Source organism: Somniosus microcephalus, chromosome 10 (genome assembly GCF_052327205.1).
Source record: "Somniosus microcephalus isolate GS21.2 chromosome 10, FLI_Smic_1.0, whole genome shotgun sequence".
NCBI classification, from domain to species: domain Eukaryota; kingdom Metazoa; phylum Chordata; class Chondrichthyes; order Squaliformes; family Somniosidae; genus Somniosus; species Somniosus microcephalus.
In genome coordinates, this window is record NC_140996.1 from 137,236,718 (window position 1) to 137,525,075 (window position 288,358).

The 288,358-nt window shown below is 43.8% G+C and overlaps 3 protein-coding genes across 5 annotated transcripts in view; 1 reads left to right on the forward strand and 2 right to left on the reverse strand.

Moving 5' to 3' along the window:
• Nucleotides 1-3,690: 3,690 nt before the first annotated feature.
• Nucleotides 3,691-53,045, reverse strand: pcf11 (PCF11 cleavage and polyadenylation factor subunit). Its single transcript, XM_085998889.1, has 16 exons — nucleotides 52,669-53,045; nucleotides 45,684-45,809; nucleotides 42,080-42,268; nucleotides 41,666-41,863; nucleotides 36,419-37,608; nucleotides 31,835-32,018; nucleotides 24,734-25,613; nucleotides 19,100-20,793; nucleotides 18,429-18,531; nucleotides 16,690-16,806; nucleotides 16,436-16,556; nucleotides 12,369-12,552; nucleotides 10,464-10,619; nucleotides 7,054-7,146; nucleotides 5,643-5,678; nucleotides 3,691-4,672 (listed from the first exon to the last, which is right to left on the reverse strand). The coding sequence occupies exons 1-16, from the start codon at nucleotides 52,834-52,836 to the stop codon at nucleotides 4,460-4,462; spliced, it is 5,652 nt and encodes a 1,883-aa protein (XP_085855015.1). The 5' UTR covers nucleotides 52,837-53,045; the 3' UTR covers nucleotides 3,691-4,459.
• A 196-nt stretch (nucleotides 53,046-53,241) lies between these two features.
• Nucleotides 53,242-229,663, forward strand: rab30 (RAB30, member RAS oncogene family). 3 transcript variants are annotated; one of them, XM_085998893.1, is made up of 6 exons: nucleotides 53,242-53,307; nucleotides 53,535-53,599; nucleotides 186,204-186,304; nucleotides 201,740-201,823; nucleotides 219,517-219,700; nucleotides 221,236-229,663. In XM_085998893.1, exons 3-6 carry the CDS (start codon nucleotides 186,212-186,214, stop codon nucleotides 221,484-221,486), a joined length of 612 nt encoding a protein of 203 aa, XP_085855019.1. In that variant the 5' UTR covers nucleotides 53,242-53,307; nucleotides 53,535-53,599; nucleotides 186,204-186,211; the 3' UTR covers nucleotides 221,487-229,663. The 3 variants fall into 3 exon arrangements, with proteins under 3 accessions (XP_085855019.1, XP_085855017.1, XP_085855016.1); XM_085998891.1 differs by having other exon boundaries at nucleotides 53,289-53,375; XM_085998890.1 differs by lacking the exons at nucleotides 53,242-53,307; nucleotides 53,535-53,599 and adding an exon at nucleotides 132,006-132,209.
• A 28,556-nt stretch (nucleotides 229,664-258,219) lies between these two features.
• Nucleotides 258,220-288,358, reverse strand: part of ddias (DNA damage-induced apoptosis suppressor) — a 51,749-nt gene continuing 21,610 nt past the window's right edge. Inside the window, exons 2-5 of the mRNA XM_085998894.1 lie at nucleotides 287,720-287,840; nucleotides 281,310-281,471; nucleotides 270,032-270,149; nucleotides 258,220-261,261 (exon numbers count right to left, since the gene is read on the reverse strand). Of these exons, the coding sequence (XP_085855020.1) occupies nucleotides 258,565-261,261; nucleotides 270,032-270,149; nucleotides 281,310-281,471; nucleotides 287,720-287,840 (3,098 nt within the window). The 3' untranslated portion in view covers nucleotides 258,220-258,564. The remainder of the gene's footprint in view (nucleotides 261,262-270,031; nucleotides 270,150-281,309; nucleotides 281,472-287,719; nucleotides 287,841-288,358) is intronic.

Genomic DNA, 288,358 nt, shown 5'->3' on the forward strand with positions numbered 1-288,358 from the left:
GATCCTCTTTTCAATTCACTTTTTAGCTGATCTAATAGGAGCCTCTTTTTCTTTAGCTGTTCCTTATACTCAACTCTGTTATTTGTCTTTGTACATAACCAGTCAGCCACGTTGGCCTTTTCTTACCACTCCCTTCTTTTCTTAAAAACTTGCCATTTGTGTTCTACATCGGTCTCATCACCACGCAGTAAGGGTTGGCCAATTTTTTTAATATTCGTTCCTGGGATGTGGGTGTCATTGGCAAGGCCAGCATTTATTGCTATAGCAAAATACTGCAGATGCTGGAAATCCGAAAAAACAATAGAAAATGCTGGAAAAACTCAGCAGGTCAGGCAACATCCGTGGAGAGAAATTTGAGTCGACGTTTTGGGTCGAAACCCTTCTTCAAAACTGGAAAGAAAAGAAAATAGATCGAAGGCAGGGCTGCGATCGGACAAAAGAGACAATAAAAGGTATTAGAAACCAGACAAGATGGTAATAGGCTGAGATTAGGTGTGAAGTGTACTGGCAGGATAAGAGATAGCTGCCAGGTGGTCTCTCAACGCAAACTCGAGGAACAGCACCTCATCTTCCGATTAGGCACTTTGCAGCCTTCCGGACTCAATATCGAGTTCAACAATTTCAGACCATAACCTTGGCCCCTATTACTTTTTTTCTTATAATTTTTTCCACCCCTTTGTTTTGGGTCTTCCTTTCCTCCCCCCCCCTTTTCTTTTGTTTCTCTCAACCACCTGGCAGCTATCTCTTATCCTGCCAGTACATTTCACACCTAATCTCAGCCTATTACCGTCTCGTCTGGTTTCTAATACCTTTTATTGTCTCTTACTTCTTTTGTCCGATCGCAGCCCTGCCTTCGATCTATTTTCTTTTCTTTCCAGTTTTGAAGAAGGGTTTCGACCCGAAACATCAACTCAAATTTCTCTCCACGGATGTTGCCTGACCTGAGTTTTTCCAGCATTTTCTGTTGTTTTTTCAGCATTTAATGCCCATCCCTAATTGCCCTTGAGAAGGTGGTGAGCACCTTCTTAAACCACCACAGTCTGTGAGGTGAAGGTACTCCCATAATGTTGTTAGGGAGGAGTTCTAGGATTTTGACCCAGTGATGAAGGAATGGCAATATATTTCCAAGTCAGGATGGTGTGACTTGGAGGGGAACGTGCAGGTGATGGTGTTCCCATGTGCCTGCTGCCATTGTCCTTCTAGGTGGTAAAGGTCGTGGGTTTGGGAGGTGCTGCCAAAGAAGCCTTGGCAAGTTACTGCTGTGCATCTTGTAGATAGTACACACTGCAGCCACAGTGCAGGGAGGGAATGTTTAAGGTGATGGATGAGGTGCTCTTTTGTCCTGGTGTCAAGCTTCTTGAGTGTTGTTGGAGCTGCACTCATCCAGGCAAGTGGAGAGGGTTCCCTCACACTCCTGCCTTATGCCTGGTAGATGGTGGAAAGACTTTGGAAAATCAGATGAGACACTCACCGCAGAATACCCAGCCTCTGACCTGCTCGTGTAGTCAGTATTTATGTGGCCGGTCCAGTTAAGTTTCTGGTCAATGGTTATCCCCAGGATGTTGATGGTGGGGGATTTGCCAATGGTAATGCTGTTAATGTTAAGGGGCAGTGGTTACTCTCACTTATTGGAGTCATTGCCTGACACTTGCCCAGCACAAATGTTACTTGCCCATTCCAAATAGTCTGCCATTTTAATATGAGGTTTGCTCCTCTGAAATCTGGTAAGAGTAGTAGATTCCATGTACATTTAGTTCTACCAGCCCACTAAAACCATATAATGTTGTGGTCACTGTTGCCCAGATATTGCCTCACACGGAGGCCCGATTAGAGGTCAGGCTCACTACTAATCCCTAGCTCTAATATATGGGAGTGAAACATCTTGTCTAATTGCGGTGATTATTCTTTATGTTTAGTAAGAAGTATTGTGATTGGTTGTTTGTTTCCTGCCTTGGGATATATGCTGTAATCTCATTGGTAGTTGATGTCATGTGATTTGTGGTGGCCATCTTAAATTCAGTTCTTTCCAGCTTTGGTTGGGACTGGGTGTGGAAAGATGTGCTACAGGATTTTAAAGTTAATAAAGCCTAGATTAGAAAGGCAAATCTATTCTTTATTTCAATTTATTAACTTTAAAATCCTGTAGCACATCTTTCCACACCCAGTCCCAACCAAAGCTGGAAAGAACTGAATTTAAGATGGCCACCACAAATCACATGACATCAACTACCAATGAGATTACAGCATATATCCCAAGGCAGGAAACAAACAACCAATCACAATACTTCTTACTAAACATAAAGAATAATCACCACACTAATGAACCTAATTGAATTTTTTGAGGAACTAAAGTAGTAAAAGGGGAATGTCAATGGATGTTTATATGGATTTCCAGCATGCATTCGAAAAGGTTCCACATAAGTAACTGTTTGCTAAAATGAAAGCTCATGGAATTGAAGGCAAATTATTTACCCGGTTAGATTGGTTAGGCAGTAGATGCAGAGTAGGGATAATGGGTATGTACTCAAATTAAAAGTGATTAGTGGTGTACCACACGGATCTGTGCTGGGGCCTCAACTATTGACTTTAATGACTTGGGTAACAATAAGAAAGCAATATATCTAAGTTTGCCAATGACACAAAGATGGGTGGCAAAGTAAGTCGTGTAGATGGGAACATAAAATTACAAAGTGACATTGATCGATTAAGAGTGGGCAAAACTGTCGCAGATGGTTTTCAACGCAGCGGAGTGTGAGGACATCCATTTTCGACCAAAAAGGGATAGACGAGTATTTTTTTAAATGGATAAAAGCTAGGAAACGTTAAGCCTTTATAACTAGAGGGCTAGAATATAAAGAGGCACAAATTTTGCTACAGCTATACAAAGCCTTGGTTAGACCACATCTGGAGTATTGGGTACAGTTCTGGGCACACCTTAGAAAGGATATATTGGCCTTGGAAGGAGTCTAGCATGGATTCCTCAATGTTACCAGGGCAAAATTTAGATTTTATATAGCCATGTATTTCCTGGAATATAGAAGATGAAGGGGTGATTTGATTGAGATTTTTAGGATTTTGGAAGGAATTGAAAGGGTAGGTAGAAACTTTTTCCACTGGTGGGAGAGTCTAAGATAAGGGGACATAACTTTAAATTTAGAGCTAGACCACTCAAGAGAGAAGTTAGGAAACACTTGAGCTAGCATCTACTCCTTTTTGTGGTAGAAATGTGGAACTCCCACAAAAAGGAGTAGATGCTAGCTCAACTAATAATTTTAAATCCGAGATTAATAGCTGTTTGCTAGCCAAGGGTATTTAGGGTTACAGAACCAAGGTGGGTGGATGGAGTTAGGATACAGATCAGCCATGATCTTATTGAATGTCGGAACAGGCTCGAGGGGCTGGATGGCCTACTCTTATATAGCATACCGATTAAAGTAAGTTTCAGACAGAAGACAGTTTATTTTTAATATTCTAATTAAATTTAGTCAATATCAGAATCAAAATGCAGTGGTTGGAATGCTGTACAAGATGTTGCCTGGTAGGAAATTTGAAGCGAAGATTCCTTCCAAGAAAATATACCGAACATTTAAAAATGCCAATAAATTAACCAGTTAGCATGTTACTGTAATAATATATTACCTTTAATGTTGCTCAGATTGAGATTTATAGAAATAAAAACAGAGAGAAATCTTGTGTGCAGGTGGTTTATTTAGTTTAGTACATACAAGGTTAACTTCTAATGGTTTCAACACTGCATTGTTCATTTTCAGGTGCATAGATTTTTAGCTGTATGAAGATTTACTAACTTATCAAAAGCAACTCGTAATGCAGGAATTCACATGAAAAAACAAAATAACTTATGTCAGGTAAATATCACGTTTTATTTCTATTTTCTCAATAGTTCAGAGCCTGTAGTTTTAACAAATTTTATTTCCTAAATAAACCAAAGTATTCATTTTCATTGCACCATAAATATTTAAAAAATTAACTTAAACACTTTGCATCAACTGTACACAAAACATATTTCAAAAAATATTTTATTGTTTTTTAGAATTAACATTCTTACAAAAAAGTAACATTTTCATTCCCCAAGTGCATTCACTCATTTGCAGCACTCACACAGTAATACACACCTGAACTGCAAATGCAGTTGAACATACAAATACCAAAATGTATTCAATATTTAACTTCAGCTGAGATCCCTGCCTCAAATAATAAAATATAAAACAAAAGGGGAGGTTCAAATTTGACATGTTCCTTGAAGGTAGCATGTACTATTGCTGCTTTGCATGTTTCCCAATGATTTCAACGTAGCAAGAGGTAGTATCACTTCAGTGTCATAAGATAGTCACCCTCATACAACAGGATACATCAAATCCAACCAGTCATCTCGTATCTGTTTCTTGTAATACTAAAGTCTGTAAGTGAACAAAAATCACTTTTTCCATGAAAGGAAGCCCTAGAGTGTTTCCATTTTCACAGTTGAAGTATCTTTTTCAGTTTTAGTATCTGTCAAACCACAGCCGCCTTCACTCCCAGTATCTTTATAGCTGTTGGTAGGATCTGTGGTCTTGCAACTACCATCTAACTGTTCCTGTTTAACAATAACTGAATGTAGTGGATTTTCTATAGGAGCTTCACTTGGAGATGGAGTTGCATCTGTAAATGAAGCCTAAGGAAAAAAAATCAGAAGGTTATGAGAAACAAAATGTACTATGTAAAAGAAATTTTCATAACTGAATATTTGATAAAGCAATGCTAAAATTTACTCACTTCCTTTAGCTGAATTTTACATATTTAAGAAAAAACAAATTATATATTGTACCCACCACCCCACAAGACTGCAGCAGGATTTCTTTGAAAAATAGCACACAATGCAAGCTTATTTTGCTGTTAAAAGACATAACTGAAATGTATTCTGGCACTTGAATATTATTTCAATATATGTTGGTGTTCAACAATTATGGCCCGGAATTTACGGTCCTCACGACGACATACGCTTTCTAAAAGGCCCCGCAAGTTCAGGGTTTCCGCATGCACGAAAACCGGGAAGTTGCGATCAGTCAAGGTACACCTTGACAGATCATCTGAACCGACTAGAAATTCACTTTTGCTGGTGCAGAGTTGGGCTATTTGCCCAACCACTGCCCAGCAATTGCCCACAAAACTCTTATGCCTGGTAAAAGCAGCATAAGGGTTATTATAAACCTTAAATTTAAAATTATGTCACTTAAAATTAGTTTATACAAATATAGTGGCCCAGATTTAAATGTTATTTTTTAAATTTTTTTATTGTATTTGCTGTAATCAAGGGACTTAATTAAATTTGAAAACCAGAACATCTATTATTAGTTGTCTAAACTGTTTAATTATTTGGGGATTCCGATTATAAATGGAATCCTCCTTTCTTATTGGAGGACTTGGCCCACGTGATCCCAGGGTGGCTTCCAAATCGCCTGCGTCCCTGGGCCTTTATGCAGGTTTATGTCTGCAAGCCCAGGACCTGAACTCTCTGTAGCTTTGGAGCCAGGAGGCAAGTTTGTAGATCTTTCGCGAGTCAGAGGCATACTCCGGAGGTACGCCTCCGACCGCAAATTCAGGGCTATGTTTGGTAAACAGAACTGACTCATGCTGATACTCACGTTTTTGTAATCTTCATAACATGCTGGGTGATATGTCTAAAAAGAAAAAAACATTGTTACAGATATCAGTTCACACTTCAAAGATGAAAATAATTAGTGACAATTTCTGTGCCGTTACTAGATTTAAAATTCTACTTGCTTAGCAAAAATAAACCTGGTTAGAAGCAGTATTAGGAATGTCATAGCTTAACATTTGAAATTAATGCCGATCGGCCAGACCTCGCTGGAAAAATAACAGCGCGCTAATGACACACGCCGTTATTAATGTGCAAATCAGCCAACACGTTCAAGGGATTAAGAGATACTGCGCGAGTTGTGAATCTCCAGAACGTGCTGGTTGTTTTATGCCGCTCCGCCATTTACTTCACACAAATGGCATCTCATCTTTACCTTCCCCATTATTTTCAAGCACCTGCTGGATTTGCACATTGTCCATTAAACTTGCAACAGAAAGTTAAGTTTGGTAATCAACAGTGGAAGTAATTTTTAAACAATGTGATCATTGTTAATGCAGTGCCAATCAACCTCTCTGGCCCAGAAATTAAACAATTTAAACTGTGGAGTCTCATTCCTTGAGGTGGTAAATTCTTAGAAATTAAAAAAAAATCCTGTCTGGTTTTCTCTCTCAATCCAATCGTTCTTCCCTTTACTTTTTCCTCTTTCTGTACCTGATTTGACTCTAATTCACCCACTCTAATTTTCCCTCGGTCGTTTCTTTTGTCCCTCAATCCTTAAATCTCATAAAGGAGATACACTGTTAGTCCCGCCGTTCACTGAGATTCCAGATGCCCTTTTCACGCAGTTATCAGCTTGCACTTCCAGCAATTTATGACACAAAAACAAATTTGAGCTGAAGGGCACAGAAAAAAAGTCCAACAGGGCACGCCATGAGATGCCCCGCTCCAGCCCAATGTCTTCAGTTACATGTTTCAGAGGACTAACATTTTGCAGTTGGCTTGGGTAGCAAGCTAATTAAATTAACCTAAAAACATTTTTATTGGAATTACACTGGCTTTTCAATTTAATGACAGTAGAACAGAAAGAAAGTCTGTTATTATTTTTAACTGTGTTGCAGATCAATATATTGATGTCCTTTCCCACCACAAACAGATTTTGTGGTCATTATAAAACAGCAGCTACACTTAAGTATTTAGTTGGCTATGAAGCGTTTTGAGACATCCGGAAGTTGTGAACTCCGTTATGTAAATTCAGGTTCTTTCTTTAAAATTTCCCACAATTGATGGTAACAATAATCTATTGGGATTAACCACCAATAATGACAATTTTGAAAATGTGATCCCAGCCAAACTATTAGTGCAACTGGCAAAAGATATCAATGGTTGCACACAATTGCCAATTTTTATTCATCCCATCTCACAAAATATTTACAAATTGGGCTTACTGTACTTACTCTACTATCCACACGAACTGCATTTTTCAGATGCCACTCTTCTTCATCTTCATCCCAGTACTGCTCAAAAGCCTCTTGACAAATTTCACAGACCTGCCAAATGAGAACACAAATATGTTTGATAAACTTAACAAGGTGTCAAGTATTCATTTCTTTTTTAAAAGTTAAATTAACATGGTATTTTAATTTGCAACCACAATGCAACACACTTCAGATTTAGGATATGCTAAACTTCCAAAACCCTTCTGACGTACGTTTTTCTCATTATTGGAGAGAAGGACTGCAATGGGACTACAATTTCTTCCTATTTTCCCCACTGATGGAATGGATTGGTAACTTGCATTTGGATCTCTGCCAATAACATTTGATTCACACCACTTTCAGCCCCTCTGAATTTTTTCAATTTGCATAATTTGTACTTATTTACTCTCCATAAATGTTTACGAATGCAAACACTCTCCAGGACGTTGCTCACTGTAGCATCAGCATAAATGTGTACTGGAGAATTTTCTTTTCTTGGGTACCTGGCGGAGTTACCCCAAATCCAGCCAACAACACCTCAGATGCACCTGGGGTGTAGGTAAGCTGCAAAGGTGACTAGGTAGGGGAGTACAAAATGCACACTGAATGGTTGCAGATTAGGGTGGGAGCAGGGGAGGGAGGGAATAGCTGGAGACGAGGCAGAAGCAGAGACCTGGTGTCGGAAAAGATAAAAGCTGTTGTTTCTTAAAGGGGCAATGGCAGTACTGGAGAAAGCAAGCAACCTGGTTGAGAGATGGCAGCCAAATCAAAAAGAGCAAATGTCAGTGTCTAATCTGGACGTCTCATAATAATGCAAAAAGATGATCTGTTTGGGATCACAGGCATGTGACCCATACATTGTGGAGGTGGCTGTGGCAGTCCATGCTACAACTTTGGCCTGCAGGAAATAGTTTAACAACCTGCTCCCCTGACCCTTCATGTGTGAGGCACCCTTTCATTCATTACTGTGCTCTAGGATTGTACTCTGAACTTCTTATCCCTTCTCCCATCTTGTGCCACCCAAGTACAAATCCCTCTCAGTATGTCATGCAAGAACAAATATCCTCAACTTACTGCACCCATTCTTTCTTGCTTTATGCCCCAGTTATAACCTTGTGTCAAACTTGTAACAAAAGACTGCTCAATCTTCACTGAAATACTCTCTTGCATGAGTTCACCATCTGGAATCTCAGACCGCAGATGGTGAACTCATGACAACTGACCTCTGACCACTCAAGTTGAAGCCTTGGCGATCCTGGGGAGCTATGTGGCCTAATCTATTAGCAACAGAGATAGGGTTGCCAACTCTGGTTTGACATTCCTGGAGATTTGATCATGTGACATTTGATCACGTCATTCAATCATGTGACATGACTCGTGATGCTGAATCACATGACATTTGCCCACAATTTTCAAATGCTATTGCATTTACTGTAGTTGAGTATCTCCGTATCACCAAGCCCCAAATAAAATGACATTTTGTTCTGTAGTGAGATGATAATTTATAAATCAAGAACACAACTACTTGCGATGTTTCTACCGTATCAACCACAATGAGAAACACTAAGTAAATTCCACTAATTCAACAAAATCATCGATATAAGTAACTTCTAACTAACGTTTTAGTACAACTTTTGTGACCGTTTACAATACACAGCAAGCTATGAAAATAAAAAAACAAATCTAATTCAATTCACTGGCCCCCACCATTGAAGCCCAGCTTCAGGAACGTGAGGTTCAATCCTCAGGGAGAAGCACTAAAGCTGCCTCACCCCCATAATAAAACACCTTATACAACTGCGCATATCACAGGCCAACAAGAACATTCTCTCCCTCTGGTTTGTGTTTCTCTCCCTCCCCACTCAGGAGACCAATCACCCATTCCGGTAGACAGGAGGGTTGAGAAACCTAAACAGATATAGGGGGCCACAGGCCACTGCAGGTCTGTCTACACCATCTGCAACTCTGCCGAGCGTTGAGGTGAAACTGGGATATTTGATAGCGGGAAGCAAAGGCTCAGCAGTAGTTAACCTCAGCATCAGAGCCTACAGAATCAATTCTCTGGGATCCTGCTCTAAAAGGGATGCAGGATGAGCAATACATTCATGAGGGAATTGAGGACCATCGCAGAGACAGATGTTTTGATGAGACAGACAGACAGTAAAACTACGGTGATATGAAGTCCAGTATTCCAAGGCATATCTATTCTTTGGATTCATGTTTGAAGGTCAGCTTGCAACTATGCCTCCTTAAGCAGATCTCTCCAGATACGTTCTTGAGGGAGCATTGTGATCTGTACATTCTAGTGGAAGGGTACCTGCTAGTTGGCTGTCTTGTCCTTTTGTGTAGCCTTATCCTACATTTCCTCTTGCTCCCGTTCTTCCTTCAGCAGTAGGACATATACATAGCCCGAGTGAACCCCATGGTAAGGGCTCATTCAAGAAGGATGGCACTAAAATAGTACCCTGCCTGAAACTGCTGAAAGCCAGTTTGCAGAATACTTTCTTAGCAGCACAGCTAAGAAAATATTTCCAGTTAAATCCAGTATTTCACACAAAGTTTGTGAACTCAACCACTTCCGAATTTGCAGGTACCTTATTTTCTATAGGCTTAAGTCAGGTTCAATTCTGGCATAAATGACAGCATTTCTAGGACAGCACATTTTGTCATTTACATGCATATCTTTGGGAGCGGATACAACTTCTGCCAGCACACAGTTCCACTGGAATTTAGCATGCATTTTTGAATGGGTATAACTTTGGGATATCCAACTTTCCTTTACAGTTAGTAGTGTGGCAGTGTTTCAACAGGTAGCCCACTGACCAAATACAGCCTGAGCACCTTCGCATATTAAGCACACAATGCTAGTTTCAAGTAGTTAGGCTCATTGAGAGCTGAAACTATAGGTGAAATTGACTGCATTTATGAAAACAGGTATTGAATGAATGGCTCAGCTGCAACCCTTTAAATATCTTGGGCCTGGAAGAAAAGCCCTAGCTCCAAAAGGCTGGCCGTTCTGGTAGGTATGGTGCACAGAATAACAGCCTCATAAAAGTACAAGATATCTTACCCTTCAAATTAGTTATCAAGACAGAATGGAGAGCAAGTTATTTGGATACAAATACAAGAGAGATCACCTTGTGTACTGCAAGTCATAATTTTTAAACCCTTATTCCTGCCACTTAATAGGATTACTGCAATCCATACCTAGAAAATACTAAAAGTTCTTGGCAGAAAACACAATATTTGTAAATAAAATGGATATCTTATCAAAAAGAATGAAATTTGGTGACTTTTCATATTAATTCAAGTAAAAAGTTAAGTTTTTCTTTACAGGCAATCTCTGCCAGGTGATGTTTTAATCAGATGCACTGTCATAAAAAAGCTACCTCATGTACTCCAGCAGGCCCAGCAGGAACACTCTGGAATTCTTTTTCTTTTGCAGCTTCTTGTGTTCGCTGTACAACTTCTTCATGGACCTTCTCAAAGAACTGACTCTTTGCACGCTCTTCCAAGTCAGCAATTTCCTCAAATTCTATCCAGTCCTGTGGATGGGCAAACAAAAAATGTTTTAAAGATCATCAACAAACCTTTCATTATCTCTACTTTTCAGCCATGATTTTAAAACCAGAACCATTCTTCACTGTTTTAATGTTTTTGAATAAAATATTTGCAAATCTTTTTTAATTAAAGGAAACCTCAACAACTTTATCACAGGCACATCACCGAGAATTTTAACCAATGTTCAGTTTCCAAGTACCAGAGGCAGCTAGATTCAGGGCAGGATAAATAAAACATCTACATGATCTGATCTTAAGAGTATTTAAAACACCACACTACTATGAATGCAATTATTTTAAGGACGCGACTGCTGCTGGAAGTAGCTGTGCTTGCACAGTCTGTGTTTATTTTGGCGGTTGATTTAAAAAAAAATGTTGGGTGAAAATATGCTGTGAAGCCATTTGCAGCAACTGTTCGATGCTCCATGAAGAGGCGGTCAGTCATATCAGAAGTGCTTATTTTGTATAGGTTCTGTTTACTTTTTAATTGGGATGAAACTTTATAAAATAATGTGGACACCATGTTGTCTGGAGACAGTTTGGAGGCTCAGTTTGAGTTTAATGCATTTCTGGCGAAGGGAAATGTCGGAACGTCGGGGGGGGGGGGGGGGGGGGGGGAGGCGGGCCGGGCGGAAAGGGCGGGCCGAGCGGAAAGGGCGGGGGGCGGGCCGGGCCGGGCGGAAGGCGGGCCGAGCGGAAAGGGCGGGAGGCGGGCCGAGCGGAAAGGGCGGGAGGCGGGCCGAGCGGAAAGGGCGGGAGGCGGGCCGAGCGGAAAGGGCGGGAGGCGGGCCGAGCGGAAACGTCATCGAAATTTCTAGATTAATGCGCAGAACGCTTTTGCGCAGCTTCCGGTTTGTTGTCAGGTGTCACTCAGTTATTTTAATGACGTATTAAAAATGGTCAGTGCACACAAGAGTTGTACCAGAAGATAGTGCATGAGGGTCACGTTAAATACAGTGGGGCTCACCTAACATTACACGACAGTCCCATATACTCACTGAAGTCCCCCACCTGAACAGTTAGAGGACGTCTGTTCCCTAACCGTTTCAAAATTTCAGAATGTTGAAAACTGTGTTTGCAGTAGAATCCAATGACTGGATCGACTGAAAAAGAATTGAAGGCGAGAGATGGAGGGCTGCAAACTAAACTAAACTGAATCCGGAAGCACTTTGAAGCAGGTGCCATTAAAATTACAGGGTCATTGACTCAGCCTTCACAAAAAATCAGGTGGCACACTAAAGCAGATTTCATGTAAAATTGGGTGGCAATTCGAGGCATTATGCATTGTAATCTGAGCAAATCACCTGCGACAATCCCGCCATATCATTGAAATCAGACACATCACCCAGCAACCTCCCACTGGCCAATTAAATCAGCCCTGGCACTCTTTCTCCCCTCTCTATCAAAATGAGCCAGTGAACCCATCAGTAGTGCTCCCCACTGAGCAATAAAATTGCCCCAGGGATACTGCTGTTGACCACCATCCACCCAGGAAATTTCTATCCTGTTCTCTCCCCTCCCGTCCCTCCAAGATAATTTTTGTATCTTTTCTGCCATAATCTCCACATCTCCCCTAATCTACCCTCTCTGCTCCTCTGCCTCCTGACTGCCTGGGTCCAATTATCCCCCACTATCCAAGCTTGCTTGACCTGAATACTCTACTTGGCCGTGACTCCCTATGTACAAAAAATAATCTTCAGTGCTGGAGAAGTTTTGTACATTCAACAAACTTACCGTTAAACTGTAGTACCACTTTCTGTAAGTCACTTTCTTAGTGATGTCCTTTTCCATTCTGTTCATACGATAATGCCAGTCCAAATGGTCCGCATAAACATCAGTCTGTGATGCTGTGAACCTCATTCCACAGGAGTAGCACTGAATACCTGTGTACAGTCGGCTGATAACACCATCATATCTCCTGTTTTAGGAAGAGAAATCAATAATGAAACACTGTACTCTATTTTCTAGGTGGAACATTTATTTTAAAGGCCTGCTACCAATGTGGTAGGAATGACAAAATTCTGATTCTTTGATGGGCTGGAGACTACATCAATACCCTCAAGCTCTTCTCAGCAGAACCACATGCACATTTGCTTTGTTCCACTTTTTTCTTTATACTTGGGTCACACAGTTGTAGATTATTCAAAGCAGAAAGACACATTTGACTTGGACTGAGTCAAGTATTTAATATAAAAGAAATATCCATCACCAATTTCAGCCTCTTCTGATGGCTACTTTCTTTCTCAACTCTGAATGTAGTTAACCCTTGTATACCAATGAATAGGCTGATCTCCTGTTTGTTGGTGAATAAGAGGCCAGGATGCTCCAAGTTACACTAGGTCCAAGAGAGAACCACAGGAGTGTTGCACATGGAGTTGAACTACATTCAAATAATAAATTTCGACCAATCTAGAGACTCTTTTACACTACAAGACAGCAACCAACTGCAAACATGCAAGTCTTCCTCCACTGGCTGAACTTCAATGTAAAGAAGCTCAGCTCCTTTATCCTCAACATTGTGGGTGTATAATTCTCCTGCTGGCATAGGGAGGCCGCCCTATGTATTGCTCAGTTTCCTAGAGACCGTCTCTCCAGTCAGATCAAAAAATGGAGAACATTACACGGATTGCTCTCCAGAAACGGGATGCGGTGTCAAACACAACTATAAAAGCACTTCATCATTCTTCCTCAGTTGTTCAACTACCATATATGAATCAATTATGCCTATTACAGAAGACGTGTGGAAACTGCCTTATTGAAGTTGGTTTGATGCACCCACTCTGCTGAAGCAATTATTATTAGGATATACAAGCATGCACATTATATCAAGGAGCACCCTGCTGACAATAGCAAGAGAAATACTTTGCATGCTGGCCATTGGTATGGCAACAGCACAAAAGGAAATAATCTTTGTTTATTCTAGGCAATTCCTGACAGCTAGGTAACATACTGAGATACTGGTAACACTTCAGCTTCCAAGTGAACACAGTTGACTAGTGTTTTGTACTCGATTGTATGGCATGAAATTGTACGTGGAACTCTTTCTTTGCACGGGCATCAAATAACGCCACTGATTTTTAAAGGGTTTCCATTCAATGAAACTCAAAATTCATAACAGTCTCGGCTTGAAACAGGCTGCGCACTTGTGAAAATAATGTGACTTCAGTGGACAGCACAAGTACCTTTCATGGCCTTTGAGCACATTTTAAAAATCTGCAGATTTTGAAACCAGGTCTGGCATCAATCAAGCTGAAGGTCAGTTGATCAAAACAATGCAGGCCTCGACTAATCAACTAATATGAAAACAAGTACACTTCAACCAGAAGTGATGAAAAGAAAAAAAATTGGCAGGGCTATGGGGAAAGAGGCAAGTGGGACTAATTGGATAGCTCTTTCAAAGAGCCGGCACAGGCACGATGGGCGAATGGTCGTTTTCTGTGCTGTATGATTCTGTGAAGTTAAAAAGTCAAAAAAAAACCGTACCATTTAAAATAACCTAAACGTTTACAAAGAGTTCTCTGGGGGAAAAAACAATGGGCCAGAAATTCGTGACCAAATGCGTGAGTACGGTCTGGGTACTCACGCATCTGGCCGTTGGAAATGCCGGCGTTCAGCATGCACAGCGCATGCGGGGAACGCCGGCATTTCCAGTCCTCGGAACGAAGGGGTTCATAGGCACAGCGCGTGCGACTGCACAGGCAGCGCTTGCGCAGTGAACTTCGTCGATTTCATTCATGGATTCAGTGAGGGTAAGTCCTTACAAGTTACACTTGAAAAAAGCATGTGTAAGTTGTAAGGACTTGACCTCACTGAAAGCATGAATGAAAGCGGCGAATTTTACTGCGCACGCGTTCTGCCTCTGAACCCCTTCGTTCAGAGGACAGGAAATGCCGGTTTTCCCCGCATGCGCTGTGCATGCTGAAAACCGGCATTTCCTCCGGCCAGACGCGTAAGTACCCCGACCGTACTCGCGCATTTGGAAGGGAATTACTGGGCCAACATTTTACATGTCAATAAAATGAAAAATTTAACAATTGCACGATTTGCCCCCTCGCATCTGCGACTGAGGGTCCAAGGAGGTGCATTGCGCAAGAGGTCATCGTCGTACGTATCCTCACACTGTTCCCTTTCGGGAACTGTATGAAGTGGTGGAAGGATTTATGGCCGTGATTAACGCTCATTCCGTGACCGTAACCATCTTTGAACCAGCCATTAGGGTGGTTAGTCCTATGGTGTGAGGGTTTTACAGGCTCCCACAACCCATCTGAGGGGGGGGGGGGGCACCCACACACGCAAGTATCCCGCTGGATGTCCACCCAAAATTTATAGTTGGAGCTCCGACTCCACTTGCCGGGACTGTCTGGAGTGGGGTTCGAAACCCTACTCCTTCTGGCCCAGCGGCGGGGATGCTTACTGCTACGCAAAAGGCCCACTCCGCACAAAAGGTGACACCCATACGTTTCCTGCGCCTTTTCCCTCCCCGTGACTGGAGCCCTATGCTGCCACTTGAAAGACCAAGCTATCATCTGCCCTTTTTGCGGCGCCTTTGACTTCTCATTGCCAATGATGAGCAGGCGCTGCGCCTCCACCTCCTTGAGGAGATTGCTGAGGTCATCAGTTCAATTGTGAGTTCTTTTAATGCCGTGAATTGTGCTCATTCCAGCCATTTCACGTTGCTAATCGGATTGGGCCTTTGGCATAGCGGTAGGATCCCCGCCGCTGGGCCAGATCAGGGTAGGGTTTTGAACCCCGCTCCAGACAGTCCCGGCAAGTGGAGTCGGAGCTCCGGCTCTAAATTCTGGGTTGACATCCAGTGGGATATTTGCGTCCGTGGGTGTGGGTGGCCCCCCCTCCTTGTATAGCTTGTGGGAGCCCGTAAAACCCTCCCGCCATAGGACTAACCGCCCTAATGGCTGGTTCAAAGATGGTTACGGTCACGGAATGAGCGTTAATCATGGCCATAAATCCTTCCACCACTTCATACAGTTCCCCAAAGGGAACAGTGTGAAGACACGTATGACGACGACATTGCTAAATAAATAAATGGAATTTAAAAAATTCTTTTAGGGCTTTTAAGTCTTAAATTGCTTTAATTCTGTTTAAAACTACTTCAGATTCTTCAAAATAATGTAAACGTTTTTAAAAGTTTATAAAAGTTACCAAAAGCTTCAAAAAACCTATTTAAACTGCTGCTTTGCATGTAAAAATGCTTAGCAGCTTGGCAGAAACATTGGGGGCGTGTCCTGTTAAACTGAGACCTCAAGGGGCGTGTCTCAGTTGCACAGCGCGCTACAGGCTTCGCGCTGGCTGCACTCCTGGGTGGCGTGACGTCAGACGCTGCCCGGGAGTCAACATTTTAAAACAGCAATTCCAGGCGTCCCTGAAGCTCAACGGCCGGCGCGTCGGGTAAGTGCAGATCGGGGGCTTGCACGCGCGGCAAGCCCCCGACTCGAATTTCTGGGCCAATATGAAAGGCGAGTGAAATACAAGGCACGTAACCAATATGTTACCAATCTCAAAAAAGCATTTTGTTTGAGTCAGTGTTCCTCCCCTCACTCCCCCATCCCTTTCAATTACCTATTCAGTGAACAAGTGAGGAAGAATAAAACTTAAAGTATCATTGATTTCAAGGAATCAATGCTAACATCTGGTTGAAGTTAGTCTGTTTTTACATTAGTTGATCAGCCATGGCCTGCATTGCTTTGATTAGATTGCCTTTAGCTTCACAGAACCTGGTTTCAAGATCTACAGACCTGATGAATGCGGTGCTCGAAGTCAGGAATGAATAAGAAATTACGTACTGTTTCAGTTCCTCTATTTGAAAGCTGGTAAGATCTGGAATGTTTTCCTCATTTTCTTCCTCCTCATCCTCTTCAATTGCAGTTTCAGCCTGAGGATCACCTTCTGGAAACACCTCGGACTCTAAATTCATTAAAACAAAACCATGAAGTTATACTTTCACTTTACTTATTTACTGATTTAGGTTTTGCAAACAAAACTACAGAAACACAAATGAATCGTTTAAAAAAATATTTTTTTTTAAAGAAAAACTTACGTGTTGGGATGGATTCGACTGGATTTGGCTTTAAAATTCCTGTAGAAAGCAGCTTTGAAAACAGCTCATTAACATCCAACTGCCCCAAATGATTATCCAAAGGTGCAAAAGATGATCCTGTGATATTATAATATTGTTTATTAAACAGAAAATAAATCAATGCTCTTAACTGAATGGACTCAAGTATATAACTTGGCTACATTGATCTAATGGCGACTGAACCAAAATCCAAATAGATCTTAACAGGCAGCGGAGATTGTAATACTGTATAAATTAGTCAACACCAAAAGGTTATTGGCCATTTCAAATCCAAGGCTTCATACGATAAAGCTAATATTAGACATTGTTCCTAGGGACAATAGACCAGTTTAATGCAACATTTCCTGAATTACCTTTTAAAATGTGAACATTTTTCCCACCATTAACCAGCTATAAGAATTACTTTCTGGAAAGTTTCTAATTATATAATAGCATTACCAGAAGACTCAGATCATAAGTCACAGCTTGTATGTTTAAAGCCCATGAACCCTAGGGGTGTAAGAAATCACAGTATTTCCCGCGACACCTCCATCCCTCACCAGGATGGCCTTCTTCCGGCCGAACCATCCACCACCACCATCACCCTCCTCCGCCTGGCTCAACTTGTTCTTGCATTGAACACCTTAGGGCCTAGGCAGCTGAAGGCATGGCCGCAAATGGTAGAGCGATGAAAACTGTAGATGCGCAAGAGACCAGAATTGGAGGCGTACAGAGGTCTCAAAGGGTTGTAGGAGGTTACAGAAGTAGGGAGGGGCATGGCCATGGAGGGATTTGAAAACAAAAATGAGAGCATTAAAATGGCATTGCCGGACTGGGAGCCAATGTAGGTCAGTGAGCAGAGATAATGGGTGACTAGGACTTGGCGTAAGTATTGGAGGAGCTCAAATTTAGAGGGTGCAAGGTGGAAAGTCAGCTGGGAGAGAATTGGAAGAGTCAAGTCTAGAACTAACAAAGGCATGGGTGAGGGTTTCAGCAGATGAGCTAACATTACGCAGGTGGAAACGGGCAGTCTTGGTGATGAGAGGATGTGGGGTCAAAAGCTCAGGGTCAAATAGGATGCCATGGTCCGAATGGTCTGATTCAGCCTCAGAGTGATGGAGTTGGCGGCCAGGGACCGGAGTTTGTGCCAGGGACCGGAGTTTGTGCCAGGGACCAAAGACAATGTCTTCTTTCTTCCCAATATTTAATTGGAGGAAATTTCTGCTCATCCAATACTGAATGTCAGACAAGCAGCGTGACAAATCAGAGGCAATGGAATAGTCGAGAGAGGCGAGGTAGAGCTGGGTGCTGTCAGCCTACATGTGGAACCTGACAAAGTTTTGGATGTCGTCGCTGAGGGGCAGCATGTAGATAAAAAAATAGGAAGGGCCCAAGCATAGATCCTTGGGGGATTTCATAGCTAACAGCAGTTCTCTGGTGCCTCACTTTGATGAGGACAGTTTCAGTACAATGGCAGGGGAGGAAACCTGATTTTGGGGGAGGGGGTTCAAACCAAGAGTTGTGGCAAACATGGACACAGAATTGGGAGGCGACAACATGTTCAAGGACTTGAGAGGAAAGGGAGGTTGGAAATGGGGTGGTTGTTTGCATGGAAAATATCAAGACCTGGCTGCCACTCACTGTATATTACATAATAATTTAAGAGTAAAGCAAATTATGAGAAATTCATCTGTCCAATTTACTGACAGAAAATGCATTACCTTGCTGAATCTGTGTAACTGGAACAGAAGATTGAGGAGGTATGTACTGCTGGCCTTGACTAAAAGGAATCGGATTGTGGGGAAAACCAGTCATGGCATTAACCTACAAAATAAAAAGAATTTCAGATCATGAAAGCACCCAGAGATTACACACCAAATTTATACTATTTCACTTATGAAACAGCCTAACATGAAGTTTATTTTCCTGTCCAATTTTCTACCCTCTTCTCCTAAAGACACTGGATACTAGTCCACAGGCACCAACAGTTCTCAAATGGCTATTTTTCACATTAGCCTCAACATTAACTTTCAGCATTCTGTTTTGACTGGAGAGCATCTGAGCCAAGCTCAACCCTGTCCTTATCTGATGTCCACACGAGCATTTTCCTGTACAGGTCAGATAGTGATCGGGAGCACAAACTTATTTTAGCCTTCCATAGAAAAGTGCCACTAAAACACTTGTAGTGACCTCAATGTCATCCCAGCTTAAATCTATTGACAAAGCACAGTTCCAGGATTGTTGCCAGAACCTTCTGATCTGTAGGTCCTAGTATTACAAAGGACTTTTACTCATCCATACCCAAATTATTGGAGGAGCCAAGGATAACATTTTCAATCATTTTTACTTCAGATTTTTCCCCTTTGAAAGGAATAAAAATGTTGATACTTACAGGCTGCAGTTGATGCATGTTTTCAGGTAATGATGCAGGAAGGTTACTGTTGTAAAATGTTCCACATGTTGGATCATATTGGTCATTATGGGGTCCTGCCAACCGAGGTAATGGCGTCTGTCCATCGAAACAAGGACCAGCTGGCCCGTAGGTTGGGTTGGCCAATGTTGTTCCTCCATGTACGGCAGATTCATTATAATGAGATCCTTGAGGCATATTAAATCTGGGTCCAGATTGTCCATCAAATACTCTTCCCTGATATTGTGAATTTGGAGGATGACCATTAAACAAATGACCAGCGACACCGCATCTTGGATCAGGATGCACTGGAGCCCCATCAAACTGTGGCCCACGAGAACCATCAAAATATGCACCTGGCTGCGCAGCAATGTCAAACCGAGTGCCAGTAGAACCATCAAAACGAATAGCAGGCTGCCCCGAGTGACTGCCTGAACCGTCATAGTGCGTGCCAGGTTGCCCCAGTTGTGGACTATCAAAGCGCACAGCACATTGTGCTGGGCGACCACCAGGGCCATCAAAGTGTGTACTGGGCTGCGCTGGATGTGGACCATCAAAGCGTGCAATAGGCTGCCCTAGACGAGAATTTGGGCCATCAAAGCACTGTGGACCATCAAAACGCATACGAGGCTGCCCTAAAAGACCATCTGGGCTATCAAAGCGTGCGCCAGACTGTCGTGGATGTGGGCCATCAAAGTGCATGGCAGGCTGCCCAGGATGTGAATCAAAACGCAGGTGCCCTACATGACTTCCATGATTGTCTAACTGTGTGCCTGGCTGTGGGCCAAAGCGCGTGCTGGGCTGCCCTGGGTGGCCACCTGGATTGTCAAAGTGACCACAGGGTTGCCCAGGGTGTGAACCATCAATGCGAGTGCCAGGCTGTGGACCCTCAAAGTGTACCCCAGGCTGTCCTGGATGACTGTCAAAGCGTGCCCCAGGCTGCCCTGGGTGTGGTCCATTAAAGCGTGGCCCAGGCTGTCCCAGGTGTGGGCTGTCAAAGCGTGGTCCAGGCTGTCCTGGGCGAGGACCATCAAAACGTGGCCCAGGCTGCCCCATGCGAGGACCATCAAAGCATGGCCCAGGCTGCCTTGGGCGAGAACTGTCAAAGCGCAGTCCAGGCTGCCCAGAACGAGGACCACCTGAACTGTCAAAGCGCACACCAGGCTGCCCTAGGTGTGGTGTAGCTGGACCATCAAAGCATGCAACCGGCTGTCCTCTGAGTGGACTATCAAAGCATGCACCAGGCTGTCCAGAGTGGGAACCACCTGGACCATCGAAGTGTATACTGGGTTGCCCCGGAATACCCTCTATCCAAAGGCTAGGCTGCTCAGGGCCATCATCAATCGGCTGGACAACCTGTTCAAGGGGATCCTGCAGCCTCATCCTAGATCCAGCAATGCGCCCATCACAGCTTGGAGATCCATCCCGACTACAAAGCCATGTCCTGTCTGGTTCAGTGGATTCATCAGTTCTCAATTTTTCCAGGTTTCTTGTAGACCCAGATTTTCCTTGCCCGGGTCTATCAGAAAGTTCCCTAAATCGCTGAGGCATTTCAAGTACGCCAGATCTTGGCCTTGAACTTTCAACTAGTCCATTGCCTCTCTGTGGTGCATCATAAGCAGGTCTTTCCTCCGAATGTTGGTCACATTGGGATCTTGGCTCTTCTCTTTTTATGTCTGATAAAAATAAATATTAAATTATTGTTTTGAACAGACTTGAACACATTAAGTCACACTGCAGAGTGGGATTGACAGACATGCTGTAAAATATTCACAATAAAACCAGTTCAACCCTCAGTACTTTCTATTGTACTACTTGAAATCAGAAAAACAATGTTAATTCTGTACATTTTAACAGGACAATTATAGTACCCAACTTTGTCTCCTACTATAGCAGTCTCTGCAACACTAAAATAGTGAACTCATATCCCATTCAATATTGAGCAAGTAAAACTTTCTTTTAAAATTAATGAGCTCTCATGTATATTAGAATTCCAAAAACATTAGAAAAATGTCTCAATATGACTGCCCAATAGCTATCCCAGCCCAACTGTAGTGGATCTATTGCCCCACATATAAATTAGGCTTAGAAGGGACAAATGAATACTTTAGTGATTCTAGTAATATTTAATTATCAAATATTTGCACCTTGAGTGATAGTTAATGTGGCAGTCAATTAAACTTCCTTATTAAAAAATAAATGTATAAGCTTTCCCCAATTGTCTTGTGGATAAAAGCACAGATGGGCAGTGGTTGACAACAGTTGGCTTCAATGCCCAAGTGCTAGGAATTTTTTTTTTTTTGGGGGGGGGGGGGGGGGAACCGGCAAGATTTCTACACCTGATTACTATACAATAACCCATGCTGGAAAATGTACATGTATAGATATTAGAAGAGAACAAAGATCAGGCTCAGCTGTGATGCCTTGAACAATGAAGTAGCCTGCTAATATTCACACTCTAGTCTGACATATGGAGAAGGTATTGAAGAGCTATTGGCACTCATGATGCCAAGGGCTGAATTTTACCAGCACTGAGGAGGCGGGCTGCTGGGAAAATCAGAAAGAATGGGAGCGGGTCCCAAATTCACTTCCAACCAATCTGCCTGGGAGGCGGGTCTCCGATTTGCGCAGGGTCCCGACTCCTAGTGGCATGAAGAGGATTAAAGCTACTTAACTGCCTGTTAACAGGCAGTTAAGAGGCTTTTTCCAATTTTTAGACTTCTGCTGCGGGCTTCCCTATGTTGGGGAACCCCGCCAGGGTAAGTGAGGTGTGCTGTGGGTCGGTTGTAATGTTTGTGTATAGATGACAACTGCAGAAGTGGTGTGAAGGATGCAATGGAACAGTGGTGAGTATCAGAGGTAAGGAGATGTTGGGAAAGTCATTTTTAATGTGTTTAGATTTTTCTGTAGGTGACAAGCTTTGAAGTGTGTGTGGCCTCACCTCATTGGGAGAAGTGACAGATCGCTTCTGTACCCTCACCTGCAGCTGCCATCTGGTTTATCCTAAGGAGAGTCATTGGAGAGCCTGGGTGCAAGGGCTCACCGTTGTAGTGATTGCCAGTGTTTGGCACCACCTCAATGCTGTCAAACACTGTCAAAAATAGATGGTTCATGTGCCTTTAAGAAAACCGGCAGATGAAGCGTCATCAAATGACATCATCTGACACCGGTTTCCGCTTAATTGGCCAGCAAGCCCGCAGGGCGGGCTTAACAAGGCCAATCAGGGGAAAATAGCATCTGTGCGTCGGACGTTGCTGGGGGTGGGATTAGAACCCGGAAGGCAGCAGTCTTGCCCCCAACTCGTCTCGGTAAGTAAAATCCAGCCCAAAGTGTCAGCACCTGGAGTGGCAAAAAATAAAAATGCAAAGTGATTTTTCTCCCATAAAATCTATTGCAAGTGGTAAACTTTAAATAACTTCAGCAGAAGTGGCAAATCTGAAGGATTCAGTAAGTACCCAAATATTATAGATATATAAAAAACAGTACTAGGAAACCAGTGGCCAGGTGCATTTTGCCAGAGTGGAGAGATAATGCCCATGGCTCTGTGAGGAAATGCCCTATTAGTGCAGTACTGGGACACTTTACAAGGTCCAACAGTCAATTTCTGGAACAACAGAAAATGCTGGAAAAACTCAGCAGGCCAGGCAACATCCGTGGAGGGAAATTAAAAGTCGACATTTCGGGTTGAAACCCTTTTCCAAAACTGGAAAGGAAATAAAATAGATCGAGGGCAGGGCTGCGATAGAACAAAAGAGAAGAGCCATTAAGAGGTATTCAAAACCAGACGAGATGGTAATAGGACAGAGGAGACAAAGACGGCTCAGATTAGGTGTGAAGTGTACTGGCAGGATGAGAAACAGCTGCCATGTGGGAAAGAGAAAAAAAAAGGTGTGGGGGGGGGGGGGGAGAGAAAAGGGAAGACCCAAAACAAAGGGGTGGAAAAGAAATATATAAGGAAAAATGTAATAGGGGCCGAGGTTATGGTCTGAAATTGTTAAACTCGATATCGAGTCTGGAAGGCTGCAAAGTGCCTAATCGGAAGATGAGGTGCTGTTCCTCGAGTTTACATTGAGCTTCCGTGGAACAATGCAAGAGGCCAAGGACGGTGAGGTCCGAGTGGGAATGGAGCGGTGAATTAAAATGACAGGCGACCGGAAGCTCGGGGTCACCCTTATGGACTGAACAGAGGTGTTCCGCAAAACGGTCACCCAATCTGCGTTTGGTCTCCCCAATGTAGAGGAGACCGCATCGTGAGCAGCGAATACAGTATACTAGATTGCAAGTAGTACAAGTAAATCGCTGTTTCACCTGGAAGGGGTGTTTGGGGCCCTGGACAGTGGGAAGGGGGGAGGTATAGGGGCAGGTGTTACATCTCCTGCGCTTGCACGGGAAGGTGCCAGGCGAAGGGGAAGGGCTGTTGGGGGTGATAGAGGAGTGGACTAGGGTGTCTCGGAGGGAGCGGTCCCTACGGAATGCTGAAAGGGGAGGGGAGGGGGAAGATGCGTTTGGTGGTGGGATCACTTTGGAGGTAGCGGAAATGGCGGAGGATGATCTGCTGAATGTGGAGGCTGGTGGGGTGAAAGGCGAGGACAAGGGGAACCCTACCGTGGTACCGGGAGGGAGGGGTAGGGGTGAGGGCAGAAGTGCGAGAGATAGAACAGACACGGTCGAGGGCCGTGTCAACCACGGTAGAGGGAAATCCTCGGTTGCGGAAAAAGGAAGACATGTCGGAAGCACTGGTGTGGAGGGTGGCATCGTCGGAGCAGATACGGCGGAGACACTGGGAGAATGGAATAGAGTCCTTACAGGAGGCGGGGTGGGAGGAAGTGTAGTCCAGGTAGCTGTGGGAGTCAGTGGGCTTGTTGTGAATATTGGTCGATAACCTATCTCCAGAGATGGAGACAGAGAAGTCGAGGAGGGGAAGGGAAGAGTCAGAGATGGACCATGTGAAGGTGAGGGAAGGGTGGAAATTAGAGGCAAAGTGAATGAAATTGTCTAGTTCGGGGCGAGAGCAGGAAACGGCACCGATTTCTGGTCTGTGCTTAGCTGATCCTAGCTAGGGCTCCAATGGCACACAAGTAGCCTCAGAACCCCTGGAGTAGGTAAAGGATATTTTAGTATAAAGATCAGCCAGGCTCTCACTCCTGATCACTAGCCAGATAATGTTTTAAACTGCAAGCATAGATATCAGAGGAGGGCAGAACCAGTGCTTGGTTGAGTTGTCCCCACTATCCAAAGACCCACTGATAATCACCACCTAAGCTCATAAATTAAGTTTAGTGAAAAACAAGGCAGTTGCCACTTAGGTGAGCTATTGCTGCCACTTGGACAACATGAGTTAACATCTTCAGTAAAAATGAGAAAATTGGCAATTTTTTTAAAAAAATCCTGGATAACTTCCCGATCTCACTAGGAGTACGAAAAAGGTGCCAAGCGCAGATACTCAGTATTAAGGCGGCAAGTCTTCTGTTCTTCCTCATGGCCAAAAGTAGTATTCATAAACCTATGAGGTGGTGCCTGCTTGCCAGTGACTGTGTGCATTGTGACCCAGGAAAGAGAATAATAAATTTAACACAGGTGAATCGAGAGAACTGTCATTTACTTTTCTAAATTTACCTTGCCCATCTCTTGGACCAAATTCTTGGAGGTCTCGTTCAACCACAGGGTGATGTTTTGATCCATGCCGCTGATCTTTATGATGCTCGTTCCTTGGCTCTGTCCAGTTATTAGACAACTTTCCGTGATTAGAATCTGCTTTATATCGATCTTCAGGAATTGGAGAACTTCTGATTTGTTTAATTGGTAACGTTTCATCTACGTGTTTTTTGCTATCACGTATGTTACTTTGGTTTCTCTCCTCATCTACTAAAGGACTCATATGTTGACGTAGTGGTGACACATCACAATGTTTGTCATGTGGCTGTCTATTATCACCAACAGGAGAACGTCTCACAGGCTTGACATCGCACGGTTTTCTTCTTTCCGAATGCCTTCCTTCACTGTAATATCCATGCCCACTCTCATTTGACTCTCTTTTTTCTCCAAACTTCCTTTCCTGAAAAGTACCTCTTGCATCATGCCTTTCAATTACTGAATATGAACTGCTGCTCATATTTAGAGACTTACTTCCTTGGTCACCATCTTCTCTTACACTAAGCGACCGATCACCAGATATATCCTTATGAGCCTCTCTTGTTTTCCAACGAAGTTCTGATTCATGCGATTGTTCTAACTGAACCCTGGTTCTTTTTAATTTAGACATGTGTTCAAGATAGCTCAGTTCTGCTTCAGATAATGGTGCACCTTTACCTTGGGTTCTAGCTGATGGAGATTCACCCCTCAGTTCAGTTTTAAAACCCCTGGGGGCAACATGGGTTGCTTGCCAGTCACTAGATCTGCTTTTTTCCTCTTGGTACTGGAACAACTGATTGATTTGATGGGCAACAACAAGAAACTCATCGTAACTTATTTCTGCAGCTGCTAGTCGTTGGTTTGCCTACGAAAAGAAACAGATTATGAACTTGGTTAGATGAAAAGACTTAAAATCACCAAATTTTAACATTTTCTAAAAGTTACAAAAACACTTAATCTGAGGAAGGGGCAGCAATTAGTCGAACTTTGTATCCCCCCAAGCTTGGTAGAAGAAAATTGGCTAGCTCTATCACTATTAACGCAGAGCACATACATGGATATCACGTTAACTACAAAATTGTGCTGTGATGCCTCCACGCCAATTAGTCAGATTGTCCAGAAAACCTAGACTCATTAAAAATGGCCAATTTGGAGGTGCACTGTAGTGTTGTCACTGCCCATGAAGCTATAACTCAACACAAGTAGTCACCTTAAGAGAAATGAGGGAAGGGAAGAAAATAGTGGTGAGGTTTGTCGATAAGAGCTTACCAATAAATCAATCATCGAATATTCTTTTTGAAATATAGACAATCAATTGCACAAATCCAAACAATGAATCAATCATGAATCAAATCAATAACTTGTTTAATAGTTTTTAACCTTGTTTACAAAATTGCTTAAAAAATTGAATTCAGCAACTATACACTATTAAAGCTTCCAACAGCTATCTTTCAACAAAAATGCATATTAGTCTTTTCTGACCATGTCAATTGAATAACATTTATAAAGTAACGTATTTCCTACCATATACAGGAAACTTTCGTTTAACCGGAGGTTAAAAGTTCGGAAAGCTCTATCTACCGGCAAAATTCAGGAGCCGTTTTCTATAAGTTTTTTTTAACTTCTCGTTGCTTTTTCCCCCCCCAGTCAGGCTCTGCAAGGTCTGTAGCTAAGCAACAGCTTCAGCCGACTGTTTTGAAGCTGTTGCTAAATAACAGGGTTTGTTGATTCACACGGAGCTGAAAAGCTCTATGTTTTAACATTGCCGCTGGTTTATACGGCAGTTTTGATCTAACGGCACCAGCTCGGTCCCGTCAGTGCTGGATACCAGAAAGTTTCCTGTATATGGCTCTCCTCATTCTATTAAAGTTCAACCTTCAAGCACAAGCATACTAAAAAGGGCAAGAAATGTGGTTAGGCCCATCTACCACTCCCCAAATGACAGTAATGCTAACTTCTAAGGAAGATTAAAAAAGACCGGCCAATTTCTCCCAAACTCTGAGGCAATCGAGAAAGCTATAAAAGACCATGGTCACCCATGACTCATCATTGTGTAATCTTAACTAACCCACAACCACCCCATTACCTCCACCGCCCCCATAAATTCTACTCCCTCAAACCTGTCAAGTCTGTTCATAAAGAACTGTAGCTTACCTATATTTACGTCTACCCGTAGCCTGCTTGAGAGGGCGACAACGATCTATGAAATACTTTCTGGCAATCATCGGATTGTTTGCATTTGTATTTTACAGACATGCCCACAAGTCTTAACAAGATATCATTCAATTCAAGCATGAGGAGGAAATAACCTTGGAACACTATTCCTTTAACAGCCTTACACAACTCAGGTGACTTTTCTTGACTCTGACATAATACATTACTCCCAGCAGCTTAATTCATTAACTGGAGCTTTCATATTCACACACACACACACAAATGTGAAGACACTTGGCTCAGCACATCCTCAAGTGTTATAATCATGGTATTGGCATGAACATATTAATTGCTTTCGCTCTGCGAGTTTATTTCCAAATTGGAGGTCTTCCTAGATGCAAGCCTAGTCATCCCATATTGAAGAATGCAACTGGTGGAAACACTTCATAGAATCATAGACATTTACGGCACAGGAGACCATTCAGTCCATTGTGTCTGTGCCAGCCAAACAAAAGCTATCTAGCCTAATCCCACTTTCCAGCTCTTGGTCCGTAACTTTGTATGTTACGGCACTTCAAGTGCATATCCAAGTACCTTTTAAATGCGATGAGGGTTTCTGCCTCTCCCACCCTTTCAGGTAGGGAGTTCCAGACTCCCACCACCATCTGGGTGAAAAAAGTTCTCAACTCCCCTCTAATCCGTCTACCAATTACTTTAAATCTATGCCCCCTGGTTATTGACCTCTCTAAGGGATACAGGTCCTTCCTATCCACTCTATCTAGGCCCCTCAATTTTAAACACTTCAATTGAGTCTCCCCTCCGCCGCCTCTGCTCCAAAGAAAACAACCCCAGCCTATCCAATCTTTCCTCATAGCTAAAATTCGCCAGTCCTGGCAACATCCTCGTACATCTCTGTACTCTCTCTAGTGCAATGCTGACCTTATAACAAGCCAACCTATTAGTTGGAAGTCCGTAAGGTAGCTGTGTCAGTACCAGATCTAACTGTCTGTATCTGAAATCTTCAAGGGAATCATAGGAACAGGAATAGCCCATTCAGCCTTTTCGTCACTTAATTAGATCGTGTCTGATCTGTATCTTAACTCCATCTACCTGCCTTGGATCCTTAACCCTTAGTACCCTTGCCTAACAAAATTTTTCAATCTCAGTTATGAAATTTTCAACTGACCTAGCCACACAACAGCTTTGCGGGGGAAAGAGTTCCAAATTTCCACTGCCCTGTGCGTGAAGAAGTCCTTCCTGACATCACCCTGCTGAATAGACTAGCTCTAATCGTAAGGTTTTACCCCTTTGTTCTGGACTGTCCCACCAGAGGAAATAGTTTATATCTACCCATTCAAATCCTTTAATCATCTTAAACACCTCAATTAGATCATCCCATAAACTTCTATACACAAAGGAATACAGGCCTAGTCTATGCAACCAGTCCTCATAAGTTAACCCTTTCAGCCCCGGTATCATTCTGGTGAATCTGCACTGCACCCCTCCAAGGCCAATATGTCCTTCCCGAGGTGCAATGCTCAGAACTGAACACACTACTCTAAATGGGATCTATAGCTTTATATAACCTACATAACTTCCATCCCTCTGAATTTTCAAGATAAAGGCCAATATTCCATTAGTTTTTGTACCTATCCACTAGCTTTGTGATTTCTAACTTGGACCCCTAAATCTCTGCTCCTCCACAGTTCCTAAGCTTCTTTAGTATATTTAGAAACTGATCTATCTTTCTTTGGTTCAAAGTGGATGACCTCACATTTTCCCACATTGAATTCCATCTGCCAGTTTCGTCCACTCACTTACAACTTGTATTTATATAGCGCCTTTAATGTAGTAAAACGTCCCAAGGTGCTTCACAGGAGTAAGGCAAAAAAGTTGACACCGAGCCACAGAAGGAGAAATTAGGGCAGGTAACCAAAAGCTTGGTCAGAGAGGTAGGTTTTAAGGAGCTTCTTAAAGGAGGAAAGTGAGGTAGAGGGGCGGAGAAGTTTAGGCCGGGAATTACAGAGCTTAGGGCCTAGGCAACAGAAGGCACGACCACCAATGGTTGAGCAATTATAATCAGGGATGCTCAAGAGGGCAGAATTAGAGTGCAGATATCTTGGGGGGGGGGGGGGGGGGTTTGTAGGGCTGAAGGAGATTAGAGAGATAGGGAGGGGCAAGGCCATAGAGGGATTTGAAAACAAGGATGAGAATTTTGAAGTTGAGGCGCTGCATAACCAGGAGCCAATGTAGGTCAGCAAGCACATGGGTGATGGACGAACGGGACTTAGTGCAGGTTAGGACATGGGCAGCCGAGTTTTGGATCACCTCAATTTTATGTAGGGTAGAACGTGGGAGGCCAGCCAGGAGTGCATTGGTATAAAGTCTAGATGTAACAAAGGCATGGATGAGGGTTTCAGCAGTGGCTGAGTTGAGGCAGGGGATGTTACAGAGGTGGAAATGAGTTATGCTGCGAATATATGGTCAGAAGCTCAGGAACTTAGTCTATCAATGTCCCTTTGCAACTTTCTGCTCCCATCTACACCATTTACTGTGCCACCTAACTTGGAGTCGTGGTTCACTATTCTGTCATCCAAGTCATTTATAAATACAGCAAAAAGTAGAGGCCCCAGTACAGATCCCTGGGAGGCACCCACCTAAGGCAACGTTCCCTCTAAACTGCGTGGTCGTGCAGCTATCTGCCGGTTCCACACAGCCCGGAACCAGCTTCTCCAATGTGAAATTCCACGCATGCACGAAACTTTGAATGGGCCGCGCAGTCCGTTAAAAGGACCATGCACCCAAAAACACATTAGGGGGAACATTGCACCTAGGTCTTTCTCAGTTAGCAAGGGGCCACGATGACCAATGTAGTTGCATCATATATCAACAGGCATGAGCGGAAAGGAATACAAAACCTTCAGCTGACAACAGGTCATCCAGGGATACTGCCTTGCTGCCCCAGAACTGCAAAATTTCATCCCCAAGTAGCCAGTTGTTGAAAATGAAATTGCTTATGTCTGAATAGAGGGCGAGTCCCTTCATGCAATTAGATCTGATCGCTGCAGAGGGCATCCATTGCAACTTTCCGCACCATGCGAGTTGCTGGCAAGTCAGAAATATAGAATTTGTTCAGCGCTAAAGGCTGGATATAATTTAGAATCTACCTCAAAAGATCGGCCTTTGTTCTGGACCATATTGTAGTACTGGTTCCACAATTACTCTCTTGTGGAATACTCATTAAAAAGCATTAGGGCAAACTATACTGTTCCATAACTCCAAGTCTGTTTATGGGCCATGAGCTGTATGGGATCCAAGCCTCTTCCAGACAAGTTCCCCACACTATGAAGAAGGCAGTCACTAAGCTACTAGTGCTATTATTCCACCATAACTATGGTCTAAAGACCAAAAGGAACTGAATATTGCAATTGATTGTGACTTCAGTACAAAGAATGCACAAGGGAAAATTGCAGCAGCAAGTTCCATTAGAAAGGCCTCAAGTTTCCTGAAGCTCTAAAGAGGTACAGGAAACTTCACGATATCCGGCACCGGCGTGATGCCGATCTATGAAAACTTCCGGACAGACCAGCGCTAATGTTGAAGGATACGGAGGTTTTCATCTCCGTATCTGACAACAAACACTGTTGCTTAGCAACAGCTTGTAAACAGTCGCCTGTACCTTGGAAGCGTCTCTGTAGCTTAGCAACAGCTTCAGAGAGGCTTTCCACAGACTGACTGTTTAAAAAAATGCTAGAAGAAAAAAAACCTAACAAAACGGCTGCTGATTTCTGCCGTTAGATCGAGGTTTCCGGACATACAACCTCCAGATAAACCAAAGTTTCCTGTAGTATGTTGCACCCTACCTGAAAGGCATAGCGCCCTGCTTGGCAGATCACAAATCTTCCTGATGAAAGACTATTCCGTCTGTTCTTGGATCCGGATCAATGAGTAAATGATCCTGAAACTTTGTCAACCGTGAATCAATCCCCCCGCCCCAACCATAATTCACAAACCCTAGTCATTCCACTGGATACCGTTAAAAGCTGCTCAAAGTTGCTTGCACCAGTTCAGCATGCTAAGAGGACAGGCAGCTTTCATGGGAAAACTGCTACCACCGGCCATCTGCATGCTGATATTGGGAAAGCAGCACTACCGTTGGTGGATGGTAGTTATATAGATCTTTGTGGTATTCTAGCTCGACTGCCTGAATAGTTTGAGGGAGAGTGATTATTTTCAACTTCTAATTCAAATCAGGAGCGCTCAGGATTGACCAGAAGCACACTCACTTGCAAAACTACAGAAGCAAATTCCTGTGTTTTCTTGGCCTGATGGAATTTTTTACAGTCCCAGTAAGGAGTAATTTTCACGTCATTGCTTCAAACATCCCTGATAAATACATCCTCAAATGTCCTCAAGACTCTTAGCCGCACCCCCCCCCCCCCCAAATAGCATACACATCCAAGATCTGCTAAATGTGACCCTTTGAAATTCCTGCCAATACTGGGGATTGTAATTATCTGTAGTCACTGCTTAGAGGGAAAGGAGCAGAGGGAACTTCTGTTTCTCGATTTCCTTGTCTGGGATGCTTGGCCTCGGAATTAACTCACCTTTGGTTGAAATAATGAACTTCTTGCCAGGCAGGTGCAAGGTTCTCAAGGGTCAAACTAACAATGTTGCATAAGCTTTGCTGATATCCACCTGGACTCCAAACAAGCCTTTTATTGTAAATCTATCATCTTTTTCTGAAGGTCTGGCAAGAAACCCAAAGTGCCATGGTGATTTTGTTTGCCCCGCACCCCCCCAGCAATTGATTATGTACAATCCTGTGTGTGGTAGTTGAGCATGAGGAAGAAGCTTTTCTACCTGGCCAAAAGGTTAAGAAAAAACAGAAGTATACTCATTACAAATTGTATTCAATACATTTCTACTTACTTTTTTCAATAAATCTCTCTTGCTAGCAGATGTTAATTCTTTTGGGATTTGTAAGTTTGCATCAACACTCATCCTTTGCTGCCTTGGTGTTCGAGGTGACAGAATGCCTTTATTTCCAGGATGTACATCCTTCTGTTGATGAGGACATTTTGTATGTGCCTGGGTCTCTTGTTTCTGCTTCAAGCTACAAAGCAAACATTTATAATGAGGTATTACATATCAATCTGCTTGTTATTAACTTGACCATCTCAAATAATTGACTAGTTGTAGTGATAGCTCAATAACTCCTTTAGAGGACTTGAGTTAAAACCCTATCCCCTCAAAAATCATTCAAAGTTAATTTCCTTGGACATGTTCCAATGAAGGGACACCTGAAATATTAATCTTCCTTCCTTCTTTAGATGCTGATCCATCCACATTGTTTCAATTCCCTCAAGTGGCTTCTGTTAGAACCTGATGGCATCACTACAGTACTATGCAATACCTGGCAGCAGCCATAGAAATACATCAAAAAACACACCTTCTTTGTGCTTTAGGCACTACAGGTAAAGGAAAAATTAAAGATGCAAAGTGATTACACCAGGAGAAGGAAATATGAAACACGAGAGTAAAACATTGAGAATATGGGAGCAAGAATGGCAGTCAACATAAAAGGGAACCCAAAACTCTTCTACTGGAATGTAAACAGTAAGCAGGTAGTAAGAGGCGGGGTGGGGCCCATTAGTGACAAAGGTGATATATGCTTAGAGGCGCAGGGCAAGGCTAGAATACTCAAGAGTACTTTTTAAATTGGTGTTTACTAAGGAGGTGGATGCTGACAAAATATCAGTAGAAGCAATGGAAGGGGTGAAAATTGATACAGGATTTACTAGAAAGGCTGGGTATCCTCAAGAGTGGACAAGTCACCTGGTCCAGATGGCTTGCATCCCAGGTGGCTAAGGGAATTGGGGGAGGAGATAGCAGAAGGGCTTACCATAATTTTCCAATCTTCCCTAGATGCGGGGGAGGTGCGTAAGGATTGGAAAGTGGCAAATGTGACACCATTGTTCAAGAAAGGGTGCAAGGACAATCCTGGTAACTACAGGCTGGTCAGTTTAACATTGGTGGTGGGTAAAGTTTTAGAAACAATAATCAAGAAAAAAAATTAACGGGCACTTGGAGAGGTTTAAGCTAATTAGTGGAGATTTTATAGGTAGAATTAAGAAATAGGAAAGGATTTAAGACTGTAGTGGGAGTTGTGTATAGGCCCCCTGGTAGCAGCTGTGAAGTGCTAAATTGTATAAATGCAGAGATTAGACAAGTGTGTAGCAACAGCAGAGTGGTTTCAATGGGGGATTTTAACTTTCATATCGATTGGGATAAGCAGACTAGCACGTCAGAAAAGCAGACTAGCACGTCAGAAAGGTAGTGAATTTCTTGAGTGTGTCCAGGATAGTTTTCTGCAACAATATGTCCTAGAACCAACAAGGGGGCATGCCATATGATTAAGTAATGAGTCAGATTTAGTTAACAACCTAATGGTGCGTGAACATTTATCTAATGGTGAGCATAACATGATAAGAGTTCAACGTAGTGTCTGAAAGGGAGAAACGCGAAACAGCTAAGATTCTAGATTTAGGTACGGCTGACTTCAATGCGATGAGACAGAGACTGTCCACAATAAACTAGGCAAATCTGTTAATGGGTAAAACGACAATATCAGTGGGAGGTGTTCAAAAAAGAATTTCTGATACAGAACCAGTTTATACCCCTAAGGGGCAAGAGCTCTACTTGCCAAAATAATCCATGGATGACTAAAGAGGCAAGAGACAACATAAAAAAGAAAGCATACAAAAATAGCAGATCCTGGCGAATGGGGAAGATACAAAGAACAGCAAAGAGTGGCAAAACAGATAGTAAGAGCTACAAAAAGGGAGTATGAAAAGAAACTTGCCAGGGATATCAAAACCAACAAACATTTTTTACAATTATTAGGAAAAAGGGGGTGGTCAGGAGCAATGTTGGCCCCTTAAACTGGTAACAGTGACATTGTCAATGATAAGGAAATAGTGGACATGTTGAATAATTACTTTGCATCAGTATTTACAGTAGAGGAAGAGGATAGCATGCTGGAAATCCCAAGGAAACTAATATTGAATCAGGGACAGGAACTCAACAAAATTAACATAAGCAAAACAGTAATTTAGAAAATAATGGCAAGAGTGACAAATCCCCAGGACCAGATGATTTCCATCCCAGGGTTTTAAAGGAAGTAGGTGAGCACATTGCAGAGGCCCGAACTATAATTTTCCAAAGTTTTCTCTATTCAGGAACCATTCCTTTAGATTGGAAAATTGTGCATGTCACTCCACTACTTAAGAATGGTGAGAGGGGGAAACCCGGGAATTTATAGACCAGTTAGCCCAACATCTGTTGTCGGGAAATTACTAGAGTCTATAATTAAGGATAGGGTGACTGAATACCTTAGATGATGGGATCGAAAGCCACATATCCAAATTTGCTGAGGACATGAAGATAGGCTGCATTGTAGGCAGCGTAGATGAAAGCATAAAATTACAAAGAGATATTGATAGGTTAAGTGAATGGGAAAAACTGTGGCAAATGGATTTCAATGCAGGTAAATGCGAGGTCACTCACTTCGGACCTAAAAAGGATAGAACAGGATACTTTCTAAATGGTGAAAAGCGAAAAACAGTGGCGGTCCAAAGAGACTTGGGTTCATAGAATCATAGAAATTTATAGCACAGGAGGCCACCATTTGGCCCATCTTGTCCGTGCCGGCCAACAAAGAGCTATCCAGCCTAATCCCACTTTCCAGCACTTGGTCCGTAGCCTTGTAGGTTACAGCACTTCAAGTGCATATCCAAGTACTTTTAACTGTGATGAGGGTCACTGCTTCTACCACCCTTTCAGGCAGTGAGTTCCAGACCCACACCACCCTCTGGGTGAAAAAATTTCTCCTCAAATTCCCTCTAATTTTCTGACCAATTACTTTAAATCTATGCCCCTTGGTTGTTGACCCTGCTAAGGGTCCAGGTACATATATTAAAATGTCATGGACAGGTACAGAAAATAATCAAGGCGGCTAATGGAATGCTGGCCTTTATATCGAGAGGACTAGAATACAAGGGGGAAGAAGTTATGCTGCAGCTATACAAAGCCCTGGTTAGACCACACCTGGAGTACTGTGAGCAGTTTTGGGCACCACACCTTAGGAAGGATATATTGACCTTGGAGTGCAGCGTCGGTTTATCAGAACGATACCTGGAATCCAGGGGTTAAATTACGAGGAAAGATTACACAAACTAGGGTTGTATTCCCTGGAATTTAGAAGATTAAGGGGTGATTTGATCAAAGTTTTCAAGATATTAAGGGGAACTGATGGGGCAGAGAGTGACTATTCCACTCAATTGTTAATTTTAAATCGGAGATTGATATATTTGTGTTAACCAAAGTTATTAAGGGATCGGGGGCAAAGGCATATATATGGTGTTAGGTTGCAGATCAGGAATAATTTCACTGAATGGCTAACTGGCCTACTCCTGTTCCTTCCTATGTTCTTGAACAATGAAAAAAAATTCACAACTGTACATCACATACCCCAGATGTTGCATGACTGCAAGTTATGAAGGTGAAGGGTGCCTCAAGAATCATTGCTAGAATCATTACTGTTTATATTCTACGTAAATAATTTAGAAGTAGGGACATAAACTAAGTTAGGTTTGCTGACAATCCAAAATGCGCACACGCGCGTGGTGGTGTGTTCAGCAACAAGGGAAGGCAAATCAGCAATCAACACGTAGATATTCCACACATAAGGAATACAGCATGAATCTAAACTACAGCATGCAACAGAAGAGGGGTCTGGGGTACTGATACATTGCTCACTGTAACCAACAGTGTAAACTCTTTGGATGCAAAACTGATGGGATAAAATACAATTCTCAGGAGATAGTACAGGGCACCAATTCTAATTACTGTGTACAAATCTGTTCACTAGTGGAAACATATGGCTTTGTAGAGTAATTAATCCTGGAGATTGGTGTAAAGGGAACTGTATATATACTTGAAAAGGAAAAGTTTGCAGGGTTATGGAAGAGTGGGCCTAATTGGATAGTTGTTCAAAAGAGCAGGCACAATGGGTCGAATGGTGGGCTTCTGTGCTGTAAGACTTTATGATCTGAACTACCAGGAGGGACTAAAAGTAGAAATGCTTAGTGTGGAAAAGGCACCTCAGTGAAGACCTTATCAAAATATACTGACCCCTAAATAAATTGCTTCACATAAGTACCTCTAACCAGTGAAAATTGATTCAAGTTTGAACAGAGGTGAACAAATCAAGCACAAAAGTGGGAAGGTGAGCTTTAGATTTAATTACTCCGTGCAGATGTTGGTGAATGTGTGGAACAGATTAACCAGGTGGGGGCAGATACTTAAAACAAATTCAGAAGGTAATTGGATATTTTTTGACAAAGGACATGATTGATGGATGATAATAGTATGTTTTTTCCCCCTAAACTTTGGAACTAGTTACATGGACTACGATGATCTTTCTGGTCTGGACCTGTACATTCCTAAACTTACCTTTTAGCTTCCTCCCACCCAGACTTCCACCTTTTTGCAGATGGTGGTTCATGCCAGTTTTCCACATTCTCCTTTGGCTCAGGTGAACGTCTTGGGGAGTTTCTGTTTTCAGGGCGTATAACTTGGGATTCCTGAACTCTATCCTCCCGCGTTCTCTTCGGTTTCCTTGGATCTCTTGCTTCTGGTTTGGTACTGGCTTTCTTTCTAAGATCTCGATGTTCCCAGTTATTAGTATTCTGTTTATACTCATCAGACGGCAGTCTCTTTCCTGACTTTTCTTTTTCCTGTGTTTTGGAAAGTGGTGAAACACTTACACGCCTCCTTTTTGGTGACAATCTACTTCTCTGTCTGGCAAAACGTGATATAGGTGACCGTGATATTGGTGATCGCGATCTTGGAGAGCGTGATCTTGAAGATCTAGAATGTGATCTAAAATTAAATCCTCCAGATTTAGAAACATCTTTGTCAGTCTCTTTTCCGTCCTTTTCATTTTTCAACATAATGCCATTGATTGCTTTATTTCTCATTACTGAAGGTTTACGTTCAGTTCCTTTACCCTGATCTTCCTCTACTTTTTTTTCAGTACTTGCCCTCTTTTCTTTTGTTTCTACTTTACTATCAGTCTTATCTTGAGAAGACTTTCGCAGCCTTGGATCTTTTTTAGCGATTTCTACTTTTACCGTCTCAGTGTCCATTTTTTTGGCATTTTTAACAGGCAACTTATTTTTCACTGGTGATACCAATTTAGATTTTCCTTCTGAAACTTTGGATTCCTTTCTGACCAATTTGTCACAGATCTTATCTTTGTCTTGTTTGGATATACTGATTTGATGTTCAGCCCTATCAGAAGATCCCCCAGCAGGGCTATTTTTTTTGCTTAATGTTTTATCAAATTTCTCAGTTTGCAGTGGGCCTTCCTTTTTAACAGGATCTTTTGTCTGAGTTGACTGTTGACTGAGCCTATTTATGCGAGGGTCTCTGTTTGACACTTTGGTATCACTGACATGTGTTGCATGAGATTTTTCTGGCTGTGCTGATTCTTGCTGCAAGGGTCTTACTGTAGCTGGAGTTGGCTTTGCTGCCCCCGTTGAAAGCATTGGAGAAACCTTCGTAATTGGCACATGTAGTTTGGAATGTCCAAGGGTTACCACTGAATCAGGAATAGGATGTTGGGAAGCAAGTGAAGCAATCTAAAGGGAAAAATGCACAATTAAAGCAAAATACTAGAAACAGCTTGACATTTGTATAAAAACACAGGCCAAAATGATTTAACACTCAAATCTGGAATGCAAGCATTTGTATTAACCGGTCTCTGGGAATTTTTCTCCTGTACACATCAAATATATATTTACTAAAGATACAGCAAGTATTCAACAAAGACAGATTTAAACTTGTCACAAGTTAAGAGTAAGAACCAGAACACAAAATGTTGGAAACACCGGTCAACATCTGTAAAGAGAATATAGAACATTGTGGGTACAACCCTTTATCAGAACTCTATTAAAACTAAAATGTTAACCTGTAATTTTTTCTACAGCTGCTGACTAATGTGTATTTTAGCAGCTTATTTTTATTTCCAGCATTTCGTTTTTTTTATTCTGAGTGTATGAATGTTGGTTACCTTCTGTAATTATCTTCCCCATTTTTAAAAAAATGTTCAGTCCACATACAATAGGAAGTCATAATTCTAACCAAGACATCACCTGGGGTTTTGCACTGGGGAGGTCGAGACTATTTTTCCCTTGCTGTACAGAAGGTTTCACTCCAGGATTTGCTCATAGTTCTTTGCTGACAAGAGGCTGCATTTTCTTTCTCCCCCACCCCCCTCCTTCAGAATCTGCCACATTTACACCATGGGGCAGATTATGGAATGGGAAAACGGCATCTGTTTGGTTAATATAATATAAACTCAACAGTTAATCTGGCCAGGAATCACTTGGCTTTGCCACTGCCAAGCAAGTCTTTCACATGGCCTGATAAGATCCTCCAACAGCATTTGCACCAAGTTATTTACACTTCAACTGTACTGTGCTCTGTCACAGGCAACTTGAAAGTGTAAAATGAGAAATTGAGCTTTAAAAGTACAAATGCTCCTTCAGATTACTGCTTTGCAGATGGCAATCTGAGAAACCCACTTTATGTTGATCCGAAGTAGTTATAGCACATGTGGAATAAGCTCTTTTCCGAGTGAACCCTAAGCTACCTTCTGCTTCGCTAGTGCCCAATGGGAGAGAGAAATACCCATTCCTGGTCTGAACAGATTCCTGCAAAGGACAGGTCTTTTGTCAAGACACCATTGGGATTTCTCAAATGTCACAAACCCAAGACATTTCAACAGAAGAACCTCAATCACAGTCGCTTCTATGGCAAAAGCTCTCAGCAGCTAATCTTTCGAAGTATGGGCAGAAAAGTAGCCCTTGCTGCAGGGGGGGTTGCTAATAAAACATTAAAAAAGTCAGGCTGAATTGTATTGGTACTTCCAACTGAACTGAGGACAAGAACACCAATCACCTCCAAGTCACACACTATCCCACACCATTTATATGGGTTCAGTAGTGTAGTGGCAATGGACCACTAAACCCAAGATTGAGTGTTCAAATCCCACTGTGGCATGCTGCGAAATTGAATTAATAAATTTGGCAGTTTGTGGGATTGCACCAAGAAAAATTACCATGTAAGCTGCAGAATTATCAATTAAAAAACCAAGTGGTTCACTAATGTCATACAGGGAATGGAAGCTGCCACCTTTACTGGTCAATGTGACTAGTCTACTCTACAAGGTTGGCTCTTAATGCCCTCTGAAGTGGCCAGCTTCAGTTGTATAAACAAATCACTGTCAGGGAAATTAGGGATGAGTAATGCATGCAGACTTGTCAAGAATAGAAATACATCCTGACTTTGACGCATTATTGTTCCTTCATCACCACAGTCAGTTCAGAAGGCAGCCCACAACCACCACCAATTTAGGGGCAACTAGAGATGAGCAAAAAAATACTGCCATACCAACATCCCACATAACAAAAATAAAACAGAATTCCTTAATATTTGGTTCCTCCATTTTGATCTAACAGCTCCCTGATTTGGATCTTGAGGTACTGTCCTCAAGGCAAACCATGGGTAGTCATCTGGCCCTGTAACTTGTATGATCTGCATGAAGATGATCATCTCACACTTCTCCTTCTTGCCATACTTTGTATTATTTTGTAATAACCCAGTTTTTTTCAACCTGATGCAACCTCTACAATTACCTCCGTGAACAAGAGTTTCTATATCCGTCTACTCAAAAGATCCAACAGGCCTTGAACTGCAGTATTAACACTCCTTAGGCTATGAAATAAGAAAACAAATCAGTAACCATTTTTGCTCATCAATGTTCAGCTCAAAAATGTGTTGCATCAGTTAAGCTGTGATATCCCTAGTCAAATACCTTCCTGCCACACAGGAACAACAACCACTTGGGCAAGGTACCAGGAGGCAGCAACCATAAAACTGTATCTCTACATGAGTCAGTAACCTTCAATAGAACAGAAAAAAACCCCCAGGAAAATGAGTCAAAAAATAAATTAAATCCAATCCTGGAAGGTAAAGCCCTCTTTCATTGCCTATAATCAATTGTTATAGGGCCTTCCATACATTGAAAGGGACCCAATGATGGAATCATGAGGTAGTTCAAGTATCTGGTATTGCGAGAAACTGGTGTTCTGGTTTCAAAAGGTAACTTACCATATTTTACCTCCACTAGATCAGTTAGATGCATTACCAGAAACCCCCGACACATGGAGCCTCCAATAAAGCCTAACTGAGCACTATAGCCAACCATAACATTCTTCCACAAACAGGACACCTAGAAGATGGTAATTAAAACCTTAAACATAACTATGATAGGCTGACTAGACCAACTGTCATCTTTTGCTTCTCATTGAATGTGTTTTGCTGTACATGTTCCATATTTTTAAATAACAGGCATTCATTACAATTGCAAAGTGTCTGCAAGAATGCTCAGATATGAATGTGCAAATACACTACACTTCAGCACCTTGCAAATAATGGCAAGATGTCTTCTACGACCCCTACGTTACTAATCTCAACCATCCCACTATGGGAGCAGGACTAAGCAACGGTCAAACGCTTCCCCACAGGGAGGGATCACTCCCGAGGCCACTTGCACATCCAACGATGCATTTGTAATCTGTATTTTCATTCATGTCCTTTGTTTTACTATGCCGTTCCCCTGTAAAGTCTATGCTGCTCAGAGATGGGAACCCATCCATACGAGTCAACTAAATTTAGAAAGAGGAAAGGTTTAGCAAACAAATGAGGATGGATTCTTAGTTGATGCAATTATGCTCCACATATGCAAATATAGCTTCAAATGCAGTCAAAGTACATTGTACCAGTATAGGGCACTAGTCAATGGACAGGATGAAAATGGTTTTTATTGATCAGTCCTCATTATGCCATTATCTGGTTCGACACTGGTCGAAATAAATTGTTGCCCTGTATTTGTAACTTGGGGGTGCTGTGCAAATTTAATCAGATTAGTCATTACTGCAATGAGCCATAGTTGCACCATTACTGCACATTTGTTTTCATCACTTACAATATTGCTAAGCATAGGTGTATCCATATTATTGGCCTTAAACATTCAATGCAAAGCACAATACCTTAGTGTGTAAATACAACCTCTGCCAGACAGGCAGAGTAATGAAGAGCACAAAGGTCCCAGTGGCTGATGAGTTAGCTTGCTTTAGCCTGGGAAGCTTCTGTGGTGTGGTAATTGACTCAGTGACCCAAAGAATTCCTGCTGCTGGAAAACGTGTTAATATGTCTGTGATGCCCTCCAGTTAAATTGCATGCCAACACACTGTCTAGGCTCTCAGATGAAAAATTATTTAACAGGTAGTGAAGAACTGTCAGCACCCCTACAAATCAGTACTTCCAGGACAGGAGAAATTACTAATGGAACTTAAGTGGCGTGGCAACAGACAAATCACAGAAATATAACCCCGATGTAAACAAACTCCTGATATCCTAACATATACTAATTATTTCCGAGCCTCAATTTTGCTCCACTCAAAACAGTATTGGTGTTATATGCAAATTTTATTACCACCAATTTATCACAATTAAAATTCATAGTATTTGAAATAAAACCAACTTACCAGCTGGTATGGGTACCTCCACCCCTTTCACTACTGCAATTGCCTCCAACATAATGACTTTTAGTGATTAGTACTTCGAACTTACCAGCTGTGCCTTTGTCTGTTCTAATTCCAGCTCCAACTTCTTCTGTTGCAACTCAAGTAACTGTTTTTGTTTTGCTAACAGTTGTTGTCTTATAAACTGCTCTTGCTCCTGTGTTACGTTTTTCTGCGACTCAGCAATATTTTGTTTAGCTGAGTTAACAGGAGCAACTGTAGCACTTGAGGTGGCAGGTTCTTCAAGCTACGAGCAAGGAGAAAGTGAAGTTATGACCAGGGTATTCTAAAATTCTCCAAGGAAATTGGTACAAAAGAAATGCCAACAAATAAGAGAAACACCACAACATTTTGCAAATTCTCTTTATTTACTCATGGTTTAATTTTGGCAAGCACATTAATCCAACTTGGAAGATGAGTAACATTTTCCTTATGGTAGAGGCGAAATTCCTGTAATACTTACCGATCGGTTTAAAAACTTGGGATTTACATGAATGCTTGAACTGTTCACATTTGGTGGCAAAGGCTTAATAGGCCATGCAGGATCTAGTTTGTTGACTTTGACGTCTAATGCATAAAGTTTCGTCAGTTGAAACATTTCATCCCATGTAGAGCGCAATTTAAACAAACTTTTTCTAGTGCTCTCATCCACCTAAGAACAAAACAATTATCCAGCTTTATATGCCTTATATATTCTTATTACAAACATACATACACACACACTGAAAGGATACATCTATTCATTACAAAAGCAAGCATATTGATTTGAGATTTGCTTTGACAAATTATTCCAAGATGGGAGATTTTTTTGCTAGTTCCCACTGAATGACTAGTTCCTCTGTTCCATCAATTGAAGATTGCACTTAAAATCCCTCATTGAATGTGCGTTATTTTGGGCACTTGAATATCCAAACAATTGCCTCCATCATTGACTTTTTTTTTTTTAAATGATCCATGTGCACTTATGAAGTAACTGCACTCAGTTTTTTCCTGAGGCAGCTTAAATCAACTGATTTTGACTCTTAACCAAGGCTTCAGTTGAGTACAAGGTTACCAAAATTCACTCTGGTCAATATGAAAATCTATCAGCAACTATAGCTTCCTTGTGGTCATGGAAAAGTGAGGAATGCCTAGGATGCAACACTGCACAGTACAAAGAGCGTAACTTGAAATATTTATTTTATTTGTAATAAAACAAGCAAACTAAGTTTGTACAATCATGACTATAGTCTAGCATGTAAAAATATTCATAATTTAAATTTAAAATGTTCAGTACTAAGTTTGATGTGGTTTCTGCTCCAATGGCACACGACACAACAATGTCATGCACTAGGGCTGTGTACTACGGTGCTTGAATTCAACTACTTGTTAATTGGGTTTCAGCATTTTTGATTAGAAAAAAGTACAACCTGGAAACAGAATAGTAGAGAACTGGATGGTGCAATGTTTGACACTAACCGTTTGCCTCTGGGACCAGAATTCAAATCCAGCCCAGACAGAGGATGGAAGCTGTTTCTGTCTGCTGGCTGTATGGGTCCTGTGTAATGAGTTGGGGCAGTCTCAATTCAGTTCTTATAGGTATGGACACAAAACCCGAATTCAGCATGAATTGGCAATCTCACTCAGACCACAGAATGGCTGGTGTGAGAAATGGGAAAATTGTTATGCTGGTGCAGTAGCAGGTTGGAGCTAAAACATGTTGATGTGTCAGAGGAGGGGGCTTTACTGCAACTGGTTATGCTTTTTCTGAACAGTGAGTGTTGGATTCAGACAGTGTCTAAACTTGGAAGAATTTAATTCCCTCGTTACATCACCTTGTTAAGCACAAGAGAAAAAAAATCTTCTCCATGGGAAGGGTGGTGGTGGGCAAGTGGCTTGAAGGAAGCAAAACAATTGCCAAAGAGTACCAAAAGTTTGCATAATAAATTTGTGAAAATTGGAATCTCTAAAACACCCAGGTATATACACTTATATATGCAATTGATGATCGATACATCAAATCTATGACCACATTTTCAAGTACAGTATACTGTTAATTCTAATTATCTGGCAACTAAATTCTACACTGCTGTTATTTTCATTGCTTAATGCAAATTATTGAATATTTTATTTTTAAGCACAAAAGTGTAATACATATGTTGATTCTTCATATTACTTGCACTTACAAAAGTATTGCATGTTACTTCAAAAAAATAAAGTACATAAAAAACTGGACTTGAAGTTTAACATCTCCAATAAGTGCAATTCAGAGAAATTGGAATTTGAGATCTAGCCATTATTATTACACAATCATATCTAACTAAAAACAAGGCCCAATGAGTCTCACGTTGTAATTCACACTGAAGTTCAGTCTTTTTGAAGTAAATTTCAGATGTTACAATAAATATTGGGCAACATAGAATGAGAGCAAGTTGGTGCTCAAATGCTGCGCTATGGAATTGCAGATTTGAGTTAACATTCTCCATTCCAACACGTTGATTTCAATCATTTCGCTTTGAGAAGAAGCCGATCACCGGCCACACGCTACCCCCGACAGGGAGAAAAGAAAAATCTAAGATACTCATCTCAGGCCCCACTTACACACCATCTACCAGCCACTTTCAGAGAGCGATCAGCAGCGGTCTGAGAGAAAGGCCGTCTGCCTCCATGCTACTGTACAACTCAAAAGAGGGGGAGACAATAGCTTAAAAGTATTTTTTTTAAATCTAAAATTCCATTATTTCCAAAAGTAATGCATCCCCTCGCTAGCTTATAGTAAGAAAATGCCCTTGGAATTAGATTTCCATTTACTATTGAAGCTAGTCTTAGCAAATGGCATCAACCAAACAATGAAGGTGTCAGATCATTTGCCTATTATGTTTAATATGCAAAACCTTTGCACACATGAAAACATGTGGAACTCATACGTGAGACATTTAAGTTTAACTTAAGTTCATTCTGGACCAGTCATCCTGTTGACCTAGTTATTTTAAGTGTGAGACGCAGGTGCACTAACAAAAATCAAAATTAAGTTTGATTACCCGCACCATTGGAAACAGGTCTAAAATGGGTGCTACAGCGAACAGATAAAACGTAATTTAGTGCCCTTGTATACAAAGCAGTAGGAATGTCTGTACAAGCATATACTGTCCAGGTAAATTAAAGCAATTTCATTTTTACTCTACTCAAGCAGTACAAACTTTTTTTTAAAATAGCCAAATCCTGGAATTAACCAAAAAATTTGTAAGCTTGATCTGAACCACTTACACAAATAAAATTTATCAAAAAAGTGCAACAACCTCTAAAGTCTGGTGGCGACCATAATGTGCCAAGTCCTTCAACTCCTGCTTTTTTTTTTGGTTTAGATGAATTACAGCACACACAATATGGGTAAATATAAATTTGGATTGGTATATTCCATTCTACTGCGAGTTGAAAATATTTATATGGGTTCAATTAGCTAGGCTAGAAGGGTGCTGTTATATTTCACAAAAAAAACTATATAATTCACTAACTCGAGAGAAACTAGGGGCCCAAGTTTTCTGTTGGTACTTTGTCTGAATATTTGTTTTATTCTATTGATGACAAACTAGATAATTTCAGCAAGATATTTACTATTTCATAGCTAATCAACCAATGCAACCCTTAGTCAATAGGGTCACTGTTCAAGATTAACTTAATTCTATCTACTGTAGAATGTTATCAATAATAGTTTGGCGTGTTCATTAACTGCGTTTCAAACAAACTACTGCAGCACACAGATGGAATATATTGCATAGGAGAGACTTGGGGATGAAAGGGCAAAGAGAGGACAAAATAAATTCCATTTACACTTTTATTGATCCAACTTAAACAGTCTAGACAGGAACAGAGTGATGTTAGAACAGACTACGGTTTTCAACATCATGCATGGTACAATAGGACTGAAAACGATCACCTCTGGATCTCAGCTACATCACAACTCCATAAATAAATGCACATATCTTCCACCAATAAGTTCAATGATATCTAGTTATCAAAATAATTTAAAGTACAAGGTTTACAAGAATATACACACAGGTTTACTCTAGTGACAAAATTATAGGTACCTTTTCAAAAACACTAGAAAATGTAGGACTTAAGTTTTGAGCAAAGAGTGAGATATAGCTTCCTCCAACATTCTTCACAATGGAATCCATGAGGTACATTACTGGGAGCTTCTCTGAAACTGGGGCCTGCAGCAATAGGAAAACTCAGAACATTAGGAAAACACAGAAAAGCAAACAGGACAAAGCAATATTTTTTTTAAAATCGCAATGACACATGAAACATTTTATGGGAGGATTTGTTTGCAGTTATTCGCAAAAAATACCCTGGAACGCTGAACTTCGATAAATAAAAGTACATAAATTCAGTTACTTGAGAGTAGCTGTGCAAAGAACTTCAGGATTTGGTGTTGCCAAATATTCAAAAGAATCAATCTCAGAACAGTCCATCAGTGACTGCGAATGCTACATCTATATTTACAGGTACAAGCCTGTTATGGTTTGCTTCCATCTATGGTGCTTCAAAGCAGGTCTTCCATGTTCTCCGAGCATCAGCAACTTTAGTGTGCCAGTCATTCTTCAGTTGAATTACAACAGTAAACAGTTGCAAGATTAGTAAGTCAGAAATTTTTCCAGATAGATCCAAACCCAAAGTAAAATCTGCTTTTAAATTTATATAAATTGAAATTTGTGCGCTCTCACCCACACAAAAAGGATTGAGCTCAAGTTATGATCTGGAATTTTTTCGCAGCTATTTGCAAAGCTGCCATTTTCTCAAAGGATATATTCTAGCGTTAATCTAATTTGTGAAATTTTGACATTACACCCAAATACCAGCTTGTTAATATTAATCATCCTTTTCATGAGGGAGAAGTCAACACAAAATGGCAAAATATATACCATCACATTTGGATTTAAACTTTAATGCATTAACATGATTAAGTATGTGATCTGATAAATTCTATACAAAGCAAGCAATTAGATTTCTTTGTCATAAAGAAACAGTAGTGGTGATGGAACCATCAGAAGGAAAGGTACTCCATAATTGGACATTTTTACCAGCCCTATCCAGTAACAATGAAACAGCTGATTCTTTGTTACCTAATTACTTTCATACAAATGTGTACTGTTAGTTTGTCTTCCTTCAAATTGGGTTTAGAATTGTGTTTCATGTAAATGGAAAACAATTAAGTGTTTGACATCCCTTTTATCTTTTTCATATTTTCTCCTTATCCTGAAGGCTTTGACTCAGCTTTTGTACTTCACCCAGGAGGCCAATTCATGTGAGTCTTGTGTTGGCATGTGGTTCAACCACGCGGAGCATCATTGCCATCCCAACTTGTCCCCAGCCAACAACCATTTTCCAATAAGCAGAAACTCTGGCTGTTTTTCCTACCTAGTACAGGAATGCAGAGACCAATTGTAGCACAACTACTTCAGGCCCAGTCGTAACAGCATGGGCCAGAAATCACATCTGGAACCTCGCTGGTTTCCATTGCCATATTTTTTTCTATTGGTCAAGTCCTGAAGGACTATGGTCTACGATGAGAGCACGTAACACCAGTTGTTCACGTGGGCACTTTCAACTGTATGTTAATTCAGCGCTCTCAAAGCCAGGTTTCCTTAAAGTCAGTTCTGCACACACCCAATTCCCTTCCACAAAAAATAAAAAGGATGTTTAACACCATCTTAATTCTTTGCATTTTTTTAAAAAAAAGGCAGTTCTAGGTGAAAATAATGTTTAATATGGTTTTAATAAACAAAGCATATATTGTAAGTACTTCATATTGAAAGGTGACCATCTGCAACACAAAATGTGCAGAAAGCATATCTGACGTAACATCCTAAAGTAAAGGCGTAGGCACAGTAAAATAACCGTGTATCTTCTCTGTACCAAAAAACTCAATGAAGGTTACACACCAGAATTACACAACTTGTATACGGAATTTCAACCAGCTGAAAAATATTGCATCAAATATCTAACAAATCATACATGCTGCGTGACTGATAGATATTTATGAAATAAGCAGACACAAGTGCACATTAGGATATCCATATATATCCGTGCACTTTGAAAGTACTGAGCTAGATATTAATCTTCATGTAATAGCAACAGAACATTGCTAATTGAACACCCCTGGATCTACTGGAATCAAAACAAGTGGTAGTTTGACTGTGCCACTTCTGAAATGACTACACTGTTTTCTGGCCAACGGAGAAAGGTACATTAATGCACATTAGCCTACAGATTCACATAGCCAGTGTGAACGGTTGTATACTGTATAGTTGTACTTTCATTTGATGGATGTCAGGTGAAATTTTGGAAGTTGACCATCTGCTGCTGACCTCAGTCCAGATAGCATTGCTTATTGAATACTTCACATTGGAAAGGGGCTGCAGGATAATGTGGGTTAAAAGTAGTCCAAAACCAAGTCACATCTTTGACAGTCTTCTTGTATTTCAGTGTTGTTTACAAAAGCAATGTTGCCGATGCTCCAGGCTAGCCTATGTCCATTCCAAGTCAACGACTTAATTTTCAAAAGCATTGCATTTCATCACCCTCAGCTTAAATTCCTTCAACCCAAGATGCACCATTTCAAGATAAAAGCAACATTACAACTCATGATTTGAAATTTCATTAGATTTACATCTGTAGGTGCACACATTACACCATTTGAGAACAAACCACAGAACCACAAGATATATAATGAAGCATCTTCAAGATCTCATTTACCAGTCACTTTGCCTCAAAAGCGAACAAGAGATTGACAGTTAGTTAACTCATTCACTATGAAAGACTCCATTTAGTATCATCCCCACTGCAGTCCCTGGCTCTTGGAAGACAGCATGTGGCATTGGAAATGTGGAGTGGACACAGGCTGTGGCAACAGACCCGACCCAATGGAATTCTGTAGTACGAGTGTAACTGTCTTTCTTTTTAACCATGCACACAAGTTCCAACATCTTTCATAATCCTGTACGTCTTTCAAAATTTAAATATGCATCATTTAAATACTCCCATTACACTTGATTACAAATTACAGGCAAAGCAGTTTTACATGCTTTAAATTTTATATGGTGTCCAGAAATAGAGCTTGCACCATTAATGTTCAATGGTTTGCTGACCTTTCAAACACCACAATGATCACACCTTGGGTTGTAAATATAAACTATGCAGTAATATTCTGCAAATTAGTAAATATTTACAAAGCATGCTAAAGACCCCTAGTTATTCATCACTGCACCAACTTGACTCCTGGAAATCAGAGTCCATGTCCAGTTTCAGTTTTGAAAAGATTATTAGAGCTTGCTTTGGAGTCTATTGGTGATAATTGCTAGTGAACAAAATAGAAATATCTTCTGTTGGAGTCAAGGGTCTAGCTGCAATATGACAGCCATGAAAAGTGATTGGAAACTGTGTTTTTCTTTTAAAGTTGCATTCAGCCAGTCACACAACTTTTCCCCAACCAAATTTAATTTGGAATGGTTAGTCTCTGGAGTAGAAATCAAACAGGCTTGACTATAGGCAAACATAATGCTTCTGGAAGATGCTTAGAACTAGCAAGCACCTAACATCACAGTCACCAATTCTCCCTTTTGTAAAATTACAAAGTTCATTATCGAAACATACTTTTTTCATAATTAACTCCGGGCCAGACCATGCTTGTTTAACTACTTCTGTTCCACTGCTTCCTTCACACGCCCATATTTTATATAATTGAAATTAATTTCCATCACGTCCATGAAGCACACACGTTATCATAAAAATCCACCAAGTAATGCCTGAAATCAGAGCAGGCACCAAAACGGTTCTGCATTTGCAATCAATGCCCCGTTTAATTTAATGTGTGGATTTTATGGATTGCTATGAATCAGATCCCAAAATCGTGAGCATACTGGATTGCGCTGTAATATTGTGATCTGCCACAAAATCTGTTTATCCACCAGTAAACTTGAAGTGCCAGTTTCAGCGCTTATGCTGTATTGTTCAATCTGATGGATTGTTGAAATGATAAAAGTTCAAGAATATAGCAGCCAGCAGAGATTATATCATCTCCACAATCTATGAAGAGTTGAATGGGAGAAGAAACATCCGGAGAAATTCTGGGGCTTCAAATGCATGGAATCCATGTCAAAAATTTTGGGGGTGGGAAGAGACATACCTCCCACCTGACCATCTTCCCCCCCCACTCCCAAAGGGGTTGTGTGTTTATCCACTAGAGACTAGCAATATTTTTCAAATGACAAAAGCAGAGATGTTGATCAGCAGCATTAAGTGAAGGTAACTATAATATTTACAGAACACTCGAAATAATTTAGTTAAGATGTTTAATACATTATAAAAAGGTGAATACATAAAAAGGTCACTCCAGTGTTCAACGCTGAACAGAGGAGAATCCTATGCCTTTTGGTTTAATAGCCCCGTTCCCTATTCCAACAAGCCGAGCTATTCCAACAATGATATACTGAAGGAACTACTGAGCTGTACTATTCAGTACCTTCAGGTAATGTGCGGGCTTTAATAGATGCTATTTTTTTTTAATTTTTTTAAAGTGATATTATCAAGAAATGGGGATATCAATTCCATGAGTTAGGATTAACCAAGAATTCAAGTGAATGGCACACGAGTTATGGGAACCATAGAAATGATGAGTAAAATAAAAGTTTTATAACTCTTAGGGGATTGATCAAACTTGTTCCATTTTCAAAACTAAGACAGTGTTGGTAGTTGGATCATAAGGACACTTGGCAAACTGTTGAGGTCATTAAACTATTGTCACGTGAAAATGACCACCAGTGGTGTAAGTTAAACATCTCCAGGTTCCAGACAACAATAGTCTTTCCAAAGTGCTGAATTAGTTTGCAGCAGCAGTTGCAGCACTTGTTAGTCCAGCTTAAAAATCAAGAGCACTTTCAAGAGATCAACAAAATTGAATGCTTAAGTGGGTCAAGGTATCATAGCAAAGATCAACACAAAAACAATCAGCTTATCAATGACCAAGCACACTTATACTAGAGCTGTACAATTTATATTAAAAAAAGTGTTGCGGTTTTGCCCGGAAACTAAACTTGTTTAGTTTAAACAGGACATGACATCAAAGTGAGTCCCGCTCAACTGCTTGAGTCAAGACAGATCTTAATGCTAGATTTGCACGCCAAACATTTGCCAGTGCAAACCTGTCGCATAAAAGCACCATTAATGGCAATTTGGTCCAAAAACTTCATGGACCAGTCAAGAATGCTTGATCTCGTTTGAAGCAGTTGTTTTAGCAAGTGCAAATTCTACACCCTCAGAACTATCATGGCATCGAAATATATAAAGCTATAAGTTACAAAACGGCAGCATTTCCAAATTGAAGACAACATTTATTTACCAATTTACTGGCAACAGTGATATAAAAAAAAACTTGGCATTTGCTTCAATTAAACTAAGCTTATCTCCCGTTTTGTAAAGACAAAGTAAATGGAAATAAAATTGATATGGAAATGTCCAATTGCAAAACCCATGATCTACATTCCAATTACATCTGAACTTGAGCAGTTCCAAAGGAGAGGCATGTTAAAATTACACTTCCTCATATTTTGATTCCCATAAGCAGCAAGTCAACCAGACAAGATGTAATATTGCACAAGCTTTCTGGCCAAAAAGACTGAACGCATCAGCTAAATCCAACCTGTTATAGTGCTATGCTGCTGTTTTAAAACATCAATAGAATTGATTTTAGAGAATTCCTGTCAGTTAGCAGTTTGAAACAAAAACCGTAGACAAATATGAAAAACTGTGGTGCGCATCCCATATGTCAAAGTTGTATGTGGGTTCATAAATTGAATCTGCATGGGCTCCTTTTTAGTAGTCAAACTACAACTTTTTAGATCTAAAGAATTATGTCATCGCTCTTTCCTAAAAAACATACAAGCCCTCATCTCACCATAAGCATTCAGTTTTGTGATAAATGTGCTCTTGAACAGAATACCAACGACTGAAACACTAATGAAAACCTTGTAAGTCTGTGAAAGAAATAAGACAAAAGAACGTATTTCATTTTCTTTATTAGCATTTTTTCAAAGAACCAATCATTTAAACAGTTTACCACCATTTAGAACATTTAATGAGAAAAATTTTAACGTATCCTTTATTTTAAAAAGAAACTTAAACTCGCTCTGGCCCAGATACAAAGACAAACCCCCAACTACACTATTGTTTTTATTCAATTATCTCAATTTACGTTAGGAATATATTCAAAGCGAGCTAAAAGGCAAGAAAACGTGTGCCGCTAACTAATGATTAAAACGGATCATAATAGTTTAATGGGGCAGCAATTTCGATCGGTCTCTCCGGGGATGTTAAAATTTAATCTACATAAACACAAGCGAACACTGGAAATATCCGATTTAAACACGCGAAGCTTAACAGAGGTTTAGTGAACTACGAAATAATTTAACACCCAACATGGCGTCTCTTGCGGTCTGGGTGCAGCCGCGGCTTGTCTTGCACAACGTCGGATCTTACGTCTCAACTGCAACAAGCCAATCGCCCAAAGTGAGAGCACGCCAGACTCCGTGCCGTGACTAGACAGGGAGTAGAGAAAATACACCGGACAGCGGTCCGTGGGGCGGGTCTGGTCCAACAGGGCCTGGTTAAAATCTAAATCCGCCCTCGGCTAACATTCTCCGGAATTAGCATTTAAAAAAATTACAGGAACCAAAAAAAACCCGACAACACCAGGGTTACGATATTAGAGACGCGGCCAACGTGCTAGATCGGCCTTGCGCTCAGACGCCGGCGACCCAAGTCGGTTCGAGACAGTGAACAGACGAGAAGAAAAATCCGCATCATGGCTTTGTGCGTCAGCTCGGCCGGGCTCAGGGCCTCGCCGCCATCTTGATTAACATTTCAGGGTAGAGGGGGTGGGGAGCGAGGCAATCTCACCGCATCACTGAGTCGACCATCAAACAAAGACTCTTTAAAAAAAAAAAAAATTCTACTCCGAATTTCCTTTTTGTTCAAAAAAAAATTAAAATAAAAACAAAAACTGATTTTAAAAACCTTGGTTATTTGTGCTTCGATTAACTTGACGATTTCCGACGAGTACTTCAGGTTCTCTTCGGCTAGGATGGTAAGGTTGTTGATGTGAGGTTTGCTGTTGAAAGTCAAGTCTTCGAGCGACGACTGATACTCTTTACAGGCGTCCACCTTGGCCGTGTCTTCCGCCATCGTTGTGTTTTAAATTTAAAACTTCCGTTCTGATAGCTCTTAAACAAAAGAACGTTTTCCCTTGAATATAAATATGTATTTATGCTCTAAATCTATACATGGTACAGAGGTCCTTCTTCAAAAACAGGTGAAAAACAACATTAAACTGCCCTCAACAGCTTAGCACTTCTGTCCTCTTTCCTCTCCTAATACAAAATGGCGGCCGCACCAAGTTAAACTATTCATAAACGTCACAATCGGTAGTGATCACAGCCAGAACTCATTGGCTACCATCGTGACGGACACAATCCGGCGGCATTTCATTTGTTGCCTCGACGGCGTTAGCGCAAGCATTGTGACGAACCACGAAGTACGACAGCTGATTGGTGGTTCGTGTTATAGTTCACGTCTTGTGATTGGTCGGAATTCGGCTGGTGGCCAGTGCACGGGTGGAGGCTGACGTGTTTTGTCATGTGGCCACGTGGATTCCCGGTAAGGCCGGATGTCTACATGTGACAGGCCCCAAGTTGCGCACGGTCGGTGCTGGAGTAGAGTTATTGGCAAGGACAGTTTTTGTTTCACATGATTCAGGGAGACATTTTGTACTCCTGCTCGATGCGTTTCAACACTATTGTATTTAATAAACTCCCAATAGCCTTGATATTTTTTATGATCACACAATACATAATATGAATTTTCTTTTCCATTTTCTCTTTCAGTTCCCTAACTTTACTGAAAAACATCCCCAAAGGAAGTTATTGATGTCACGCAGGCGTGGTATCCGGTAAGGATATTCCCAATGACACAATGCCCTTATTATGATTTAGTGGGGAAAATACGGTCACCAATACGCGTTTTTTTTTCATTTTTACATTTATCTGCCAGTAATTTTCCCACTTCTTAGTTTAAAATATAAACTTTGATATCATGATTCCAGATTTGTTCGACTGTTTACCAGATAAAGAAATTGGGGGGAGGGGAATAGTTGCATTTAAAGCTTGTATTTTAAAGCCTAGGGTATATATACAAGTATTTTTTTTAAGTCCTGAAACCATAGGTGATTAAAAATACAAATGAACTGATAGTATCTCACATCCAATGTGTTTACCTACATTTTGGGATGTTTTCCATGTTAAAAGCACTATATAAATGCAAATTGTTCTGTTGGGAGGTACTTGGTCCTGGGCACTCAGTTTTCTGGTGATGGCCAGATTTTGCAGTTAAATACTGCAGGCTATAATCTATTTGAAATAATAGGGAAGGAAGAAATATGGACTTACTTGAATTAAGGGAGTCTGATCATAACTGTTGCTCTGTAGGTTTACTTGCAGTGAAAAATAAAGCAACTTGCTGATACAAAACTGGCCTTGTCTTACCAAGTGTTTTCATTGAAATGTTTGGAGATGCAGATGGGGACACATGCAAACAACATGAATATAGCGTTCAGATCACAAGAAGGTACTATTGTTACACCTCTTGGTTACGCAATTGTATAAGTTGTTATTGGGAAATGCGAGTCTACTCCAGCACATAAAGGTTATGGAAACCATTTACCAAAGTGACTAATGCCACCGAACCCACAAAAGTATTTGCAGTAGACTGAATTTGTACCCATGGCAAAAAAAGGAACATGTGTTTAGTCGATCAATTGCTGATACAAACAACCTCAACAGGAGCTTTTGCAAACAATGGGGGTAATTTTAACTTCTTGTGAAAACGAAAATCGAGAGAGATAGATACGGGCAGCCGATCCGATATTGCCCCATTTACACTATTGCCAAAAGTTTAAATTACCATTTACCAAAAATAATTATTTTTACTGGTTATTTTAGCATTTTTTAACCTTTTTAATGGTGACCTGGGGACGAAACAAGGTCCACACCAGGTACATAAGATGACCGTCAAACAAAACTAAATTTTGTGAGAATTATAAAAATCAAAAGATTACAGGTTGGCATGTCATATGATCACAAGATATATAAACGTTAGGAAGATCATCCATTCATCAATCCAAAAAAGCCCATCATGAAAACCATTTGTTAAATGATTCAAGGATTTTTTTTCAGACAAAAGTCCATTGCATGTGTTGGTCACTATTTCTGTGAAGAGGAATTTCTTGACATTGATCTTAAAGTTGGTTTTTACTAGTCAGAACATATGTCCTCTTGTCCTACTATTGTGAAGCAGTGTTCTGAATATCTTTTCTACATTACTTATTATCTTTCTTTATAATTTCCTTCTAAAATGAAGTTTTTTTTCAATGTTTCCTCATAACTCAGTCCTTTGGCACGAGAGATCAGTCTCTTGGCTGTTCTCTGACTGCCTACAGGGCTTGATGTCTGCCTTCACTCTCAGTGACTCAGACAGTGCCACCATCCACCTTCCTCCATCAGCATAATTCAAGTTCAGTAGATTTCTTTTTGAAGGACACTCAATCTTCATATTGCAAATTCACGTTTTTAATTTGCAAATTTGCAGAAAAATATGAATTTACAACAGGATGCCCATCCCTGATAAATGCCTTGCCTCTGACATTAAAGCAATTGGATATGCTGAAAGTGCAGTGGGGCATGAGCTTGAGGAAAGTATCAGCCAGTGGCTCAGTTGGAAGCACTCTCGCCTCTGAGTCAGAAGGCTGTGAGTTCAAGTCCCACTTCAGAGACTTGAGTTCAACAAATCTCAGCTGACACTCCAGTGCAGTACTGAGGAAGTGCTGTCTTTTAGATGAGACGTTAAACTGAGGTCCCATCTGCTCTCCCTCAGGTGGGCGTAAAAGATCCCATGGCACTATTTTGAAGAAGAGCAGGGGAGTTATCCCTGGTGTCCTGGCCAATATTTATCCCTCAAACAGATTATCTGGTTATTATCACATTGCTGTTTGTGGGAGCTTGCTGAGCACAAATTGGCTGCCACGTTTCCTACATTACAACAGTGACTACACTTAAAAATGACTTAATTGGCTGTAAAGTGCTTTGGGATGTCCGGTGGTCGTGAAATGCACTGCATAAATGCAAGTCTTTTAACTGAAGTTGCAGGTGTACCCAATATTTCTATCATTTGTATTTAAAAATGGAAGAACATAAAAAAGTATTTTTCACAGTGATGGATCTAGAAATTTATGAAAGGAGATGGGCACACTGAAGATGCAATGTTTATTTACCAGGGGCCTGGGACATACCCCATCTAGGAAATAATTAATTTTTGATGCTCTTTTATTGCTTTTTCCAGCATTTAGGAGTGTACATTTAAACATAGAAACATAGAAGATAGGAGCAGGAGTAGGCCATTCGGCCCTTCGAGCCTGCTCCGCCATTCAATGAGATCATGGCTGAGCATCCAAACTCAGTACCCTGTTCCTGCCTTCTCCCCATATCCCTTTAGCCTTAAGAAATATATCCAACTCCTTGAATATATTTAATGAACTGCCTCCACCACCCTCTGTGGCAGAGAATTCCACAGGTTCACCACTCTCTGGGTGAAGAAATTCCTCCTCATTTCAGTCCTAAATGGCTTACCCCTTATCCTTAGACTATGACCCCTGGTTCTGGACTCCCCGGCCATCAGAAACATCCTTCCTGCCTCTAGTCTGTCCAGGCCTGACAGAATTTTATAGGTTCCGATGAGATCCCCTCTCAATCTTCTAAAATCCAGTGAGTATAAGCCCAATCGACATAATCTCTCCTCATACGTCATTCCTGCCATCCCAGGTATCAGCCTGGTGAATCTTCGCTGCACTCCGTCCATGGCAAGAACGTGTTTCCTCAGATAAGGCGACCAAAACTGCACACAATACTCAAGGTACGGTCTCACCAAGGCCCTGTGCAACTGCAGCAAGACATCCTTGTTCTTGTACTCGAACCCTCTTGCTACGAAAGCCAACATACCATTTGCCTTCTTAACCGCCTGCTGCACCTGCATGCTTGCCTGCTGCACCTGCATGCTTACCTTCAGCGACTGGTGCACAAGAATACCCAGGTCTCTCTGCACTTCCCCTTCTCCCAATCTATTGCCATTCAAATAATAATCTGCCTTCCTGTTTTTGCCACCAAAGTGGATAACCTCACATTTATCCACATTATAGTGCATTTGCCATGTTTCTGCCCAATCACCCAACCTGTCCAAATCGTACTGGAGTTTCACGACATCCTCCTCACAGCACGTAGCATTCGTAACAAAATAGACGAGTTAATGGCACAAATAACTACATATGGGTATGATCTTGTGGCCATTACAGAAACATGGCTGCAGGGTGTCAATGCCTGGGAATTAAACATACCAGGTTATTTAACGATCAGGAAGGACAGGCAGGAAGGAAGGGGAGGTGGGGTGGCTATGTTAATAAAGGAAGGAATCACTGTAATACAGAGAAATGATATTGGGTCAAAAGATCAGGATAATGGAACAGTTTGGGTGGAGGTAAGGAATAATAAGGGGAAAAAAACACTAGTGGGCGTAGTCTATAGGCCTCCGAACAGTTGCAACTCTGTTGGACGGAGTATCAATCAGGAAATAGTTGAGGCTTGTAATAAGGGAACATCTATAATTATGGGGGATTTTAACTATCATATTAATTGGAATAATCAAATTGGGCAGGGCTGCCTTGAGGATGAGTTCATTGAGTGTATTAGGGATGGGTTTCTTGAGCAGTATGTAACTGAACCGACCAGGGGGCAAGCAACCTTAGATCTGGTCCTGTGTAACGAGACAGGATTAATTAAAAATGTCCTAGTAAAGGATCCCCTTGGAATGAGTGACCATAACATGGTTGAATTCCATATTCAATTAGAGGGTGAGAAGGTTGGCTCTCAAACAAGCGTGCTAAGCTTGAATAAAGGAGACTATGAAGGTATGAGAGCGGAATTGAGTAGAGTGGATTGGGAAAATAGATTAAAGGGTAAGACGATACATGATCACTGGTGTACATTTAAGGAGTTATTTTACAACTTCCAAAAAATATATATTCCACTGAGAAGAAAAGGGTGTAAAAGAAAAGACAGCCACCCGTGGCTAAGTAAAGAAATTAAGGATAGTATTCGACTAAAAACAAGGGCATATAAGGTAGCCAAATCTAGTGGGAGGATAGAGGATTGGGAAAACTTTAAAAGACAGCAAAAAGTAACAAAAAGATTGATTAAGAAAGGGAAGATAGATTATGAAAGTAAATTAGCAAAAAATATAAAAACAGATAGTAAGAGTTTTTATAGTTATATAAAAAGAAAAAGGGTGGCTAAAGTAAATGTTGGTCCCTTAGAGGATGAGACCGGGAAATTAATGGTGGGAAATATGGAGATGGCAAAAACACTGAATGAATATTTTGTATCAGTCTTTACAGTAGAAGACACTAAGAATATCCCAACACTGGACAAACAGGGGGCTATAGGGGGGGAGGAGCTAAACACGATCAAAATCACTAAGGAAGTGGTACTCGGTAAAATAATGGGACTCAAGGCGGATAAGTCACCTGGACCTGATGGCTTACATCCTAGGGTCTTGAGGGAAGTGGCGGTAGGGATAGTGGATGCATTGGTAATAATTTTCCAAAACTCCCTGGAATCAGCAAAGGCCCCAGCAGACTGGAAAACTGCTAATGTAACGCCCTTATTTAAAAAGGGCAGTAGACAGAAGGCTGGAAACTATAGACCGGTTAGCCTAACATCTGTGGTAGGTAAAATATTGGAGTCCATTATTAAGGAGACAGTAACAGGACATTTGGATAATCATAATTTAATAGGACAAAGTCAGCATGGTTTTATGAAGGGGAAGTCATGTTTGACAAATTTGCTGGAGTTCTTTGAGGAAGTAACATATATAGGGTGGATAAAGGGGAACCAGTGGACGTAGTGTATTTAGACTTCCAAAAGGCATTTGACAAGGTGCCACACAAAAGATTATTGCGTAAGATAAAAAATCACGGGATTGGGGGTAATATTCTGGCATGGATAGAGGATTGGCTATCTAACAGAAAGCAGAGAGTTGGGATAAATGGTTCATTCTCGGACTGGCAATCAGTAACTAGTGGTGTTCCACAGGGGTCAGTGCTGGGTCCCCAACTCTTTACAATCTATATTAACGATTTGGAGGAGGGGACCGAGTGTAACATATCAAAGTTTGCAGATGATACTAAGATGGGAGGGAAAGTAGTGAGTGAGGAGGACATAAAAAACCTGCAAGAGGACATAGACAGGCTAAGTAAGTGGGCAGAGATTTGGCAGATGGAATACAATACTGGAAAGTGTGAGGTTATGCACTTTGGCAGGAAAAATCGTAGAGCAAGTTATTATCTTAATGGCAAGAAACTGGAAAGTACTGAAGTACAAAGGGATCTGGGGGTCCTGGTGCACGAAACTCAAAAGGTTAGTATGCAGGTGCAGCAAGTGATTAAGAAGGCCAATGGAATGTTGGCTTTCATTGCTAGGGGGATAGAATATAAAAATAGGGAGGTATTGCTTCAGTTGTACAAGGTATTGGTGAGACTGCACCTGGAATACTGCATACAGTTTTGGTGTCCATACTTAAGAAAGGACATACTTGCTCTCGAGTCAGTACAAAGAAGGTTCACTCGATTAATCCCGGGGATGGACATTTGAGGAGAGGTTGAGTAGATTGGGACTCTACTCATTGGAGTTCAGAAGAATGAGAGGCGATCTTATTGAAACATATAAGATTGTGAAGGGGTTGGATCGGGTGGATGCGGGGAGGATGTTCCCGATGATGGGTGAAACTAGAACTAGGGGGCATAGTCTTAGAATAAGAGGCTGCTCTTTCAAAACTGAGATGAGGAGGAACTACTTCACTCAGAGGGTGGTAGGTCCATGGAATATGCTGCCCCAAAAAGCTGTAGAAGCTACATCATTACATAAATTTAAAACAGAAATAGACAGTTTCCTAGAAGTAAAGGGTTATGGGGAACGGGCAGGAAATTGGACATGAGTCTAGGCTTGGATCGGTCATGGCCCTGTGGGTAGCGGAGCGGGCCCAGGGGCCATGTAGCCTGATCCTGCTCCTATTTCGTGTGTCTAATTCTGTTAGATTCAGGAGATGGTTCAGTGATAGTAGATTGGCGGTTAGGATCAGATCAGCCATGATCTTATTGAATGGCGGAGCAGGCTCGAGGGGCCGATTGGCCTACTCCTGCTCCTATTATGTTCTTATGTTCTTATACCCTCCCACCCAGCTTTGTGTCGTCTGCAAATTTGGAGATATTACATCCAATTCCCTCGTCCAGATCATTAATATATATTGTGAACAGCTGGGGTCCTAGGACCGATCCTTGCGGTACCCCACTAGTCACTGCCTGCCACTCGGAAAACGACCCGTTTATTCCAATTCTTTGCTTTCTGTCCGCCAACCAGTTCTCTATCCAAGTCAACACCTTGCCCCCAATCCCATGTGCCTTAATTTTGCACGCTAATCTCTTATGCGGGACCTTATCGAAAGCCTTCTGAAAGTCCAAATACACCACATCCACTGGTTCTCCCTTATCTATTTTACCAGTTACATCCTCAAAAAATTCCAGTAGATTAATCAAGCATGATTTACCTTTTGTAAATCCATGTTGACTTTGTCCGATCCTGTCACTGCTTTCCAAGTGCTCTGCTATTACATCTTTTATAATGGATTGTAGCATTTTCCCCACTACCGATGTCAGGCTTACCAGTCTATAATTAACCGGTGATTTAGCCAGGGACTTGAGCATATAAAGCTAGGCTGACACTCCAGTGCAGTGCTGAGGGAGTACTGCACTGTTGGAGGTGCTGTCTTTCGGATGAGACGTTAAACCGAGGCCCCGTCTGCTTTCTCATGTGGACATAAAAGATCCCATGGCACTATTTCGAAGAAGAGTAGGGGAGTTATCCCCGGTGTCCTGGCCAATATTTCTCCCTCAACCAACATAACAAAAACAGATTATCTGGTCATTTTCACGCTGCTGTTTGTCGGAGCTTGCTGTGTGCAAATTGGCTGCCGCGTTTCCCACATTACCACAGTGACTCCACTTCAAAAGTACTTCATTGGCTGTAAAGCGCTTTGAGACATCCGGTGGTCGTGAAATACGCTATATAAATGCAAGTCTTTCTTTCTTTGCAGCCAAAGATAATTTGTACTTGGAGGGTTACAGGATAAAGCAGTTGTTACAAGTTTCAATTGACTCAACTTTTGTATCAGCAGTAGGTGATATAGAGTAAGTATAACACAGTAGAATGCTGCTAATAACAATATAGGAAAGATTTATTTCACTATCAGTAGCTCATGGTAATAACACAAACACTGTAATATTGGAAATAATAACTTTAGTCTTGCAGTACAGGGCTCACTAATTCAAAAGAAAGGTTGGGTGAATGTTAATCCCCATACCTTTCTGTCAGCAAATGAGTCAATGCTGGAAACTCGTGTTCCCCCAATATCAGCACATGCATAATTTTTCAGCATTTGTGCATGTGGGAAACTGCGGATTTGTGTATTAAAAGTTTGAAGCATTCACAGGGGTGGGCATGCCTAATTTTGCTGGAATCAAATCTTGAAGCTCTGGAGCTAAATTATATTTGAATTAAAATTTTTTAGTAAAGCCCATGTTTGCTCATGGCAACTCTCACATTGTCAACCTTGACAATAAATTTAAAACATTCTGATTCAGTAGTTTCCAAAATCTAAAACAATCTGATTTTAGTAGTTTCCAAAATCTTTTCTGTTTTTTTAATAACCAGCTCCATGACAAAAACTTGAATGCCCTCTAATTAAGGATATTGATACTGGAAAACCTATGTTCCTTCCATTCTGTCTATGTTTCCTTCCCTTCTATTTCTCTTCTTCCTTCTTGGGCAGTCCCTCGGAACCGAGGATGACTTGCTTCCACATTTAAAAAAAATGAGTTCTCGGGTGACGGATGAGTCCAATGCGGGACCTACAGGGTCTGTCACAGGTGGGCAGACGGTGGTTGAAGGGGCGGTTGGGTGAGGTGCTTGGGTTGACGTGCGCGGCTTGCGCTTGCTCCCGGTGAAGAGACTCAAGGTGTTCGGCGCCTTCCTGGATGCTTCTCCTCCACTTTGTGCGGTCTTGGGCCAGGGATTCCCAGGTGTCGGTGGGGATGTTACACTTTTTCAAGGAGGATTTGAGGGTGTCCTTGAAGCATTTCCTCTGCCCACCTGGGGCTCTCTTGCCGTGTCGGAGCTCCGAGTAGAGCGCTTGTTTTGGGAGTCTTGTATCGGGCATGTGGACGATGTGACCCATCCATCGGAGCTGATCGAGCATGGTCAAAGCTTCAATGCTGGGGATGTTGGCCTGAGCGAGAACACTGACGTTGGTGCGCCTATCCTGCCAATGGATTTGCAGGATCTTGCGGAGGCAGCGTTGGTGGTACCTCTCCAGTGCTTTGAGGTGCCTGCTGTACATGGTCCATGTCTCTGAGGCATACAGCAGGGCGGGTATCACTGCTGCTCTGTAGACCATGAGCTTAGTGCCGGGTTTGAGGTCCTGGTCTTCAAACACACTGTTCCTCAGGTGACCGAAGACTGCACTGGCACACTGAAGGCGGTGTTGGACTTTGTCATCGATGTCTGCCCCTGTTGATAGTAGGCTCCCGAGGTATGGAAAGTGGTCCACGTTGTCCAAGGCCTTGTTGTGGATTTTGATAATCGGGGGGTAGTACTGTGTGGCGGGGGCAGGTTGGTAGAGGATCTTTGTCTTACGGATGTTTAGTGTAAGGCCCATGCTCTCGTACGCTTTGGTGAAGGTGTTGAGGATGGTTTGGAGTTTGACCTCAGAGTGTGCGCAGACGCAAGCATCGCCTGCATACTGTAATTCGACGACAGAGGATGGGACGACCTTGGATCTGGATTGGAGGCGACGGAGGTTGAACAGTTTCCCGTTTGTTTTGTAAATTAGCTCCACTCCAGCGGGGAGCTTACTGAGGGTGAGATGGAGCATTGCAGCAAGGAAGATCGAGCAGAGCGTTGGTGCGATGACACAGCCTTGCTTGACCCTGGTCCGTACGTGAATTGGGTCTGTGGTGGAACCGTTGGTCAGGATCACGGCTTGCATGTTGTCATGAAGCAGGCGGAAGATGGTGATAAACTTTTGAGGGCAGCCGAATTTGAGGAGGACACTCCACAATCCCTCACGGTTGACAGTGTCGAAGGCCTTTGTGAGATCAAAGAAGGCCATGTACAGTGGTTGGTGCTGTTCCCTGCATTTCTCTTGTAATTGTCGTGCGGTGAAGATCATCTTCTATTTCTCTTGCACCTCTTCTTTCTGTATGTTTGTTTCCTTCCCTTCTGCATCTCCTCTATCTTGCATTTTCTCACCTTTTGCATGTCTCTCTCTTCCTGCCCTTCTATGTGTGTGTCTCTCTCTCCCCATCTCATTTGTGTGTATCTCGCTTCTCTTTCCCTTCTGTCTTTGTGTCTCTCACTTACTTTCTGTCTCTCCTTTGTTCACTAACCTTTTCTGGTTCACTTTTTTTCTGATTTGGTTGTTCCTTTTGCTCGTTCTCTCTTTATGCTCTTCTTCCTCTCCTGCACTTGTCTTACCCTCTTCTGTTTCTTTGGCCTGCTTCTGTGTTGCTTCCATTTCTGTCTTGCTTTTCTTTCTTTTCTCTCCTTCTTGGCTTTTCTTTCTAGCTCTGTGTGTGGGGGGTGGGAGCAATCTCCGAGCAGGCGGTAGCAGTGGAGTGAGTTCAATTCGGGGACAAGTGAAAATACAAATTGGAATGGACAACAATGATGACGAGTCTTGCAGTGAGCAGCACAATGAAGCCACCTTCAGGAGCCAGAAGAGGAGCAGAGGTGGATCTAGGATCTGTCAGAGGGTTAGTTGTATCCAGTAGCTATCGAAAGAGTGAAGAATTGGCCAGGAGCCAGTGGAGGCTGATCTCGGCGGCCATTGTTCCAAGGGAACCGTCAAGGAGTCTACCGGAGGAGCAGCGGGTGATCCAGGATTACAGTGGAGGAGCAATGACATTTAGGAATATTTAGCAGAAGCGTGGAACACAGCCCAGCTAAACCAGGAGACAAATGGAGGAGCAGAATTGACACAGGAGCCAGCAGGAGGGGAGGTGGGGGCATGTTGATAGCCAAGACATGGCCCAGCCAGCGGAGTAGTGAAGCTCAGCCCAGGATAACAGTGAGCAAGAGGAGGTAAGTCCAGGAAAGCAATCTAACATTTTACTTTGGACCGGGGCCAACATAGCTGTGAGTGAAGACTAGAAGTGGAGATCAGCCCAGAAATGAGCAAGACAACGATCTTTTGGCGAGGAGTGAAAAGCAGCAGAGGAAAGCCAGTGGATTGCAGCCTAGAGGCCAGCGGAGAGCTGCAGCTCTGGAACTGATGAGAAGTCTAGAGATGAGAGACAGCCATCTATTTGTTTCTGTGTTGCTCAGAAGAGTATCTTCTCTCAATTTTTGGTTTCTGTGTTTTCCTCTATGTAGCTGTTGATTGTTGATTGGACTTTTTTTATTCGTTCACAGGATGTGGGCATCGCTGGCAAGGCTAGCATTTATTGGCCATCCCTAATTGCCCTTGAGTGACTTGCTAGGCCATTTCAGAGGGCAGTTAAGAGTCAACCACATTGCTGTGGGTCTGGAGTTACATATAGGCCAGACCGGGTAAGGACAGCAGATTTCCTTCCCTAAATGACATTAGTTAACCAAATGGGTTTTTACAACAATCTGATAGTTTCATGGTCACCATTACTGATACTAGCTTTTTATTCCAGATTTATTTAATTAACTGAATTTAAATTCTCCAGCTGCCGTCGTGGGATTTGAACTCTTGTCACCGGATTATAAGTCCAGGCCTCTGGATTACTAGTCCAGTAAAATTACCACTATGCTACCGTTCCCTTATGGTGTGGAGGCAGGGAGCATCCTAGATTTGAGCAGCTGTCCCCATAGTAGATTCAGCAGCTAGCAGGAGTTCCAGGTCAGTAGAAGTAGAGCAGAGTACAGAAAGGCCACAGCGAAGACTGTCAGTGGCTGGGGTAGCTGACCTACCAAAGTGTTTGCAACCAGCAAGAGTCTAAAATTGTAGAATAGGTGGTAGCTGAAACCCAGTAAAGCAGTAAATCAGGAGCCCGAAGTTGGAGATGGCAGTGGAGCAGAGCACAGACAGATCAGTGACCCCCAGGGTCTCACTGGGGCAGGAGATTTTAGGTGACAGAAGAAGACTGAAGGAATGCAACCAAGTCAGGAGGACCCATTGAGATGCAAGTAAGTTGCAAGGCAGCAAGACTTGTAAGTTACTTGAGTTTCAGTTCCTAAACACAGTAGAGGCGAGTAAAGTCACAATGTAAAGCTACTGAAAAAATGATCCATTTCTAAAGAGCTTTTTGTGAGATGTTTTACACAGTGGCCATTACATTGGTCTTCTGCTTCCTAGTGTTTAGGAACTGCAGCTCAAGTTACTTACAGTTCTGGCAGTTCAACTGCTGGATTTCAATATGTAAATTTACTGGTGGGTTTAACCAAGGTGCCCGAGGCTGTGAAAATGCAGCTTTTAGTCAGCAAAAGTTGGCTCACTGATGGGACTGTTAGTGGGAAATGATGACGATTGGCATACATGAAGATTGCAGAAATTTATTGAAACTCTACATTAAGGTGAAGCTAGATAAGTACACGAGGGAGAAATGATGTGGAGATGCCAGTGTTGGACTGAGGTGGACAAATGTGAGAAGTCACACAACACCAGGTTATAGTCCAACAGCTTTATTTGAAATCACAAGCTTTTGGAGCGCTGCTCCTTCGTCAGGTGAAGTGAAGAGATGCATATAGGCACAGCATATATAGTCAGAGAACACTGCCAGATGATTACAGGTAATCTTTCTAACTGACCTTTATCCCACCTTGGCAGAGAGATAATCACAGCAATCAAAGGTGTGAATGGTGTCCAAACAGGTCAGTCAGGAAAACATTACATCAAAGAACAATGAGGTGGGGTCACCAGGGGTCAAATGTTGCAGATGCTGGGGTCTGTATGAAAAACAAAGAACAATAAAATAAAGTAAAAAAAAAAAAAAAAAAAATTTTTTTTGCTGGAAATCACAGCAGGTCCGGCCGCATCTCTGTAGAGAGAACAAGCCAACGACGACTCGAGTCTGGATGACTCTACGTCAGGTGGGGTTACATGTAGCGTGACATGAACCCAAGATCCGGGTTGAGGCCGCCCTCATGAGTGCGGAACTTGGCTATCAGTTTCTGCTCGACGATTTTGCGTTGTCGTGTGTCTAGAAGGCCGCCTTGGAGAATGCTTACCCGAAGATCGGAGGCTGAATGTCCTTGACTGCTGAAGTGTTCCCCGACTGGGAGGGAACACTCCTGCCTGGCGATTGTTGTGTGGTGTCCGTTCATCCGTTGTCGCAGTGTCTGCATGGTCTCGCCGATGTATCATGCTCCGGGGCATCCTTTCCTGCAATGTATGAGGTAGACAACGTTGGCCGAGTCACATGAGTATGTACCATGTACCTGGTGGGTGGTGTCCTCACGTGTGATGATGGTATCTGTGTTGGTGATCTGGCATGTCTTGCAGAGGTTGCCGTGGCAGGGTTGTGTGGTGTCGTGGTTGCTGTTCTCCTGAAAGCTGGGTAATTTGCTGCGAACGATGGTCTGTTTGAGGTTAGGCGTCTGTTTGAGGTTAGGCGGCTGTTTGAAGGCGAGTAGTGGTGAGTGGGGATGGCCTTACGAGGTGTTCGTCGTCATTGATGACATGCTGAAGGCTGCGAAGAGCATGGCGTAGTTTCTCCGCCCCGGGGAAGTACTGGATGACGAAGGGTACTCTGTTGGTTGTGTCCCGTGTTTGTCTTCTGAGGAGGTCTATGCGATTTTTCGCTGTGGCCCGTCGGAACTGTCGATCGACGAGTCGAGCGTCATATCCCGTTCTTACGAGGGCGTCTTTCAGCGTCTGTAGGTGTCCATCGCGTTCCTCCTCGCCTGAGCAGATCCTGTGTATTCGCAGGGCTTGTCCATAGGGGATGGCTTCTTTAACGTGGTTGGGGTGGAATCTGGAGAAGTGGAGCATCGTGAGGTCCGTGGCCTTGCGGTAGAGTGAAGTGCTGAGGTGTCCGTCTTTGATGGAGATTCGTGTGTCCAAGAATGAAACCGATTCTGAGGAGTAGTCCATGGTGAGTTTGATGGTGGGATGGAACTTGTTGATGTTATCGTGTAGTCTTTTCAGTGATTCTTCGCCGTGGGTCCGTAGGAAGAAAATGTCGTCGATGTATCTGGTGTATAGCGTTGGTTGGAGGTCCTGTGCAGCGAAGAAGTCTTGCTCGAACTTGTGCATGAAGATGTTGGCGTATTGGGGTGCGAATTTGGTCCCCATGGCTGTTCTGTGTGTTTGGGTAAAGAACTGGTTGTCGAAGGTGAAGACATAGTGGTCAAGGATGAAGCGGATGAGTTGTCGGATGGCGTCTGGGGATTGGCTGTTGTTGGTGTTGAGTACTGAGGCTGTTGCAGTGATGCTGTCATCGTGGGGGATACTGGTGTCGAGTGCCGAGACGTCCATCGTGGCGAGGAGTGTTCCTGGTTCAACTGGTCCGTGGGTGCTGAGTTTCTGTAAGAAGTCTGTAGTGTCGCGACAGAAGCTGGGGGTCCCCTGTACGATGGGTTTCAGGATGCCCTCGACGTATCCAGAGAGGTTCTCACACAGGGTTCCGTTGCTTGATACGATAGGACGTCCGGGTGTGTTGGCTTTGTGTATCTTTGGGAGGCAGTAGAAGTCTCCCACGCGGGGAGTACGTGGGATGAGAGCGCGTAGGATGCTTTGAAGGTCTGGATCGAAGGTCTTGATCCAGTCTGTTGAGTTGGCGGGTGTGTTCTTTGGTCGGATCTGGGGGTAACTGTCTGTAGTGTTCCTGGTTGTCCAGTTGTCGGTATGCTTCTTTGCAATAGTCCATTCTGTTCTGTATGACGATGGCTCCTCCTTTGCTGGTTTGATGACGATGTTGCGGTTGGTCTTGAGAGCGTGGATGGCATTGCGTTGTGCTCGGGTGACATTCTGGATTGTCTTGTGAGTGCGGCATCAAACCAGACAAAGGAGGAGCCATCGTCATACAGAACAGAATGGACTATTGCAAAGAAGCATACCGACAACTGGACAACCAGGAACACTACAGACAGTTACCCCCAGATCCGACCAAAGAACACACCCGCCAACTCAACAGACTGATCAAGACCTTCGATCCAGACCTTCAAAGCATCCTACGCGCTCTCATCCCACGTACTCCCCGCGTGGGAGACTTCTGCTGCCTCCCAAAGATACACAAAGCCAACACACCCGGACGTCCTATCAGGCAACGGAACCCTGTGTGAGAACCTCTCTGGATACGTCGAGGGCATCCTGAAACCCATCGTACAGGGGACCCCCAGCTTCTGTTGCGACACTACAGACTTCTTACAGAAACTCAGCACCCACGGACCAGTTGAACCAGGAACACTCCTCGCCACGATGGACGTCTCGACACCAGTATCCCCCACGATGACTGCATCGCTGCGACAGCTTCAGTACTCAACACCAACAACAGCCAATCCCCAGACGCCATCCTACAACTCATCCGCTTCATCCTTGACCACAATGTCTTCACCTTCGACAACCAGTTCTTTACCCAAACACACGGAACAGCCATGGGGACCAAATTCGCACCCCAATACGCCAACATCTTCATGCACAAGTTCGAGCAAGACTTCTTCGCTGCACAGGACCTCCAACCAACGCTATACACCAGATACACCGACGACATTTTCTTCCTACGGACCCACGGCAAAGAATCACTGAAAAGACTACACGATAACATCAACAAGTTCCATCCCACCATCAAATCGGCGAGACCATGCAGACACTGCGACAACGGATGAAAGGACACCGCGCAACAATCGCCAGGCAGGAGTGTTCCCTCCCAGTCGGGGAACACTTCAGCAGTCAAGGACATTCAGCCTCCGATCTTCGGTAAGCATTCTCCAAGGCGGCCTTCGAGACACACGACAACGCAAAATCGTCGAGCAGAAACTGATAGCCAAGTTCCGCACTCATGAGGACGGCCTCAACCGGGATCTTGGGTTCATGTCACGCTACATGTAACCCCACCTGACGTAGAGTCATCCAGACTCGAGTCGTCGTTGGCTTGTTCTCTCTACAGAGATGCGGCTGGACCTGCTGTGATTTCCAGCAAAAAAAATTTTTTTTTTACTTTATTTTATTGTTCTTTGTTTGTTTTTTGTTTTTCATACAGACCCCAGCATCTGCAACATTTGACCCCTGGTGACCCCACCTCATTGTTCTTTGATGTAATGTTTTCCTGACTGACCTGTTTGGACACCATCCACACCTTTGATTGCTGTGATTATCTCTCTGCCGAGGTGGGATAAAGGGCAGTTAGAAAGATTACCTTTAATCATCTGGTAGTGTTCTCTGACTATATATGCTGTGCCTATATGCATCTCTTCACTTCACCTGATGAAGGAGCAGCGCTCTGAAAGCTTGTGATTTCAAATAAAGCTGTTGGGCTATAACCTGGTGTCGTGTGACTTCTCACGAGGGAGAAAGGAATAGAAGGATATATTGTTAGGGTAGGAATGATGTAAAGTGGGAGGAGGCTCATGTGATGTATAAATACCGGCATGGACCTGTTGGGCCAAATGGCCTGTTTCTGTGCTGTAAAATTCTATGTAATTACCCCGTCAGAAACTAAACTTACAAATTAGAGTTTCAAGTTTCCAGCAGACAACCACTGCCCATTTGTGTGCGTATTGACCCATGTTACTGTGCCTTACCCTTCTGGCTATTTGCACGGAATATATCAGTAGTTTCTCCATTTTTATTAATCAAGATAGGCGACCTGCTGTTCTGGGTCACTAACTTCACCACATTTCCATCAAAGGCTGGACACAGAAACATGAGTGGGGTAATTTTTACTTTGGGCAATAGTGTAAAACGGGAGATACTGGATCAGCCAACCGTTGTACATTGAAGTCATTGGAAATGAAAATTGGGAGAGAGATATAATGGGCGGCTATTCCGATATTACCCGTTTTACGCTATTGCCAAAAGTCAAACTACCCCGAGGTTTCTTAGCACCCTGCTTTTGTGGCTTTTAATACAGCAGCAGGTGAAGCTGGAAGCTTGAGGGTCACATTTGCAAGAGATGCATCTCTCTTCAGAGACTTTCTGACCAGCGGTAACATTTCTAGTATAGGTACACTATCCCTTATCCGAAAGCCTTGGGACCAGCTGAGTTTCGGTTTTCGGAAGTTCGGATAAAGGATAGTCTACCTGTAGTAGAAAAAAGAAGCTGAAATAGCTTTTTTCAGCATCAGAAATGGGAAATGAGGTACCTGAGAAGACAACTCTGTACTGGCTACAATTATACTGCCTGCTGCAAGTTTAACAGTAAAACTGATACATAAATGAAACAGTGCTGATTCTGTGCCTATTCTCTGAAATTTTGAGCCCAACCATTGCATATTGAAATAAAAACAGAAAGTGTTGGCAACACTCAGCAGGTCAGGCAGCATATGTGGAGGGAGAAACAGAGTTAACGTGTCAGATCGATGACCTTTCATCAGAATTGGAAGAAGTTAGAGATTTAACAGTTTATAAACAAGTACAGAGCCAGGGAAAAGGGGTGGGGGGTGGGGGGGTGGGTGGAAGAAAGAAAAAAAGAGATCTGTGATAGAGTGGAGGGTGGAAGTGCTTAAATAACAAAAGAGATGGTGGTGCAAGGCAAAAGGGACAAGTAAAGAAACAAAAGATGGGTCTAGAGGAGGTGTAAATGGTAACAACAGAACCATTACCAGCACCTGCTGTCCGAGAAAATGGTGGTTATGATCTAAAGTTGTTGAAATCAGTGTTTAGACCAGAAGGCTGTAAAGTGCTTAATCAAAAGATGAGGTGCTGTTCCTCAAGCTTCTGTTGAGCTTCATTCTTTATACTTTAGAGAAGCATAGACTTATGGGTGATTTGATCGAGGTTTGTAAAACATATAGAACAATTATTTCAACTGTATAAGTTAGAGATGACTAGGGGTTACGCTTACAAGTTATGTAAGGGAAGAACTAGGTTCAAAGTTAGGCATATCTTCTTTTCCTGAAAGATGGCAGTTATCAGGTAGATGGACTTCAGCCATTGCCATTCACTGAGTCCTGGATCAGTGGTCCCATTGATCAGTGGGATGGCTGGTCTAATGGCAGTTATCAGATCCTGTAAGCCCTGGGACACAGGATTTGCCACGGTCTGAAGCCTACACTCCATTCTGCACGCCTTGGTGCACCATCTTGCTGTCCGGAGGAGGCGGGGTTCCCCAGTGGAGGGCTCGCTACGCGGGAGTCCTCCCTTTATCTATTGGGGACTTGGCCTGGAGGGTGTTGCACAGAGCAGTCCCGTGCATAAAGGTTTTAAGTAGGTTCACGGACTCCCAGGCCGCCTGCCTTTTCTGCGGCCTGGAGGAGTCCGTGCTCCGTTTATATTGAATGTGAGAGATTGCAGCCCCTCTTCCATTATTTGAAGGGGCTGCTCCTCGATTTTTGGCTGCACTTCAGTCCCACGCTCCTGATCTTTGGTCACCCGGTGCGGAGAGGAGTGGGCAGGTCGGGGGACCTCCTCGTAGGACTGCATTCTGTCCCCTATTCCTTCCAGAGCTGCATCCTTCTGTGGAGCAGATTCCACTGAAGCTGCCACTCACAGCATTGGTGCTTATGATGTTGCCACAAAGGACAACTGTAGATTTGAGAGTCACACTTGTCAGCTGCCACACGTCCTCAGAGATTGACCTCAGAGCTTGCATGTAGGCATGTTGTTCCTCAAACATCCTTTTTAGCTGAGTACCCATGAGTTCTGAGTCCCACAACTCCAATGCCATTAGCAGCCATCTCCTCGGGCATATCCTCACCCACTCCCCACTCCTCTGGTTCCCCCATGCTCAGTGAATCGCTCAGTGCCACACCCTCACCGCCACTATCTGATTCCTCTGGGCGAAAGTATCTGAGCTGAAGCCTGGGAGAGGAGAAGCAGGTGCCACAGGTGGTAAGTTGGAGGGGTTTGGGGCTAGAGGAAGACAGGCCAGGATTACATAGGATATAAGGCACACAGGGAAGAAACAGGCCATTCAGCCCAACCAGTCCATGCCAGCGTTTATGCTTCACTCAACCCTCCTCCCGTCTTTCCTCATCTAACTCTTATCAGCATAACCCTCTATTCCCTTCTCATATGCTTGTCTAGCCGCCCCTTAATGCATCTATACTATTTGCTTCAACCCCTCCCTGTGGTAGCGAGTTCCACATTCTCACTACTCTTTAGGTAAAAAAGTTTCTTCAGGAGCTGTGTGCTTGTTGTACGAGGACAGAATTGAACTTACCTACGATGTCCCCACACACAGCACATTGTGCTTCAGCGCAGTGAGTCACTATATCCTAGGCAGAGAGAACATTTTCAAACAGTTAAAAGTTGCAAACTTTCTGCAAACAGGCCGCTCTAGTTCAGAATAAGCATGGGCCTTAAAAGGAATTCTAATTGCTCACCAGAACTAATTTTATATTGGAGTTAGAAAAGTATAATTTTTGCCCAAATAAAAGAGATTCGGAAGAAGCTTTGATAGAGAAAGCAAGAAAAGTTTGGTGCATTGGATCCAATTCGGTAACTTGTCCATTTATTGTGCAGCCAAAGAAATATCTCCATTGTTTAAAACTGGGAAGAGGTGGTTCTATAAATGTAAGGGATTCAATTTATCATCATATTTTATGGACCAAGTGAAGCAATCAGCAGTATTAAAACTTGGAGTTAGTGTTCACCAAAAAAGGGGAAATGTTGACACATAAAAAGTGAGATGTGTTCCTGTTTTCTTTTTTGTGTGCTTCCTGTTGAATTTTCAAAACCAGTATTTAGATAATGGGCGATAGCGAATTGGCAGCCTGCTTTACACTCCGCCCAATTCTCACTCCAGTTGAAGTCAATGGAAAGGAAAATTGGGCGGGGTGTAAAACGGGCTGCCAGTTCACCATTGCCCACTTTGTGCTATAGCATGCGAGTCTGGCCGGGTAGTATCAATAGGCATTACAGGATCACAGTTGAACCTGATTCTACCCTTATTTGACATCCACTTACATACATATGCACATACACAAACCCACGCTGTCCAGCATGGAGTACAAGATAGCAATCAGGCACAGGAATCCCAGCTGATTTTTCTTCCCTTCCCAAACATAGGGGGACTGAAACCATTTAAGCGTCCCCCTCATTGCTGCCCTGCCTGAAGCCAGTTACCTCAGCACCAACCAGGGACCTCCCACTCCTCACAGGACGCCTGGGTCCTTTCTAACCTGTATGGTTCAGTACTACAATGTGCAGGCCATTTACCTATTGAACCATCCAGTGAATTAGGGCATACTGTCAATAGAAGGGAGATAATAGCAACCTTTTAAAAATTCACTGTGATTAAAAGGCTATAGGAAAATATTAACAAATCCACCCAATTTTTGATACTCACTACCGAGCCTCAATTCTGGGCACTGCACCTCAGGAGTAATATATTGGCCTTGGAGGGGTTGCAGCGCCGATTCACCAGAATGATAGCGGGGCTAAAAGGGTTAAATTATGAGGACAGGTTGCATTGTATTCCCTTGAGTATAGAAGATTAAAGAGTGATCTAATTAAGGTGTTTAAGATAATTAAATGAGTTGATAGCGTACAACAACAACTTGTATTTATGTAGCATCTTTAAAGTAGTAAAACTTCCCAAGACGCTTCACAGGAGCGTTATAAAACAAAATTTGACACTGAGCCACATAAGGGGATATTAGGGCAAATGACTAAAAGCTTGGTCAAAGAGGTAGGTTTTAAGAGCGTCTTAAAGGAGGAAAGAGAAGCAGAGAGGTTTAGGCAGGGAATTCCAGTGCTTAGGGCCTTGGCAGCTGAAGGCACGGCCACCAATATTCCATTAAAAAAAATTTTGGGTGCGCGGCCCCTTTAACGGGCTACACAGCCCATTCAAATTTCCGCGCATGCGCAGTTTTTCCATTCCAGGATGAAGCAACTGCCGGTAGTGGATGGGCTAGTTCCGCATCCGCCTCTTTCTCATCATCATGACTGTATATGATGAGGGAGAAAAAAGCTCTTCAGCTTCTCCTCCTCCTCGTCATCATATTCCTCCGACTGTGCCTCCCATTGATGCGATGGAACTGCAGGAAAGGATGATCGAAGGTAAGAATGAGTGAGCAATTACGCACTCACGATTAAAGAAACAGAGAAAGTGGGTGGGAGGTTCAGCCTGTGAGGTGCTTCAGAAGAATGCCAGGCCGACAGTGTTGATGCTCAGTTACTAACCTGGCTCAAGCAAGGTGCTGACAACTGCGTCATCTCCCATAGCAAGAGGCAAATGAGTGCACAGGAGCTGCATGTCTTTCTCAAAAGGGTTGAGGGGCTTAAAGGTGGGATGTTCCCTCCGGTGACCTGCCTTGGCAGGCAATATGTGCCAATTTGTCCTGCAAGAAGATAAGAGTAAATAAAGGTAAGGCTAGTAGTTGTGGAGTGTGCTAAATGGTATGGCAGAAGTAAATAAGAGATGTGGGGATATGAGGCTGTTAAAGTGGAGGAAGGGGTTTTAGGGTTGTGCATTGTTGTGAGAGGAGCTGGGTAGCCAAAGTGCAAGATGCTGAATTAGACCCACCCTTAACCAGAGTGCAATGTAAAGGGTTTAGTTATGCAAGTGCTGCTTTAAGAGGGCGAAGAGTGTGCTGGTGCCCAAGGTGGGCAAGGAAGAAAAGGAGAGAGTGCCCAGTCAGTTACCTTGCCTGCCGTGCAGAGGTTGTGATCTGCATCAGTGAAGATCTGTGTTCGTCTTCTCTGCCTTGGTGCCAGGCCCTGGTGCCCTCTGGGTCCAGATGGTGTCTGCGTAGCTATAACTCTGTACAAGTACAATAAAAACATTGCCATGACATGCATTGAAGTTAATAGAGAGTGAAGTGAAGAGCCAAGCACTGTTCCTCTTATCTGTTTGTCTCCCAGTCTGCTACTGAAGAGTGCAGGCCAAACTGCCTTTTTAAAGGTTGCACAAAAGTTTCCAGGTAGTTCAGCTGCATACATCCATTTTACAGTTGTTACACCAATGGAAATGCTAATTAGTTTCTCTGCAGTACAGGCTGAGAAGCTGGGAGAACTATAGTGTCACCACTGCTGGGTAGATGTAAATACAGCGTGACAAGTTTACATACGTTGTTTCCATTATAAGAGTGGACCTAGGAGTTTACAATCAAAAAATTTAACATGGAGCACGCACAGACATAGCGGATGGAATTTTTGCAGGCGTTCTCCTGATCTCCCGCTTTAACTTTGGCAGAAACTCCAGAGAAACAGCCATTTACATCTGGGGTTTCTGCCAAAGTTACGACGGAAGATAGGTAGAACTGTTCCGGAAATTCTATCCCAAGTTTTTTAAATATATTAGTGGTCGATTGCTTGTGGTGTTGCACATGGGGAGTTAAGACCAAATGTACTCTTTAGGTGAAATGTAGTTAGAGGGCAGGTGACAATTCGACCAGGGTACAAAGACATTTTATTTTGTATTTTCATTGTAAATATTTTGTCCGCACTGATAATGGAAACCCCTCTTTAAATTTGCACTCTATAATTACAGCCTTCTGCCAGTGGTGGTGCTGCAGTGCCTCCACTGGGGGAGGGTGTAATTTCAGCCTGACAATTTTAAATATAATGGCCGGGATTAGGGTGGTGGTCGGGAAAGTGGGAGAACGGGTTTCCTGCAGGTCCTGTCGAATTTAACGGCAGGGCCTGATTAGCATTTTAAAGCTCTGTTTCCCGCCCGCAGACAGCCAGATGGAGAGGCTGGCTGGCTATCGGCCATGCAGGCCTGCGGCACTAGGCCGCAGAAAGGAGGGAGGGAGGGACTGGGGGGATGGTTGGGGGGCCGGAGGAGGATCAGGTGTGTGGTCGGGGGGCCGGAGCATCGGGACTGGAGGATCGGGTGGTCGGGGGCTGGAAGAGAATGGGGCTGGAGCATCGGGGTGGGGGAAATCAGGGCTGGAAGGGGGAGGCCGGGAAGGCGATCGAGGGCCGGAGGGGGGAGGTTGGGAAGGCGATCGGAGGGGGGAGGTCGTTAGGCTGGGAAAATTATTGGAGGCTGGAGAGGAAATCAGAGGCCTCGGGGGCATGGGGAGATCGGAGGCCTCAGTGTGGGGGGGGGGGAGGTTGGAGGCCTTGGGGGCGGGGGAGGGTTGGGGGGTGTCCGATCACGGTTGGTGGGGGGGGGGGGGGGGAGGGGTGGAGTCAGACAGGGGCGATGGATCCAGCATGTAAGTGTAAAGGCACTTAGCTCCTGGACGCAGCAGCCCTCGCCTCCCGTTAGCTGGTGGATTCCCCGAGGCCCGGGAAACCTGATCATCCAGAGTTAAGTTTGAATTGGTGGATCACCATGAGACACACCAGCTTTATATTATAATATTTAAATGTCGACACACATCCTGGGAGCGGGTTGGCTGCCCGCCCCACCTCCGTTAAAACTGGAAGTGTAAAGTCTGTGGGTTGTGCAGTTAATAAATACACAGACTTCAGAAGTAACAAACAAACAGGTCTTTACTATTCGAAGGTCAGGGCGAATCTGCCCCAGCAATCCTGCCACAACACTTATATACTGGTGTGGTCAGTATCGGTATTACAGTATACAGAAGCCAAACAAATAGTGCCACACCTAAAGTAGTTCTCTTAAAGGTGAACGGTTACATTCAATAGTTCCCTTAAAGGTAGACGGGTACATACACTACAATCCTCCCTTTTTAGCTTATTACTTACAGAGTCCCCGTTAAACATACATAGCTTCAACTTCCTATAAAACAAATTACAGATATAATCTCGGTGGAGTCAATGTCATATAAAACAATTTACAGATATAATCTTGGTGGGAACAGTTCACAGGTTCAGTCTCTGCGGAAACAGTTCATAGAGTCAGTCTCTGATCTTGACTCGTTCCAAACAACATCTCTTTGGTGTAGCCGGTTCACATGGCTAGCGTGACTCCTCCATAGCCTTTTTCTTGACGTAACAGCTTGAACTTTTGTCCTGTTGAACCAGCAGTGCGGACTTTTACAACCAACTGGCTGTCTTGATATTTTCCAGTTTTTCAACTAATTTAGTTCCTTTCGTAGTGTCCCGCCTGAGATGGTAGAAGTGCTAATATTTTAGACAGTTATTATCTTCTGCTTCTTCTTTTTCTTTTCTGCCTTTTTGACACTCTCGGAGCTCCTTTCTCGGCTGCCAGCTGTAGCGCCACCAACTCTCTATGTTCCTTAGACCTTAAGTGCTTCATCCGGATTTCAGCACTTTGGGAGTTTTCATCACAAACTGAGCAGACCAGATCCTCGTAATATTCAGTGTCACTCAACAGGTCATGGTAATATTCGGGGTCGTCCTGAGTTAGGCCAGTGAGAGGCCCTTCTACTTCCTTCTTATCCATCTGGACGTTAGCCGACGGTGGTTCCTTCCCTAACCATCTTTCTTGAAAAGACTTCTTCAAACATTCATATTCATTCCGCTCTTCCGGGGATGTCTGCCATTCCTTCACCACTGGCCTCATTTGTGAGTTCAATACCTTCCCTTCCATCGGGGATTTCGTTGTCAGGCTATTTAATCCTTCTACTGGAGTATCTGTTTCCACCCCCTTCTGTTCCCCTTGACGCAATTCAGCGTACTTTTGGCCTCCTTGTAAAAGCTGTGTTGCCCCCTCAGCTATCTCCGTGACTTTTGGAAGCTCCGAATTCTTTCCCTTTGAACCCTGAAACTCGTGTTCCCATTTTGGAGTCTTGTCCCTCAGCGTGTGTAAGAGTTGGCTGGCCGTTAACTCTTCTACGGGGACACTGTGGATTAGAGTCTTCTCCATTTCATCCACCTTTCCCTCCAATGCTTTCACCTTCCTTTCCTCCGGTACTTTGGTTTTAAGCGCTCGAAGAAGTTGCGCCTTGATGTTCTCTAACTCCTGTTCAGGGGCCATTCCTACAGTCTCTGTGATCCTTCCAGTTGCCTTTCCTTCCACTGCCCGGATTCCTAGTTGAATATGTTCTTCAAGTTGTTGAACCTCGGCCATTGCCGCCTCATATTTGTCCTGGGTGGCCTTCAATAATTTAATGAGTTCTTGGACATCTTGAATTTCATGTTCTGCTATGTCTTCCACCTCTAATTTTTCATCGACAGATGGAATCTCTACCGATGAGTCTGTCTTGGCCTGGAGCTCATCAAACATTTCCTGCAGCCTTTGTAATTCTCGCTCATGTTCAACCTTTAGCTGTTCAGATGCTTTCACTAAAACTAGCTTTTCGGAGGTTGCCGAATTAACCCCTTCCAGGATTGTAGTCTGGGCCTGTTCATACTGTTCTTTCAACTTGTTACACTCTGCTTGCAACGAGTCGTAGAGATGAACTGGGATAAAATCCTGGCTTCCTGAAGATTCCTCTTCCTTTGGTTCGTTCTGTAAATATTCTAGTTCCTGAACAGCATCAGGGGAATGTGATTGGTATTTGGCCACGATGGCTCTATGGTCGCTCTCTGCTTGAGCTAGCTGTCTCTGTTGTCTTTCCAGGTTCTCCCATTCGGTGTCCCAGAACTTTTCCATATTTTTCATCTCTTGTACGAGACGGTCACTCAACTGTTCTAATTGTTGTCGTACTTTGACATAAGTTTGAGTCCGAACTCGGTGTTCTTCCGTCGTGGATGAATCCTTTGCTTGAACAGGCTCAGAATTCTCTATCAACCTGGAGTTCTGCTCTGCAGCTTTATTCTTCTTGGTAACATAAGTCCTTCTGCATGTCTTCGTTTCCTTCCCCATCGTCGGCAAGTCCCTTTTAGCCTTGTCTTCCATATTTGAATTGGTCTTGTCGACATCCATTTCAGAATCTGAGCTGATAGCTTGCACCGAGTCCTCCCTCATTATGGCTTTTAGGTAGTGCCATTCCATATCTATTTTCTTAATCCACTCCCGTCCTAGAAGTGGTGGTCCTCCTTCAGGTAATACGTACAAGTTCATTCTTGGGTGTTCTTTACCCCTATCTCTCACCTTGACTCTTATTTTCCCCATGGGGTATACGTTATGCCCCGTGTATGTCTGTAATACGAACTTGGTATTTCTTAAAGGTATGTGAGAGAATAGCCGGCGGTAGTCCCTTCGGTTGATGACTGATAGAGCTGATCCAGTGTCCAGCTCCATCCTTACTTGGACTCCAGCTATTTTTAGTATGACCCAGATGGTTTGTAGATCCGTTTCTTTACCCACATTGTGGATTCTCAGACTACCCAGCTCCTGGTTGTTTGGGTCTGAGTCTGAATTCTGTTCGTCTGAACTCTTCTCAGCCACCTTGTGTACCTTGTTGTACTTTTCTTGTGGTGGCTTCCTTTGATTGTTGGTCTTCTTCCCTGACCGGCATACCTTCGCGATGTGACCCAGTTTGCCACATTTCCTACACTCTTGGTTCTTAAACCAGCATTGATTCTGGTCATGCGTTGTCTTCCCACAACGGTAGCATTTTGTTGTGCTTGAAGTAATGTGGTCCACCCCGAGTGCCGCCGCCTTTAGTTGCATTTCCGCCGTTCCTTTCGCTGCGGCTTCGTGTGATGCAGCTATAAGGACAGCCCTGTCCAGTGTGAGGTCGTTCTCTTCCAGTAGTCGCTTCTGCGTCCCTTCTTTGGACAATCCGCATACGAACTTGTCCCGCAGTGCTTCTGTCAGATTCCCTCCGAACTGGCAGTATTTCGCTAGCCTACGCAGTTCGACCAAGTACTCCGCATTGCTTTCGTCTTTCCTCTGCGTTCTTGCGTAGAATTTGAATCGTTCAGCCAGCATCAACGGTGTGGGGTTCAAGTGGTCTTTCAGCACAGCCACAATCTCTTCGAAGGTCTGATCCGCTGGTTTATCTGGTGCTATTAGATGCTTCAAGAGCCCGTATGTTTTTGCCCCCATCGAGTTTAGCAATGTTATCGCCTTGTCGTCTTCCTCTATTTTGTTGGCTTCGCAATAGATCTCTATGCGTTCCACGTACGTGGCCCAGTCTTCTATTTCAGAATTAAAGTCGTTAATATTCCCTCGCTTAGGCATCTTTCTTCCCTTGGGAGCAGCACCAGTATTTCTTTAAGTATTCTTATTTATTTGTTTATTTCTAAGATGGAGGTTTCCCGCTCTTCCTTTCTCTCCCCGCCCACTTCAATGACGGTTTCCCGCTTCTGTCGTCTCCTCCGCCTAATGGCGGCTTCCCGCGTTTCTTCCTGGTGGAAGGGGTACGCTTTCCCCACAGCGGACAGGTTCAGCCGCTGGGCTGGCTCTCGCACAGCTCCCCTTACTCGGCTCTGTCTTTTCCTCCCGCCCGCACGGCTCTACCGGCGCTGGGTACACCCCATTAACGGAGGACAGTTCAGCCGCTGGACTGGCTCTCGCGCAGTCTCTCCGTACCCGGCTCTGTCGCTCTCTCTCCCGCACGTTCGGTTCTACCGGCCCTGGGTACCCCGTTGGTGGAGAACAGTTCAGCCGCTGGACTGGCTCTCGCACAGTCTCTCTCCCCTTGCTCGGCTCTGTCTCCCTCTCCCGCACGTTCGGTTCTACCGGCTCTGGGTACCCCGTTGGTGGAGAACAGCTCAGCCGCTGGACTGGCTCTCGCGCAGTCTCTCTCCCCTTGCTCGGCTCTGTCTCTCTCTCCCACCCGCACGGTTCCTGTTCGCCTCCCAGCCCTCTCGCAGACCGGTGTTTCCCTCCCCGGCTGCAGCTGGGTTTCTCTTCCCGCGCCTACTCCCAGTCTCAGCGCTTCGTGGCTGCGGTCGCTGCCCGGCTTTTCCCGCCGATCGAGGTCCGACTGTCTCACGACGCCGTTGGACCCGACTTTCTGACCGGCTCCGTTCCCCCTCGACCGTGGTCGAGTGCACAGCCCTTATCCTCCGGATATTCTCTACACCTTCCCCTACTCACAGTCTCCGCGGCCGCCTTGTTTCCAGCTGATCGGCTCACTCCGCACCGTGGTAGAAGGGTAGTCAGTGCCTGTTGCTAATGGAAGCTTTTGTTGCTAAAGTCTTCCTCCTTCCTCCTGCTGCAGCCTCGTGTTTTCTTTCAGCAGCACGCCGAGGGCGGTTGCCTCTCTTCGACACTCTTCGTAGCTTTGGTAGTCTTGCCGCAGGGTACGATCGGACTCGTCGCCACTGTAAAGTCTGTGGGTTGTGCAGTTAATAAATACACAGACTTCAGAAGTAACAAACAAACAGGTCTTTACTATTCGAAGGTCAGGGCGAATCTGCCCCAGCAGTCCTGCCACAACACTTATATACTGGTGTGGTCACTATCGGTATTACAGTATACAGAAGCCAAACAAATAGTGCCACACCTAAAGTAGTTCTCTTAAAGGTGAACGGTTACATTCAATAGTTCCCTTAAAGGTAGACGGGTACATACACTACAGGAAGTGGGCAGGTTGGGGTCGGGATTCAGTTTTTTAATTCTTTAACCTCCCACCAAACCCCAACCCACTTGTTTTTTCCCCCTAATGGTCTAGAATTTGCTAAAGCAAAGTATCTAACAACGTCTGTCATTAGTTGACTTGGCCCTGCACCCTTCAGCTCAAAATATTTTTGGCCACAAGATTGCTAAAAGTGCGAGATGATAATGGCACAGCGAGGGAAACAGGGCATATGGGACCTGAGAAAACATGGTAACCAACAGGATATCTTCTTAACAAATGAGATTTATGGTTTGGGAAATAAACACAGGAAGGACTGAGAAGGAGGGTGAATTAAAGGGAGTGACTTCAATGTCAAATCAGGTACAGAAAGATAAATAAAAAGAGGAAAAGAAAGATTGGATTAGGAGAGAGAAAAAAAAGACAAAGGAAAAGTAAGAATTTTTTAAAAATTGACATTTTAAAAATCTCCCCGAAAAATTCAAAACCTGTAGGAATGAGACTCCACACATTAACGAATATCATGTCGTTAATAGGGTATTTACGCTTGTAATGACAACACTTAGCATTCTATGGTGAGTTTAATGGGCAAATACATTTCCTAAAAGAAAGGGCAGCTAGGGGTGAAATGCCATTTTCACGAAGCTAACAGCAATTTTTGGATATTCACATTTAACTGCGCCTGAAGTTGCTGTACCATTTACCCATAAATAATGGCGAGTGTCATGAGCCTTACCGTTATTTTGACAGCAAATTCTAGCCCAATGTCCTTGTAACTTGGAATAGAGATGACAACAAAATCACACAGTGTCAGGAGATTGTTATAAAAATGTTAGTATTGAACAGAAGTGCCTCCTTTATGGCATCCAAGGGCCAGTGTGTGCCACACCATTGTTTTAAAAATGTTGCTACTAAGTTGAAATTTATCCTTTTTGGAGTCAGAGGCCAAATCTGTACCGTGTCACTATATTAAACATTTTGGTGTTGAGCAAAGTTTTTCTTAATGGAATCTGAGGCCAAGAGTATAAACACACAATTAAAATTTAATTTAGTTATCTTCTTAGAGCTTATTAATTTGTTTCATAATTTCTATAGCAATATGTGAAAGTTGGAGGTGAGAGAAATGTTCAAAATTGTGTGGATCGGAAAACTGTCCTATTTCAATTCATAATCTCTCTTTTTAAATTAAGAATTTATAGCTCACCAGTACTGTAACAATTTAAAAAACATCTTCTGTTACTGTATGCTGAGTTTTTTTGTCTGTATTGAGGAAAGGTGGATTAATCCACAATTTGGACTGGTATATAAATTACTTGTGGGCAGTTTCTCAATAAGATAAAGTGGCTTGATTGTTTAAGCAGAAGCATATGACATTTAGCATCGAGTTAGTTGTATCACCTAATAAACAGTGTCAAGTCTACTGAGATTATATCAATAATTATTACTAATAAACAAAACAGCAGATAATTATCAATTGCCACCTGTCTGGTTGCAGACAGTAAACTATTATCATGATTAGCCATTCCATGAGGGGTGGACTAACACCCAGTGTTGCTTTGTTCTATGAGCATGAAAATGGAATCGGGAAATGACGGGCATTTGTTTGTGCCATTAACACTTTCTATTAATTTTAAAGGCGCATTTTTATCTTTCTATTGTAACAGCTGGCCATCAGAAGGAAAAAGGTGCCTAAACAAGTTGTGTGTTATATAGGCCAGAGACCATGGGGGGAAAATTCGGTATCGCCGCGTTTGGGGCGCAATTATTGGCCGGGTGCAAAGTTTAGCGCCTGGCGCAAATTATCGCCTCCGACTGCAAACTTGGCTTCTATCGCCCCTGGAGGTGATTGGAGCGCTAAGTCAAGCGCTACACACCTTTCTTAAGGCGCTAACACTGAGGAGCGAGGCACTACCTCAGCGCGCTGGCGAAGCTCAGGTGATGTCAGTTAGCAATGGAACACAGACACACTGGCGCCGGCCAGTTCTTAAAGGGGAGGGTCGATCTGGCTCTCCAGCCACACCCTGCTCATTGCAGCCTTGAATCTCGCCTGGACAGACCTCAACTTCAAATCTGTTGCAAAGAACAATGGAGAGGCCCAGGGAACGAGCTCAGCACTTCAGCGACCGGGCCTTGGTGGCTCTGGTTGGGGCAGTGGACCGCCGAAGATCAATACTCTACCCACAGCGTGGCAGGAGGCCATTGCTTCGTGACTATAGACGAGTGTGGAGGGAGGTGGCTCAGCACGTCTCTTCCAGGAGCATGGTGCCCAGGACCCACACACAATGTCGGAAGAAGTTCAATGACCTCATTCGGGTGATCAGGGTGAGTGGCTGCTTTTCAATACTTCTCCATCCATCCATCTCAACCTCACTCTGGCCAGAGGGTGTAAAACCCCAAATGCCCAACACTCATCCAAGACCTATGGCCATCTCATAAAACACACACGCACATTCCACACCTTGCATACATTAAGGGCCATTCAACTATGGGAAGCACATCAGGCAAGCACATGGCTGCATACATTAAGGGCTATTCAACTATGGGAGGCACATCAGGCAAGTACATGGCTGCACATTTATTCAGATGCTGTCCTTTTTCTTGCAGGCCAAGCTATCTCATAATAGGCGGCAGCAGCAACGGACGGGTGGAGGGCCGGCTCAGCTGCAAACCCTCAGCGATTTGGAGGCGCGTGTCCACAGGATTGTCGCAAGCCAGATGATCGGTCCTGTGGCCGCTGGAGAGGTCGACCCCTTTGGGGACAGCAATGGTAAGTTCATCAGCTTTCTCTCCTCTCTCATTCCACTTGTCCCTCTTAACACCAGCCTTTTACACTTTCAATCCAACTTACTAAATCTCTCCAGTCCTTGCTCCCTTACTGCACCCCCTGTCCTGATGCTAAAGCCACTCTTGTACCTCACTGCTTTCAGATGGTGAACCACCAGCTGAGCAGCCTGGCCCTCAACCAACCAGTGGGAGCGACACCACAGGCGAGGAAGAGGAGGAAGCCGGAGCCTCAGCACCAGCGTCTCCTGAGGGAGCCCATGCCCACACTGGGACCACGTCTTCCCTGGAGGGGAGCAGGGGGGAAGGGTCTGATGAGGGTGAAGCTCCGGGACCCAGCGGGCTGCAGCAATGTGATGTGGCTAGGGAATCTCGGGGGCCTTCTCCCCGGAGGGAGAGTAGGTCAGCGAGTCCTGCTGCACTGGACGCAGAGGAGGAGCGGCTCATTGCGGAAGTGAACACCCAGGCGGTGAACATGCACACTCAGCTCATGGGTGCAGTGGGAAGGGTGCCCGAAAGCATTGATGGACTGGCAAGAAGTGTGGAGTACTCCGCTGCAGCACAGGCTGATGCAACGCAGTGGCTTAGTGCTGCAATTCAGTCACTGGCTGCAGCGATCCAATCTCAGACTACTCTCATGCAGTCTCAGATTGAGGTAACTCAATAACTGCTGCCATCATTGCTGGTTTGGCCACATTGCCCCGGGGCTCTCACGGCGCCGCAGCAGGCCAGCAATCTGTGCTCGAGCAGATTGCTCCGCATGCTGAGGTGCTGCTCCGTGGGAGTACCAGTGTGTCGGTCGAGCAGGGAGGTGCTGTCCTCTCAGGATGACAGCATTTCTGCTCCCATCACTGGCACTTCCCCATTGCACTTGCCACCGCCTGTAGCCCAGACTGCTGCTGCTCATGCAGAGTTGGTGCAGTTTGCAGCCGGGGCCTCCAGGCCCAGAGCTGGTCGAGGGCGTCCTTCAAGGGCATCTGTAGTCTCAGCATCTGACATTCAGCAGCCTTCCCCCAGCCTTGCTGCAGCCAATGGGGCCCCATTACGGAGGAGCAGTCGGGTGGAAAGGGGGGAAGTGAGCAAGGGATGGAGATCACCCTCGAAGGGCAAACAGTAGGAGGTCTAAAGAAATGGTGGGAATGTTTTTATTAAAGGTCGAGGTTCGTGTGATAACTTTTGTTTAGTGTTTTTGCCATTATCTTCAGGTTGTGAGAACCAGTTATGTTAATTAATGATTTGTTGTGTTTGTTTCTATTAGCTTGTCATGAATAAATGATACACACAAGAGTTTGTTAAATAAAAAAGTTGTTGTATTCAAAATGTACATGTTTGGCCTTTGGAATCATTCCAGCTTTGGCTGGCAATAAGGAGTGCGGGTTGCTTTCCATGATGTTGTTCTCCATGCCAGAAGCCATCTTCTCAGTAAGGACCTAGAAGCGGCTTCTTATCAGCCGTTGACGGACGGCCCTTGCAGTGTCAACATTGTGGGCCTCCCTCCCGCCTTGGTGCTGCTGCTGATCATCCTCCTCATCCTCTTCCACGTCTTCCTCCTCCTCCTCCGGTGGTGCACCAATCCCTGGTGGCATTGGCTGGGTCCTCAGGATTACCAGGTTGTGAAGCGTGCAGCATACAACTATGAAGAGGGAGACTCACTCAGGCGAGTACTACAGGGCTCCTCCTGAGTGGTCCAGACAGCGGAACCGTTGCTTGAGCACACCGATCGTCTGCTGAATTATGTTCCTGGTGGCGATATGGCTCTCATTATATCGCAGCTCGGCAGGAGTGTTAGGGTTATGGAGCGGTGTCATCAGCCAGGTGCAGAGTGGATAACCCTTGTCCCCGAGGAGCCAACCACTTGGCTGATGCGGTGCCTGGCACACCAGTCTGGCGCAGGATGAAAGCATCGTGGCTGCTGCCAGGATAGCAGGCATTGACAGCGAGTATCAGCTGTCTGTGGTCACAGACCAACTGGACATTTAAGGAGTGGTAGCCCTTGCGTTTTCGGAAAACCTTTGCATTTTCATGCGGTGCCCACAATGCCACATGCGTGCAGTCAATGGCGCCCTGCACCATGGGGAAGCCCGCTATCCTAGCAAAGCCACATGAGCGTTCATGCTGTTTGGCCCGGGTCATGGGGAAAGAGATGTACTGGCGTCTCCTTTTGTAGAGGGCATTTGTCACCTCCCGGATACAGCAATGGAGAGCGAACTGGGAGATATTGGCAATGTCCCCAGTAGCTGCTTGAAAGGAGCTGGTGGCATAAAAATTCAGAGCCACTGTGACCTTCAATGCCACCGACAGATCACATGGTCCTCAGTTGTGGCTGCAGATCTGGTTGCACAGGTGGCAGAGCTCAGTGACCACCTCCTTGCTGAAGCGCAGCCTGAGCAAACACTGCTCCTCAGACAAATGAATATAGGAGAATTGTTCCCGGAATACCCTGGGAGGGTAAGGTTTCCTGTGCAGAGGCCTGTTGGCCCTCCTCCCTCTGACCATGTTTGCCACTCTCTGCGTCTCTGATGCCTCTGATTCTGCAGGTGCTGGACGACGCCCCGAATCAGTGCAGCCCCCATAGTCTCTTGTAAATTGATGCAAGGGCAAATCAAAAAGAACCTGCAAAGTGCTGCTCAGTAGCCAAAACTCCTTCACACAGCGTTGAATTTCTCCAGAAGTCTCTCTCAGAATCTCTTTCTCTCTCAGAATGCGTGGTGCAAAAATGTCTCAGACAAAAAAAGGCAGGAAGAGGCTGCCTTTAAATAGCGCTCCCCCAGCCCCTTCCTGACTGCAAAACATTCCCCTCTACCTGTCGTTGGTAACGGCAGGCGGAAAGGAAGGGGGCGCCACTCAATGTCCGGTCCGGGGCGTTGCACGCTCGACTGATGTCACGATCTGCGGGCGCAGGAGATTGTGGCGGTAGAGTTTAGTGCCGCCGCAAAAACTCTGGTGAATTTCGCGAGCGGCGCAAACATCGCCGTGCCCGGGTGCTAGTTGCTTTGCACCCCGTTAGCGCCCTCTTAGGGCGCAAACGGGAGGCACTAATCAACCGAATTTTTCCCCCCATAAGAACTCCATGTGGTTCGCCTCTTGTAAAGCTTTTTATAATGGACATAAGACCCAAAGTTACTGGAAAAAACTGAAACAGTTTAGAACTTTTATTGTTATAGAACTGTTTTGAATTATTGATGACGAGTCAAGTATTCTTTTATTGGTCTTGTCCTGCTGATTGAGCCAATTTGCTTCTGTGTTATTTCTGTCCTTTCATAAAAACTGGTCAGTAGATTTCAACCGGTATCATAGACTGGGGTTTTCTGCTTTTGTACTCAAATTTTCCACTCAACAAAATTAAAGGGTGGAACATTGAGGGCCGGCAAGCACAAAAGTGGAAAACTCTGACCATATGGCCTGTTTTCTGCCAACCTTTCCTGTGTACATACTTATGTTCATGCTGGGTATGTTTATCCTAGATATTGTGTGCATAGGGCAACACTTTCGTTCATAGGGTGCAAGGGTTTTCCAATGGAAGCAGAATTTTGTGGTGACCATAAACTCGCAAAAGACCGTCATCTCGACATTCCACCTCAACACCCATCAAGCAAACCAAGCTTTGAAAGTCTCCTTTTGCGGCGCAGAGGTACACCATGCCAAAAACCCCTCCTATTTAGGAATCACGCTTGATTGCACCCTGTCATATAGACAGCATTTCCAGAACCTTGGGCAGAAACTAAAAAGTAGGATCAACTTGATCCAGAAACTCGGCGGATCCACATGGGGAGCAGATGCTCAAGCCCTCCGTATGGCAGCACTTGTTCTGGTGTACTCTACCATGGAATACTGCTCTCCGGCATGGCTATCAAGTCCACATGTCAAACCCGTTGATGTCCAGCTGAATTCTAATGAGAATTATCACCAGTACGCTTTTATCAACACCACCTTGGCTGCCCGTGCTTTCAAACATCGCACCACCACACCTACGCTGCGAATATGCAGTCTCCAGAGAATACAACCGCTACACCAACAAAGACATGCCGATCCAGGCTGACTTGAACAACCTGCCACCAACCCATCTCAAATCTAGAAGGCCATTTTGGACCGTCGCCGAAGCCCTTCAGCGATCTCCCCTCAGCCTTGATGAGTGATGGCAAAATGCTTGGAAGAACTGTGACATACGGAATGGCTTCCTTATAGAGGACCCCACAGTACAACCTGAAGGATCAAACCTTCCTCGCAAACAGTGGACAACCATCAACCACCTCATAACTGATCATGGTGGATGCTGCCTCCTTCTCCATAGATGGAAGATTAAAGCACCCCCATCATGTTACGGCGGCAGAGTGGGACCAGCTCCAGGGCTATTTCCGGCTATGAATACAAAAATCTGAATAAGAACTTGGGACAAAAAGATCCCTTCAGATCTCATGCTTCATTGTGCAGTGCACTGGCTTTCTACAGGAATAGTGATTGCCCATTTTTGAATTGCTTAATTCTGTGAAAGTGGTCATGGAAGAAAAGAACAAAGCAGGCTATGAATTAACAGACATTTGGTGGGTTTTGGATTTTGCCTTTCTGGCAGGTGTGTGACTGCATCTGGACAAATTAAATCTGGAATTGCAAAGAAAGATTAAGTTGTACCCTGAGCTTATTAGGGAGAGAGAAAACAGAAAAATATAGTCCAGTTAGCATGACATCAGTAGTACGGAAAATGCTAGAATCTATTATTAAGGACGTGGTAACAGGTCACTTGGAAAATCACAATATGATTAGGCAGAATCAACACGGTTTTATGAAAGGGAAATCGTGCTTGACAAATCTTAGAGTTTTTTGAGAGTGTAGATGTGGGAGAACCAGTGGATGTAGTATATTTAGATTTTCAGAAGGCATTCAATAAGGTGCCACACAAGAGGTTGTTAACAAGATTAGGGTTCATGGGATGGGGGGTAATATATTAGCATGGATTGTGAATTGGTTAGCAGACCGAAAACAGAGTAGGAATAAATGGGTCATTTTCGAGATGGTAGGATGTAACTAGTGGAGTGCCGCAAGGATCAGTGCTTGGGCCTCAGCTATTCACAATCTACATCAATGATTTGGATGAGGGAACTGAGTGTAATGTATCCAAGTTTGCTGATGATACAAAGCTAGGAGGGAAAGTAAGCTTTGAGAAGGACACAAAGAGACTGCAAAGGGATATAGCCCGGTTAAGTGATTGGGCAAAAAGGTAGCAGATGGAGTATAATGTGGGGAAGTGTGAAATTATCCACTTTGGTAGGAAGAATGGAAAAACAGAATATTTTTGAAAAGGTGAGAGATTAGCACATGTTGGTATGCAGAGGGATTTGAGGATCCTTGCACACGAATCACAGAAAGTTAACATGCAGGTACAGCAAGCAATTAGGAAGGCAATGGTATGTTAGCTTTTATTGCAAGTGGGTTGGAGTATAAGAGTAAGGAAGTGTTGCTGCAATTATATAGGGTGGAGTACTGTGTATAGTTTTGGTCTCCTTACCTAAGGAAGGATATATTTGCCTTAGATGGGGTGCAACGAGGGTTCACCAGACTGATTCCTGAGATGAGAAGGCTGTCCTATGAGAAGAGATTGAGTAGAATGGGCCTATATTCTCTGGCGTTTAGAAGAATGAGAGGTGATCTCATTGAAACATAAGATTCTGAGAGGGCTTGACAGGGTAGATGCTGAGAGGCTGTTTCCCTTGGCTGGAGAGTCTAGAACTAGGGGCCATAGTCTCAGGATAAGGGGTCGACCATTTAGGACTCCGATGGGGAGAAATGTCTTCATTCAGAGGGTTGTGAATCTTTGGAATTCTCTACCCCAGAGGGCTGTGGATGCTCATTCAATGAGTGTATTCAAGACTGAGATTGATAGATTTTTGGGCACTAAAGGAATCAAGGGATGTGGGGATAGGGCGGGAAAGTGGAGTTGATGTTGAAGTTCAGCCATGGTCTTATTGAATGGCAGAGTAGGCGCGAGGGGCCATATGGCTTATTCCTGCTCCTATTTCTTATGTTCTTAAAATGTGTTTGCCTCAAATTTAAAATTGTCATCCTCGTGTTTAAATCTTCCCTCCCTATCACTAACTTCCTCCAGCCCTACAACCACTCCCCCGCCCCACCCCCGCTGAACTCTTTGTCCCTTTGACTCTGACCTCTGGTGCATCTCCCCTCGCATCACCCCACCATTGATGGTTGTGCTTTCAGCCACTTCAGCCCCATATTCTGGAATTACCTTCCTAAACACCTTCACCTCTCCACTTCTCTCTCCTCCTTTAAGGCCCTCCTTATAAAACACCTTTTTAACCACAATTTTGGTCACTCATCCCAATATGTCTTTGGCTCGGTGTCCATCTTTCTTACTACGCCTCTGTAGAGCAGCTTGGGACACTTTTCTACATTAAAGACACTTTATAAGCGCAAGTGTTTTTTGTCTTAACAGTTTCAGACTCAGTTACATAGAGGTGAACTGGTAATATACTGAAGTTCCACAGAGCTACATGCATTACACAACCTTCTGGGTCTTGATGATTTTCTTTAGCAATCTGAAAAAGAGAATAGTTTAATTTTGGTGGGCAGTGTGATTTGAGAAGTACCCAAACATGACTCAGTTGCCCTTTACCTGATTTCTATGTTCAGTTTCACCTATGTTTGCAAATCTCATTTTTCTTCTACTCTTCAGCATGTAAAATCAAAATACTGATCTGTTCTGACTAATGCCCATGTTTCAAAGTTGTTACATTCATGCAGAATGAACCACAAACCAGATTGGAAGAAAGTAGTGAGAAACTAAGCATATCAAAAGTCATATTGATTCATGTGCCTGTCGAGACCTTGTGCAACACAAACATATTTTGTTATGGTTACAGTGAGAATATCACAGAGCAAGCTAGAATTATTACTATGAGTGGCGTTGCTTCATTATTACCAGAAGTTATTTAATTTTGTTTTGCTGTTGATCCTTACTGGTTTGGTATCTTGCAATTTTTGGAAATTAATAATTTTCTATTCCAAAACATTGATGATTGGATTTTTGTTGTCAAACTCTATTCAACAAAAAAGTGTACGATAGGTTACTCTAAAAATATACACAGTAGTATGTGTACCTAGTCATCTTTTAATTTAAGGCATTTTTACTGTAATGGAGTTCCGTGGACTACACACATGTAGTTTTATCGTTAACAGTGGCACTCGTGAATACAAATGACCTGGCCCTTGTAGAGGTGACAGCAATGGCCGTCCGCTTTTGGCACTGCTCCCTGGACTCATATTATGGAATGCTTACTGCTGTTTGTCAGATATGATTTTCTTTATCTTCCTTTTGAGCTTTGAAGGGTTGGCCACCACTGTGTTACAACCTCGCCATGGAGATGCTGGTGGAGCAGTACTATAAGTTGGCCCTGATCTGTCAAGACATATGAAGTGCTGTTTGTAGGCACTAATTGTATGCTCTATAATGATACTGGAGGTTGCATGAGCCTTGCATCTGCTCTGTGCTTTTTGTCCGCGGTTGCCACAGAGTGCCATTAACCATGGCTGAATAGAATAGCTTTCTTCTCCGAGGACCCATCCTTGCAGTTTGCCTTTGTCTTCAAATAAGAATGACACAGAATGCCTTAGAATGAAAGCATTGTGACTGCTGTTTGGGAAGCAGATACTGATCTGCATAATCACTGACTAGCTAAACCTGATAAAGTGGAGTCCCTTTTTGTTCATGTAGACTATGTCACTGTGCCTAGGGAACAGATCATGTGGGTGCCACCAATGACCTGCCTGGGCTTTGGGGATTCCAGCAATATAATGACATTGGGGAACCCTGTCTTGCTGTTCAGTGGAAAATTTAATGGATGAGTTAGCTCTGATGAATAACGCATGAGTCACTTGTTTGATGCACCTGTGTACTATAAATTGGCTTATATTGCAGATAGCCGCTTTGGTAGCCTGGCAGGAACTGGAGGCATTAAAATTGAGGGTGGTCGTGACCTTGCTTGGCATTAACAATACTGTCTTTGTGATGACGGTTGTCTGATAGTCTGTTTGCAGTAGATGGCATCGCTCTAAGTGCCTCCTTACTGAACCTAAGACTGCAAAAGTAGTTCTCCTCTGACATTGCCAGGTAGCTGTACTTAGACTTGTAGAGACAGTTGCTTGGATAATGATGGGTACAGGCAATTCGCATCTGGTGCAATCGCACCTCCCTGGTTTCCCTTTGGTCTTTTTCATCCTGTACCATCAAACTCAAGGAAAGATTATGGCCTAGAAATTCAGTAAGGCGCTGCAAGCTTTGCGCCCAGTTACCGCCTAAAGAGGGCTTCTACGCCAGTATAGGAGGTTGCGCTGATATTGAGATCGGCGGTAATGGCGGCGGTAGCCGGTAGCGCTGCGCCGGCACCGATGACGTCATCGGTGTGCGCAGTGCCCCGTTTCCGCCCCGATGCCGGCCCGACGCCCATATTCAGTTGCCGCCGCCGCCTCCGTGGCGGCCGCTACTAACATCCGGAGACCAGGGCCTTACAGCAGCCTTAGTGGGGCGCATAAAGGTGGAGGTGCGGCCGGCCGCTTTTTCGGCGGCCACCTGCCCGCACCTCCTTCCCCGGCCTCCTCCACACCACCCCCCCCCCCCCCCCGCGGCAATGCCGGCTGCTTTCCGCGAGCCCGGCACTTCTCCGTGGTGCCGGGCTCATTTGCCGGCACAATCCAGCGGCGATCTCCCCGTTGCAGGCACCTCCACCTTAAGAGAAGGAGGAGGCCTGCAGTACCGCAGCCTGCCGCACCGCATCGGGTGGCGCAGCGGCACTTAGAGCGCTGAAATTCAGTTTCAGCGCCCCAAGCGGGGGCGGGCACACCCTGGAATAGCGCCCGGTTCCGACTTGGGGCGCAAAAAGTGAATATTTGACGGTCGCACATGGCTCTGCGCCCAGCGCTAACTTTTGGCCGTTAGCCAGCTGGTGGGGCCATAGTGAATTTCTAGGCCTATGTGTATTAAGCATAGTATGTAATGGTAATTGGAAATATAGTAGATTATACATGACAATAATAATAGTAGGGATATGTATGAATGAGGATTAAACATAGTAGCCCCAGATATCTGGTGTAAGCTGGGCAGTGTATCATTAGCATTCACCCAGCTGTTAGTGTGCTGATCCTGCCTTTATTTCTGGGATCAGCTTAATTTCTACTTTGAGGGCTCCAGCTGCATGCCTGTTTACTTCTTTCTCCCAGTAGGCTCAAGTCTAGGTAGTCAACAGTCTTACTTGGCTATATCTCCACTGTTCTAATTTGTAATACTTCTGAAATAACAGCATTAACTCACTTTGGTCACGTTACTTGATAAATTCTGCATGTTACTAGAGAAATTCAGGTTAACAATACTTTTATGGAACTGTACAGGCAAACATGGTTGACACCATCAAATCCTTGGATACCCATTTATAGCAATGTACAGTAAGATAATTGACAGCCATAGCCATATATAGTAGTGTAAGATAATCCTAATTGCTTACCTTGCACTTTTCTTCAAATTGGATAGCTTTCACACATTTTCCCATGTTACTTGAGGGACATCATATTTAACTACCATGTGATGGCATCCTATGCCTGCTCAATCCTCTGGTTTATTAGTGGGTTGCTTTTTAGCCCCGCAGAGGACATTTCGCCACTCCCTCAAATTGTCCACAATAATCTGAAGAGCTTCCTCTGTAAAGTAGGCTTTTGGGGATTCCCTTGCATCCTTCATGAGCCTTCACATTTATGATCTTCATAACTGGATATATTTTTCATAACAGTTCTATGCCTATTATGATGGATTGCAAGTGGTTCAACAGCATTATTGCAGGTGTGTTTAGACTCACTGTTCAGTTGAGCATCTGGACACCAAGAAAGTATACTAAGTAGAGTGCACTAAAAGAAGGAAACATTAACTCTCATTTAATGTACACTGAATGCGGTAGAGCAAATTAACCCACACAGTTTTTGCATTAAAAAAAAAAAAAATTGAGACTCCTGTTTCTGGCAGGGCAATACTGGAGCTCACAGGCTAATGATAGAATGCCTGTTTCTTTTCTCAATATTTTATATAAACAATGATTGTGCCTTGTTAGCTCTTCTGATAATAGTTCCAAATGTATTAATGTTTTAAAAAAGAATTTCCATCTGCAGATAGGGTCTTTGCTAGCAAGGCCAGTATTTATTGCCCATCCCTAGTTGCCCATGAGAAGGTGGTGGTGAGCCTTTCTACACTATCTTTCTATAGTAGTTATGTACTAACTGATTACATTAGGCTGGGTGAAGTGTGGTGTTAACTGATCATTGGATTTGGAAGATAACAAAGTTTGGATGAAAAACATTTGAATTGTAACAGAAAAAAAATTAATTTGTTATTTGTCAACTAGAAGAAACAATACAATGACATCTGCCTTGGCATCTAAAAGTATTTAAATTGTCAATTAAACTTTTTTTATTTCTAACCAGAGTAATCACAGCTACAGCTTACTGATAAGAACTAAAGGTTGCAGCATTTACACACTAGCAGACTTTAGATCTTGAAATGTACTCTTAAAGATGTATAGCGTGCCCTTTGATACATAGACAACACACCAAGTGATCTCATCGTCAAGAAAAAGACCAGGGCTGCCACCACTTTTTTTTTAAAAAAGACAGTCCAGTTTTTGAATGACCTGTCTGGAAATTTCTAAAATGTAAATTGGACACCATGAGGTTAATTTCCCAAGATCACATTCCTAACGGAGAGCCTCGTCCACAAGAGCGTGCATAAAGAAAATGTGGGTGTATGCCACCAAAAAAATTGGACACAGAATCATGAGCAGTGCCTGCCTGTGTTTCTGATATGTGCTGCTGGGACCACAAGGTCAGAAATTTTAACTCCCAAAAGCACATTTTAAAACCAAAGTCCATTTTTTCACTTCTTCGTTTCATGATGTAGGGACATTAATTGTTAAAATGTATAATACATTTTCATCATCAGCAGTGCAAACCTTAGTAGTCAAGATATGATCCCATCCTTTACCCTGCCCTTCTTTATTCTGCACCAATCTAGTTATGAACTTGGCAAAAGGCGACAATCCTAGAAAAAATGCATAACAAACATCTTAATCGTGTGCACTTATAGAAATGGGAGGCAATTTTCCGAAGTGCACTCTGCCTTCAATGTTCTAAAGCCATGTGTAGTTTTGGGTTCAGGTCATTATCCTACCCTCAATGTGCCTCCAGTGCAAGCTCACTGGTAGGCCTAGTATGTAGAAATGGTGAGAGAGGTACAGCCCACAGCAGCAGGAATAGCTGCCAGCTTCAAGGCCTTCTGGCTGCTGTCCAAAAACAGCATGTACCATTTTGATCCTCCATTGCCTTTCTGCCTGTTCTCATAAGATCCTCTGATCTGAGGGGGCCCCTGGTTGCAAGGCCAACAGCCAACTTCTTCTGCCATCCCTCCATTTAGGTGAACGTCGCTGGGTCAAAATCCTGGAACTCCCTACCTAATAGCACTATGGGAGTACCTTCACCACACAGACTGCAGTGGTTCAAGAAGGCGTCTCACCACCACCTTCTCTGGGGAAATTAGGGATGGGCAATAAATGCTGGCCTTGCCAGTGACGCCCACATCCCATAAATGAATTTAAAAAAATTCAAGCAAACCTGGACGGAATTGAGGTGGGTGGAGCATCCCGCCCCTCATACCTCATTTCCTATATTCGCCCTTTACCTGTGCCTACAACAGGTGCAGGTGCCACGATTGCCCCCACCCCCCCCCCCAGGAAGCCATAGAAATCCCAGGGCAACATAAAGGGAGAGGAGATCCGGCACCACTTCCTCCAACCCCTTTTTGTCTCCTTTGCACCTGGGAACTGTTTCAAGTTTATCAGTGAGAAAAATCGGTCTCATGGTTTTTTGAATAAATGTAGCAAGATGTAGAATTTACCCTCTGCTGATTTTTCCACTTCGAGCTTTGATGTGCAGTAAAGGCATTTCTTCACAAGTGATTTTCCTTTCTGAATATCATGGAAATTGTGCCAATTTCCATGATATGGAATGATCAGTGTAACACCTCCGTTCAAGATCCAGTCAGCCTAGCATCAGCGGGTGAGGTACTAGAGACCATAATGTGATAAAATTAAACACTCAGTGGAAAGACAAATACGAATGTCTGACATAGCATTATGAACGGTAAGTCATGTTTGACAAATATACTATAGTTCTTTGAGGAAATAACATAGATTTACATAGAATATACAGCACAGAAAGAGGCCATTCGACCTAACCAGTCCATGCCAGCGTTTATGTTCCCCTCGAGCCTCCTCCCATCCTTCCTCATCTAATTTTATCACCATAACCCTCTATTCCCTTCTCCCTCATATGCTTATCTAGCTTCCCCTTAAATGCATCTATAAGATTCGCCTCAATTACTCTTTGTGGTAGTGAGTTCCACATTCTCATCACTCTCTGGGGAAAGAAGTTTCTTCTGAATTCCCTATTTAATTTCGGTGACTGCTGTTTGGGAAGCACAAGTGGAAACATTCTCTCAGTCTCTACTCGATCAAAACCTTTAATAATTTTAAAGACCTCTGTTAGGTCACCCCTTAGCCCCTAGCCTGTTCATACTTTCCTGATATGTATAACCTTGCAGTTCTGGTATCATCCCTGTAAATCTTTTTTCACCCTCTCCAATGCCCCATATCCTTTTTATTATATGGTGTCCAGAACTGTACACAGTACTCCAAGTGTGGTCTAACCAAGGTTCAATACAAGTTTAGCATAACTTTGCTACTTTTCAATTCTATCCCTCTAGAAATAAAGCCTAGTGCTTGATTTGATTTTTTATGGCTTTATTAACCTGTGTCGTTACTTTTAATGATTTATGCATTTGTACTCCCAGATCCCTTTGCTCCTCTACCCCATTTAGATTCTTCTTTTCCAAGTAATATGTGACCTCCTTATTTTTCTTACCAAAATGTAATACCTCACACTTATCTGTCTTGAAATTAATTTGCCAATTATATGCTCATTCTGCAAGTTTATTAATGTCTTCTTGTAATTTGTTGCAGTCCTCCTCAGTATTGACTAACCCCCCCCCCCCCCCCCCAAATTTGGTGCCATCTGCAAATTTAGAAATTGTTTTTTTGATTCTAAAGTCTAAATCATTAATATAAATTGTGAACAACATTGGTCCCAGCACTGCTCTTTGTGGGACCTCACTTTCAACCTTCTGCCACTCTGAATTGCTACCATTTACCCCTATTCCTGCTTTCTGTCTTGCAGCCAGCTAGCTATCCATTCTGCTACTTATCCCCTGACTCTGCATGCTCTGACCTTATTCATTAGCCTATTATATGGCAACTTATAGAAGACCTTTTGAAAATCTAGATAAATTACATCTACTGCATTACCCTTGACTACTCTCTCTTACCTCTTCATAGAATTCAATGAGGTTGGTCAAGCAAGACTTTCCCTTTTGAAATCCATGCTGGCTATTCATTATTATAATTTCAGTTTCTAGATGTTTTTTCTATTTTCTCCTTTAGTAGGGATTCCATTATTTTTCCTACCATTGATGTTAAATTGACTGGTCTATAGTTGCCTTATTAAATATAGATGTAACGTCAGCTATCCGGTGGTCCTCTGGCACTGCCCTTTTTTCTAAAATTATTAAATATGTGTAATAGTCCCTCTGCTATCTCTTTAGATTCTTTTAGAATGCACGGATGAAATCCATCTTGAGTTCTATTCATTTATTTAATATTTCTCCCCTTTCTATTTTATATGATTTCTAATCTCACCTTCCAATGTCATGTCTACCTGATCCATCTCCCTGGTAAATACTGAAACAAAGTAATGATTTACTATTCTGCCATTTCACTATCACTGCTTGTGATTTTATCCTGTCCATCCCTTAATGGCCGTATTCCCATCTCGACTTTCCTTTTTTTATTTATGTGCCTGTAGAATATTTTACTATTTTGTTTTATGTTCCTTGATAATTTAATTTCATAATTCCTCTTTGCCTTCCTAATTTCTTTTTGACTTTTCTCCTAATCTCTTTGTATTCTCCTTTGTCATGCTCTCCCCTGCTGTCCATGTACTTAGTGTATGCCTCCTTCTCTGTCCTCAATTTTTCCCTTATGTCTTTATTCATCCAGCTGTCTCATTAGTGTTTAGTTTGTTCTTTTTTTTTGCAGAATATATTTTTCCTGGGCTCTATTGAACACTGTTTTAAATGTTTCCCATTGCTGTTCTGCATCATTGTTTGCCAATATCATTGTCCATTTTATTTTCCCAAGTTCTATTCTGAGCCCCTTAAAATAATCTTTTCTCCAATCTATTACCCTGGTCTTTGTCATGTTTATGTCCTCCTCAATAAAGCATATTATATTATGGTCACTATTGCCTAGATGTTCCCCTAATTTTACTCCTTTTATCTGCTCTGGTTCATTCCCCTTTACTAGATCCAGTAGTGACTCCTGTGTTGGCCTTCTTACATACTGGGTTAGAAAGGAGCCCTGTGCACATTGTAGGAACATTATCCCCTTTACCTACCTCTTCTGGCCTTTTAATTTTGGGGTAGTTGAAATCCCCTATGATTATTCTATGTTTTTTATTAATTTCCATAATTTGTTTGCCCATCTCTTCCTCCACCTCCCTCCCACTATTAAGGGGTCTATAGACTACCCCTATTAGTGTGATTGATCCTTTATTATCTTTTATCTCCATCCACATAGATTCTATTTCTGTCTTACTGATGGCTGCGTCCCTTTTTTCTACTGCCATCATGTTCTCTCTAATAAGTACAGCTACTCCACCTCACCTTTTACCCTCTATATCTTTTCTAAAAATGTAGAAAAAGCCTGCAATGTTTAATACCCAGTCCTGATTTTTCTGTAGTCATGTCTCAGTAATCCCTACTATATCTGGTTCCTTGCAACGTATTATTGCCTCCAGTTCCCCTGTTTTATTACGGATACTGTGTGCATTGCTGTATAGACAGTTTAACTCATTTTTAATAGCAGTTCCTTGCACTTTATTTTTAACCATCTTTTTATACTCTATTCTATAACTCTATTTAATCCTTGGCCATTTATGTCCTCCCTTAGATTAGACTGTTTTATGCTGTCCTTTCCCGTTTCATTTATATTTAGGCTTGTTTCATTTCCTGCAGATCCCTCCCCCCGTCTTACTAGTTTAAAGCATTTGCCACCTCCCTATTTATCCTTTCCATTAGGACACTGGTCCCATTCTGGTTCAGATGGAGCCCGTCCCATCGTTACAGCTCCTTCCTGTCCCAGTACTGGTGCCAGTGTCCCATGAAAAGGAACCCCTTTTTCCCACACCAGCCTTTTAGCCACATGTTAATGCTCCTGATCTGTCTGTCTCTATGCTAATTTGCACATGGCTCATGCAATAATCCAGAGATTATTATCCTCAAGGTCCTGCTTTTTAATTTAGCTCCTAGCTCCTGATACTCCCTCAGCAGGTCCTCCTCCCTGTTCCTACTTATGTCGTTTGTTCCGACATCGATCGCGACAACTGGATTTTCCCCCTCCCTTTCCAAGTTCCTCTCCAGCCGCCTTGAGATATCCCTTACCCTGGCACCGAGTCGGCAACGCACCCTTCGGGACTCTCGTTTGTGGCTGCAGAAGATGCTATCTATCCCCTAATTATAGAATCCCCTATCACTATCATATTTCTATTCTGCTCTCTACCCCCAACCCCGTACAGCCTTCTGAGCCGCGATGCCTTGGTCTGTATTGTGGCTATTCTCCCTGCAGTCTTTCTCGTTGTCCTCACAGGTAGTGAGGTACATCGCACCTGTTGGACAGAACTAGTGTCTGCGGAACCTCCTTTTCAACCTCTCCTAAGTCCCCGCTACCGGGCTCCCTGACAGTCACACCCTCCCCTTTCTGAACCTGTGCTTTCCACTCGGGTGTGACTGTCCAGAAATTCCTTCCCCTCCCTTATATTTCGGAATGTCTCTAATTTGCACTCCCGCTCAATGACTCTGAGCCGGAGTGACTGAAGACCATGCCCGCATGCAACAAGACCTGGACGATGTTCAGGCTTGGGCTGATAAGTGGCAGTTAACATTCGCACCACACAAGTGCCAGGCAATGACTGTCTCCACCAAGCGAGAGTCTAACCACTGCCTCTTGACATTCAGCGGCATTACCATCGCTGAATCCCCCATTATCAACATCCTGGGGGGTCACCATTGACCAGAAACTTAACTGGACCAGCCACATAAATACTGTTGCAACAAGAGCAGGTCAGAGGCTAGGTATTTAGTGGCGAGTGTCTCACCTCCCAACTCCCCAAAGCCTTTCCACCATCTACAAGGCACAAGTAAGGAGTGTGATGGAATACACTCCACTTGCTTGGATGAGTGCAGCTCCAACAACACTCAAGAAGCTCGACACCATCCAGGACAAAGCAGCCTGCTTCATTGGCACCCCATCCACCACCTTAAACATTCACTCCTTCCACCACCAGCGTACCGTGGCTGCAGTGTGTACCATCTACAAGATGCACTGCAGCAACTCGCCAAGGCTTCTTCGGCAGCACCTCCCAACCCCGCGACCTCTTCCACCTAGAAGGACAAGGGTAGCAGGTGCATGGGAACGCCACCACTTCCGAGTTCCCCTCCAAGTCATACACCATCCTGACTTGGAAATATATCGCCGATCCTTCATTGTCGCTGGGTCAAAATCCTGGAACTCCCTACCTAACAGCACTGTGGGAGTACCTTCACCACACGGACTGCAGCAGTTCAAGAAGGCGGCTCACCACCACCTTCTCAAGGGCAAGTAAGGATGGCCAATAAATACAGGCCTTGCCAGCGACGCCCACATCCCATAAACAAATTTTAAAAAAAGCAGAAACATTTCCTGCAGATGTGGGAATCCGAGACAGTCTCGCTGTCCACAAACTCCCACATACTACAGTCCTGATATGAATCACTAAATTGGAATTTCCCCCTCCCTTTCCAAATTCTTTTCCAGCCGCCTCGAGGTATCCCTTATCCTGGCATTCCATGACTGAATGTATTGATAAAGGAAATGCTGTGGATTTTGTGTTTATGGATTTACAAAAGGTGTTTGATAAGGTGTTACATAGAAGGTTTGTTGATAAAATGAAGGCAGATAGGTACCGAAAATTGGGCAGGGAACTCAGAGTTACCCATTCCTGGTGATTCTGATTTCCCAGTCATTAATTAACTGAGTCTCCATGGTGGCCAAATCTGGTAAATTTACTGAGGTTGGAGTGGCCTGCTCAAGTTAAGATAATAACATCTTCTGATCTTGCACTGACATCTCTCTGTTGGGTAAATGCTCATGTGCTGATGACTCACTATGATCTATTGGAGTAGGTGGCTTAGTATCTGTGTTGAAGCATAGAACAGTATTGCTTCTTGTCTGTTTTCTAGTGCAGTGTGTTGCTGGGTTTCAGATTGTCTAGGTTCATCGTGCAGTGAAGAAACACATTAATTAATGATGTATCATACTAGTTTCATGTTATATTTATCGCTTGGTCAGGTACCTCATTTCCTGCTTGTTTAGATACTGAACTGTAATTATGGTGATGTGCATAATAAGGTGCTTTAACTTATAGCTCTTAGCAATTTAAGATGCTTTGTGTTTCAGAATTTGCAGAATGTCTGCTTGGGTGTTACATTCATGTATTTTTTGCTTCCCACCCCATTTCAAAATATTATCCAGTCATCCCTTGAGTATCTTCAAAGCACATACAATACTGAACCCATATGATATAGGTTCCAGAGCTGAAATGACTGGATCTGAAAACACTCTTCATTAATGCCATTGGCTGAGATGTGGGTGTGTTCACAGATCTTGCTGGCCAAACTGTAGCAATCGATCCTTTGTCAACATCAACATTTTAGGACTGCTTGTGGAGGCTAGGGGTGGTATTTTTTTGTGCTCGTTAAAGTAACAAATGATAGCACTGGGAAATAGAATACTTTCTCATTTTAGGCATCGAGCGTTCGCAGATGAAGTAACGTTGGATGCAGCGTAAAGCTACTTCTACTCTGTCCCAACAATGTGCCTTAGACCCAACTTCAGAAGAGGATATCCTCCTGCAATAGTGCAACAGTTATCCATTTCCCATAGCAGCTTTTATGAATGAGAATACCAATTTAGCACCAAATTTGGGATAGTTCTATGCTGACAGTATTCCAACTAGGAGCTGCACGAAGACTGCACACACTTACTTTCCATAGGTCCTTTCCAGTCAACAGACAGGGCACACTTGAATTCCATCAGACTGAGCTAGATTTAAGCCAGAGTGAAAGGCTGGTGTGGTCAGCCATTGTCGTCTTCTTAGGCAGTGCCATGGAACCGAGGATGACTTGCTTCCACACTAAAAACAGTTCTCAGGTGACTGATGAGTTCAATGCGGGACCTACAGTCTCTGTCACAGGTGGGGCAGACGGTGGTTGAAGGGGCGGGTGGGTGGGGTGCTTGGGTTGACGTGCGCTCCTTCCGCTGTTTGCGCTTGGCTTCCACTTGCTCCCGGCGATGAGACTCGAGGTATTCCCAGATGCTTCTCCTCCACTTTGTGCGGTCTTGGGCCAGGAATTCCCAGGTGTCGGTGGGGATGTTGCACTTTTTCAAGGAGGCTTTGAGGGTGTCCTTGAAGCGTTTCCTCTGCCCACCTGGGGCTCTCTTGCCGTGTCGGAGCTACGAGTAGAGCACTTGTTTTGGGAGTTTCGTATCAGGCATGCAGATGATGTGGCCCGTCCATCGGAGTTGATCGAGCGTGGTCAAAGCTTCAATGCTGGGGATGTTGGCCTGAGCGAGAACACTGACGATGGTGCGCCTATCCTGCCAATGGATTTGCAGGATCTTGCGGAGGCAGTGTTGGTGGTACCTCTCCAGTGCTTTGAGGTGCCTGCTGTACATGGTCCATGTCTCTGAAGCATACAGGAGGGCGGGTATCACTACTGCTCTGTAGACCATGAGCTTGGTGCTGGCTTTGAGGTCCTGGTCTTCAAACACTGTCTTCCTCTGGCGACCAAAGGCTGCATTGGCACATTGAAGGCGGTGTTGGACTTCGTCATCGATGTCTGCCCTTGTTGACTTTAGGCCCCCGAGATATGGAAAGTGGTCCACGTTGTACAAGGCCTCGTCATGGACTTTGATAATCGGGGAGCAGTACTGTGTGGCGGGGCAGGCAGGTAGAGGACCTTTGTCTTACGGATGTTTAGTGTAAGGCCCATGCTCTTGTACGCTTTGGTGAAGGTGTTGATGATGGTTTGGAGTTTGGCCTTAGAGTGTGCGCAGATGCAAGCACCGTCTGCATACGGTAATTCGATGACAGAGGATGGGACGACCTTGGATCTGGACTGGAGGCAACGGAGGTTGAACAGTTTCCCGTTTGTTCTGCAGATTAGCTCCATTCCAGCGGGGAGTTTACTGAGGGTGAGATGGAGCATTGCAGCCAGGAAGATCGAGAAGAGCGTTGGTGCAGTGACATAGCCTTGCTTGACCCTGGTCTGTGGTGGATCTGTTGGTCAGGATCACGGCTTGCATGTGGTCATGAAGCAGGCGGAGGATGGTGACAAACTTTTGAGGGCAGCTGAATTTGAGGAGGGCACTCCATAATCCCTCACGGTTGACGGTGTCGAAGGCCTTTGTGAGGGCAAAGAAGGCCATGTACAGCGGTTGGTGCTGTTCGCTGCATTTCTCTTGTAGTTGACGCGCGGTGAAGATCATGCCCATTAGTGGGCGGAATCTGCATTGTGATTCTGGGAGGAGCTCTTCAGCCACTGGGAGAAGGCGATTGAGGAGGATTCTTGCGATGACTTTCCCTGTGGCAGACAGCAGGGAGACTCCTCTGTAATTACTGTAATCGGACTTGTCACCTTTCTTGAAGATGGTCACGATTACGGTGTCTCTGAGATCCCCTGGCATGCTCTCCTCCTTCCAAATAAGAGAAATTAGTTCATGTTTTCGCACCAATAGTGCTTTTCCGCCATGTTTTAGCGCCTCGGCGGGGCTTCCATCTACTCCTGAGGCCTTGTTGTTCCTCAGTTGTCGGATGGCCTTTTCAACCTCATGCCGGGCTGGGGTTGTGCTGAGGTGGTGGTGGGTAGCATGCTGCGGGATGGAGTCGAGGACACTCGTGTCGAAGACAGCGTCTCGGTTAAGGAGCTCTTCGAAGTGCTCCTTCCAGCGGGCACTGATTGTCTCACTGTCCTTGATGAGTACCTCTACATTCTTGGCCCGCAGTGGGGTAGGACCTTGGGTGCTTTGGCCGTAGGTGGTCTTCACTGCACTAAAGAATCCACGCACGTCGTGGTTGTCGGCTAGCTGCTGGATCTCCTGCACTTTCTCCACTCACCATCTGTTCTTTAGGTCGCGAGTTTTTTGTTGGACCTTGGCCTTCAGGCGTCTGTAGAGCTGCTTTCATGCTCTCGAGTTCTGTTGCTGTTTCCAGATCAGGAATGCCTTGCGCTTGCGGCTTATTAGCTCCTGGATCTCCTGGTCATTCTTGTCGAATCAGTTTTGGTGTTTCCTGGTAGCACTTATTCACTGTAGGGTGAATACGGACCACCTCATGGGCCATATGCCCTGGAGCCAAGTGCATATTTTGGCTGAAATTTGGAAAGAAGAGAAGTTTATCTTCTGGGTCATGATTTTTGATTTTGAAGAGGAGCTTCCCACTCTGATTGTTCTGATGAGCATGGTGATGGAGAGCTGTCTGACCATTTTTATGCCTGTTTTGCAGGAGGAGGGAATGTGAAAGGTAGAATTTCTTTTTGTTGCAGAAATTGACATTTTGGACTCAGAATTAATGTTTTAGGTAGTTAGCCAAGTAAAGACATCAAATTTATCTTAGGTATTAAACTGATTTCATTAACAGATGGGTTACTCATTTGTGATTGTGCATGAGAGTTTCTAAATTACTATCAATGTGTAAACATTTGAACATTACTGCACTTATCACTCTTTTATGTAAAGCCAAAACACTCTTTTTAACAGTTTGATAATTTTTCAGTGTAAAAGCAGACAAGTTTATATTTTTATTACTTAGTTGATAGTGCTAAATAAAATTATCTTTTTATATTTTTGACTAAGTTCATGTGCTCTTCACGGTGAATGACATCAGTGTTTAATTCCATTCACAATTCCTCAGATTATGAAGTAGTCTGTGCCTGCATGCAGCAAGACCTTGACAACATCCAGGCCTGGGCTGATAAATAGCAACTAACATCATACTACACAAGTGCCAGGCAATGTCCATTTCCAACAAGGGAGACCACCCCATGACATTCAATGGCATTACCATCACCAAGTCCCCCACCATCAATATCTTGGAGGTCGCCATTAACTAGAAAATCAACTAGACCAGCCACATAGATGCAGTGGCTATTAAAGCAGATCAGAGGCTGGGTACTTTGCTGCGAGTGTCTCACCTCCTGACTTCGCAAATGCTTTTCACCACCTACAGTGCACAAGTCAGGAGTGTGATGGAATGTTCTCCACTTGCCTGGACGGGTGCAGCTGCAACAATACTCATGAAGCTCAGCACCATTTTGGACGAAGCAGTCCACTTGATTGGCACTTCATTCACTAGCCTAAACATCTACTCCTTCCACCACGGGCGTACCCGGTTGCATTTTTTGCTATCTACAGGGTGCACTGCAGCAACTTACCATGGCTTCTTCGGCATTACCTACCAAACCCACAACCTCCACTACCTAGAAGGACAAGGGCAGTAGGGAACACCATCACCTTCAAGTTCCCCTCCAAGTCACACACCATCATGACTTTTGCATCTATCACCATTCCTTCATAGTTACTGGATCAAACTCCCTACCTAACGGCATTGTAGGAGCACCTTCACCACACAGATTGCAGCAGTTCAAGAAGAATGCCCACCACCACCTTCTCGGGGTAACATACTGAGAATTATTAAAAATAAAAATGCTGGGGAATGGAACACTTTGATGCAGAGTATCTTTACCAGCAATTGGTTCCCAATCTTTAAAGCATGTCTACTGAAAAAAATTGTTCTAAAAACCACTGTATCACTACCATTCCCTCTTATCAATCAGCATCTCCCAAACTTATAAAAAGTCTATGACACCAATGTTAGAAATAGAGCCATGAGCACGCAGTGGAAAATTATAACATTGACATTACTGCAGCTGAAGCAATACTCACATTCAGCATTTCTTTTAATAATTTTGGATATTTGTGCTGCTCAAGACACCTCTGAACATCGCCCACCTCCTCCCCTACCTTAGCCCATCTGCTGCTGAAACCTTCATCATGCCTTTGTCACTTCCATACTCAACTATTCCAATGACCATCCTCCACGCTCCGTAAACTTCAGCTCATCTAAAACTATGCTGTCCATATTCTATCCTGCACCAAGTCACACTCGCCCATCACCCCATGCTCACTGACCTGCATTGGCTACCGACCCCCAAGCCTCCACTTTAAACTTCTTATCCTTGTGTTTAAATCCCTCCATAGCCTTGGCTCACCCTATCTCTCTAACCTCCTCCAGCCCTACAACCCATTCCTGAACTCAGCTCCTCTGACTCTGGCCTCCTGTGCATTCACCCTCCCTTTCCCCCACAACTGGCAGCTGTGCCTTGGCTCCAAGCTCTGGAATTCCATCCCTAAATGCCTCACCACCTTCTTCTCCTTTAAGATGGTCCTTAAAACTTACTACTTTGATCAAACATCTCAATTGGATATGCTGGGTGACTCTTCACTAATTGTCATCTTGAAAACTAAACACCACACTCATTTTTTTCTGCTTATTTTTCCCATTCTCTTCTCTCCTGAAGGAATTGATTTAGCACAGACCAGAGATTAAATCTGGTACCTTCTTGCTGATCTGTCTAACTCAGCTACTCATTAGCTAAACTCACTGAGTTATCAGGGGGGCCTTTCAGGCCCAATGAGGAAAGAGGCATTGCTGGATCTGGTTCTGGGGAATGAGGTGGGGCAAGTGTCAGTAGGGGAACATTTAGGGAACAGTGATCATGGTATCATAAGATTTAGATTAGCTATGGAAAAGGACAGAGAGCAATCTAGAGTAAAAATACTTAATTGGAGGAAGGCCAATTTCAGTGGATTGAGAACTGATCTGGCCCAGGTAAATTGGAATCAAAGATTGGCAGGCAAAACTGTAATCGAACAATGGGCTGCCTTTAAAGAGGAGATGGTTTGGGTACATTCCCATGAGGGAGAAAGGTAGGGCAACTAAAGCCAGAGCTCCCTGAATTACAAAAGAGATAGAGAGTAAGATGAAGCAGAAAAAGGGGGTGTATGACAGGTTGCAAATACAAGTGAGAACCAGGCTGATTATAGAAAGTTCAGAGGAGAAGTGAAAAAGGAAATAAGAGGGGCAAAGAGAGAGTATGAGATTAGATTGTCAGCTAACATAAAAGGGAATCCAAAAGTCTTCTATAGGCATATAAATAGTAAACGGATAGTAAGAGGAGAGATGGGGCCGATTAGGGACCAAAAAGGAGACCTACGCATATAGGCAGAGGGCATGGCTGAGGTACTAAATGAGTACTTTGCATCTGTCTTTACCAAGGAAGAAGATGCTGCCAAAGTCATGGTGAAAGAGGAGGTAGTTGAGATACTGGATGGGATAAAAATTGATAAAGATGAAGTACTAGAAAGGCTGAAATAACAACAGAAAATGCTGGAAAAACTCAGCAGGTCAGGCAACATCCGTGGACAGAAATTTGAGTTGACGTTTCGGGTCGAACCCTTCTTCAAAACTGGAAAGAAAAGATAGATCGGAGGCAGGGCTGCGATCAGACAAAAGAATAAAAGAAACAAAAGAAGTAAAAAAGAGACAATAAAAGGTGTTCGAAGCTAGACGAGATGGTAATAGGCTGAGATTGGGTGTAAAGTGTACTGGCAGGGCAAGGGATAGCTGCCAGGTGTGAGAGCGAAACAAAAGGAAAGGGGGGGGGGGGGAAAGGAGTGGAAAAATTACAAGAAAAAATGAAATAGGGGCCGAGGTTATGATCTGAAATTCTTGAACTCGATATTGAGTCCGGAAGGCTGCAGAGTGCCTAATCGGAAGATGAGGTGCTGTTCCTCGAGTTTACGTTGAGCTTCCGTGGAACAATACAAGAGGCCAAGGACGGTGAGGTCCGAGTGGGAATGGAGCGTTGAATTAAAATGACAGGCGACCGGAAGCTCGGGGTCACCCTTACGGACTGAACGGAGGTGTTCCGCAAAGCGGTCACCCAATCTGCGTTTGGTCTCCCTTTACACTTTACACCCAATCTCAGCCTATTACCATCTCGTCTAGCTTCTAACACCTTTTATTGTCTCTTTTTTACTTCTTTTGTTTCTTTTATTCTTTTGTCCGATCGCAGCCCTGCCTCCGATCTATCTTTTCTTTCCAGTTTTGAAGAAGGGTTCGACCCGAAACGTCAACTCAAATTTCTGTCCACGGATGTTGCCTGATCTGAGTTTTTCCAGCATTTTCTGTTGTTATTTCGGATTTCCAACATCCGCAGTATTTTGCTATCGTACTAGAAAGGCTGGCTGTACTTAAAGTAGATAAGTCACCAGGACTGGATGGGATGCATCCTAGGATGCTAAGGGAGGTAAAGATGGAAATTGTGGAGGTACTGGCCATAATCTTCCAATCCTCCTTAGATACGGGGGGTGGTGCCAGAGGAGTAGAGAATTGCAAATGTTACATCCTTGTTCAAAAAAGGGTGTAAGGATAAACCCAGCAACTACAGGCCAGTCAGTTTAACCTTGGTAGAGGGGAAGCTTTTAGAAACAATAATCCGGGACAAAATTAACAGTCACTTGGACAAGTGTGGATTAATTGAGGAAAACCAGCACAGATTTGTTAAAGGCAAATTGTGTTCAACTAACTTGATTGAGTTTTTTGATGAGGTAACAGACAGGGCTGATGAGGGCAATGCAGTCGATGTGGTATACATGGACTTCCAAAAGACATTTGATAAAGTGCCACATAATAGGTTTGAACATAAGAACATAAGAAGTAGGAGCAGGAGTAGGCCATATGGCCCCTTGGGCCTGCTCTGCCATTCAATAGGATTATGGCTGATCCGAACCTAGACTCACGTCCACTTCCCTGCCCGCTCCCCGTAACCCCTAATTCCCTTATCAGCTAGGAAACTGTCTATCTCCGTTTTAAATTTATTTAGTGTCGCAGCTTCCACAGCTCTCTGAGGTAGCAAATTCCATAGATTTACTACCCTCTGAGTGAAGAAGTTTCTCCTCATCTCAGTTTTGAAAGGGCAGCCCCTTATTCTAAGATTATGCCCCCCTAGTTCTAGTCTCACCTGTTGTGTCCGTCAGTAGTAAGACACAGACTGCAGGAGAACGGTACAACAGGTGTTTACTCAACGTGGCTCACACAGGAACTGAACTGTACAGATTACTACTCAGTGCTATATACAGGTGTGGTCACTGCCGGTACTACAGTATACATGAGCTGTAAAAAGTAGTTCCCCCCTTAAAGGTATATACATTACAATTCCTCCCCTTTTAGATTAACAGTACCATAACACTCATTTAACAATTAAATATCAAACTAATCACAATTAACACTTTTAACATACAACGTTAGCTGAAAATAGTCCATTTATATATTCAGTCTTTGGGGAGGCTTCCTGATCCTTTCTGGATAGTGCCTTTCGCGAGTGTCTCGCTCTTGGTGCGGAGGCGATTCTGGCACCCTGTCGTCGGTTGGGTCATCAGCTTCCGATGCTACTGTTTCTGGGGTAGATGCGACCTGTACATCGGGTTCCTCACCAGGTACGTATGGGAGAGGCATGGGGTTGACTTGTTCCTATGACTCTAGGATTTGGTCAGCATGGCGTCTCACGATGTTCTCCCCAACGTCCACTGTGTACATTAGTGGGCCCTGCCGTGTGCATATCGTTCCTGGCTGCCATTTTTCTGTTCGGTAGTCGCGGGCCAAGACTGGTTGCCCTACATTGAAGCTCCTTGTTGGCTTCTCATGGATGTGCTGGAATTGCTTACTCTCAACATCTCTTCGTACGTTTGGTCTGAGCAAATCCAGGTGAGATCTTAACCTTCGGTTAAAGAACATCATGGCCGGGGCCTGGTTGGTGACTGCATGTGTCGCATTCCGGTAGGCGAACAGGAAATTGTCCACCTTATGCTGCAGCGGAATGTTGTCATTGTACATAGCCTTTATTGCCTTCTTAAAGGTTTGTACGAACCTCTCAGCCAATCCATTTGTGGCTGGATGATACGGGGCAGATGTGTAATGCCTTACCCCATTCTTCTTCATAAACCTCCGGAACTCTTCGGACACAAACTGTGGTCCGTTGTCGGAGCAAATCTGTTCTGGCAAGCCGTTCCTGGCAAAAATGGTCCGTAGGACTGCAATAGTTTTCTCCGTGATGGTGGAGGACATTTTGATGACCTCAGGCCATTTCGAGTGCGCATCCACGGCTATTAAAAACATTGAGTCCATGAATGGACCAGCAAAATCAATATGCACCCGTTGCCATGGAGATGAGGGCCACTCCCATGGGTGTAGAGGGGCATGTGGTGGTGCATTTTGGACTTTCTGGCATCCTGAGCAGCTCTTGGTCAGGTCCTCGATTTGTTTATCGATTCCCGGCCACCACACATAAGCCCTGGCAAGGCTTTTCATTTTACCCCTCCCAGATGACCCTCATGAAGCTCATTGAGCACTCTATCCCTTAACTTGGGTGGAATTACCACTCGGGATCCACACATCAAGGTCCCTGGCACACTGACGGCTGTTCTCTTCTTGTCGAGAATGCTGGCATCAGTGAGTCGCCATGTGCTGGCCATCCCTTCACCGTCAAATCATATACCCGAGACAGTGTCGGGTCATTTCGGGTCTCCTTTTCTATACGAGCGTTAGTTACTGGTAGGTATTCAACTATAGTCGAATGAAATATTTCGACAGGATCCACTGCTGGTGCTTCCTCCGCAGTAGGCAGTGGCAGGCGTGATAGCCCATCAGCATTTCCATGCTGTTTCGTGCCCTTATATTCAATCTCATAGTGGTGCGCCCCTAGAAAGAGTGACCATCTTTGTAGTCGTTGCGCAGTCATCACAGGAACGCCCTTCTTCAGATTAAAAATGGAGACAAGAGGCTGGTGGTCAGTCAGCAAGGTGAATTTCTGCCCGTGCAGATAGAGATTGAACTTTTTCACTCCCCACACTAGGCTGAGGGCCTCCCTGTCAATCTGGGCATAGTTACGCTCGGCTGAGGTTAGTGATCGTGACGCAAAGGCTATTGGCCTCTCTGAGCCGTCCGAGAATTTGTGCGATAGCACCGCTCCAATGCCGTAGGGTGACGCATCACACGCCAACCGAATTGGTAGTGCTGGGTTGAAATGGGCCAATACCTCTTTCGATGTGATTAGTGTTTTGCTCTTCTGGAAAGCTCGTTTACATTCGTCACTCCACTTCCATGGCACTCCAGTTTGCAGTAGGGTGTTCAGTGGGTGTTGTATTGTAGACAAATTTGGCAAGAACATAGGGTAGTAGTTTGCCAGCCCGAGGAACGACCTCAGTTGTGACACGCTTTCCGGTGCTGGAGCCTTGACTACTGCCTCAATCTTTTCTGGGGACTTATGTAACCCCTCTTTATCGATAACGTGGCCACAATACGAGATCTGTTTTTTTTAAAAACTCGCATTTGGGGCGGTTAGCTCAGAGCCCATATTCCTTCAATCTAGTGAGCACCTGCTCCAGGTTGGCGAGGTGATCACTGTCATTTTCGCCCATGACCAGGATGTCGTCCAAATAACACTGGGTCCCTGGGATCCCTTGCAGGACTTGTTCCATTGCCCTTTGCCAAATAGCCGGAGCTGATGCTACCCCGAATACCAGCTGGTTGTATTGGTAGAGACCTTTATGGGTGTTGATTGTGAGGTATTTTTTTGATGCTTCTTCTACCTCCATTTGCAGATACGCCTGGGCCAGATCAATCTTAGTGAAGCATTTCCCTCCAGATAGCGAGGCGAAAATATCTTCAATCCGCGGAAGTGGATATTGCACGGTGTGATGGACTGGGTTCACTGTTACCTTAAAGTCCCCACAGATGCGAACCTTCCTTGGTTCCCCAGGCGTGCTGCTCAACGACTTTTCATCACAGGGACGATGGGTGTAGCCCACTCGCTCCAGTCTACCTTGGACAGTACTCCTGAACGTTCCAAACTCTCCAGCTCTGCTTTGACGGCTGGGTGGATCGCATAAGGTACCGGTCTGGCTTTAAAAAATTTTGGGCTTGCGTTTTCTTCAATTTTAATTGTTGCTATCATGCCTTTTAGTGTTCCGAGTCCTTGCTGGAACACTTCTTGCGCGTCGGTTAGGATCTTTGACAGTCGCCCAGGTGTGACGTCGTCATCCTTTTTGGCAGCCACAGTAAGTGCTTGTATGGAATGCCAATCCAGCTGTATTTTCCGGATCCATTCACGTCCCAGTAATGGTGGTCCTCCATCTTGCAATACATACAGGTCTAGTTTTGGTGTTTCCTTACCGTTATATATAACGGTCACCCTTATTTTTCCTTTGGGGTAGACTTTTTGCCCCGTGTACGTCTTCAAAATAATTTTTGTGTCTCAAGGGTATGTGTGAGAATAGCCGCTCGTAGTCCCGTCGGTTTATGACTGTTAGGGCTGATCCTGTGTCCAATTCCATGTTTACCTGGACTCCTGCTATCTTGAGAGTGACCCAAATGGTTCGGTGATCCTCCGTTTTGATCACATTATGTAGTTTCAGACAACTCGGCTCCCTGCTTTCGGAGTCGGTATCACTCTTTTGTTCGTCTGAACTATTTTCCGTCACCTTATGTACCTACTTGTACTTTTCTTTTGGAGATTTCTTATTGCTGGTTTTCTTTCCCGACCTGCAGACTCATGCTATGTGTCCTACTTTTCCACACTGTCTGCACACTTTGTCTTTGAACCAGCAATCATTGTGGTCGTGTGTTGTTCTGCCGCAACGATGGCACTTCTCTGTTCTGTATGACATTTCGTTTGTGCCATATTCTTGCGGTCTCTGTTGTATCTCTGCAGCGCCGCGTGCTGCTGCTTCATATGATACCGCAATGCTGAAAGCCTTGTCCAGCGTAAGGTCCTTTTCAGATAAAAGCCGTTTCTGGGTTCCTTCACTTTGAAGCCCACACACAAACTTGTCCCTTAAGGTATCTGCCAGTCCCGTTCCAAACTGGCAGTGTTTCGATAGTTTGCGCAGTTCTGTTAAATATTCAGCATTGCTTTCATCCTTCTGGTTCTGTTTGTGAAACTTGAATCTTTCTGCTATCAGCAGCGGTGTGGGGTTTAAATGTTCCTGTAGTATCGTCACTATGTCTCCAAAACTCTCTTCCACTGGCTTCGCTGGGGTTACTAGATTTCGTAATAAGCCATACGTCTTTGCACCCATTAAATTTAACAATACCGGCGCTTTCTTGTCATCTGACACCTCATTTGCCTTGCAGTATACCTCTATTCGTTCGACATATGTAGTCCAATCTTCGACTTCATTGTCAAATGCGGTGATACTGCCACTCTTCGGCATTTTGGGTGTGGTTTAAAATGGCGTCTCCCGCGCTTTCCTTCGTCCCCCGCTGCTGCCAACGCCGCTGACGGCGGTCCTCGTAGCAATGGCGGCGCCCTGTAGGTTTCACGCGCTTCTCCTGCACTGCTGCCAACGCCGCTCTCGGCGGTCCTCGTGGCAATGGCGGCGCCCTGTAGGTTTCGCGCGCTTCTCCTGCGCTGCTGCCAACGCCGCTCTCGGTCCTCGTGGCAATGGTGGCGCCTCGCAGGTTTCTGCGCGTCTCTCTCCCTCTCCTCGACGCTGCTTGGCCCCTGAACACCGGCTGCGCCCTGTGCGCTCTGCCCTCTCTCTCCCGTCGACGCTGCTCAGCCCTTTGCTGTGCCGCTCGGTCAGGCTCTAGCCCGCCGCTGTCCGGGAAGGGTCTGCGCACTACCTGTTGCCAGCCCGTTTCGCTGGACCACCGCGACTGGAAAGCCAAGCCTGGCTCTCAACAGCCTCCCCCGCAATTCTCGAGTCTCTGCTGGATGATTGGGCGGTTGCCCGTGGTCGACGCCCGTGTCTCTGGCCTTGACCTCCAATCTACTGGTCTCCAAGAACGAATCCCTGGGAGGTGATGCAGAGTTGCAGGTTGGATTGAATTTGCCTCGTCGCCAATGTTGTGTCCGTCAGTAGTAAGACACAGACTGCAGGAGAACGGTACAACAGGTGTTTACTCAACGTGGCTCACTCTGGAACTGAACTGTACAGATTAGTACTCAGTGCTATATACAGGTGTGGTCACTGCCGGTACTACAGTATACATGAGCTGTAAAAAGTAGTTCCCCCTTAATAAAGGCATATACATTACATCACCCATCAGTGGAAACATCCTCACCGCATCCACCCGATCAAGCCCCCTCACAATCTTATATGTTTCGATAAGATCGCCTCTCATTCTTCTGAATTCCAATGAATAGAGGCCCAACCTACTCAACCTTTCCTCATAAGTCAACCCCCTCATCTCCGGAATCAACCGAGTCAACCTTCTCTGAACTGCCTTGAGAGCAAGTATATCTTTTCTTAAATATGGAAACCAAAACTGTACGCAATATTCCAGGTGTGGCCTCACTAGTACCCTGTATAACTGCAGCAAGACTTCCCTGCTTTTCTACTCCAGCCCCCTTGCAATAAAAGCCAAGATTCCATTGGCCTTCCTGATCACCTGCTGTACATGCATACTAACCTTCTGTGTTTCATGCACCAGGACCCCCAGATCCCTTTGTACTGTAGCACTTTGCAGTTTCTTTCCATTTAGATAATAACTTGCTCTTTGATTTTTTCTGCCAAAGTGCATAACCTCACACTTTCCAACATTATATTCCATCTGCCAAATTTCTGCCCACTCACTTAGCCTGTCTATGTCCTTTTGCAGGTTTTTTATGTCCTCCTCACTCACTGCTTTCCCTCCCATCTTTGTATCGTCGGCAAACTTGGATATGTTGCACTCGGTCCCTTCCTCCAAATCGTTAATATAGATTGTAAAGAGTTGGGGTCCCAGCACTGACCCCTGCGGAACACCACTAGTCACTGATTGCCAACCCGAGAATGAACCATTTATCACAACTCTCTGTTTTCTGTTGGATTTGCGAGCAAAGTTGAAGCCCTGGAATAAAAGGGACAGTGGCAGCATGGATACGAGAGTAGTGGTGAATGGTTGTTTTTCGGACTGGAGGAAGGTACACAGTGGTGTTCCCCAGGGGTTGGTACTAGGACCACTGCTTTAGATCACAAATCAGCCTTAATCTCATCGAATGGCGGAACAGGCTTGAGGGGTTGAATGGCCTACACCTGTTCCTATGCTTTTCTTGATATATATCAATGACTTGGACTTGGGTGTACAGGGCGCAATTTCAAAATTTGCAGATGACACAAAACATGGAAGTATAGTGAACAGTGTGGAGGATAGAGATAGACTTCAAGAGGACATTGACAGGCTGGTGGAATGGGCGGACATATGGCAGATGAAATTTAACGCAGAAAAGTGCGCAGTGATACATTTTGGTAGGAAGAACGAGGAGAGGCAATATAAACTAAAGGGTACAATTCTAAAGGAGGTGCATGAACAGAGAGACATGGGGGTATATGTGCACAAATTGTTGAAGGTGGCAGGGCAGGTGGAGAAAGCAGTTTAAAAAAAAAAAAAAAAAAAGCATACGGGATCCTGGGCTTCATAAATAGAGACTTAGGGCTGGATTTTGTCAATGGGGACGTGATGGAGGCGGGACTCCCACTTTTTGGGTTGTAGTCCCGCCTCCGTCGACTTGTGGCCAACCCACGCTATTTTCCCTTGATTGACCTTGTTAAACCCGCCCAGCGGGCTCAGCAGGCCAATTAAGGGACACCTGGTTACCGGTGACGTCAGTGATTGACATTTCATCTGTCAAGAGCTTTTGTGATAGCTGTCAAACACTGACAATCTGTCTTCTAACTTGAGTCCTTCTACTCAGACTCAGTTAGAGATCTCTCCAGACCAGAAAGAATGCTGCAGATTTTGACATTTCTGCGGCCATTCTGCTTTCTGTGCCGGTGAACTGAGGGACTCCCGAGAACTGAAGGGAGGAAGCCTGCAGGAGAAAGTAAAGGCAAGTAAAACTTATTAAAACACTTTACACTTACCTCACACACTTACCTCTGCACACATGCACCCATCACTCACCTGCACAACGGACATCTCAACACCTCCAACCCCTTCAGACCGACGCTCCGTCTCGCTAACTTGGCGTGGTTCGGAGCCGTCGGGAAGCTCACACTTCAGGGCTAAAAATAGGGATTAGGCAAAAAACTGCCTGTTAACTACCTGTTAACAGGCAGTTAATTGGCACTAATCCCCTTCCCGCCTCGGGGAGGTGGCTCCCAGCACAGGTTGGATACCTGCCTCCTGGGACATTGGCACGGAGGCGGGATGGGTTTCTGCCCCCCGATTCTGCAATTTTCCCACCACTCCCGCCTCCAAACCCGCCTCCACGGGGCTTGGAAAATCCAGCCCGTAGACTACAAAAGCAAGGAAGTTATGATGAACCTTTATAAAACACTGGTCTGGCTTCAACTGGAGAATGGTTCCAGGGATGGGAGACTTCAGTTATGCGGATAGACTGGAGAAGCTGGGGTTGTTCTCCTTACAGCAGAGAAGGTTGAGAGGAGATTTGATAGAGATGTGTTAAAAATCATGAGGGGTCTAGACAGAGTAGATAAAGAGAAACTGTTCCCATTGTTGGAAGGGTTGAGAAGCAGAGGACACACATTTAAGGTGATTGGCAGAAGAACCAAAGGTGACATGAGGAAAAACTTTTTTTTCGCAGTGAGTGGTTAGGATCTGGAATGCACTGCCTGAGAGGGTGGTGAAGGCAGATTCAATCGTGGCTTTCAAAAGGGAATTGGATAAGTACCTGAAAGGAAAAAAATTGCAGGGCTCCGGGGAAAGGGCAGGGGATTGAGACTAGCTGAAGTGCTCTTGCAGAGAGCCGGCTTGGACCCGACGGGCCGAATGGCCTCCTTCTGTGCTGTAACCATTCTATGATTCCCCTTTTTACTTTTCAGTTCAAAAATATTCAGCAGTGCTGGAGGAGAGGAACGATAATGTGGGTTATTTAATGTTCTTTTCCCCCATATTGTATTGAAATATCTCAGTCAAAAATGGTGGAGAGTCCCCTTCCACATGCACACTCTTTTACTATGAAGCATTTTCACATGAAAACTATATCATTTTCAGTTACAGTTATTCTCAGGTTTCCGATACTTATTTATGTCATGTAAAGATACCTTACACTTGTGGTAAACCACTGTTTGTATTCCACTGTGTACATGCCTCGGCTGACTCCTCCCACGAGTCCAGGTATAAAGGTGACTGCTCCACAGTCCCTCTATTCTGGACTGGTCGACCACTCGAGGCACACTTTCATTCTCTTGTTAATAAAAGCCTGTTAGTTACTCGCTTAACCTCAGTCTTTTGAGTAATTGATAGCGCATCAATTTTATTAACAAGATTTTTTATAATGGAGAAGATCCTCACACCAGCATGCCTGGACTTAGACCATCGGGAGGCGGACGCATCCATCAAGTTTGCTCACTGGCTTAAGTGCTTTGAAAAATTCCTGATCGCCTCCGCTGCAACGGTCAAATCGGATGAGGACAAACTGGATGTCCTGATCTCCAAAGTGAACCACCGAGCGTACTCGGTCATCCAGGACGCGACCTCGTACACGGCTGCTCTCAAGCTCCTCAAGGACCAGTACACGCGCCCAGTGAACGAGGTGTACGCCAGGCACCTCCTGGGGAGTCGTAAACAACAACCTGGGGAATCGACCGAGGAATACCTTCAGGCACTGTCTGTGCTTGGCCGGGCCTGTGGTTGTAAGGATGTAAAGGCCGCCGTGTACACAGAGGAACTTATCCGGGACGCTTTTGTGGCGGGCCACAGGTCCAATTACACCCGACAGCGACTGTTGGAGCAGAGTGACCTCGACCTCAACAAGGCCTCTGAACTCGCACTATCATTGGACGCAGCCTACCAGGGCATGGATGCCTACTCCTCTGCACCGTGGACGCCGTGGGGAACGACAGCCTGGGACACGGTAGGACCGTCTCATAGCGCCGTGCCACCCCAGCCACATCCCAGCAATGGCCCAACTACCGCAGCAGTGTCCCAAGGCCAGAAATGCTACTTCTGTGGCCAGGCCAAACACCCCAGAGCGCGCTGCCCGGCGAAAAATGCGATCTGCTCGGGCTGCGGGAAGAAGGGACACTACGCCAGCGTCTGCAGGGCCAAAGCCACCCCGAACCCCAGCAGCGCCGCGTGCGGGCCGCCATCTTGGGCCTCCCCAGCCATGTGCGAACCACCGGAACAGCAGCCATTTTGGACGCCTCCAGCCACATGGGGATCATGGACGCCGCCATCTTGGACGCCAGCCGCCATCTTGGCCCCCAACACCGCCTCATCTGATACCCGCAACGACACACCGACCCCTACGCTGGCCTCCGTTACGCTGGACCAAGCGAGACCGCACCAACTGGCCCGGTCCACAATGGACATTAAGGTAAATGGTCACGAAACAATCTGCCTTTTTGACTCTGGGAGCACGGAGAGCTTCATCCACCCCAACACGGTGCGGCGCTGCTCTCTCCCAGTCCTGCCTGCGCACCAGCGGATTTCTATGGCCTCCGAGTCCCAGTCGGCGGACATTGGCGGCTACTGCGTGGTGACACTCTTAGTAGACGGGACTGTGTACGATAATTTTAAACTTCTGGTCCTGCCCCACCTCTGCGCTGCCGTCCTACTGGGGTTAGATTTTCAGTGCCACCTTAAAAGTGTTACGATGGTGTACGGTGGACCCCTCCCCCCACTCACAGTCCGCAGCCAGCAGCTTCCAAATTGCCCGCCGCGCACCAGGTGCAACCTCTCCACACCCAGAGTCACCCCCCCCGCCCCCCCCCCACTGTTTGCTAACCTCACCCCCGACTGTAAGCCCATCACCACAAAGAGCAGGCGATACAGTGCCGGGGACAGGGTTTTCATTAAATCCGAAGTGGAGCGGCTCCTGAAGGAGGGGATTATTGAGGGCAGCACCAGCCCCTGGCGAGCCCAGGTTGTGGTCGTTAAGACCGGCGAGAAGCAGCGCCTGGTCATCGACTACAGCCAGACAATAAATCGCTACACCCTGCTGGACGCTTACCCACTCCCCCGCATAGCTGATATGGTCAACCAGATCGCGCAGTACCGCGTCTTCTCGACCATTGACCTGAAATCAGCGTACCACCGGCTCCCTATCCGCCCTGAGGACCGCCAGTAATACTGCCTTTGAGGCAAACGGCCGCCTCTTATCACTTCCTTAGGGTTCCCTTTGGCGTCACCAACGGGGTCTCCGTCTTCCAAAGGGAGATGGTCGATCAAAATGCGTTGCAGGCCACTTTCCCATATCTGGACAATGTGACCATCTGCGGCCATGACTTGCAGGACCATGACGCAAACCTCGAAAAATTCCTCTGCACCGCCCAACTCCTGAACCTGACGTATAACAAGGAGAAGTGCATATTCCGCACAACCCGCCTCGCCACCCTTGGCTGTGTTGTGGAACACGGAGTCATCGGTCCCGACCCCGACCGGATGCGTCCCCTTATGGAACTCCCACTGCCCCACTGCCTCAAGGCCCTGAAGAGGTGCCTAGGGTTTTTCTCCTATTACGCCCAGTGGGTCCCCTACTATGCGGACAAGGCCCGTCCGCTGATCAAGTCCACCTCTTTTCCCCTGACGGCAGAGGCCCGCTTAGCCTTCCACCGTATCAAGGAAGACATTGCCAAAGCCACCATGCACGCAGTGGATGAATCCATCCCCTTCCAGGTGGAAAGCGACGCGTCCGACTTTGCCCTGGCCGCTACCCTTAATCAGGCGGGGAGACCCGTGGCCTTCTTTTCACGAACCCTCCAGGGCCCAGAGACCAGACACTCCGCTGTTGAGAAGGAGGCCCAGGCTATTGTGGAGGCTGTGCGTCATTGGAGGCACTACCTGGCCGGAAAACGATTTACCCTGCTCACTGACCAGCGTTCAGTTGCTTTTATGTTTAACAACAAGCAGAGGGGCAAAATCAAAAACGACAAGATCTTGAGGTGGAGAATCGAACTTTCCACCTACAATTACGAGATCTTGTACCGGCCCGGGAAGCTCAATGAACCCCCGGATGCTCTATCGCGTGGCACCTGCGCCAGCACGCAGATCGATAGACTGCGGGCCCTCCACAATGACCTCTGCCACCCGGGGGCCACCAGGTTCTTCCACTTCATCAAGGCCCGCAACCTGCCTTACTCCATTGAGGAGGTCAGGACCACGACCAGGAACTGCCAAGTCTGCGCTGAGTGCAAACCGCACTTTTATGGACCAGACAGGGCTCACCTGATAAAAGCCACTCGCCCCTTCGAGCGCCTGAGCGTTGATTTTAAAGGGCCTCTTCCCCTCCTCTCACCGTAATGTGTACTTCCTCAACATTATTGATGAGCACTCCCGTTTCCCGTTCGCCATCCCCTACCCGGACATGACCAGTGCCACGGTCTTTAAATGTCTAAACGACCTCTTCACCCTGTTCGGTTTCCCCAGCTATATCTATAGCGACCGGGGCTCATCGTTTATGAGCGACGAACTCCGCCAGTACCTGCTCGCTAGGGGTATTGCCACAAGCAGGACCACCAGTTACAACCCCCGGGGGAACGGACAGGTGGAAAGAGAGAATGCGACGGTTTGGAAGGCCGCCCTGCTAGCCTTAAAGTCTAGGGGCCTTCCGACCTCCCGCTGGCAGGATGTGCTACCCGATGCGCTCCACTCTATTCGGTCACTGCTCTGCACTGCCACTAACGCCACCCCTCATGAGAAAATGTTTGTCTTCCCAAGGAAGTCCACATCGGGGACATCGCTACCGCCATGGCTGACGTCCCCAGGGCCGGTCCTACTGAGAAGACACGTGAGGACCCATAAAACGGACCCCCTGGTCGAGAGGGTCGACCTCCTCCACGCCAACCCCCAGTACGCTTACATTGCGTACCCGGACGGGCGGGAGGACACAGTCTCCATACGAGACCTCACACCCTCGGGGGCCCCAGTAACCCACTACCACCCCCCCCCCCCCCCCCACGATCCAATATCCAACCCCAGCAGACGGCACGCCTGGGCCCCACGACCCGCTCGACACCCACGAGGACTACACACCAGTGCCCCAGCCTACGCGGGACTCGACGCCGGAAGCTTCACTACCCCTGCCGTCGCCACGTCGATCACAGCGACAGACAAGACCTCCGGAGAGACTCCAATACACAAACTTTTAATACACTTCACCCCGCCGGACTCATTTTTAAACAAGGGGTGAATGTGGTAAACCACTGTTTGTATTCCACTGTGTACATGCCTGTACGTGCCTCGGCTGACTCCTCCCACGAGTCCAGGTATAAAGGTGACTGCTCCACAGTCCCTCTGTATTCTGGACTGGTCGACCACTCGAGGCACACCTTCATTCTCTTGTTAATAAAAGCCTGTTAGTTACTCGCTTAACCTCAGTCTTTTGAGTAATTGATAGCGCATCAACACTTTCACACCGGAAAACTATATTGGACCATCTCGCTATATACAGACCTACAACTGTCACTTCTATTCATTGTATGTTGAAAACTGAAAATAAGTTGTTTAATTATTTACATTTTTGATCTCAGAATAAATGTAATTGTTTGCTATTGCTTGAACTTCACTCACTCACAGGCTCTAGATATGTAACTGACATGAACAGTTCAGTAATATAATATTTTAAACAAATATTAACAACTTTGTATCTTGTTTATTTCAATTGATGCATTACAATTTAAGGAGTAAGAAAAATTTGTATAACATTTGTACAGCACCTTATTATGTTTCCAAGGATGTTCTAAAGCACTTCACAACCAATGAATTGCTTTTGACATGCAGTAATTGCTGTTATGAAGTGACAACAGCCAATTTGCACATAGCAAGGACCCACAAATAATAAAAAAAGAAAAGACTTGCATTTATAAAGCGCCTTTCACGACCTCAGGATGTCCCAAAGCGCTTTACAGCCAATTAAGTACTTTTAAAGTGTAGTCACTGTTGTAGCAAATTAAATGATTGATTTGTTAATCTGTTTCTGGTAATGTTGGCTCGGACATCAGGAGAACGCCCTGTTCTTCTTCAAATAGTGCCATGTGTAAGAAATCATCAATTGGAAGAAATAACTTGAGACAAAACTGGATAGATGCTTAGAATTTGCTTATATTCTTGGTTCCCTGTGGATGTTATAATATTCTGCACCGTGGCAGTGACCTTGTTTCCAGACTAGCTGTCTGCTGTTTGTGTGCTAGAAAGGTTGTTGACTGTATCTTTGATAATCTACCCTAGGTCCACCCCTAAAAAAGAGTAAAAAAGACATCTAAAGAGCTTTTAGTACAGACGGGGAAGGGAAGGGAAGAGCTGTTCGCGCACGCCAGCCATCTGTCCGATCGGGTCCGATACCTGCTGCTTGTCATGGTCGTATGTCTATCTTGATTGCGTGTTGTGCTTAACTTAAACTGCCGCTCCTCAATAAAGCGACCTATGACTCCTAAGACCCTTTGGGTAATCTGTGTGTGACCTGTGATCCAAATCTTACAGTGGTGTCAGAAGTGGGATACACAGTGTTGGGAGTTGTTAGGTTCCAGTTTGAGGACTGGAGAGACTTGATCAGCTGTGCGTGATCGTCATTTAGACTGGGTAGGGGACTCCATTAAGGAAGGGAGAGGGAGAGAGCGTGTTAAAAGCAAAACCAGAAATACAATGGCGTTGGCATACCACCAGGAACGGTTAATAGACAGCCTGACAGAAAAAGCCGGCGCCTCTGCAGCAATGGATCTTCTAAAAACCCTAGAAGATAGTAACGGGAACTATGATTATATTCTGGACAGACTCTCTGAGGATGTCCAGGAAAACAAACTTAAGCTGAAAAAAGGTCGAGAAAAGTTAGCTTACGGAGGAGCACACTTGTGCGCTGTACAATTAAGTAAGAAAAACAAAGTTACAGAAAGAAAACAACAGGTGGCATGAAAGCACTTCTGACCTTCGCAACCAGTTACGCTGGGAGAAAAAGGGTCATGACCGAACTCATTGGACACAGAGGAAATGAGACCAAATATTAGAACAAAATATTGAACTACAGGCAGAAAATACCAGATTAGAAGACGCATGGGGCACTGTAAGGGAATTGAACCAGCACCAAATTACCGCCTCCCCCAAAGCAGACCATGGCCTGTGCTTAGCAAAAATCCAACAGCTTCAGCCACAAGCTTCAGCCACAAATCAGCCAACAGCGGGCAGTGGTGGCTGCTGTCTCCAAAATCAAACCGAAAGCCTTTGCTGGGACAATATAGCTGAGGACCCCACTCCCTCTGCTCCGCCTCCACCGTACAAGGCTGGCGAAACAAACAAGGCAGTACCAGTGTGTGTGGTCACTTGGGCCAATGCTGCCCGTCAACCTCAGCACCAGACTGAACAGGAGGTGGAAGACGTCCAATCCTTCTCCTCGACCACTAATGACGGGGGGGAAATGGTCACCACGACCACGTATAGGCCCCTTTCCGCTGTTGAGGTTAGGGTACTAAAGGATGACCTAGGGACGGTGGACAGGAATACCAGCCCCCTCGACCTCAGGCAGCGGTGGAGGATTTTTAAGGTCACTCATCCGGAACTAGAAGGGGTCGACCTTAAACAGGTCCTCCTGGCTGCGTGTTCCTCAGAATTAAAACAAGTGATGGATCAGGACATTCTGGCGGAGTGCGCGATAAAGGATATTGAGGTAGAACTATGCCAAGCACTAGAGGAGGAGGAGGGTATCGACTTCCACTAGGTCCTAACTAGCACCAAACAGGACCCTACCAAAAGCCCAAATGCCTTCGCGCATAAACTCCATGACATTTTCCAGCACACCACGGGTGGTAGAGGGGACTACTTTTACTCCCCAGGCTTCAAAACCCCTTTTTGAACAGCCTCCAACCATTCTTCTTAGGCAGTCCCTTGGAACCGAGGATGACTTGCTTCCACACTAAAAATGAGTTCTCAGGTGACTGATGAGTCCAATGCGGGACCTACAGTCTCTTGTCACAGGTGGGGCAGACGGTGGTTGAAGGGGTGTGTGGGTGGGGTGCTTGGGTTGTTGTGGACTCCTTCCGCTGTTTGCGCTTGGCTTCCGCTTGCTCCCGGCAAAGAGACTCGAGGTATTCGGCGCCTTCCCAGATGCTTCTCCTCCACTTTGTGCGGTCTTGAGCCAGGGATTCCCAGGTGTCGGTGGGGATGTTGCACTTTTTCAAGGAGGCTTTGAGGGTGTCCTTAAAGCGTTTCCTCTGCCCACCTGGGGCTCTCTTGCCGTGTCGGAACTCTGAATAGAGCGCTTGTTTTGCGAGTCTCGTATCGAGCATGCAGACGATGTGGCTCATCCATCGGAGCTGATCGAGCGTGGTCAGAGCTTCGATGCTGGGGATGTTGGCCTGAGTGAGAACACTGACATTGGTGCGCCTATCCTGCCAATGGATTTGCAGGATCTTGCAGAGGCAGTGTTGGTGGTACCTCTCCAGTGCTTTGAGGTGCCTGCTGTGCATGTTCCATGTCTCTGAAGCATACAGGAGGGCGGGTATCACTACTGCTCTGTAGACATGAGCTTACTGCCGGGTTTGAGGTCCTGGTCTTCAAACACTCTGTTCCTCAGGTGACCGAAGGTTGCACTGGCACACTGAAGGCGGTGTTGGACTTCGTCATTGATGTCTGCCCTTGTTGACAGTAGGCTCCCGAGGTATGGAAAGTGGTCTACAGAAATTGGTCCGTAACGCACTGGGCGTTTATATCTCCAAAGACACCCCGTGGGATCAAGTACGCACCCATGCCAGAACTGCTTGGGATCAGACCCGTGCCAATATCCCTGGGACACCTGCTGAAGCTACACTAGCGGTTGTCGAAGGCCCGCTGCCTAACCCAAAGTCAGGGCCATCCAAAACTCCCACACCAGGAAAAGGTGCCTCGGTGCGTTGCTACATCAGCCACCGTCTAGGCCACTATGCCCGTCAATGCAACAACAACCCCCCAAGACCGGCAGGCCCCGACCCGGTCAAACAGCGACTAGAGAGAATAGAGGCAGCCATAGAGGCTTTGACCATCGGACTGGAAACCCGACTGGTTGCAACAACCCGAGCAAACGGCAGACCTTCCACCTCCCCTATGGCTCCTGCAGGCCTCTCAGGGAGAGATGACTTCCCCGCTCCGAACGATGGTGGTGGGAGACTGGTAGTCCGCACTGTTGATTCTGGAGGACGTCAACAATTAATGTTCGTTGACTCTTGCTCCTCCACCACCATCATTCACGATCCCCACCCAATTCTACAAAGGGCATGCCCCAAGTTTTATTGGGCTTTGACAATTCAATCCAGACAACTATACAAGGATCCCTTCCCTTGGAGCTAAAGCAGGCTGTTGTTCGCAAAGGCACGTTCACAACCAACTCCCCAGTTTGGCCGGTTAGAAAACCGAATGACTATCAGATGACTATTGACTATTGTAATCTCAACTCAGTCACCCCCACGTCTGTCCCGGTGGTTCAGGAGACACTCACCCTACTCTCCCAGATTCCCAGTGGCAGTAATCAGTACAGAATGAGATTCAGTAGAAAACATCAGAAATTGAAAATTGGCTTATGGGAAAAAGGATAAGATTAGTGTATGATGAAATAAAGAAAGGAGAAAAGGAAAGATTCTGTCCCTTTTCTACTTTCAGTGTAGTGTCCCTTTTTAAAAAAAAGCTTGTATGAAAGTTTCGAAGCTAAAAGCTGAGGAAAACAAAAAAAGTTTGTTTAACAAATGGATAACATAAGAACATAAGAAATAAGATCAGGAGTAGGCCATACGGCCCCTCGAGCCTGCTCCGCCATTCAATAAGATCATGGTTGATCATCAACGCAACTCCACTTTCCCGCCCGATCTCCATATCCCTTGATTCCCCTCGAGTCCAAAAATCGCTCTATCTCAGCCTTGAATAAGTTTCAGTCTAAGATTTAACCTTGGAGTTGCAGTTGCTATCGTGAATTTTCCAAAGCAGTTTGATTTGTTTTGTTTAAATGTGAAAACTAATTTTTCTCCAGTTGTATTCAGTATTTTTACAGTCATTTGAAAAGTCATCTGAAGAAAGAACAAAGAAATATGATATAACTTACATTTTTTTGTTTTATTTTATCTGTTCTGTATCATGTTTAGTTAATAAAATATTTGATTGGAATTATTGAGGTTCTGGCAGCTGGGTTTTTAAAAATTGATTCACCAAACAACTTTGATCTATGTTTTCTATCTTTAATATTGTATTGGACAGTAAGTTCCTCCAGGGCTCATGAATGAGATATGAATAATAATTAGTGGGATGCCCTACTTAAGATGTAAGATTGAAACAGGAAAATTACACTACCAAAGGGGAATTTTCCTAACTTTCTGGTGAAAGTCAGGAAAGTGTAGTTAAGAATAGTAAATTGATAGCTTTCTCTTGGAGACATTTGTGTCCCTGCCTACAATGAACTTTATAAGAAAACTCAATTTGATAGTCTGGCCACTACCCGAGTCATCGGGACCATGCGGTGGAAGATGAGCAAAGACCTCCAAACAATCTTTTGATAAGATCACCTGAAAGCCTGAGAATGGCTTGTATCGGACGGCACGTGTGGCATGTTATTGAGATACCGGTATGAGTGTGCAAATGTGATTTGTTACGTATGGAGCAATTACCGTCTGGAAATGCATGGTGAATCTGCACTGAAGAACGGGTCTCAGACATGCTCCGTTACTTGACAACAGTACGACATGAAATGGTTACTGTGGCTTAGGAGAGTGAGACAACTTTTAAAGCATTGACACATACTCCATCGAGAAACTGTCTAATTAATGAAACATTCAGAATAGAGTTAAACACACTGGTACCTGTTAGAGGGATTGAAATTGAAGTTGAAGTGGAGAGTTACATGGAATTTTGGATTGGGACAATTGAGGCTAGGGAGAAATCATGTTTAACAAGAATTATCCACAAGATGGATACGAGTAAAAGAGATCTGGAGAATCTTAAGTCCATGACTTGTTGATTCGATGTTAAACTGTAATGTCGCTTGAAATGATTGTAAGACTGAATTTAACTGTGACTGTAATAATTGTGTTTTGTAGGTAACAGAGCGTGGGAAAAACCAGTGCGAATCCAGTATGAGGTGGTTTTGGTGGTGCCTCCTGTGTCACTACTACCGCAACTACTATGCTTTACGGGTCTAACAGGACCTGTCTCATCAACCAACACGTTTTACTCAATATCAAAACCTATGCTCATGTGAAACTGACAGTAAATGAGATACTTAAGTGTGAGCTGCACAATTATGTGGCACAATTGGGTACGACATTCCCCTGTTGTCTAAGGGCTTCAGTGAGCTTGTGATGCGACTGAACTCCTCCCTAAAGCATTTTTATGTTTTGGAGCAAGACAACTCGAGAACAGATATTGAAATTGACAGCATAGGGGACGACTCACACTGATGGGATATTGGGCTTAATATATCAGCATACTCTTAGGCTCACATGCTCTGGTAATTCTCCAACTTGTAATGATAGTGTATTTGATATATGTAACCCGTGTGGTAAGACTTTGATGGATAAGCCAATGTGTACTTATGTCTATGACTAACCAGCACTAACAAATTAATTGAGCACACTGAAAGAGAAGATCCGAAGCAACGTAGAAGAGACCCCAGGCGGGGTAAGATCAGGAAAGTTAGAATAAACAGAGGATCCCCCAGGTGGGGCAGAATTGGAACACCGGAACAGTGAACTGAACCTGTGTAAAGGGTCGGAGGTTGCCCCTCCCCCTCAAAAGAATAGACTGTAAGGAAGGGGGAAATCTTCATTTCTGAGTCTCCCTACTAACTAACGCCCAAGTTGAGAAAGCAATAAGCAAATTAGTGGACTACGAGTGGTGGGAAGTAGCTTATAATGCCAGCCAGCATCCCTGGGCATGAATGGTATCAGCAGGCTGATAACTTAGAACTAGCTAGATTAGTCAAAAGAGGATTGTGAGAAGTCAATAAGGATATTTCCTTCTCAAGGTGGGAGTTGTAAGAAATCGTGAATTGTAAGAAATAACTTGAGACACAAAAGTCTCTTCAGACTGATGTTAAAATAACTGGATAGATGCTTAGAATTTGCTTATGTTCTTGGTTCCCTGTGGATGTTATAACATTCTGTACCGTGGCGGTGACCTTGTTTCCAGACTAGCTGTCTGCTGTTTGTGTGCTAGAAAGGTTGTTGACTGTATCTTTGATAATCTACCCTAGGCCCACCCCTAAAAAGAGAATAAAAGAGATATCTAAAGAGCTTTTAGCACAGACGGTGAAGGGAAGGGAAGAGCTGTTTGCGCACGTCAGCCCTCTGTCCGATCGGGACCGATACCAGCTACTTGTCACGGTCATATGTCTACTATGTCTATCTTGATTGCGTGTTGTACTTAACTTAAAGTGCTGCTCCTTAATAAAGCAACCTATGACTCCTAAGACCCTTTGGGTAATCTGTGTGTGACCTGTGATCCAAATCTTACACATGGAGTTTACTATCTCATCGGCAGTTTACTATCTCATCGGAAAGGCAGCACCTCTGACAATGCAGCACGTCCCCAGCATGGCACTAAAGTGTCTGCCACTGTTTTGCCTACATATTTTCTCTCATTTTGCAGGTCATTGGCTGCCTCCTTAGTTTCAAACATTCCACTGCGCCCAGTTTGGCAATATCTTTAAATTTGACCAGTATGCATTGATCTTCTGAATCTAATTCTTTAATGTAAATTAGAAGTAGTAGAGGTCCCAGCATCAATACTGGGGCACTCCTTCTCCACCTCTACGTCACTCCCCTAACAAGTTCCCACTGCCTTTTACTCTTCAGCCAATTTGTTATCCATTCCCAGGTTTTGCCATGAATATCTCCTGCTTTAAACTTGCATAGCAATCTTTCATATGTTGGGGTAGAAGCCAGAAAAGGTTCAAACTCTACATATAATTTAATTTTCAATACTTAATTTGAGAATAACTAACATAATGGGCCAGTTTTTAATTAAATCACTGGTAAAAGACAGCAGCATAGTTCAGGGGATTGTTATAAGTGATTGAGGATCATTCTGCCTTAAGGGAATCAAAACATCCAGATCTAAAGTGATTCCTTAAAGGGAACTAGACTACACTCCACTGGGAATAACAGGGGAAGACTATTTAGCACTAAAAGTAAATAATCTATTTTAGAATGATCAGTATTTAGGTTAAAAGGTAAAGAATTACATGCTGTATTATATGGAGGCCACTTCCAAAGATAAATGGACTTTGAATGTACTTCATTATCTACTCCAATGCTAAGGTTACAGTTGTTTTTGTTAACTTGTCAGCTTCTGTGCCTTTATCTCACAAAAATTAGGAGCATAGGAACAGTAGAACAGGAGTAGGCCATTTAGCCCCTCAAGCCTGCTCCACCATTCAAGTAGATCACGACTGATCTGCAGCTCAACTCCATTTACCTGCCATTACTCCATATCCCTTGATACCCTTATCTAACAAAAATCTATCTATCTCAGTCTTGAAAGCTCCAAGACTGAGATAGATTTGATTCCATATGAGGAAATTCTCTTTATTCCGTACTGTGTGTGTAATTTAAAATTGCATTGAAGTTAGTGGCTGCTGCAGAGATGCAAATGATATTGTGAAGTTATGCTTTAGTGAGACCACAAATGGTGCTGTGAGTCATGGAAAGTACTTCTCATTCAAGATGCTGCTTAGGGAAACCTTTACATAAAATATCTGCTTTCTCTAACCAGACTGCCTCTAATCAGCAGTTTTACAGCATAAAGCAGGTAAAAAAGGTTTGTATCGATATCTCTCTTCCTTTAAAACAAATAGGATTAAGAGGTAACTCAGTGGGGTCACGCTTGCAAAATGAATTTGCTACTTTGACGTCCCAAAGCGCTTTACAGCCAATTAAGTACTTTTTTTTTTGAAGTGTAGTCACTGTTGCAATATAGGAAACACAGCAGCCAATTTGTGCACAACAAGCTCCCACAAATAGCAATGTGATAAAGACCAGATAATCTGTTTTTTAGTGATGTTGATTGAGGGATAAATATTGTCCAGGACATCGGGGTAACTCCCCTGCTCTTCTTCGAAATAGTGTCATGGGATCTTTTACGTCCACCTGAGAGTGCAGATTTAATGTCTCATCTGAAAAAAAAAACTTCACTCCAGAACCATGTTGGCCATGTACTTTGTTAATAAATGAAAATGTGATGACATCACTGATTATGCAGTTTTTCTCTTTTGCTGATGTCACCCGTTTTCTTACATTGGCCATTCACAGATTCTTTGATTATTTTGGTATGTTTCCATCACCTCATTCAACCCAGTAATTCCCTCTCTATTTCTTCCAAAGCACTAAAGTGCTTGCTTACCAAAATAACACCAACCTGCATTTATATAGTGCCTTTAACATGGTCAAACATCCCAAGGTGCTTCACGGGAGCGTTATCAAACAAAATTTGACACCAAGCCACATGAGATATTAGGACAGATAACGAGGTAGGTTTCAAGGAGTGTCTTATAGGAAGAGAGAGACAGAGAGGTTTAGGGAGGTAGTTCCAGAGCTTAGGGCCTAGGCAGCTGAAGACATGGCCGCCAATGATGGAGCGATTAAAATCGGTTGCTCGAGAGGCCAGAATTGGAGGAGCGCAGAGATCTCAGAGGACTGTAGGGCTGGAGGAGGTTATAGAGATAGGGAGGGGCGAGGCCATGGAGGGATTTAAAAACAAGGATGAGAATTTTAAAATTGAGGCATTGCCAGACTGGAAGCCAATGTAGATCAGCGACAACAGGGGTGATACGTGAATGGGAGTTGGTGCGAGTTAGGGTATGGGCAGCAGTTTTGGATGAGCCCAAGGTTAAAGAGGATGGTAGGTGGGTGGCAAGCCAGGAGTGCATTGGAATAGTCAAGTCTAGAGGTAAAGACATGGATGAGGGTTTCAGCAGCAGCTGAGCTGAGGCAGGGTTGGAGATGGGCAATGTTATGGAGATGGAAGTAGGCGGTCAGGGTGATGGAGAGGTTTTGTGGTCGGAAGCTCATCTCGGGGTCAGATAGGACGCCAAGGCTGCAAATGGTCTGGCTCAGCCTCAAGGCAGTGGCCAGGAAGAGGGATGCAGTCGGTGGCTAGGGAACGGAATTTGTGGTGGGGACCAAAGACAATGGCTTTGGTCTTCTCAATATTTAGTTGGAGGATATTTCCGCTCATCCAGTACTCAATGTCAGACAAAATAGGTAAAAGTGGTGACTGAAAGTCACAGTAATTGTACAAATATCTATTTCCCTTTAAAACATATAGGGTTATGGGGGAACTGTGTACTATACTTACAATTTAGGCTTTGGAGTGGAGATGAATCAGGGCTCCCTCATCTACCAAACCCCCACTATAAAGGTAAGTGTTTAGACATTTGGATGAGGACAGGATTGTGCTTGGCTTTAATGTCCCCTGCAGTTGAATAGCCTACCAACATTTACTGTCTAAGCCCCATACATTAAAATGATACTGAAGACTTGTGGCCATAGATCTGCACCCCAGCAAAACTCAGTACCTTCGGAAGAGTAGGGGGAAGCAAAACATTGGAGGAAAAAAAGGGATGCAAAAAGACAAAAATTGCAGTGATTGGCTACATCACATTTGCTATTCAGAACTAGGAATTTACATTAATGTTTAATTCCTCTTCCAAAGCCATCAGAAGTGGAAGACAAAGACCCTGTGAAAACAAATACATCAAAATGCGCTTCCGGGAAAATTACTACAAATCCCAGCGAGCGCAGCGTTCCAATTCTAGCTCTCGTTTCCGCTCCGAAAGAAATTACGTCATGCTTAAAGCTAGGAGAAAGTGGGTGCATTGTGCAATGTAGCGTTCTGCGGTGCAGCGCTGGAGACAGTCAGAAGCAGGGAATGACTGCTGCACTCCGAAACACACTGTAACTCCACATTTCTCACATAGCAACGACAAGGGAAAAAACCCCGAAACAAGTAAGTTTTTATTTTAATGTGGTTGTTGTGTTGTGAACGACTTCTTCTTTCCTTCATTGCTGTGCTTGTGTTTTCTCCCACTTCCAGCACAATTCATGGAAGTCAGACTGAAGTGGTCCTGGTTTCCGGAGTGATTTTGTATTGGTCATTCGTGTATTTAATATTGGCATATTTGCTATAGTGTTGCATGATTTCTAAGTATTTACGTTATTACAGCTTATTGTACGCAGAGGGCTAAAAGCTATTTTTAGTTTCCTAAAGTGAAAATGTGATTTGTCATTAATGACATTTTTGAATGCATTATTTTTGATTTGATTTTAGCACTGAAGTTTAATTTCAACAAAGTTGTGATTTAGTCTGAATCAGATCATGCTGTAAAATAGTTTCCTTGTAAAATAACTGATTTTAAAAATGGCAACTTTTTCCAAATAAAATATAAATATTATGTTGTGCTCAATTTGGGAGGGAAAGAGACAAGTGATTAGCCAGCTTTGACTTGAGTATCATTTCATTTGTATATTGGAAAAGGCAACTCTATTTTGTCCAAGTTGCCATTGGCATCCTGAGGACATAAGGTATAGTAGATCAATAAAACTTGCTTCTTTTTTTCATAGATAATGTAGGCAAAACAAACCAATGCACTTGTAGCTGATAAAATGAAAAATGCCTTCAGTATATTCTATAAAACCATTTTACAAGATTTCACCTTGTGCTTCTATGTAACTCAAAGCAGGTATACTTTAGTTCTAATTTCTAAGCAGTATACAAAAATACTTCTGTTAGCCCATCTAAAACACTCCGCTTAATATCTTGTCACATCTTCTGGAGTAGTGTTTTTATAGACTATATAATATACATAATTTGACAGACTTCACTGTTTTTAAGAGTGCATTGAAATTTGTAAGATTGAAGACTTACAAATTTTGTAAATTATATTTGTATGTATTTAAAATTAGGATTTAACAAAGCTCAGGCACTTTTGAAGCTTCTTTAATTTAACATGACTAATTCCACTGGATTGAATTTTAAGTTGTACTCACATTACCTTAACTCTGTTACCTTGACTCTGTTTCCCAGCCTACTTCACTCTTCCTTTTGGTTCTAATACACAGCTGTGCAAAACTGCAAAGTTTTGGTGCAAGATCTAACCAAAATTTAACAGCCTAATTTAATGAGTTTATTACTGCCTTATTTTTAATATGACCTGTAGGGCATTACCAAGGTGCATGTGTTTTGGAATGCTTCTTTCTGAATATGGGACAACACTTGAATCACATGGTGTGTAAGAATATGTGACTGCAAGAGAAATAATCTCTAGGTACTGTTCTGTGTTGTCCAAATTTAACTTTTATTGACAGTGGAATATATTCTGCTTGAAAGGTAACTGTCTAAGAGCTTTACTTTCAATGGTTCAGATTGCAAAATGCTGTAATTAGTACAGCACAATTAAAACTTTATTCACGAGCTTGTTGACAGTATCAACTTGGCTCTGATGTAGAGTTAGGGTTTATTCAACAGCTGTTCATGATTTGAGTCTGAAATATAGAACTGTCATTCAAGAATTGGGGTGCTGTACATGAAAATAGTACACTTTGTTTTGAAGCAGCCTAATATACTATCAAATTTAATCCCACATGGTAAATAAGTTACTTTGTGTATCTACAAACTGTAGAAGCTCTTTATTGTAGCATGTAAGCTTGCGTGGAGTGTTCATTAAAGAGGTTGAGCATGAAATCAGCATAGTGCGGTTGACACGGATGCTTTGAAAAGTTATGTTCCGCAGTGATTAAATTCACAGCATACCTGATGATGATGTAGTATTCTGATGTCGTATAGTAGTATTAATACACTTTCTGTAGTCGGGTAACACTTTATTTTCCCCAAGTACAGAAGCTCTGTCCTCCGCTCTTCCAACTCTAATCTACTGCAAGTTCTCTCTTCCCTGCAACTGTCTGGGCTGGGACCCCACAACCTGGAGCCCCCTTTGCCTTATTACATCTCTCCTTTCCTTCAAAGCTTCCTGAAAGCTGTCTCTTCACCAGCTCTGCTAACCTCCCTCCTACTTAAATGTGCAGCACCACTGCACTGCCTTGTACAGGGGTATTATCTTGCGTCTCCTATACTTGACTTGATGGGTGTTTCCCTTAAAGGAGTGTTATGTTACCCAGCACTGACATTCATCACCTTGATTAACATAAAATTCACCCAAAATCTTCAACAAAAATAAGTATTGGTCTGAAATGTTGTTTTGACATCGAGTAATGTTGTCCTGGTATAGGTGACTGTGTAATTAAAATATGAAAATAGAGTTTAGAATGAAGTTGATAATTGTTAATTGAAACATTAGGAAGGGAATAATGCTTCATGTCCTGTTGAACATATACTCCTGTTGACATGAGTGATTGCTTTCACTCTCAAAAGATCACTTCGTCGTTTTTTCCCAAGACTACTTTTACGCCTACACTGACCGTAACAAATTGACCAACTAGATCAAGTATTTAATGAGATTTACAATGGGCAAACTTATGAGTGGGTGGGAAAGTTGTAGGGTATGAACTGATTAAATCATTTTCCTTAGTGACATGATTTTGGAGAGAAGATAACTAACACTTAGGAAGAATAACCCAATCACTGCCAGTGTTTACTGTAAATGTTATCTATTCAATAGGGCCAGTTTATATAGTACAGATATAGATAGAATGCTAGATACTTCTGTGAATTGCAAGACAGTAATCCATTCCAAAAGTTTGAAGGTATCTGTCATGGCAAATATTGGATGGTTTATACTTTAAGCTGTTAGTAATGTTACATTACTGCCTTTAAAATTGAGTGATGTAAGTCCTGTACTGTCTGAACAGTAAAAATATTTGTGATTTTTTTAAAACATATTTTCATGAAGGCAACAACTCCCTGTGGGTACAGTCCCATTCTTGTCCTTATCTGTTATCCACACACAGGCACTTTCAGCAAGGGTTGTCCAGCATGGAATACTTTGCTGCAGGGAGTGGTTGAGGCAGAGGTCATTGCATCCTTCAGAGGAAAATTGGAGACATTTTGAAGCAGAGGAAAATACGGGGCTACGGGGAGAGAGTGGGGCCTTGCGATTAGTTTTGGATTGTTCTACAAAGAACTGACATAGACATGATGGCCCAATTGACATCCTGTGCTGTAAACTGCTGTGCTTCTATAGGTTGCTGGATGGAAACCTTGGCTGATTTTCTTTTTTCCCTCCTACTGCCTGAATGCTGAGGAATGTTCTAACGCCCTGATTACCTGCACTATCAGCAAACTTGATTGTGATTGAACTTGTGACTTTTCGGATCTGTACAGCTTGGTTACTGACTGGATAAACTTGCTTAGCCTTGGCGAAGCTGCTCCTTTGTGAAATGCTACTAATTGGTAATTGCATTTCAGTTGCTTTGTAGTCATATGCATCCTGGGACTTTGAGATGTATATTTTGTGCAATGTAACCACACTACTTTAAAATAATGTACTGTGTATATATTTAGTTACTGTTTCTTCCAGCAGTACACTGGTTAATGAATCACTAAGCAATGGTTAAAAGTAATCAGCCCTTAGTAGTATTCTAAAGTAAGATGATGAACATTTTTTTATTTTATCCAGCATCTAGGTTACCTGAGGCTGTACACCAGCTCTTGCTGAGAGCAGCTCTTTTCTGGGCCTTTGCCTATGCCATTCCACCTGACGAGTAGGAGAAATAAAACAGTAGCTTAGATGATGATTATTTTTTAACTGCTCCCCTCTTGATATCTGAGGAGTGGCCTCTGCTGTATGCCTTCTGTTCATGCCATGTTGGTGATGGGGGAATTGCCAGTGTAAACTTGTGTCCTGTTAGGCTGTGACACTGTGCCATTAATCCACATTGTAACGTGAACGTTCTGTACAATGGGATCTACATTTGTGACTCTTGAGTGTAGGTGCTTGGGTTTTTAATTGTCTAGGTAAGGAATTAGCTAGTTCTGACTCATCTATTTCAGATAATACCTGTTAACTGGTCACCTGAGAGGGCTCAAACAAATATATTATGGCAATCATAAACGCACTATGGACATTGATCCTTTACCGAGATTTCTTAGTTTAAATAAAAGGGGATCAAAGTCAAATGCTGATAACTACAAATCAGTATCTTTGCTGTCAGTGATGTCAAGGTTTATGAAAATAATAAAAGAAGAATTTCAGGCAATACGCAGCAGGTGCATCTACATGTGGAAAGGGAAAAGATAGGCTAACGTTTTGGAATGTAGACCAAAATGATACTATTAAAATATTACCCTGTATCAAAATATTTCCGACACTGATAAACCAGCTGTGTCTTTCCAGCATTTTCTTTTGTTTCAGATTTCAAGAATTTGCAATTTTTGTGGAAACCATTGGTAATGAGAAGCTGTTCATCATCTCAATTAAAACAATTTGATTGCCATTTTGCCTTCAGTGTAGTTGGTCGATTTGCGTTATTGTCCATCTTGGGTTCTAGAAATGAAGCAAACATCTCAATGTTCAGCGTGAGGTTAAAGCAGTAACGCTTGACATTTCTGAAGCTTCAGATGGACTAGTTTACCAGTCTAAATGAGACACCAGCATCTTGTGGCATATTGGAGCTCCGAGAAAGCAAATACTTGAGTAATAATCAGTTAAGATCTGGTGGCTTGACTGGCTTCGTGTTGTTACAAAACCTATTTAGCATATTGAGCCATGTGCCGTCAAGAACCTTTAATGGCCAACTATGGATACTGGTATGGGTAGATCTGCAAAGTCTCATTGCTGTCAATCGTTCTCATTCTTTTTCTTTCTCTCCCCAATACGGTCACATTCTGCCACACTGCTGTCACACCTCAGTCTCTACTACTGTCCCCACGCCTCAGCGCTTCTTTTCTAGTACTCTGATATTCTACTCCCCCACCCTAGTACTCTGATATTCTACTCCCCCACCCTCCCAGAGCTATTTCTACCACATACCCTTTGCACTGCTTCTAAATGTTAGGACAATCCTCTTACTGCTCCAATATGTGCATACCCCATTGCACACATCCCACTGTCCCCAGTATTCCCACACTCAGCCCCTACATACCACAACTGATGTTCCCAGAAGTTGACCATCCCAGGACAGCCACACCCTAAGACACACTCTCTCAATTACTCCCACATTTGAATATCACACCCCAGCAACAACCTCTCAATACTGCCACAACCCAGAACACACTAATTCTGTACTCTGAGCCTGCTCCCATTCTTCCCACTTGCACCTCATTTCATGAATTATGTTTGCACTCACCTAACTCCCTGCAATCCCTAACTTTCCTCCTCCTTCACCCCCTGATCTTTCACTGTTCCTCATCATTCAACCCAAACACCCACTTTAAGGCCAATTTGCCGCCACCAACGTTTCTGCACCTGCAGGCCTTTCTCCTCCTTCATCGCCTGATATTTTATGTCTCTTCGCCATTTGGCCTGTCAAATCCAGCTTCACATTCACATAAGACACCCAAGTCACTCTCCCCTTTAAATCAAATTTTCCAGTTAAACAGTGTCCTATCTTTCTATCTCTTGACGTAATCACCATCCTAACCAACGTAAACACAACCCAGCACAAAAATTGATACACCTATAAATTATATTGTGGTATTACTGTGAATCAGAAGGTACACTGAAGTGTGATGCTTACAGCAAGACTTTTAATACAGTACAAGCAGGACAGCCATTCAAACATCAGACTGAGGTCAAAGTCATTGAAATATTGGGCCAGGGCCAAAACAGCCACTGGGGTTGAGCAATTATCATGAGCAGGGAAACTAGTGAAGTGGGCAGAGCAGCCTTTGAGGTACACAAAACTAAGCAATTAAAATGAGCAAGGCAGCTCGTGAAACATCGGGCCAGGGTTTGGGCTGAGCAAAATTATTATGAGCAGGGCTGGGATGGAGCTGGTGCACAATTTAGCACCAGTACAAAGTGCAGAAACTTAAACATTGAGCTGAAATTTGCGGTGGGTAATAACGACGAACTAACCGTTCGCCATCATTACCCCATTGAAACGGACTGCAACTTCGGGATATTGCGCATGCACATCTAAACGTGGAAATTCTGAAGTTGTGGTCAGTCATTCACTGTTCCGACACTGGCTGTGTTGTGCCACCACCCCCTCCTTTCGCGCCCCCCCCGCTAATAGCTGACAATCCGTATAATCAGTGAGACTAACGAAAACTTGGGCTTTTCCATGGTAATATTGCTGTTAAATACCCCAATAAATGTTGGATTAGGTATAACTGAGGGTTTAAGGCTAAACAAATGTTATGGCCCTGAAAAACGAATTTAAATTTTGTGGAGTGTCAAATTTCTACATTGATAAAACTTGCAATTTTTAAGAAACTTAAATTTAAAAAAAAAAAGTTTTTCATGATATTTCAGGTTCTACCTTATCCCCATATGAGAGCACCAATCTTTATTTTGCTTTCTAACATTTTTCAAAACCAGGGATTAAAGCAGGTTCTCATTTACTGCTTCCCTATCTGAGAATTCTGCAATGTGATTGGCTGCTTAGACAGCTTGTTGACGTCACAGCAGATTGCGTTAGGGAATCCCCACTATCCTGCACTGAAATCAGTTGCGCGTCGAAAAAGACACTTTTCACCACCGAGATTGCGAGATCTCTGCAGGCAGCTTTCTCCGGGACCAGCGGCAAATGCCTTTGCTTCACTGCTGACCGCAAATTCCGAGCTGTTATATTTCATTTATAGTTAAATTGTAAAAACTTAACGGAAACTTGTGAAGCACAGAGTATAGGAGTTTCTTTGTGGTACACCTGAACAGCTGAGAGGGAGTCAAGGAAACGGGAGGCACTACAGCACCACCCGGGAGACCTGAAATAGCATTGTGACAGAAGTGATACTTTGAATATCAAAATTGCATTATAAATGTTAAAATAACTTGCATTTAAAAAGCAGGTCTGATTCCTGGACAACGGGAGACAGAGATTCGCACTGTTAATTCTGAATTCCATGTTCAGCAGCTCAAAGGTAATATGCTGGTGAGGATGGGATTCATGATCAAATGTATAGGGCGATGGATTCCTGATTGCATGACCAGCTGGCAGGAAGAGAATATGCTGAATGGAGGAGAGGGGGGGAGGAAAGGATTCCTGGTTACACATCAGTGATAGTGTGGCCATCCACAGTTAAGGATTTGTCAGTCTAGAAGTTTGGGGTGTGCTCCACGTGAATCTATACTTTAGTACTGTGCTCATGGGGAGGGAAAGAGTTTCCAGACGATCAACCAACAGTAAAAATCATTCTTTGCTGCTCTAAACAGTTCATGAAGAGTGTTAAACCAGATGGGTTTTGACATTTGGTTGAGAATAAATCCAACGATGGAAGCCGGTGAGTAAGGGAGAGAGAAACCCTGATTTGTTTCTTAATTCGTGATATTGCTGGAAGAGGAATAGTCAACTTAATAAAAGTGTAAACATAAAAAGTGACTTTCAACTGAGAGAAATATGAAGAGAAGGCTAAAATTTAGGATGAAAACTTACCTGTACATAAACTGAGATGGCAGAGAGAGAGAGACACTCCTTAGGGAACATGGGGATAGTGCAGGAAGGTGGAATTGAGGTAGAAGATCAGCCATGATCTTATTAAATGGCAGAGCAGGCTCAAGGGGCCAAATGGCCTATGCCTGCTCCTATTTCTTATGTTTTTAACATAGAAACATAGACGATAGGAGTAGGCCATTCGGCCCCTCGAGCCTGCTCCGCCATTCAATGAGATCATGGCTGATCATCCAAGTTTAGGACCCTGTCCCTGCCTTCTCCCCAGATCCCTTGATCCCTTTAGCCCTAAGAAATATATCTAACTTCTTCTTGAATATATTTAATGAATTGGCCTCAACTGCCTTCTGTGGTAGAGAATTCCACAGGTTCACCACTCTCTCTGGGTGAAGAAATTCCTCCTCATCTCTGTCCTAAATGGCCTACCCCTTATCCTTAGACTGTGACCCCTGGTTCTGGACTCCCCGGCCACCGGGAACATCCTTCCTGCATCTAGTCTGTCTAGTCCTGTTAGAATTTTATAAGTTTCAATGAGATCACCTCTCATTCTTCTAAACTCTAGCAAATACAAGCCCAATCGACCCAATCTCTCCTCATACGTCATTCCTGCCATCCCAGGTATCAGTCTGGTGAATCTTCGCTGCACTCCCTCCATGGCAAGAACATCCTTCCTCAGATAAGGCGACCAGAACTGCACACACTACTCAAGGTGTGGTCTCACCAAGGGCCTGTACAACTGCAGCAAGACATCCTTGTTCCTGTACTCGAACCCTCTCGCTACGATGAGCAATGTTCGCCTTCTGCATACAAAACCACAAGTGGCCTGATTGTGTAATTACATTGTGACACGTTTACATAGACAAAATCAATTATATATGTGGATATAATAAGTATTTATAATGGCAGGGATCGGAAGTTGACTCAAATGTGACAACAGGAAGTAAAGTGCAGATGTGAGAATTTTTAATAAGATAAAGATTATATAGCTATACAAAATTCTTCATACTGTAGGTATTCGTGTTGACCTCTGAGGGCGAATGCCTATTAAATAATTAAGTTCGACTTCAGATGAACGGTAAATAAGTTGTTTAATCACTTGAACAGACGAAATACAACAGGTAAGCTGGCTGGATGCAGGAACACCGTGATGTAGGTCTTGCCCCGACGGGGACTCCACAAGGACTGAGTCCGTAGTCCTCGGGGGAGCGTGATGACGTCATCACGCTCAGTCGCGTTTTCCCGCTCTTCGGGTGTCACGTGCCCGTGTCCTGACGTTAGCGCGTTGGCCCGCACTTGGGGCGGTCACGTGACCCGTGCCGATACGTCGGCGCGTTCACCCGGTGCGGAGGCTGGCTGTTGAGGCCGAAGTCACGACCGCGGGAGCAGGAGCTGGAGGCCGAGCTGAGCCGGCGCTTGCTGCGGGGGATCGCGTCGCTCATGTCTGCCGGCCGAAGTCGCGGTAGGCCGGGCTGTGCCGGTGGCCATCATGGAAGGCCGAGTCGGGCCGGCAGCCGCCGCGCGTACGTCACGTAATGCATGACGTGACGTCACGTAATGCGTGACGTGACGTCAGTGCGCTAGGGCGCATCTTAAAGGGGCAACGGCCCAAACAGGTAAGTAATACACGTACAGTTAGGTTAAAGTGAATTATATACATTATATGTGTAAGGGACACCCGGTGGAACCGCCACAATACAACTTTTATGGAGTATACGTAGAAATGTTTAATCATGGTTACATCGCATTGAGTTTAAGCAGACTTTGCTAAGTGGCAGAAAAAGTCATTTAAGTGCATTTACTGAATTTTAGTGAGTAAATAAGTGAATTATTTGAAGTAAGTTTAATTTTTTAGAGTAAATTAAGCTGTTGGGGAGTTGAAACCAGAAGTAGAATCCGGGTATAAAAAGGGGCGGGCTAAGTGCGGTAGCGCTGAGTGCGGTCGCATTGAGTGTAAGAGTTTGGTAAGTGGCAGAGTTCGGGCAAGTGGGAGGTGAGGGGGTGCTTGTTGCTCTGTTTTGCTTCCCTCTCTCAGGCTAATCCAACACTGCGGACGTGGAGCAGTGAGACAATTCAACCGGATAGGTCCCCCAGACAGCTTCCACGAGGGAGGTTGGTGATCAACTGGTTGGTAGGTTCTCTTCCTTCTCTTCTATACCTTTAAGTTGGTAAGTCCTATTAAATAGTGGTGTAATATTATCATCTATATCGGGGCAGAGGGTCTTCATAATTAATAATAAATTTAATTAATTACACAGATATGGGTGAACAGGTGATGTGTCACTGTTGCGAAATGTGGGAGCTGGTGGACCCCATTGAGGCTCACGGTGATTACATTTGCGATAAGTGTTTGCTGCTAGAGGAACTCAAGCTCCATGTTGAAGAGCTTGAGACTGAGCTTCAGACACTGCGACACATCAGGGAGGGGGAGAAGTTCCTGGACTCTATGTTTCAGGAGGTGGTCACACCTATGAAATTAATTACTGCAGATGTAGTCCGTGGTCAGGGACAGGACGGTGTTACTACGAGTGAGGAAGGTACAGGGATCCAGGATGTAGTGTTGAAGGAGCCGCAGCCCTTGCTCTTGTCAAGCAGGATTGAGGTTCTTACTCCCTGTGAGGGCAGGAGCGGGGACTGCAGGGAGGATGAGCAACCTGGCCACAGCACAGTGGTGCAGGGGGCCATTCAAGTGGAGGGAGTAAAAAGAAATGTTGTAGTGGTAGGGGATAGTATCATTAGGGGGATAGATAGGGTTCTCTGCAGTCAAGAGCGGGAGTCCCGAAGGCTGTGTTGCCTGCCCGGTGCCAGGGTTAAGGACACCTCTTCTGGGCTGGAAAGAAACTTGGAGTGGGAGGGGGAAGATCCAGTTGTCGTGGTCCATGTTGGTACAAACGACGTAGATAGGGCAAGGAAGAAGGTTCTGTTAAAGGAGTATGAGCAGCTAGGGGTCAAATTAAAAAACAGAACCTCAAGGGTAATAATCTCTGGGTTATTACCTGAGCCACGAGCGAATTTGGCTAGGATAAATAAAATGAAAGAGTTAAATGCGTGGCTCAAAGACTGGTGTGGGAGAAATGGGTTTTGCTTCTTGGGACACTGGCACCAGTACTGGGACAGGAGGGAGCTGTTCCGTTGGGACGGACTCCACTTGGCCAGTGCTGGGACTAGAGTCCTGGCGAATCATATAACTAGGGTTGTAGAGAGGGCTTTAAACTAATTAGTTGGGGGGAGGTTTCTAGAGAGCAAATAACAGAAATGACAACGGAGAAGGTCATAGACTTAGGTAGCAGTGGGGAAATTAAAAAACAGAACGTGTCAGGAAGGGACAGAAGGTATGGAGTAAAAGGTAAAGTAGTAAAAGGGGAAAAAACAGGAACTAAGTGTCACAAAACATATTTGAAAGTTCTTTATCTGAATGCACGTAGCATTCGTAACAAAATGAATGAGTTAACGGCACAAATAACTACATATGGGTATGATCTTGTGGCCATTACAGAAACATGGCTGCAGGGTGACCATGACTGGGAATTAAACATACCAGGTTATTTAACAAGCAGGAAGGGAGGGGAGGTGGGGTGGCTATGTTAATAAAGGAAGGAATCACTATAATACAGAGAAATGATATTGGGTCAAAGGAGCAGGATAGTGAAACAGTTTGGGTAGAGATAAGGAATAACAAGGGGAAAAAAACACTAGTGGGCGTAGTCTATAGGCCTCCGAACAGTTGCAACTCTGTTGGACGGAGTATTAATCAGGAAATAGTTGAGGCTTGTAATAAGGGAACAGCTATAATTATGGGGGATTTTAACTATCATATTAACTGGACAAATCAAACTGGGCAGAGCAGCCTTGAGGATGAGTTCATTGAGTGTATTAGGGATGGGTTTCTTGAGCAGTATGTAACTGAACCGACCAGGGGGCAAGCAACCTTAGATTTGGTCCTGTGTAATGAGACAGGATTAATTAAAAATGTCCTAGTAAAGGATCCCCTTGGAATGAGTGACCATAACATGGTTGAATTCCATATTCAAGTAGAGAGTGAGAAGGTTGGATCTCAAACAAGCGTGCTGAGCTTGAATAAAGGAGACTATGAAGGTATGAGAGCGGAATTGAGTAGAGTGGACTAGGAAAATAGATTAAAGGGTAAGATGGTACATGATCAGTGGTGTACATTTAAGGAGTTATTTTACAACTTCCAAAAAATATATATTCCACTGAGGAAAAAAGGGTGTAAAAGAAAAGATAGCCATCCGTGGCTAAGTAAAGTAATTAAGGATTGTATCCGACTAAAAACAAGGGCATATAAGGTAGCCAAATCTAGTGGGAAGATAGAAGATTGGGAAGTCTTTAAAAGACAGCAAAAAATAACTAAAAGATTGATTAAGAAAAGGAAGATAGATTATGAAAGTAAATTAGCAAAAAATATAAAAACGGATAGCAAAAGTCTCTATAGTTATATAAAAAGAAAAAGTGTGGCTAAAGTAAATGTTGGTCCCTTAGAGGATGAGACTGGGAAGTTAATGGTGGGAAACATGGAGATGGCAATAACGCTGAACAAATATTTTGTATCAGTCTTTACGGTAGAGGACACTAAGAATATCCCAAAACTGGACAAACAGGGGGCTCTCGGGGGAGAGGAGCTAAATACGATTAAAATCACTAAGGAACTGGTACTTGGTAAAATAATGGGACTTAAGCCGGATAAATCCCCTGGACCTGATGGCTTACATCCTAGGGTCTTGAGGGAAGTGGTGGTAGGGATTGTGGATGCATTGGTAATAATTTTCCAAAACTCCCTGGAATCAGCAAAGGTCCCGGCAGATTGGAAAACTGCTAATGTAACACCCTTATTTAAAAAGGGTAGTAGGCAGAAGGCTGGAAACTATAGACCTGTTAGCCTAACATCTGTGGTTGGTAAAATGTTAAGAGTCCATTATTAAGGAGACAGTAACGGGACATTTGGATAAACATAATTTAATAGGACAAACTCAGCATGGTTTCATGAAGGGGAAGTCATGTTTGACAAATTTGCTTGAGTTCTTTGAGGAAGTAACATACAGGGTGGATAAAGGAGAACCAGTGGACGTAGTGTATTTAGACTTCCAAAAGGCATTTGACAAGGTGCCACACAAGATTATTGCTCAAGATAAAAAATCACGGGATTGGGGGTAATATTCTAGCGTGGGTGGAGAATTGGCTCTCTAACAGAAAGCAGAGAGTTGGGATAAATGGTTCATTCTCAGACTGGCAATCAGTAACTAGTGGTGTTCCGCAGGGGTCAGTGCTGTGTCCCCAACTCTTTACAATCTATATTAACGATTTGGAGGAGGGGACCGAGTGTAACATATCAAAGTTTGCAGATGATACAAAGATGGGAGGGAAAGTAGTGAGTGAGGAGGACATAAAAAACCTGCAAAGTGACATAGACAGGCTAAGTAAGTGGGCAGAGATTTGGCAGATGGAATACAATACTGGAAAGTGTGAGGTTATGCACTTTGGCAGGAAAAATCGTAGAGCAAGTTGTTATCTTAATGGCAAGAAACTGGAAAGTACTGTAGTACAAAGGGATCTGGGGGTCCTGGTGCACGGAGCTCAAAGTTAGTATGCAGGTGCAGCAAGTGATCAAGAAGGCCAATGGAATGTCGGCTTTTATTGCTAGGGGGATAGAATATAAAAACAGGGAGGTATTGCTGCAGTTATACAAGGTATTGATGAGACCGCACCTGGAATACTGCATACAGTTTTGGTGTCCATACTTAAGAAAAGACATACTTGCTCTCAAGTCAGTACAAAGAAGGTTCACTCGGTTAATCCCGGGAATGAGGGGGTGGTCATATGAGGAGAGGTTGAGTAGATTGGGACTCTACTCATTGGAGTTCAGAAGAATGAGAGGCGATCTTATTGAAACATATAAGATTGTGAAGAGGCTTGATCGGGTGGATGCGGTGAGGATGTTCCCAATGATGGGTGAAACTAGAACTAGGGGGCATAATCTTAAAATAAGGGGCTTCTCTTTCAAAACTGAGATGAGGAGAAACTTCTTCACTCAGAGGGTGGTAGGTTTGTGGAATTTGCTGCCCCAGAAAGCTGTGGAAGCTACGTCATTAAATAAATTTAAAACAGAAATAGATAGTTTCCTAGAAGTAAAGGGAATTAAGGGTTACAGGGAGCGGGCAGGAAATTGGACATGAGTCTAGGTTTGGAATGGTCATGGCCCTGTGGGTAGTGGAGTGGGCCCAGGGGCCGTGTAGCCTGGTTCTGTTCCTACTTCTTGTGTTCTAATTCTGTGTTAGATTTCAGGAGATGGTTTTATTCCTGTTCTTGGCTGGGGTGGAGATCGCCTTTACAGAAGGTAAGTACTTAGAAAATATAGGGACAGAGTGATCTCCTGGAAGAGTTTCGATCGCCTAGATGGGTCGGAGAGGAATTTCCCAGATTTTTTTCTCCCAAATTGGCCATTGGGTTTTTTATCTGGTTTTTCGCCTCTCCCGGGAGATCACATGGGTTCGGGTGGGATGGAGAGTGATAGAAGATTTGAGGTTAGGATCAGATCAGCCATGATCTTATTGAATGGTGGAGCAGGCTCGAGGGGCTGGTTGGCCTACTCCTGCTCCTATTTCTTATGTTCTTATTAGATATGTTTAACTTATTTTAATTCACATTTCCTTTGGAATATTTTTATATAAATCTTTAATGTGCAATGTCATCTTTTTCAATTAATTTTCTGTATAATGTCGCCATATCATTTACTCTTGTGTTCCTTTTATTTTTAGCTACATTTCTTTTATTCTCAACAGCATCGAAAGTATTCCAATAATACATTCTCCCTATCAAATAATGCATTTTTTTTACACGATCATAGAATTCGAGTCGAAGAATATCAGTAACACACTCTCAATACTCCATATGATCAGTTACGGTAAATCGGTGACATTCATGCTATATTATATTGGATAAAATGGTGCGTCCTATGACTCATTGTGAGCAACGCCACAGAGATGCATTACTATAATTTTTTCCCTCAAACGATTGTATTAGACAGCTCATGCATTTCTTTGTCTAGGGAGATAGGATGGTTGGTGAGTTGTTGCTTCTGGTGCTGTGGTCATCGGAGGTCAGTGATGTTGAGAGATTGATCTATGGTTATGAGATCTACTAAATATCAGGAATTTCTGTAAAATTAATCAAAATATGAGTAACAAAGAGGATGGACAACCATAAAAGATGTATGAGTGAGAAAGAAAGAAGTGGACAACCATAGACTGATGCAGAAATGAAGATGTGGAAAACTTGGGAGAGTGACAGTGAGCAACTCAGCTATTTGGATAAGTAGTAGAACCATGTGTAGTAGAGTGGAAAATGGTTCCAACAGTGATCCAAGGCACTCGCATATAATTGCTGAAACCCTTCCTGCCTTTAGTGTAACAAAGAACACACTGCTAATGGTGCAGTACCTTGCATATTTTCATGGGTATTGGCAGTGGTCCTCAGCATGCCAGTATAGATTTTTGCACTGGCATAACCTTATTTTAAAAAAAAACACATTTTAATTAGATGTCCAAGTGTCTAGTTTGTTTGTGATATCCCTGGTTAAGGATGTTTCCTATTGCAGGGGATTCTGCTCAAATTGCACTGCAACAGGATCATAATATTGCAATTGTCCCACTCACTGAACCACCAATCATGGATGTGTCATAGTATTTTGACAAATGGACTATCTTGAGGTGCTGTGGTTCTCCAGTGACAATGGCCTAGAAATTGCGTTTTGCGGCGTGGTCCTCCAATGACGAAGGAGAATTCCATTGCAATCATTTACGAAGGGAAGCCCCTAATGATGTGCAATGGAATCCCCAAATAATTATACAATGTGCAGAATTCTAATAATTATATATTGTACATAATAATTTTATTCATAAATTCCTTCATTGCACCAACTTCAATAAAAAATTTAATTTTTTGTTAATTTTAAACATCATTAATCTGGGACAAAATTTGCATAAACTCATTTAAAGTGTATATGCATAATTTTGGATATTTAAATGTTTTATTTAAGCCTTATATATACCCTTATATGCTGATGCAAGCGGGCCCTATGCCTGCTTTTACCAGCCGTAAGAGTTTCTTGGGCAATTGCTGGGCAGTTGTTGGGCAAATAGTCCAACTCTGCGCCAGCAATACTCAGTTTTCAGGCGGTTCAGATGATCTGTCAAGGCGTACCTTGACAGATCGCAAGTTCCGTATTTCGTGCATGCGGAAATCCGGAACTTGCAGGGCCTTTCAAAGGGACTACTCTGAGAGTGTGCCGTTGCAGACGCTGCAATTTCAGGGCCAATGAATGATATGAACAGTGTAAGCCATTATGCATAGGATAATGTATGGCAATGCATTACAAGGCAGGGCAGTTAATAATTCTAATGACACCAAAGGGCAAGGAAGAACCCAAAGTTGAATTACTATCTGAAATTTCCTTTCAGCAACTTACTGGTTTCTAATACAATGTATGTACTTTGTTTCTCAAAACTTAATTTCACTCTTTGTACTGTTTGAGTGCATTTGATGCATTGTGATGCAGGTGAAACGGTAATAAACGTTAATATGATAGCAAAATACTGCGGATGTTCTGCTGAATCACTGTTAATCCAGTATGAGTCACTGAGGCAGGGTTACTGGTATAAGATCACTAATGCCCAATGACTACTTTGTTTGACAAATTTACTGATTTATGTGCAATGCTATACCTGCTCTCCTACCACCCCACCCCCCAATATCTTATTGCAGTCCAGACTAAGGGGTTGTAGGAAAAATGGACTGAAATTTATAATTTATGTCTTGCATTTTATTTATGATTCAGCTCATCCTGTATAGTCCTACACAAACCAAGTTTATTAACATTGATTAAGTCACTTGGCACCAGCAGGACTGGCGTACAGTATTGTTTGAAGAATAATTTAACTCTTCGCTCACCAAAGATATCAAGGACTGAATGGACAGAGATGTGCTATTACTAATAATTATTATTTAACTACCGCTGTCAAACTATATTTAGTATCATTTATTGTAGTAATACTGGGTCCAGTAGGGTTACTCTTAGCACAGATGACAGTTTAAATCATCATAAGCACAACAGTAAATTTTATTTCAGTATTACAATAACAGCATTTGGGAGGCCCAACTGAATAACAGAATAACATTCATTGCCAAAGAATACATTATGCATTTGAGAAAGTTGACTAGTCTGTTACAAGGAGACAATATGTGCTTCTACTTTTAGGCTGTCACTCTGGCGATAGCATAAAAAGATGCAACCTCTCTTCAGGCAGCAGGTTAAATGGTATATTAAAAAGCCAAAGATTCGTGTGGTGCACTGGCTAACTTAAACTGGTACTGAAGTTGACAGTTCTGGTGACGGGGTGACCAGCCATGAGGAAATCCAGCACGGAATGATTGGCTGAAACCGAAGATTGTCAGCGCCTCCAGTAGCTGGGAAATGGCCAGGATGGTGTGGGGCGGGAATTGAGAGTTCGGGCCACAGAGGTGCTCAGGTGTGAATCGTGCAGACACAGTACTTTTCTTTCTTTCTATAGTGACAAAGATGAACCCATTTTATATCCATTAATTACTTTTGACACTTGGTTTTTAAATAAAAGCCTTGATATTTGCAAGTGTGGGATGACCAGCAGGGGCCAGAGATTGCATCTCTGATTGTCTTCATTTTTAGCCAGTCGAGATGGTGCCCATGCACAAACCATGTATGCAAGAAACATTTCTCTCCAGTTGGCAGCAGCAGCGCCCGGGAGACCAATCGCCGATTCCAAGAATCTCCCACTTGGGAGGGTTGGCAACCCTAGGGAGTAATACTGAATGGCATGCTACGGCCAGTAATTTTTGTTTCAAGGACTTTAATACACAATGGTAGCAGCCATAAGCAAGGAAAATAAACTTGTGGTTCTATGAATTATGCATCATTCTTAGTATAGTTTCAGTATTGTGTGCTCTATGGCGTAAATATCAACTGAAAAATTAAATAACTACTTCATCCTCCCTATTCGAGTATTTTATTTTTTCAAATAAAGGGTTAATTAACTTTTTTCACTTTTTATGGAGGCAAATCAAAATGACAAGATGAATTTCCAGTAGGTGACTGACCTAGTGCAATATAAATCCATTAGTAAAAATTAAAGAAAACTGGTCAATCATGATGCATTTTTGATCATGCCCTTTTCACACTATTCAGGTCAACAAAAAGATACTTAACTGTTGGAACTGGCAAAGATTTACATAACTGAGCTGTGGCTTGCACAAAATGCGCAAGTAATGCCTCCATAAAATTGAAGAAAATGCCAGTTTACCCACAAGACTCCGTCCCAGACCTAAAAGAGATCATCTTTTGCCAGTTTAAAAATGCTGCCCCTGAGCCAGCAATATACACTGAACTTGACAGTTGCCGAAATCTCAACAAACCCAATGACACAACTGGTGCAAATTCAGGCAGTATTTATTGTTGAGGTGAATGAGTAACAGGGCTAGGGTTAGTGGGTTGATTTACAAAAAAAACATTTGTTTAGCCCAGGAGGGGAACATGGGCTCATTAAATTGAATTTGAGACTATTTTCTACTTCTGAAGAACTGTACTGGGAGCTGTGAAGTTTTACATTATTGGCCATACAGGACTGAAATAAACATTTTAATGATTTTAGAGTTTCTCACTGGCTCAATGGGTAATAACGCTGCCTAATGTGCCACTGAGCCATAAAAATTCACAAGGTCCCAGGTTTGATGCCTGGTCTGTACTGAGTTAGCTTATCCAGCTTGCGTAGCAAAAGGCTACTTAGGTAATATAGTGGTTTTGGTACTGGACTAGCACTTCCAAGGTCAAGGCAAGTTGTGAAATTGAATTCAATAAATTTGGAATTTGTGGGCTGACACTAGATAAAATAAAAACAACTTTCATTTGAGTTGGAGGAATGCAGATTTTTTGGAAGGTTCTAGGGCTGGAGGTGGCTACAAAGATTGGGAGGGGCAAGGCCATGGAGGGATTTGAACATGATGAGAATTTTACCTTCGACGCATTGGTTGACCAGGAGCCAATGTAGGTCAGCGAACACAGAAGTGATGGGTGAGCGGGACTTGGTGCGGGTTAGGATATGGGCAGCAGAGTTTTGGATGAGCTCATGTTTATGGAGGATGGAAGATTGAAGGCAGACCAGGAAAGCATTGGAATGGTCAAGTCTCGAGGTAACAGAAGCATGGATGAGGATTTCGGCAGCAGATGGGCTGAGGCAGGGCGGAGACAGATGATATTAGAGGCGGAAATGGGCGATCTTTGTGCTGGAGAGGATCTGGGGTCGGAAGCTCAGATCCAGGTCAAACAGGATGCCAAGGTTGTGGACAGTTGGGTTCAGCCTGTGACCGTGGCCAGGGAGGGTGATGGAATCGATGGCTAGGGAATGGAATTTGTGGCAGAGGCCGAAGACAACAGTTTCAGTCTTCCCAATATTTAATTAGAGGAAATTTCGGCTCATGTAGGATTGGATATCGGACTGCTTGTCTGACAACACAGGTAGTGGAGGGGTTGAGAAGTGGGGAGGTAGAGCTGGGTGTTGTCAGCGTACATGTCTTCAGGTGCTAGCCGTGACTCAGTGGGTAGCACTCTCTCCCCTGAGTCAGAAGGTTGTGGGTTCGAGTCCCACTCCAGAGACTTGAGCACATACCCAGGCTGACACTTCAGTGCAGTATTGAGGGAGTGCTGCATTGTCAGAGGTGCCGTCTTTCAGATGAGACATTAAACCGAGGCCCCATCTGCCCTCTCGGTGGATGTAAAAAATCTCATGGCACTCGTCAAAGAGAAGGGGAGTTCTCCTCGGTGTCCTGGCCAATATTTATCCCTCCTCCAACATCATTAAAACAGATTATCTGGTCATTGTCACATTGCTGTTTATGGGACCTTGCTATGTGCAAATTGGCTGCCATGTTTCCTACATTGCAACAACGACTACACTTCAAAAGTACTTCAGTGTCTGTAAAGTGCTTTGGAATGTCCTGAGGTCATGAAAGGCTCTATATAAATGCAAGTCTTTCTTTCTTTACATGTGAATGGTGAAAAGCTAAACAGTGAATGCCCGAAGAGACTTGGGGGTCCAGATACATAGATCATTTAAAATGTAATGAATAGGAATAGAAAATAATCAAAAAGACAAATGGGACGCTGGCCTTTATATCTAGAGGACTAGAATACAAGGGGGTAGAAGTTATGCTACAGCTATACAAAGCCCTGGTTAGACCACACCTGGAGTACTGTGTGCAGTTCTGGGCACCACACCTTAGGAAGGATATATTGGCCTTGGAGGGAGTACAGCGTAGGTTTACAGAACGATACCTAGACTTAAGTTACGAGGAGAGATTACACAAATTAGGGTTGTATTCCCTAGAATTTAGAAGTTTAAAGGGTGATCTGATCGAAGTTTTCAAGATATTAAGGGGAACAGATAGGGTGGCTAAAGAGAAACTATTTCCACTGGTTGGGAATTCTAGGACTAGGGGACATAGTCTAAAAATTAGAGCCAGAACTTTCAGGAGTGAAATTAGGAAACACTTCTACACAGGGTGGTAGAAGTGTGGAACTCTTTCACAAATGACAATTGATGCAAGATCAATGATTCAATTTTAAATCTGAGATTGATAACTTTTTGTTAATCTATGGTATTAAGGGATATGGGCCAAAGGCAGGTATGTGGAGTTAGGTCGCAGATGGAACCTGATGAACCTTGCCTTCGGAGGATGATGCCGAGGGGCAGCCTGTAGATGAGAAATAGGAGGGGGCCAAGGCTAGATCCTTGGGGATTCCATAAATAATAGCGTGGGAGGAGGCCATTAGAAGAAATTTAGCTATGACTGGATCGGTAAGAGTGGAATCAGGTGAAGGAATTCCCGCTCAGCCAGACAGCAGACGAGAGGCATTGAAGGAGGATAGTGCGGTCAACCATGTCGAAGGCTGCAGACCGGTTGAGAAGGATGAGGAGGGATAGTGCACCATGGTCACTATATCATTGGTGACTTGGGCCGTTTCAGTGCTATGGAAGGGACGGAAATCTAACTGGAGAGGTTCGGACATGGAGGTGCAGGAAAATGGGCATGGATTTGGGAGGCAACATGTTCAAAAACTCTGGAGAAGAAAGCGAGGTTGGAGATGGGTGGCAGTTTGCAAGGGCCGAGGGGTCAAGGGTGGGTTTTTTGAAGAGGGGCTGGTGCTGGTCAATTTGAAAGGTGATAGTACTTGAGAAGAGCGAACTGTTTACAATATCCGCTAGCATGGGGGCTGTTGTGTCTGTGTATAATAAGACACAGACTGCAGGAGAACGGTACAACAGATGTTTACTCAACGTGGCTCACACAGGAACTGATCTGTACAGATTACTACTCCGTGCTATATACAGGTGTGGTCACTGCCGGTACTGCAGTATACATGAGCTGTAAAAAATAGTTCCCCCCTTAAAGGTATATACATTACAATTCCTCCCCTTTTAGATTAACAGTACCATAACACTCATTTAACAATTAAATATCAAACTAATTACAATTAACACTTTTAACATGCAACATTAGCTGAAAATAGTCTATTTATATATTCAGTCTTTGGGGAGGCTTCCTGATCCTTTCTGGATAGCGCCTTTCCCGAGTGTCTTGCTCTTGGTGCGGAGGCGATTCTGGCCCCCTGTCGTCGGTTGGTTCATCAGCTTCCGATGCTACTGTTTCTGGGGTAGATGCGACCTGTACGTCGGGTTCATCACCTGGTACGTATGGGCGAGGCATGGGGTTGACTTGTTCCTGTGACTCTAGGATCTGGTCAGCATGGCGTCTCACGATGCTCTCCCCAACATCCACTGTGTACATTAGTGGGCCCTGCCGTGTGCATATCGTTCCTGGCTGCCATTTTTCTGTTCGGTAGTCGCGGGCCAAGACTGGTTGCCCTACATTGAAGCTCCTTGTTGGCTTCTCATGGATGTGCTGGAATTGCTTCCTCTCAACATCTCTTCGTACATTTGGTCTGAGCAAATCCAGGTGAGATCTTAACCTTCGGTTAAAGAACATCATGGCTGGGGCCTGGTTGGTGACTGCATGTGTCGCATTCCGGTAGGCGAACAGGAAATTGTCCACCTTGTGCTGCAGCGGAATGTTGTCATTGTACATAGCCTTTATTGCCGCCTTAAAGGTTTGTACGAACCTCTCAGCCAATCCATTTGTGGCTGGATGATACGGGGCGGATGTGTAATGCCTTACCCCATTCTTTTTCAAGAACCTCCGGAACTCTTCGGACACAAACTGTGGTCCGTTGTCGGAGCAAATCTGTTCTGGCAAGCCATTCCTGGCAAAAATGGTCCGTAGGACTGCAATAGCTTTCTCTGTGGTGGTGGAGGACATTTTGATGACCTCGGGCCATTTCGAGTGCGCATCCACGGCTATTAAAAACATTGAGTCCATGAATGGACCAGCAAAATCAATATGCGCCTGTTGCCATTGAGATGAGGGCCACTCCCATGGGTGTAGAGGGGCCTATGGTGGTGCATTTTGGACTTTCTGGCATCCTGAGCAGCTCTTGGTCAGGTCCTCGATTTGTTTATCGATTCCCGGCCACCACACATAAGCCCTGGCTAGGCTTTTCATTTTTACCCCTCCCAGATGACCCTCATGAAGCTCATTGAGCACTCTATCCCTTAACTTGGGTGGAATTACCACTCGGGATCCACAAATCAAGGTCCCCCGGCACACTGACAGCTGTTCTCTCCTTGTCGAGAATGCTGGCAACAGTGAGGCGCCATGTGCTGGCCATCCCTTCACCGTCAAATCATATACCCGAGACAGTGTCGGGTCATTTCGGGTTTCCTTTTCGATAGAAGCGTTAGTTACCGGTAGGTATTCAACTATAGTCGAACGGAATATTTCGACAGGATCCACTGCTGGTGCTTCCTCCGCAGTAGGCAGTGGCAGGCGTGATAGCCCATCAGCATTTTCATGCTGTTTCGTGCCCTTATTCAATCTCCTAGTGGTGCGCCCCTAGAAAAAGTGACCATCTTTGTAGTCGTTGCGCAGTCATCACCGGAACGCCCTTCTTCGGATTAAAAATGGAGACAAGAGGCTGGTGGTCAGTCAGCAAGGTGAATTTCTGCCCGTGCAGATAGTGATTGAACTTTTTCACTCCCCACACTAGGCTGAGGGCCTTCCTGTCAATGTGGGCGTAGCTACGCTCGGCTGAGGTTAGTGACCGTGACGCAAAGGCTATTGGCCTCTCTGAGCCATCCGAGAATTTGTGCGACAGCACCGCTCCAATGCCATAGGGTGACGCATCACATGCCAACCGAATTGGTAATGCTGGGTTGTAATGGGCCAATACCTCTTTCGATGTGATTAGTGTTTTGCTCTTCTGGAAAGCTCATCTACATTCGTCACTCCACTTCCATGGCACCCCAGTTTGCAGTAGGGTGTTCAGTGGGTGTAGTATTGTCGACAAATTTGGCAAGAACTTATGGTAGTAGTTTACCAGCCCGAGGAACGACCTCAGTTGTGACACATTTTCCGGTGCTGGAGCCTTGACTACTGCCTCAATCTTCTCTGGGGACTTATGTAACCCCTCTTTATTGATAACGTGGCCACAATACGAGATCTGTTTTCTAAAAAACTCGCATTTGGGGCGGTGAGCTCGGAGCCCATATTCCTGCAATCTAGTGAGCACCTGCTCCAGGTTGGCAAGGTGATCACTGTCATTTTCGCCCGTGACCAGGATGTCGTCCAAATAACACTGGGTCCCTGGGATCCCTTGCAGGACTTGTTCCATTGCCCTCTGCCAAATAGCCGGAGCTGATGTTACCCCGAATACCAGCTGGTTGTATTGGTAGAGACCTTTATGGGTGTTGATTGTGAGGTATTTTTTTGATGCTTCTTCTACCTCCATTTGCAGATACGCCTGGGCCAGATCAATCTTAGTGAAGCGTTTCCCTCCAGATAGCGAGGCGAAAATATCTTCAATCCGCGGAAGTGGATATTGTACGGTGTGAAGGACCAGGTTCACTGTTACCTTAAAGTCCCCACAGATGCGAACCTTCCTTGGTTCCCCAGGCGTGTTGCTCAACGACTTTTTCATCACAGGGACGATGGGTGTAGCCCACTCACTCCAGTCTACCTTGGACAGTACACCTGAACGTTCCAGACTCTCCAGCTCTGCTTCGACAGCTGGATGGATCGCATAAGGTACCGGGCTGGCCTTAAAAAATTTTCTTCAATTTTAATCGTCGCTGTCATGCCTTTTAGTGTTCCGAGTCCTTGCTGGAACACTTCTTTTGCGTCAGTTAGGATCTTTGACAGTCGCCCAGGTGTGACGTCGTCATCGTTTTTGTCAGCCACAGTCAGTGCCTGTATGGAATGCCAATCCAGTTGTATTTTCCGGATCCATTCACATCCCAGTAATGGTGGTCCTCCATCTTGCAATACATACAGGTCTAGTTTTGGTGTTTCCTTACCGTTATATATAACGGTCACCCTTATTTTTCCTTTGGGGTAGACTTTTTGCCCCGTGTACGTCTTCAAAATAATTTTTGTGTCTCAAGGGTATGTGTGAGAATAGCCGCTCGTAGTCCCGTCGGTTTATGACTGTTAGGGCTGATCCTGTGTCCAATTCCATCTTTACCTGGACTCCTGCTATCTTGAGAGTGACCCAAATGGTTCGGTGATCCTCCGTTGTGATCACATTATGTAGTTTCAGACAACTCAGTGCCCTGCTTTCGGAGTCGTTATCACTCTTTTGTTCGTCTGAACTATTCTCCGTCATCTTATGTACCTTCTTGTACTTTTTTTTGGTAGGTTTCTTATTGCTGGTTTTCTTTCCCGACCTGCAGACTCGGGCTATGTGTCCTACTTTTCCACACTGTCTGCACACTTTGTCTTTGAGCCAGCAATCATTCTGGTCGTGTGTTGTTCTGCCGCAGCGATAGCACTTCTCTGTTCTATATGACATTTCGTTTGTGCCATATTCTTGCGGTCTCTGTTGTATCTCTGCAGCGCCCCGTGCTGCTGCTTCATATGATACCGCAATGCTGAAAGCCTTTTCCAGCATAAGGTCCTTTTCAGATAAAAGCCGTTTCTGGGTTCCTTCACTTTGAAGCCCACACACAAACTTGTCCCTTAAGGTATCTGCCAGTCCCGCTCCAAACTGGCAGTGTTTCGATAGTTTGCGTAGTTCTGTTAAATAATCAGCATTGCTTTCATCCTTATGCTAGTTCCGTTTGTGAAACTTGAATCTTTCTGCTATCAGCAGCGGTGTGGGGTTTAAATGTTCCTGTAGTATCGTTACTATGTCTTCAAAACTCTTTCCCATTGGCTTCGTTGGGGTTACTAGATTTCGTAATAAACCATACGTCTTTGCACCCATTAAATTTAACAATACCGACGCTTTCTTGTCATCTGACACCTCATTTGCCTTGCAGTATACCTCTATTCGTTCGACATATGTAGTCCAATCTTCGACTTCATTGTCAAATGCGGTGATACTGCCACTCTTCGGCATTTTGGGTGTGGTTTAAAATGGCGTCTCCCACGCTTTCCTTCCTCCCCCGCTGCTGCCAACGCCGCTCCCGGCGGTTCTCGTGGCAATGGCGGCGCCCTGTAGGTTTCGCGCGCTTCTCCTGCGCTGCTGCCAACGCCGCTCTCGGCGGTCCTCGTGGCAATGGCTGCGCCTCGCGGGTTTCTGCGCGTCTCTCTCTCCCTCTCTTCGACGCTGCTCGGCCCCTGAACACCGGCTGCGCCCTGTGCGCTCTGCCCTCTCCCCCGTCAACGCTGCTCGGCCCTTTGCTGTGCCGCTTGGTCGGGCTCTAACCCGCCGCTGTCCGGGAAGGGTCTGTGCACTACCTGTTGCCAGCCCATTTCGCTGGACCACCTCGACTGGAAAGCCAAGCCTGGCTCTCGACAGCCTCCCCCGCAATTCTCGAGTCTCTGCTGGATGACTGGGCGGTTGCCCGTGGTCAACGCCTGTGTCTCTGGCCTTGACCTCCAATCCACTGATCTCCAGGAACGAATCCCCGGGAGGTGATGCAGAGTTGCAGGTAGGTTCGAACTCGCCTTGTCGCCAATGTTGTGCCTGTGTATAATAAGACACAGACTGCAGGAGAACGGTACAACAGGTGTTTACTCAACGTGGCTCACACAGGAACTGATCTGTACAGATTACTACACAGTGCTATATACAGGTGTGGTCACTGCCGGTACTGCAGTATACATGAGCTGTAAAAGATAGTTCCCCCCCCCTTAAAGGTATATACATTACAGGGGCCAGGAAGGGAAGTTGGGTGGAAGCAGTTTAGTGGGAACAGGTCCGAGAGAACAAGAGGTGGGTCTTGTGGACAAGATGAACTCGGAGTGAGTATGAGGGTAGATAGGAGAGAAAGACACGAGTTCAGGGCCAGGGCAAGGGATGAGCATTTAGTGTTATTTGTTCTAAAGACAAAAACAGAATCGGGTATATTATGAAATTGAAGTAAAGCCTCCGAAAAGGAGAGACGGGAAAGGGGAAACAAAGGAAATTGGGATAAAGGGAGAGCAAAGTGTTGGATTGTTTTCTGGTTTTCTTCTGCTGGTACTGACTTGTATTGGGATACAGACCTGAGAGTCCCAGCAACTTCTCTTCTGTTCGCCATCCCTCCCAAAATTAATTTCTGCTTCTCTGTTGTTTCCTATCCTATGAGGCAAGGCAAGCAACTTGCAACTTTTCCTTTACTCAAGCTGTTCTTGCTGCTCAGTACTCGTTGTAAGCAATCTGAAATGATCCCTCCTCTGCTCAGACTGCATCTGAGGAAGAATTTGCCATGTGGGATCTCTTTTTTAAAGTTGGCAGAAACCCACCATGTGTTCATTCCAGGTTTGGATATGATCAGTTACTGTAACTTGTTAAGTCTGTGTGTTCTAGTTGTAATTACTAACACAGACTACAAGATTAACGTTCAACAGGTCTTTACTGGTTGGAGGTCAGGACTATACTAAAATACAATATTACTACACAGTGCTTATATACCGGTGGTCACCACCGGTATTAGTAAACAGCAGCCAGAGAAAGTAGTACATCTCTTAAGGTGGAACAGGCTTAAGTTCTCTTAAGGTGGAACAGGTTACATACACCACAATCCTCCCTTTTTAGCTTAACAGTCATATCCCCATTTAACATAACATAATAACATATATAACTTCAGGTATAAACAGTTCAAAGGTTCAGTCTCTCAGGAGGCCTTCTGATTCGGTTTGGATAACGCCTTTCAGTGGTCTCTGATTCCTGTTGCTGAGGTGACTCCTCTAGTTGGTCTCCCATGCATTGGGTGTTAGCATCCTCAGGTACATTCCCTGCCGAGGTAGATGCTTCAGGTTCATTAACGTCTTCCACAGTTGTCTCTGTCGCAACCATGGGTTCGACCCTTGCTCTCGATTCTACCAGTTGATCCGCATGACGCCTTATCACATTGTTACCAATATCTACTGTGTACATCAGAGGTCCTTGTCTGGCCCGAATTGTTCCGGACTGCCATTTTTCGTTTCCATAGCCCCTTGCCAACACTGGTTGTCCTACGTCGAAACTTCGAGTGGTCTTGTTACTAATATGCCGGAACTGTTTGTTTTCCACTTCCCTCCGCACATTTGGTTTTAACAAGTCCAACCTGGACCGCAACCTCCTGTTCTAAAACATCATGGCAGGACTTTGGTTAGTCACTGCATGAGCGGCGTTTCGATATGCCATTAGGAAATTGTCCACCTTGTGCTGTAGCGGAATCTGATCATCGTTCATGGCCTTTATTGCCTTTTTGAATGTTTGGACAAATCTCTCGGCCAACCCGTTTGTCGCTGGATGATATGGGGCAGAGGTATAATGTTTCACCCCATTCTTCTTTAAGAATTTTTGGAATTCTTCCGACAAGAACTGTGGTCCGTTGTCCGAACAGATCTGTTCTGGCAATCCGTTCCTTGCGAATATTGTTCTTAACACCGCAATTGTCTTTTCTGAAGTAGTGGTATTCATCTTGGTCACTTCTGGCCATTTGGAATGTGCGTCCACCGCAATTAGGAACATGGAGTCCATGAATGGACCAGCAAAGTCAATATGTACGCGTTGCCATGGGGCTGAAGGCCATTCCCATGGGTGTAGTGGTGCGATCGGAGGTGCATTTTGCACTTTTTGGCACCCAGCGCAGCTTTTCGTCAACTCCTCTATCTGTTGGTCAATACCCGGCCACCATACATAAGCCCTAGCAAGACTTTTCATCTTGACTCCCCCCAGATGACCTTCATGCAGTTCTTTTAGAACTCTTTCCCTTAACTTGGGAGGAATAATCACTCTTGTCCCGTACATCAAAGTACCATGGCAGACGGACAGCTGGTCTCGCCTTGCCGAGAATGCCGGTAACAGAGGATCACCACGTGTTGGCCATCCTTTCACTGTCACCTCGTAGACTCTGGACAGTGTCGGGTCGTTCCTGGTTTCTCTTTCAATACTTGAATTGGTGACTGGTAAACACTCGATGATGGTCGAATGAAATAACTCAACAGGGTCAACTTTCGTCGTCTCTTCTTCTTCAGGTAGTGGCAGGCGCGACAGCCCATCAGCATTGCCATGCTGCTTCGTACCTTTGAATTCTATTTGATATTGATGTGCCCCTAGGAAAAGGGACCATCTCTGGAGACGCTGTGCTGTCATCACTGAAACACCCTTCTTAGGGTTAAAAATGGATACCAACGGCTGATGGTCTGTCAGAAGTGTGAATTTTTGGCCCTGCAGGTGATGATTAAACTTCTTCACTCCCCATACAAGGCTGAGAGCCTCCCTATCGATCTGCGCATAGTTGCGCTCAGCGGAGGTCAATGATCTGGATGCAAACGCGACTGGCCTTTCCGTGCCATTTGGCAACTTGTGTGAGAGTACTGCCCTAATACCATATGGAGAAGCATCACAAGCCAACCAAATAGGCAGTGTCGGGTTGAAGTGAGCCAACACTTCCTCTGAGGTGATCAATTCTTTGCTTTTGCGAAATGCCTTCTTACAGTTTTCGCTCCATTCCCATGGTACCCCCTTCTGTAAAAGAGCGTTTAGCGGGTGCAGTACCGTGGATAGATTTGGTAGAAATTTATGGTAATAGTTAATCAATCCTAGAAACGACCTCAACTGAGAGACATTATCCGGAGCGGGAGCCTTTACAACTGCCTCTATCTTGTCAGGAGACTTATGAAGCCCCTCCCGGTCAATGACATGACCACAGTACGAGATCCGCTTCTGGAAGAACTCACATTTCTGCCAATTAACTCGAAGTCCATACTCTTTCAGTCTGTTGAGCACCAGTTCCAAGTTTGCGAGGTGTTCTTCATCACCATCACCTGTAATCAGAATATCGTCCAGGTAACATTGTGTGCCTGGAATTCCCTGTAATGCCTGCTCCATGGCCCCCTGCCAAATTGCTGGAGCCGACGCCACTCCAAAAACCAGCCTATTGTACCGGTACAAACCTCGATGCGTGTTGATCGTGAGGTATTGGCGTGACTCTTCTTCAACCTCCATCTGCAAGTACGCCTGCGCCAGGTCTATCTTGGTGAAGTGTTTCCCGCCAGACAACGAAGCAAAAATATCCTCAATCCGCGGAAGCAGATACTGCACCGTGTGAAGCACCGGATTAACGGTGATTTTGAAATCTCCACAGATGCGAACCTTCCCTGGTTCTCCTGGCTTGTTGCTCGAAGGACGTTTCATAACGGGAACAATGGGCGTAGCCCACTCACTCCAATCTACCTTAGACAGTACACCTGAACGTTCTAGCGCTTCCAGTTCCGCTTCTACAGTAGGTCGTATTGCATAGGGTACCGGTCTGGCTTTAAAAAATTTTGGGTGTGCATGTTCATCAATCTTGATGTTTGCCGTAATTCCTCTCAGTGTTCCCAGTCCCTGCTGGAACACCTCTTTAGCATCATCCAATATTTTGGACAATCGTTTAGGTTTGACATCTGTTTCCCCGGAATCTACCGTTAGTGCCTTCAAGGAGTGCCAGTCCATATTCATTTTCCTAATCCACTCCCGTCCCAGTAGTGGTGGACCTCCTTCAGGTAGCACATATAAGTCCATTACTTGGCTTTCTTTGCCCTTGTGGACCACTTTTACCTCTATCTTTCCGATGGGGTACACTCTTTGCCCCGTGTATGTTTTCAATATAATCTCCGTATCCCGTAGGGGAATATGTTGGAATAACCTTTTGTAATCTTTCTTATTCATGACCGTCAATGCCGATCCAGTGTCCAATTCCATCTTTACTTGGACTCCTGCTATCTGAAGAGTGACCCAAATTGTCTGGAGATCTGCATCCTTACCAACGTTGTGTACTCTTAAGCTACCTGCACTGTGGGGTTTCTGTGATTCTGTGATTACTGCTAGCGTCTGAATCTGACTTCTGTTCGGTCGAACCGTTCTTTGTCACCTTGTGTACCTTTATGTATTTTCCTTGCGGTGACTTTTTGTTGCTGGTCTTCTTTCCTGACCGGCATACTTTAGCTATGTGGCCAAGCCTGCCACACGTTCTGCATTCTTGGTTTTTAAACCAACACTGGTTCTGATCGTGCGTTGTCTTTCCACAACGATAACATTTTACAGTACTCAAACCCAATTTATTTGTACTGAGTTCCGGTGACCGTAGCTGCATTACTGCCGTGCCTCTCGCTGCGGCTTCGTGTGCTGCTGCCATAGTGACCGCTTTCTCAAGCGTCAGCTCATTCTCCTCGAGCAGTCGCTTTTGTGTATCTTCTTTTAATAAACCACACACAAATTTATCTCGTAGCGCCTCTGTCAGTCTCGTTCCAAACTGACAGTACTTTGCTAGCTTATGCAATTCCATTAAATATTCAGCATTGCTTTCATCCTTCAGCTGCCTTCTGCTGTAAAATTTAAATCGTTCCGCTAGCATCAGCGGCGTGGGGTTTAGATGATTTTTCAGGACAGTAACAATCTCCTCGAACGTCTTATCCGCCGGTTCATCTGGTGATAAAAGGTGTTTCAATTGCCCGTATGTCTTCGCACCCATTAAGTTTAATAATGTAGTGCTTTCTCTTCATCTGGAATTTTATTTGCTTTACAATAATTTTGTATGCGTTCTACATACATGGCCCAATCTTCGATGTCGCTATCAAAGGTATTAATGTTCCCATGTTTAGGCATCGTTGCAATTTAATTTATTTTTATTTTTATCCAAGATGGCGGCTTCCCGCTCTTGTCTTCGTCCTCCGCCTACAAATTGGCGGTTTTCCCGCGCTTGGCGGTCTTCACCCGTCCCCCGACGCTGTCTCCGCTTCACCGCGGCTCTCGCGCCTTCAGTTGCCCCAGACGCTGCGCCTTTTTAGCCCGAATGCGGCCCGGCCCTTATCACCAGCCGCGATCGATGCCCCCGTGCTGCGCCTTTCGGCCCGAATGCGGCCCGGCCCTTATCTCCGGTCGCGATCGATCTCACCGCCCTTATTCCTCCGTCTTCCCTCCCCGTCTGTACAGCCAACGCGGCCGACTTTCTGGTCGCGTCGCTGCCCGGCTTACCCACCAGCGAGTAAGAAAGAGGATAGCTGACAGCCGCTAATGGAGGCTTCGAGTTCAGGATGTCTTCTGCACTCTGGTTTCTCGATGTCTGCCGTGCACCGTGTCTTCCAGCAGGGTGATGAGGGTGGAAGCCTCTCTTCGACGTCCGTTCTGTGGACGAAGCCGCCGTGGATATAAACTGCCGCAGGGTAAGAATCGGACTCGTCGCCACTGTTAAGTCTGTGTGTTCTAGTTGTAATTACTAACGCAGACTACAAGATTAACGTTCAACAGGTCTTTACTGGTTGGAGGTCAGGACTATACTAAAATACAATATTACTACACAGTGCTTATATACCGGTGGTCACCACCGGTATTACGTATACAGCAGCCAGAGAAAGTAGTACATCTCTTAAGGTGGAACAGGCTTAAGTTCTCTTAAGGTGGAACAGGTTACATACACCACATAACTGACATAATTCACACTACCTCCAAGTTCGATGGGCCTGAGTTCATTCACTTAGAATTGATGTTAACCTGATTCTCCGATCCTTGGTGCTGATGATTTGGTAATTGCTGCCAGTCAATTAATTAATTATCTCATTGTCAACCACAAGTTGGAACAGACAACAACACTTTTTCTCAATGACACTATCCTGAATTTGATAACTTCTGAAAATAGTTATTGCCACATTAATTTTGGGTACTTGTCTTCCCCCAATGGCGCATCTGGTTAATGGAATGAGTAACTGAGCTAAACGGGCGAGGAAAGCTTCATATGTGCTGTAATAGCTGATCAAGGCTATGCAAATGATAGAAAAACACAAAGCAATCACTGTTAGCCTGGTATCAGCATAAATAGTGAAATATAAATTGTGTTTTCCATATGCTGGTGATTGAATGTTTCACTCTTTTCCTAATTCAGCTCAAGTATTCCTTGTATGTTAGTGATCAAGTCAAGGAGGAGAGATCATGCCATTCAGTCAAGTAAAACTCCTGCCTGAAATAACAATAGAAAATGCTGGAAACACTCAGCAGACCAGGCAGCATCCGCGGAGAGAGAAACAGAGTAACATTTCAGGTCGATGACCTTTCGTCACAACTGCAAAAAGTTGGAGATGTCACCGGTTTTAAGCAGGCGCAGAGGCAGGGAAAGGGAGGGGGGGCGGGAAGGGGAAGGGGAGGAAGGAACTATAGGCACATTGTGTGCTAGGATTGAACTCGGGAGAGAGAAAATGTTGCAAATGGGGATGGCAGAATCATCAATAGCCGCCGCCTGAAAGCAATGGGGGCGTTAGTTGAAATTGTTGAACTCTATGTTGAGTCCAGAAGGCTGTAAAGTGCCTAGTCGAAAGATGAGGTGCTGTTCCTCGAGCTTATGTTCTGCTTCATTGGAACAATGTAAGAGCCTGAGGTCAGAGTGGGAGTGGAGGGGAGAATTAAAGTGACAGGCGACCGGAAGCTCGGGGTCACCCTTACGGACTGAACGGAGGCGTTCTGCAAAGCGGTCACCCAATCTGCGTTTGGTCTCCCCAATGTAGAGGAGAACGCATCGTGAGCAGCGAATACAGCATACTAAATTGCAGGAAGTACAAGTAAATCGCTGTTTCACCTGGAAGGTGTGTTTGGGACCCTGGACAGTGGGAAGGGGGGAGGTAAAAGGGCATGTGTTGCATCTCCTGCGCTTGCACGGGAAGGTGCCGGGGGAAGGGGTGTTGGGGGTGATAGAGGAGTGAACCAGGGTGTCGCGGAGGTAAGCGATGCATCATGTTACTCCTCGGTTCTTTATTGAGCCTTCCTGTACTAATTCTGTTCCATTTTTTTTATATTTCTGTTGCACAATATTTGTCCAATGTGCAGCACTTTATATTTGTTACCTTCCAATTTGCACAAATGATCCAAATTGTTCTGTAAATCTGTAGCCACATCCTCCATTTTTAGGAATAGGAGTAGGCCATTCAGCCCCTGGAAGCTGCTCTGACATTCAATTAAATCATGGCTAATCTGTACCTCAACTCCATTTACCTGCCCTTGTTTCATATTCCTTGATACCCTTGCTTAGCTAAAATCTATTGATCTCCAACTCCATAATTTCAATTGACCTAACATTCAGAGCCTTTTGCAGAAGCGAGTTCCAGACTTCCATTACCCTTTGTGTGAGAAAGTGCTTCCTGACTTCACTCCTAAATGACCTAGCTCTAATTTTAAGATTATGCCCTCTTGTTCTGGATCCCTGCCCCCCCAGCCCGCCCCCAGAGGGAATAGTTTCTTTGCATCTACCCTGTTGATTCCCTTTATCATTTTAATCACCTAAACACAAGGGAATACAAACCTAATTTATGTAACCTGTCCTTATAATTTAACCCTTTAAGCCCTGGTATTCTGGTGAATATGTACTGTACCCCTTCCAAAGCCAGTATGTCTTTACTGAGTTTCGGTATCCAAAACTGAATACCATTCTCCAGATGGGGTCTGACCAAGGCTCTGAACAACTAAAGCATTAGAGTCATAGATAGTGTCATAGAGTTGTACAGCACAGAAAGAGGCCCTTCGGCCCATCGTGTCTGTCGGCCATCAAGCCCTATCCTAATCCCATTTACCAGTAATTGGTCCGTAGCCTTGTATGCTATGGCGTTTCAAGTGCTCATCTAAATGCTTCTTGAATGTTGAGGGTTCCTGCCTCTACCACCTTTTCAGACAGAGAGTTCCAGATTCCAACCACCCTCTGGGTGAAAAAGCTTTTCCTCAAATCCCTTCTAAACCTCCTGCCCCTTACCTTGAAACTATGCCCCCTGGTTATTGACCCCTCTACTAAGGGGAAAAGTTCCTTTCTATCTACCCTATCTATGCCCCTCATAATTTTATGCCCCTCATAATTTTGTACTCCTCAATCAGGTCCCCCCTCAGCCTTCTCTGCTCTAAGGAAAACAACCCCAGCCTGTCCAGTCTCTCTTCATAGTTGAAACGCTCCAGCCCAGGTAACATCCTGGTGAATCTCCTCTGCACCCTCTCTAATGCAATCACATCCTTCCTATAGTGTGGCGACCAGAACTGCACACAGTATTCCAGCTGTGGCCTAACTAGCGTTTTGTACAACTCCATCATAACCTCCCTGCTCTTGCCTTCATTAGCCGAGGCATAGAATATAAGTATCCCATATGCTTTCTTAACCACCTTTATCTACCTGTCCTGCTGCCTTCAGGGACCTATGTACATGCACACCAAGGTCCCTCTGATCCTCTGTCCTTCCTAGGGTCCTACCATTCATTGTGTATTCCCTTGCCTTGTTAATCCTCCCAAAATGCATCACCTCACACTTTTCAGGGTTAAATTCCATTTGCCACTGTTCTGCCCATCTGACCAACCTGTCTATATCGTCCTGTAGCCTGAGGCTTCCCTCCTCGCTATTTACCACTCCACCAATTTTCGTGTCATCTGCGAACTTACTGATCATACCTCCTACATTCATATCTAAATCATTAATGTACAGTACAAACAGCAAGGGACCCAGTACCGACCCCTGCGCTACACCACTGGACACAGGCTTCCAGTCACAAACAACCTTCAACCATCACCCGCTGCTTCCTGCCACTAAGCCAATTTTGGATCCAATGTGCCAAGTTGCCCTGGATCCCATGGGCTCTTACCTTCTTGACCAGTCTCCCATGCGGGACTTTGCCAAAAGCCTTACTGAAGTCCATGTAGACTACATCAACTGCACTACCCTCATCCACACACCTAGTCACCCCCTCTCAAAATTTAATCAAATTGGTTAGACATGATCTCCCCCTGACAAAGCCATGCTGACTATCCTTGCCTCTCCAAGTGGAGACTAATTCTGTCCCTCAGAATTTTTTCCAATAATTTCCCTACCACTGATGTTAGCTCACTGGCCTGTAATTCCTTGGTTTATCCCTACTATCCTTCTTGAATAATGGTACTACGTTAGCTGTCCTCCAGTCCTCTGGCACCTCCCCTGTGGCCAGAGAGGTTCTGAAAATTTGTGTCCGAGCCCCTGCAATCTCCTCCCTTGCCTCACAGCAGCCTGGGATACATCTTGTCTGGGCCTGGGGATTTATCCACTTAAGCCCGCTAAAACCGCTAGTACCCCCTCCCTCTCAATACTAATTTGTTCAAGTATATCACAATCCCCCTGCCTGATTTCTATGCCTACACATCCTTCTCCATAGTGAACACAGATGCAAAATATTCATTTAAAACCACACCTACATCTTTCGGCTCTACACACACATTGCCACTTTGGTCCCTAATGGGCCCGACTCTTTCCCTGGTTATCCTCTTGCCCTTAATATACTTATAAAACACCTTGGGATTTTCCTTTATTTTGCCCGCCAGTGTTTTTTCATGCCCCCTCTTCGCTCTCCTAATTTCTTTTTTAAGTACCCCCCTGCACTTTCTATACTCTAGGGCTTCCACTGGTTTTTAGTCCTTTGTATCTGCCAAAAGCCTCCCTTTTTTTTTTTTCCTAATCGATTCTTGTATATCCCTGGACTTGTTGGTCCCACCCTTGACCTTTACGGGAACATGTTGGCGTTGTGCTCTCTATTTCCTTTCTGAATGACTCCCACTGCTCTGATGTGGATTTTCCTACAAGTAGCTTATCCCAGTCCACTTTGGCCAGATCCTGCCTTATATTAAAATTGGCCTTCCCCCAATTTAGAACCTTTATTTCCGGTCCATCTTTGTCCTTTTCCATGACTACCTTAAATTACTTCCTTGCGTTTGAATTCTAACCCCTTTTGAAATAAAGGGTAACATTTCATTAGCCTTTTTGATTATTTTTTGGACCTATGAACTAGCTTTAAGAAAAGTAGAATTTGTTCGATCAGCAGAGGCTTCAATTTTCCTTTATTATGGTGCAGATCTTTCTTTTCGTCTCCTGTGTCAACAGAATTCATGGTGTCATCTGTCTTCAGACACAAGACTGCCGACCGTCCGTTCCTGCAGCCGCACATCCTCTAGAAATTCCCCCACCTTGGTGACATCACTGTGTTTTGGTTCAGTTCTTCTTCATTTGTCATTCTCGGATCAAAAGTGAATGATCTCCTACTTCCTCAAATTGAACTCCACCTGCCACAGTTTTGCCCACTCTCTTAGTCTGTCTGTTGCTTTGTAACTTCCTGATCTCATCCATGCAACCTACAGTGCCTCCTAATGTAGTGTCATCTCCAAACTTAGATATACAGCGCTCTATCCTTCATCCAAGTCATTAATATATACAATGAAAAGCTGAGGCCCCATTACAGATCCCTGTGGAACACCATTTGTCACATCCTGTCAATCAGAGAACAAACTCTTTATCCCTACTCGGCCTCCTACCTCCCAACCAATTACTGACCCACATCACAAGGTTAACTCCCATTCCATGCACTTCTTTTTGCTAATAATCTCTTCTGTGGAACCTTATCAGATGGCCTCTGGAAGTCCATACAGACAAGATCCATAGACACTCCCCTATCCACCATGCTAGCCACCTCAAAAATGTAGCTATTACTCAGACATGACCTATCCTTCACAACTCAATGCTGACTCTCTTTGATCAGCTAAAACTTGTCCAAGTGCTCAGTCACTCTCTCTGATGGTCGATTCCAGTAACTTCCTCATAATTAATGTTAAACAGACAGGTCTGTAGTTGCCTCTCTTTTTTTCTCTTCCCTCCCTTCCTAAATAATGGCATGACATGCAAAGGCACAATTCCTGAATCTAGACAACTTTGGAAAATTATGACTAATGCATCTACAATTTCTTCACATTTCTTATAATACCCTGGGGTGGAAATCATCAGATCCTGGAGATTGGTTTATCTTAAATAACATTATTTTCTCCATTATCATTTTTTAAAACTTGTATTACTACGTTCCTGCCTTTGACTTATGTTTTAGTTCCCTTTTGCAGCTTGGTATTTTGTCCTGTTCCTCCACTTTGAAAATGCATAAAAAGTACTCATTTAATAAAAACAGAAAATGCTGGAAATACTCAGCAGGTCAGGCAGCATCTGTGGAGAGAGAAACCGAGTTAACGTTTCAGGTCGATGACTCTTCATCAGAACTGGAAAAAGCTGGAGATGTAACAGGTTTTAAGCAAGTGCAGGGGCAGGGAAAGGGGGGAGGGGAGGAAAGAACAAAAGGGAAGGTCTGTGATAGGATGGAAGGCAGGAGAGATTAAGAGATGGTGCAAGGCAAAAGAAGATGGTAATGGGACAAGTTAAGAAACAAAAGATCGCTCTAGATGAAGTGTAAATGGCACTGGCAAACTGAAAGACAGCTGCCGTGTGGGAGAGAGAAAAAAAATTAAATAAATGGGGGGGTGGGGGGAGAAAGGATAGGGGCAGAAGTTATGGTCTGAAATTGTTGAACTCTGAGTCCAGAAGGCTGTAATGTGCCTAATCGAAAGATGAGGTGCTGTTCCTCGAGCTTACGTTGAGCTTCATTGGAACAATGTAAGAGGCCGAGGACGGTAAGGGCTGAGTGGGAGTGGAGCGGAGAATTAAAGTGACAGGTGACCGGAAGCTCTGGGTCACCCTTGCGGTCTGAACGGAGGTGTTCTGCATAGCAGTCACCCAATCTGCATTTGGTCTCCCCAGTGTAGAGGAGACCGCATCGTGAGCAGCGAATACAGTATACTAAATTGCAAGAAGTACAAGTAAATCGCTGTTTCACCTGGAAGGAGTGTTTGGGGCCCGGACAGTGGGAAGGTTGGAGGTAAAAGGGCATGTGTTGCATCTCCTGCGCATGCACGGGAAGGTGCCAGGGGAAGGGGTGTTGGAGGTGATAGAGGAGTGGACCAGGGTATCGCGGAGGGAGCGGTCTCTTCGGAATGCTGAAAGGGGAGGTGAGGGGAAGATGTGTTTGGTGGTGGGATCATGCTGGAAATGGCGGAGGATGATCCGTTGAATGTGAAGGCTGGTGGGGTGAAAGGTGAGGACAAGGGGAACCCTATCGTGGCTCCGGGAGGGAGGGAAAGGGGTTAGAGCAGAAGTGCGGGAAATAGAATGGACATGGTCAAGGGCTGTCAGGTTTATTTCGCGCAGCTGCTGATTGGATCAACTCACTGGGCCGAGGGTTAGCTTCAATGTGAACCTAAAAATGACTGACCCAAATAGAAATCAGAAACTCCCTTAGATCATTCATGTTGTCTTGTTTTGCACACTTTGTATAAAAATAATATATTGTAGGACAACGGAGTATTACAGTTTAACTCTTTTTTATTAAGCATTAGGTCTGCGATCTTATTCATAGCAGCACCATGGGGAAAAGCCTGGCATTAGGGCCCCTAGCCTGGGTCTTCCAAACAATAGTAGTCCTTACAGATGCCTGCAGGCCAATGACAACTCAGCATGTGAATATAATAGGTATTCCTTACAGATGCCTGCGGGCCAATGATAATTCAGTATGCAAATGTTACATCCCCTTTCTTTTAAAAGAAAAATGTTATGCATTACTTTTAAACCTTCTACATAATGTTCTCGGTAGCATAAACATATAAGTAAACTCAGCATTTAACTTTTAAACCCAGCACTGAAAACATCTCAACGTTTCAATGACGATGTACAATTTTTTTTTAGGGCAGTTATCCGCCTACACCCTTTGACAGTTCACAAGTCAAGGATAACTCTAGGCTTGACCTCTCATCCTGACCTTGTGTGGTATGAAACTGAGCATGCTCCTGAATCTGTCAACAATTCAGGTTCAGGTTTAGGTTCAGGTAAGTATGATGTGTTTTGTGTATTGCTCTGTTCATCACACTCTGTTGAACTGATCCTCTCGTCGGAATGACGGTGTTGTTCCTTGGTGTTCAGGAGGTGCCTGCGATTGCGGCGGTACACCTGTCCTTCTGAGGTGTGGACGTGATACGATCGCTCAGTGTTAGCTGGCTGGATGACGACTGCTGGCTTCCAGTAGTCATGCTCCTGGATTCTGACGGATTCTCCATTGTGCAGCGGCGGCAGTAGCCTAGCTGACCTGTCATAGTATCTCTTTTGGTGTTGCTGTCTCTGTACATGTTTTGCATGCACTTGCTTGCAGCTGACGACCTCTGGCTGCAGCTGCTGGTTGGTGCTTGGAAGGATTGAGCGAAGTCTGCGGCTCATCAACAGCTGTGCTGGTGACTTGAAGTTGTCAACCGGAGTGTTGCGGTACTCAAGGAGACTGATGTAGGGGTCTCTTTTGTCCACTTTGGCTTTGTCCATGAGTGTTTTTGCAATCTGGACAGTTTTTTTCAGCAAGGCCATTACTTTGAGGGTAATGTGGGCTTGATGTGACATGTGTGAAATCCCATGCCTTGGCAAACTACTCGAACTCTTTTTTGATTTGTATTGGGGGCCATTGTCTGAGACTAAAGTCTCTACAATGCCATGCCTGGCAAAGGCTGCCTTTAGCTTGTGGATCACAGCTGCAGATGTGGTGCTGTGAAGCTTGTCCAGTTCAAAAAATCTGCTATAGTAATCAACAGTCACTATGTAGTCCTCGTTGTTCCATGTGAACAGATCCGTTGCCAGGGCCTGTCTGGGATACGGTGAGGTATCATGGGCTCTTTGACATTTGATGGGCGGCGTTCTAGACAAATGGAACATTTTCCGACAATGTCCTCCATGTGCTCGCACATTTCGGGCCAAAACATAATGTCACGTGCTCTTTGTTTGCATTTTTCCATGCCCATATGTCCAGCATGAATTTTTGTCAACATCTCTTCTGAGACTGGTAGGGATGATGATTTTTCTCCCCTTTGAAGACGATTCCGTTGATTTGTGACAGTTCGTCTTTGTGGTTCCAGAATTCAGATATGCTCTGAGGGCATTTCCTCCTTTCCTCAGGCCATCCTTCATGTATGATTTTGCTCAGCAGTGTGAGTTGTGCATCTTTCTCTGTTCCTGCTTGGATCTCCTTCAGTTTTGAGTCACTCACAGGTAAGCTGTTGTGCACCTACACATCCATGCCTTCACTGAGGCTGCTGTCCTGGTAGCTAAGAGACTTTCTGGAGAGCGTGTCTGCGACAGGAATGTCTTTGCCTGGACGGTGAATGATTGTGAAGTTGTACTTCTGTAGCTGAAGGATCATTCTCTGTAGCCTTGGTGGGGCTGCGGCTAGTGGTTTCCTCATGATTGACTCGAGGGGCTTGTGGTCGGATCCCACAATGACTTGTCGGCAATAGACGTACTGGTGGAAACGCTTACATCCAAACAGAATTGCATATGGCTCTTTCTCGATTTGAGCATAGTTGAGTTCAATGTCTGAGAGAGATCTGGAAGCGTAGCCGATGGGCTTTCCTTCTTGCAGTAATACTGCGCCTAGTCTGTACTTTGACGCGTCCACTTGTAGTCTGAGCTCTTTGTTGGGGTCGAAGTAGGCAAGAACTGGTCCTGGTTCTCTGGTGAGAAGGTCTTTCATTTTCTGAAATGCTGTGTCATGTTGTTTGTCCCACAGGAACTCATTGGATTGTTTGAGCAACTGACGCATGGGTGCGTTGATTTCGGAGAGGCTCGGGGCAAACTTGGCTAAGTAGTTAACCATGCCTAGTACTGTTTCTAGCTCTGCACGGTTCTTCGGCGGCTCCATCTTCTTGATGGCGGAGATTTTCTCTGGATCCGGCTTAATGCCATCAGTTGAGAGGCGATGCCCGAAATAACTGATCTCGGTGGATCCGATTATGCTTTTCTCGGGGTTGAGCCGGATACCTTTCTCCCGTGATCTTTGTAGCATCGCACGGAGGTTCCTGCCATAAATGAGGATGTCGTCTACGATTGCGACTACTCCGTCGAGGCCTTCATAGGTTTCGTCGATCTTCCACTGGAATTCATCCTGAGCTGAGATGAGACCAAATGGTAAACGCAGAAATCGGTAGCGTCCAAATGGCGTGTTGAACGTTGTTAACTTAGATGACTCTTCCGTGAGCTTGATAGTCCGGTATCCTGATCGTGCGTCCATTACACTGAAGTCGTGCGTCCATTACACTGAAGTAACGTGCCCCCACTAGCTTGGGTGTGATGTCATCTAGTGTTGGTAGAGGGTAGTGAGGGCGTTTGATAGCCTTGTTCAAATCTCTGGGGTCGAGACAGACTCTGAGCTTGCCTGTATGTGGTTTCTCAACCACTACTAACGCATTGACCCACTCTGTCGGTTCTGTTTCCTGGACGATGATTTCTGTATTCTCCATGCTCTGCAGCTCCTCCTTCAGGCGACTATGTAGAGCAAGGGGTATCCTCCTTGGTGGGCAAACCACAGGGGTTGCTGCTGGGTCAAGGTGAATAGTGCATTCACCTGGGAATAGTCTGATTCCTTTGAAAACGTCAGCAAACTCCTCCATGACTGTCTGCTTCTCAATTAGTGCTGTCAATGTTAGCACTAGCTTGACGAGGTCCATGTCTAAACATGCCTTTAGACCTAGCACTGGAGGTGCTCGAGTGTCAACAATGTAAAAGTCCAACATCATGTCGCTTTCTTTGTACTTGCATTTCATCACGCATGTGCCTTTTACAATGAGCTGCTCATCCCCATAGCTGGTCAGTCTGCGTGAGGTGGGCTGTAGCTCACACTCATTCTTCAAGCTGTGATACTCGGAGGAATTACATTAACCTGAGCTCCAGTGTCTAGTTTAAACTTAAGCTCTGCCCTGTTTTCCTATCTCAATATCTGCAAAGTCTTGCTCAGTCTCTGAAATCTGTTTATTCTGTGACACAGATTCAATAAACAGTTCCTCTGCATTTGGCTCTCTATCTGGCATTTGGCTGTCACTCACTGTGTGTACTGCCGATCCAAAAACAGTCCTGCAAAGTGGTTCCGTTTACCACATTTAGCACATTGCCTTCCTTTGACGGGGCAGTGCTCCTTTTCTCCATGCATCTTGTTTCCACAATATCCACAGTTTTTGAAGTGTTTTATGTCTGTGTCGCTCATTTTTAGAACTCTTTCTGTTCTGAAACATGCTCTCTGGGCGGTGTTCTTTGGTGTGTGTCTATTAACTGCATGCACTGTCTGCTCACGTGAGCTGCTCGTGGCGCCGGTTATGGTTTTCAACTGTGCTTGGGCTATCTCGTGCGATCTAGCTATGTCCATAGCTTTGTCTAGTGTTAGCCCGGACCCAACATTCAAAAGTTTCTCTCTCACTTTAGCTGAATGTATTCCAAACACAATGCGGTCTCTGACCATCTCATGTTTATCTGCATATTCACAGTCTTTTACCAGCAGTTTTAACTCAGTCACGAACTGTTCAAACGACTCACTAGCTCCTTGTACTTTCTCCTGAAACTTGTACCTAGCGAATATCGTATTTGTCTTGGGCATCACATATGATTCAATACTCTCAAAATAACTTTTCAGTACCTTTGCTTCATCCGGGGTGAGAGACCATGTGTTAAAAATGTCTCTCCCTTTTTCTCCGATCCACAGGAGTAGGTAGCTGCATCTTTCTTCCTCCCCTTTGCTTTTCAGTGGACCCAAGAACATCAACTCCACGTGTTGCTTGAACTTGCACCATTCTACAGGTAAGTTCAAAGATCCCCAATCCATTCGAGGGAAGGGAGCTCCAACGATGTCCATTTTCAATCCCTATTCTGACACCATGTCTTGTTTTGCACACTTTGTACAAAAATAATATATTGCAGGACAACGGAGTATTACAGTTTAACTCTTTTTTATTAAGCATTAGGTCTGTGATCTTACTCATAGCTCCAGGGGGAAAAGCAAAATGGCCTTAGGACCCCTAGCCTGGGTCTTCAAAACAATAGTAGTCCTTACGGATGCCTGCAGGCCAATGACAACTCAGCATGTGATCACATGTGAATATAATAGGTATTCCTTACAGATGCCTGCGGGCCAATGATAATTCAATATGCAAATGTTACAGTTGTCTCATCTGTTGATCATTGGATTCCAATTGCAAATTGTTTGCTCAGAAATTTTTAAGGTTAAGTATCGTTTGCCATTTCCCTATTATCCATTATAGTCTCACCTAGATCCATCTTTAATGGGCTGACATTGACCTTTACCTCTTCCTATCTCTTAATATATAAATGTTTTCCATTAACTTTGATATCCCTTGTAAGTTCTTTTTTCATATTCCTTTTTTTTGCACTTTCATCATAACCCTTCATAACATTGAAGAATAGGTCATCTTGCAACTTTCTCTGTTCTAGTGGCACCTTTCTGTGCTCCAGTGGGTGGGGGAAAGCCCCAATTTCTTCAGTTTCTCTTGATTACTCTAGCTGTTCATTTCTGGTTGCTCCCAGGTGAATCTACACTTCACTTTTTCCATTGGTCTTGACTCTTTCCTATAATGAGTTGCCTAAAATTGTACACAATACTACAACTGTGGTGTAACTGAGGTCTCATACAAATTCAGCCTTGCCTTTTTTGATTTCTCTCTTTTTAGATACAAAACAAATATTTGATTTGCCTTGTGGCCTTATTTACTTGCGCAGCAATCTTTTAAATGACATGTATCTACTGGCAAGGACCCTCGGCTCCTCTGTTTAAAATTCCAGCATTTAATGGGTATTTATTTTCTGTATTCTTGCTTCCAAAGTATATAACTTAACAATTTTCTACATTGACCTCTATCTACTTATCACGCTAGCCTATCTATCTTCCTGCAGTTTTTTGCGATGCTTGTCACAATTTGAGTTCCATCAGCAAATTTCAATATTGGTCCCTTTTTTCCTCCAGATCATTTGTATATACAGTAAGTTAGAACTTGCCTGTGGAAAACAACTTGCCACATATTTCCAGTCCAAGAAATTATGTTTTAACCCTACATTTTGCTTTCTGTACCAAACCACGCCTCCATCCATGTGGCCACATTCCCCTTATTCCCCTGTGCCATTATATTTGATGTAAGCCTTTTATGTGGTACCTTAGCAAATGCTTTTGGAAAATGCATGTACATCACATCCATGGTAGTTCTTGTATTTCACCTTTGCTATTGCTTCAAAGAGTTCTATAAGGTTGCTCAAGCAGGACCTGCCTCTTGGAAATTTGCACCGACTAGCCTTGAACATTCAAAGACCGAATGGATGAGCTACAGAATTTGTTCATCCCAGTTTGGCATAAAAATAAAACAGAAAAGGTGACTCAACCGTGGCTATCAAGGGAAATTAGGGATAGCATAAGGTCCAAGGAGAGGGCATATAAATTGGCCAGAAAAAGCAATAATCCTGAGGATTGGGAGCAGTTTAGGATTCAACAAAGGAGGACAAAGGGATTAATTAAGAAAGGGAAAATAGAATATGAGAGTAAGCTAGCAGGAAACATAAAAACTGACTGTAAAAGCTTTTATAGATCTGTGAAGAGAAAAAGATTGGTGAAGTCAAGCGTAGGTCCCTTACAGTCAGAATCAGGGGAATTTATAATGGGAAACAAAGAAATGGCAGACCAACTAAATTCATACTTTGGTTCTGTCTTCACAAAGGAGGACACAAATAACCTCCCAGAGATGCCGGGGAACATAGGGTCTGATGAAAGGGTGGAACTGAAAGAAATCAGTATTTGTAGGGAAATGGTGTTAGGAAAATTGATGGGATTGAAGGCCGATAAATCCCCAGGGCCTGATAATCTACATCCCAGGGTACTTAAGGAAGTGGCCCCAGAAATAGTAGATGCATTGCTGGTCATCTTCCAGAACTCGATAGACTCTGGAACAGTACCCATGGATTGGAGGGTAGCTAATGTTACCCCACTATTCAAAAAAGGTGGTAGAGAAAAAGCAGGGAATTATAGACCGGTAAGCCTGACAGCAGTAGTGGGGAAAATGCTAGAATCTATTATAAAAGATGTAATAGCAGAGCACTTGGTAAGCAGTGACTTGATCAGACAAAGTCAACATGGATTTACAAAAGGTAAATCATGCTTGACTAATCTACTGGAATTTTTTGAGGATGTAACTGGTAAAATAGATAAGGGAGAACCAGTGGATGTGGTGTATTTGGACTTTCAGAAGGCTTTCGATAAGGTCCTGCATAAGAGATTAGCGTGCAAAATTAAGGCACATGGGATTGGGGGCAAGGTATTGACTTGGATAGAGAACTGGTTGGCGGACAGAAAGCAGAGTTGGAATAAATGGGTCGTTTTCCGAGTGGCAGGCAGTGACTAGTGGGGTACCGCAAGGATCGGTCCTAGGACCCCAGCTGTTCACAATATATATTAATGATCTGGACGAGGGAATTGGATGTAATATCTCCAAATTTGCAGACGACACAAAGCTGGGTGGGAGGGTAAGCTGTGAGGAGGGTGTCGTGAAACTCCAGTACGATTTGGACAGATTGGGTGATTGGGCAGAAACATGGCAAATGCACTATAATGTGGATAAATGTGAGGTTATCCACTTTGGTGGCAAAAACAGGAAGGCAGATTATTATCTGAACGGCAATAGATTGGGAGAAGGGGAAGTGCAAAGAGACCTGGGTGTTCTTGTGCACCAGTCGCTGAAGGTAAGCATGCAGGTGCAGCAGGCAGTTAAGAAGGCAAATGGTATGTTGGCCTTCATAGCAAGAGGGTTCGAGTACAAGAACAAGGATGTCTTGCTACAGTTGTACAGGGCCTTGGTGAGACCGCACCTTGAGTATTGTGTGCAGTTTTGGTCGCCTTACCTGAGGAAGGACGTTCTTGCCATGGAAGGAGTGCAGCGAAGGTTCACCAGGCTGATACCTGGGATGGCAGGAATGACGTATGAGGAGAGATTGTGTCGATTGGGATTATACTCACTGGAGTTTAGACGATTGAGAGGGGATCTCATCGAAACCTATAAAATTCTGTCAGGCCTGGACAGACTAGATGCAGGAAGGATGTTTATGATGGCTGGGGAGTCCAGAACCAGGGGTCATAGTCTAAGGATAAGGGGTAAGCCATTTAGGACTGAAATGAGGAGGAATTTCTTCACCCAGAGAGTGGTGAACCTGTGGAATTCTCTGCCACAGAGGGCGGTGGAGGCCAGTTCATTAAATATATTCAAAAAAGAGTTGGATATATTTCTTAAGGCTAAAGGGATCAAGGGATAAGAAGGCAGGGACAGGGTACTGAATTTGGATGATCAGCCATGATCTCATTGAATGGCGGAGCAGGCTCGAGGGGCCAAATGGCCTACTCCTGCTCCTATCTTCTATGTTGATTAAATTTTGTTTCTTCAAGTTCTCACTAATTTTATCCCATATTGCAGAGTCAAGTACTTTACCAAGATCTGAAACAGGGTTAACTGCGCTATAATTCGTTGTCTTATCACGGTGTCCTTTTTTTCACTCTCTAGTCCTCTGACACAATTTTCCTTTCCACAGATTATAGTCAATTGCCCTGTTATTTCTTCCTTCCCTTCCCTCAGGATCCTCTGATATAAACTGTCAGGTTCTATTGAGTTGTTTATCTTCAGCTTGAGTAACTTCTTTAGTATTATTTCACTTTGAATAAGAACCCCCACTAACTGTTCGTTAACTACTGAAACTGAGGCATAATATCTCTACTATTTCCTCACTTTCCACTATGAGCTTGCCTCCTTCATTTCTCAGTCGTTTTTCCCTTATTTTGACTCTCCCCTTACTGCTAATGTGTCTGTAGAAAGATGATTCTTTTTTGATCTTGATCAAGTCAACAGTTATGGCAGGGAGACCTTTGCTTCAATTGCTGTTTCGAGTCCACCTGTAATTTTGTTTTGATTTGTATTACCTGCACATGAGTTATCCTTCACTTACTGTTCATACTTTTAACCCACTGTGCTCTTTTACCAAGTATTCACCCTGCTAATCCAGGGTTTCAAGTCCATTCCTTTATCTATCTCATGGTTCCCGGACAAATGTCGCATAGATAGTTCCCACTCCATAGGCCTTACTTAGTCCTCCTAAAGAGCAGGCACCAAAAAGTCCATATTAAAACAACTCCAAATCCTTCACATTGAATTTTCGGTGCATATTTAGTGGGATGCATTTTAATATTCCTAATTTCTATGTTGTTGTCCTGTATCAATGTAGGAGAAATTGAGGGTGCAACTTTGAATAAGTTTACTGTGATTTGGAATCTGTAGATAAGATGGTGAATTGATGGGTTTTACACTTTTTAACATAAAAACACTATTGGAAACTATTTGGTAATTTCAGATGTTCTGTACAAGATAGTTCATGCTGTAATTATGTAATTCTATGATTAAAATTATGTAATGAAAATAGAAACTATTTATAGTTGCTAGCAAGTTCTCTTCCTTCCTCTAGATGTTACTGACATTCTTGGAAGGGGATGGAGAGAGAGGGATGAGCTACTGGAGAAAACTGTCACAAGTTAGTCAGCAAGAGCAGAACTGCATCCAGAGTCAAATTCTCACTGGATTCCAGCCACACCATCGCAATGCAATGGGAGACAAAATTCTCCCTCAAGACATGATCAAACAGATAAATGTTAAAATCACTTGCGGCCCAAACTATCTTGTTGCATTTCTTCTGTTACAAGCATTTTTCCTAACTAAGGCCAGTTGCCTTCTTCATATCTAAATGTCTCAGATATATAAAAAATAATTATGTTTTGAAGATAGTAATGCAGTTTGGACTTTACATGATGTTGCTAATACCTTGATATAAGAACCCCTCTGTGACTGCCTGATAATGCACTCATATCTTGTACTTCTTTCTAATCCTCTCTTCTGTTCTCCTTACACTAGAGGTATGGTCTAACCACCAGCAGAATTATAATCTATTGCACTCCAACAGGGATACATTGGTGTGTCAAGTGGGCAGTAAGTTTACAGATTTCCAATTATAGGTTTCTTCCCTATGCAAAGGTTGTCTGCGTCTAAAAATATTCACACTATAAAAAGTAGTCGCATAAGCTTGAACGAACTGATTCAAAGCAGTAATTTTTCACAATTTTAGTAAGTCTTTCCTCCACAGTTCTGCTTATACATTTGAAATTGAATACTGGACTTCTACTTATTCTTAATCAATTTCCACCACTTGCTAAACTCTCACTGAGAAACATAGTGCTAAATCTCCACATAAATATGCCTGTTGCCCAGCAACATCAGTTGTGCTTTGTGGACCAGACACCCTGTCTGGAGACGGGGCTAAGTAGCTTGCATTTCTAAAACATGGCTTGTAATAACCGTTCAGTTTGTAGTCATGTGACTTTGCATGGAGCATGAGGTCTTTGTTGCTGATGAAAGAAACTGTGTCCCACTGGGTGTATTTCTGTATGCAATATAATATAGAGCTCATCTGGCTCAGCGGGCTTATTCAGTGAGTAGCTGAGCCATACAGATCACTAAGATCTCTGATTCAATAATACCTGCCCTATGGTGACTTCACTAATCTTATCTGGGATGCTAAAATTTGTCTCCGTGCTCTAGGTTAGGAAGGCGATAATGAGCCAAGGATCCTACTCTGCCGATCACGCTGCTTGAAATACACATGTGTGGACTCTGGGTGGGGACAGGATTGGGCTTGGCTCCAGTGATCAAATAGCCAACCAACACTTGCGGTCTGGGCTCACATCCAGCAAGGGGTGAATGCCTTTTTGAGCGGAGGGGGGATAAATATTTTACAGTGTATACAAAACTTCTAACACCCCTTGGTGTCAGTGTAATCGGTGAGTCATTTAAAAATGAAGCAGAATATTGATCAGCAATTCGCCAACACTTCCCTGAAGAAGATTGGCCTTTTTTCCATGGCCGACATAATGGGCTGATGATTGTATATAATGAAATAAATTGACCTGGGATTCCATCAAGGAGGTGATCTTAGTAGGATATAAAACTTGATATTCTACAGAAATGAAAATGGCATTTTTGAAGTTGTAAATTATTAGGCCAGATTGATAATTATCTTTAATGTAGAATTTTCTAGGTTTCTTACTGTTGGCCCTGTTGTATACAGTAAATGTTCTTCTCTTGACATGGATTATGAGTTGAAATGCAATCTTTAGGTCTATATGTATGACTGACTGACTGTCGGAGCTTGTTTGTGTAGTCAGTAAATTCATGTTGGGGAACTACATTGTGAGATGAGATGGATCATGATGTATGTGGAAAGCAAAAATGGATGTAGCAATGAGACAAAATTGAAAGGACATGAGTGAGAATTGAAGAACCCAGAATATCCAAAGGAGCTAAAAAGTAGCTGGCAAGAATTAGATGAAGAAGAAATGCAAAGTTTTGGGAAGAGATGACATTTGGGCTCCTGCAGGCAGATCGACTTGGGAAGAATGGCATTGTGGCCATAAATTGAGGAAGGGGAAAGCTGAAACAAAGGGCAAACCTGAGCTGTGCTCTGAATCGGGTGAGGCACAGGGGCTTCCCAGCACTTGGTTGTTTCAACAGGTATGTGCAGTAGTGGAAGAACACTACTATACCTCTAATTCATGCAGTATAATCTACAATAAAATAGTCCATTCTATTTAGAAAGCAAACCAATTGCTCGATTTCATGTTTACAACTTGACTCGGTGTTGTCTGTTTAGTGTAAGCAGAATAAAGAGCACATTGGATTGAATACAGCAGAATCCCTTGTTGCATTTAATGGTTTAGCAGTATTTTCTGGCTTTGGCCCAAAGCTGCATATTGAGACATGCTCACTAACTTCAAGTCATGGTTTTAGACAAATTTGTGTCAAGTGCAAGACCAAACTCAAGTGTAGTTTTAAAAAAAAAGTGCAGTGATTGCAAGAAATCGTTTTCATTTCACTTCTATTTTCTCTTTCACTGCCTGATCATTTACCATTCAAGCTTTATTAAAATATTTTCAAAATACAAGTAAAAGGATAGTTTGATTGAAAAAAATGACAAATTAATTATTCTCAATATTAATTCTGAAGAAATTACATTATCCATTGGATGTATCTGGCAATGTTAGTATGGTTTGTGGCAGCTGCAGCTAAGTTGGTAGCACTCTCGACACGAGTCAGAAGGTTGTGGGATCAAGTACCACTTCAGAGACTTGAGCACAAACATTTAGGCTGTCAGTCTAGTGCAATACTGAGTGAGTGCTACACTGTCGGAGGTGCTGTCTTTGTGATGAGACGGTGAATCGAGGCCCTGTCTGCGCTCTCAGGTGGGCGTAAAAGATCCCATAGCACAATTTTGAAGAAGACCAAGGGGGTTATCCCCGGTATCCTGGCCAATATTTATTCCTCAATCAGCATCACAAAAAACAGATTATAGGAAACTTTGGTTTATCCGGAGGTTAACTGTCCGGAATGCTCGAGCCACCGGCAAAAATCAGGAGCCGTTTCGTTAGGTTTTTTTTCTTTTCGTTGCTTTTTTTTCACCAGTCAGGCTCTGCAAGGTCTCGCTGAAGCTGTTGCTAAGCTACAGAGATGCTTGCAAGGCACGGCCGACTGTTTAGAAGCGGTTGCTAAGCAACAGGGTTTGTTGCCAGATACGGAGCTCAAAATCTCTATGTTTCAACATTAGCGCTGGTTTGTCCAGCAGTTTTGATGGGACGGCAACAGCTCGGTCCCGTCGGTGCTGGATAGCACAAAGTTTCCTGTATCTGGTCATTATCACACTGCTGTTTGTGAGAGTTTGCTTTGTGCAAATTGGCTGCTGCGTTTCCTACATTACAACAGTCACTACACTGCAAAAGTACTTCATTGCCTGTAAAGCGCTTTGGGATGTCCTGAGGTTGTGAAAGGCGCTATATAAATGCAAGCCTTTTTTTGATAATTTTGCTACCCTGTGACCATTTACTTTGGGCCATAATGGAAACCTACTACTAGATAATACACAAAAGCAACTTTTTAAAAAGTGTTTAATTTTAGCTTCTACCCACATTTTTCTCTGCCGCCTTTGAGGCCCTGAACTTTACTGCTTTTATGTCAAGTGGATAAGCATTTTTCTGTAAGTGACCAACAAAAAAGTTTACACCAAATACTTGCAGCTGGAAGTTTGAGACCTGGGAGGGGTGAAATTTGTCTTGGGCAAAATGGGCGATAGTGAAACACAGCCTGTTTTACACTCCTCCTGATCCCCCCCCCCCACCTCCTCGTGTTTTAGCAAGTCATTGTAGTCTGTGACCAGATTTTATTTTGGAGCAAATCTTCATTTTTGCAAAACTGCAATTTAGCAGTACAAAAGTGCTTGTCTTGACAGACGATACAGATTCGTGCACTTAGCATTGTTGAACCACTGTTTGAGCTGGAAATTATCCATTGACGAAGCTCCTGGTATGAGCCGTAGGCATCAAGTGGAGGTAAGGTACCTGTGGAATGGCAAATTGGAAGAAAGTTAACTGGATTCACTTAGTTTATCCAGTAATTAACTGAGCCACACAGACCAGGAAGGACCTGGGTTTAATCCCCATTCTTTACTGAGTTAGCAGATCTCAGCTGGGCTGGTGGAAAGGGTGCTGTAGTTGGATTCAGTGTCCCTGGGTTAAGGAGCAGTAAACCCACGAGGATTTTTGCTCCTGATCATTATCCAGCTGGAAGTGCATTTGCGTGGATGCTGGATGAAGACAGGATTAGGCTACTTTTAAGATGATCTCTGCAGTCAATTAACCAGTGAACACTCACTACCAAGCTTCACACATGACCACTCGGGTCAAGTACCATAGGGTAATTGGTATTCTTAAAACCATATCCCAACAAGGAGTTGGTGTCTTCTGGAATGGGTAAGGGTAAAGGGCAGCAGGGGAAACTTAGAGAAAATTGGCATGGGGTGGTGGGGTGGGTGTGGAGGAAAGCCTCCGGTTCATATTGGAAAAAGAACTGACATTTCTTCTAATGGCTCAATGAGTAAATGGGTAAATTTAGTGCATGGTATGGTGCTAAACCATATGGATCAGGAAGGATCCTGGTTCAATCCCTGGTATCTACATAGTTGTACTTGGCCAGCATGTCAAAGGGGTGCTACAGTGGACCTCTGTTTACCTGGCTAGAAAGAAAAACAAAATGGTGCCCCTTGAAGGAATTTGCAACCCTGATGGCACAGTTGGAGATGGAAATTTGACACGAGACCTGACTGGGAGAGGAAAGAAAATAGAAAATACGGGAGGGAAAAGGGAGAAGAACTTTACTGCCTGACCTTTTCTGTGAAGTACACCACTTTTGTGTATACAGGGAGCTCATGGAACTGGATTCCATCTGATTGACATAAAACCATGTACTGAGAGATCAACTTGTTTTTTGACCATTTTCTAATTGTTTCTCGTATTTCACAACTTTGAGTATTCTTTTAATAATTACTTACAAAAACTGGTAACATTTTGTTTCAATTTAACAATATAAATCCAGTCCCATTTTCACACATTGTGGTGTGTCAGTCATTCTATTCAGCTCAGTTTTCTTGTGCAGTGTTTTTAAGTAAAAATTGCCATTTAGGAAAATGACTTGGAAATACGCATAAGTTATTTAATATGCCATGATGTTTTGATTCTGCTCAATTTCTTCAATATTTTATATCTCGCTGTAATAGCATCTGATCTTGGATCAAAATTGTTATGAAATATTTTTCCTTTTCCGCATGAAGTTAACACTGGAATGCTGATGCACAGTCTGTTTTTGCTAGATTTAGACTACAGTCACTGATAATACATTGAAAAATCTAGTAATATTTGACAGTGAAAAATCTGAGGATTTAAAAAAAAAAGTGTTAAACTTTTAGAATCAACCTACTTTTGTGTTTTTCATTTAGATTTGATGAGACTTTATGAAATTCAGAATTAAGTATAGGATAGGGTGACCATAAGTCCCCGTTTTCCAGGGATGGTCCCCAGATGACGGACTGTGTCCCCAGAAGAGTCCCTGGTTCGGGAAACTCGTCCCTGAACATGCACCGGTTCAAATCGGGAGCCATGTGACCCTGAGCTGCCCTGTGGTAGGTCAATAAAGTGGGCGGGTCTGTGCAGTGGGGCAGGTTCCAATTGGTGCCAATCTCCTGTTTTTAACCAGTAGACGGGGTGGACTCACTGAGGGACTTTAAGTTATGCAGAGATTGCACTCTGTGGCTGCAGTACGCATGCTCCACCTCCCCCCCCCCCCCCCCCCCCCCCCCCCAACCGCCAAAACACAAAATCCCTGGATAGTCCTATGAAATTCGGTTGAAGAGAAATCGGCCCCGGAGCCAAAATGTGCGAGTAACTGGGGCCGCTGGTAACTGGACTAATGAGTGGCGGCTGGAGCTGGGCCGTGTGCATATCCTGGGAGCCGGATCAGAGGGTCTTTAGTGGCTTCAGTGAGTGAGTGGCGGGCTGTGAGATGGGGGAGGAGCCAGTGATTGCAGCTGGCATATGCTGTGAACAGCGGCCGCATTATTTGGGTGTAAAGCTCTGCCGCTGCTTTTTGCAGATTCAGTTTGCATCAAAATAACACAAAATTTTGCCTCGCTATGCTGTGCAACCTAAATTTTCCATCCTGGCTACTTTGTGTACCTGGATTCGGTTTAGAAAATATGGTCACCCTAGTATAGGAGAACTGGATTGTCTTTTTTTTCTCCTTTTTTGGATATGCCTGTCCCTTTTTTAAATTCTGTGCCATTTTATGTTAATGTATTACAAGCCAAATGTATGTTGAATGTTTAAATGTCTTAATCTAAATGTACACTCTCGGGAGCCGCAAGCCTACATTTCGTTGTACTGCACTTGTGCACTAACAATGACAATAAAATTTGATTTGATTTGATACCAGGCTTTTCCTGCTGCCATTGCCCAGATATCAGGGGATACTGGCAGAAACTACAGGCACAGCAGCAGGCACAAGTGGCTTTGAAATAGTTAGGCCCTTTTTTTAATACACTGTGATCTTATTCCAGCAACATAATTTATTACAGCTGGGAACTAGCGGAATTCGGTTTTTAGAATTATTAGTGTGATACTTTCCTTTCTCAAGTTAGGCAGCTTAAGATCACTTAAGACATTGGTTGACTTGTAATAAAAGCTTCTTGTCCTCCTTCTCTAGGTGTGTAAATGAGTATGGAAGATTATGATTACCTATTTAAAATCGTCTTGATTGGAAATGCTGGTGTAGGAAAGACCTGCTTAGTACGAAGATTTACTCAGGTAAGAAAGTGGGGGTGCTGAACGTTCAAAGTTCCAAATTGGGTTTATTATGGTAAAGGGTATGTGTGACACACATTTTACTGATCCTTTTCATTCTCCATACAGCCGAGCAAGACTGAAAAACTCTAAACTAAAATATAACATTAATTTTATATTTGCTCAAAATGCATTTCTGACTTATGCCATAAACATTGCCGCTGCAGCACCTGAAGAGGAAGGGACCATTTAACTGGCATAGAAGAGCTTCAGATATCTGTGTTTAGTTTTTCATTTAGGCCTTGGATTGGGCCGAGTAAGTAGTTGGGGCCGAGGGAGGGGGGCTCAGCACTTTGGCCTCCAGGAGTCTTTCCACCATTGCCCGGGGGACTACCACCCCCCTTCTGACAGTCCTTCAGGTTGATGGGATCAGCGACAGAAGGCAAGGGAATGGACTGGGTTGCCAGGCCCCCATCTCCCTGCCATCATTTGTGTGGCAAGGCAGGAGGACTAAAATATAGGTCAGGACAGGATAGCAGCCGTCAGCCTCCGCACCAGATTTTCCCACAGATTCTGCTGCTATCCTGCCTGATTTAGGTAAGATAGTGGAGGAAAATCTAGACCCTAGAGTTTAATCTTGGGATTCCACTAATTAATTTTTTTGCAAAATGGTTTACTTGTCACTTTTTTTTCCCTATATTTTATAATTACATCTAACATTATAGCAGTACATCTGCATTTTACTCATATTTTTAATGTAGAAGCAAGTCATCCTCGGTTCCAAGGGACTGCCTAAGAAGAAGAGGACATCTGCATATTCTCCTGTGCTATGAAAGTTTCCTATAACTGATCAATATTGGTATTACATCAGTTTGCATTTCATTGGTACAATGCAACGTGTGTTGGATTCTTTATACCCAGAGCATAGATAATTTACAGTACAGAAACAGGCCATGCGGTCCAACTGTTCTATGCCGGTGTTTATGCTCCATCTGAGCCTCCTCCCTGTTACTTTATCTAACCTTATCTGCATACCCTTCTATCCCTAACTCCCTCAATTTGGTCCCAAACCTACTATGATTCTTTTCAAACTTAATTTGTTTGTGGAAGCCAATCCAATATTTTGTCAAAATGAGTTATGACCATCTCCTTTTGCCTTGCACCATCATCTCTTTTGTCATTTAATCTCACCTGCCTTCCACCCTATCACAGACCTTCCCTTTTGTTCTTTCCTCCCCTCCCACCTTTTCCCTGCCTCCGTACTTGCTTAAAGAAATCTATGCTATTTACCTCAGCTACTCCATGTGGTAGCAAGTTCCACATTGTCACCACTCTCTAGATGTCCTGAATTGTTTATTGAATTTATTAATGAATATCTTGCATTTATGGCCTCTAGTTTTGGACTCTTCACAAGTGGAAACTGTTAAATCCATGAATCTTGATGTATGGTGTCCTTCAACAAATCGACAGAGACTGCAGAGGAACAATCAACAGGTGTTTACTGGATGAGGGTCACTCCAAAAACAAACAGTACAGATCCCTACTCAGAGTTTATATACAGGTGTGGTCACTCCTGGTACTTACAGTATACAGGAGCTGTAAAAAGTAGTTCTCCCCTTAAAGGTACATACACTACAATTCCTCCCCTTTTAGATTAACAGTACCATAACATTCATTTAACAATTAACACTTTTAACATGCAACATTAACTGAAAATAGTCCATTTATAAATTCAGTCTTTGGGGCGGCTTCCTGATCCTTTCTGGATAGCGCCTTTCCTGAGTGTCTTGCTCTTGGTGCGGAGGCGATTCTGGCCCCCTGTCGTCGGTTGGTTCATCAGCTTCCGATGCTACTGTTTCTGGGGTAGATGCTACCTGTATGTCGGATTCATCACCAGGTACGCGAGACATGGGGTTGACTCGTTCCTGTGACTCTAGGATCTGGTCGACATGGCGTCTCACAATGTTCTCCCCAACATCCACTGTGTACATTAGTGGCCCCTGCCGTGTGCATATTGTTCCTGGTTGCCATTTCTCTGTTCGGCAGTCGCGGGCCAAGACTGGTTGCCCTACATTGAAGCTCCTTGTTGGCTTCTCATTGATGTGCTGGAATTGCTTATTCTCAACATCTCTTCGTACATTTGGTCTGAGCAAATCCAGACAAGATCTCAACCTTCGGTTAAAGAACATCATGGCCGGGGTCTGGTTGGTGACTGCATGTGTCGCATTTCTGTAGGCTAACAGGAAATTGTCCACCTTATGCTGCAGTGGAATGTCGTCATCGCACATGGCCCTTACTGCCTTTTTAAAGGTTTGTACGAACCTCTCAGCTAATCCATTTGTGGCCGGATGATACGGGGCGGATGTGTAATGCCTTACCCCATTCCTTTTCATAAATCTCCGAAACTCTTCGGACACAAACTGTGGTCCGTTATCGGAGCAAATCTGCTCTGGCAAGCCGTTCCTGGCAAATATGGTCCGTAGGACTGCAATCGTTTTCTCCGTGGTGGTGGAAGACATTTTGATCACCTCAGGCCATTTCGAGTGCGCATCCACGGCTATTAAGAACATTGAGTCCATGAATGGACCAGCAAAATCAATATGCACCCGTTGCCATGGAGAGGAGGGCCACTCCCATGGGTGTAGAGGGGCATGTGGTGGTGCATTTTGGACCTTCTGGCATCCTGAGCAGCTCTTTGTCAGGTCCTCGATTTGCTGATCGATCCCCGGCCACCACACATAAGCCCTAGCAAGGCTTTTCATTTTCACCCCTCCCAGATGGCCTTCGTGAAGCTCATTGAGCACTCTCTCCCTTAACTTGGGTGGAATTACCACTCTGGATCCACACATCAAGGTCCCCTGGCATACTGACAGCTGTTCTCTTCTGGATGAGAATGCTGGCAACAGTGAGTCGCCATGTGTTGGCCATCCCTTCACCGTCAAATCATATACCCGAGACAGTGTTGGGTCATTTCGGGTCTCCTCTATATCCGCGTTAGTTACTGGCAAGCGTTCAATTATAGTCGAATAAAATATTTCGACAGGGTCCACTGCTCGTGCTTCCTCCGCAGTAGGCAGTGGCAGGCGTGATAGCCCATCAGCGTTTCCATGCTGTTTCGTGCCCTTATACTCTATTTCATATTGGTTCATCCCTAGAAAAAGGGACCATCTTTGTAGCCGTTGCGCAGTCATCACCGGAATGCCCTTCTTTGGATTAAAGATGGAGACAAGTGGTTGGTGGTCAGTCAGCAAGGTGAACTTCTGCCCGTGCAGATAGTGGTTGAACTTTTTCACTCCCCACACTAGGCTGAGGGCCTCCCTGTCAATCTGGGCGTAGTTACGCTCGGCTGAGGTTAATGACCGAGACGCAAAGGCTACTGGCCTCTCCGAGCCGTCCGGGAATTTGTGCGACAGCACAGCTCCAATACCATAGGGTGATGCATCACACACCAACCGAATTGGTAGTGCTGGGTTGAAATGAGCCAACACCTCTTTTTGATGTGATCAATTCTTTGCACTTCTGGAAAGCTCGTTTACATTCGTCATTCCGCTTCCATGGTACCCCCGTTTGCAGTAGGGTGTTCAGTGGGTGTAGTACGGTAGACAAATTCGGCAAGAACTTATGGTAGTAGTTCACCAGCCCGAGGAACGACCTCAGTTGTGACACATTTTCCGGTGTTGGAGACTTGACTACTGCCTCAATCTTTTCAGGGGACTTATGTAACCCCTCTTCATCAATAACGTGGCCACAATACGAGATCTGCTTCTGGAAAAACTCGCATTTGTGGCGATTAGCTCGGAGCCCATATTCCTTCAATCTAGTGAGCACCTGCTCCAGGTTGGCGAGGTGATCGCTGTCATTTTCGCCCGTGACCAGGATGTCGTCCAAATAACACTGGGTCCCTGGAATCCCTTGCAGGACTTGACCCATTGCCCTTTGCCAAATAGCCGGAGCTGATGCTACCCCGAACACCAGCCGGTTGTATTGGTAGAGACCTTTATGAGTGTTGATCGTGAGGTACTGTTTCGAGGTTTCTTCTACCTCCATTTGCAGGTACGCCTGGGCCAGATCAATCTTAGTGAAGCGTTTTCCTCCAGATAGCGAGGCGAAAATATCTTCAATCCACGGAAGCGGATATTGTACCGTGTGAAGGACTGGGTTCACTGTCACCTTAAAGTCCCCACAGATGCGAACCTTCTTTGGTTCCCCAGGCGTATTACTCAACGACCTCTTCATTACAGGAACGATGGGTGTAGCCCACTCGCTCCAGTCCACTTTGGACAGTACTCCAGAACGTTCCGAACCTTCCAGCTCTGCTTCGACGGCTGGGCGGATCGCATAAGGCACCGGTCTGGCCTTAAAAAAAAAAAAACAAAAAAAAAACAACTTTGGCCTTGCATTTTCCTCTATTTTGATCGTCGCTGTTATGCCTTTTAGTGTTCCGAGTCCCTCCTGGAACACTTCTTGTGCGTCAGTTAACATTTTTGACAGTCGTCCAGGTGTGACGTCGTCATCCTTTTTGGCATCTACAGTCAGTGCTTGTATGGAATGCCAATCTAGCTGTATCTTCCGGATCCATTCACGTTCTAGTAGTGGTGGTCCTCCATCTGGCAATACGTATAGGTCCATTTTTGGTGTTTCCTTGCCGTTATATATAACGTTCACCCTTATTTTTCCTTTGGGGTAGACTTTTTTACCGTGTACGTCTTCAAGACAATCTCTGTATCTCTCAAGGGTATATGTGAGAATAGTCGCTTGTAGTCCCTTCGGTTTATGACTGTTAGGGCTGATCCTGTGTCCAATTCCATTTTCACTTGGACTCCGTCTCTCTTGAGCGTGACCCAGATAGTTTGGTGATCCTCCATTTTGATTACATTATGTAGTTTCAGACAACCCAGCTCCTTTCTTCCGGAGTCTGTATCACTTTTCTGTTCGTCTGAACTACTCTCCGTCACCTTATGTACCTTCTTGTACTTCTCCTGTGGAGATTTCTTGCTGCTGGTTTTCTTTCCCGACCTGCAGACACTTGCTATGTGTCCTACTTTTCCACACTGTCTGCACACTTGGTCCTTGAACCAACAATCCTTATGGTCGTGTGTTGTTCTGCCACAGCGATAACACTTCACTGCTCCATATGACATTTCATTTGTGCCATATTCTTGCGGTCTCCGTTGTATCTCTGCAGCGCCCCGTGCGGCTGCTTCGTGTGATACTGCCATGCTGAAAGCCTTGTCCAGCGTAAGATCCTTTTCTGATAGAAGCCGTTTCTGGGTTCCTTCACTTTGAAGCCCACACACAAACTTGTCCCTTAAAGTATCTGCTAGTCCCGTTCCAAACTGGCAGTGTTTCGATAGCTTGCGCAGTTCCGTTAAATACTCAGCATTACTTTCGTCTTTATGCTGGTTCCTTCTGTGAAATTTAAATGTTTCTGCTATCAGCAGCAGTGTGGGGTTTAAGTGGTCCTGTAGCATTGCCACTATGCTTTCAAAATCCTTTTCCACTGGCTTCTCGGGTTACTAGGTTTCACAGTAAGTCATACGTTTTTGCACCCATGGAATTCAACAATACCAGTGCTTTCCTGGCATCTGGCACTTCATTCGCCTTGCAGTACACTTCTATGCGTTCTACATATGTCGCCCAATCTTCGACTTAATTGTCGAACGCTGTGACACTGCCACTCTCCGGCATCCCTGGGTGTGGTTAGACTGGCTAAAAATGGCGTCTCCCGCGCTCTCCCTTCTCCGCTGTGGCTCAAAAATGGCGTCTCCCGCGCTCTCCCTTCTTCTCCACTGCGGCTCAAATGGCGTCTCCCGCGCTTTCCTTTCTTCCCCCGCGGACGCTGCTCAGCCCTTGAACACCGGCCGCGCTCTGCGTGTTTTCCTGCGCGCCTCTCTCGTTGACGCCGCTCGGTCTTCAACCCCGGCTGCGCCCTGTGCGCTTTACCCTCTCTCTTACCCCGTCGACGCAGCTCGGCCTTCCCCTGTGCCGTCAGTCGGCTCCAGCCGCCGCCGTCCGGGAAGGGTCCGCGCCGCACCTGCTGCCAGCCCGTCTCGCTGGAGTCTCCACCGGATGGTCGACGCCCGTGCCCCTGGAATCGGCCGCCTTCTGCAGAGTTGCAGGTAGGTTCGAATCAACTCGTCGCCAATGTTAAATCCGTGAATCTTGATGTATGGTGTCCTTCAACAAATAGACAGAGACTGCAGAGGAACAATCAACAGGTGTTTACTGGATGAGGGTCACTCCAAAAACTAACAGTACAGATCCCTACTCAGGGTTTATATATAGGTGTGGTCACTACCGCTACTACAGTATACAGGAGCTGTAAAAAGTAGTTCTCCCCTTAAAGGTACATACACTACAGAAACATCTTCTGTACATCTACCCTATCAAACCCCTTTGTAATTGTAAAAGACCTCTATTAGGTGACCCCCTCAGCCTTCTCTTTTTCTAGGAGAAAAAGCCCCAACCTAATTGAGTCTTTCCTGATAGTTATAACCTCTCAGTTCTGGTATCATCCTTGTAAATCTTTTTTGCACCTTTGCCACCGTCTCTATCCTTTTTGTAATATGGAGACCAGAACTTTGCACAGTACTCTGTGTGGTCTAACCAAGCAGCTATACAAGTTTACCATAACTTCCCTTCTCTTCAATTCTATTCCTCCTAGAAATGAACCCCAGTGCTTTGTTTGCATTTTTTAAATGACCTTGTTAATTTGCGTACTTGCATTGCTACATTAATGTGTTTCTGTACCCCTAGGTCCTTTATCCCCTACCCCATTTAGATTCTTATTTCCCAAGGGGTATGCAGCCTCCTTATTCCTCCTGCCAAAATGCATCACCTCACACTTGCCTGTATTAAAATTAATTTGCAAGCACCTTCCTCATGGGAGGATTCAAGTAGGGTTTTATGCTAGATTGTGGGTATTTCTAGCCCACTACAAAATGGATGTGGTTGATGCCTACAAAATACTTTTGTGGCTTTTTTGGTATTAGAAAATGCTGATTAATTGTCCTTGTGTTGAGTCCACCACTCTATTCCTTGTGTAGATCAGATCAGTGCAAATTTATAGTATGTGTATGTTTCCCATTGCCTTTGAGGTATTAACACATGCATCACATTGGGGGTGTGTCTCTTCTGGAACCAGTACAATTTATCGGTAGTAGGGATTCCCAAGAATTTATCTGGGGACAGGAGGACATTGGGTATTTTACAGGAGGACCTGGAGGCATTGACTTTTGGCTTATCTTTTCAAATTATCCAACATAGCAGATTTAGTTTATATGATAGATGTACCCAGCTACTTCACAGTTCTTTCCTAATTGTAGGAACTACTGGGAAGTATGTGAAAATGAGTGGGGCTGCAGGACTTGTGATAGATAGAAGTGTTGTTTTCTGAAAGGTTTGGATGGCTGTCACTGAGGTTTGATGACGAGCACAAATGACATGGGATAGTGGTCAACCGTATCTTGTGTCCCTATGGCATTTGAGTGTGGGGAAGCCATGCCACATAAGTACCTGCTGATGCTGGCGGACACGAGCATTCTGGTGAGAACAATGGTCACAACGCATACAAATGCAAAATACTGCCTATGCTAGAAATCTGAAATAAAAACAGTAAATGCTGGAAATATTCAGCAGGTCAGACAGCACGTGTGGAGAGAGAAAGAGTTAACGTTTCAGGTCGATGACCTTTTCGTCAGAACTGGAAAGTTAGAGATGTAACTGGTTTTAAGCAAGTACGGAGGCAGGGAAAAGGTGGGAGAGGAGGAAAGAACAAAAGGGAAGGTCTGTGATAGGATGCAAGGCAGGTGAGATTAAATGACAAAAGGGATGATGGTGCAAGGCAAAAGGAGATGGTCATAACTCATTTTGACAAAATATTGGATTGGCTTCCACAAACAAATTAAGTTTGAAAAGAATCATATTAGGTTTGGGACCAAATTGTTAGTGAAAGGCCCATATGTTACTGAATTGCGTAATAATTTAAAGTGTTAAATTATTTTGTGGGGGATACATTATTGGATCTTTGCCTTTCTTTTGGATATTGCTGGGTTTCACCATACATCTGTGAAAGAGTCTATGCAAAAGTTCTAGGTTACCAGCATTGGCAATTTTTGTTCCTTTTGAAAAAAAATCATTCTTGGGATGTAGGTGACATTGGCAAGGCAGTACCTATTGCCCACCCATAATCGCCCTGGCGGCATTAAGAGCCAACCACATAATGTGGGACTGGAATCACGTGTAGGGCAGACCAAGTAGGGTGGCAACTGGCAAGTTCCCTTCTGTGAATGACATTGGTGAACCAGTTGGGGTTTTAATGGTAATTTGTGGGCTGTCACCAGAAAATAAATGGATGTAATTGATTTCCATTTGATAACTTGCTCGTGGAGGGATTTGATCTCCGCTGCTGAAAGCAGGGAATAATGGTAAAATGTTAAAAAATTAAAGGCTTTTTATGAATGCTTCGTGCATTCAGATAACAAGATAGATGAATTAGTGGCACAGAGATAAATGGCTTTGATCTAATGGCCATTACAGAGACATGGTTGCAAGGTGACCAAGGTTGGGAACCAAATATTCCAGGGTGCTAGATGTTTCAAAAAGGTAGGCAGAATGGAAGGTGGGGGTGGGGTTAGCCCTGATAACAAAGGATGGCACAAGCACAATAGTGAGAGAGGATCTTGGCTCGGAAGATCAGGAAGTAGAATCAGTATGGGTGGAGATAAGAAACAACAAGGGGCAGAAAACACTGGTGGGAGTAGTTTATAGGTCCCCAAACAGTAGCAATACCATTGGACAAAGTATTAATCAACAAATAACAGGAGCTTATAACAAAGGTAATACAATAATCATGGGGGACTTTAATTTTCTTAGACAGGGCAAATCAAATTGGCAAAGGTAGTCTGGAGGACGAGTTCATGGAATGCATTCGAGACAGTTTCCTAGAACAATATGTCATGGAACAAACCAGGGAAGAGGCTATTTTAGATCTTGTATTGTGTAATGAGACAGGGTTAATTAGTAATCTCATAGCAAAGGATCCTCTGGGGAAGAGTGATCATAATATAAAGTTTTACATTGAGTTTGAGAGTAAAATACTTCAGTTGGAAACGAGAATCTTAAACTTAAATAAAGCCAATTATATAGGTATGAGGGGCAAGTTAGCTAAGGTAGATTGGGAAATTAGATTAAAAGGCATGACGGTAGATAAGCAGTGGCAAACTTTTAAAGAACTATTCCAAAATTCTCAACAAATATACATTCCATTGAGAAATAAAAACTCCGTGGGAAAAGTGATCCATCCGTGGCTAACTAAAGAAGTATTGGATTAAAAGAAGAGGCTTATAAAAATGTTGCAAAGAATAGTAGTAAGCCTGAGGATTGGGGGAGCTTTAGAAACCAGCAAAGGATGACCAAAAAATTGATGATAAGGGAGAAAATAGAATGAGAGTAAACTAGCAAGAAATATAAAAACAGATTGTAAGAGCTTCTACAAGTATGTAAAAAGGAAGAGAGTAGCAAAAGTAAGTGATGGTCCCTTAGAGGCTGAGACAGGTGAAGTTATAATGGGGAATAAGGAAATGGCAGAGACTTTAAACAAATATTTTGTATATGTCTTCACAGTAGAAGACACAAAAAGTACCAAAAATAGTGGGGAACCAAGGGGCTAATAAGAGTGAGGAACTTAAAGTAATTGATATCAGGAGAGAAAAAGTACTTGAGAAACTAATGAGACTAAAAGCTGACAAATCCCCTGGACCTGATGGCCTACATTCTAGGGTTCTAAAAGAGATGGCTGCAGAGATAGTGGATGCATTGGCTGTGATCTTCCAAAATTCCCTAGATTCTAGAACGGTCCCAGCAGATTGGAAGGTAGCAAATGTACCCCCACTATTCAAGAAAGGAGGGAGAGAGAAAACGGGGAACTACAGGCCAGTTAGCCTGACATCAGTCGTCCGGAAAATGCTGGAATCCATTATTAAGGAAGTGGTAACAGGGCACTTAGAAAATCATATGATTAGGCAGAGTCAGCATGGTTTTGTGAAAGGGAAATCATGTTTGATAAATTTATTGGGGTTTTTTGAAGATGTAACTAGCAGGGTAGATAAAGGGGAACCAGTGGATGTAGTATATTTGGATTTCCAAAAGCATTCGATAAGGTGCCACGTAAAAGGTTGCTATGGGGTTGGGGGTAATATATTAGCATGGATAGAGGATTAGTTAATGGACAGAAAACAGAGAGTAGGGATAAACAGGCCATTTTCCAGTTGGTAGGCTGTAACTAGTGGCGTGCTGTAAGGATCAATGCTTGGGCCTCGGCTATTTACAATCTATATTAATGACTTGGATACATTGCACTCAGTCCCTTCATCTAAATTTGCTGACGATACAAAGCTAGGTGGAAAGGAAGCTATGAAGAGGACACAAAGAGCCTGCAAAGGGATATAGACAGGTTAAGTGAGTGGGCAATTAGGTGGCAGATGGAGTATACTGTGAGGAAATGTTGGCGTTCGGGGAGATTTAGGTGTCCTCATGCAGGAAACAAAGTTAGAGTATAAGAGTAAGGAAGTCTTGCTACAATTGTACAGGGCTTTGGTGAGACCACACCTGGAGTACTGTGCACAGTTTTGGTCTCCTTATCTTAGAAAAGACATACATGCCTTACAGGTGGTGCATCAAAGGTTCACTTGATTTGATCCCTGGGATGAGAGTTGTCCTATGAATAGAGATTGAGTAGATTGGGCCTCGACTCTCGAGTTTAGAAAAATGAGAGGTGATCTCATTGAAACATACAAGGTTCTGAGGTGTTTGACAGGATAGATGCTATGGGGTTGTTTCCCCTGGCTGGAGAATCTAGACCTAGGGGACATAGTCTCAGGATAAGGGTTTGGCCATTTAACTGAGATGAGGAGGAATTTCTTCACTCAGAGGGTTGTGCATCTTTGGAATTCTCTGCCCCAGAGGGCTGTGAATGCTGAGTCTTTGAGTATATTCAAGGCTGAGATGTAGATTTTTGGACTCTAGGGGAATCGAGGGATATGGGGATCGGGTGGGAAAGTGTTGAGGTGAAAGATCAGCCATGATCTTATTGAATGGCGGAGCAGGCGCGAAGGGCCGTATCTCCTGCTCCTAATTCTTATGTTCTGCTGTACTCTTATATGGTGGCTTGCTTTGTATCTCTCTCTCTCTCTCTCTCTCTCTCTCTCACACTTTTTCTCTCGCTTTCATATGAGAGGTATCAGACTTTGTAGCATTAGGCAATTATGCATCACTGGAGTCGATCTGTGTTTGCTGTCAGGAGAGTGTTCTATTGCTCCTGGATAAACTTGAGCTCCTGTAGGTCATGAGGGATTTAGCTAGCTTGCAGAGGTAGCCCATTGCACTGATTTTCCTTCTCTATTGGCTTTCAGAGCAGCACTTTTTTTATTGTACTGCTTTTATATTAGTGTTCCAGATTCTTTCCTTTCCCTAACTAACGGTTTGGCAAGTAACCTGCTCCAAGGCCCCTCCAAATAGTATTATTGAGCCATTCACTAAAGTGTATGAGAGTACACAGGGTAGTAACTTGTTGTCTGGGTTTTTGTTTTCTATTTTCTCTTTTCCCCCCCTGTAGGTATCTACCTCTCCTCCACCTGACATCTCCTGTGGTATTACTGAGTTTGGAAACTTATTCTGAAGGGAATTGCAGGGTGAACCTATCCCACAGTGCATTGGAGAACTCGCATTCTAATTTTTATTTTTAGCTGCTGTCTTTATTGTTTTTCCCTCTTGGTTTCCATTTTATATTTCTATTAGTTTTTCCTTTGCATCACTTGTTATCCCTCCGAATATAAAATTTAGCTCCTCTCTAGCTTATTCTTTCATAATATGCAATGTAACATTAAAAGATACTTCATTGGAGTGTTTTAGGAATATGCAATTTCTTCCCCTCCCAAACTAGGTTGCAAAATATCATGACGGTGTAAGCTGCTTATAGCTGATATTGTGCAGAATTGATTTGTCAAATTGTCTGGTCATTGTAACCTGGATAAATTGGGTCTGGCAGATTGTAGATGTAATAAATCAAGACTGAAAGTACATGGCATATGGTGCGAAAGATCTAATAATGGAGGATTGAAGGGTCAAGTTGGGTCAAGAAGGACTGGAGAATAGTCAATGATGAGGTACCATAAACAATGGTATATTTGGACAAACCAGTGAATCTTATTAAAACGTTTGGTTTGGACATGTGTGGCTGTCCAGTTTACTTCATTATCCGCATAAATTATAGGAACAGGAATAGGCCATTTAGACCCTTGAGCCTGTTCCGCCATTCAGCTTGAGCATGGTTGATCTGTACCTCAAATTAATTTACCTGCCATTGTTCCATGTCCCTTAATATCCTTACCTAACAAAAATCTATTTCTCAGTTTTGACATTTTCAATTGACCTAGCCTCAACATCTTTTTTGAGAGAGAGTTCCAGATTTCCACAATTTCACAACCCTTTGTGTGACGAACTGCTTCCTGACATCACTCCTGAACGGCCTAGCTCTAATTTTAAGGTTATGCCCCCTTGGTCTCGACTCTCCTGTCAGAGGAAATAGTTTCTCTCTCTCTACCCTATCAAATTTTTCAGTCGTCTTAAACACCTAAATTAGATCATCCCTCGATCTTCTGTACTCGAGGGAATACAAGCCTAGTGCATGCTACCTGCCCTCGTAATTTAACCCTTTTAGCCCTTGGTATCATTCTGGTGAATCTGCACTGCACCCCCTCCAAGGCCAATATATCCTTCCTGAGTAACAACAGAAAATGCTGGAAAAACTCAGCAGGCCAGGCAACATCCGTGGAGAGAAAATAGTCAACATTTCGGGTCAAACCCTTTGTCAAGACAAACCCAGTCTTGACAAAGGGTTTGACCCGAAACTTTGACTCTATTTTCCCTCCACGGATGTTGCCTGGCCGGCTGAGTTTTTCCAGCATTTTCTGTTGTTATTTCGGATTTCCAACATCCACAGTATTTTGCTATCATATCCTTCCTGAGGTCTGGTGCCTAGAACTGAACACAGTATCCAGATGCTGTATAAGCAAAGCTTTATGCAACTGCAGCATAACCTCCACCCCTTTTGTATTCCAGCCCCCTTGTGATAAAGGCTAACATTCCATTAGCCTTTTAAATTATTTTTGTACCTGTCCACTAGTTTTTAGTGATTTCTGCACATAGTGCCTCAAGTCTCTCTGCTCCTCCACAGTTCCTAGCTTCTTGCCATTTAGAAAATATTCTGATCTATCTTTCTTAGACCAAAGTGGATGACCTCACACTTCCCCACATGAAACTCCATCTGCCTCAGTTTTGCCCATTCACCTTAATCTATCAATTTGCAACCTTTGCTCCCATCTACACTACTTGCTGTGCCACCTAACTTAGTGTTGTCAGCAAACCTGGATTTATGGCTCTCTCTTCCTTCATCGAAGTCATTGATAAGTATAGTGAAAAGCTGAGGCCCCAGTAAAGATCCCTGGGGGACACCACTGGCCACATCCTGCCAATTGAAGTACATACCCATTATCTGTACTCTCTCTCTCCTAACCATGTCAATAGCTTGTCTCCATACGCTCTAATTTTTGTTAACAGTTGCTTGTGTGGGACCTCATCGAATGTCTTCTGGAAGTCTATATAAATAACATTCATAGATACTCCCATATCTACCATGTTCGTAACCTCCTCAAAAAATTCAATTAAGTTATTTACACATGACTTAATCGATCAGTTCATAGTTGTCCAAGTGCTCAATCACTCTGTCCTTAATAACAAATTCTAGTAATTTCCCCACAACAGACATTAGACTAATGGGTCCCAATAAGTCGAATCCACAGTATTTGGATTTCAGTTATAACATCTGCAGTGCTGGTGCTTATTCAATGTTAGGGGACACAAAAAATCTGATATTAAAGAGAAAAGGGGGAATGAAGAAATATAGTTGCTGTTACCAGGAAAGCAGAGGAAAAGATCAGAAAATGATCAGAATTAAATAGGAGCCTTGAATAAATGTGCATGTTTATACTGGAACTTGGGGAGAATTGATCATGCCAATATCTGTTCAGTCTGAGTGCTATATATATATTTAAACTGTAATGTCCTGAATTGTTGACCATGTTAACAGGATTTACTTTTTCACAGCATAACTTTCCTGCACCAAATGCTGGCAAATCCAAGACCATGTATTTGCTTAATTAAGAAAAATGTATCCCCATTGCACTATGCAGGTGCGGTTAGGTGCATAAAGGCAGAGTAATTGTGCAGATATGCTACATTTATCTTTCCCTCTTTAGCAACTCATGTTGTGGATATGCTTGTATTTAAACAGCAGATACATATTAGTTCTTGCAAATAAAACAACAAAAAGATGTAAGGAAAGCAGAACATCTTGGCAACTGTGAACAACCAGGAATATCGGTCCCATTAAAACGTTCATTTTTATACCGATGTAATCATCCCTTTTCAGAGAAGCTGATGTGATGTAGGTCAGGGATTTGCAGTGTCTTTGCTTCTTGCTGTTGTTTTCAATGAGATTGGACTGTTTACAGACAAACTGGGTTTTGTTTTTCTCCAATTTTCCTTTAGATTTTTCTCTCTTTATTATTTAATAAGATTAAGGAGATCTTTAAGATCTTTAATCATCAGGGGAACTCCTCGCTCTTTTTGCAATGCTAACTTGTAAATACAAATGCTGATGCTAGATGCAAAGAGTTAGTGTGTTACTGATATCAAACCCCTTTATAAGAAGTTCTATACACCCCTATAAAATGGGTTGCAAGGTGAGCACCATGCTTTCCGTGTAGCTTTTACCTATATATGGAATCTTGTCATTAGTTGCACTGCAGTTCCAGCTGACTGGCTGTCAAATTAAAATGCTAATTAATTTTAATCTCCAACAGGTGCATATGAAACCATAGGGTAGAAATTACTGTTGTCGATGTTATCATACAAACACACAACCTGCTTGTGTCATTCCTTTCTCTGCTATTTTAATGCAGGTGTTAACCTATTTAAAATAAACAGGTTAATGCCTCCAGTAAGGTAGGGATAAATTTAGTACAAGTGTGTTAGATATTTATACTATTGCATCGCCAACAAAAATTTCTGGTCTTGTATATTCCTAAAGAATGTTGGTTTTATTATTTTCAGCTGTTTTGTTTTAGTAATGTTTTTAACTCTGGAATTGATAGCCTACCTGTTGCCTTATTGTAAATTTAGTTTTCTCCAATGTTATGTTATTCTGCTTTCAATATTTTTCCCTTTTATAAGAAGGGTAACTTGTATAGGTACAGGATGTAAATTGAATATCTGGATGCAGGTTTAATCTCTACCCTATGCATCTACTAATTGCTGGTGTTTATTCTAGGATTGTACTTATCACAGTGTATACAAAATGAATAAATTAGTACAAACTGAGATGTCCTTCTACTGTTGCAGGGTTTGTTTCCACCAGGTCAAGGAGCCACTATTGGAGTTGATTTTATGATTAAAACCGTTGATATAAATGGAGAAAAAGTGAAGGTACTGTATTACTAAATGTCAACATCCATATAATTTGTAACAAATCTATAAGTTTAAAAACAAAAACACAAAATGTAACACTATATGCAAATTTTATATGGTAGCATTGCATAATTTTACATGTGACTATTTGGATACAGTTCATTAGTAGGTCCAGTCGAAAATTAATGTTCACCACTGGGATCCAAAGTGCTTTAGAAGTAGGCTCAAATTTATTATTTTAATTTTCTTATTTTTGTTTCACCAGTTAGATTATTCAAATCCACTAAGGTGAGGGTGAAATGTACAAAAAAATTAAAAAGATAATTAAAGTAAAAGCCGAAAAGAGACCAAGGCAGAAATCTTCCCATAGCAGAGATATTAAATGAGCACTTTCCCTTTTTTTTTACAAAAGTGGGTGATAGTGGAAATATAAGGATACAAGAGGAAGAAATTGAGCATTTAGATAGGATAACTATAGAAAAGAAAGTAACACTGAAAAGGTTGGTGGAACTTGCCTGGTATAAGTAACACTCTTCTTCTTAGGCAGTCCCTCGGAACCGAAGATGACTTGCTTCCACATTAAAAATGAGTTTGCAGGTGACTGATGAGTCCAATGCGGGACCTACAGCCTCTGTCACAGGTGGGGCAGACGGTAGTTGAAGGGACGGGTGAGTGGGGTGCTTGGGTTGACGTGCGCTGCCTGCGCTTGGCTTCCGCTTGCTCCCGGCGAAGAGACTCGGTGTTCGGCGCCTTCCTGGATGCTTCTCCTCCACTTTGTGTGGTCTTGGGCCAGGGATTCCCAGGTGTCGGTGGGGATGTTACACTTTTTCCAAGAGGCTTTGAGGGTGTCCTTGAAGCATTTCTTCTGCCCACCTGAGGCTCTCTTGCCGTGCCGGAGCTCCGAATAGAGCGCTTGTTTTGGGAGTCTCGTATCGGGCATGCGGACAATGTGACCCGTCCATCGGAGCTGATTGAGCGTGGTCAGAGCTTCGATGCTGGGGATGTTGGCCTGAGCAAGAACACTGATGTTGGTGCGCCTATCCTGCCGATGGATTTGCAGGATCTTGCGGAGGCAGCGTTGGTGGTACCTCTTCAGTGCTTTGAGGTGCCTGCTGTACATGGTCCATGTCTCTGAGGCATACAGCAGGGCGGGTATCACTGCTGCTCTGTAGACCATGAGCTTAGTGCTGGGTTTGAGGTCCTGGTCTTCAAACACACTCTTCCTCAGGCGACCGAAGGCTGCACTGGCACACTGAAGGCGGTATAAATAACACTAAGATTCCAATGGCATGCTTCCTAGGATACTGAGAGAAGTCAGAAGAAATAGCAGAAGTTGTGACCACAATCTTTCAAACATTCTTGGATAAAAAAATTGTGCCAGAGGACTAGAAAGTTTCTAAAATAACACATCTGCGACAGGGATAAAACTGATAGATCGATCAGCCTAACATCAATAGTGGTTAAGATTCCAGAGGGTATTATATGGGATAAAATTAATACTTGCTTACAAATACATAGATTAATTAAGACAGTCAGCATGGGATAGTAAGGAAAGAATCAGGAGAGTGGGGAGGAGGATTGGGGGGCGCGGGGGGGGGACGGGGAGGAAGTGGATGGGAAGAGGAACGTGAGGATGAGGAAGGATATCGGAAGAGGGAGGGCAGGAGGAAGGGCATAGGATTGGTAGAAGGATAGGGTTGGGGAACAAAGGCAGGAAAACTATTTCAGCACTGGCAAACTCAATAGAGAAAGGCTGGGCCGGCAAACTATTTTAGATGCGGAAAGGGAGTGCTGAACTGACAAACTCTCTTGAGTCAAGGGTGGCTTGAAGCCAATCAGAATATCTCGGTGGAAGAGAGAGCGGAGCTAGGAAAGGACAGACACTCTCGGCATATTAGTTGCAACATTGTGCAAGTGAACTGACAGAAGATGGTTTGGAGAAACAGCCAAGGACTATGGGATGGGTGGGGTGGCGAGAACAGTTGAATGGCCAACAAATCAAAGTTGTGGAAGAAGGCCCCAGGGCACAGTGCGGGGAAGCCAATTGGCACGGTGAATACTGGGATCACAAGAATGGCTGCGCAGCCAATGAAGGGGTGCCGGGGAAGTGGCTAATGAGTGGGGCTGGGGTGGGAAGAATGGCCACCCAAGGTGGCTAACGGGTCCCTGGCTGACTACACAGTGGAAGCAGCAGGACCAGCACACTGGAGTAGCATTCTGCTAGGATTGTAGGGGACAGCAAATTCTTCTTTGTAGGCAAGAAATAATATATTTATAACCAAGAATAAAAGCAGAAAATGTAAAATTTTAAATAAAAACAGAGAGGAGAAATTATTTCTGAAGAACCAACATGCATCTGAGCTGGCAAAAACAGTTCAAAAATCTGGTTTCGGCACACGGTGGTCAAATTGTGCAATCCCATTAAATTATGGACATAGGAAATTATAATGGGGGGAAAATGACCCAAAAAGTGTGACCAAAAACATGGCAACAGGAAGTCAAGTAGAACAAACAGCAAATATGTTCAGATGTAAGATATATAGACACATAGGATGAGGGGCTTTAGTTATGAGAAGAAAGTATAGAAACTTTGAAATAACAACAGAAAATGCTGGAAAAACTCAGCAGGCCAGGCAATATCCGTGGAGAGAGAAATAGAGTGAACGTTTCAGGTCGAAACCCTTCGTCAGGACTGAAAACACAGGAAATGAAACAGATTAAAAGGCCAGTTTGGCGGCTGGGAAATGGGGATGAAAGAACAAAAGAGAAGTGAAGAGACATTAAAAGGTATTCAAAACGAGACGAGATGGTGATAGGACTAGTAAAGAGACAAAAGACGGCTCTAGATTAGGTGTGAAATGCGCTGGCAGAATGAGACAGCTGCCATGTGGGAGAGAAAAAAGGGGGAAGGGCACAAAACAAAAGTGTGGATAAAAAATATACAGGAAACTTTGGTTTATCCGGAGATTGTATGTCCGGAATACTCGATCTAATGGCAAAAATCAGGAGCCGTTTTGTTAGTTCTCTTTTTTTTTTCCCAGTCAGGCACTGCAAGGTCTGTAGCTATAGCAACAGCTTCAGCTAGAGACGCTTGCAGCTGCAGCCGACTCTTTAGAAGCTGTTGCTAAGCAACAGTGTTTGTTGTCAGATACGGAGATGAAAACCTCCGTATGCTTCAACATTAACTTTGTATGTCCGGCAGTTTTGATAGATCGGCAACACGTCGGTGCCGGATATCACAAAGTTTCCTGTATATAAAAAAATGTAATAGGGGCCGAAGTTATGATCTGAAATTGTTGAACTTGATATTGAGTCCGGAAGGCTGTAAAGTGCCTAATCGGAAGATGAGGTGCTGTTCCTCGAGCTTACGCTGGGTTTCCGTGGAACAATGCAAGAGCTCGAGTACGGTAAGGTCTGAGTGGGAATGGGGCGGTGAATTAAAATGACAGGCGACCGGAAGCTCGGGATCACCCTTATGGACTGAACGGAGGTGTTCCGCAAAGCGATCACCCAATCTGCGTTTGGTCTCCCCAATGTAGAGGAGACCACGTCGTGAGCAGCGAATACAGTATACTAGATTGCAAGAAGTACAAGCAAATTGCTGTTTCACCTGGAAGGGGTGTTTGGGGCCTTGGACAGTGGGAAGGGGGGAGGTATAAGGGCAGGTGTTGCATCTCCTGCGCTTGCACGGGAAGGTGCTGGGCGAAGGGGAAGGAGTGCTGGGGGTGATAGAGGAGTGGACCAGGGTGTCTCGGAGGGAGCAGTCCCTACGGAATGCTGAAAGGGGAGGGGAGGGGAAGATGCGTTTGGTGGTGGGATCACGTTGGAGGTGGCGGAAATGGCAGAGGATGATCTGTTGAATGTGGAGGCTGGTGGGGTGAAAGGTGAGGACAAGGGGAACCCTATCGTGGTTCCGGGAGGGAGGGGCAGGGGTGAGGGCATAGAAACATAGAAGATAGGAGTAGGCCATTTGGCCCTTCGAGCCTGCTCCGCCATTCAACGAGATCATGGCTGATCATCCAAACCCTAGCACCCGGTCACTACACCGACAGCCATCCCACCCAAGCCCTATCCCCGTAACCCCACATATTTAATCCCCCCTAACACTAAGGGCCAATTTTTTATCATGGCCAATCAACCTAACCCGCACATCTTTGGACTGTGGGAGGAAACCGGAGCACCCGGAGAAAACCCACGCAAACACGGGGAGAATGTGCAAACTCCACACACAGTTACCCGAGGCCGGATTTGAACCCGGGTCCCTGGCGCTGTGAGGCAACAGTGCTAACCACTATGCCACCGTGCAGAAGTGCGGGAGATAGAACGGACATGGTCGAGGGCCGTGTCAACCACGGTAGAGGGGAATCCTCGGTTGAGGAAAAAGGAAGACATGTTGGAAACACTGGTGTGGAAGGTGGCATCGTCGGAGCAGATGCGGCGGAGATGGAGAAACTGGGAGAATGGAATAGAGTCCTTACAGGAGGTGGGGTGGGAGGAAGTGTAGTCCAGGTAGCTGTGGGAGTCGGTGGGCTTGTAGTGAATGTTGGTCAATAACCTATCCCCAGAGATGGAGACGGAGAAGTCGAGGAAGGGAAGAGTCGGAGATGGACCATGTGAAGGTGAGGGAAGGGTAGAAATTGGAGGCAAGGTGAATGAAATTTTCTAGTTCAGGGCGAGAGCAGGAGACGGCACCGATACAGTCATCAATGTACCAGAAAAAGAGGTGAGGGAGGGGACCCAAGTAGGACTGGAACAGAGTGTTCCACATATCCCACATAAAGGCAGGCATAGCTAGGACCCATGTGGGTATGCAGGTGCAGCAAGTGATCAAGAAGGCCAATGGAATGTTGGCTTTTATTGCTAGGGGGATGGAATATAAAAACAGGGAGGTATTGCTGCAGTTGTACAAGGTACTGGTGAGACCGCACCTGGAATACTGCATACAGTTTTGGTGTCCATACTTAAGAAAAGACATACTTGCTCTCGAGTCAGTATAAAGAAGGTTCACTCGGTTAATCCCGGGGATGAGGGGGTGGTCATATGAGGAGAGGTTGAGTAGATTGGGGCTCTACTCATTGGAGTTCAGAAGAATGAGAGGCGATCTTATTGAAACATAAGATTGTGATGGGGCTTGATCGGGTGGATGCGGTGAGGATGTTCCCAATGATGGGTGAAACTAGAACTAGGGGGCATAATCTTAAAATAAGGGGCTGCTCTTTCAAAACTGAGATGAGGAGAAACTTCTTCACTCAGACGGTGGTAGGTTTGTGGAATTTGCTGCCCCAGAAAGCTGTGGAAGCTACATCATTAAATAAATTTAAAACAGAAATAGATAGTTTCCTAGAAGTAAAGGGAATTAAGGGTTACGGGGAGCGGGCAGGAAATTGGACATGAGTCTAGGTTCGGAATGGTCATAGCCCTGTGGGTAGTGGAGTGGGCCCAGGGGCCGTGTAGCCTGGTTCTGCTCCTACTGTGTTCTAATTCTGTGTTAGATTTCAGGAGATGGTTTTATTCCTGTTCCTGGCTGGGGTGGAGATCGCCTTTACAGAAGGTAAGTACTGTAGAAAATATAGGGACAGAGTGATCTCCTGGAAGAGTTTCGATCGCCTAGATGGGTCGGAGAGGAATTTCCCAGATTTTTTTCTCCCAAATTGGCCATTGGGTCTTTATCTGGTTTTTCACCTCTCCCGGGAGATCACATGGGTTCGGGTGGATGCAGAGTGATAGAAGATGTGAGGTTAGGATCAGATCAGCCATGATCTTCTTGAATGGTGGAGCAGGCTCGAGGGGCCGATTGGCCTACTCCTGCTCCTATTTCTTATGTTCTTATGTACCCATAGCAACACCTTTTAATTTGGAGGAAATGAGTGGAGTCAAAGGAGAAGTTGTTCAATGTGAGAACAAGTTCAGCCAGGCGGAGGAGGGTGGTGGTGTATGGGGACTGGTTGGGCCTCTGTTCAAGGAAGAAGCGGAGCGCCCTCGGGCCATCCTGGTAGGGGATGGAGGTGTAGAGGGATTGTACGTTCATGGTGAAAAGGAGGTGGTTGGGCCAGGAAACTGGAAACTGTTAAAGTGGCGGAGGGCGTCAGAAGAGTCGCGGATGTAGGTGGGAAGAGACTGGACAAGGGGAGAAAAGATAGTCGAGATAGGAAGAGATAAGTTTCGTGGGGCAAGAACAGGCTGAAACGATGGGTCTACCAGGGCAGTCCTGTTTGTGGATCTTGGGAAGGAGGTAGAAGCGGGCTGTGCGGGGCTGGGGAACTGAGGTTGGTGGCCGCGGGGGGAAGATCTCCAGAAGAGATGAGGTCAGTGACAGTCTTGGAAACGGTGGTTTGATGTTCGGTAGTGGGGTCATGGTCCAGGTGGAGGTGTCGGAGAGTTGGCGTTCAGCTTCCGCTAGGTAGAGGTCGGTTCGCCAAACAACAGCACCACCCTCGTCAGCAGGTTTAATGACAATGTCTGGGTTGGATCTGAGAAAATTGAGTGCTGCAAGTTCAGAGAAACTTTGATTCTTTTCACTAGTTTCTGTGCTGTAGATTCTATGTAAAGAAGTGGACAATTTTTTCACCCCTAAACTGCTTATAAAATTATTGGTGTGCTACACAATGAAAATGCAGCCGCAGTGTTTGTTTTTACAGTACAGTGGTGCTGTGAGTGCTCCTGTAAATGCTGTATGGTATCTTTAGACAATAACCTGCTGACCATGTCATGCACACACAAGTATTTGATGCTTCAGCTATTTTTACTTTCATGGTTCCTTGTGTCAACAGTGCCTGATTATGTTGAAATGAATACATTGAGTGTAGTCTTTTTGCTTTTTAATGTTTGACTGAAAGCTCCATATTGAACAGCAATAAACTAGCTATTTTTAAAACTGTTTTTAAATCAACTCTGTTACATGTACAGCCTATTCCTCTTAATTCAAAGTTTCTTAATTTGATTATCTGTTCATTCAAATTGAAACCAAAAAAAATTCTATGTTTTATTAAAATTGCTTAATTTGTGATGCTGAATAGTTCAAATTTTGCACAAAAGACGGTTTACAATTAACAGGAGTTGATTGTGGCATACCTTTACACCCCCACTGATGTTACAACAGAGTTCCCTTGTTAGCTGATGCTCAGATCCAACATCTGCACACCATAGCATTTTAGTGTCTAGTACAAAAGGTGACGCAGTTTCATTGTGTGTGGCAGAACCAACATTCAGGCCTAGAGTGTAATGTTGCAGGTTCAATTTTCATCCTGTCCACTGAGTTCCTGATCTCTTCGCCATGGTGACACAGAGAATGTCAGGTGTCACCCATGGGGATGGGGTGAAAGTGAGGAAAACAAGGTGAGTTGAAGGGGATGTTGTTTAAGGCCAGTGGTACAAAATTAAATTTTAAAAAATGTTTTTTGCGATTAGTGGCAAGAATTTAGTGCTTTCGAGCTACCCAGGAAGTAGTATTTAAAAACAAAAGTAAAAATGATAGATGTTGCTTACCTTTTGAATTAGGCTAACCTGAAATTGCACACTATAAACTAACTTTTTAATAGATTAGGGTTTTCAAGGTTAATCAGTTAACCAGGGAGTGAAAAATGAATCTGTAACTAATTGATGTCTGGTTAACAATTACACAGTTCAAAGTAATTAACTGGTTAGAAAATTGTAAAAGGTAAGAGTCACTGCTTAGAAAAGGTCTAATAGTAGCATGGTGCTGAAACAAGCAGCGCCACAGATTGATTTGATGCAGGTCTGCACCCTGCATATTTAATTTTCATCTCAGCTTTGCCGCCATTGAGAGGTGATGAATCATCTCCTTAGTCACAAGAAAGGAGAAAACATCTGAGGGAGATTCATTCCGGGCGCTATTCCTGCACCTACAAATGTCCAGTTACAAAATGGCATTTTAACCCACCATGAGGCACTGATAATGCCATAGTCAAAGTCACCAATGACATTTTATGTGACTGAGACCATGCCATGTTGTCCCTTTTCACTGTTTTCAATTTCTCTGCCAGCTTCAACATTGCAGACCGCTCTATTCTCTTCTGTCTTTTCTCTGTGGTCCATCTTTCATGGCGTTGCACTCACTTGATTCCATTCGTATCTGTCCCAGTGCACCTACTACGTCTCCTTAAACGGCTTCCCTCCTGTGTTCTAGAGTTCTATCCTTGGTCCTCTCATTTATCATCTATGTGCTACCATATCCAATAACACCAAAGTCTACTTATCTGCCATTATTACTGTCTCCAAAACCATTAGTGTCCTATCTGGCTGGTTGTCTAACAAAGTCCCAGATGAGCCAAAATTTCCTTCAGCTCAATATTGGCAGAACTAAAGAAATCTACTTTGGTTCACATTAGTACTTGGGTGCCTCTGACTCCAGCTTCATCAATCAATTTCGATACCTACTCGGGCTGAACCAAATGATACACAAGACATCTGTGTTCTGCTCCACTGTGAGTCATCCTTCTCGTCAATCATCAAGACAACATTTTTCTACCTCTAACATTGCCTACAAGCACGCTAGTCCACAACTTCAGTGGTTCAAAAATTGATTTCCTCACATGGTTTCACTCCTTCTCAAACTTTAGCAATCCAGAACTGTGTGGCCTATGATCCCTTTTGCACAAAGTTCTGCCTTCCCATTATTTCTGTCTTTGAGTAGGTAAAAGTGGAACTTGCAAGGGCAGTTCCACATAGTCTGGCATTGGTGGAGGATGGTGTGTTCAACTGTGTCAAAGGTCAGGAGGGATAATGCACCGCAGTTGAAGTTGCACAGAATGTTGTTTGTGACTTTGGTTAGGGCAGTTTCTGTAAATGAGTTTTTTTGGAAACTTGTGCAAGTGTCAGGTCCTCTAAAACCACAAGCTGATCATGAGACTGTTGTATCACTACTTCTTAGAACAGTATGCTCTGTTTTATAGATCACATTCCTTTGGTAATCTGAAAGCAGAACCAAACAAACTTGGAGCCAAAAAGCCCTCGTCACTTAGTTCAGTGTATTTTTTAAAAGTAAAGCCTGCTCCAGTTTGATTTTCTTTTCTCTGTTCTAAATCATTACTTCCCACCTGACAAATTGTGAGTGACAGCTGACCGTACAAGGTGTATTAGGTTTAAAAAAAAAAGCCATGCTTCATACCAATCTGTCACCAAGATATCAAAATAGAATGGTGTTGGGTGCTGACTGTAAGGGTCTTGTGTGAAATGTATTTGTGCAGTTTTTTAATCCAGTTCCTAATGTGCATGAGCCATTATTATGAATTTGGCATTAATTGGCAATCTGAGAGGCCACAGGATGTTTGGTAGGAAATAGAAGAACGTCTCACTGGTGCAGTAGTAGATGCTCTTCTAAAGACGTGTTGTTAGGGCAGAGCAGAGGGAGCTTTACTCTGCATCTGTCTGTGCTATACCTGACGTGAAAGTGTTTGCTATTGGGTGTCTAAATGGCAAAAGATCTATTCCCCAATTTTAACATCCTCACCTTGATCACATTTTTTGGAGCATGAGACCATCACGCCTCTCCACCGCCTGGATTCCCAATGCTGCCATTCTGCCTCACTTGTCTTGAGTCCTGAAGCTTTGTGTGATACAAACACATTTACATGAAAACGATACTGTGTAAGTCATTCTCCTGAAGCTAATAGCAAGTGTTGCACTGTAATATACAAAGGGTTAAAGGCATCAGTATCTGTGTTTGCTGAGCAGATTTCTAATAAAGATGAGATTTCAATATCTCTACAATGTACTTTTTATTAAGAAATGGTGAAGCAATGAAAGGCTTGTTTAGCGCTCTGCGATGGATGTGGCTTGCCAGTTTGAACTGTTTTTGGCACAAATTGATGCCTTGTGTACAAAGCTCATTTTGCACCAATGATTAGTGTGATTGACATCTCTGGGAAGAGGTAGTGGAAACTTGAAGCTGCTGAAGTCCAGTCCAGAGACTGAACTGGGCTGGAAAATAAGAGTAAGGGGAAAGTTCAGAAAAAAAATGCACCAATTGTTGGAGTAAAATCTTGCTTTGATTTAGAGGATAGTCCTGTGAGACTATAGAACTGTTTGGCAACACTTTTACAGTGAACGCAAGATCTTCAAACTAAAGCCAACAAAATTAGGACCCCCTTCTCCATTAACAATGCGTTTTAAAAATGTATGATTTAAAAAAAAAAAAGCTAGTGGATATCCTGAAGTACCCTTGCTTGGGTCTTTTCATGCCATGTGCCAATGCTGAAAGGATGGGTGGCCTGCTCCCAGGTCCCCACTAGTGTTGCTCTGAGACCAGCTGCTAGAAGGTACACAAAAATGATCAACGTGAGTATTTTCTTCTGCCAGTTTCACTCGAACTCTGACTGTTCTTGCCTGATGTACCGGGCCAACGGGTGTGACTGCTGGTTCGTCTAGATTTTTGGAATGAACTTGCTGTCTGCGCCAGGGAATTGCAGTTCCACCACTGAATTTGGATTTGTTATTGGAAAACTGGGATATCAACTAGTTTTAAACTTGAGAAATTGTGCTGAAATAGTTCAAGCACTAAGGGCAGCAATTCTGCTTTATAATGCATCAATATAACATCAAGACGTTTTCAGAGCTTCCTACACTGCAACTGTTAAAGTATCCCAGCTTCTGATGCAATACGTTGGAGCTCCATATTCTATATTATAATGCCACTGAAGAAAGCCAGCTTTAGTAACAACTCAAATGTTTACTTATTGGGATTAATTTGAATTTGCCTAAATATGGGGTTGAAAGACTTACCGCCCCAAGAATGCAGACGATCAGGCCACTGCCACTTTCATCGGGGCCTGCCATTGGGCGACCAAAGTGCCTGCTTGTTTCAGGCAGTAGAAGCCTTTAATATGCAAATGGGGGTTTTATGACGTACATAGGACCCTGATTGCCATTTTAAGATAGAACTGGTTAGAGCACGCACCATGCACTCTCTGACCAGCTTTACTGGCGATAAAGCCACAGAGGCACTGAAAAGGTAAGTTTAAAATTATTTTTGTGGAGCAGGAGTAGAATCGTGATATGTGATGGTGGACTCCATTTTTGGGCTGGGCTGAATCCGGGGAGTTACGTTGGGATGTCTGTTTGGCGATCACAGCTCGCTGATTCAATTTAAATGCGGCCTGGGCCTCAATGGCTTTGGCCTCTTCACCCCAAGTTGCCAGGACATTATTGTGTTGCTGGTGAGACTAATGCGATAACTCATTTAGTACATTCAAGTTTGTTTTGAAAACACAATCTTGACAGTCTCTCTTTTGAATCTGTTCAGAAATGGCCTATGAACTGGCTGAAAACTGATTCCAATGTCTGGTTTTGAACAGTGTTAGTCTCACCTCCCAGAGTTGGCGTTAGAACCTGGAAGGTCACAAGAATGGTGATTAAAGTGTTTAAGCTTAAATAAATAGAAGTTAGCTTAGGACATACTGGTTAAAAAAGTGAAGAAAGAGAATGGAATGTTGCCGTGAATTCGGCACTGGCCTTTCCGCTCTGGGATTTCTTTTGCTGGCTGTAAGGGTCCGATCTGAAATGTTGCTGTGAATTCGGCACTGGCCTTTCTGCTCTGGGATTTCTTTTGCTGGCTGTAAGGGTCCGATCTGAAATGTTGCTGTGAATTCGGCACTGGCCTTTCAGCTCTGGGATTTCTTTTGCTGGCTGTAAGGGTCCGATCTGAAATGTTGCTGTGAATTCGGCACTGGCCTTTCAGCTCTGGCCTTTCTTTTGCTGGCTATAAGGGTCCGATCTGAAATGTTGCCGTGAACTCGGCACTGGCCTTTCTGCTCTGGGATTTCTTTTGCTGGCTGTAAGGGTCCGATCTGAAATGAGTATAAACTGCCTCAATCCAATTCCTAATGGACATGGACTACAAAATAAAACTGTTCCTTAATTGGCGATAACATTCAAGGCCTAAGGATGTCAGGTGTGATAAAATGGTGCAATAGGGAGTGCTTTTCTGATTGCCAATAATTTAGGGAAGAAAATAGTTAAGATGAAAATCATGCAACTGGGCAAGCAGAACTGACGTGCTTTGTCCAGCTGGTTGGCTGAGAACTAGGGAAACCTCAAGTGAATTAAACTGAGGGCACCTCAGGGACTTGAGTGTGTAGTCTTCTGGTCAGAAGAGAAATCCTTCACTACCTTAGCAATCCGACTGACTGGTTGCAGTTTCTCAATGTGGCTATTCTCATCAAATTCAATTCAAGTTTTAGGTACAGATGGTGAAAGCAGTCTATAGAGTTTTGAATAAAATATTTTTAATGTAAAGGAGCTGTGTGTAGTTAATAAAATGTTCCCATCTTTGGCAGCAAACTGCCTTCTGTTTGTTGCCAAATACTGATCATTTTCATTACAGGCATAACCACTTTAGTCTTTTAACAAATGCAAATATAGTGATAGTGTGCCTGAAAAGTTTAAACTTGTCAAAGTGAAATATTTCATTGAAAACTAAGCAGCTCGATTGGATTTTGTTTTACTAATGTATAGACTTTGGAGCTTCATAAATAAAAGACTGCTTAAGGTTTTTTTTCTCCCATCCAAGATTTTAATGTGCATCATGGGTGTTGGGGCCATGCTAGGGGATTGAGCATTTTTGTTCAGCGTGTCTTGTGTATTTCAGTATAGCAGTGTTTTGACTCCTTGGCATTTTTCCTCATCTTTTATTTAATTTTTTCTCCTTTTTGCCCCCTCCCCCTCCCCACATATATTCCCAAACTGTAAACACAACGCCTGGCCTCTACAAAATTACACAAGAGCGCAGTAACACAAACTGTAAGCAATATGTGCAGGGAATTTTAAACTACCAGATTGCTACAAGAATGATTAATTCAAAGCTGAATAAATGAATAACAAATTTAAACAGTTTGTTCTGTTACAAAGGGACAATTATCTGGCATTCTTGTCGGTGAGAAACCTACTTCGATAGTAACAGACAACACCAGGAAAGAAAGAAAGGCGAGCGCAGCTTACACAGTATTCTGATGCAATTGTGAGAAGAAAACCTTGATTTGGAAACCTACTACTTATCAGCACTCTTCAATTTTCATACCACGATTTACAAAAAGAAGCAAAATAATTCTCATACCAACCAAGACATTTTCTGTTAGAAATATCTTGACTAGATCCTGGTTTTATAGGTTTTTCAAGCAAATTGATGCTATGTAATCACACTGCTCACAAATGTGCTGCACCGATTGGTGTGATGTGCTGGGTTTCTCCCTACAGTGAGCTCCCAAGCCCATTCGTAGAGCCATCAAGCAGTGGCTAGTAGAATCTTCTATATAGAGAGGAAAAACTGATGGTCGTGCCCTTTATTGCACTTCCAAGCAGCTTGTTAGAGAGTGGCATTGGTACCGGTCAATTGCATATCCTTTCAATTGAGGAATGATGCATGGCTCATAGAGAATCTAGAATAAATTAACCAGTTACCAAAATAATATTATAAACCCAATTGTATTTAGTCAGTAGTCAACTTTATTTTTTTTTGTTTTTGTTTTATCAGTCAATGTGGACTTGAGGAAATAGAGGTGGGCGATCAAATGATTCTTGGTTTGAATAATGAGGCAGTTTAAATTTATATAACTTTCACTGCCTAATCTTTTTCCCCATTTGGTATAACTAACGGGGCAGCCCAGGTTGTGATTTTTTCAGTATGCGCTGCTGACAGAGGAGGTTCTCTGCTGTCGGTGCATACTCAAAGTTATCCCCTTCAGTGTCCGCTTAGCTCAGTGGTAGCACTCTTTCCTGAGTCACAACCTTGTAAATTTAAACCCAAGCCTGGAACCAGAAAACTATATCTAGGCTGACACTCGAAAGCAGTACTGAGAGAGAATGCTGCATTGTCGAAGGTGCTGTCTTTCAGATCAGCGGTTTAAATCTCTCCAATCAGGTTTCCGTCTTTGTCACAACACTGGAATGGTCTTAACCAATGTCACTGTGACTCTGCTGCATTATCCCTTCTTACAGCCTTTCACACAGTTGACAACACCACCCTCCTCCAATGCCTTTCCTCTGTTGTCCAGCTCAGTGGGATTTTGTGCTTGGTTCTGCTCTTGCCTTTCTGATTGTAGCTAGAGCATCTACAGCAATGAATTCTCTTCCTGCCCTGCACAGTTACCTCCATAGCCTCAAGGATCTATCCTTGGCCGCCTCCTCTATCTGCTGCTCCCTTGATAACCAAAGTCCTCCTCATTAACATCTGGGCTAATTCTTGTGCCAAAATTGCTGTCACACAGACTAATCAAGCAACAGCCTGACAGTCATATTCACAGAATCATACCTTTCAGCCAACGTCCCAGACTCTTCCATCACCATGCCTGGTTATGTCCTGCCCCACTGGCAGGACAGACCGACCAGAGGTGGCGACACAGTGGTATACATTTGGGAGGGAGTGGCCCTGAGAGTCCTCAACATTGATTCCAGACCCCATGAAGTCTTATGGCATCAGGTCAAACATGGGTAAGGAAACCTCCTGCTGATTACCAATTACCATCATCCCTCAGATGCTGAATCAGTACTCCTCTATGTTGAACACCACTTGGAAGAACCTCTGAGGGGACCAAGGGCACAGAATGTATTCTGGGCGGGGGACTTCAATGCTCATCATCAAGAATGGCTCAGCAGCTCCACTAGTGACTGAGCGGACATAGCAGCCAGACTGGGCCTGTGACAGGGGGTGAGAGAACCAACACGAGGGAAAAACCTACTTGATCTCGTCCTCACCAATCTACCTGTCGCAGATGCATCTGTCCATGCCAGTATTGGTAGGAGTGACCACCGCGTAGTCCTTTGTGGAGACGAAGTCGCGTCTTCACACTGAGGACACCAACCAACGTGTTGTGTACCACTGTACTCAATGGGATAGATTCAGAACAGATCTAGCAGCTCAAAACTGGGCATCCAGCAGCAGCAGAATTGTATTCCACCACAATCTGTAGCCTCATGGCCCGGCATATCCCTCACTCTACCATTGCCAGCAAACCAGGGGACCAACCCTGGTTCAATGAGGAGTGTAGAAGAGCATGCCAGGAGCAGCACCAGGCATACTTAAAAATGAAGTGCCAACCTGGTGAAGCTGCAACACAAAACTACATGCATGTTAAAACAGCAGAGGCCACATGCTATAGACAGAGCGAAGTGATCCCACCACCAACGGATCAGATCAAAGCTCTGTAGTCCTGCCGCATCAAGTCGTATATGGTGGTGGACAATTAAACAACTAACTGGAGGAGGAGGCTCCATGAACATTCCCATCTTCAATGATGGCGGAGCCCAGCATGCAAGTGCAGTGGACAAGGCTAAAATGTTTGCAACCATCTTCAGCCACAAGTGCTGAGTGGATGATCCATATCGGCCTTCTCCTGGGTCCTCACCATCACAGAAGCTAGTCTTCAGCTAATTTGATTCACTCCACGTGATATCAAGAAATGGCTGAGCGAACTGGGTACAACAAAGGCTATGGACCCTGACAACATCTCTACTGTCGTGCTGAAGATTTGTGCTCCAGAACTAGCTGCACCTCTAGCCAAGCTGTTCCAGTACAGCTTCAGCACTGGCATCTATCCGACAAAGTGGAAAATTGCCCAGGTATGTCCTGTCCACAAAAAGCAGGACAAATCCAATCCGGCCAATTACCACCCCATCGGTCTACTCCCAATCATCAGCAAAGTGATGGAAGGTGCTGTCGACAGTGCTATCAAGTGGCACTTACTCAACAATAACCTGTTCACCAATGCTCTGTTTGGTTTCCGCTCGACACCATCCAGGACAAAGCAGCCCACTTGATTGGCACCCCATTCACCACCTTAAACATTCACTTCACCACCGGTGCACCATGTATGGCCTACTCCTGCTCCAATTTTTCTATGTTTCTCTGGGTCACAGTCTCCGGATACAGGGTAGGACATTTAGGACTGAGAGGAGGAGAAATTTCTTCACTCAAAGGGTGGCGAACCTGTGGAATTCTCTACCACAGAAGGCTGTGGAGGCCAAGTCACTGAATATATTTAAGGAGATAGATTTCTAGACACAGACACAGGTATGGGGAGAGAGCAAGAATATGGTATTGAGATAGAAGATCAGCCATGATCATATTGAATGGCGGAGCAGGCTCGAAGGGCCAAATGGCCTACTCCTGCTCCTATTTTCTATGTATGCAGTGTGTACCATCTACAAGATGCACTGCAGAAGCTCACCAAGGTTTCTTTGACCGCACGTCCCAAACCCACGACCTCTACCATCTAGAGGGACAAGGGCACCACCACCTGCAAGTTCCCCTCCAAGTCTCACACCATCCTGATTTAGAAATATATCGCTGTTCCTTCATCGTCGCTGGGTCAAAATCCTGGAACTCCCTACCTTACAGCACTGTGGAAGTACCTTCACCACACAGACTGCAGCGGTTTAAGAAGGTGGTGCACCACCACCTTCGCATGGGCAATAAGTGCTGGCCTTGTCAGCAATTCCCACATCCCGCTAATGAATAAAATAAAATCCATCACAAAGACCAGCAATTCCAACTTTTGTAACATTGCCTGCTTCTGCATCAACCCATCTGCTGCTAAACCCCTTATCCATGCCTTTATCACCTCCAAACTTGACTGTTCAGTAACCTCCTGGTCGGCCTCCCATCTGCCATGCTCTGTAAACTTTAGTTCATCCAAAACTCTGCTGTCCATTTCCTATCCTGCACCAAGTCCCATTCACCCCTCGCTGCTGTCCTTGCTGACCTGCATTGACTCCCTGTTCCCAAACACTTCAAATTTAAAATTCTTATCCTGGTGTTTCAATCCCTTCATGGCCTCGCCCCTCCATATCTCTTTAACCTCATCCAGCTCTACAGCCTTCCCCCACAAACGCTCCGTTCCTCTGACACCGGTGGCTGTGCCTTCAACCGTCCTGGCCCCACACTTGGGAAATCCTTCCTTAAACCTCTCCACCTCCCTCTCCTCCTTAAAACTTATCTCTTTGACCACTCGAATTTCTCCTTCTTTATCTCACTGTCCATTGTTGTCTGATTATGTCTCTGTGGAGTGCCTTTGGTCATTTTTCTATGCTAAAGAAACTATATAATAGGGCCTTGGTTTAAGATCTTGTAGCACTGGCTCAGAAAGAGCATGGAATTTCCAATATCTGGCCAACATCACTAAAAGCAGATTAACTGCTTATCTGGCCAAATTAATAACTTGTGTTTGTGCATATGCCCTGGTGCTGGTATATTTGAGCAGGAGCATGTGGTGTTGTGGAGTGGTAGGATCCAAATTCAATACTCCACTCTGCTAAGATGCCATTCTGAGGTGCACTTTTGTGGGAAGTGCTGATCATAGGCCTGGTAACTCCTAATCGTAGAGAGAATTGGTTGGGGAGTCTTCACTGTCTATGCTCATCCTAGTAAGGCATGGTATTCCTGGGGGGGAAGGGGTTCAAGAAGGCAAATACATTGAAGTAAAAATTACTTGTAATATAGTTTGAATCTGCAAAGGAAAATTGAAGAACAACGAGGGTAATTTTAACCTTTCCCACCCAGTGGGAAACTGACTGGACGGGGTTGGCCCCCCACAGCAAAATCAATGGGCAGCAAAATCTGGTGGGGTGTTAAATGGGCGGCTGACCCAATCCTGTCAGTTTCATGCTGGGTTGGTTAGGTTAAAATTACGCCCAAAGTTTTCACATCTTTCTGCAGTGACTCCCATTGATTTGTAATTTTCTTTTTGTCTTCTGTCCCATAGCTCCAGATTTGGGATACTGCTGGACAAGAACGGTTTCGATCCATCACACAGAGCTATTACCGCAGTGCAAATGCCTTAATATTGACCTATGATATCACATGTGAAGAATCCTTCCGCTGTCTTCCTGAATGGCTGAGGGAGATTGAGCAGTATGCTAGCAATAAAGTTACCACTGTTTTAGTTGGTAAGTAGGAAGAGCAGTGCCTGGAATATATTTTCTTTAATAAGGCAATCATTGTGAGCCTTAGTTTTGTTTATTTGTTCTTGGGATGTGGGCAAGGCTGCATTTGTTGCCTTGAGAAGGTGTTGGTGCGTCTTCTCCTTGAACCACTGCAGTCCTTCTGATGGTGTTTCCGCAATGGTAAGGAATTCCACGATTCTGACCCAGTGACGATGAAGGAACAGCGATGTATGTCCAAGACAGGATGGCTTTCGTCTTGGAGGTGGTAGTGTTCCCACAACTTTTTTTGGTGGTGGAGATCGCAGGGGAGGGAGTTATTGTTGAAGTAAACTTGGTGCATTGCATCTTGTATATTGTACATACTGCAGCCGCAGTGTGCCAGTGCTGGAGAGGGTAAATGTTAGTCCAGGTGCAGGGGTAGAGATTAAGTATTTGATCACACTCCTGACTTGAGCCTTGTAGATGGTGGAGAGGCTTTTGAAGGGTCAGTAAGTAGGTCTTAGTGCCCCACCCCCTCAGATCAGAGTTTCTGAGAAGGAGCTGGCAGCAAACCCATGGTGGCTCCAGAAAGACTTTTTGTTTTCAAAAATAACAGGATGATTATCAGGGCACTAGGCCTGCTTCCTTCTGTATTTGGATAGCAGCCAGAAGACCTTGATGCCATCTGCCATTACCGATCCTGGCAGTCATTAGAGTTTCATCCCTTTTGGATTCAAGCCACTTCAAAGAACATTCTTGCGCTAGGGAGCATCAGTGCCATTATATGCCCTCAATCCACAAATATAGGTTGGATCTAGTCCCTTTGGGCAGTGTGCACTTCAGATCTGCTCGACTTGCAGTCGAGAGGTGGGGGTGGGGTGCGGGCAGGCAGAGAATCGGAATTGACTCCATAGAATTAGGTCAAGAATAATGTCCAATCAAAATCATATGAGGTTTTTGAAGCATATTTACCTGCAAGGGTTTAAAATGTTTATCTGGACTGTCTTCAGCTATTTTTGCTTTTTTCTTTCCCGATGGAAATGGCTTTTCTTGTAATCCTCTTTATCTAAAGAAAAGAAGTAACTTGCATTTATATAGTGCCTTCCACTGTGCTTCAAAGTACTTCACAGCCAATGAAGTACTTTTGAAGTATAGTCACTGTTGTAATATAGGAAAACATGGCAGCCAAAATTGTCTGTGGTACCTTGCTCAGCACGGTACCACAGACAACAATTAAATAAATGATCAGATTTTGCTTTTTGGTGAGATTCATTGAGGGATAAATGTTGACCAAGACATAAAGAGAATGCCCCTGCTCCTCTTCAAATAGTGCCATGGGATCTTTTGCATCCATCTGAGAGGGCAGATGGATTGTGTTTAATGTTTCTTCTGAAAGACTGCACTGACTTGTCAGGCTAGATTATGTGTTCAAGTCTCTTGAACCCAAAACCTCCTGATTGAGAGGCAGGAGTGCTACCACTGCGCTAAGGCTGACATCCTAGCATTGATATTTTTTCCTGTGACTATGTTCTAAATTATTCCTCTTTCCCGTTTCACAGGCAACAAGATTGATTTAGCAGAGAAACGAGAAGTATCCAGAGAAAGGGCTGAAGAATTCTCAGAATCTCAGAATATGCATTACCTGGAAACATCAGCAAAAGAGTCAGACAATGTTGAAAAACTGTTCCTTGACCTTGCGTGCCAGTTGATTGGTGAGGCAAAGCAGCACACACTGGTCAATAATGTAGCATCACCTTTGCCCGGTGAAGGCAGAAGCATCAGCTACTTGAACTGCTGCAACTTTAATTAGATCTCATGTGAACACCAGCCATTAAATCGAGCTGACGCTTTGCAGGGGTATTCTGATGGAGAAGAAAATTCCTGCAATTCTTACCTTATTGACCAAAGCTTAAGGTGATTTCTGGGCTTCAGCATGGCAGGCTGATATTTAAAAAAAAAAAAAAAACACACACACAAATGTAGAAAGCTTTTATGCTCCAGATTGCCTAAGTAAAAGTAACACTACAAGATCTAGAATTATTTAAAAAAAAATCATTTTCACAACTTTGCTGTGCTTTTGAAGTAGCTCCGCCAAATGCTTATTTGATGCACAGAATTTGTCAATTTGCTGCTTCTTAAACAATGAAGGCTGGTATTAATAGTTAACTAGAAAGAGTAACTTAAAATGTAGATGATGATACAGTATTTGGATTTGCTTTTAACTATTGAGGTCTTGATGGTTCCATGCTTCAAACAATGTATTGGTGCTAGATGGGTTTTTAATTGAGTCATTTTACATTGAGAATTGAGGTGGTTAGTATATATGGAAATTGTGCATTTTGTTGTAAGCACTGCATGTGATCATTAAGCCCTTTTTAAATAGCCCTATGTTAGAAATTTTGCTAACCCCTGTTCCCACCCCCACAAAAGTATGATTTTCATCACTTATGTAGAATTTATGCAGCTAGCTCAGACACCATCTTTTTTGTCTCTGTTCATCTTGCTTATGTTACTGATTGAGCCACTTACTGTATTTCACTGTACAGAAGCTGTTCTGTTGCTATTTTAACTTAAGCCATGAGGTTTAGGTCTACTTCTGTAAAGTTTAAGTCTTGCTTCAAGACGATCAGGGAAGATTTTGTCTGACTGCTATGTGTAGCAAAAACATAAATGTTTTATAAATTTACAACTTTGCTACACAACACAGAAAATATCTTCCCTGATCGTCTTTATGCAAGACTTAAAATTTACAGAAGCAGATTTTGTCTGTGTTGTGTAGCAAAGTCATAAATTTATAAAACATTTATGTTTTTGCTACACATAGCAGTCAGACAAAATCTTCCCTATATTCAATTATTTTTCTTCTCCAACTGTTACTCCTCCTTTCCTGAAGGTGACGATTCATGCTGGGATACATTTTCTCAGGCGCAATGTTCTCCTGCCCAAGGGCATTAATCATGCATGACTGTAAGCATCAACATGTTATTTCTTCATGGTCTGGTGTCATTACAACTGAGCCCAGTCCTCTTCTCTGACATTCACACGTCACATAAACACGGTCAACAGCAATTCTGGAGAGTGATTTCGAGAAGGAACCTTGACTGTCTCTTGTATTCCCATTCCCATGCTCGAGGGCACTGAGGCCAATAGTGGTCCCTGTACCAGTGACCTTGCTGAGACTGACTTATTCAGCACAGACTAAGCATTAAACCTGCAACCTTCCTGGTTTATATTAATTGGATGTGTCATCAGGGCTGCATTTAGCTACTGGTGTTGGTCATGGGGCTGATGCTTAAATATTAACACATTGTTACATATGAAATGTAAAGTTGTGTGGAAATTTGATTAGTGGAAAGCACTGGACCACCATATTTTTCCTATTAGGAAGTCTTTAGTCATGTTGTTAATTACCTCCAGCATTTTCAAACGCTGTTGTCTTCAGGTGAATGTATTAACTGTCAATCATTGAAAAGGCAGAAAAAGCACCTGAAATGAACTACACCTTTTATTCACTGAACAGGAATTCAAATGAAGTAATAACAGGTGTGTGAATACAGCGACATTACTGGTGTACGTTGAACCATTATGAAAATATGACCATGGAAATCCATCGGTCATACTGTAGCTTTTATATCCTAGTCTAGGTAGAATTCTGAATTATTGAACTATTTATTAGGCATTTCTATGATCGTTTTATCCTTTATTATGATAACCAAGTTACAGCACCCCATTTAAAGCTGACAATGCGCCAACTCTAGTATTATAATTCCCTAGGTGTAGCCCATTAATACTTTCATGTTAGTCATTTCATATGTTTTTGCTTCTTGATTTACAATATTTACATCTCACAATCCATCAGGTGTTTCATATTCCTGAATTTTTGTTTTATTATCCTTTGATACTTTGTGAAACAGAGCTCAGTCTTGGAGAATAGCTTTCAGTATTTCACATTTTTGTTCGCTCAAGTTTCATGATACTTGGAGCATATATTCATAAGACAGTTGTGGAAAGCCATTATATTAATTAGGACTGTTTAAGAAAGATGAGTTAATTATAAAACTGAGATGCCATTCTACGAACATATAATGTGCTTGTACCAAACTCTTCCCTGCTCTTCTATCTAAGGTATTAGCCTATTTAATGGTAGGCTTTTGGTCTTTTTACTTTTATCTAATAGAAGAAATTGAAATTAGGAGAGCATTGTGAATAAAATGCAACTCTCTAATCGCTGCACCATTTTCTGCCAATGTTATGATAATATCGGCAACAACATTTTATACCCTTGACTGTTGTTTTGGATATCTTTGCACTTTACATCAAACATAACAGTCTCACATGGTTGTCAATAGTTTACTCACAAACACTGACCTTTTCTGTGTTCTAAACCACTTGCTGCGGTGTTGTGGAAAATTCTGAAGTATTTTCGCTTGTGATGCTGGCAGAAGCTACATTCCGTTTTATTCCTTTTTTTACAGTGTAGGCTAAATAGTGTGATGCGATTCAGGACTGACTGTTATAGGATTGTACTTTCCACAGAACTTTTGGCCTTTAAAATGACCTTTTTAAAAAAAAAAAACGAATTAACCTGATACTATCTAGCCATCACAAAATATCTTCAAAAATAAAGCTTTTTGCTATATTTTACACTTAGAATGTATTGTATGATGGTGAAGGATGGTGTTTTTAGTAAACCGTACTCTTGCAATGTGTGCAGCACTGCTGCATGTAGCTTGGCAGAGGACAGTAATGAGGGAACTATTGCATCAAGACACACTTTTGATTTCTTCCAAAAATATTGGCAGCTAAAAGTATTAATTAACCTAACAACTCTTTATTTGAATTGATGTCCTTGGAAAACTGAACCTTGCAGTGAGCTGCAGTTTGCACCTGTAATAAGATTATTGTTGTACATAATGTTTTGTGTCTGAAGCTACTTCACTGCTGGGATAATTGAGCAATGCGCACACCAAGTAGGTGAGTTGGCAGAAGTAGGTCTCTTTGGGACACAATTTAGGTCTATTTGCATATGGAAGATATTCACCCACTAAAGAGTAAAAACCTTTTTAACATTTTCTCCTATTAAGAGCCATCAACAGAAATGATTTTCTGTAAATAGCATGGTCTGAATCTTGAATCAGAACATAATTTTCAGTATTAATATTGTAATTTAAAAAAAATTATTGCAATTAATACTATTAATGGTGCAGAAGTGCTATCTTAGTTCTCAAAGGGCAAATGTTGCCAGAGTATTCTGAGAAAATCCCAAATTATGAAAGTGTTTAAAATTATGAAAAGATGGGACAGGGTAGATAGAAGCAGACTGTTTCCAGTCATCGAGGGGCCATAAATACAAGATTAAATGTAAGAGATTTTGAATTGAGAGCAGAAGAAACTTCTTCACACAGAATTGAGAGGCTGTGCTAATCACTTCCAGGGTTAGTGGTTGAGGCAGAAACTATGTCAGCATTCAAGATTAGATTAGAATGGATGGATGAAGGAAAAGGGGTTGAAGGAATATGGGAACAGGATGGGTAAATGTGATTAGAACTATTTGCTCACGTAGAGAGAAATGCCAACACAAACTGGTTGGGCCAAATGGCCTGTTTCCATGTTGTAATTTCCATATGTATTTCTATGTACTGACAGTTTAGGAGAAAATGACCCAATTTCTAAATGACTTCCTTCAAAAGCAACATTGTTTTTAAAATGTACTTTTAAGAATGTTAATTATCATTGAAAACTTAAGGGTTGTGCTGTATTCCCATATTAACATTACCAAGGATCATGAGTTACAAAAATATTGAGCTTTCACCTTTTACACCATTAAAATGTTTTTCTGGGTGGTAGAATGGATGTGTCATTGACTGTCAGCAGCAGCTCCAGAATATCTGTACATGTGTGACTGTAAAATCTAATATTTTTACTAAAAGGAAAACTCCTAAAGATCAGCACTGCATGATTTCTTCCCTTTCTCCTATTTTAGGTCTTACTCAGAAGGAGCCTTTGCCAGTGCTGCTAGGTAACCGGTCACTAAGAGGTGTGTAAGAACACCCGGACTGATTCCTTCCAATTTTCCCTTCCTGCGGGGAATTTGCACTCTACCGCCTCCAGGCAATGCAGCTGAAGTGTGGATCTTGCTGTGTGGTGAACCATGGGGGCAAAACTTCCTTTGTATACACTGGCCTGGAATTTGCAGTCAGCAGCGAAGCAAAGGCGTTCACCATTGGCCCCGAAGAAAGTTTCCCACCGAGATCTCTACTGCTGACATTCAATGACACATCCATTCTCGCAATCTCTGGTGAGAAGTTTGCTTTTTTCAACCTTCACGTGATTTCAGCGCGGTGTAATAGGAATACCCCAGTGCAAGTTGCTGTGATGTCAACAAGCTGTCTAAGCAACCAATCACATTGCAGATTTCTCACAGACTGGGAACCAGGAAATGAGAAGCTGCTTTCATTTGGACTTTAAAAAAATGTTAGAGAGCAAAACAAAGATTGGGGCTCTCACATTGGGGATAAGGTAGAAGCTGAAATATCATGAACAAACTTTTTTCTAAAAATGTTTTTTTGTTTCTTAAAAATTGTAATTTTTATCATAATGGAGAAATTTGACACGCCACAAAATTAAATTATTTTTTTAGGGCCATAACGTTTGTTTAGCAGTCAATATGTTATTAAAACCCCAGTTACACCTAATCCAATAAGCCTTAACATTTAATGGGGTACTTAACTGCAATATTACTGCGGAAAAGCCCACGTTCTTGTCAGTTTCACTGATTACTGGCTATGGCGGGGGGGAGAGGGGGACACAGTGCAGCCAATGTTGGAGCAGTGTATGACTGACCACAACTTCAGGATTTAGGCGTTTAGATGCGCATGTGCTATATCCTGAAGTTGCAGTCAGTTTCAAAAGGGGTAATGTCGGCAAATGCTGTTTGTTCGCCATTATTACCCACTGCAAATTCCGGTCCAATGTGTAAAATAAAAACTCTTCTTTATAAATGGGTTAACAATTTTGTTGCTCATGGGAAATCTCCCCAACCCCGGAGCACAAACCACAGTGAACTGGTTAATGCTTCTATACGTGTAACTTCAATATTCTTTTGAAGATAATGAGTTCTAATTATTTTTGTTTTAACACCCAAAAGATTAAAGTTGATATTAAATCTGTCACGTACTAAAATACAACCACTAATTTGAAGTTCAGTGTAATCCTTCATTTAATTTTCATAACGGTTGGATTATAAGGAAAGTGCCCACCTGGCACTGAATTGAGGCAGCCTGCATATACTCTGAGCTTGAGCTTGAGAGAGCTAGAACTTTTCATTTATTCGAGATTTTAATCTGCCGCCCAAAGAACTAGTACCCCATTGTTTAGAATTACAGGAAACTCTCTGGTATCCGGCACCGACGGGACCAGGATGGTGCCGGTTGATTAAAAATTCCGGATGATGGAGAGGGTTATCTACCAAGGCTATTTTTAACAGAGTCAGACTCCTGTTATTGAGGTGTTCTGACTTCTGACAGTGCCAAGAAGCCGAGTAGTGGCAGTTTAGAGAACTACCCCCACTGACTAACTCGGCCACACTCGGACTTGGCAACAATTCCGGTTATTGAGGTGTTTTCGGAGTATGAATTTTGCCGGTTAATAGAGAATTCCGGATATTTAGGTGCCGTTTAAACGAGAGTTTCCTGTAGTGTGCCTATAAGATATTGTAGGAAACATTATATTTTGCTATGAGCATACAATTATTTTGCCTCTGCTCATGTGCTCTCATGACTCCTGCAAGGAATCATTTGAAAATTTCCACACAAAAGAGAAAGTGGAGCGGTTACTTTAACAATGAAATGGTAAGAAACTTTTTAACATCCTCAACATTAACATACAGAAACTGTCACCAAACGTTCCCTATATTATCAAACTCCGAAATCACTGCCATTTCTCAAGTTCATCTTCCCAGCCTGACTTTCCTCTCTAATACCCTGGATTAGAGTGTCCATGTGCTACCAAGTTGCAGGTAACATTGCTGTTGCTATATTAAAACAGTGGTTCCTTTGGATGCTGAGATGTAGGAACTACTATTATAACTTTACATTTGTTACTTTCTCACACACATATAAATGTTAGTTTGTAGGGAATGACATTCTGATTTTATAAACTATAGAATCTGGTAGGATAATTTTAAAAACCATTGCCCTTTTTTAGAAAGGGATAAGCATTTATCAAGAATTACAATACTTTGAGGTCAGAAGTGGAAGACTAATTTTCTGGGGGGTTTTCTCCTTCCCCAATCAAACCCTCACTTTTCCTATCCTTCCTCCTTCTCCACTTCTTGTTGGGTTACCTTATGGGACTGTTTTAAAAAGGTGTGTGTGTCAGAGAAAAAAATTGTTGATTTTTCTTACTTTCATTCCTTCTCCCTCTCTCCTAACTTTAAATGCTCCATGCCTATTAAGTGTTGTATATCATGGCTGGTCAAATCCCTTATCCAACCCCATTGTGGGGAAAATAAGAGATTTTATTTTATTAAACCATTTCACCACTGACCATTTGACCTTTAGTAACCCCCAATGTTTTGTTCATCTCCTGCAGTAAGAAACTGTCTTTTTTTAAGAAAGTAAAAATGTTTATTGGCAAATATGGCAGTGTCAATGCTTATCTTGGGTTTAGTATCAATTCAAAAGTAATAGGGCAAAGCTGTACATAACTTGTGTTTCTTTTTTTTAAAACTTGTTCTTTACTGGACAAATGAAAATGAAGCTATCAGGAATGTACAATCTGCGCCTGCATGTTGCACTAATATATTCTGGAGACGCGTCTTGTATTAGAACTCTAGTGATTTGTTTTTTCTAAACCGCAGTTAATTAAAAAAAATTAACAAATTTTATACTTTTTATTAAATATGAATTTTTCCCTCTTAAATTTTACATGTTTATATTGTTATTTCGAAAAAATAAATTGTTCATCATACATTTGGTTTCCTTCTGCCCCCCCGCCCCGCCAAACCAAACATGGAATAAATGCTGCGACTAATTTTGAAATGCAACTGTCCACGATAATTTAGATTGCTCAGAAGAATGGCATTCCTTTCTGTCCGACTATTTTCAAAACCAATAATAACCTGTACAAACTCCGATCACCTTATTCAGCCTTTCAGCAAATGATGGAATTAAAAAAAATGTAAATTTACTTTTCTTTGATATTTCACAAATATCTGTGAATGATGATTGGCTGCTGATCTCTAAATATGTACAATAGTAAAGGTATGTTCTCTTTCTGAACGATTATAATTTAATTAGATCTCGCACACTAAATCAACAATAGCACAGATTATATATCCGTCTAATGCTGTGTTGTACTGCACTTACAGTACAGTGCTAACACCATATGCATAGCAAATGGGGAGCATGCAGTCCCACTGCTTACTTGTGGTGAAGACATGGCAAAGCTCCAAACATATGTGGTCAAACACATATAAAGAGATAAAATTTACTGGCGAAATGTATTGCTGATGAATTTTCCATTGATATTAAGAGAACTCCTAATGGGGCATTCTTCTCATTTAGAAAATTGAATTTTGGTACAGGCTGTCACTAAGATTTTTTAAAAAGGAACATTTTGTGGGCTGAGTTAGATGACATCAGCTGTTTTCTACACTTGGCACCAACACAACAACATTCTTGATATGGCACTGAAGCTAAAAGTGCAGAGCAACTATGGCACAACTCGAACTGCTGTGCTGACAGTGATGTGTGCACAGGCTTGTAGATCACTACATTGAGATTGTATTGCAAGAATCTCCAGACTGTGAATAGCTGTAATCTAAGAAATACATAAATGTTTTTCACTTGTGTACTTAATGGTGCTGTTATTTGGAATGAAAGAACTGTCAGTCTGTTAGTGATTAAAATTGTTTGGTATAATTAATTTGAACAGAATGTATACCTTGTGTTAAAATGAACAAAATGAATGTGTTTTTTGCCACAATTGGTGTTGTCTCTTTTTTACAAATTGTGATTTGTGTGCATCAACAGTTTGCCTAAGAAATCAGACATTTGTATGCTTAATTTATAAATCTATCAATCTTACATCGCTCTTTAGTCAATCTATTTTGCATTTAAGCATAACTTAAGTATTTAAATCTTTTTATGTTCACTTTTCAGTCTTTTAATGGAGAACTGTTTAAAGTACTGCAGACCTAACTGGGGGAAGTGCTTGGAGGAGTTACTATGCCTGGCAATATATTTTGGAAAAATAAATTCTGTAGCAGTGTGTTGCTGACTATTTACAGATGGTTGATTCTACTCCCTCTGTCTTTGTGGTTGAGTGAGTACTCTCTGCCAGTAAGTGGTGGTATCATTAGTACTCCGCTTACAAAAACACAGGGGGAAATAACAAATAGACTGAAAAAGAACCAAGAGCATGATTTTTTTTATTTCAAAAATGGATACCAATATTGATGTGACTTCAACTTTTATTATTTTTCTTTCCCCTTCTCAAGGCATTATCCCCTGCTGGGATATTAATATATAGGTGCCAGTCACCCTCTGGCATCACCAAAGTAGTCTTTCTGCATGCGAGTCTATAAAGTGGTGGGCTAGCAATCGCTGGGCAAACTGCAACCAAGCTCCATACTATCGGTGTGCACTTCAGCAGGGGTCACTGGACAAGGATCAGGAGCAGGAACCTTGGTGGATTTTCCTCTCCCTAATTCAAGGATGTTAGTCAATCTTAGCACCTCTACCTTGGCTGAGATCAGCAAATCTAGCACACACTGAGGATCGGACTTGGGACCTACCTGGTTTATATAAACCATCGAGGAAACACTTCTCCTTTTAATATATTGGAGTTTATTTACCTTCAAAATTGATACTAACTTCATTATTAAAAATAACAAACCATGAAACCAAACTTCCACAGGGTGACTGGGACAGTCACTAGGAGAATCTCTTGGGTCACATTTCAATCACTATCTGATAGCTGGCTACAGAGCCAATTTCAGAGACTGGAGTGAGTCACCTACCTGCTCTTTTTTTGCACACAGCATAGCCAGCAGCTGCCTTAACAAAAAAAAGTCTTGCGTCTGCATGCACTTCCTGTATGTGACATTTGACTTCCTATTATCACATTTTACTCTTTTGTGTCAACATTTTCCCCATTATACATTTCTATGTTCACATGCATTCTGCCTATGGAAATTGTCATACTGATTGCACAATCGGCATCTTTCTGAACAGTCTTGGCACCATGTTGAATTTTTCTCAAACTAATTTTCTCGAGGTAAAGTAAACTTAACCCAAGTATAGGTCGTTGTAAAGCAAATGTCAAACTTTTATTAGGATTTCTTGGTCTGGTGGAGGGCTTATCTGAGATGAGAGAAGTGGATTAGGAAGGGCAAACCAGTGATGGGTGTCACACACACTGGGTGGGGAAAAAGGCTCCATTCAGGGCATAAATGGGTTCGATGGTATTACATAGTATTTCTAGCACAGAAACGGGCCATTCGGCTCAACAGGTCCACGCTGGCTTTTATGCTCCACACAAGTCTCCCACCCTTCGTCTAACCCCATCAATATATTCTATTCCTTTCTCCATATGTTTATCTAGCTTCTCCTTAAATACATCTATGCTAGTTGCTTCAACCACTCCCTGTGGTAGTGAGTTCCACATTCTCACCACTCTCTGGGTAAAGAGGTTTCTCCTGCATTCCCTATTGGATTTATTAGTGACTATCTTTTATATTTGTTGTCCCTAGTTCTGTTCTCTCCTGCAAGTGGAAACAACATCTCTACGTCTACCCTATCAAGCCCTTTCACAATTGTAAAGACCTCTATCAGGTCACCCCTCAGTCTTTTTTCTAGAAAAAAAGAGCCCCAGCCTGTTTAATTTTTCCTGATAGGTATAACCTTTCAGTTGTGGTGTCATCATAGTAAATCTTTCGCACCTTCTCCAGTGCCTCTATATCCTTTTTGTAATATGGAGACCAGAACTGTTCACAGTACACCCAAGTGTGGTTGAACCAAGGTTCTATACAAGTTTAACATGACTGCTCTGCTTTTCAATTCTATTCCTCTAGAAATGAACCCCAGTGCTTTGTTTGCTTTTTTATGGCCTTATTAACTGACATTGCTACTTTTAATGATTGATTGTGTATCAGTACCCCAAGATCCCTCTGCTCCTCTACTCCATTTAGGCACTATTTTCCAAGGAGTATGTGACCTCCTACCACAATGTACCACTTCACACTTATCTATATTGAAGTTAATTTGCCAATTGCATGCTCAATCTGCAAGTTTATTAATGTCTTCCTGTATTTTATCGCAGTCCTCCTCAGTATTAACTATATACCCCCCAATGTGGTCTCTGCAAATTTTGAAATTGTACTTCCAATTCTCGAGTCCAAATCGTTAATGTAAATGGTGAACAACAGTAGTAGTCCCAGCATTGATCCTTGTAGAACACCACTGCCCACCTTTTGCCATGATGTGGGGTGAGGGAGAAGGGGAATGAGGGGCATGTAGGATACTCTATAGGCCTGAGAGAGTACTACAAAGGTGATATAATAACAGCAGAGAGGTGTTGGAAAGAAGGGAATATAGTGGAAACAGTAGGATGCAGGAGAGATGATGAGAATGAGTCAAAGGAAGAGAAAGGGTGATGGGTACAAGGGAAGGAGCACAACACAGGAACCACAAACTAGGAGATGGAGTGTGCTGGCAGGAATCGCAACATTACTGCAAGAGGCAAGTTAGCATACATGCTTTGAAGGTGTGACTTAAAACGGTTGAGGGCGTATTCTGAAGCGCTAGTGAAAAAGATATGTGTGGTCTAACCATCTCCTCCTGCCACTACCTGAAACTTCCCTCAAATGCTGGTCAATCACTAACCCTAACCCCAACCCCACCTAGGATCCCATATCTGCCCTGGGTTCCTGTCTTGATCTTTTACACTATACCATATTACCTCCTGTCGTGATATTTTGAGTTCCATTCTCGGTAGTGGGAGAATATTATGGGTATTTTTTTTTTCTGTAGTCCTGTTGGTTCATACCTGCGAGTCAGATCAAGAAAAAAAGGAGAAAACAACTAGAAAATAATCCCATTGGGGAGGAGCCCACATCGGTAACTATTATAAAATCACATTTTGAAACTATAATTGCAAGGTTTTAGGCATAATAAGGACATAAGAATTAGGAGCATGAGTAGGCCATACGGCCCCTCGAGTGCTCCGCCATTCAAGAAGATCATAGCTGATCTTCGACCTCAGCTTCGCTTTCCCGACCGATCCCCATCCCTTGATTCCCCTAGAGTCCAAAAATCTCTCTCTCTCAGCCTTGAATATGCTCAACGACTGAGCATCCCTTTGGGGCAGAGAATTCCAGAGATTCACAACCCTCTGAGTGAAAAAATTCCTCCTCATCTCAGTCTTAAAAGGCTGGCCCCTTATCCTGAGACAATGCCCCCTAGTTCTAGACTCTCCAGCCAGGGGAAACAATCACTCAACAACAACTTGCATTTCAACATCTATCCTGTCAATCTCCCTCAGAATCTTGTATGTTTCAATGAGATCACCTCTCATTTTTCTAAACTCCAGAGTATAGGCCCAGTTTACTCAATCTCTCCTCATAGGACAACCCTCTCATCCCAGGAATCAATCTAGTGAACCTTTGTTGCATCACCTCTCAGGCAAGTATATCCGTCCTTAGATAAGGAGACCAAAACTGTGCACAGTACTCCAGGTGTGGTCTCACCAAGGCCCCGTACCACTGCAGCAAGACTTCCTTACTCTTGTACTTCAAACCCCTAGCAATAAAGGCCAACATGCCATTTGCTTTCCTAATTGCTTGCTGTAACTGCACACTAACTCTGTCTGTTGTACGAGGACATCTAAATCTCTCTGAACACCAACATTTAATGGTTTCTCACCATTTAAAAAATATTCTGTTTTTCTATTCTACCTACCAAAGTGAATAACTTCACATTTCCCCACATTATACTCCATCTGCCACCTGATTGCCTACTACTTAACCTGTCTATATCCTTTTGCAGGCTCTTTGAGTCCTCCTCACAGCTTATTGTCCCACCTAGCTTTGTATTGTCAGCAAACTTGGATACATTACACTCGGTCCCTTCATCTAAGTCATTAATATAGATTGTAAATAGCTGAGGCCCAAGCACTGATTCTTGCGGCACCCCACTAGTTACAGTCTGCCAACCTGAAAATTACCCGTTTATTCCTACTCTGTTTTCTGTCTGTTAACTAATCCTCTATCCATGCTAATACATTACCCCCAACCCAGTGAGCCCTTCTTATGTAACAACCTTTTGTGGTACCTTATCAAATGCCTTTTTGAAAACCAAATATACCAAAACCAATTGGTCTCATTTATCTACCCTGCTCATTACAGCCTCAAAAAACGCTAATAAATTTGTCAAACATGATTTACCTTTCATAGACCATGTTAACTCTGCCTAATCATATTATGAACTACTCAAGAAAATGAACTATTTTCAGTTTAGAGCAGGTACAGACAAATGATCCGCTGATGTTTATCATGCTCAAATTTGATGTAATTTTAATTTTAAATCCTAAAATTAAAATGACCTCGGATTTAAAAATAATTAATGATAAACCTAAATATATCCTGTTCATTAGGCAAATACTCTAATCTTAAACAGTTGTGTTATCAATAGTTATAATTAAATTTAATTAAATTGATTTAGTTTCTGGTGATGCTCTAATGTTAAGTTATCTATGGAGGCGTGTCTTGTCAAAACTCCATTGCCTGACATTTGAGATAAATGGGTCATGGAGGACTGAAATTTATTAGACATTGCGTAATATTTTACAAATAGGAACAAGCCACACAATGCATCCAGGAAATATGAAATGGAAAAATAAAAATATTACTTCAGGGAATGGCACTGGGAAATAGAAACTAAAAGCAGAAGGTTTATTCAACAAAATAGGCTTCCCAGAATGGCAATATTAATAACCATTTTGTTATGTTTCTAGGATCTGTGCCAAAATTTGGGAACTGAGACTGCCAGAACAGCAAATAACAGACTGTTTCCTGTGGAGTTTGGGACATCTATTTTGAATTATAAGAAATAAAAGAAAAAATTGTAAACTGATTTTACTTACATGATATTTAAATATTTGGTTGTGACTCAACATTTTAATTTTTTTTAATCATAATTGTTCAATATTGTCCTACTCTAGTGACACCAACTACACACAGTGACCAGCAGAGGCCCAGTGACATGAGATTACTTGGTTATGTAAGAAATTGAACTACAGAGCACGTGCTAGAGTAGTGGTGCAACACTGAGGCTCTTCAACCCATTGTTATCAGTCCCTCAAGCCTGTTGGGCAATTTAATTAGATCATGTTTGATTTGTACCTCAATTCCATTTACCCATCTTTGTTCCATATATTTTTTAAAAATTCGTTTTTGGGATGTGGGTGTCACTGGCAAGGCCAGCATTTATTGCCCATCCCTAATTGCTGTTGAGAAGGTGGTGATGAGCCACCTTCTTGAAGCACTGCAGTCCTTGTGGTGAAGGTACTCCCACTGTGCTGTTAGCTAGGGACTTCCAGGTTTTTGACCCAGCGACGATGAAGGATCGGCAATATACTTCTAAGTCAGGATGGTGTAGGAACTTGGAGGTGGTGGTGTTCCCATGCGTCTGCTGCCCTTGTCCTTCTAGGTGGAAGAGGTCATGGGTTTGGGAGGTGCTGCCGAAGAAGCCTTGGTGAGTTGCTGCAGTGCAGAAGAATGAGAGGGGATCTCATTGAAGCATACAAAAGTATTACAGGGTGGATGCTGGGAGAATGTTTCTCTTGGCTGGGGAATCTAGAACCAGGGGCCACAGCCTCAGGATAAAGGGTAGGCCATTCAGGACTGAGATGAGAAGAAATTTCTTCACAGAGAGGGTGGTGAATCTTTGGAATTCTCTACTCCAGAGGGCTGTGGAGGCTCAGTCATTGGGTATATTCAAAACAGAAGTCGATAAATTTCTGACTAGTAAGGGCATCGACGGATATGGCGATAGGGCCGCTGAATGGAGTTGAGGCAGAAGATCCGCCTTAATCTTATTGAATGGCGGAGCAGGCTCGACGGGCCGAATGGCCTACTCCTGCTGCTATTTCTTATGTTCTTATGTTGTAGATAGTACACACTGCAGCCACGGTACGCCGGTGGTGGAGAGTGAATGTTTAAGGTGGTGGATGGGGTACCAATCAAGCGGGCTGCTTTGTCCTGGATGGTGTCAAGCTTCTTGAGTGTTGTTGGAGCTGCACTCATCCAGGCAAGTGGAGAGTATTCTATCACACTCCTTACTTGTGCCTTGTTGATGGTGGAAAGGCTTTGGGGAGTCAGGAGGTGAGACACTTGCCGCAGAATACCTAGCCTCTGACCTGCTCATGTTGCCACAGTATTTATGTGGCTGGTCCAGTTAAGTTTCTGGTCAATGGTGACCCCCAGGATGTTGGTGGTGGGGGATTCGGCGATGGTAATGCTGTTGAATGTCAAGGAGTGGTGACTAGACTCTCGCTTGTTGGAGATAGTCATTGCCTGGCACTTTGGTGGCACGAATGTTACCTGCCACTTATCAGTCCAAGCCTGAACGTCGTCCAGGTCTTGTTGCATGCGGGCATGGATTGCTTCATTATCTGAGGAGTTGTGAATGGCACTGAACATTGTGCAGTCAGCAGCAAACATCCCCATTTCTGACCTTATGTTGGAGGGAAGGTCATTGATGATGCAGCTGAAGATGGTTGGGCCTAGAACACTGCCCTGAGAAACTCCTGCAGCGATGATCTGGGGCTGTGATAATTGACCTTCAACCACCACAACCATCTTCCTTTGTGCTAGGTATAACTCCAGCCAGTGGAGAGTTTTCCCATTGACTTCAGTTTTACTAGGGCTCCTTGATGCCACACTTGGTCAAATGCTGCCTTGATGTCTAGGGCAGTCACTCTCACCTCACCTCTGGAATTCAGCTCCTATGTGCATGTTTGGACCAAGGCTGTAATGAGGTCGAGAGCAGAGTGGTCTTGGCAGAAGCCAAAATGGGCATCAGCAAGCAGGTGAATAAGTGCCGCTTGATAGCACCGTCAATGACACCTTCCATCACTTTGCTGATGATTGAGAGTAGACTGATTTGAGGCGATAATTGGTCGGATTGGATTTGTCCTGCTTTTTGTGGACAGGACAGGACATACCTGGGCAGTTTTCCACATTGTCAGATAGATGCCAGTGTTGTAGCTGTACTGGAACAGCTTGGCTCGAGGCGTGGCTAGTTCTGGAGCACAAGTCTTCAGCATAGTCGGGATGTTGTCGGGGCCCATAGCCTTTGCTGTATCCAGTGCGCTAAGCCATTTCTTGATATCACGTGGAGTGAATCGAATTGGCTGAAGACTGGCTTCTGTGATGGTGGGGACCTCAGGAGGAGGCCGATATGGATCATCCACTCAGCACTTCTAGCTGAAGATGGTTGCAAACGCTTCAACCATGTCTTTTGCACTCATGTGCTAAGCTCCACCATCATTGAGGATAACATAAGAACATAAGAAATAGGAGCAGGAGTAGGCCAATCGGCCCCTCGAGCCTGCTCCACCATTCAATAAGATCATGGCTGATCTGATCCTAACCTCAAATCTTCTATCACTGTGCATCCACCCGAACCCATGTAATCTCCCGGGAGAGGCGAAAAACCAGATAAAGACCCAATGGCCAATTTGGGAGAAAAAAATCTGGGAAATTCCTCTCCGGCCCATCTAGGCGATCGAAATTCTTCCAGGAGATCACTCTGTCCCTGTATTTTCTACAGTACTTACCTTCTGTAAAGGCGATCTCCACCCCAGCCAGGAACAGGAATAAAACCATCTCCTGAAATCTAACAGAATTAGAACACAGTAGGAGCAGAACCAGGCTACACGGCCCCTGGGCCCACTCCACTACCCACAGGGCCATGACCATTCCGAACCTAGACTCATGTCCAATTTCCTGCCCGCTCCCCGTAACCCTTAATTCCCTTTACTTCTAGGAAACTATCTATTTCTGTTTTAAATGTATTTAATGATGTAGCTTCCACAGCTTTCTGGGGCAGCAAATTCCACAAACCTACCACCGTCTGAGTGAAGAAGTTTCTCCTCATCTCAGTTTTGAAAGAGCAGCCCCTTATTTTAAGATTATGCCCCCTAGTTCTAGTTTCACCCATCATTGGGAACATCCTCACCGCATCCACCCGATCAAGCCCCTTCACAATCTTATATGTTTCAATAAGATCGCCTCTCATTCTTCTGAACTCCAATGAGTAGAGTCCCAATCTACTCAACCTCTCCTCATATGACCAGCCCCTCATCCCCGGGATTAACCGAGTGAACCTTCTTTGTACTGACTCGAGAGCAAGTATGTCTTTTCTTAAGTATGGACACCAAAACTGTATGCAGTATTCCAGGTGCGGTCTCACCAATACCTTGTACAACTGCAGCAATACCTCCCTATTTTTATATTCCATCCCCCTAGCAATAAAAGCCAACATTCCATTGGCCTTCTTGATCACTTGCTGCACCTGCATACTAACTTTTTGAGTTTCGTGCACCAGGACCCCCAGATCCCTTTGTACTACAGTACTTTCCAGTTTCTTGCCATTAAGATAATAACTTGCTCTATGATTTTTCCTGCCAAAGTGCATAACCTCACACTTTCCAGTATTGTATTCCATCTGCCAAATCTCTGCCCACTTACTTAGCCTGTCTATGTCCCTTTGCAGGTTTTTTATGTCCTCCTCACTCACTACTTTCCGTCCCATCTTTGTATCATCTGCAAACTTTGATATGTTACACTCGGTCCCCTCCTCCAAATCGTTAATATAGATTGTAAAGAGTTGGGGACCCAGCACTGACCCCTGCGGAACACCACTAGTTACTGGCTGCCAATCTGAGAACGAACCATTTATCCCAACTCTCTGCTTTCTGTTAGAGAGCCAATCCTCCACCCACGCCAGAATATTACCCCCAATCCCGTGATTTTTTATCTTGAGCAATAATCTTTTGTGTGGCACCTTGTCAAATGCCTTTTGGAAGTCTAAATACACTACGTCCATTGGTTCCCCTTTATCCACCCTGTATGTTACTTCCTCAAAAAACTCCAGCAAATTTGTCAAACATGACTTCCCCTTCATGAAACCATGCTGAGTTTGTCCTATTAAATTTTGTTTATCCAAATGTCCCGTTACTGTCTCCTTAATAATGGACTCTTAACATTTTACCAACCACAGATGTTAGGCTAACAGGTCTATAGTTTCCAGCCTTCTGCCGACTACCCTTTTTAAATAAGGGTGTTACATTAGCAGTTTTCCAATCTGCCGGGACCTTTGCTGAGTCCAGTGAGTTTTGGAAAATTATTACCAATGCATCCACAATCCCTACCGCTACTTCCCTCAAGACCCTAGGATGCAAGCCATCAGGTCCAGGGGATTTATCCGCCTTGAGTCCCATTATTTTACCAAATACCACTTCCTTAGTGATTTTAATCGTATTTAGTTCCTCCCCCCCTAGAGCCCCCTGTTTGTCCAGTGTTGGGATATTCTTAGTGTCCTCTAATGTAAAGACTGATACAAAATAATTGTCCAGTGTTTTTGCCATCTCCATGTTTCCCACCATTAATTTCCCGGTCTCATCCTCTAAGGGACCAACATTTACTTTAGCCACCTTTTTTCTTTTTATATAACTATAGAAACTTTTACTGTCTGTTTTTATATTTTTTGCTAATTTACTTTCATAATCTATCTTCCCTTTCTTAATCAATCTTTTAGTTATTTTTTGCTGTCTTTTAAAGACTTCCCAATCTTCCATCCTCCCACTAGATTTGGCTACCTTATATGCCCTTGTTTTTAGTCGGATACTATCCTTAATTACTTTACTTAGCCACGGATGGCTATCTTTTCTTTTACACCCTTTTTTCCTCAGTGGAATATATTTTTTTTGGAAGTTGTAAAATAACTCCTTAAATGTACACCACTGATCATGTACCGTCTTACCCTTTAATCTATTTTCCCAGTCCACTCTAATCAATTCTGCTCTCATACCTTCATAGTCTCCTTTATTCAAGCTCAGCATGCTTGTTTGAGATCCAACCTTCTCACCCTCTAATTGAATATGGAACTCAACCATGTTATGGTCACTCATTCCAAGGGGATTCTTTACTAGGACATTTTTAATTAATCCTGTCTCATTACACAGGACCAAATCTAAGGTTGCTTGCCCCCTGGTCGGTTCAGTTACATACTGCTCAAGAAACCCATCCCTAATACACTCAATGAACTCATCCTCAAGGCTGCTCTGCCCAATTTGATTTGTCCAGTTAATATAATTAAAATCCCCCATAATTATAGCTGTTCCCTTATTACAAGCCTCAACTATTTCCTGATTAATACTCCGTCCAACAGAGTTGCAACTGTTCGGAGGCCTATAGACTACACCCACTAGTGTTTTTTTCCCCTTATTATTCCTTATCTCCACCCAAACTGTTTCACTATCCTGCTCCTTTGACCCAATATCATTTCTCTCTATTATAGTGATTCCTTCCTTTATTAACATGATGGGGATATTCATGGAGCTTCCTCCTCCCGTTAGTTGTTTAATGGTCCACCACCATTCACGACTGGGTGTGGCAGGACTGCAGAGCTTTGATCTGATCCATTGATTGTGGGATCGCTTATCCCTGGCTATAGCATGCTGCTTCCACTTTTTAGCATGCATGTAGTCGTGTGTTGCAGCTTCCCCAGGTTGGCACCTCATTTTTAGGTACACCTGGTGCTGCTCCTAGCATGCTATTCTACACTCCTTGTTGAACCAGGGTTGGTCTGCTGGCTTGATGATAATGGTAGTGAGGGATATGCCGGGCCATGAGGTTACAGATTGTGCTGGAATACAATTCTGCTGCTGCTGATGGCCCACAGTGCCTCATGGATGCCCAGTTTTGCGCTGCTAAATCTGTTCTGAATCTATCCCATTTAGCACGGTGGTATTGCCAGACAACACAATGGAGGGTGTCCTCAGTATGAAGACAGGACATATTCCTCAATACCCTTGCCTAACAAAAAATTATCAATCTCCATGACCCAGCATGCACAGCCTTTTGTGGGAGCAAGTTCCAGATTTCCTCTAACTTTTGTATGGAAAAAGTGCTTCGATTTACTCACAAATGGTCGAGTTAAAATTTTAAGATTATGCTTGCTTGGTCTGGATTTCAAATCAATCAAATCAATCAATCAAATCAACTTTTATTGTCATTGTTAGTGCACAAGTGCAGTATAACAAAATGTAGGCTTGCGGCTTCCGAGAGTGTACAATTTGGATTAGGACACTTAAACATTTCAACATACATTTGTACATATATATTAGCATAAATATGACCATAGTAAAGTGCATCAGCAGATGTGCAGGCTTTAGTGTTTATTTGTGGAGTTCAGTAGGATGACAGCCCTGGGAAAGAAGCTGTTCCTAAGTCTGGTCGTACGGGTGCGAATGCATCTGTAGCGTCTTCCAGATGGTAGGAGGGCGAACAGACTGTGGCTGGGGTGGGTAGGGTCTTTGATGATGGACCGTGCCCTCCGTAGGCAGCGTTTCTGATATATATGTTCTATGGTCGGTAGCCGGGTGCCGGTAATGCGTTGGGCAGTTTTGACTACCCGCTGCAGGGTAATAGTTGCAGAGGAAATAGTTTCTTTATAGGATTCGATAGGGTATATATAATCATTTTAAATACCTCAATTAGATCACCCCTCAACCTTCAAGAGAATGCAAGCCAAGTACAGCCTGTCCTCATAATTTAATAGGCAATGGCAAACATTTAAAGATCGCATGGATGAACTACAGAATTTGTTCATCCCTGTTTGGCATAAAAATAAAACAAAAAAGTTGATGCAACCGTGGCTAACAAGGGAAATCATAAGATCCAAGGAGAGGACATATAAATTGGCCAGAAAAAGCAGCAAACCTGAGGATTGGGAGCAGTTTAGGATTCAGCAAAGGAGGACAAAGGGATTAATTAAGAGGGGGAAAACAGAATGAGAGTAAGCTTGCAGGGAACATAAAAACTGACTGTAAAAACTTCTACAGACATGTGAAGAGAAAAAGATTGGTGAAGTCAAGCGTAGGTCCCTTGCAGTCAGAATGAGGGGAATTTATAATGGGGAACAAAGAAATGGCTGACCAATTAAATAGATACTTTGGTTCTGTCTTCACAAAGCAGGACACAAATAACCTCCCAGAGATGTCGGGGGACATAGGGTCTAATGAGAGGGAGGAATTGAATGAAATCAGTATATGTAGGGAAATGGTGTTAGGGAAATTGATGGGATTGAAGGCAGATAAATCCCCAGGGCCTGATAATCTACATCCTAGGGTACTTAAGGAACATAAGAAATAGGAGCAGGAGTAGGCCAATCGGCCCCTCGAGCCTGCTCCGCCATTCAATAAGATCATGGCTGATCTGATCCTAACCGCCAATCCACTATCACAGAACCATCTCCTGAATCTAACAGAATTAGACACACGAAATAGGAGCAGGATCAGGCTACACGGCCCCTGGGCCCGCTCCGCTACCCACAGGGCCATGTCCGATCCGAACCTAGACTCATGTCCAAATTCCTGCCCGCTCCCCGTAACCCTTAATTATAAGGGTTATGGGGAGTGGCCCTAGAAATAATAGATGCATTGCTGGTCATCTTCCAAAATTCTATAGACTCAGGCACAGTCCCCATGGATTGGAGGGTAGCTAATGTAACCCCACTATTTAAAAAAGGTGGTAGAGAGAAAACGGGGAATTATAGCAGGGAATTATACCGGTAAGCCTTACATCAGTAGTGGGGAAATGCTAGAGTCCATTATAAGAGATGTAATAGCAGAGCACTTGGAAAACAGTGACAGGATCGGGCAAAGTCAACATGGATTTACAAAAGGTAAATCGTGCTTGACTAATCTACTGGAATTTTTTGAGGATGTAACTGGTAGAATAGATAAGGGAGAACCAGTGGATATGGTGTATTTGGACTTTCAGAAGGCTTTCGATAAGGTCCCGCATAAGAGATTAGCGTGCAAAGTTAAAGCACATGAGATTGGGGGTAAGGTACTGACTTGGATAGAGAACTGGTTGGCAGACAGGAAGCAAAGAGTTGGAATAAACGGGTCTTTTTCCGAGTGGCAGGCTGTGACTAGTGGGGTACCGCAGGGATCGGTCCTAGGACCCCAGCTATTCACAATATATATTAATGATCTAGACGAGGAAACTAAATGTAATATCTCCAAGTTTGCAGATGACACAAAGCTGGGTGGGCGTGTGTGCTGTGAGGAGGATGCAGAGAAACTCCAGTATGATTTGGACAGGTTGGGTGATTATACTGCATCTGCCATGCATCTGCCCAATGTGGATAAATGCGAGGTTATCCACTTTGGTGGCAAAAACAGGAAGGCAATTATCTGAATGGCAATAGATTGGGCGAAGGGGAAGTGCACCGAGACCTGGGTGTTCTTGTGCACCAGTCGCTGAAGGTAAGCATGCAGGTGCAGCAGGCGGTTAAGAAGGCAAATAGTATGTTGGCCTTCATAGCGAGTGGATTCGAGTACAGGAGCAAGGATGTCTTGCTGCAGTTGTACAGGCCCTTGGTGAGACCACACCTTGAGTATTGTGTGCAGTTTTGGTCGCCTTATCTGAGGAAGGATGTTCTTGCCATGGAGGGAGTGCAGCGAAGATTCACCAGACTGATACCTGGGCTGGCAGGAATGACGTATGAGGAGAGATTGGGTTAATTGTGCTTATATTTGCTGGGATTTAGAAGAATGAGAGGGAATCGCATTGAAACTTATAAAATTCTAACAGGACTAGACAGACTAGATTCAGGAAGGATGTTCCTGATGACGGGGGAGTCCAGAACGAGGGGTCACAGTCTAAGGATAAGGGGTAAGCCATTTAGGACTGAGATGAGGAGGAATTTCTTCACCCAGAGAGTGGTGAACCTGTGGAATTCTCTACCACAGAAGGCAGTGGAGGCCAATTCATTAAATATATTCAAGAAGGAGTTAGATATATTTCTTAAAACTAAAGGGATCAAGGGATATGGGGAGAAAGCAGGGACAGGGTACTGAATTTGGATGATCAGCCATGATCTCATTAAATGGCGGAGCAGGCTCGAGGGGCTGAATGGCCTACTCCTGCTCCTATCTTCTCTGTTTCTATTTTTCTATTTAACCCTTTAAGCACTGGCATCATTCTGGTGAATCTGTGCTGTACCCCTTCCAAGGCCAGTATATCGTTCTTGAGGGTCGGTGTCCAAAACTGAATGCAGTACTCCACATCGGGTCTGACTGTTGAATTCCAATCCCATTGAGATAAACGTCTTGTATCTCACCATTAAGAAAATATTCTGATTTGTCTTTTTCAGATCCTCACACTTCCCCATCTGCCATAGTGTTGCCCACTCACTTAATCTATCTATGTTCCTTTGTAACTTCCTGTTTCTAGCTACACAATTTACTGTGCCTACTTAGTTATCTACAAACTTGGATATACAACTCTCTGTTCCTTCTCCTCAAGACTTAGCTTAGGCTCCAACACAGATCATAAGAACAAGAAATAGGAGCAGGAGTAGATCATTCGGCCCTTCGAGCCTGCTCTGCCATTTAATAAGATTATGACTGATCTATCTCAACTCCACTTCCCCACCCTATCCCCATATCCCTTGATTCCCTTAGTATTCAAAAATCTATCGATCTCTGTCTTGAATATACTCAACGACTGAGCATCCACAGCCCTCTGGGGTAGAGAATTCCAAAGATTCACAACCCTTTGAGTGAAGAGACTTCATCTCATCACAGTCCTAATTGGCCAACCCCTTATTCTGAGACACTGACCCCTAGTTCTAGACTCCCCAGCCAGGGGAAACATCCTCCCAGCATCTACCCCATAAGCCCCTTAATAATTTCATATGTTTCAATGAGATCACCTCTCTTTCTTCTAAACTCGAGGGAATACAGGTCTAGTCTACTCAATGTCTCCTCATAGGACAATCACCTCATCCCAGGTATCAGTCTAGTGAACCTTTGTTGCACTCCCTCTAAGGCAAGTATATCCTTCCTTAAGTAAGGAGACCAAAACTGTACACAGCACTCCAGGTGTGGTCTCACCAAGGCCCTATATAATTGCAGTAAAACTTACTCTTGTACTCCAATCCCTTTGTAATAAAGACCAACATACCATTTGCTTTCCGAATTGCTTGCTCTACCTGCATGTTAATTTTCTGTGATTTCACAGAATCACAGAAACCCCACAGTGCAGATAGAGGCCATTTTGGCCCATCGAGCCTGCACCGACACATATCCCACCCGATCCCCGTAACCCCTACACCAACACATATCCCACCCTATCCCCGTAACCCCACGTATTTAATCCCCCTAACACTAAGGGTCAATTTATCATAGCCAATCAACCTAACCCGCACATCTTTGGATTTGTGTACAAGGACACCCAGGTCCCTCTGAAGACCAACATTTCCCAGTCTCTCACCTTTTAAAAATATTTTGCTTTTCTAAATTTCCTACCAAAGTGGATGACTTCACATTGCTCCACATTATATTCCATCTGCCACATTCTTGCCCACTCACTTAACCTACCTATATCCCCAGGGAACATCATTTGTCACATCCTGCCAATCATAGAACGAGCCCTTTATCCCTACTCGCTGTCTCCTTCTTTTCAACCAACTACTGACCCATGTCAAAAGGCTATCTCCAATTCCGTGCACTCTCATTTTTACTAATAATCTCTTGTGCAGAATCTTGTCAAACGCCTTCTGGCAGTCTATATAGACAACATTATGACTAATGTATTTGCAATTTCCTCATCTCCTTTTAATACCCTGGGGTGGAAACCATCAGGCAGTGGGGATTTCTTTATCAAAAGTTCTATTATTTTGCCCATTACCATTTTTAACTTATATTAAATCCACTAAATTACTCCCCTTGACTTATTTTTAGTTTCCCTGTACCGCTGGTATTTTGTCCTCTTCCTGCACTGCGAAAATAGATTCAAGGTACAGTACTTATTTAACAAGTCTGCCATTTCCTTATTATAGTCTTGCCTGCATCTGTCTTAAATGCACCCAAATTCCTTTCTCCTAATATATTTATAAAAAAACTTTTCCTGTTAGCTTTGATATTTTTTGCAAGTTTTCCATTTTTGCACCTCTTATTACTTTCGTTGTATCCCTTTGTTACTTTTTATTGCATTCACAGACCGTTGGATTTCTTTGCATTGTATAAGCTTTTTCTGATAGCTTAATATTCTTCTCAGATGCGGACAGTTCTGTTGTTTATTTCTATCACATTTTGTTTTTATTTGTAAGATATATATGGCGCTCTATATTCACCCATCAACCCTGTCCTCCACATATTAAATTATCTATATTTGCAAATCCATTTATGTCATCTTACTCTGTCTCTGTAGCCTCTTCCCATCCTAAGTCCAGCCAGTGATTCCAGCTTTGGCCTTCTTTGTATCTATCTATACTATCATCTGTGGCAGAGCCTTCATCACTCTTTGCTTTCATCTCTGAAACTCCCTCCTGAAATCCCTCCACCTTGCTATTTCTTCCCTCACCTATAAAAGCCTCCACCAAACCTTTTAGACTGTTTTTGGCTAGCTCATCTAACTCTCCTATTACTACTCGCTGTATGTTTCTTATCTCTAGAGTGCTTACTATGCTGCAGGTGCTAAATCAGTGCAAGTGTTTTTTTTCAACTGTCATGTTGAGTCCAATCCTAATTTTATTTTTGATAAACTGAACATACAGTACAGAATGAAGATTAAGTGCAAAGCATAACTAGCAGTGACAGGATTTCTCATAAGAACATAAGAAATAGGAGCAGGAGTAGACCATTTGGCCCCTCGAGCCTGCTCTGCCATTCAATAAGATCATGGCTGATCTTCTACCTCAACTCCACTTTCCTGCACTATCCCCATATCCCTTGATTCCCTTAATATCCAAAAATCTATTGATCTCTGCCTTGAATATACTCAACAACCGAGCAGCCACAGCCCTCCGGAGAATTCCAAAGATTCACCACCCTCTGAGTGAAGAAATTTCTCCTCATCTCAGTCCTAAATGGCCGACCCCTTATTTTGAGACTGTGACCCCTGGTTCTAGACTCCCCAGCCAGGGGAAACATCCTCCCTGCATCTACCCTGTCAAGCCCTGTCAGAATTTTGTATGTTTCAATTAGATCACCTCTCATTCTTCTAAACTCTAGAGAATATAGGCCTAGTCTACTCAATCTCTCCTCAAAGGACAATCCCCCCATTCCCAGGAATCAATCTGGTGAACCTTCGTTGCACTCCCTCTATGGCAAGTATATTCTTCCTTAGGTAAGGAGACCAAAACTGTACACAATACTCCAGGTGTGGTCTCACAAAGGCCCTATATAATTGCAGTAAGACGTCTTTACTCTTATACTTAAATCCTTTTGTAATAAAGGCTAACTAACATACCATTTGCTTTCCTAATTGCTTGCTGTACCTGCATGTTAACTTTCAGCGATTCGTCCGCAAGGACACCCAGGTCCCTCTGAACACCAACATTTCCCAATCTCTAATAAAAAATACTCGAATTTTCAATTTTTCCTACCAAATTTCACCACATTATATTCCATTTGCCATGTTCTTGCCCACTCGCTTAACCTGTCTATAGCCCCTTGCAGCCTCTTTGCATCCTCTTCACAAGTTACATTCCCACCTAGCTTTGTATCAACAACAAACCTGGATATATTACATTTGGTCCCCTCATCCAAATCATTGATATAGATTGTAAATAGCTGAAGCCCAAGCACTGATCCTTGTAGTATCCCATTTGTTACAGCCTGTCAACCTGAAAATTACCCATTTATTCCTACTGTTTTCTGTCCATTAACCAATAAGAACATAAGGAATAGGAGCAGGAGTAGGCCAATCGGCCCCTCGAGCCTGCTCCACCATTCAATAAGATCATGGCTGATCTGATCCTAACCTCAAATCTTCTATCACTCTCCATCCCACCCGAACCCATGTGATCTCCCGGGAGAGGCGAAAAACCAGATAAAAAACCCAATGGCCAATTTGGGAGAAAAAATCTGGGAAATTCCTCTCCGACCCATCTAGGCGATCGAAACTCTTCCAGGAGATCACTCTGTCCCTATATTTTCTACAGTACTTACCTTCTGTAAAGACGATCTCCACCCCAGCCAGGAACAGGAATAAAATCATCTCCTGAAAGCTAACACAGAATTAGAACACAAGAAGTAGGAGCAGAACCAGGCTACACGGCCCCTGGGCCCGCTCCACTACCCACAGGGCCATGACCATTCCGAACCTAGACTCATGTCCAATTTCCTGCCCGCTCCCCGTAACCCTTAATTCCCTTTACTTCTAGGAAACTATCTATTTCTGTTTTAAATTTATTTAATGATGTAGCTTCCACAGCTTTCTGGGGCAGCAAATTCCATAAACCTACCACCGTCTGAGTGAAGAATTTCTCCTCATCTCAGTTTTGAAAGAGCAGCCCCTTATTTTAAGATTATGCCCCCTAGTTCTAGTTTCACCCATCATTGGGAACATCCTCACCGCATCCACCCGATCAAGCCCCTTCACAATCTTATATGTTTCAATAAGATCGCCTCTCATTCTTCTGAACTCCAATGAGTAGAGCCCCAATCTACTCAACCTCTCCTCATATGACCAGCCCCTCATCCCCGGGATTAACCGAGTGAACCTTCTTTGTACTGACTCGAGAGCAAGTATGTCTTTTCTTAAGTATGGACACCAAAACTGTATGCAGTATTCCAGGTGCGGTCTCACCAATACCTTGTATAACTGCAGCAATACCTCCCTGTTTTTATATTCTATCCCCCTAGCAATAAAAGCCAACATTCCATTGGCCTTCTTGATCACTTGCTGCACCTGCATACTAGCTTTTTGAGTTTCGTGCACCAGGACCCCCAGATCCCTTTGTACTACAGTACTTTCCAGTTTCTTGCCATTAAGATAATAACTTGCTCTATGATTTTTCCTGCCAAAGTGCATAACCTCACACTTTCCAGTATTGTATTCCATCTGCCAAATCTCTGCCCACTTACTTAGCCTGTCTATGTCACTTTGCAGGTTTTTTATGTCCTCCTCACTCACTACTTTCCCTCCCATCTTTGTATCATCTGCAAACTTTGATATGTTACACTCGGTCCCCTCCTCCAAATCGTTAATATAGATTGTAAAGAGTTGGGGACCCAGCACTGACCCCTGCGGAACACCACTAGTTACTGATTGCCAGTCTGAGAATGAACCATTTATCCCAACTATCTGCTTTCTGTTAGAGAGCCAATTCTCCACCCACGCCAGAATATTACCCCCAATCCCGTGATTTTTTATCTTGAGCAATAATCTTTTGTGTGGCACCTTGTCAAATGCCTTTTGGAAGTCTAAATACACTACGTCCACTAGTTCTCCTTTATCCACCCTGTATGTTACTTCCTCAAAGAACTCCAGCAAATTTGTCAAACATGACTTCCCCTTCATGAAACCATGCTGAGTTTGTCCTATTAAATTATGTTTATCCAAATGTCCCGTTACTGTCTCCTTAATAATGGACTCTAAAATTTTACCAACCACAGAGGTTAGGCTAACAGGTCTATAGTTTCCAGCCTTCTGCCTACTACCCTTTTTAAATAAGGGTGTTACATTAGCAGTTTTCCAATCTGCCGGGACCTTTGCTGAGTCCAGGGAGTTTTGGAAAATTATTACCAATGCATCCACAATCCCTACCGCCACTTCCCTCAAGACCCTAGGATGTAAGCCATCAGGTCCAGGGGATTTATCCGGCTTAAGTCCCATTATTTTACCAAGTACCAGTTCCTTAGTGATTTTAATCGTATTTAGCTCCTCTCCCCCTAGAACCCCCTGTTTGTCCAGTGTTGGGATATTCTTAGTGTCCTCTACCGTAAAGACTGATACAAAATATTTGTTCAGCGTTTTTGCCATCTCCATGTTTCCCACCATTAATTTCCCGTCTCATCCTCTAAGGGACCAACATTTACTTTAGCCACCCTTTTTCTTTTTATATAACTATAGAAACTTTTGCTATCCGTTTTTAGATTTTCTGCTAATTTACTTTCATAATCTATCTTCCCTTTCTTAATCAATCTTTTAGTTATTTTTTGCTGTCTTTTAAAGACTTCCCAATCTTCTATCCTCCCACTAGATTTGGCTACCTTATATGCCCTTGTTTTTAGTCGGATACTATCCTTAATTACTTTACTTAGCCACAGATGGCTATCTTTTCTTTTACACCCTTTTTTCTTTCAGTGGAATATATATTTTTTGGAAGTTAGGACATTACCCCCAATCCCATGAGCCCTAATTTTGTTTAATAACCTCTTCTGTGGCACTTTATCAAATGCCTTCTGAAAATCCAAATACACTAAATCCACTGGTTCCTCCTTATCTATCCTGCCAGTTACAACCTCAAAAAATGGTTTGTCAAACACGATTTCCCTTTCATAAATCCGCGTTGACTCTGCCCAATCCTATTATTACTTTCCAAGTGCCCCGTTACCACGTCCTGAATAACAGATCCTAGCATTTTCCCTACTACTGATGCCAGGCTAACTGGTCCATAGTTCTCTGTTGTCTTTCTTAAATAGCAGGGTTACATTTGCTACCTTCCAATCCAGGGGAACCGTTGCAGAATCTATGGAATTTTGGAAGATGAGAACCAATGCATCCAGTATCTCTATAGCCACCTATTTTAAAACCCTAGGATGTAGGCCATCAGGTCCAGGGAATTTATTGGCTTTCAGTTCCATTAATTTCTCCAGTACTATTTCCTTACTAATACTAATTTATTTCAGTTTCTCATTCTCGCTAGTCCCTTGGTTCTCCACTATATTCAGAATGTTTTTTGCATCTTCTTCCGTGAAGACAGACACAAAGGCCGCAATTTTTCCTATCGATGCGGCTTGGGGGCGGGACAGCTGCCTTCTGGGTTCCAGTCCCGCCCCCAATGACATCAGACGCACAGATGCGATTTTGCATCAATTGGACATGTTAAGCCCACTCTGCGGGCTTGCCGGCCAATTAAGAGGAAGCCGGTGTCAGATGACATCAGTTGATGACGCGGCATCTGCCGGTTTTCTTAAAGGGGCCATGCACAATTTTTTTGACAACTGATTTTTCAGTGTTTGACAGCATTGAGGTGCTGCAAATGCTGACAATCACTGTGCAAAGGTGAGCCCTTGCACCCAGGCTCTCCAGTGACTCCCTCCTTAGGCTAGAACAGATGCAGGTGAGGTTACAGAAGCGATCTGTCACTGGTGAGAGAGGTTTTCCCAATGAGGTGGGACTACACACACAATCCAAAACTTGTCACCTACAGAAAAGTGTAAATGCATTAAAAATGATTTTCCCAACATTTTCTTGCCTCTGAAACTCACCAGTGTACCATTGGATCCTTCACACCACTTCTGCAGCTGTCATCAATGCAGAAACATTACAGTAGACCCACAGCACGCCACACTTACCTGGCATGATGTCCGGACGTCGGGAAGCTCGCAGTAGACCTGTCAAAATTGCAAAAAGGCCTCTTAACTGCCTGTTAACGAGCAGTTAAGTGCCTATAATCCTCTTCCCGCCGCTAGGTGTTGGGTCCATGCGCAAATCGGGGACCCGACACCTGGGAAGATTGTTTGGAGGTGGCTTGACAGCGGGTTTCTGACCCGCTGTCAATCTTTGCGATTTGGCCGGATGTCCAGCCTCCAAACCCGCCCCGAGTGCCGGCAAAATTCCAGCCAAATTATTCGTTTAATTTCTCTGCCATTTCCTCATTCCCCATTATAATTTCTCCTGTCAGCCTGTAAGGGACCGACGTTTACTTTAGCTAATCTTTTCCTTTTTACATACCTATAGAAGCTTTTAAAGTGTTTTTATGTCTCTCACTAGTTTACTTTCATATTCTATCGTCTGTTTCTTTATCAATTTCTTGGTCCTCCTTTGCTGAATTCTAAAATCCTCCCAATCCTCAGATTATGACCTACACATCTTTACTTAAAGTCTAGAACATTGCTTCAAATATATCCGATCATGTCTTACAAAAATAATTTAATTTAAAAAAACTTTTCTCAATTGATAATTGGTCTGTGGTGACTTAACTGATTGTAACACCTCAACTGCTTATCCAGCTCCAATGAGTTAGTGGGGGGGGGGAAATCATCTGTGGTTTCTGCTTCTGATTGTTGTCCAGTGACCCTTGCTGGTAAGTGTTTATCTGCATGTCAGTTAGGACAGTTGTGATCCCCTCCCTGGTGAATAGCCTGATGATATTCACTACTTATGGATACTTGGGGGAGGAAGCAGGGAGGAAGCAGAGGGCTGCTGCTGTAACCATATCCCAGCACAAGTCAGTGCTTCCAGGAGGAGGGTAGAAAATTGAACAACAGAAATTTCCTCAGTAACAATATTATATACTGGCATTAAGGGCCAGTTGGAAATTCACACAGGACAAGTTCCAAATGGGGACCAGGTTAGATTGCTGAAGGGAAGAGATGATCTAGTTCCCTTGCATGCCCAATTCATTCTGGCAAGAACATTCCCACTGATTGGAAATTCTTGCTCACTATGTGCAAAACTAAATTGATGGCTGGCATTATAAGATTGTGTTATAAAGCAGTTAAAGAGTTGAGAAGTTCAGGTGAGATAAAACTGTGTAAACAAAACTTGTTTGTATTATACATTTCATCCGAATCCTGCGAGTGTGCTGTGACCTTCATAAACTGTTTAAATAGAAACATCTATCTTTCAGTTTTTGGTTCAAGTATACAACTCTTAGCTTGTATGGTTTACTTTTAACAATGAAATTCAACAACAACAACTTGCATTATTATAACACCTTTAAAGTAGCAAAATGTGCCAAAGTGCTTCACAGGAGTGTTATCAAACAAAATTTGACACAATCCACATAAGGAGATATTAGGACAGGTGATCAAAAGCTTGGTCAAAGAGATAGGTTTTAAGGAGTGTCTTAAAGGAGAGGTAGAGAGGCGGTGAGGTTTAGGGAGGGAATTCCAGAGCTTACGGCCTAGGCAGCTGAAGGCTCGGCCACCAATGGTGGAGCGATGAAAATAGGGGATGCACAAGAGGCCGGAATTGGAGGAACGCAGGTTTCTTGGCGGTTTGTAGGGCTGGAGGAGGTTAGAGAGATAGGGAGGGGCAAGGCCATGGAGGGATTTGAAAACAAGAATAAGAATTTTAAAATCAAGGCATTGCTGAACCAGTAGCCAATGTAGTTCATCGATCACAGGGGTGATGGGTGAATAGGACTTAATGCGAGTCAGGATACAGGGAGCAGAGTTTTGAACCAGCTCAAATTTATGGAGGGTGCAAGATGGGAGTCGAGTCCACAGGTAACAAAGGCATGGATGAGAGTTTCAGCAGCAGATGAGCTGAGGCAGTGGCGAAGACGGCGAGGTTACAGAGGTGGAAGTAGGCACTTGATGATGGAGAGAACATGGGTTCGAAAGCTCAGCTCAGGGTCAAATAGGACGCCAAAGTTGTGAACGAATTCATATCTACTATTACCATTGTTAATAGTTTCTGATTGGCATTTTTTTCCTAATTTATTTAATTTTTACATATTACATAGTATTTACAGCACAGAAACATATTTTGTGAAATCACTGTATAGTTTTGTCACAATGTATTTACAGTATCGTCAGTACAGTTGTCCACATTCTGGGGACAGTGCCCTGTTTGAGAGTGAAGATAATTTAAGTACAGTTCTTGGGATTAACTTGGTGACACTCATTGTGCTGTTAACTTCCTGCAGTTGCCTACGTTTCCTTCCTTGGGAGGTGTTCCGAGTGTATGTTGTGAGATGGGGCAAGGGCTTGCATTGTGTAGGTCTCCACGATTCATTTGGAGGTAGTGGTGCACGTCATGCTGGGTGAGGTGGAACTTGTCCGCTAGTTCTTGGAAGGGTATAATTTGGCCATTGTGGAGGAGCTGGCTTTGAAATGGTTTTGAAATGCAAAATTTATTTTTTTTATTTTAAAATCATAAGCATCAACATGCAGGAAAATTAAGTGTAAAGAAGTAATTTGTGGGAGGGAGAAGAACCTGTTGCGGTAATAATCTCGCAAGTGGGTATCGCCCAATTTTTAAAAACTCCACATTGATATGTAAATTGGCCAGAACGACCTAACACTTTATTTGTATGGGAGCAGTAGCATAGTGGTTATGTTACTGCACTAATAACCCAGAGGCCTGGACTAATGGCCCGGAGACATGAGTTCAAATCCCACCACAGCAGCTGTGGAATTTAAATTCAGTTAATTAAATAAATCTGGAATAAAAAGCTAGTATAGTGGCCATGAAACTACCGGATTGTCGTAAAAACCCATCTGGTTACTAATGTCCATTAGGGAAGGAAATCTGCTGTCCTTACCCGGTCTGACCTATATGTGACTCCAGACTCACAGCGATGTGGTTGACTCTTAACTGCCCTAGCAAGCCACTCTGTTGTATCAAACTGCTACGAAAACAATAATAAGAATAAAACCGGACGGACCACCCGTCATAGACCTAGGTACCAGATTCGGACATGGCAAAGGCACACCCAGCCCAGTTGATCCTGCAAAGAAGTCCTCCTTACTAACATCTGGGGACTTGTACCAAAATTGGGAGAGCTGGCCCACAGACTAGTCAAGCAACAGCCTGACATAGTTATACTCACAAAATCATACCTTTCAGCCAACATCCCAGACTCCTCCATCACTATCCCTGGTTATGTCCTGTCCCAACAGTAGGACAGACCCACCAGAGGCGGTTGCACAGTGGTACACAGTCAGGAAGGAGTGACCTTGGGAGTGCTCAACATTGACTCCGGACCTCATGAAGTCTCACAGCATCAGGTCAAACATGGGCAAGGAAACCTCCTGCTGATTACCACCTACCACCCTCCCTCAGCTGATGAATCAGTACCCCTCCATGTTGAACACCACTTAGAAGAAGCACTGAGGGTAGCAAGGGCACAGAATGTACTCTGGGTGGGGGAACTTCAATGTCCATCATCAGGAGTGGCTCGGTAGCACCACTACGGACTGAGTCCTGAAGGACATAGCTGCCAGACTGGGCCTGTGGCAGGTGGTGAGAGTACCAACACGAGGGAAAAACCTACTTGACCGCGTCCTCACCAATCTACCTGTCGCAGATGCATCTGTCCACGACAGTATTAGTAGGAGTGACCACCGCACAGTCCTTGTGGAGACGAAGTCTCGTCTTCACACGGAGGATACCTTCCATAGTGTTATGTGGCACTAGCACTGTGCTAAATGGGATCGATTCAGAGCAGATCTAGCAGCTCAAAACTGAACATCCATGTGGCTGATAAGTGGCAAGTAACATTCGTGCCACACAAGTATCAGGCGATGACCATCTCCAACAAGAGAAGGTTTAGCCACCTCCCCTTGACATTCAACGGCATTACCATCACCAAATTCCTCACCATCAACATCCTTGGGGGTCCCCCTTGACCAGAAACTGAACTGGATCAGCCACATAAATACTGTGGCTACAAGAGCAGGTCAGAGGCTGGTTATCCTGCGTTGAGCGACTCCCCAAAGCCTTTCCACCATCTACAAGGCACAAGTCAGGAGTGTGATGGAATACTCTTCCCTTGCCTGGATGAATGCAGCTCCAACAACACTTGAAGCTCTACACCATCCAGGACAAAGCAGCCTGCTTGATTGGCACCCCATCCACCACTGGCGCACCATGACTGCAGTGTGTACCATCTACAAGATGCACTGCAGCAATTTGCCAAGGCTTCTTCCCAAACCAGCGACCTCTACCACCTTGAAGGACAAGGGCAGCAGGCGCATGGGAACACCACAACTTGCAAGTTCCCCTCCAAATCATACACCATCCTGACTTGGAAATGTATTGCTATTCCTTTATCGTCGCTGGGTCAAAATCCTGGAACTCCCTCCCTAACAGCACTGTGGGAGTACCTTCACCACACGGACTGCAGCGGTTCAAGGTGGCGCTCACCACCACCTTCTCAAGGGCAATTGGGGAGCAATGCCCACATCCCATGAATGAATTTAAAAAAAATCAGCTAGTAGTAGCTGTGTCTTATATGTGGTGAAATGGAAAGGTCTCAGTTGTGCCAGATCTAGTTATTAAGCCACAGAACCACCAATTACGTGGCATTTTACTGACTTAGTACTATATGCTAGTTTTTATACTTTTATCCTCTTTAATTAGAATGATACTCCATATGTTTCTGCTGCCACCTTGTGGGAAATACTTTTTAAGGAAAATCTAATTCCACCTACCTCCTATTACAACCATTAACAGCTTTCAGAATTAGTGACAGAAATTTGAGTTCTGCATGTCATATAATATAATCACCCTAGTTATTCAAGTTTAACAAAAACACTCTCAGGATGTGGGCGTCACTGGCAAGACTGGAACTGATTGGCCATTCCTATCTGCCCTGAGAAGGTGGTGGTGGGCCACCTTCTTGAACCTCGACAGTCCATGTGGGGAATGTACTCCCATATTGCTGGTAGGTAGGGAGTTTCAGGATTTTTACCTAGCAGCCATGAAGGAATGGTGATATATATCCAAGTCAGGATGGTACATGACTTGGAGTGGATCTTGGAGGTGTTGATGTTCCCAAGCACCTGCTGCCCTTGTCCTTCTAGGTGGTGGAGGCCACGGGTTTGAGAGATACTACCAAAGAAGCCTTGGTGAGTTGCTACAGTGCATCCTGCAGACAGAACACACGGCAGCCACTGTACGCCAGAGGTGGAGGGGGTGGATTTTTAGACTACTGGACGAGGTGTGGATGAAGCAGACTGTTTTGTCTTAAATGGTGTCGAGCTTCTTGAATGTTGTTGCAACTACACCCAACCAGCCAAGTGGCGACTATTCCATCACACTCCTGATTTGTGCCTTGTAGATGCTGGAGAGGCTTTGGGGAAGTCAGGAGGTGAGCCACCTGCTGCAGAATACCCAGCCTCTGAATTGCTCCAGTATCCACAGTTTTTATGCGGCTGATCCAGCCAAGTTGCTGGTCAATAGTGACCGCCAGGATTTTGCTGGTGGGGGACTCGGTGATACTAATGCTATTGAATGTCAAGGGGAGGTGGTGAGGCTCTCTCTTGTTGGAGATGGTCATTGCCTGGCACTTGTATGGTGCAAATGTTATTTGCCACTTATCAGCCCTCTAAAGTAAAGAGACCCAGCTCTTTGAGCCTACCTCACTAAGTAAGATGCTTTAAACTGGGAATTAACCTTGTGGCCCTCCTCTGCACCCTTTCCAAAGCCTCAATGTCACCCACCAAGTGAGGAGACCAAAGTTGAACACATTCTGAGACCTAATCAAAGTCTTGTACAAGGACAAAAGGGTATGCTTTGCTTTATTGTGAACTGTCCTGTAAATACACCCTAGCACCCTATTCACTTTAGCTATAACTCCATGGCATTGGTCATGGACTTTTAGAGATTGATGTACTAAAACACCCAGATCTCTTTCTTTTACGATAGCAAAATACTGCAGATGCTGGAAATCCGAAATAGCAACAGAAAATGCTGGAAAAACTCAGCAGGCCAGGCAACATCCGTTAAGAGGGCTCTTAATGTCTCTTCACTTCTCTTTTGTTCTCTCCCAGCCTGGCCTCTTAATCTATTTCATTTCCTGTGCTTCTTTAGTCTTGACAAAGGGTTCACCCGAAACGTTGACTCTATTTTCTCTCCACGGATGTTGCCTGGCCTGCTGAGTTTTTCCCAGCATTTTCTGCTGTTATTTCTCTTTCTTTTACCACTGACTTTAGTTCTTTTGCCTGAAGGGTGCATGCATGTTCAGCATTAAACCTGACCCCATGCATAACACTGCACTTTTCTAAGTTAAATTTTAACACCTCGATTTTAAAATTCTCATCCTTGTTTTCAAATTCCTCCATGGCCTCACCCCTCCCTATCTCTGTAAGCTCCCCCAGCCCTATAACCCATCGAGATATCAGCGCTTCTCCAATTCTGGCCTCTTACAAATCCCCGATTTTAATGACTCCACCACTGGCAGCCGTGCCTACAGCTGCCTTGGCCCCAAGCTCTGGAATTATCTCCCTAAACCTCTCTGCTTTCTACCTCTCTTCCCCCCTTTAAGACGCTCCTTAAAACCTACCTCTTTGACCAAGTTTTTGCTCATCTGCCCTAACATCTCCTAATGTGGCTTTTATTTTTGATAACGCTCTTATGAAGCGCCTTGGGACATTTTACTACATTAAAAGCGCTATATAAATGGAAGCTGTTGGTGTTTTTAAATGTAATGTGCCAATCACGGGCCCAATTCCCCAGCACATCGAGATCTGGAAAAACCGTTTTCCCCTAGAACCAATAAATTTCAAGCAGTTTTGAAGGTAATCAAGAAATCACCATTAAACAAGAGCGAGGCATCTTTTCTAAGGGTTAGTGAAAAATTCCTTTAAGCCAGTACTAGCTGCAGCTTTATATAGTTCAGATTTTCTTTTAATATAAAGAATTAACAGACTGATCAAAAGGGACACCATGTGATGAATTTCCACAGGGAGAGTCCCGCTCGGCTGCAGGAAAAGTTTATTCATGGTTTTTCGCAGCTCTTCCACCAAAGTTACGAGGGACGATCAGAAGAACACCCACAGAAATTCACCTCATATCTGTATTACTTAACGCACTTTGCACTTTTTGTAATAACTAATTTCTCCCTTACTGACAAGAAAAACCTTGTAGTTCTCTTTTAGTTTAGCACTGGTCTGAAACTCTTTTAAAGTGACTGGTACTCATCTTCAAAAAGCTCTGCACTTGCTGTAAATAGTTCTGGTGAGCAACAACTTGGTGCCTCACTCTTTGCATAAAATGAATGAAAAGCAGCTGGGGTGCAGTCATTCACTTTTAAACCTTTCCTAATCTGAATTTCACCAGAAACAAGTGGCCCAAGTTTTTCTATTTTGTTCTGAAGAACCTTTGTTGAATTGCATACTTTTTGCTGTACTGATGGTTTGGTGTGCATTCTTGCAGGTGGCCTTTTCATGTCTAGGTCCCCCCTGCACTGGTTGCTACTGTCATTCTCTTTGTTGCCCTCTGTTGTAGCCTTTGAGTCAGCAGTTTCCATAGCAGCATTGGCATATAACTCATGTGTAAATAGTTTAACACCTCGTGATTTGTGTATATTAAAGACACATGAAGATAAATTAGATGACACTATTCGAGTTTTGGTTGTTGAAGGTGGAATCCATTCATCAGAGTCACTCTCATAAGATTTGTTAATTGGGCTGTTGCTTAACAGAGAGGAATTTGATGAAAGAGAGGTTTGATTGCTCCCAGACTGCTGTTGAAACACGTTTTGAATTTGAAGTGATTGCTGCTTAAGTTGACCATTTTTAAATAAACCTATTTGCCTTCGTCTAAAAGCAGCTGGCATTGGACTTGTGCTAACATAGGGTGACATCTTGAGAGCTTTATTTTCTCTCCCCCTGAAAGATTTTAAACTTTGAAATCTTGAAACAGGCGTAGACTGAGAAAATGGAACAAAGTCCTGAGAGTCTGAAAAGTCATGTTCAGACAAGTTCTGTGCATCATTCTCTGGAGAACTATTATTGTTTTGGCTTTCCAAAGCATCAGCAGCTCCATTTAAACAACACAGGGAAATATTACACTGCTGCTCATTGGGCTTACAGTTCGTTTTACAGAACGCTTTAGATGCGGATGTCAGTTTAGATAAAATACACTGGTTTGTTTTGAGACAAAATGATGGTTTCTCTTTATTGCCTCCTGTATCGTTGAAGAGATCTCCTGAAACGTTGTACTCTTGCTCAGTAGGATTGGTGCACAAATTCTGGAATGAGCTGTTTTTATGGAGGTTAAGAACAGGTGACAGTTGAGATCTACTTACAGGTTCCATGTCACATTTATCCAAGTTGTGTCCTTTAATGCACATTTGAGCTTGAAACTCACCGTCAAATTTTTTCTTCATTTTTAGAAGCTGTTTGGCAGAAGGCAATAGCGTTTGAAAATCAACATTATTCCGTAAATAAGATTCATTTGTAGTGTCAAAGAGGTCTGTGAGTTTGTTAACTTCAGTAGCTTTACGTTTAGGCAGAAAACTTGAACATTCACCCATCTGCTCCTCCTCAATGTTGTGCCGCTTTGGTTCACATGACGGAACAGGCTGCGTGCTGCAATTACCTGCACTTACAGGGTTCATGAAGCTACTGCAAATCTGCACAACTGCCTCCTGACTGGGAGTGTACACAACGTCAGAGTCATCACCTGACCATAGGGGGGATGCTGTTGCTAAAGAAACCTCTTTTTCTGTGACATCATCAATTTTGAAACCATCCACAAGCACTAGCCCATCTAAGACATCCTTTGGATTGTTAGAATCAACACAGTAGAAGTTCTCCTTATTTCCAGTTTTTCTGAATCCTGTTAAATTACAGTTAGTAGAATCTGTACTCACTTCTCTGGATCTTGTATTCTGCCCTTGAGCTCCATTCTGAAGGTTATCAGTTTCCAGTTTTTTCAAACTGCAGGAATGTATGGAACCATCAACAGCAATCGCACTAGTGAGCAATCCAATTTCCTCATCACATCTCTCGTGATTTGCTTCCACTTTTGCTATAAATTCACCTAGACTTTCTGAAAACAGCAAGTCATCCCATAATGTGGAGTCATTGTAACCCAAGCTGTCTTCTAGTAGACTACAACATTTATCAGCAGACTGAAACACATCACTGTCTTTGCCATTAGATAAAGAGTTCCCGGGCTTTTGTATGCAGTATCTTTGGGTATTGAAGCTTGACTTGAGGCAGTCTTCCTGTAACTCATCAAAGCTAGTACTATGATATTGACTTCTACCGTCATTATTCGGTAACCTTTGTACTTCTAAACTAGATGGGAGACTCACCATTGCATTTGTACTACAGACATTGATATCACTGCTATTTTGAGAAGCTGAAGTAGCAAAAGCTGACAAGGTACTTTCATTGCACTTCCTATTTTGGGTTGCCTCCTCTACATGGTCAGGGGGTCTGATGTTCCACTTTGAGCCAACCCTGCTAGTTTCTGCTGTTGAAAACTCTTCAACTGCAACACAATCAATAGAGGATAAAGTAAGTGCAAAATCCTGCTGCCAGGGGCTTGATAATCGGTTAGCACCATTTAACTGTGTGTAGGATTGAGTGTTACCAGACAACAAGCTCGTCAAACTGTTGATCATGGTACTAGATTGGTCAACAGTAATTAAAGGACTATCAGATAGCAGTGAACTGAGACACAAATATTTGAGACTGGCTGAATCCAAAAGCTTCTTGTAATAATTGATCACAGTACATCCATAGACTGCAGTGTTTGGCACTGCAATCTGGCAGGCTACCAGGTGTTTTTTATATTTACTCTTGCTAATGGTAGTTTGTAAGAGTCTCGGAGAAAATGACAGTATGCCAGTTTGAGATTCAGATGCCTGTGAATAAAAAAAAATCTCAAATAGTGCAAGTATAAGATCTGATTATATAAATATGCATTCTTAAATTGCAGATAAATACAACGTACAAAGATGTTAAATTGTAGCTGAAGTTTACAGAACATTACAAAATTGACGTTTACATTAACCAAGTTCCCTCCTTAAAACTTGAAGAACTTTAAATATCTTTTGTAATATAAAAATATATTCCAGAATAGCAAAACCTGTTTGACTGCAGCCATTTCTCATGTTCATATCCCTTTCAAAAGCCCTCAATGTAAAATTGACTGACCTGCAAAAAAAATTGGATCTGCAAATTCCACCTGTATAAAGATGATTCACCTCACAAATACAGGGCCTACTATCTTCATTCTAACCAAATTAATTTAAGTCAAAATGGCAATAGTGTTTATCTCAATTGCTCAGCATTTATGTAAATTAAGTACAGATTCACTGTGCACCTTCAAGAGAGCTGGGCTGGTTCCTGGCTGGGGTGGAGATCACATCATACACAAGTGAGGTACCAAGTAATATAAGTAATGGTCAGTGTGGTCTCCTAGATTAGTTTCAATTGCCTGGAGGGTTTGGAGAGGAATTTCCAGATTTTTTTCCCCCTTAATTGGCCTTGGGTTTTTGATATTTCTTTTTGCCTCTCTGAGGAGACTACATGACACCTCGGGGGTAAAGAGTCTCTTGACGTGATGCATAAGGCATCGCAATTGTATGGGACAGGCTAGATGGAGCAGCTGTTTTTTTCCTATCTGATGTTTTCGTATGTTTGTATGTGAATCTCTGTAGCCTTACAGGGATTTTTATTGCGTTAAGAAGCATGAATAGGTAGAAGGAACAACATCATATTGACAATCCTAACAAAAGTGGAGTGAAGGTGGAATTTGTTAGTCCTGGCTGGTGCTAGATTTTTAAATTGTTTTGAAGCTTTAGGATTATCATCTGGAACTGGGAAAAATGTTGATCTGCATTCCCACAATCAGAGACACTCATTGATGTGTTTGGGACATATACCAACTCAGCAGACTGAAGAAAATACTATTTTAAAAACATTTTTAAAATACAGGCAGGAGAAAATTTTGTTTTTATTAAAAAAAGAAACTCCTTTCAAATTAAACCTTGACGAACTCCACCCCAGCCAGGAACCAGTCCAGCTCTCTTGAAGGTACAGTGACCAAGGCTGGGAGCTGAATATCCAAGGATATTTAATATTTAGGAAGGACAGGCAAAAGGGAAAAGGAGGTGGAGTGGCATTGTTAGTAAAGGATGAAATCAGAGCAATAGTGAGAAAGGATATTGGTTCAGAAAATCAAGATGTAGAATCAGTCTGGGTGGAGCTAAGAAGCACCAAGGGGCAGAAGACATTGGTGGGAGTTGTATATAGGCCTCCAAACAGTAGTGGTAATGTAGGAGATGGCATCAAACAGGAAATTAGAGATGCATGTAACAAGGGTACTACGGTAATCATGGGTGACTTTAATCTACATATAGACTGGCCAAACCAAATTAGCAATAATACTGTGGAGGATGAATTCCTGGAGTGTGTACGAGATTTTTTTTAGACCAGTACATTGAGGAGCCAACTAGGGAACAGGTTATCCTAGATTGGGTATTGTGCAATGAGAAGGGGTTAATTAATAATCTTATTGTGCGAGGTCCTTTAGGGAAGAGTGACCATAACATGATAGAATTCTTCATTAAGATGGAAAGTGAAGTAGTCCAAGCCGAAACTAGGGTCCTAATTCTAAACAAAGGAAACTACGAAGGTATGAGGAGGGAGTTAGCTATGATAGATTGGGGAGCTTCATTAAAAGGCATGATGGTGGACAGGCAATGGCTAACATTTAAGGAACAAATGCATGAATTGCAACAGTTATACATTCCTTTCTGGCGCAAAAACACAAAAGGAAAAGCGGCCCAACCATGGCTAATAAAAGAAATTAAGGATAGTATTGGATCCAAAGAGGAGTCATATAAAGTTGCCAGAAAAAGTAGCAAGTCTGAAGATTGGGAGCAGTTTAGAATTCAGCAAAAAAAGGACCAAGAGATTGATTAAGAGGGGAAAAATAGAGTATGAGAGTAAACTTGCAAGGAAAATAAAAGCGGACTTTAAAAGCTTCTACAAGTATGTAAAAAGAAAAAGATTAGTGAAGACAAATGTAGGTCCCTTACAGTCAGAAACAGGAGAATTTATAATGGGGAACAAGGAAATGTCTGAGCAATTAAACAAATACTTTGGTTCTGTCTTCACAGTAGAGGACACAAATAACTTCTCATAAATGCTAAGGAACCAAGGGTCTGGTGAGAAGGAGGAATTAAAGGAAATTAGTATTAGTAAAAAAATAGTGCTGGCGAAATTAATGGGACTGAAAGCTGATAAATCCCCAGGGCCTGATAATCTGCATCCCAGAGTACTAAAAGAGGTAGCCATGGAAATAGTGGATGCATTGGTTGTCATCTTCCAAAATTCTATAGATTATAGAACAGTTCCTGCAGATTGGAAGGTGGCAAACGTAACCCCACTATTTAAGGAAGGAGGGAGAGAGAAAACGGGGAACTGCAGACCAGTTAGCCTGACATCAGTAGTAGGGAAAATGCTGGAATCCATTATTAAGGACATTCTAACAGGGCACTTAGAAAATAATAATAGGATTGGGCAGAGTCAACATGGATTTATGAAAGGGAAATCGTGTTTGACAAATCTGTTACAGTTTTTTGAGGTTGTAACTAGCAGAATAGATAAGGGGGAACCAGTGGATGTGGTGTATTTGGATTTGGATTTTCAGAAGTCATTCGATAAGGTGCCACACAAGAGGTTATTAAACAAAATTAGGGCTCATGGGATTGAGGATAATATACTAGCATGGATTGAGGATTGGTTAACAGACAGAAAACAAGGAGTAGGAATAAACAGATCATTTTCGGGTTGGCAGGCTGTAACTAGTGGGGTACCGCCATTCACAATCAACATCAATGATTTGGATGAGGGGACAAAATTTAATATATTGTAGGAATGTCTAGTTCCTATCCAAAAGACTGAGGTCCACTCAGGCGATCAAATAAACGAGGTTTAATGAAAACTAACAGAGTTTAACGGATAACTACAGGAGAACATCGAATATAGGTCTAGTCAGTTCAGAGGCTCCACTGCTTGGGCGGTCCCGTGGCTGACGTCATGATGTCATCACGTTTTTCCCGCCGGTGGGGATCACATGATGAATGGCGTGACGTCATCGCGTTTACCCACGCTATTAAAGTGATCGCGCTCTGTACATGTAAACAGTGAAAACAAAGATACAGACTCAGGCTGTAGCTAACATATTATTAAAGGGAATTATATACAACTGATCGGAGTCCCTTAGTGGCTCCGCCACATGCACCCCCCCAGAATTGTCTTCAATAGCAAAAGTAAAACGGGGAGGAGGCCTGACAAGCCTGTCAGATTGACTCCTGTAGCCTTGAAGTGGAAGCTGATGGACGGCGGGCGAGCTGGCGGACGGTTGCGTTTGATCTGGCACGGCGACTGCGGGTGGTCGGTCACGTTTCGGCGGTTGTGCGATCTCGACTGGGCGGTCAAGGTCCAAGTGAGCCGGCTTCAACTGGTCAACCGAAATGTGGTCCGGTTTACCACCGATATCGACCGAAAAAGTTTTGTCTCCCGGCTCTATCACGCGGAAAGGACCGGTGTAAGGGGGTTTGAGCGGATCCCGATGCGCATCGTGGCGGATAAACACATAGTCGGTGTTCTTCAGCTCAGCTGGGACGTGGGAGCTCTGCAAGCCGTGATGTGACGTAGGCACTGGAGCGAAACTTCTGGTTGCCTCCTGGTGGCTGATGAGCTGCTGGGACGCGGACCATGGCTCTGTTGGAGTCGGAAGGAAATCCCCTGGTACGCGTAGCGGCTGGCCATATACGAGCTCCGCCGAGGGCGATTGAAGATCTTCTTTAGGCACCGTACGAAGACCCAAAAGGACCCACGGAAGCCTGTCCACCCAGCCTGCGCCTTGAAGGCTGGCTCGCAGTGCGGCTTTGAACGACCTGTGGAATCGTTCGCACAGACCGTTCGCCTGTGGATGGTAGGCAGTGGTGCGATGGAGCTCGACACCGAGCCCCTGAGCCACAGCGTTCCAGAGCTCAGAAGAAAACGGCGGCCCACGATCAGACGAGATGTCTGCCGGTACCCCGAAACGGGCGACCCAAGAGGAGATGAATGCCCTGGCGACGTCTGCGGAAGTGGTGGATGACAAAGGAACCACCTCCGGCCATCGAGTGGTGCGGTCCACCATTGTAAGAAGATGAGTAAACCCGTGCGAAGGCGGAAGTGGCTCCACCAGGTCCACATGCACATGATCAAACCTACGTTCCGGAACAGCAAAAGTGGCCAATGGAGCCTTGACGTGACGCTGCACCTTGGCCTTTTGGCAGACCACGCAGGTGTTGGCCCAGTCGCGAACATCCATGTGCATGCCCCGCCACACGAATTTGGACGACATCAGCCATTGCGAGGCCTTCATGCCAGGGTGCGACAACCCGTGTATGGCGTCAAAAACTTTTCGGCGCCAGGCGGCCGGCACGATAGGGCGAGGATCTCCTACGGAGACGTCGCAGAGTAGCGTAGTGCCCGCGGCATGGAATTTGACGTCGGCCGCTTGGAGGCTAGAGGGGTTGGTTCTGTAAGATTGGACTTCCGGATCCGAGGCTTGATCTGCAGCCATGAGGGCATAGTCGATGCCGAGCTGGACTGCATGAACGGTCGCGCGGCAGAGGCAATCCGCCACCAGGTTGTCTTTACCGGACACATGCTGAATGTCAGTGGTGAATTCGGAGATAAACGTCAACTGACGTTGCTGCCGAGCTGACCACGGTTCGGCGGTCTTGGCCATAGCGAACGTTAGTGGCTTATGGTCCACAAACGCCGTGAACGGACGTCCCTCTAGCAAGAACCAGAAATGGCGGATGGCCAGAAAAAGGGCCAGCAACTCCCGGTCGAACGTGCTGTACTTCCGTTCGTTTCGCCGTAGTTGACGGCTGAAAAACGCCAGCGGTTGCCACGTCCCATGCACCCACTGTTCCTGCACTGCGCCGATGGCGTAGTCCGACGCGTCGGTGGTAAGGGCGATGGTGGCACCTGGCAGCGGGTGCGCCAGCATGGTTGTGTTGGCTAAGGCGCCTTTTGTGTCGACGAACGTCCGGTCCATGTCGACCGTCCAGCTAATCGGATCCTTGCCGGACTTGCCCTTGAGGGCCTCGTACAGGGGCTGCATGAGCAGAGCTGCATTAGGGACGAACCGGTGATAAAAACTTACCATCCCTAGGAACTCCTGCAGGGCCTTGACGGTCTGCGGGCGTGGGAACGAAGTAACTGCCTCCACCTTCGTTTGCAGGGGAATTGCGCCGTCCGATGTGATGCGGTGTCCTAAGAAATCAATCTGCTGCAGGCCGAACTGGCACTTGGCCGGGTTGATGATCAAGCTGTGTTGACTGAGGCGTCTAAAGAGGGTGCACAAATGGCAGATGTGCTCCTCCTTATTAGGGCTGGCGATGAGAATGTCGTCAAGGTAGACGAATAGAAACTTGAGGTCCCAAAGCACGGAGTCCATCAAGCGCTGGAAAGCCTGTACAGCGTTCTTCAATCCAAACAGCATCCGCAGAAATTCAAACAGGCCGAATGGGGTGATGACTGCAGTTTTCGGGACGTCTTGCAGGTGTACGGGGACCTGGTGGTAGCCACGGACAAGGTCGACTTTTGAAAAAATGGTATTTCCTGCCAAATGGGCCGAGAAATCCTGAATATGAGGGATCGGGTACCAATCAGGAGTAGTGGCGTCGTTCAGGTGTCGGTAGTCGCCGCAAGGCCGCCATCCGCTGCCAGGTTTCGGAACAATGTGGAGAGGCGAAGACCAGGGACTATTCGACCGGCGAATAATCCCAGCCGCTCCATCGTGTCGGACTCCGCTTTCGCAGCTGCGAGCTTGCCAGGTTCGAGGCGCCGGGCCCGTGCGTAGACCGGGGAGCCAGTAGTGGTGATATGATGTTCGACACCATGTTTCGTGGCCGTGGAAGAGAAAGTGGGTCTGGTCAGGTCTGGGAAATCTCTGAGGAGGCGAGTGAAGTCATCTGGAGTTGGAAACGCGCAGGAGACAGTGCGCGCCACGGTGTTACCGCGGTGGCACGGGATGGAGTGAAAAGTGGCCGCATTGATCAACCGGCGGTGCCGTACATCCACCAGGAGGCTGTTGGCGCACAAAAAATCCGCCCCGAGGATGGCTTGAGAGACTTTGGCCGTGATGAAATCCCAGTAAAACCGCTGGCCGCCGAAGCACACCTGGACCCACCGGCTTCCGAAGGTCCGAATGGCCCCGCCATTAGCCGCCTGGAGGGAGGGGTCGTGCCCCCCGGCTTGTAGATCAAGATTTGACGCGGGTAGGATGCTACACTGCGCCCCAGTGTCGCAGACTAAACGTCGACCAGATAGGGAGTCGTTGATGAAGAGGAGTTTTCCCGAATTACCGATTGCCATCGCAGCCGCGGGGCGCTCGTTATAACCGGTCCTCTTTCGACAGGGTGGCTGCTGTTTTTTTTTTTTTGAGCGAAAAGCTGCAGGGAGGGCGGCAGCATCTTGCTTTCGTGCCAAAACGGGCGTGGTAGAAGCACAACCCCGCAGGTTGAGGGGCTGGAGCGGCATCTGTGGGGGATGGGCGCCTCGTGGCAGCGCAGTACTGCTGTGTCACCGCGAAGATCTTGTCCGCATCGGCAGCTAGCTCTGCACAGTCGGTGACTTCTGACCTAGCTAGGGCAGCCTGAACTTGCTCCGGTAGCTGGCTGAGGAATAGCTCCCTGAAGAGGAAGCATTCCAGTTCGGAGCCCAGGAGCGTGAGCATTTGGTTCATGAGCTCAGACGGTTTGGAGTCCCCGAGGCCGGGCATATTGAGCAGCCGGCGGGTGCGCTCCGACTTCATGAGCCCGAAGACCTGTAACAACCGCGCCTTTATCGTTTCATACTTGTGATCTTCTGCTGGATTACCAAGCAGGCTGACGATCCGCGAGGCTGTGGCGCTGTCGAGGGCGGAGACCACGTGATAGTAACAGGTCTGATCCGCAATGATGTTCCTGATTGCGAACTGGGCTTCAGCCTGGATGAACCACGTGGCTGGCTGTTGCTCCCAGAACTGTGGTAGCTTCAAAGCACCGGCGTTCGATTCCATGTTCAGTAACTTCTGCGAAAACCGTTCGCAAAAGTCGGGGTCACCAATGTAGGAATGTCTAGTTCCTATCCAAAAGACTGAGGTCCACTCAGGCAATCAAATAAACGAGGTTTAATGGATAACTACAGGAGAACATCGAATATAGGTCTAGTCAGTTCAGAGGCTCCATGAGGACTGCTTGGGCGGTCCCGTGGCTGACGTCATGACGTCATCACGTTTTTCCCGCCGGTGGGGGATCACGTGATGAACGGCGTGATGTCATCGCGTTTATCCGCGCTATTAAAGTGATCGCGCTCTGTACATGTAAACAGTGAAAACAAAGATACAGACTCAGGCTGTAGCTAACATATTATTAAAGGGAATTATATACAACTGAGTGGCTCCATCACAATATCCAAGTTTGCTGATGATACAAAGCAGGGTGGGAATGTAAGTTGTGAGGCGGATGCAAGGAGGCTTCAAGGGGATATAGACAGGCCAAGTGAGTGGGCAAGAACATGGCATATATAATGTGGAGAAATGTGAAGTTATCCACTTTGGTAGGAAAATAGAAAAGCAGAGTATTTTTTAAATGGTGAGAGATTGGGAAATGTTGGTGTTCAGAGGGACCTCAGTGTCCTTGTACACGAATCACTGAAAGTTAACATGCAGGTACAGCAAGCAATTAGGAAAGCAAATGGTATGTTGGCCTTTATTACAAGAGGATCTGAGTATAAGAATAAAGACGTCTTACTGCAATTATATAGGGTTCTGGTGAGACCACACCTGGAGTATTGTGTACAGTTTTGGTCTGCTTACCTAAGGAAGGATATATTTGCCTGGGTTCCTAGGATGGGGGGATTGTCCTATGAGGACAGATTGAGTAGACTAGGCCTATATTCTCTAGAATTTAGAAGAATGAGATGTGATCTCATTGAAACATACAAAATTCTTACAGGGCTTGACAGGGTAGATGCAGGGAGGATATTTCCCCTGGCTGGGGAGTCTAGAACCAGGGGAACAGTCTCAGAATAAGGGGTTGGTCATTTAGGACTGAGATGAGGAGAAATTTCTTCACACAGAGGGTGGTGAATCTTTGGAATTCTCAACTCCAGAGGGCTGTGGAGGCTCAATCATTGAGTATATTCAAGACAGAGATCGATAGATTTTTGAATATTAAGGGAATCAAGGGATATGGGGATAGTTCAGGAAAGTGGGGATGAGGTAGAAGATCAGCCATGATCTTATTGAATGGTGGAGGAGACTCAAAGGACCAAATGGCCTACTCCTGCTCCTATATCTTATGTTCTTATGTACCATTTTATGGTGTCTGAATGCATGAATAATTATTCACTTACCAAAATGATCAATTAGTGCAAAACTAGTTCACAGATTTTAGCAATGAATGTTTATCTAAGCAGTAAAGATTGAGCTCAATGCACAGCTATTATTAATCACTATCAACTTATTGGCTGAAATAATTTGTTTTGTAACCAGAGCTAGGAAAATGCAACATATGGATCTTCATTTTTAGAAAAGAAGCCCATTCCCGTAGCAAAAACTCCCACAGAAATTACCTTCACTCCAAAGATAAAGCTTCTCCCAATAAAGCATTGTTCCACAGCCTGGACCAGCAAATCCTGAACTTTCTCTCCCTCTGGCTCTTGCAATTCCTTCTTCAAATCTTCACAGTACCTATTTGGAATTGAATATGCTGCATGAGTAGGAGGAAGGAGGGTAGATGATGTGTATAACCTGGCTAGTGGCATCAGAGCTACATGTAGAAAGTCAGGCTGAGGAGTTAGGGCTTTTGCCAGAGTGGAACATCACCACGGTCAAAACCACTACATATGTACACTGGCACAACCTGAAGTTAGACATGTTTTCAGAAAACTCATTGTACATTAGTGAGATTACAAAACATCAAACAGCTTCAGAGAACATTATAACCCATAAGAATGAGATTCACAATAGTTAATAGAGGCAAGACTTTACATCCTCAAAATCATTACAAAGTCTCCACTTGTTCTATTAATAATATAGTGTGAACATGTAGTTTTGGTTCCTTTTCCTGCCAGTAGCAGCTCTGGGTATGAATGCCAATAACCAGTGTACTCTGTGATGCTGATGTGCCTAAATGATGGTATTGAAATATTAACTATTACCATTACCTCATTCCTAGGAAATATAGTAATGGAGCCAAGAATGTCAGGAGTCAGGGCCACTGTACATTGGGCACTTCCTGCACATATGGGGCCCCAAGCTGATTTTAACTATTGTCATCTAATTAACATATTCAGAGGGTATTCTAAGCAAATAGTCATAGGGAGTGAACAATCTTTAAAAGGGTGTTGGTTGCCCTAAATCTATGCTTCCTTAAGGAAAAGAAAAATGGCCTGAATGGAATGGCCCCATTCAGCAGTCAGCCACTGGATGTCCCCCAGCAAGAAGTCCTATAGCAAAGAGTTGCCCTATTTAGAGAGGTGCATCAAACTGCAATAAGGATTATAGCCAGGCAGCATATCAATGCAGTCTCACTCTGAGGCCCCAAACAGGGAGCAAATTAAGAAATTTTTGGGCTGCACAAGGTTGCTAAAACAAGTGTACAAACATTTGGTGGCATCTTAATAGGTTGTCTTTTGAAGCTTCTTTATTACACTTCACTAAAAACTTGGTATACCGTCACAGAGGGAGAATGAAGTGGACTTTACCAAATGTTCAACTTTCTAAATGCACAGGTATTTTCATGTCTGCATATTGCTTTGTGTACTGTTGTCACAGTGCGCTGACCATGTCATCCATTAAAGGCGAATAACAAGCACCAACTAACTATGCCAGCAAAAAGTTCCTTAATGTTACATGTTCACACACTTATTTAAGATGGCTTATGTCCTACTTGCGCACTTATCTCTCAATCCTTTTTTTTAAATATATGTCCCTTTTACATCTCCTCGCAAGACAAGGCTGTGCAGCACTTGCATGGGGGTTTCTCCAAAGACATGGGCCTAGAAATTCAGTATAGCCACGTTTGGGGCACTATAGCCAGGCGTTCGCTAAATTTAGCGCCAGGCGCAACTTAGCGCCACCTTCGCCGATATTCAGTTGCATTGCCCCAAGAGGTTGCTGCTGCGCTAAAGCAGGCGATGCACGACTATCATAAGGTGCTAAGCCGGCGAGCTAACACCGAGGGCGGGCGCAGCGCAGGTGCGGCGAGTTTCTGAATGAAGGCAGACACGCTGGCATCGGTCAGCTCTTAAAAAGGGGGAGGGTCGACTTGTTTGGCTGCCATGCCCTGCGCACTGCAGCCCTGAAGCAAGGCCTGACCATTGCTGGTTCATCAGTTCTATGCCCTGGACCATGGGGAAGCCCGCTATTCTTCCAAATCCCATTGCACTCTCTTGCTGCTTGTCCAGTGTCATGGGGAAGGAGATTGACGCGCTATCAATTACTCATAAAAGACTGAGAGTTAAGAGAGTAACTAAAGGCTTTTATTAACAAAAGAATGAAGGTCTGCCTCGAGTGGTCGACCGGTCCAGAATACAAAGGGCTGGGGAGCAGTCACCTTTGTACTAGGACTTGTGGGAGGAGTCAGCTGAGGCATGTCCAGGCATGTACACAGTGGAATACAAACAGTGGTTTACCACAGAGATGTACTGACGTCTCCTTCTGAAAAGGGCATTGGTCACCTGGCGGATGCAGCAATGTACCGCGAACTGGGAAATGTTGGCAATGTCCCCAGTAGCGGATTGGAAGGAGCCGGTGGCATAGAAGTTGAGAGCCACCGTCACCTTCACTGCCACCAACAGACGTCCTGCTCCTCAGCCGTGGCTGCAGATCTCTGCGAAGCAGGTGGCAGATCTCAGTGACCACCTCCCTGCTGAATCGCAGCCTCCGAACACACTGCTCCTCAGACATGTTCAGATATGAGAACTGCTGGCGGTATACCCTGGGTGGGTAAGGCCTCCTGTGCCGACGCCTGTTGGCCCTTCTCCGTCTGGCTATGACTGGCACTCTCTCACGGCGTCTCTGAGCCCTTTGAATGCAATGCAGCAAGCCAACGTTTCCACCCATTGCAGCCCCCATATGTTTCGAATCAAGGCTATGGCACTGAAAGTTAAATCCAAGTGCAAAGCTCTGGCCTGAAGCCACAAGTACCTGTGCGAGCGTTGAGTCAAAGCAGAAAGCTCTCTCCCTTTGTCTCTCTCCAAATATCCGTCTCTCACAAAGAAGGATTGGAGCAAAAAGGCTGCCGTTTATACTGCAGGAGGAGTCCCCTTTAAATAGTGCCCCCCGCGCCCCGCAGCGACTGGGAACCGTTCCCCTTTACCAGTCGCTGGGGGCGCCAGGCGCACAGAAGGATGGCGCCACTGAAGTTCCGATTCGGGGCGCACCAAGGGCGTTGCACTATGAAATGACGTCAGGATCTGCGCGCGCAGCTGAGCGGGCGCTGCGGTTTTGTGCCGGCGCTAAATCTTAACTGAAGTTCGCGAGAGGCGCAGATCGCGCCGTGCCCGGGCGCTAGCCGCTTAGCGCCCCACTTCTCCTCCTCCTAAGGCGCTAGCGGCTGGCGCTAACAACTGAATTTCTAGGCCATGATGTTTGGCTCCCTAGGAGTGGGCCATCAAGACTATGGGCATGGAGGCAAGAGAGCAAATTAGAAAACAAAGACCTCCCCAAGCTCATGACTAGTATCCTCTGCTTTTCACTCCTTATCACCTTGTTCATTCATTTCCTCAAACAGACACACATTGGGCCAGAAATTCGTGGCCAAAGGCGTGAGTACGGTCGGGGTACTCACGCATCTGGCCGTTGGAAATGCCGGCGTTCAGCAGGAACAGCGCATGCGGGGAACGCCGGCATTTCCAGACCAGAGGTCTATTCACAGCGCGTGCGACTGCACAGGCAGCGCTTGCGCAGTGAACTTTGTAGATTTCAATGATGGATTCAGTGAGGGTAAGTCCTTACAAGTTACACTTGAAAAAAGCAAGTGTAAAGTTATTCATTGGCTGCGGAGGAAGATATATTTTATCGTGGAGCTTCTGAAATGCAATATTTTTGTTTGGGAAAGGGAGGGAAGTTATTTTAAGAAATTTTAAGTAAGTTTTAAAGTTTAAAATTTTTTTTTTTTTTTTTTTTTTAAAAAGGGTTTTCAGAACGGTCGGTAGAAGGAGCAATTGTGGCTGTGTGAATGGAATGTGAGAATGAGTTATGTATGTATGTCCACATATATTCCTTTACGTATATGTATGTATGTTTTATATTCCTTTACTAATGTGTATGAATGTATGTTTTTAATTATGATTTTCCAATAAGTTACTTACTCTGAAAGTCATAATTAAATAATACATTCATACACATAAGTAAAGGAATATATACATAACACACAAAGGAATATATACAGACATACATACTTTCAGAAGCTCCACGATAAGAAATCTCTTCCTCCGCAGCCTCTGGAGCAACTGTACCCATGCTTTTTTCATGTGTAAGTTGTAATGACTTGACCTCACTGAAAGCATTAATGAAAGCGGCGAATTATACTGCGCACGCGCTGCCTGTGCAGTCGCACGCGTTCTGCCTCTGAACCCCTTCGTTCAGAGGACAGGAAATGCCGGTTTTCCCCACATGCACTGTGCATGCTGAAAACCGGCATTTCATCCGGCCAGATGCGTAAGTGCCCCGACCGTACTCGCGCATTTGGAAGGGAATTACTGGGCCAACATTTTACATGTCAATAAAATGAAAAATTTAACAATTGCACGACTTGCCCCCTCGCATCTGCGACTGAGGGTCCAAGGAGGTGCATTGCGCAAGAGGTCATCGTCGTACGTATCCTCACACTGTTCCCTTTGGGGAACTGTACGAAGTGGTGGAAGGATTTATGGCCGTGATTAACGCTCATTCCGTGACCGTAACCATCTTTGAACCAGCCATTAGGGTGGTTAGTCCTATGGCGTGAGGGTTTTACGGGCTCCCACAACCCATCTGAGGGGGGGGGGCGGGGCACCCACACCCACGGACGCAAGTATCCCGCTGGATGTCCACCCAGAATTTATAGTTGGAGCTCCGACTCCACTTGCCGGGACTGTCTGGAGTGGGGTTCGAAACCCTACTCCTTCTGGCCCAGCGGCGGGGATGCTTACTGCTACGCAAAAGGCCCACTCCGCACAAAAGGTGACACCCATACGTTTCCTGCGCCTTTTCCCTCCCCGTGACTGGAGCCCTATGCTGCCACTTGAAAGACCAAGCTATCATCTGCCCTTTTTGCGGCGCCTTTGACTTCTCATTACCAATGATGAGCAGGCGCTGCGCCTCCACCTCCTTGAGGAGATTGCTGAGGTCATCATCAGTTCAATTGTGAGTTCTTTTAATGCCGTGAATTGTGCTCGTGCCAGCCATTTCACGTTGCTAATCGGATTGGGCCTTTGGCATAGCGGTACGATCCCCGCCGCTGGGCCAGATCAGGGTAGGGTTTCGAACCCCGCTCCAGACAGTCCCGGCAAGTGCAGTTGGAGCTCCGGCTCTAAATTCTGGGTTGACATCCAGTGGGATAGTTGCGTCCGTGGGGGTGGGTGGACCCCCCTCCTTGTATAGCTTGTGTGAGCCCATAAAACCCTCCCGCCATAGGACTAACCGCCCTAATGGCTGGTTCAAAGATGGTTACGGTCACGGAATGAGCGTTAATCATGGCCATAAATCCTTCCACCACTTCATACAGTTCCCCAAAGGGAACAGTGTGAAGACACGTATGACGACGACATTGCTAAATAAATATATGGAATTAAAAAAATTCTTTTAGGGCTTTTAAAAGTCTTTAAATTGCTTTAATTCTGTTTAAAACTACTTCAGATTCTTCAAAATAATGTAAAAGTTTTTTAAATTTTATAAAAGTTCACAAAACATTCATAAAATAGCAGATAACTTACTTTCCCTGCAGCTGTGTAACTACAAAGTCCTCTGCAGCTGCTTGGAGAGATTGGGGGCGTGTCCTAGTACAATGAGACCTTAAGGGGCGTGTCTCACTTGCACTGCACGCTCCAGGCTTCGCGCTGGCTGCACTCCTGGGCGGCGTGACATCATACGCTGCCCGGGATTCTTCTTTCTGTTTCAGCAAGTCCAGGCGTCCCTGGAGGAGATCGGCAGGAGCGCGGGGTAAGTGCAAATACGGGGCTGCAAGCCCCGTTCACCAATTTCTGGCCCATTGTTGCATATAGGCTGAATTGCTACTATGTTTCATGGATGTTTTACTGCAAGTCGTGAAAATAATGTAATTTTACTGCTTCAAGTGCCCAAAAAGAGGAATGGGAAAGCCTAATACACAACCATAACCTAGCATCTCTCAGTACCTTTTGTTACCCAGTCTTAAGTGGCAAGCATCACAAATATCTCCACTCCAGGGAGGGGGTCTTTTAAATGAGTTACAGGAGGGTGAAGCACAGAGCACAAGTGAGCTGGAGCAAGAGCAGTTAGAATTGCATGAGATGCCATCTGTAGCCCAGAGTCAGCTTGAAGGCTGTTTCAGCTGTTGTGCCTAGCGATTCGGACCAAACAGGGCCAGTTTACAAATGTACTTTGATAGATCCTGGAGAACCTTTCAAGGAGCCATTTGAGATAGTGCAAAACTATGCAGTCTGCTTGGCACAATCTAAAAAGGAGTATGCAACCCACATCTGTGCAGAGCTGCGTGACTGCTTGACTGAGCTGAAGACCTCCAAGAGCTCTCTGCAATGGCACACCCCCTGACAGAATTCCTAAGCTCAGGCTTAGCTTCAATCATGAATGATTTGCCTAGTGTTCTGAATACATTGAGCATCAATGTATAGCAGTATGTCTTCATTAGATTCGTCATGTTCGAGAATCAGATTGAGACCACCATAACCATGGGCTTGAACAATCTTATTGTTGCCAAAAGTAGTTTCCACACAGATCCGTAGCTGTACTGAGTGAGTGAAAGCTGTAGGAGAATGACAGGCATGAATAAAAGTGATGTGTCTCAGGAAGACGCCACATCTATTACAACTAACTGTCTTGCTCAAATGATTACAGGTGTATTATAAAATGTACAGGCCTAGGCACCTGCCATCTACTGACTCAGCATAAAAGTTACAGGACCACTTCCATTCTTAAAGGCATGCAAAGACCACAAAGCAGTCACCCATCTCACTTCCTCCTCCCGCTGAGGAAACACTGAAGCACAAAGCTAGGAAGTAGAAGATACAAACCATACATTCACATTTGGGGAATTATTGCCATTAAGTGAACACATCTACACCACACATCATGAGGGTCAATAACATTTGGATAAATTATCACTGTCACTGGTTACTATTACCCGTCTTCTCCTGACGACCCCATTGCAGGGCAAGGTTATGTTGTTACATATTTTCCAGAAGGAAATAGAAGAATGGAGCCGCTCATACAAACAACAAGAACTTCATTTATAAAGAACCTTTAATATAGAAAAGCCTCCCAAAGCACTTTGCACAGCTTCAAGAAAAAAAAGTGCGCAGAACCAATGAAAGGGTATGAAGAAGGGTGACCAAAAGCTATACAAAGAGGTGGGTTTTAAGGAAGGTCTGAATGGTGGTGAGGTTTTGGGAAGGAATTCTAGAGCATGTGGCCCAGATGACTGAAAGCACAGCTGCCGATGGTGGGATGAAGAGAGTAGAAGAATGCACTAGAGGCTGGAGGCAGAGAGAGAGTTCAGGGGAGGGATTATAGTGCTGGAGAAGGTTACTGAGATAAAGAGGTGAGGACACGAAGAATTTAAACATAAAGATGGGAATCTTAAGTTTGAAGTATTGGGGAACCAGGAGTCAATGGAGGTCAGTGAAGACAGAGGTGATGGGTAAGTGCTACTTGGTACAGGACAGGATATGAACGGTAGAGTTTTGGACGAGCTAATGTTTAGAGATGGTGGAGAATGGGAGGTTGGCCAGGAGAACGTCGAAATAGTTGAGCCTGGAGGTGAAGGCTTCAGTGGCAGATGAGCTGAGGCACGTAGTGCCGCGGCATTGCAGGCCTCCCTCCCGATTAAAGGGGAGGGGCCAAGTGCTGCGCGCACCGGGGCCCTGCTAGACCACCGGGGAGCGGGGTGCCATGAAAACAGCCCGGCACTCAAGAGGAAAAAAAAATGGCCGCCGACACCTGCCCTTTAAGTAGCGCCATCCTGACCCTGTCGGACAGATCGTCTGGCAATAGGTCAGGGGGCGCAACCCAAGTTTGCGGCCAGGGCAGCACCATGGAGCGCTATCGGCTACCACCACCACTAACCTCCCGCTGAATTTTGCGGGCGGCGTTACGCCCGGACACTAGGGGATTTGCGGCCCGTTAGAGACCCCCAGGGGTGCTAACAAGAGGCGCAAATCAACCCAATTTCCCCCCCAAGATTTCTAAAACTTGTGGGAATACTGCTCTTTAACCACTAGAGGTCAGTATATTGTAAATTAGTGACAAAACCTGCTGGAAGCTGGCTGCCTTAGCATGAAGGAACTCATCATCTGGAGCAGTAACCAGTTATTACAGTCAAACACACCACACGCTGGCGTGTGTGACTGCAGCACCAGCTGGTTACTGTACCAGCAGTTAGCTGTTACTTACTCCACATATGACTGGGGTAAGGCGTGGCGGTGACACATCACAGATGTTATTATTTAAATCCGAGTGCTGGTGAGCATAGGAAACAGACTGAAAGAGACAACATACCATATAAAAAAATTCTCAATTTTTTGCGGGACTGGAGCGATGATTGAATCTAACAAGTTAAAAAAAGAAAAATGACACCATTTTACAGTATTCTGAAACTGCTTAGTCTATGTGTCAAATATTGGCCCAGAAATTCCAGAACGGGGCTTGCAGCGCGTGCAAGCCCCGTATTTGCACTTACCCCGCGCTCGTGCCGATCAGCTTCTGGGACGCCTGAACTTGCAGAAATAGAAAGCACATTCCCGGGCAGCGTATGACGTCACGCCGCCCAGGAGTGCAGCCAGCGCGAAGCCAGGAGCGTGCAGTGTAAGTAAGACACGCCCCTTGAGGTCTCAGTTTCACTGGACACGCCCCCAATGTTTCTGTCAAGCTGCTAAGGATTTTTACATGCAAAGCAGCAGTTTAAATAGGTTTTTGGAAGTTTTTTGAAGATTTTGGTAACTTTTATAAACTTTTTAAAATGTTTACATTATTTTGAGTAATCTGAAGTAGTTTTAAAGAGAATTAAAGCAATTTAAAGACTTTTAAAAGCCCTAAAAGAATTTTTTAAATTCCATTAATTTATTTAGCAATGTCGTCGTCATACGTGTCTTCACACTGTTCCCTTTGGGGAACTGTATGAAGTGGTGGAAGGATTTATGGCCATGATTAACGCTCATTCCGTGACCGTAACCATCTTTGAACCAGCCATTAGGGCGGTTAGTCCTATGGCGGGAGGGTTTTACGGGCTCCCACAAGCTATACAAGGAGGGGGGGCCACCCACACCCACGGACGCAAATATCCCACTGGATGTCAACCCAGAATTTAGAGCCGGAGCTCCGACTCCACTTGCCGGGACTGTCTGGAGCGGGGTTCGAAACCCTACCCTGATCTGGCCCAGCGGCGGGGATCCTACCGCTATGCCAAAGGCCCAATCCGATTAGCAACGTGAAATGGCTGGAATGAGCACAATTCACGGCATTAAAAGAACTCACAATTGAACTGATGATGACCTCAGCAATCTCCTCAAGGAGGTGGAGGCGCAGCGCCTGCTCATCATTGGCAATGAGAAGTCAAAGGCGCCGCAAAAAGGGCAGATGATAGCTTGGTCTTTCAAGTGGCAGCATAGGGCTCCAGTCACGGGGAGGGAAAAGGCGCAGGAAACGTATGGGTGTCACCTTTTGTGCGGAGTGGGCCTTTTGCGTAGCAGTAAGCATCCCCGCCGCTGGGCCAGAAGGAGTAGGGTTTCGAACCCCACTCCAGACAGTCCCGGCAAGTGGAGTCGGAGCCCCAACTTTAAATTCTGGGTGGACATCCAGCGGGATACTTGCGTCCGTGGGTGTTGGTGGCCCCCCCCCCCCTCAGATGGGTTGTGGGAGCCCGTAAAACCCTCCCGCCATAGGACTAACCACCCTAATGGCTGGTTCAAAGATGGTTACGGTCACGGAATGAGCGTTAATAACGGCCATAAATCCTTCCACCACTTCATACAGTTCCCCAAAGGGAACACAGTGTGAGGATACATACGATGATGACCTCTTGCGCAATGCACCTCCTTGGACCCTCAGTCGCAGATGCGAGGGGGCAAGTCGTGCAATTGTTAAATTTTTTATTGTATTGACATGTAAAATGTTGGCCCAGTAATTCCCTTCCAAATGCGCTAGTACGGTCGGGGCACTTACGCATCTGGCCGGATGAAATGCCGGTTTTCAGCATGCACAGTGCATGTGGGGAAAACCGGCATTTCCTGTCCTCTGAACGAAGGGGTTCAGAGGCAGAACGCGTGCGACTGCACAGGCAGCGCGTGCGCAGTATAATTCGCCGCTTTCATTAATGCTTTCAGTGAGGTCCAGTCATTACAACTTACACATGAAAAAAGCATGGGTACAGTTGCTCCAGAGGCTGCGGAGGAAGATATTTCTTATCGTGGAGCTTCTGAAAGTATGTATGTCTGTATATATTCCTTTGCGTGTTATGTATATATTCCTTTACTTATGTGTATGAATGTATTATTTAATTATGACTTTCAGAGAAAGTAACTTATTGGAAAATCATAATTAAAAATATACATTCATACACATTAGTAAAGGAATATAAAACATACATACATATACGTAAAGGAATATATGTGGACATACATACATAACTCATTCTAACATTCCATTCACACAGCCACAATTGCTCCTTCTACCTACCGTTCTGAAAACCCGTTTAAAAAAAAAAAAAAAATTAAAGTTTAAAACTTACTTGAAATTTCTTAAAATAACTTCCCTCCCTTTCCCAAACCTAAATATTGCATTTCATAAGCTCCTTCATAAAATATATCTCCTTCCCCAGCCAATGAACAACTTTACACTTGCTTTTTTCACGTGTAAGTTCTAGGGACTTACCCTCACTGAATCCATCAGTGAAATCTACAAAGTTCACTGCGCAAGCGCTGCCTGTGCAGTCGCACGCGCTGTGAATAGACCTCGGGTCTGGAAATGCCGGCATTCCCCGCATGCGCTGTTCCTGCTGAACGCCGGCATTTCCAACGGCCAGATGCGTGAGTAACCCGGCCGTACTCACGCTTCTGGCCTGGAATTTCTGGCCCATTAGTACTATACTGGCTTTATGTGGTTAAATAGGTTTTCACTTGATTAATCTGGCAAAAAAGTATTGTATAAAAGAAAGTATTTAATGAGCTACCTGGTCAAATACATGTTCTGAAAGACGAACTTCATCATTCCCAATAAAAAAAAATGCAACTTGATCTTTGCCACTCTAGTTTCAACTATGGATACTGTCAATTCAGACTTTTCTAATGTTATTTAAGTTTCTGTGATTCTACGGATTGAACAATAGAAATGTAACTGATAATATATTTGTGTATTAGGGGTCAACCAGTTTCTTGGTTCTGAATGAAGCACATGCTATAAAATTAGTTTTGTAATTTCTCCACAACCCTGGCCGCAGGGAAAGGCAGGAGGTGGAAGAAGCAGGTCGCATTTCTTTCAGCATTCAAAATACTTTAGGTTTTGTTTTTACTGAAGCTAATTGTTAAAGAGATCTAATCATCATACTTCAATAACAGCTTATTCTTTGACTATAATAAATGAACCGTTAGATTTTATAAGCAGGTCTTAATACAGATGGTGTTACCAAGACACCGTAACATTTTTAATATTTACCTGTGTAGAAATCCCGCTGCTGCTCCAAAATAAGGTTCAAGACAGCTCCCGAAGACAGTAATATTAAATATGTCACTTTTTCCTGCAACTTTTACAGAAAGTCTGTACCTGTAATTCATATTCTGTGCTTTGGACACACAGTCACGTTTTGGGCACTGGAATCTAGAGAAAAAAATTAATTAGTAGACAGAAGATCACTATAATTCAGTTTTCACAAGACACGCATTTGCTGTGCTTCAAGCAGCAAAAAGAAAGCTGTACCATACATCATGACAGGTTGGGTGATTATACTGCATCTGCCATGCATCTGCCCAATGTGGATAAATGCGAGGTTATCCACTTTGGTGGCAAAAACAGGAAGGCAGATTATTATCTGAACAGCAATACATTGGGAGAAGGGGAAGTGCAACGAGACCTGGGTGTTCTTGTGCACCAGTCGCTGAAGGCAAGCATGCAGGTGCAGCAGGCGGTTAAGAAGGCAAATGGTATGATAGCAAAATACTGCAGATGTTGGAAATCCGAAATAACAACAGAAAATGCTGGAAAAACTCAGCAGGTCAGGCAACATCCGTGGAGAGAAATTTGAGTTGACGTTTCGGGTCGAACCCTTCTTCAAAACTGGAAAGAAAAGAAACTAGATCGAAGGCAGGGCTGCGATCGGACAAAAGAATAAAAGAAACAAAAGAAGTAAAAGAGATTAGAAGCTAGACGAGATGGTAATAGGCTGAGATTGGGTGTAAAGTGTACTGGCAGGGCAAGAGATAGCTGCCAGGTGTGAGAGAGAAACAAAAGGAAATGGGGGGGGGGGGGGGGTGGGGAAAGGAGTGGAAAAATTACAAGAAAAAATGAAATAGGGGCCGAGCTTATGATCTGAAATTGTTGAACTCGATATTGAGTCCGGAAGGCTGCAGAGTGCCTAATCGGAAGATGAGGTGCTGTTCCTCGAGTTTACGTTGAGCTTCCGTGGAACAATACAAGAATGGTATGTTGGCCTTCATAGCGAGAGGATTCGAGTACAGGAGCAAGGATGTCTTGTTGCAGTTGTACAGGGCCTTGGTGAGACCACACCTTGAGTATTGTGTGCAGTTTTGGTCGCCTTATCTGAGGAAGGATGTTCTTGCCATGGAGGGAGTGCAGCGAAGATTCACCAGACTGATACCTGGGATGGCAGGAATGACGTATGAGGAGAGATTGGGTCGATTAGGCTTATATTCACTGAAGTTTAGAAGAATGGGAGGGGATCTCATTGAAAATTCTAACAGGACTGGACAGACTAGATGCAGGAAGGATGTTCCCGATGGCGAGGGAGTCCAGAACCAGGGGTCACAGTCTAAAGATAAGGGGTAAGCCATTTAGGATTGAGATGAGGAGGAATTTCTTCACCCAGAGAGTGGTGAACCTGTGGAATTCTCTACCACAGAAGGCAGTTGAGGCCAATTCATTAAATATATTCAAGAAGGAGTTAGATATATTTCTTAAGGCTAAAGGGATCAAGGGATATGGGGAGAAAGCAGGGACAGGGTACTGAATTTGGATGATCAGCCATGATCTCATTAAATGGCGGAGCAGGCTCGAGGGGCCGAATGGCCTACTCCTGCTCCTATCTTCTATGTTTTCTATGAGAAGACTAGGAGAATTGAGAGCACACGTACACACTCACCCACGACTGCCAAAGACCATAAAAGCACGACTTTCACTAGTAAAAACTAAATCTAGTGTGTCACAAATTGCCTGAAGAAAGCTATTGTCAAGATGCTTATTTACAATTCACTTGGAAGCATCCATAGGCACAAAATAAAATGAAATATTTCAGCCAGGTCTTTGATATGGGAAATGCTAATAGAATACATTAAGAACGCTACAGAAAGTTATTTTATGCTATAGTTAATATATCTAAGATTAATTTCATATTTCAAAAGATACTGCATCACATTCTAATTACTGGAAATATTTTTCTTTGCACACTTTATTCAACACAAATTTTTTTAAAGTTCAGGAATTCTAAGGTCACACTACACTGCACTGGAAGCACAATAGAATACAGCACCATCCAAGGAGATTACTTTCTGTACATGCTATTCCCCATCTATCGTAAAAACAAAAATTATCACGATATCTCCTACCCATTATGAGACATCCTGATGTTTGTACAATATGTATTTTCTTCAGTTGTTTTGGTGAACTCATACTTCAGAACAGCTCCATTGATTTCACTGGAAGCCAGTCCTTTGGACTGGCACAGGGGCTGATGTAGAGCAACCATCAGTTGAGACCCACAAGGCTAGAAATATTGTACAAAAATTACTGTTTTAAGGGGACGATGGGGTGAGTACTTCGTACAGAAATACTCCTCTAACCTTTGCTGCTCCTGCATTCATTTTTTGCCACTTTACTAAGTGATTATATAGCCGAGGAGCCTTTGGATACAATATTTATCTAACAGACAGACTTAGCAAAAAACTTGGTCACTCATACATTCTGATAAATGTTATATTGGGCAGGTACGTGATGCGTTTTCTTAAATATCATGGAGATATACAAAAATAATGACAACTTTTATTTTGCAATGCCACAGCACATTGGCTAGTAAATAAAAATGATGAAATGTTGATGTACTTTGTGTAAATCAGGTATTGTGAGAACTAATAGTGTTACAGTAAAGAGTGCAACGTGAAAACAGGTTCATGAAAAGTATCTCATAGACTAATCAATAGAGCTCAATATATAATTAACTTTAACTACTAAATTCAAAACAAGACGTTACAAAAATTGAAGAATAGGATAGCACTTGCGTTTATACATCACCTTATCCCATTCTCAGGACATTCTACAGTACATCATATACCAAAAATGATAGTCAATCACTTATGTGGGTAAACACAGCAAAATCCCACAAACAGCAAATCAGATGAATAGCTAGTTAAACTGCTCAGCCCAGGGTACGATTTGACCCTGAACCGAGCTTCCGACCCCATATCCTCTCCATCACCTCCCTAACATCGCCCGTCTCTGACCCAGCCTCAGCCCATCTGCTGTAGAAATCCCCATCCATGCTTTTGTTACCTCCAGACACAATTATTCCAATGCTCTCCCGGCCAGACTCCGATCTTCCACCCTCCGTAAACTTCAGCTCATCTAAAACTCTGCTGCCCATATCCTAACTCACACCAAGTCCCATTCACCCATCATCCCTGTACTCGCTGACCTACATTGACTCCCAGTCCAGCAATGACTCAAATTTAAAATTCTTATCCTTGTGTTCAAATCCCTCCATGGCCTCACTCCTCCCTAACTCTGTAACCACTTCCAGCCCTACAACCAACGTTCCCTATAAGCTGTGCGGTCATGCAACTCTTTGCCGGTCCCGGGTTGCTTTATTAATGTTCAGTTTCATGCTTGCGTAAAACTGTTCATGGGCCACAAAGGGGCCGCGCACCCAAAAAAAATAAGAGGGAACATTGCCTACAATTCTCCGAGAACTCTGCGTTCCTCCAATTCTGGCCTCTTGTGCATCCTCAATTTCCTTTGCCCTTCATTGGTGGCCGTACCTTCAGCTATCTAGCCCAAACTTCTGGAATTCCCTCCGTAAACCCCTCTGGTTCTACCTCTCCTCCTTTAAGACGTTCCTTAAAACCTACCTCTTTGACCAAGGTATTGATCACATGTCCCAATATCTCCTTTTTGTGACACTGGGTCAAATTTTGTCTGATAATACTCCTGTGAAGCATGTTGGGGTGTTTCACTATGTTAAAAGCGCTATATAAATGCAAGTTGTTGTTTTTAAAATGGTGCTGGTTGAGAATAGTGTTGGTTAGGACACCAAAATAAATCTCTTTTTTGAATAATGCCATAGGACCTTTTACATCCACCTGAACAGACAGTTCTCTTGGTAGAACGTCTCCTCTGAAAGGTGCCATCTATAACAAACAGCATTCCCTCAGTACCGTACTGAAATGCCAGCTCAGATGACATGCTAGTCAGTGAATCATAGAATGGTTACAACACAGGAGTCCATTCGGCCCATCGAGCCCGTACCGGCACTCTGCAAGAGCACTTCAGCTAGTTCCACTCCCCCGCACTTTCCCCGAAGCCCTGCAAATATTTTTTCTTCAGGTACTTATCCAATTCCCTTTTGAAAGCCATGATTGAATCTGCCTCCACCACCATTTCAGGCAGTGCATTCCAGATCCTAACCACTTGCTGCGTAAAAAAGTTTTTCTTATGTCACCTTTGGTTCTTCTGCCAATCACCTTAAATCGGTGTCCTCTGGTTCTCGACCCTTCCGCCAATGGAAACAGTTTCAAGCCTATTATGTGACACTTTATCAAATGCCTTTTGGAAGTCCATGTACACTACATCAACTGCATTGCCCTCATCAATAAACTCAATCAAGTTAGTTAAACACGATTTGCCTTTAACAAATCCGTGCTGGCTTTCCTTAATTAATTCACACTTGTCCAAGTGACTGTTAATTTTGTCCTGGATTATCGCTTCTAAAAGTTTCCCCACTCCCGAGGTTAAACTGACTGGCCTGTAGTTGCTGGGTTTATCCTTACACCCGTTTTTGAACAAGGGTGTAACATTTGTAATTCTCCAGTCCTCTGGCACCACCCACGTATCTAAGGAGGATTGGGAAATTATGGCCAGTACCTCCACAATTTCCACCTTAACTTCCCTCAGCATCCTAGGATGCATCCCATCTGGTCCTGGTGACTTATCTACTTTAAGTACAGCCAGCCTTTCTAGTACCTCCTCGTTATCAATTTTTATCCCATCCAGTATCTCAACTACCTCCCCTTTCACTAGGACTTTAGCAGCATCTTCTTCCTTGGTAAAGACAGATGCAAAGTACTCATTTAGTACCTCAGCCATGCCCTCTGCCTCCATGCGTAGGTCTCCTTTTTGGTCCCTAATCAGCCCCACCCCTCCTCGTACTACCCGTTTACTATTTATATGCCTATAGAAGACTTTTGGATTCCCTTTCATATTAGCTGCCAATCTATTCTCATACTCTCTCTTTGCCCCTCTTATTTCCTTTTTCACTTCCCCACTGAACTTTCTATATTCAGCCTGGTTCTCATTGTATTCTCAACCTGACATCTGTCATACGCCCCCTTTTTCTGCTTCCTCTTATTCTCTATCCGTTTCATCATCCAGGGAGCTCTGACTTTAGTTGCCTTACCTTTCCCCCTCGTGGGAATGCACCTCGACTGTACCTGAACCATCTCCTCATTATTTGATTAGTTTTACCTGCCAATCTTTTGATTCCAATTTACCCGGGCCAGATCCATTCTCAACCCACTGAAACTGGCCTTCCTCCAATTAAGTATTTTTACTCTAGATTGCTCCCTGTCCTTTTCTATAGCTAATCTAAACATTATGATACTATGATCACTATTCCCTAAATGTTCCCCTACTGACACTTGCTCCACTTGACCCACCTCATTCCCCAGAACCAAATCTAGCAATGCCTCCTTCCTCGTTGGGCCAGAAACCTACTGATCAAGAAAGTTCCCCTGAACACACTTCAGAAATTCTTGTCCCTCTCTGCCCTTTACACTATCACTATCCCAGTCTATATTAGGATAGTTGAAGTACCCCATTATCACGACTCTATAATTCTTGCAACTCTCTAATTTTCCTGCAAATTTGCTCCTTTATATCGTTCCCACTAGTTGGTGACCTATAGAATACACCTAGTATCGAATCTCCTATCACTGTTGCTTTCCTGATCTTCCTCCTGCTGGGGCTTGAACTCACAGCATATGATTTATATCCTACATTGTTTCTTGTGACTTATTGGGACAGCTTATAGAAAGGATATAAACTATATCCACAGTCATTATGGATTCTCCAGGATACTACACAATATGTAAAGGAACGATTATACAATGTGTTGACGTGTCAATTTGCTTTGTCACAAGTGTTAAAACACTGGCTTAATCCTAGCATTCTGTGATAGTGGATTGGCGGTTAGGATCAGATCAGCCATGATCTTATTGAATGGCGGAGCAGGCTCGAGGGGCCGATTGGCCTACTCCTGCTCCTATTCCTTATGTTCTTATTTCCCATTCAGTAAGTTGCCAATCTCAATCCGATGGCCTAGATGAGAAATTTCCCACAGGGAAGAACATGCCCGGAGTCACCAGAGACATCCTTTCAATATTCTTAAATGCCACTCTAAGCCAAGCATTATAGAGGTCCATAAATAAGTTGTGTGCATCCTCATAGCTTCTAAATGGTGTTAGGTGTCAGAGAAATCTAAAGAGGGAAGGAAGATATATTTTAAAATACATGGGCGGAGGTTTAGATGGAAGAAAAAGACAAATGTAGAAAAAAACACAAGAAATTATGCGATGTACCGTAATATTATTTTCATCTGAAAACATTATGCCATCTTAACTTCATACCTGCCAAGAGTAAAAAGTAACCGGGATCCACATTTCTGACAAGCTGGATACAGAAAACAAGTGTCATGAAGACACAATATTGAGCCAACAAAAAAGGATCTCTTCCCATTCATGTGGTTCCCTAGGGACAAGAATGCAACACAAGAACATAGAGTTAATAACATGTTTGTATTAGAGGTGGAGTCAATATAGTTGAAATGCTTCAGTAAAAATGTTCAAATATGGAATGGATGACAATAATAAAATAAAAACAGAAAATGCTGGAAATACTCAGCAGGTCAGGCAGCATCTGTGGAGAGAGAAACAGAGCTAACGTTTCAGGTCGATGACCTCTTGTTGTCTGCCTCACCATTGAAATGCATTGAACAGCGTGACGTTCCTGTTCTTGCATGGTAGATATGAACTAAACTCATCACAGAAAGTTAAGTCAAGTCATATCAAGTCTAATTACCCTTTTAATGGTGTGATAAATGTTAATTACTGCCAATCAAACTCTCTGGCACTGAAAATTAACTATTACAAGTGTGGATTCTCATTATTTCAGGTTTTAATTGTTGTTGGGGATTTTTAAAATGTAAAATTTTAAATTACTTTTTTTTTACTTTTCCTTTCTGTCTTTTTTTCCTCTCTCTCTCAATG

Coding starts and splice junctions, on each gene's coding strand:
- rab30 (XM_085998893.1), top strand. CDS start 186,212: ATGAGTATGGAAGATTATGATTACCTATTTAAAATCGTCTTGATTGGA. Junction 201,824..219,516: donor TAAATGGAGAAAAAGTGAAG/GTACTGTATTAC, acceptor TCTGTCCCATAG/CTCCAGATTTGGGATACTGC. Junction 219,701..221,235: donor AGTTACCACTGTTTTAGTTG/GTAAGTAGGAAG, acceptor CCCGTTTCACAG/GCAACAAGATTGATTTAGCA.
- pcf11 (XM_085998889.1), bottom strand. CDS start 52,836: ATGGCGGAAGACACGGCCAAGGTGGACGCCTGTAAAGAGTATCAGTCG. Junction 18,532..19,099: donor ACATGCATCAACTGCAGCCT/GTAAGTATCAAC, acceptor TTTATTTTGTAG/GTTAATGCCATGACTGGTTT. Junction 16,807..18,428: donor AGTTACACAGATTCAGCAAG/GTAATGCATTTT, acceptor ATAATATCACAG/GATCATCTTTTGCACCTTTG.